The 221,080-nt window shown below is 60.8% G+C and overlaps 21 protein-coding genes across 50 annotated transcripts; 11 read left to right on the top strand and 10 right to left on the bottom strand.

The window, feature by feature from the left end:
* Positions 1 to 11,779: 11,779 nt before the first annotated feature.
* On the bottom strand, positions 11,780 to 13,047 carry SPINT4 (serine peptidase inhibitor, Kunitz type 4). Its single transcript, XM_054845981.1, has 4 exons — positions 12,921 to 13,047; positions 12,544 to 12,717; positions 12,018 to 12,185; positions 11,780 to 11,936 (listed from the first exon to the last, which is right to left on the bottom strand). Exons 1-4 carry the CDS (start codon positions 13,027 to 13,029, stop codon positions 11,923 to 11,925), a joined length of 465 nt encoding a protein of 154 aa, XP_054701956.1. The 5' UTR covers positions 13,030 to 13,047; the 3' UTR covers positions 11,780 to 11,922.
* A 5,052-nt stretch (positions 13,048 to 18,099) lies between these two features.
* Positions 18,100 to 21,350, bottom strand: LOC129214294 (nucleolin-like). Its single transcript, XM_054845717.1, has 2 exons — positions 21,223 to 21,350; positions 18,100 to 19,127 (listed from the first exon to the last, which is right to left on the bottom strand). The coding sequence occupies exons 1-2, from the start codon at positions 21,293 to 21,295 to the stop codon at positions 18,253 to 18,255; spliced, it is 948 nt and encodes a 315-aa protein (XP_054701692.1). The 5' UTR covers positions 21,296 to 21,350; the 3' UTR covers positions 18,100 to 18,252.
* Positions 21,351 to 27,979: 6,629 nt separating this feature from the next.
* DNTTIP1 (deoxynucleotidyltransferase terminal interacting protein 1) lies at positions 27,980 to 33,304 on the top strand. Of its 3 annotated transcripts, none has more exons than XM_054845951.1 (13): positions 27,980 to 28,104; positions 28,175 to 28,245; positions 28,503 to 28,599; positions 28,805 to 28,903; positions 29,410 to 29,478; positions 29,833 to 29,889; positions 30,561 to 30,622; positions 31,095 to 31,140; positions 31,612 to 31,670; positions 31,856 to 31,916; positions 32,323 to 32,394; positions 32,774 to 32,829; positions 33,110 to 33,304. In XM_054845951.1, the coding sequence occupies exons 1-13, from the start codon at positions 28,018 to 28,020 to the stop codon at positions 33,246 to 33,248; spliced, it is 975 nt and encodes a 324-aa protein (XP_054701926.1). In that variant the 5' UTR covers positions 27,980 to 28,017; the 3' UTR covers positions 33,249 to 33,304. The 3 variants fall into 3 exon arrangements, with proteins under 3 accessions (XP_054701926.1, XP_054701927.1, XP_054701929.1); XM_054845952.1 differs by having other exon boundaries at positions 27,995 to 28,095; XM_054845954.1 differs by lacking the exon at positions 32,323 to 32,394 and having other exon boundaries at positions 27,995 to 28,104.
* A 234-nt stretch (positions 33,305 to 33,538) lies between these two features.
* UBE2C (ubiquitin conjugating enzyme E2 C) lies at positions 33,539 to 35,143 on the top strand. Its single transcript, XM_054845454.1, has 6 exons — positions 33,539 to 33,903; positions 33,976 to 34,003; positions 34,097 to 34,183; positions 34,380 to 34,584; positions 34,732 to 34,791; positions 34,932 to 35,143. Exons 1-6 carry the CDS (start codon positions 33,803 to 33,805, stop codon positions 34,988 to 34,990), a joined length of 540 nt encoding a protein of 179 aa, XP_054701429.1. The 5' UTR covers positions 33,539 to 33,802; the 3' UTR covers positions 34,991 to 35,143.
* A 209-nt stretch (positions 35,144 to 35,352) lies between these two features.
* LOC129214341 (regulator of G-protein signaling 9-binding protein-like) lies at positions 35,353 to 36,211 on the bottom strand. Its single transcript, XM_054845854.1, has 2 exons — positions 36,019 to 36,211; positions 35,353 to 35,911 (listed from the first exon to the last, which is right to left on the bottom strand). The coding sequence occupies exons 1-2, from the start codon at positions 36,209 to 36,211 to the stop codon at positions 35,466 to 35,468; spliced, it is 639 nt and encodes a 212-aa protein (XP_054701829.1). The 3' UTR covers positions 35,353 to 35,465.
* An 822-nt stretch (positions 36,212 to 37,033) lies between these two features.
* Positions 37,034 to 38,956, bottom strand: TNNC2 (troponin C2, fast skeletal type). Its single transcript, XM_054845464.1, has 6 exons — positions 38,857 to 38,956; positions 38,041 to 38,092; positions 37,779 to 37,922; positions 37,580 to 37,694; positions 37,366 to 37,502; positions 37,034 to 37,286 (listed from the first exon to the last, which is right to left on the bottom strand). The coding sequence occupies exons 1-6, from the start codon at positions 38,866 to 38,868 to the stop codon at positions 37,255 to 37,257; spliced, it is 492 nt and encodes a 163-aa protein (XP_054701439.1). The 5' UTR covers positions 38,869 to 38,956; the 3' UTR covers positions 37,034 to 37,254.
* A 1,651-nt stretch (positions 38,957 to 40,607) lies between these two features.
* Positions 40,608 to 43,028, top strand: SNX21 (sorting nexin family member 21). The gene is made up of 4 exons (XM_054846042.1): positions 40,608 to 40,811; positions 41,038 to 41,328; positions 41,483 to 41,637; positions 41,948 to 43,028. Exons 2-4 carry the CDS (start codon positions 41,052 to 41,054, stop codon positions 42,617 to 42,619), a joined length of 1,104 nt encoding a protein of 367 aa, XP_054702017.1. The 5' UTR covers positions 40,608 to 40,811; positions 41,038 to 41,051; the 3' UTR covers positions 42,620 to 43,028.
* Positions 42,993 to 45,485, bottom strand: ACOT8 (acyl-CoA thioesterase 8). The gene is made up of 6 exons (XM_054846044.1): positions 45,458 to 45,485; positions 45,275 to 45,377; positions 44,858 to 45,083; positions 44,451 to 44,608; positions 43,888 to 44,079; positions 42,993 to 43,790 (listed from the first exon to the last, which is right to left on the bottom strand). The coding sequence occupies exons 3-6, from the start codon at positions 44,920 to 44,922 to the stop codon at positions 43,672 to 43,674; spliced, it is 534 nt and encodes a 177-aa protein (XP_054702019.1). The 5' UTR covers positions 44,923 to 45,083; positions 45,275 to 45,377; positions 45,458 to 45,485; the 3' UTR covers positions 42,993 to 43,671.
* A 349-nt stretch (positions 45,486 to 45,834) lies between these two features.
* On the top strand, positions 45,835 to 51,777 carry ZSWIM3 (zinc finger SWIM-type containing 3). 2 transcript variants are annotated; one of them, XM_054846034.1, is made up of 3 exons: positions 45,871 to 46,068; positions 47,356 to 47,605; positions 48,140 to 51,777. In XM_054846034.1, exons 1-3 carry the CDS (start codon positions 45,914 to 45,916, stop codon positions 49,220 to 49,222), a joined length of 1,488 nt encoding a protein of 495 aa, XP_054702009.1. In that variant the 5' UTR covers positions 45,871 to 45,913; the 3' UTR covers positions 49,223 to 51,777. The 2 variants fall into 2 exon arrangements, with proteins under 2 accessions (XP_054702008.1, XP_054702009.1); XM_054846033.1 differs by having other exon boundaries at positions 45,835 to 46,068; positions 47,356 to 51,777.
* Positions 49,655 to 51,777, top strand: ZSWIM1 (zinc finger SWIM-type containing 1). Of its 3 annotated transcripts, none has more exons than XM_054846037.1 (2): positions 49,655 to 51,285; positions 51,540 to 51,777. In XM_054846037.1, the coding sequence occupies exons 1-2, from the start codon at positions 49,655 to 49,657 to the stop codon at positions 51,547 to 51,549; spliced, it is 1,641 nt and encodes a 546-aa protein (XP_054702012.1). In that variant the 3' UTR covers positions 51,550 to 51,777. The 3 variants fall into 3 exon arrangements, with proteins under 3 accessions (XP_054702012.1, XP_054702010.1, XP_054702011.1); XM_054846035.1 differs by having other exon boundaries at positions 49,655 to 51,337; XM_054846036.1 differs by having other exon boundaries at positions 49,655 to 51,777.
* A 342-nt stretch (positions 51,778 to 52,119) lies between these two features.
* On the bottom strand, positions 52,120 to 56,685 carry NEURL2 (neuralized E3 ubiquitin protein ligase 2). The gene is made up of 2 exons (XM_054846043.1): positions 55,946 to 56,685; positions 52,120 to 53,901 (listed from the first exon to the last, which is right to left on the bottom strand). The coding sequence occupies exons 1-2, from the start codon at positions 56,625 to 56,627 to the stop codon at positions 53,786 to 53,788; spliced, it is 798 nt and encodes a 265-aa protein (XP_054702018.1). The 5' UTR covers positions 56,628 to 56,685; the 3' UTR covers positions 52,120 to 53,785.
* A 536-nt stretch (positions 56,686 to 57,221) lies between these two features.
* CTSA (cathepsin A) lies at positions 57,222 to 61,841 on the top strand. Its single transcript, XM_054846041.1, has 15 exons — positions 57,222 to 57,326; positions 57,554 to 57,711; positions 57,812 to 57,923; positions 58,046 to 58,096; positions 58,357 to 58,443; positions 58,547 to 58,702; positions 59,073 to 59,164; positions 59,521 to 59,605; positions 59,742 to 59,833; positions 60,049 to 60,127; positions 60,277 to 60,425; positions 60,498 to 60,573; positions 60,683 to 60,772; positions 60,929 to 61,030; positions 61,153 to 61,841. The coding sequence occupies exons 1-15, from the start codon at positions 57,276 to 57,278 to the stop codon at positions 61,234 to 61,236; spliced, it is 1,464 nt and encodes a 487-aa protein (XP_054702016.1). The 5' UTR covers positions 57,222 to 57,275; the 3' UTR covers positions 61,237 to 61,841.
* Positions 61,842 to 62,206: 365 nt separating this feature from the next.
* Positions 62,207 to 69,623, bottom strand: PLTP (phospholipid transfer protein). 2 transcript variants are annotated; one of them, XM_054846040.1, is made up of 16 exons: positions 69,492 to 69,623; positions 65,745 to 65,863; positions 65,420 to 65,519; positions 65,215 to 65,343; positions 64,900 to 65,055; positions 64,665 to 64,728; positions 64,469 to 64,532; positions 64,259 to 64,350; positions 63,960 to 64,136; positions 63,748 to 63,807; positions 63,485 to 63,646; positions 63,215 to 63,282; positions 63,090 to 63,132; positions 62,834 to 62,897; positions 62,670 to 62,746; positions 62,207 to 62,556 (listed from the first exon to the last, which is right to left on the bottom strand). In XM_054846040.1, the coding sequence occupies exons 2-16, from the start codon at positions 65,854 to 65,856 to the stop codon at positions 62,416 to 62,418; spliced, it is 1,509 nt and encodes a 502-aa protein (XP_054702015.1). In that variant the 5' UTR covers positions 65,857 to 65,863; positions 69,492 to 69,623; the 3' UTR covers positions 62,207 to 62,415. The 2 variants fall into 2 exon arrangements, with proteins under 2 accessions (XP_054702015.1, XP_054702014.1); XM_054846039.1 differs by lacking the exon at positions 69,492 to 69,623 and adding an exon at positions 66,585 to 66,839.
* On the top strand, positions 68,994 to 81,855 carry PCIF1 (phosphorylated CTD interacting factor 1). Of its 3 annotated transcripts, XM_054846031.1 has the most exons (19): positions 68,994 to 69,130; positions 69,371 to 69,479; positions 69,560 to 69,733; positions 72,343 to 72,481; positions 72,679 to 72,803; positions 73,274 to 73,411; positions 73,828 to 73,958; positions 74,189 to 74,343; positions 74,565 to 74,712; positions 74,922 to 75,005; positions 75,559 to 75,663; positions 75,783 to 75,882; positions 76,088 to 76,250; positions 77,491 to 77,663; positions 78,150 to 78,236; positions 78,766 to 78,950; positions 79,462 to 79,555; positions 79,776 to 79,951; positions 80,753 to 81,855. In XM_054846031.1, the coding sequence occupies exons 4-19, from the start codon at positions 72,358 to 72,360 to the stop codon at positions 81,000 to 81,002; spliced, it is 2,238 nt and encodes a 745-aa protein (XP_054702006.1). In that variant the 5' UTR covers positions 68,994 to 69,130; positions 69,371 to 69,479; positions 69,560 to 69,733; positions 72,343 to 72,357; the 3' UTR covers positions 81,003 to 81,855. The 3 variants fall into 3 exon arrangements, with proteins under 3 accessions (XP_054702006.1, XP_054702005.1, XP_054702007.1); XM_054846030.1 differs by lacking the exon at positions 69,560 to 69,733; XM_054846032.1 differs by lacking the exons at positions 69,560 to 69,733; positions 75,559 to 75,663.
* Positions 81,856 to 84,877: 3,022 nt separating this feature from the next.
* LOC129214201 (E3 ubiquitin-protein ligase RNF182-like) lies at positions 84,878 to 87,223 on the top strand. Of its 2 annotated transcripts, none has more exons than XM_054845493.1 (2): positions 84,878 to 85,158; positions 85,626 to 87,223. In XM_054845493.1, exons 1-2 carry the CDS (start codon positions 84,966 to 84,968, stop codon positions 86,381 to 86,383), a joined length of 951 nt encoding a protein of 316 aa, XP_054701468.1. In that variant the 5' UTR covers positions 84,878 to 84,965; the 3' UTR covers positions 86,384 to 87,223. The 2 variants fall into 2 exon arrangements, with proteins under 2 accessions (XP_054701468.1, XP_054701469.1); XM_054845494.1 differs by having other exon boundaries at positions 84,881 to 85,162.
* Positions 87,224 to 88,072: 849 nt separating this feature from the next.
* On the bottom strand, positions 88,073 to 91,243 carry LOC129214206 (iroquois-class homeodomain protein IRX-2-like). Its single transcript, XM_054845500.1, has 2 exons — positions 90,878 to 91,243; positions 88,073 to 88,730 (listed from the first exon to the last, which is right to left on the bottom strand). Exon 2 carries the CDS (start codon positions 88,695 to 88,697, stop codon positions 88,191 to 88,193), a length of 507 nt encoding a protein of 168 aa, XP_054701475.1. The 5' UTR covers positions 88,698 to 88,730; positions 90,878 to 91,243; the 3' UTR covers positions 88,073 to 88,190.
* A 762-nt stretch (positions 91,244 to 92,005) lies between these two features.
* Positions 92,006 to 102,569, bottom strand: ZNF335 (zinc finger protein 335). Of its 10 annotated transcripts, none has more exons than XM_054845635.1 (28): positions 102,394 to 102,569; positions 101,619 to 101,850; positions 100,957 to 101,230; positions 100,482 to 100,559; positions 99,981 to 100,310; positions 99,703 to 99,834; positions 99,467 to 99,625; positions 99,094 to 99,352; positions 98,811 to 98,988; positions 98,615 to 98,727; positions 98,391 to 98,409; positions 98,068 to 98,184; positions 97,902 to 97,978; positions 97,623 to 97,783; positions 97,256 to 97,485; positions 97,073 to 97,181; positions 96,889 to 96,983; positions 96,451 to 96,734; positions 96,203 to 96,341; positions 95,742 to 96,131; positions 95,510 to 95,652; positions 95,052 to 95,191; positions 94,414 to 94,517; positions 94,203 to 94,280; positions 93,936 to 94,019; positions 93,695 to 93,760; positions 93,419 to 93,500; positions 92,006 to 92,830 (listed from the first exon to the last, which is right to left on the bottom strand). In XM_054845635.1, the coding sequence occupies exons 2-28, from the start codon at positions 101,817 to 101,819 to the stop codon at positions 92,712 to 92,714; spliced, it is 4,161 nt and encodes a 1,386-aa protein (XP_054701610.1). In that variant the 5' UTR covers positions 101,820 to 101,850; positions 102,394 to 102,569; the 3' UTR covers positions 92,006 to 92,711. The 10 variants fall into 10 exon arrangements, with proteins under 10 accessions (XP_054701610.1, XP_054701612.1, XP_054701611.1 ...); XM_054845637.1 differs by lacking the exon at positions 102,394 to 102,569 and adding an exon at positions 102,273 to 102,362; XM_054845636.1 differs by lacking the exon at positions 102,394 to 102,569 and adding an exon at positions 102,059 to 102,140.
* An 11,017-nt stretch (positions 102,570 to 113,586) lies between these two features.
* On the top strand, positions 113,587 to 118,303 carry MMP9 (matrix metallopeptidase 9). Its single transcript, XM_054845890.1, has 13 exons — positions 113,587 to 113,862; positions 114,084 to 114,322; positions 114,698 to 114,846; positions 115,118 to 115,246; positions 115,329 to 115,502; positions 115,579 to 115,752; positions 115,891 to 116,064; positions 116,194 to 116,349; positions 116,439 to 116,658; positions 116,781 to 116,920; positions 117,034 to 117,184; positions 117,291 to 117,394; positions 117,693 to 118,303. Exons 1-13 carry the CDS (start codon positions 113,722 to 113,724, stop codon positions 117,800 to 117,802), a joined length of 2,061 nt encoding a protein of 686 aa, XP_054701865.1. The 5' UTR covers positions 113,587 to 113,721; the 3' UTR covers positions 117,803 to 118,303.
* A 1,001-nt stretch (positions 118,304 to 119,304) lies between these two features.
* On the top strand, positions 119,305 to 153,001 carry SLC12A5 (solute carrier family 12 member 5). 3 transcript variants are annotated; one of them, XM_054845622.1, is made up of 27 exons: positions 119,305 to 119,493; positions 134,180 to 134,274; positions 134,526 to 134,657; positions 134,860 to 135,006; positions 135,628 to 135,682; positions 136,734 to 136,864; positions 137,064 to 137,305; positions 137,381 to 137,592; positions 139,506 to 139,673; positions 140,580 to 140,678; positions 140,847 to 140,904; positions 141,633 to 141,807; positions 142,585 to 142,703; positions 143,042 to 143,140; positions 143,271 to 143,390; positions 143,540 to 143,644; positions 143,732 to 143,900; positions 144,826 to 145,021; positions 145,109 to 145,278; positions 145,374 to 145,505; positions 145,747 to 145,854; positions 146,030 to 146,152; positions 146,233 to 146,420; positions 146,749 to 146,763; positions 147,354 to 147,487; positions 148,022 to 148,130; positions 148,270 to 153,001. In XM_054845622.1, the coding sequence occupies exons 1-26, from the start codon at positions 119,385 to 119,387 to the stop codon at positions 148,111 to 148,113; spliced, it is 3,393 nt and encodes a 1,130-aa protein (XP_054701597.1). In that variant the 5' UTR covers positions 119,305 to 119,384; the 3' UTR covers positions 148,114 to 148,130; positions 148,270 to 153,001. The 3 variants fall into 3 exon arrangements, with proteins under 3 accessions (XP_054701597.1, XP_054701596.1, XP_054701598.1); XM_054845621.1 differs by having other exon boundaries at positions 148,022 to 153,001; XM_054845623.1 differs by lacking the exon at positions 119,305 to 119,493 and adding an exon at positions 126,510 to 126,799 and having other exon boundaries at positions 148,022 to 153,001.
* A 2,048-nt stretch (positions 153,002 to 155,049) lies between these two features.
* NCOA5 (nuclear receptor coactivator 5) lies at positions 155,050 to 175,306 on the bottom strand. 6 transcript variants are annotated; one of them, XM_054845292.1, is made up of 10 exons: positions 175,210 to 175,271; positions 171,582 to 171,768; positions 170,939 to 171,046; positions 166,872 to 166,935; positions 162,937 to 163,314; positions 162,553 to 162,668; positions 162,275 to 162,401; positions 159,770 to 159,969; positions 157,500 to 157,823; positions 155,050 to 157,070 (listed from the first exon to the last, which is right to left on the bottom strand). In XM_054845292.1, exons 2-10 carry the CDS (start codon positions 171,742 to 171,744, stop codon positions 156,415 to 156,417), a joined length of 2,136 nt encoding a protein of 711 aa, XP_054701267.1. In that variant the 5' UTR covers positions 171,745 to 171,768; positions 175,210 to 175,271; the 3' UTR covers positions 155,050 to 156,414. The 6 variants fall into 6 exon arrangements, with proteins under 6 accessions (XP_054701267.1, XP_054701268.1, XP_054701271.1 ...); XM_054845293.1 differs by lacking the exon at positions 170,939 to 171,046; XM_054845296.1 differs by lacking the exons at positions 170,939 to 171,046; positions 171,582 to 171,768 and adding an exon at positions 163,772 to 166,616 and having other exon boundaries at positions 175,210 to 175,244.
* A 2,027-nt stretch (positions 175,307 to 177,333) lies between these two features.
* CD40 (CD40 molecule) lies at positions 177,334 to 183,867 on the top strand. 5 transcript variants are annotated; one of them, XM_054845301.1, is made up of 9 exons: positions 177,334 to 177,407; positions 178,951 to 179,032; positions 179,637 to 179,762; positions 179,875 to 180,018; positions 180,239 to 180,338; positions 181,286 to 181,347; positions 181,622 to 181,720; positions 182,140 to 182,162; positions 182,495 to 183,867. In XM_054845301.1, exons 1-9 carry the CDS (start codon positions 177,357 to 177,359, stop codon positions 182,645 to 182,647), a joined length of 840 nt encoding a protein of 279 aa, XP_054701276.1. In that variant the 5' UTR covers positions 177,334 to 177,356; the 3' UTR covers positions 182,648 to 183,867. The 5 variants fall into 5 exon arrangements, with proteins under 5 accessions (XP_054701276.1, XP_054701275.1, XP_054701274.1 ...); XM_054845300.1 differs by having other exon boundaries at positions 182,140 to 182,195; XM_054845299.1 differs by having other exon boundaries at positions 181,619 to 181,720; positions 182,140 to 182,195.
* The last annotated feature ends 37,213 nt before the right edge of the window (positions 183,868 to 221,080 follow it).

Here is a 221,080-nt window from a genome sequence, read left to right as displayed (position 1 = left end):
CACACCCACCCCACTCCCACTCCTGGCCCCCAGGACCAGAGTAAGCATTCCCACCTGCCTTCAAGGGACCAGCACCCCCAGAGCCCCTGCCTTTGTTACAGGATAGAGCACAGCTGTCCCCTGGGGCAGAGAGAGCCCCGCACCCTGCCTGGCACAGCCTGGTGCCCAGTGCTGGTTTCCCCTCTCCCTGTGGTGTGGGTGCAGGCTTGTGCACCCTGGCTCAGCGCCACAGCTCTCGGCAGCAGCTCTCCCTGCTCCATGTGTGCCAGAAGGCGACTGGTGACACTCCCTGGGCAGGACCGGGTGGATGCTGAGGACCAGGGACAGCACACTGCTCCCCTGTGTCCCATCCCTGCTCCCCTGTGTCCCATCCCTGTTCCCCTGTGTCCCATCCCTGCTTGCTGTTGGGAAGCACAGGCATCGGGGCTCTGGGAGCGCTGCCTGTCCCCCCAGCCTGGCTGCTTGCGGGTCACCGGTGACCTGGAAAGGTTGTGCTGCGGAGGATGCGTCAGCCGCGGGCCATCAGCCCAGCACTGCCCCGGGAATCTCCCCCAAGCCGGATTGTTTGTGCCCGGCGCTCCCACAGTCCTGATATGGTGCTGCCGTGGGAAGGAGCAGCTCGGCTTGGCCAGCCCCTGCCCTGGCAGGGTTTAAATCCCAGGCCAGCAGCACAGTCCCCAACAGAAGCACAATGTCGGACAAGCGCACCCTGCTCCTGATGTTCCTGGTGCTGTTTGTGGATCTGCCGCCCACCCCAGCCCAGCAGCACCGTGCCGGGGATCAGGACACTGCCCCTGCGGCCACCCTTGCACCACACCAGGCCCCACGGGGACGCTGGCCCCCCGCCGCCCTGCCTGCCCCTGGCAAAGCGGGAGAGTGCCCAGAAGGGGGGAGCAGGCCCCCACGCCCCCCCAGGCTGTACTGCCTCTCGGACTACGGCTGCCCCGGTGCTGAGAAGTGCTGCCAGAGCGGGCAGGTCAGGACCTGCCTTCTTCCCACCACAGGTATTGCCGGCTCCCCTCGAGAGATGCCAGCGTGGGGACTGGGTGATGGGTGGGATGCAGGGGGGGGCCAGCGTCCATGTTGGGTGCCCCTGGTGCGAGCCCCACTCCCAGGACACATCGCTGCACTGAGCATCTCCCTCTGCAGAGAGCCCAGGCTACTGCCCCCGCGCCGGCATTGCCGGTGGGGCAACCTGTGGGACAAGCTGCCGCAACGACACTGCATGTAGCCCTGGGGAGAAGTGCTGTGCCCACAGCTGCTGTGCCCACTGCGTGCGTGCCGAACCAGGTAAGGTGGCCTGGGTGTTCTCATGCCAGGCTGGTGGTGCCGCGGGGCAGCCCCACAAGTCCGCAGCCCCCCATCACTCTGTTGGGGAGACATGGGTGCCATGGGGCCAGGACGGGGCCAGGCCAGCTCCACATCGAGCCCCAACCTTCCCCTCCCCTGCAGCCAAACCCGGCCTCTGCCCGCGGAAGCGTGCCCGGAGGAGCGCCGCTGCCTGCCCCAACCGCTGCACCGATGACCGGGACTGCCCCAGGGACCACAAGTGCTGCTTCTCCGGCTGCGGGCTGGCCTGCACTCCCCCAGAGAGAGGTACATCCCCTGCCATCCTTCCTCCCAGGGCTGGGCACCCGTGGGCTCTGCTCCCCTGGGGCCGGGGCTCACCAGACCCACATCCCCAAGCGGGTGCATCTCATGCACTGCCCACAGCTGCCCCGCAGCCGCCCTGCAGCCACCCCACATCCACTCCACATCCACGCCGGTGGTAGCATGGCTCTTCCTCCCTCACAAAGCCTGGCGTGTGCCAGACCGTGCCCGGCCAAGTGTGCAGCTGGTGGCAGCCATCCAGGCCGCGGGAAACGTGTGCCGCTGACTGCAGCTTGCGGTGCCACCCGCCCACCCCAGGCACGCCCTGGTCTTCATGAGCTCCTGGGCAGGAGCAGGCCCCTGGGGTGCTGCAGGAAAAGATTGCCATGCCCAGCTCCTCTGTGATGGGTGGGCCATGGCCCTGAGCAGGTGAGGGGCTGCACACCACCTGCACCCCCATCCTGCACCCCACTTGGGCTGGGGGCTGGCAGGGACTGTGGCCAGGGTTATCCCTCACCACTCCAGCTGCCAGCTGGCATCGCATGTGCAGCTGTGACTGATCTCACTGGGACAGACTGGTGTGAGCATGAGGCTGGCGGCTGAGGACAACACTGGGCTCTGGGAGGGAGGATGTGGGGCAGGATGGGGGCAGGATGGAATCCCAGGCCATGCCAGGAGCAGGGCTGGGGGAAGCAGGATCCCGGCATGGCTGTGGTCTCTGTTGTCACCAGGGAGCCGCCGTGCCACAGCGAAGCCTGGCGCATGCCCCGTGGTGCTGCGGGGCTCCCTGGGACCCTGTCTGGAGCTGTGTGACACTGACGGCGACTGCCCTGGAACCACCAAGTGCTGCACCACTGGCTGTGGCCACGTCTGCAAACCGCCCACAGAGGGTAAAGCCACCAGCCCTCTGTGGGGCCGAGACCCCCCACATCCCCTCCCTGCCCTGTCCCAGGCTGAGCTCCCCCAGCCAGGGCTGGCACCTCCTTGGCTGCACCCACCCTCCCCAGGGACTGCCCCTCACCGTGACCCTCCCTGACGAGCAATGGGGACATGGGGACCTAGTCCCTGTCCCCATGGGGCAGGAGCCAGGTGAGGGGTTCACCCCCTATGGCCAGGGCACCCCTCCAGGGTGGGGGAGCTGCCCTGCCCACAGGAGGTGAGTCCCTCACCCCTCACTCTCTCCACATGTGCCAGCACGGCCTGGGCTCTGTCCCCCTGCATCTGATGGTGACCAGGCAGCTGAGTGCCTCCTCCTGTGCCTGCAGGACAAGGATTGTCCCCCCGGCCAGAAGTGCTGCCTGCGGGGCTGCGGCCGGGCGTGTGTCCCCCCACTGCAGGGTAAGGTGCCCCCCCCAGCCTGCCACCTCCTGGGTCCCAGCAGCCCAGGGTACCGCACAGGTCTCACCCCTGCAGCAGGTCCAGCCTGGAGGGGGCTGAGGGTGGCCCAGGGTTGGAGCATCTCAAGGCCCCCCATCCCTCAGGGTGGGAGCACCCATCCTGCACTGACTACCTCATCCATCTCTTCCAGGCACAGTCTAGCCTGGGCTGCGTCAGAAGCTGCCATTTCGGGGCCGCTCCCCACCCCGCTGCCATCACAACCCCACAGATGAGCAAAGAGGTGCTGCTGACAGCAGCACCCACCATCCCCTGCACCCATCCCTGCGCTGGACCCTCTGCACTGCCAGGAACATGGCACTGACATTGATCTGACAGGTCCTGGCCAGGGTCTCCGGCACTCCAGCTGTGCCATCGAGGGCCGTGCAGTGCCCGCATCACCCCACTCCAGGCCAAGGCTTCTGGCAGCCCGGGCACGGAGGCAAACCCCTGCATCCCTGCTGGTCCCAGCCGCTTCACATCTCTGAAAACAGAATAAACCGGCACATGGCTACCTTCTGCTCTGGGTCACCATTCCTGTGCTCTGCTGCGGGTTCCCAGAAGGCACAGGCAGCCCAGGGCTGTGCGCAGGCAGGGAGGTGCAGGCAGGTGCCCAGCAGCTGTCCTTGCAGGCAGGTGCTGCCCTGGGGCAGGGAGAGGTTCCTGTTTCCATGCGGGTGCCCTCCAGCCACCATCACCCCGCTATGACCATCCCACCAGGTCCAGGGGCCACACCAATGTCCCCTCAGCAGTCGTGGACTGGAGTGCAGAAACCAGTTCCCTCGGATTCCTTGCACCAAGGGCGGGCTCATTTGCATGCCAAAATGTGAAAACCTGGTTGGAAAAGCAGTCACGGGTCAAGGTAGATAAAGCACCCGGACAGGGAAGGGGGCAGGGAGCAGCAGCCATGTGCCAGGGACCACGGCAGGACCTGCTTGCGCCCAAGTCCCAGCCCAGCCCCGTCATTGTGCTGGGACACTGAGCTGGCCGAGGACACCTCTCCCACCTCATAGTGCTGGACCCCGAGCAGTCCCGTGCTCTGAGGCTACACCTGGCTGAGCCGAGCCACTGCTGTGGACCATCACCGTGGTGGCAGAGCCCATCTGGCTGCTCCCGCTGCTGCACCGGAGCCAAGACGTGGGGTCTGTCCATGACCCCCACCCCGGGGAGGCGAGAGGCAAGTGGGACTGGAGGGAAACCCAGGCAGGGGGTCGCAGCCAGATGTGGCAGGGACGGGGCTGTGTGCCACAGGGGACAGCAGCCACCAGACCCCGTCTGCCCTCCCCAGACCTGCAGGTCGCTCTGACCCGAAAGCGCGGCTTGGCCGGAGATAAGCAGGATGGCTGGCGGGGCGCCGGTGGGTTCTGGGAACTGCCCCTCCTCCTGCTCCTCCTGCCCACGGCACGGCCAGCCTGCCACGGCCGGCAGCCTGGCTTCAGCTGCCCTGTCACCCCAGGCACCCCCGCCAGAGACTTTAAACCCAGCTCCGGCTCAGCTCGACACGCACGACATCCCTGGCAGCACCATGAGGCTGGGGGTGCTCCTCCTCCTGGGGGTCCTCATCCTCAGGGCAGAGCTGGGTACTGCACCAGAGGAGAAAGGCGGTGAGTACCGGCAGGCAAACCTGGCAGCTGCCAGGGACAGGCATCCTGGGGCCAGCTCCTTGCACCCCAGCCCCCTGCGCCCCTGCCATGTCCCCTCTGTCCCTGCCCGGCACAAGCTGGCACTGCCAGGCAAATGCTGGTGGGCACTGTGTCCCGGTGGGCTGCAGCACCTGTGCCGCAGCCCCGCTGCCTCGGGGACCCCACTCCCACTCTGGGCTGCACAGGCATGTGTGCATACCCTGCACCCCCATGTGCACCTCCTGCACCCTGCGTGCACAGCAGCTATCAGCACCCAGGGGTGCCGCACGTGGCAGGGGCCCTCCTGGCCTCCCCGGACACTCCCGCACCGACACTGGCAGACCTGGATTTGGAACGCCTGTGCCAGAGCCCAGCGCCTGGCCCGGCCCTGAGGAGGGGTCTCTGGGCAGAGACCTCCGCGTGGCAAAGGTGGGAGCGAAGAGGGTGCTGGCAGGGGCAGGTGGGTGCTGGGCAGAGGGCCGGGGCTGCACGGACCCCTGCACTCACACCCCTGCAGTGTCCGGGCTCTGCCCCTCACACCTCCCATCCCTTCCCCACCCCTGCATGTGTTCCCTGACCACACAGACAGACCCAAACCCCGGCAGAGGGTCTGGGCTGTGAGTGCTGCTTCCTGGGAACGGCTCCCTGCTATCGGCCCCCCCCAGCCATGGGGGTGATGCCGGGGGCGGTTGTGCCCAGCTGCGGTGCTGCTCTACCCACCCCGAGACAAGAGCTGGGTTCCTTTGTTTTAACGAAACAGCTGCTGTTTGGAGTGAAACCTCCCGGCAGCGTCTCTGTTTGCAGCCCAAACAGCATGGCCCTGCCGGGAGCCAGCAGGGATGTTTGCAGAAACTGCTGCCCCCGTGGCATCTCCCCGCTGGCGGGCAGAAGCCAGGCACAGGTGCCAGCTGGAGCTCACCCACGCCTGTGCCAAAGGCAAGGCTTGTCCTGATTTTCCCAGCCTGGCTGAGATGAGCACAGGGTGCCAGGAGGAGGAGGAAGAGGAGGAGGAGGAGGAGGCAGCAGCAAGGAGCGTGCCACTTGCAGTGAGGATGCGTTGGGCAGCAGGATGCTCAGGGACGGATCCTGACCTCCAGCTGGTGCTGGCTCGGTGCTGGCTTCTCCCTGGCAGGGCCAGTGACACTCCTTGTGGCACTCACTGCCTTGTGAAGGCGCACACAGCCCCGTGCCGTGCCATGCCGTGCCGTGCCACACTGTGTCGCGCTGTGCTGTGCAGGTCTCTATGTGGGGGTACGGCAGCCCTGGGGCCGTGCTGCAGGAGAGGCTCCAGCCCCGCTCTGACCAGGCCCTCTCCTGCCATGACAGCAGGGCTGCCCGCACCCCAGGTTCAGCCCGGCAGCCCCAGGCATTGCCGTCGGCCAGGCACTGCCATGCCAGCGAGGGAGGGTCAGCGTGAGCCAGGCCCCTAGCCTGGGACCCCAAAAGCTCCTGACAGGGCCCTGTCCCCCCAGGATGTGCTCCCCTCTCCGGCCGCCCCCAGGGGGGACCCATGAGCCACTCCCCAGGGTTATGGGGAGCGAGGGGCTCTGCTACCCAGCGCTGCCCTAATGCCGCCGTCCCGCTGCAGGGGAGCCGCAGAAGCCAGGGAGGTGCCCACGGGACTTCACACGCTGCCTGCGCCTGGAGCCCCCCCTCTGCACCAATGACTCCAGCTGCCCCGGCTGGCACAAGTGCTGCCCCCGGGAATGCCAGCTCCGCTGCACCCCCCCGGCAGAAGGTATGGCACCGTGGCACAGCCACCAGCACCACCTCTGTCCTGGGGCAGCCAGCACCCTTTGCCCCCATCCCTGTCCCCATACTTGTGCTGTCCTAGTTGCCACAGAGCAGCTCTCCGTGCGCTGCTAAGGCTGGGATGGGGCACACAGAGGGGTCGGGCAAGGGCAGGCAGCGGGGTCCAGCCTGGGTGGGTTTCCCAGCACTGCCCTGGGACATCGCTGGTGCAGCCGCTCAGCCCTGCGCCACTTGGCGTTACAGAGAAACCCGGTGCCTGCCCGGCGGCGGCTCCCGAGGGGCTCTTTTACCCCTGCTCCTTCCCCTGCCTGGAGGACAAGGACTGCCTGGGAGCGCAGAAGTGCTGCCCACTGGGCTGCGGCCCCGCCTGCCTGGAGCCCGTGCAGGGTAAGGTCTCCGGGGGGGCTGGTTGGGAGCACAGTAGTGGGAGAGCCCCAGTTCACCATGGGGCAGCCCCATGGCCCCTCCGTGCCATACACATGTGCCACCTCCCTACCGCCACGGGCCCCCACGGCAGCTGTACATCACTTCCCCTATACGGGCACCTCCTGGCAGCTGCCAGCGAACCCCAGTGCCCGGACGTGGGCGCCAGGCACATGTGGGCCATGGCGAGGGGCCAGGGAGCCCCGGGGCGGGCAGGGCAGCCAGTCGGGGATGCTGAAGCCTCACGCTTGCTCTGCTCTCCCAGACCAACCCAAACCTGGGGAGTGCCCTGCGGCACAGCCGGGGCCAGCGGGGCCGTGCCAGGAGTGGTGCCGAGGTGACAGCGACTGCCCCGATGTGCAGAAATGCTGCAACAGCAGCTGTGGCCGCCAGTGCCTGCCGGCAGCCCCATCCGGTGAGACTGAGACAGGACAGGACAGGCAGCACAGGCAGGGCCCTGGCTCAGGGACCAAGGGTGCCCCAAGGCACGGAGCTGTGGCACAACGGGGACCCCTCACCCCGGGCTTGCCAGTCTAGGCTCTGCCGGAGCTGGCGGGGCTGGCAGGAGAGCGGCTGCCCATCCCTGACCTCTCACTGCTGTCCCCAGTGAAACCCGGTGCCTGCCCCGCCAGCCCCCCACCGGACACCGACCCACCGTGCCGGGCCCCCTGCACCCAGGACATCGACTGCCCCAGCAGCGCCAAGTGCTGCCCCCTCACCTGTGGGCTCACCTGCCTGCCCCCGCTGCACGGTGAGCCTGGCTGTGCCGGGGGCCAGCGCCACCGCTGCCCCGCACCCTCCCCGTGCCAGGGCCTCCTGCCAATGTGGTGCCACAGGAGGCAAGCACTGCCGGCAGTGCAGTGGCTTCAGCCATGCACCAGCACGGCACAGACATGTCTGCGGGTGGACACATGCTCATGGCCATGGTGCCACTGGGCATTACCCATGATAGGCAGAAAGGGGCTGGGTAGGGACCCACCATGTGGCTCCTGGGTGGGTGCTGGAGTGGGGAAGGGATGGTGAAGCCACCCTCCAGTGAGGCCACTGTCCCCATCTCACCTCCTCCCTGTCGGTACCACCGGCCGGGCCCTGCTCCGCGGTGCAGAGGATGCCAGCCCTGCCCCAACCACCCCGCAGCCACACCACCGGCAGAGGTGCCACCAGGACCAGGACTGTCCCCCATCCGAGGTGTGCTGTCACCAGCAGTGCAGACGGGAGTGCCACGTACATGGCCGAGGTGAGGGGGGGCAGGAGTTGCCCCGGAGCTTTGGCAGCTCTGCCCACCCTGGTCCCTTGTGGCCACACCTGCAAGAGGTGCCAGGAGCCGAAGCGGAAGGGAAGGGCTGTGGGGACCCACCCAGGCTGGGAGCCCTGGGGACCTGCACCCTGTCCACCTCAGGGTCCCTGGTACCAAGCTGTCTCATGCCATGGTTGGGAGCGCTTGGCACGTGCAGGGCAGACACTTCCCCAGCCCCACCGCTGCTGCCGTGAGTTCAGGCAGAGAGGGCTGGTGCCAGCCCGGTGGTTCCCGTGAGAGGAGATGCCGCAGCGTTGCCACAGGGCAGAGCTGTGCTGCGGTGCCTGATGCACTCAGGGCCATGGTGCCGAGGGGGCCGCGGTGCTGAGGGGACTGTGGTGTCATGGGGCTGCGTGCCCCATGGGGGTGGCTGGGCAGCAGTTTGGGTCTGTACAGCCAGGCTCAGGGGTGTTGCAGCCACCCCGCGCCATGCCCTGCAGGGAAGGCTGGTTTCTGCCCAGCCCGTGCCGGGCTGTTCCCCAGCTACGACTGCAGAGCCTGGTGCCAGCACGATGCTGAGTGCCCCGGCAAGGAGAAGTGTTGCCTGCATGGCTGTGACTACGTCTGCCTGCCCCCGTCCCGAGGTGCGAGCCGCTCAGCCCCGTGCTGGGCAGGGCAGGGAAGCAGCGGGCAGGGGTCCCACCCAGCTCCGGGGGCTGCGGGTCTGGGTCAACCCCCACACCCCCAGCCCTGCTGTCTCCTGCCCCCCAGAGAAACCGGGCATCTGCCCCCTGGCCGAGGCGGTGCTGACCACCGCAGCCCCGTGTGGCACCACCTGCGCTGGGGACTGGCAGTGCGCGGGGGCTGAGAAGTGCTGCAGCAGCAGATGTGGCCATGTGTGCTCGGCCCCCGAACGAGGTGAGGGGACAGTCACCGGGAGGGCAGTGCTACACACCACCGGGCACGCTGGCAAACCTCCTGCAGGGCAGGATGTGGGGCGGTGCCGCTGCAGGGCAGGCGCTCAGACCCCCTGGGGTGCAGCCATCAGGGTGTGCAGAGGCTCTTGGAAGGCGGGTGCCTGCAGCGCGGGGGGGATGCTTGCCCCTGCCCCTGCTGCTCCTTCCTGCCCCTCTCAGACAAACCTGGCGAGTGCCCAAAGTTGAGGCCACAGCAGACGCCGGAGCTGTGCGCAGAGGTGGACTCCTGCGCCCATGACAGGGACTGTCCCCGGCAGGAGAAGTGCTGCTTCTCTGGCTGCGCCATGCACTGCACCCGCCCTGCCAGAGGTGAGCGCGGGCAGCCCGGCCGCCAGCACAGGGCAGAGGTGCGTGAGCGGGGCTGGGATGTGGGGGACCCCACACCCTCGGTCTGGTCCCCTCCTTCTGCAGAGCACCCCGGGGAGTGCCCCCGGGTACAGCCATGCTGGGACCCCAGGCGCAGACGCAGGAGCCAGTGCCTGGACGACAGTGTCTGCCAACGAGAGGAGAAGTGCTGCGACACCGGCTGCAGCTGGGAGTGCATGGCCGTGCCCAGAGGTAGCGGGAGCAGCCTGCCCAGGGAGAGCCGGCTGCCAGCCCCCCGGGGCAGACAGGTGACTGCGGGTCACTGTGCCCCTGCAGAGAGCCAGGACAGGGCCGGTGGCCAGTGTGCAGACGAGTGCAAAGCTGACTGGCAGTGTCCTCAGGGACAGAGGTGCACCAGCACCGGCTGTGGCCGCGTCTGCATGGACATCCCTGGAGGTGAGAGCCAGCCAGGTCTCCCAGAAACCCTGTGGGGCTGCCCTGGGGTGCCCCACGGTGGGGTGCTCCCAGCCAGCTGCCCCCCAGCTGGGTGCTTGCCTTGCAGGCAGAGTGGGAGTGTGCCCCCTCCCCAAGGACGGGGGGACCTGCCTGGACCTGTGCAACTTCGATGAGGAGTGTCCTTGGGGCCACAAGTGCTGCAGCAATGGCTGCGGCCATGTCTGCATGCCAGCCTCTCTGCAAGGTCAGCCCCTTGCACTGGGGTGTGAGTCCCCCCCGCTGGCTGACCCCAGTGGGGACAGAGCCCAGGGTTCCCTTGGCACCAACCCCACAGGGGCATCCTGGCCCTCCGTCCCCAGTGAGGACCCCGTGCCGTTACCGTGCTGGAGTCCCGTGCCAGGGGCTGCAGAGGCAGCTGTGCCCACAGGGTCCTGCTCCTACTGGCTCCAGGGATGCAGTCTGTCCCCGTCCTTATTTCCATGCCTCCGCCTCTTCCCATGCAAGTGATGAGCATGCATGGCCTCAGCTCAGAGCTGCCACGTGACTGTCCTCTCCTGCCTGCAGAGCATGATGCCGTGGTTGTGCCGCAGCACGGTGCCAAGCGGTGTACAGAGGAGTGCGAGGCTGACTCACAGTGTCCCTGGGGACAGAGGTGCACCCACACCAGCTGCGGCCGCGTCTGCATGGACATCCCCGGAGGTAAGATGCAGCTCAGCCAGCCAGGACCCAGGCATTGCTCCAGGAGCTATGGGGTGCCCCCTAGTTGGGTGCCCCATGGCAGGGTGTTCTGCCTTACAGGCAGAGAGGGAGCATGCCCTGTCCCCAGGGGCCGCAGGACGTGCCTGGACCTGTGCAGCCTGGACGAGGACTGTCCCTGGGGCCACAAGTGCTGCAGCAATGGCTGTGGCCACGTCTGCATGCGGGTGCCTGGTGGTAAGAGGACCCAGGGCCACTGAGCTGGGGCCAGCACCGGGGCATGTGGGGTGCCAGCCAGACCTGCATGAAGGGCACAGCCCTCAGCGTGCTCCTGGCTTGGCATCGCTGCAGAGCTGGCTCCTGCTGCTGCCCCATCGCTCTGCTCCCGGCAGAGATGCACTTTTGGGGTGAGGGGACCCAAAGGGACACTGAGCAGGATGAAGCTCTCACCAGAGCCGGCTGTGCTTGGCCACAACTGTGGCCTCTGGTCCCTTGTCCCCGCAGCCTTGGGGGTCCCTAAAAGCACATCCTCCTTTTCAGACTCTGTGTGACGAGAGAGCAGCAGCTCCAAGGCAGGAAGATGCCTTCGTTGGGGGACATGGGGCGGTCACGGGCCCCAGCTGGCCTGTCCTCTCCCCACCACCTCCGGCAATAAAGTGCATCCATAGACACCTCCAGCCACCTGCGAGTCTCAGCAGCACCAGGCTGGCCCCACCAGGCCCCGCAACAGCCCCTCGTGCTCCTGGACCAGCCCCGGCATTGCCCACAGCTCGCCGGGAAAGGGATGGTCCCACCAGGGCTGGGGCCAGGGGGCTCAGCCCACGCCAGGGTCGGTGCCATGGGGCCAGCGAAGCGGTGCAGACACAGACCCACGGGGCCAGGGGCAGGTTGCGGGACAGGCACTACCCTGGGTATCCATCGAGGTGGGGGCCATTTCTCCTCTGTTATGTTGCTTTAGCTCCCAGCCATGTCACATCATGTCACAGCAGCTTGGGGACAGAGCTGGGGCCCATCCAGACGCACTGGAAGCTGCGGGGTGGTGGCCAGGGTGAACCCTGTGGCCACCGCGCGGTGCTCCTGAAGGCACTCATTGCCCAGTGCCAGCAAGGAATGGTGGCCCAGAGGGATGGGCACTGCCTACTCCTGCCCGTGTGGGCAGGAAGGACCAGACCCAGACGTGCTCATCCAAGGACCTGTCCTTGTATTGAAGTGTCACAGCCCCAGGGGAGGAACAGGCTCCTCCGGCCCAGCACCACAGCACAGGAGGGGGCAGCCGCACTGCCGGGGGCGCACGTCCCTGCCCTCGCGCTGGCAAGCATCCCTGGGCAAACCACGGCCCCTGGCATGGCCGCCTCGGGCAGCAGCACCCGTGGCCGCCAGCCCCACGGGGAACGGCTCCCTGCGGGGACGGGGATGTGGCTGCTGGCAGCAGCATCTTCCACCGGGCAGGGGCCGTGCAGAGGCCACCACAGTCCCTGGGCTGGTGCTATCAGGCACCTGGAACTGAGAGACGGGGGGTCAGGAGCTGGGCTGGGTATCGCGGGGGGCAGGAGCAGCCGCCAGCCACGGCACATGTCTAGTTACCGATGTGGGAGCAGGCCTGGAAGCACTCGCTCTCGGTCTCAAAGTTGTTCCTGTTGCCGCCACAGCCACCATAGATGAACTCCTCGCACTGCTGGCTGGAGGCGTTGAAGAAGAAGCGGCGGAAGAGCGCCTTGCAGCTCCCGCAGACGGAGGGCAGGTAGCAGAAATCTGCGTGGTCCGAGGGGAACAGGCTGAGCTGGGGACAGGACTGGGACGCCGCCAGGCTTGGTGCTCCTGGGGCCCTCGGAGAAGTCTGCACAGCTCGGGTGCGCTCTCACCACCAAACCCTTCCTGCTGGCAGCCAGCTCTGCGCCCGCCTGTCCCACGGCCCCACGCACCAGCAGCCCAGGTGCTCCCCCACTGCACAGCACGGTGCCCCGCTGGACTCTGTAGGACCCAGCAAGAGCTCAGGGGCACCCCAGGAAACCCCCTTCCCGGTTTGCTTGGCTCACCCCTCCTGTCTCCCGCCCCTGCGCTCACCACGCCGCCTCTCCAGAGCCCCACCACCACGGCACTGAGCCCTCACCCAGCACCGGCTCCTGGCATGTGTAGCCACACTTGCTGGGGCAGCACTTGGTGGCACCGGGGCAGCCAGTGTCACCAGTGCAGCGGGAGCAGGAGGCATCCCTGCGGCAGGCACCGCAGTCCTCATCCAGTGGGTTCTCCACCTCCGGGATGTGGTAGCAGTACCCGGGCTTCACTGCGGGACAGAGCCACCGAGACGCTGGGGAGGGCCGCGGAGCGGGGGGCTGAGCAGCCCCCCAGCACCCCAGGGCTGGACCCCAATCGCCCACAGCCCCGTGCCCCCGCGGACGCTTGGCACCACACAGGGCACAAGGAGCACCGGGCAGCAGCGGCACCCAGAGCATCCCCGTCCCAGGGACGCGCCCCGGGCGCACTCACCCATCCCTGGCTCCTCTCTTCCAGCTGCGAGTGGGGCTGGGCCAGACCATGCGGCGAGGGGGAGCAGGGCTGCGAGGAGGAGGAGGAAGCAGCCAGGCGGCAGCTCCATGGTGCCCTGGGCAGCCGGGTCTGGGCCTCGGGTGCAGGGGGCTGGGATTTAAGGTGCGGCAGTGGGGCGGAGGGAGCAAGGCTGGCGCCCGGGCCCAGCTAATTCCTGCCATGCAGGTAACGAGCCACACCCAGGCAGGGCCCGGCCTCCCCGGCAGCATCCCAGCCACAGCCCTCAAGCCGGGGAGACCGGTAGGACGGGAAGGCTGCCACGGCGCAGCCCTTGGGGAGCCCAGGCGGGTGGCAGCAGCATGCCCGAGCTGGGCTGGGGACACCACCGGCACCCCTCTGCAGCCCCTTGATGTGGTGATGGGGATGGGCAGGGGGAGGTCGGCGCCGGCCTCTCCGGTGCCAGTGAGCGTGGCAGTGCCGTGGCAGGGCATGGAAAGCTGCCGGCTCTGGTGCAGGCATCAGCCAGGGAAGGGTCTGGGGGCACCATACGCCATGGCATTGCTCTCTCTGCGGCGTAGGACCTCGGGGAAAGGCTGCACGAGAGCCATGCGGGGGATGTGCCCCATCTCCCATTTCTCCCACACTCCCTCCCAACTGATGGAGAGTATCCCTGGCAGGATGGTCCCACACACAGGGCTGAGCCCATGGGTACCACCTCGCCTGCCAATCGTCGCTGCTGGGGAAGGGAGGTCCCGCAGAACCGTGATGCTCCCGTCCATTCCCACTCTGCAGGCACCATCGGCCCTTTGCCACCCGCTTCATCACCCTCTCCTGGCTTGGGGCCATCCCCTTCACCCATTCCCCTCCCGAGGGACTGCCTGCACAGAGCTGCGCTGCCCTGCAGCCCTCTGCTCCTGGCAGTGGGTCCGAGTCTGGCGGCTGCACGGTGCTGGCACAAGAGGCATCCCCTGGGGATGGCACACGGCTCGCAGCCTGCCCCACTTTTGGCCAGGGGTCAGACCCACCACAGCGCAGGGCGCCCAACACTGGGCTGGGTGGCAGGCGGGTCCCTGGCATCCCGCTGATCCCGCTGGCACCTGTGGGCGGGCGTGGGGGTGAAACCTGCCAAAAGGAGGGAGAAACAGATTAAGCTGTTCCCATTCAGCAGGAATAATTGTCTTCCTAATTACTGCCGTAATTAGTGTCCCAAGGGGGAAGTGGAAGGCGAGGAAAGCTCCGTGGGGAGAGGCCAGGAAAGTTGGACCTGGGCCGCGGTTTGGAGGGAGTTGCCACGACCTGCCTGTGCCTCACCACAGCTTCTCCCTGCCTCTCCTCCAAAGCACCAGGACAGAGACCCTGGCAGCGTCCCTGGCATGGAACATGGCGATGTGGCAAGGCCTGAGTGGGGCAGGAACAAAGCCGCATGCTGGTGGCAATTGGGGGGCGCAGGGTCAAGGCGAGTGGTGGGAAGGGGACCCCTCCATGGGGACTGCAGTGATCCCAGGGCCGTGGTTCTGCAGCTGCCCTCAGCGCATCTTCCACAACCTTGAGCTGTCCAGGACATTCACAGTGGCACGGAGACTCCCAGCCCCACACCCCAAAAGAAAGCAGGGCCACAGCGCCAACAGAAAACCACGCACTGTGGGGACCCATGTCAGTGACCCCCGCCCTGCCGCCGTGTCCAGCTCACACGGCCGAGGATGTGCAGCGTGAGTAATGGGCGCAGCTGCACGGGGCAGAGCCACCAGCCAGACCTCCACTGTGGCGGAAATAGTGACTGGGGCAGCCCGGCCCAGGGAGCACCCAGGAATGTGGCACCTCCCAGGGCGGGCACCCAGGGGAGATGGGGACAGGGACGGCGCTGTGCCACCGGGATGATGCTCCTGCCCGGACCAGGGTGCATGGCAGGAGAAGTGCTGGGGGAGCTGAGGGGCAGAGCGGATCCCGCTGGCCGTGGCATGTCCCAGCTGGCCCCACACGGAGCCCGCTGGCCTGTCAGGGCTGACACTGCCTGGGGCTGACACAGGCCAGGCACTGTGCCTTGCTGCCCACGCAGGGACAGGGACAGGCCCTGCAGGGAGTGGGGACGCCTCAGCACACTGGAGCCAGTGCTCCCCACTGCTCCTCTTCTCCCAGCTCCGTGTGCTCCTGGGGTGGGTCCTCCCACCTGCACATCGCCTCCGTCCCGCATACGGGGACACAACGATGGGAGAGGGTCCCCACGCAGCTGGCTGCTGGCAAGCGTGTGGTGCTGCCCAGCCAGCCTGGACTGCGGACAGGCACACATGGGCACGCACGGTTTAGATGGCACGTGCACACGGAGCATGAACTGCACACACGCACACGCATGCACACGTGTCCACACCTGGCCGGCTTGGATTGCACGTGCGCACGCACACGCATATGCAGGCAGCCTGCCCGGCCGAGCGTGCCGGAGCCCTCCTGCCTCTCGCAGGGACAGGCACTCCCGGAAGGAAGCCGGCGGGGAAAGTCCCCGCAGCTCCGGTGCCTCCATCCTTGCGACACGCAGCACGAGCAAATCCACCTGCAGCCTCACACGGCGCTGGCATGGTGCAGCCCCGGGGACAGGCAGCAGCTCGCGGGAGACCCGCGGGACACCCCTGCTGCCGGTGCCACCTGTGGCACGCTTACAGATACTCCTGAGCAGTGTGGTGGTGGGGGCGGCTTCGGGGTACCCGGGAGAGCCAGGGCCCAAGCGATTACCATGGTGCTCTGGGCACGGGCAGAGCTGTGGGTGGGAAGCGCAGCCAGACCGCAGGAAGGGCCATGTCCCTCCGAGCAACGGTGCTGGTGCAGATCCATGCTGGTGCAGATCCATGCCCATGCCCAGAGCCCCCAGCAGTGGGTGGCCACAGGGAGTGGGAGGCAAGAGGCAGCTCCGGCACCGTGTGACAGGGACCCAGGCACCCACCCCAACCCCGGCGAGGACACGGGACCTGATGCTAAGGCTGCACAGCCCTGGCACCTGGGCAGAGCCCCCGCAGCCTCCGGCTCCCTACCCCCAGCACCGGGGCCCCATGCCCCCCAGCCAGCCCTGGAGCCCGGCTGCTGCCCCAAGGCGTGGGGCTGGGTGGACACTGGCCGGCCAGGAGGTGCAGGACTGAGGGGCTGGTGGCAGCACAGGGCTGTGGACCATGTCCAGTCACGGTATGTCCCTCAGGAGCCAGCGATTGTTCCCGGAGCCAGAACAATGCCCGGAGAGCTGCCAGGGCAGCACGGCCGCTCCACAGCACCCGGCCAGGGAGCCACCTCCACTGCCTCGGCAGGGCCAGCCCCACACCAGTGTCTCCTGGCCCCTCGCTGCTGCCCAACCGGTACATGTCCCCCATAGTGGGAAGCTGAGCCGACTGCTCTTGGCTTGTAACACGGCATGGCATGGCACGGCGCAGCACAGCACAGCTCTCTTGGGTCTGCACGGAGCCCAGTGACGAGCAGCAGCACCTTCATGCCTCCTTGTGCAGCTCGTCCAGTGGCAGCAGCCCGCAGGAGGGAGGGGACGGGGGAGTTCACGCTCAGATGGAGCGTGCCGGGTGCTGGGCACGAACGGGGTCACTGGGACCAACCTCCAGCCCCAGGAGGATTTAAGCCCCTGCCCGTGCCCAGGCAGGCAACCCCCACGCTGCCTGCCCCACGCCATGCGGCTGCTGTCGCTGCTCCTGCTCCTGGGGCTCTGCTGCCTCTGGGCCCGGCTGGTGGCCGCAGGTGAGTGCGGGGTGGGCGCAGGGTGGGCACGGGGCAGGCGCAGGGAGCCAGTGGGATGGGGCTGTGGGAGGATATGTAGCCACATGTAAAGGGACGAGCACTGCCATGGCTGGGGTGCAGTGTCCCGCACAGCAGTGCTGTCTCCCCACACATCCTCGCACGCTGCAGAAGTGACTGGCAAACCCCCCGATGGCTCCCCCAGGAGGGGTGCCTGGGGTCTTGGGTCCCCTTGCCTGCAGGGCCCCGCTGTGGGGCCAACAGCCGCACCCCGGCATACTCAGAGGTGAGGGCTTGGGACATGGATGTTTCCATCTCCCCTCAGGACTCACCTAGCCCCCACCTGGACCAGGACTGAGGACCCCACGTGTGCAGCCACCCCACCCCACCCTGCACCAGACAGCTGGACAGCCAGAGAGCTGGCCATGGAGGGACCCACTGGCTACAGGAGGAGCACCCGTCTCCCCATCCCACCTCCGCCACCTCACCCTCCACTCAGCGCTGAGAATGGGAGTCCCTGTGTCCTCCCCAGCTCCCAGTAAACCCAGTCTGTGATGAGTACTGGCTGGCTCCCGCTGTGTCATTCTCCTGCCAAGCCCCCAGTGATCTCCATGGGACCACGTCGGCCCCCGTGGGAGGGTTGGGGTCCTGGGCAGGGGCTGTGCCACCGCAGCTGGCATGCCCTCAGGTTCCTGCACACAAATCCTGCGCAAACTTCACGGGTCCATCCATCCATCCCTCCATCCCTGCTGGGCTCGTTCCTATTCCTGCAGACCCTCCTGGGAGCAGGTGCCCTGGCAGGACCCCATCGTGCCCCCGGAGAGGACGCAGACTCGCCCCAGGGCCATGGCGGCACAGCCAGCTCTGCAGTGGGAGCGTGTTGGGGCTGCACTGAGCCCTTGGGGGTCAGCTGGGGGTGCCTCTCTCATCTGGAACGGGCAGTGGTCCCCCAGCTCCTGACCCCACTGCTGGCGTGGCACGGCACGGCACAGGTGAGACTCCAAGGGGCACGCGAGCTCCCAGCACCTTGGCACGCCGCCTGTGCAAAACCACCAGATCCGTGACCCGTGGCTGTCCGTGCCCGTGTGGCTCCTGGCCAAGCCCTGCCACAGCGGCTGCTTCCAGAGGATGGGGGCGGGGGGCATTGGCCACAGAGCAGCTTGTCCCAGGGTACTCCAGGGAGTCAGGGGCAGGATGAAACCCAGGGAGGTTTCTCCTGGCCCAGAGATGCTCTGCTGGTGCCTGGTCGGGGCTGCCCCTGTGGCTGTCCCACAGGGGAGAGTCCCATCGCTGTGCAAAGGGTCTGCTGAGCCCACGCTGGGCGGGAGCGGATGAGGGAGCTCCCGGTGCCCTGGGCAGGGCTGGGGCAACCACGATGGTCTGGCCATGCCAGGCAATGACCAGGGACAGCTTGTCACACCAAGCCAGTGGTCCAATGTGGGGTTTATTAGGAAAGAGAAGGTCCTGCCCACAATGCTGTTGGTGCCTGGGACCGGCCCTGGCAGAGTGAGGCAGAGGAGGAGGCCAGGGGTGGCTGCCCCTGCACCCACCCACCACGGGCTCTCCTCACCCTACACACTCCTCGCACACCCTGCACGCCCTGCAGCATTGGTCACCAAGCGTAATCACCACCACCATCATCATCACTGTCATCATCATCATCACTATCGTCATCATCATCACTATCGTCATCATCATCACTATCATCATCATCTCCGTAGTCATCATTGTTGTCATAGTCGTCATCATCATCATCACCATTGTCATCATCATCACCGTTGTCATCATCATCACCACCGTCGTTGCCATCACCGTTGCCATCATCGTCACCCTTGTCACCATGGTCGGCATCGCCATGCTCATTTTTATCATCATCATCATCGTTGTCATCATCATCATCATCGTCGTCACTGTCATCATCCTCCCCACTGTCACCTTGGTCGGACTCAGGCTTCTCTCCTGCCTCAGGCTTCCCCTCACTCTCTGGCTTCCCCCCAGTCTCTGGCTTCTCCCCCAGCACAGGTTTCTCGCCAGACTCTGGCTTCCCACCAGTCTCCGGCTTCCCCCCGGTGTCTGGCTTCACTCCAGTCTCTGGCTTCACTCCAGTCTCCGGCTTTGCTACAACCTCCGGCTTTTCCTTAGGCTCAGTCTTCCCCCCACATGCTGGCTTTTTCCCTGAACTGGGTTTCTTCCCAGTGTCCAACTTCCCAGCCAGTGTGGGCTTGTTCCCCGCCGCAGGTTTTCCCCCACTCACTGGCTTCTTCCCCGGCGTGGGTGTCACAGCAGTCACCGGCTCAGCCCCGGGCAGGCGCTGGTCCTTACCCACCCGCTCCACACCTGACTCGCACTTCCCATCTGGGGTGACCCTGCTGGGCTGCGGACAGGGCACCGTGCTGGGCTCTTCTGCAGGCAAAGGGCTCTTCCCCGGCAGAGCGGTTCCAGGCTGCCCTGGCTGTGGCTGCCTGGCAGGGGCTGCTCCGGGGCACCCTGGGAGGGACCAGAAAGCAGCAGCATCAGCTCCAGGGCATCAGTCCTGCACTGCCCTCCCACCCACGCCTCCCACCCACTGCTCCCACCCACAGATGCCACCCACTGCTCCCACCCGCAGCACCCACCCATGGTTCCCACCCGCAGCACCCACCCATCAGCACCCTGCATCACCGCACAGGGCTCCCGGAGGGGAAAGCCTGCAGGGATCTGCCCCTTGATGGCTCAGGGCACTGCATGGCTGCCTTCTCCCCTGCGGCTTTTCCTGGTGGGTTTTCAGGGATCTGCTTGACCTCTGCTGCCCACACGGCCAGGGTAACACAGCCCCCCAGGGCCATGCCAGTGCCTCCCGGTGCATGGCGGCGTCATGGTGGGACCGCTGCCCAAGGGGCCCTCGTTGCCGGCAGGAGCTGCTGCAGAAGCCACAGCACACCTGCCCGCCCGGGCAGTCCTGAGCAGCTCTGCGCCAGGGCCAGCACCTGCCTACAGCTCCAGCTGTGCCAGGGCGCCGGGGAGAGATGGCACCGCACTGCACCACAGCCCACCCTGCCACCCACATCACCCCACATCGCCCAGGCTCATCCCCACCCCACGCTCCCCACAGCTTCCCCGACCCTTTCAGGCAGCAACACCGGCAGCTGCCAGCACTTTGAAAGCACCGGCCTCCCCGCCAGCTGCTCCTGCAGCACCCCGAATCCCACCCGCCAGCAGGCAGCCACCGGGCTGATTGCAGGTGCAGGGCTTGAAGAACTTGGAGAGGAAAAGCAAGAAAGTGAGAGAGAGAGAGAGAATGTGTCTGTCTGTCTGTCTGTCTGTGAGAAGTCAGTCTACGTGCTCTCCTGTTGAGCAGCAGCAAGCGATCCCGCTCAGCAGCAGAGCGGCGCAGCACAAGGCTCCCCACGGACAGGGAGCCCCTCGACATCGCTCTGAGGCGGGGAAGGGGACCAGACCACGGTGTTAGCGATGGAGGCACCAGCACCGCCGGCTTGCTGGCATGAGGCTTAAAACCAGGCTGTAAGCTGAGACCAAAAGAAGCTCAAGTTTCTAGAGAAGAGCATTTGGAAAGTGATGACATTTCTGCCGACACATTTCCATCAGCATGTGATGGCCCCGGCGTCTTATTACAGAGCGACAGCAAACCTGGCTCCCGCTGCACAGGAGCCGTGGCTACCTCGGAGTTTAAGCCTTAGGATAAAACAGCCCGGCTTGCAACACGGGCAGGAGCATTCAGAAGGAACGGGTTCCACAGAATCTCCAACGCTGCTCTCAAAATCACTTCGCTTCTCATTCAAATTCTTTTTTGAGAACTTCCCTTCTGTCAGAGCAGCACATCCCCAGGGGGGCTGGTGCTTTCGGAGGGCTCACGGAGGGGGAGATGCCCCGAACCTGTCACAAAGCAAAGCGCGGGGGCAGCTGCCAGCCCGGGCTACGAATGCGCTGCGCTCTGGTCCAAGGCAGGCACAGGCAGGTGGGCAGCAGAGCTCAGCCTGCTGGAGCTCAGATCTAACAACCTGCATGTTCTCATTTTGGCTAGAAATGCCCCGAGCAGGGCTGTGAGACGTTGGGGTCCCCATTCGCTCCAGGGGGGTCCCAGCCCTGCAGATGGAAGCTGCTCTGCCCAGCCGGGAGGGACCATCCCAGCCCCCCCAGGCAGCCCAGTCTGGGTCCAGTCCAGCCTGTCCCAGTCCCGGGGCTCTGGCCGGTCCCTGCCCAGGTCACTGGTTCAACTGACAAACCTCCTCCTGAGCATCCCTGCGCCTGCGTGCTGGTACCACCGCTGTCTCTGTCCCCAGCAGGACTTTTGCCAAACTCAAAGTTTATAAAATTTAAGCAAGGGCTAAACCTCGCAAGGGTTACAGCTCTTCACAGGAAGCTTTCGTAAATACAAGGATTAAAACAGACATTTAAACACACATCACTGAACATCGTCATCAACACTGATCTAGTTAAAGATGTCCCTGCTCATTGCAGGGGGGTTGGACTAGGTGACCTTAAAGGTCCCTTCCAACCCAAACCATTCTATGACTCTATGAAAATACAGAAAATATTCTTAAAATCTAGAGAGGCCAGGTGTTTCCAGCACGCCCATACTTGCCTGCGGTGGGTGCCGCCTGCAGCTCTGCCCCCAGGGCGAGGAGCCCCAGCAGGAAGATGCCTCTCGCCGTCATGCTGCTGGAGCCAGTGGCTGGGGCTGAGCCGGGTGCAATTTAAAGTTCCTCCCAGGCAGCCCCAGACCAGGAATGGGAGGAAGCAGCTCACAGGTGACTTGTAAGAACCTCCCACGTTTTACTGTAATTCTGTTTTCTGAAGAGCCACTCCAGCTGCCTTTCTCCACCCACAACCAAGGCAGGAGCAGGATCCAGAGACCGCTGCATGCCGCGGGGAAGACAGCATGGGGATGGGGAGGAGGGAAGGGGGAACCCCAGCTGCAGGGAGGTGGATTCTTCACCACTGCTCTTGACAGGAGTCCCCCCACCTTGCTGAAGGCTGTGAGCAACCCCTCCACCACTGCCGCCCTGCAGCACCCAGGGACAGACCATCCTCCCCGAGCCCCAGCGTGCAGGATGCTGCGGGTGCGTCCCTGCGATGCCAGGCAGGAAAAGGCAGGGCTGCCTGCACCCGCTCCCAATCGGTTCTGCTCCTGCTGGTCCCTCTGGACAGGTCCCAGGGTCCGGGATCCTTCAGAAGGTGCCGGTCCTGCCACCAGCCCTGCCTCTGCCGGGGCATCTCCCACTTCCCGAGAGTGTTCTGGGATGCGTGTGAAGGAGCGGGCCTCCAGCGCCGTTGCTTTATTAAACGGGATTTGCAAGGACAGTCCAAATTAGCTGCAGGGAAGGGAAGCACCAACCCAGAGGCAGCCCCGTCTGGAACGGCACCGTCTGCCACCGTCCCATGGGAGTGCAGTGCTCACTGCACGGGTCCTGTACCATCACTTCTGTGAACTGCTGCATTTTAAACCCAGCCAGAGCACTCCCTGTATGGCAGCCCCACCAGTTTCTTTTCTTCATGTCACTGCCGTGTTAAAACTGTGAGGGAGAGAACAATGGGAAGCACTTACATACAAAACCCGGTGCGGTTTTAAAGACAAGAGCTCTCTATCGAGATGGGGCTGCTCAGGAGGCAGACATTTGGGAAATTGTGAGCGAGCAGTGGCCACATGCGCTGCCGCAACGCTGGGCTCTGCCCGCAGGCAGGACCCCATTCCTGACCCGCAGTCCCAGCCGAAACAGGCGCAGGGTATGAGCACCCACCCAGGCAGCAGCGCTGGGGAGCTCCCTCCTCCCACATAGCAGCCACTATTTGCAGATTTCTGCACACCCAATCTTCAAGGCTTCATTCGAATATTGGCTCTAAATCCAATATCTCATTTGTTTGTTCCATTCACGAGCGGTGTGCTCCAGCTCTTTCAATGTTACTAATGTAAATCCCCAGGTTTTGCCATCCAAATGAGTGAGCTCAAAGTCTCCTCAGTCAATTAATTCTGTCCTCCGGCCCCACAGGGTCCTCGTCCTTTGTGCCCTCCCCAGATCCCCTGCTACTGCAGGGCAGCCCCACGCAGACCTGGGCACGCATCGGGAGCAGGCGGTGCTCGGTGCGATCCTTCATCCAGCCCAACCAGAGACTCCATCAAGGCGCCCTCAGAGCAGCTTTCTGGGAACTGTCGAGCATAAATTGCAGAGTTTAGTGTCCACGCATGAGTGCCCAATTAATTTAGACATGAGCATTCAATAATTGCATGCATGAGCACCAAATGAGTTCACACAGGAGCGCACAGTTATCACACGCACGAACGCCAAATTAGTTCCCGTAGGAGCACCCAAACGGCGCAGCACGAGAACCCGGGGGAGCACACGGCATCCGTAGGCAGCATCAGTGCCCAGCTCGTGCACACGTGGGCACCCTATCCATTCACCTCTGAGGGCTGTTTTGGGCACGGATTGCCTGGTTTAGGCAGCAGGGCATGTGCAGGAGGAGGCCATGGGCTGCCCTGAGCCACAGCCAGTGGGCGCATCTGTTATCTCTGATCAGCGAGTAGAAGTTTGTGTTAACTGGCAATAGATTAAATTAATCAAAAATTCCCTTCAGTTGAGACTATTTTGCCCACGGCTGAGACTCCACAGCCTAAGGACCAGGCTGAGCAGCCCCTTACCAGGTCGAGTGCCCACAGTCTCAGGAGAACCGAAAGCAGAGGAACCCTTTCCCTTCGGCAGCCACGGGCTGGAGCTCAGGTTGCTCCCCCCCGCTGCAAATCCAGCAGAAGGGTCTGCTCTGATGAAACAGAGCTCTCTGGAGGAAAAAGTCTCAGAATTTCAAGGATGAGAGCTCACCCAAGGCAAGAAGAGCACAGGAATTTGCCTTCAAACCCCAGGGCCAAACTGCCAGCCTTCACTGGAGACTCATACTAAGAGTAAGTGAAAAAGTAAATGCACTGCCACATTTATTTCCCTTTTATCTTCATCTGCTTTCAGGGCAAAGACTTATTTAATATGTTTGAGACAACAGATTAAGCAGTAACTTCAACTATGTGAGTGTAAACCCATTTAAATTAAGTTATTCTCATGTCACACAGGAGTGCTAGTTGGAATCTGATTTTGCAATTTTTTCCTTCCCTATTTAATTATTTCTTCTTGAATTGCATAGAAACCAAAGTGCAATCAATATTATAGGAGAACTTAAGGATTGGTCTGGCCAGGACACACCAGGCAAGAATGGGTCGGACTCAAAAGACAAAATTTAAATCTGCAGCCGTGAGGCAAATAAAATTAACTGGTTTGAGTTTGACGTTATTTCTACAATTCTAAGTGCATGCCAGTTGACACGAACACTGAAAAGCCAAAGTTCCTGCTCAAAGAGCTTTCTATCAAATTCACATCGAAGCGATGCAGGGGCAGTGCAAGAGACGCGACTCGGGAGCAGGAAGGTGCACGGCTCCGTGGTGCCAAACCTGTGTGGGAAGAGGGCTCATTGCAAGAAATATGCTTTAAGTACAGGTTTAGTCTTCTCCTCCTGGTCGTGACTCAATTCGGATGCAATTTCTATGCGAACCGCCCGTGTCTGTTGAAGATCCAGTGTTCCACACCTTGCAGCTCCACGGCTTAACCTGACGGCCCGGTGCTTATCGCACGTTGCTGTCGCTGTTAATCACCGTCGAGCAGGACGCGCTGCAGAGCAACCTGTGCGTCCTGCCGGTGTCGGCAGCATCGACTCCCTTCCACGCACCTGGTGAACGATCCGGAACAACTTGCAGGACTGCGGGGCCCCTTCCAACCCCGGGACTGCCACAGCAGAGAGCTCTGCCCCTGCCCGTGCCCCTGCCCGTGCCCCTGCCCATGCCCCTGCCTGTGCCCCCACGCTCACCCAGCAGCTCCTGCTCTTTGGGAACAACGCTGTCGTTTTGGCACATTTCCATTTTAGCAGACTATAATCTCGGTTAACATTTATGGAACTAATGAAGGAGAACGCCTTACGAGCACGTTTCTCTACTGAAATAAATGCCTCGGAGAGATGAATGCTGCAGGTCCTATTCCAGCAACACGATTTGGGAGAATCATACCTGCACCCATCGCACACGGCAGCACAGGTCCGTGGAGAGCAGGATGTGCACCAGAGCACACTGGCTCGCTCTTGGGAGCGACTAGAGATCGCTGTGTGCCCACCAAGAACATTATTTGGGTCTCCGAATGGTTTTCGGTTGTGTTTCTCTTCTCCTTGTCAGTCATTTCCTGATTCTCATCGATTACCTGCAGTGCAGCACCAGTCTCATGGGAGGTCAGAGGGCGACTACAGAAGATTAAACCAAAGAAGCACATTTGCTGCTGCGGCAGAATGTGGCAGGTGTGTGCGGCCCCTCACCAGGATCTTGCAGATGCTGGTACCGTGGTCATTTGCAAAAGAAGCTGCCATAAAAAAAGCAAATGCCCGTGGCGACGAGCAGCACCGCTGCTGCGCCCAGATCCTCCCGGGGACGGCTGGGCTGTGGCCGGGGCAGATTGTCACTAAACTGACGCAGACCTCGCAGCAGCCGCAGAAATCCCACTTCCACGGGGCAGCAGGAGCTCGACTCAGACCCCCCCCCCATCCACCCGGCTCCGCAGACATGGAACATCCCTGCTGCTTCCTGAGGCTGACACGGATTGATGGGAAAGGGGCTCTCGGCATTCAAACAGCTCGGTTTCTCTCCCTCTTCTGTTCCCTTTCCTACCTGCCTCAACCCACTGGAACACGGACTCCTCTGCGATGTCCTGCCGGCTGTCGTTCTGTGGAGGCTGGTATAATTTTCATGTTTGATGCTAGTAAGTAGTGTTACACAGTTAAAGTTTACCAGCTACAATCCCATTCCTCCTTCCTGGCCCCCCGTTGCTGCTCGTCCTCTTACACCGTAGCCCTGCGGTGACCTGCAAGGGCAGACCCAACACCGTCGTGAGGATCCAGCAGGATAACGAAGCTTTGCCTGCTGCCAAACCAGGATGTGGGATTGGGTTGAACAGGCTTTCCGCTGCCACCAAAAGCCTGCCCGTGCTGAGGACACTGAGGGACAGACGGGACTTGTCCAAAGTCTCTCTGTGAATCTAAAAAGAACTCGGGTAACCTCAGCTGTGAAACGGCTGTTCGAGTCTGGCAGGCATTCGCAGGCTGCCGTGTTTTGTCATGTGCACCTACCACACAGATCCATGGAAAAATTACCATTAAAAACCGTGGACTGGAGGAGATCCACACAAGTCATCTCCTCAGTTACGTTTAGGTGATCCCTGACAGACATTGTTCTGATGTGCTCTTAAAAAGACATCCCTACCCCTCCAAAGATAAGGACTGCTTTACTGAGAATTTGTTCTGGGATTTAAGTGTTCTTGTAATTGGAAGGTTTTTCCAAAGATCGAATCCAAGTCTCACTTAATTCGAATCAAGACAAGGACCTCTTGTCCTCTCACAGTGTCCTCTCTGCAGCACACGTACAGAGCTGAGCCCTCTCTCCATCAAGCTTTCGCAGGTTAAACAAAACCATTCTTTTCACCTTTCCCCATGAGTTTCTACATCCATAGCTTTTTTCCCTCTCCTCTGGACAATGTCAGATTTTTTGCAGCTCACAATTTGGAGCAATCAAAATAAGCATATAAAAATCCTGGTGCTGATGATAATGAAGTTATGGCCACACTGATGATGACTCGATTGGCCCCACATCCGCAGGGCAGGTTTGTGTAACAGCCTGATCTCATCCCGGGCTGATGCAGCCCCGGCCAAAGCGGCAGGAAGGGGACAACAAGGGTAGGAGCCTCTTCCAGCACGTGAGCCGTGAGTCACCCAGCCTCTCCTCCTGCAGCCGGCTCCGGTCTCCCGTGGGTGCCGAGCGTGGTTACTGCTGGGCCGACAGCTACGACGAAGAATCACACCGGTCACGCTGGGGGGACGCAGCCACAGGCTGCAGCGACAAATGCTGATCGACGCCAGCAGACCATTCTCTGGAGGCCCCACCACTGTGCCCGCACCACAGACACGGGTCTGGAGCATCCGACAAACCTGGCGGAGGAGGAGAATCCGCTTTCCCCTCTCCGTGGCACGGTGGAACGCTTCCCCGCTCGCACACAGAGCGCGTGAGGACAGCGAACTGGAAACCACTGCTCGAGCATCGCCTGTGCGCTCAGCACGGCTCCACCGCCTTCCACAGCGGCCACTCTGAACGCGAGACACTGAATGGCCTCAATATCGTGCATGTTGGCAAATCCCATTGTTTTTTATCTTACAATCGTCTTGGAAGTAATAAAGAAAAACATTAACAATAGAGAATAATGTTTTTTAACTTGAAATTGTTATCCAGCTGATGCAACAGCAAAGCTTCTTGGTGACGACAGAGGGTAAGAAGGTCTAGAAAACGACGAACACGTCATTTTGACTATTCTGCACATGTTGGACAAGATGAGGAAATGCTGGTTTGGAGCATTGCCTCAGATAAACAACGAGATTCCAGAAAGATGAAAGACTTGAGGAAAAAGACACAGAGGTGGAACAGCAATGAGTTTATTTTTCTATTTCGGAGGTAGAAAACAATATAACAAAGAACACGCAGATCATGGAAACACAAACATTCGCATTTCTGCAGCTGCAGTTACTCCTGTCTCATGGGCAAGGTCAATGCACAACCATTTTCATCTGAGACGGGCCCAGTTCCTAGCTGGAATAGGTGGAACAGCGTCACTTTGTAAGGCTTTAGGCCTTACAATAACCATCCATCACTGCATCCACCCATGAAGCTGCACTTACTTAGCACCAAGGATTTCCTTATTGCTGTGTGCCCCTACCTGACCTCGCACTCACGTATGTATGTGAGGGGCCACACAAACCAAGGGGGGAGGTTTAAAACAAGCCCTGAGGAAAAAACAATGGCGGAGGCACAGGGGGTGGGGGGAAGCAAACCTGGCTGTGTCAAATTCACAGCGGCGGTGTCATCCCGCCTCGCCCCCTCGGGCTGTTCGCATTCGACTCTCTGCTCTCCCCCACCGCCCCCGATCGCCGCCGCTGCGGGGGTTCCCGGGGGGAGGCTGCAGCCCGCACCCCGGCTGCATCCTCCAGGCCGCTCCCCAGCCGGCAGGACGGAGGCCGCTCGCCCCGCGGCCACCTCCTCGGAAACCGCCCCGCCGCCCCATCCCCAAACACACACGGAGTTACATCCCCGCCCCCCCGGGGGCTCCCTGCGCACCCCGCACCGGGCCGGTCCCGGCTCCCGCATCCCCCTCCCGGGCCCCGCCGCCGCCGTTGCCATGGCAGCTCGTCACTTCTGCCGCGCGGCCGAGGCGTCGCGGGCCGATGACGCGCGCGGGGCTCGACGCTTCCGGTCGGGCGGGCCGGGAGCGGGGCCGGGAGCGGGGCCGGGGCCGGGAGCGGGGCCGGGGCCGCCATGGGCGCCGCCCGCGATGCGGAGCAGCAGCCGGGGCCGCCGGGCGAGGAGGGTCCTGGCGGCGCCGAGGAGCAGCTGGTCAGCACGGTGAGGCGGGGGCCGGGGCCGGGGCCGGGCGGGGAGCGGGCGGGTCGCGGCTGACGCGTGTGTCCCGCAGAGCCCCTGGAACATCATGATCAAGCACCGGCAGGTGCAGCGGCGCGGGCGGCGCTCCCAGATGACCACCAGGTACGGGCGGGCCGCGGCCTCCGCGGGACGGACTGGGCCGGTGGGGAGCGGGGCCGGGGCGGGAAGGGGCTGGGCGGGGCGGCGGGGGGGGGGGGGGCAGTCCGGGCCGGCCGGACCCGCGGGGAAAGGTTGAACAGAGGGACTGGGCTGGGCACCAGACTGGCTGGACTGGGTACCAGACCGGAGAGGGGATCTGGGTTAGACCAAACTGGGGCAGGGGAGGTCCTGTGCCCCCCACCTGACTCCTCCACCATCAGTTTCACGGACCCGGCCGTGTCCATGGACCTGCTGCGAGCTGTCCTGCAGCCCAGCATCAACGAGGAAATCCGGGGCGTCTTCAACAAGTACATGAAGGTGAGAGCTGCAGGGACAGGCCATGCCACCCCGTCCCATCGTGGGCTGTGTGGGGACAGCTCGGCTCCCAGGTGCCACATGAGGCTGTCACACCTGTCTCATGGCCGCTGGTGTGTGGGTGCAGTGTGGGAGCTGGGCCTGTGTGCCTGTCCCGACACTGCCTGGCTGCTGAGGCTCTAACCCTCTCCTGCTGCCTTCTCTCCAGTTTTTCCAGAAGGCAGCAATCAACGTGCGTGATAATGTCGGGGAGGAGGTGGACCCAGAGCAGCTCATCCAGGAGACCTGTCGGAGCTGCCTGGAGCAGGTGGGCACTAGCAAGGGGCTCCACTGCTTCAGCAGAGCCCAGTGCCTGGCTGAGCAGAGCAGCCCAGCTAAAACACATCCCTCTTAACGGCTTTGTCATTAGTCAGGGGGTACATCTGCAGCCGTTCTGTGGTTGCTGTGCTTGGCTTCATTCTCACCATCAAGAGGAGAGCAGTCAGGGCTGGCCAGCTAGTGCTGCTGCTTTCCACTGCTGCTGTCGGCACATGTCACATGGCTGGAGCTTCCACAGAGACCAGCCCCCAGCGCCTGTCGGAGAGTCCTGGGGGAGGGGGATTTTTTCATTTCATGTCTTGCTTTTATCCTGCTTGCCTAGACTTTATCACGCTCAGATTGTGCTTTTGCATCTCGTCATCTGTGAAAGCACTGCATGGCAGCACTCCGAGAGCAGAGCTGTTACAGGGCTTCCGGGCAGATACGCGAAAGTGAGGATTGCTGGCAGGTCCCTCTCGGCTGAGAATCAGGTAACCCTTCTTTCTTTTCCTGCAGGCCAAACTGCTGTTCTCTGATGGCAAAAAGGTTGTTCCCAGGTTGCCCCATGAGCAAGCAGTACCAAAGGTAAAAGTTATTGTTCCAGAGGCCTGAATGACTTGTAAGAGCTGGGAGAAGGGTTGGAATTGCTTTGTTCTCTGCCTTTTCTTGTCTGTGAGCACACTAGCGAGGAAGCAGAGCTGGGGGATGTTGGCCTAGGAGAGAAGGGTACCTACAGGGCAAGGAAAATCCCAGGCGTGGTCACTGCTTGTTGCAGTTTGGTGCTTCTTACTGAGACAGAGTGGGGTTGGTGTTTCCCTGCTGGCTTGTGCTCTCTGCCTCGAGTGCAACAAAGGAGAGAGCAGCTGGCTGGTTGGATGGGACCTGCATGACTAGGTGGGGAGAAGGGCCCCGCTCATCCCACTGCCATTCCTCTTCCAGCGTGCCCGACAGATGGATGAGGAGCTGAATCGTCGAGGGAGCCCTGTTCCCAAAAAGGTAGGAAGGTTTTCCGTACAAGGGATTTTCATAGAATCATAGAATGGTTTGGGTTGGAAGGGAGCTTTAAGGTCATCTAGTTCCAACCCCCCTGCCATGGGCAGGGACACCCTCCACTAGACCACGTTGCCCAAAGCCTCATCCAGCCTGGCCTTAAACACTTCCAGGGATGGGGCCTCCACAACCTCTCTGGGCAACCTGTTCCAGTGCCTCACCACTCTAACAGTAAAGAATTTCTTTCTAACATCTGATCTAAACCAACCCTCCTTCAGCTTAAACCCATTCCCCCTTGTCCTGTCACTACACTCCCTGATAAACAGTCCCTCTCCATCTTTCCTGTAGGCTCCTTCAGGTCCTGGAAGGCCGCAATTAGATCTCCCTGGAGCCTTCTTTTCTCCAGGCTGAACAATCCCAACTCTCTCAGCCTGTCCTCATAGGAGAGGTGCTCCTTTTATGTTTCAGGAAGCCTGTTCCTCGTTCCTGGCCATTTCCACAGTATGAGGACGTGCAAGTGCACAGGCAGCTTTTGGAGTGCCTCAGAGGTGCTTGCTCTTGTGCCAGCCAGCATTTCTGCTCATGACAAAAAGAGCAGCTTCCCTGGGAAGGAGCGGGTAATGAGAGGGTTCTCTTGGTCTGTACAGCTGTGTCACTGAAGGTTTTCTTCCATGCAGAGAAAGGGGCGGCCTCCAGGACAGAGCCTGTTGAACGATCGTGGGGTCTCGGGCATGGCTGCGTGAGTATGGGTCCTGAGCTGGAGCCCCTGGTTCGGGAGGGCCGGGGGGAAATGAGGCTGCCCAAATGAGGAGTACAGAAACCCTGCAGTCTCCTTCCCCTCCTGCAGAAAGGAGAGGTGCAGGAGGTGCCAGAGGGCAGGCAGAAGGGGGTTAGGTTGAGCTGTTCCCCCTCCAGGAGGCAAAGACCTTCGAGGAAGCAGTTTTAAACCGGGGGTGAAGGGGTGAAAAGGTCCAGATGGACCATTCAGAGTGAGCAGTGTGAGACACGGGTTGTGGTGGGATCATGGCAGCTGGGGAGAGGAGAAAGTGCAGCAAAGATGAGGGTCCGGAGCTGGGTGCTGCAGGGGAATGGAGAGTGTGAACAAAGGCAGATCTAGAAGGGCTGGGGCTCAATCCCTGCTGCTGGTGCTGCAGTGGTGACTGCGCTGGTCCTGCAGGGACTCATTCTTACTGCATTTTCCTTCCCCTCAGGTGGAAGCTCAAAGTCTCTGAGCCCGTGAGAAGGGATGGACCAAAGGTATTGGCTGGCCGACACTGCTGGGCTCACCCTCTCCTCCCCTTTGCTTCCGCCAGCAGAGCCCTACTGCTGCAGGAGCGGAGGACAGCGCTGAGCTGTGCTCTGCTCCGACAGACCCCTGCAGTGCAGGAGAGAAACAAGAAGAGGAGCGAAGTGCCTGGAGGCCTTTGCTTGTCTCCCCAGGCACTGTAGCCTGTAGCTCTGCGGTGCAGTGCTGCTGTTAGGAGACCTGGGGAGAGCAGTAGTTGCCAGGAGGATCCCACAAGTGTTTCCCACGAGGGAAACTGCTTAGATCAGCCCAGAGGGAATGTAACTTCCCTCCTCAGTGGAAGTCCGGAGGTCTGCGGCCAGCTCCCTCCCTCCCAGGCTGGGGGCGGACCTGAGGTTTCCTGTCAGAGAGCTGAGGCTCGTGGAACATGGGCCGGCACCAGCTTCATTTCTAATGTTGCCCCTTTTCCAATTGCTCTGTAGTGGGATCCATCCCGACTGACTGAAACCACAACCTTTGTGCTGGGATCTCGAGCAAACAAGTAAGGAATGGCCCTGTCGATGGAGGGTGGTGTCTCCAAGGCAGGAGCCCGTAAGACTCCTCCCGTCACTTCGCTTCTCTGCCTCAAAAGCAGTAGGAAGGGCTTGGGGAGGAGAGGAGGTGTCCCCATACCACCACGGCTGCCCTCCGCACAGGTGTAATGCCCCCTTCGTGTTCCTCTTTCAGAGCTCTCGGGATGGGAGGAACAAGAGGGCGACTCTACATCAAGCATCCCCACCTCTTTAAGGTCAGATGCCGCAGCAGGACACTTCCTCCTTTGGGGTTTGCTCAGAAACAGTTTCCGATGGGAATCGGGAGCATGTGCTTGGGCTCACTTGTTTTCTTCCTCCCCCACGCTCTTGTTTGTTATCTTAGAGCACGTACTCACACAGTCTGGCTAGCGCCCTGGTACATAAGTTAACGGCTTAGTGCAGCCTCCGAGGCAGTGGGTTTGCCCGGAGCCAGGGCTTGCGGTTGGAGAAACAGGAGGCAGAGCCGAGCCATGCCCCCCCGGCGGTCCCCGGTGGGCAGCACCGTGGGGGGCAACACGCTTGAGGGAGCACTGGAGTGGGATGCAGCGTCCCAGCAGGAGGGTGGTCAGAGCGGAAGGTCTGTTGCCTGTGTTCAGCTAGGTCCTTGCTGCTTTATTGCAGTACGCAGCCGACCCGCAAGATAAGCACTGGCTGGCAGAGCAGCAGCACATGAGGGCCACTGGGGGCAAGATGGTGAGTACGCCCGGGCTCGCGGCTCCTGCAGCCGGCGGGAACCACGCAGAGACCCACCGCAGGGCTAGGACGGGCAGAGGAGCAGCAAGCCAGGGCGCGTGCAGCAAGCGGCGCGCTGCGGTAAAGGCGGCTTTGGCAGGAGGCTAGGCAGGGCATGCGGAGGCAGAGGGGCTCCCGGGGTACCGTGGAGGTCTGTCCGCTGCCCCTCGGGATTTGGGCGAGGGCGAGTGGCACAGGCCAGGAGGTGCAGCCGGCTCCTGGGGGAGCAGCGGCTCTGTGCTGGCTGGGGACAGGGGATGCGGCGCTGCCCTCACCGCTCCTCCTGGGTGCTGGAGGGGGTGCGCGGCAGCCCTGAGGTGTCCCCCTCCTTGTGCTGCAGGCCTACCTCCTTATCGAAGAGGACATTCGGGATTTGGCTGCCAGTGACGATTACAGGTGAGGACCGAAGCAGAGGTGCCCTGTGCCCCACTACGCCCGCGGCTGCTCCCCCGGGGGCCTCTGTGGCACCCCACCCTGCTGCTTTGCTGCAGGGGTGCCCCATGCTGGAGGGGACCTGCTCTGTGCTGGCTGGGGGGCTCAGTGCAAGGGCTCTGGGGGCTCCATGCGAGTTGGGGGTCAATGCTGCAGGTCTGTGGTGGGTGCCAGTTGGGGGGCTGGGCACCTGGGGTCTGTGCTGGGTGTTGGGGTCCCTCCATCTCACCGCACTTCTCCCCAGGGACTCCGTCGACCTGCGGCTGGAGGAGCTGAAGCCCTTCGTCCCGCCAGCGTGGATGACAGAGAAGATGCAGAAGCACATGGAGACACTTCGCCGTGGAGGGGACGTGCTGCCCCCCGAGGGCCCCCCTGAGCCCTGAGGCCCCGCCCCCCGAGGGCTCCCCCCGGGCCCCCAATAAAGCCGCTTCGCACTCGCCTCCACCGTCTCCTGGGGAAGGGGGGGTCTGGGGGGGGTCTGGCCCTTTAAGGACCCGCCGGGACCTGCGGCAGCTCCCAGCGGCCAATCCGCGGCCGCCGGCAGTTACCGTAGCAGCCGCATCCCCAGAGAGCGGCGATTGGCTGGCTTGAAGGCGGCTGCGCGCTGATTGGCGGAGGGGCCGCACGTTGGAAACATTCAAACGGGGCGCGGGAGTGGGGCGGGACCGGACGGCACGGCACGGCACGGCACGGCTGCACCGGGGGCATCCTGCTCCGCACCGGGGGGAGCCCTGCGAGGAGAGCCCAGACTGCCGCTCGGCACCGGGAAAGCCGCAGCGGGTTCCGAGCCCAGTGCCGAGGGCAACCGCGAGCGAGCGGGAGGGAGCGGAGCCCGGGACGGTGCAGCCCGGGAGCGGGAGCCGCGTCCAGCGCCCGTGAGCCGCCGGGCAGCGGCGGCCGGAGGCGGGTTCGTCGCCCAGCGCCGTCGGGAGCCACCATGGCCTCGCAGAACGCCGACCCCGCTGCCGTGCCCAGCGTGGCCGCCCGCAAAGCGGCTGAGGCGGGGGCCACGGCGGCCCGCGGCTCGGTGGGGAAGAGGTGAGCTGGGGCCGGGGCGGGGGATGGGGCTGCCCCGCCGGACCGGACCGGTAACGTGTGCTTCCCCCGCAGGCTGCAGCAGGAGCTGATGGCGCTCATGGTGAGTGGGGTCCCGGGGCTGAGCCTGGGCGGGGGGGGGTCCCGGGGGCGATCCGGGGGGTCCCGGGCCGCCCTGACGCGCTGCCCCCCGCAGATGTCCGGTGACAAAGGCATCTCCGCCTTCCCCGAGTCCGACAACCTCTTCAAGTGGATCGGGACCATTGACGGCGCCGCCGGCACGGTGAGCGGCCGGGACGCCGAGATGGGGGGGGCCCCGGGTCCACCCTGCTCCCCCCGGGCTGAGGGTGGTCTCAGTCCTCTCCCCCCGCCCCTTCCCCCCGGGGCTGGGGCTCCCCCTGTACCCCGCCCTTCCCCCCGGGGCTTGGGCTGCCCGGACCCCCGGGGTTGTGGCCCCCGCCCCTGACTCCTGCCCCCAGGCCTACGAGGAGCTGCGGTACAAGCTGTCGCTGGAGTTCCCCAGCGGGTACCCCTACACCGCGCCCACGGTGCGGTTCCTGACCCCCTGCTACCACCCCAACGTCGACACCCAGGGCAATATCTGCCTCGACATCCTCAAGGACAAGTGGTCGGCCCTCTACGACGTCCGTACCATCCTGCTCTCCATCCAAAGCCTGCTGGCAGGTGGGTCCCATGGCCACACTACAGTGGGGTGCTGGGGCGGGTGTGTGTGTGTACGTATGAGCTGTGCCCCCCCTGCCAGTGCAGCACTGGGTGATGGGGCTTGGGGGTCCAGGCCACCCCACCCGCTGACCCAGCCCCTGTCCCCAGAGCCAAACATCGAGAGCCCCCTGAACACACACGCCGCTGAGCTCTGGAAAAACCAAGTTGGTGAGTGCCTGGGGTGGAAGCCCCCCCTCCCTCCGGGGTGGGCAGCAGTGCAGCCCCCCAACCCTGCCGTGTCCCGCTGCCTGCCCAGCCCCACGGCTGCCCCAAGACCCTCAGCCCCGTGCCCTCCCCTCTCTCCTCAGCCTACAAGAAGTACGTGAGGGAGACGTACGCCAAGCAGGCAAAGAGCCAGGAAACCTGACCCGCACTGTCGTCTCTCCCCATTGTACTTGGGTCTCTGCCCGCTCCCTGTCCGGCCGCTCCCCCCGGCTTTCTGTATTATAGGCTGTTTTTAAATTAATTTTGCAGTCCGAGTCACGGTTAATGTATAAATAAATGCATGTTTATAACTTTTCTTCTGGGGGTTTTGTTGCAGCCTGGCACCCCGTGAGTGCCCAGAGGCACCTTCTCTCAATCACCCCGGCCCCAGGGTCCTGCTGTCCCCTCTGCAGGTGTGGGCAGGAAGGGAGGGACACACCCCCGTGGGGTAGCAAAGGCTTTATTAACACTTGGGGTGCCCAGAGCTGGTCCAGTTCCCTCTGCAGGGTGGGGGCAGCCCCCAGTATTGCCTGCCCAGGCAGGGGACTGGGGGGTACATAAGGCCCCATCCCCTGCTCTGTAATGTCGTGAGCGTGCAAGGGCGGTGCAGCCCTGTCACCTCCGCTCCTGCCCCCCGCTCAGAGCACCCTGCAGCAGTGCCCAGCACGAGGTCCCCCCCGAGCCACCCTGGCCGTGGGGGCTGCAGTGCCACCCATACCTGCCGGCTGCGTGGCCTCCACTGTCCACGGTGGGATGTTAGCTCTACTCTCCATCTCCACCAGCGTGGCCCTCACCTGCTCGATCTCCTCCTCCAGGCATGGGGCAGCTGGGGGCTGCACAGGACCACCCCGTCGCCGGCTCCCCTTGCGGCTGGGCAGCGCCCGGCCCCCCAGCCCAGTGCGCAGCAGGGCTGTGCCACCCCCCTGCATGGAGAAGAGCTGGTAGAGGTGGTGGGCTCGGTATAGGTCCTGCAGGAACAGCTCCAGGGCGGAGAGGAAGAGCACCCACAGCCGCTCCAGCTCCTGCCGCTCCTTGGGGCTCACCATTTCCTGCCGCAGCCCCACCAGCAGCGCACGCTGCAGCCCTGCAGTACAGGGGGACACTGAGTCAGGGTGACCCTCCCAAACAGCCCTGGTATGGGTGCAGGGGTGGCACCATGGCCACAGCCCAGTGCAGTAGCCCCCTCCTTACCGGTGCTGAGCTCGCGGGCCTCCGTGCTCCTCCTGCGCCGCTCCTCCCGCAGCTGAGGGCTGTCCGTGCTGCCCCCGAGCTGCAGCACCAGCTGCCGGTGCCCAGCCATGGCCTTACAGAGGGCAGCCTGGGCTGCCGCACACATCCCTGCTGCCCCCTGTGCGCAGCATATATCCCTTCTCCCCGGTGCCATCGTGCTCTGTGAGGATGGGGCAGGGTCAGGCCCCTCTGCAGCAGCCCCCAGATCTCTGGGGGACTCAATTCTCCTGTGTTGCAGCACTGCACTGCAGGGATGCGACAGGCTTTGAGCTGTGTCCCACTAGCTGCACAGTGCTGGTCCCACTGTCCCCACGTATGCTGGGCATTGCCTGGCCTCCCACCCACCCCGAGCCTGAGAAGGGTGCCCCCCTCATCCCCCCGACAGCACTCCTCCCCCACTGGAGAGGCTGCGCGGAGCCTCTGCGAGTGCCCGGGGAGGAGCAGGTCCCTGGGGAGCAGCAATGCTCAGCAGGCTGGCACAGGCTGTCAAGGCACAGAGGCTCCAGCATCTCCTTGATCCTGCAGGGAGGGAGCTGCTGCCCCCCCCACCTTATAGCCAGGTCCTCTGCACCCTTCCAGATGGGACACCAGGGTCCTGGTGGAGGATCCCAGATTCCCTGTGGTCCCACACTTCTGCCCCAGAGCGGGCAGGAGCTGCCCCCCAGGGCCCCCAGCTCCTGGAGCTTCGCCGCCTGCTGGAACCCCTCAGAGCTGTGGCCGTGCTCCCTTTTCTGCTGGCATGTGAACCAGCTGCTCCGCATGGAAAGTCTGAGCTCAGCGCTGGCGCCTGCCCAGCAGCCCGTGGGAACCACGGCCCTGCGTTGCCCCTGCGCCACCCCGGCACGGCCCCGCAGGGCGAGCCTGACCTGCACGAGGCACGCACCCAGACACGTCCCCCTCCCTGGGGACCAGTGCAGGGGGTACAGCACCGTGACCCCCTCCCGACACAAATCTGGTAAAGTTCCGCACCAGCGGCGCAAGCCTTTCCCCTTTTATTGAGGCTCAGACTGAAACCACATGCGACAGACTGGAGGAAAAGCTTGGCCGCCGGTGGTGGGGCAAGACCGGGGCCTCGGTGCAGGGCAGGGTCCCAGCTGGCATGGGCGGCCGGGGGCCGGGCGCTGCGGAGCTGCTGCTCCCCAGGCGGCGGTGGAGCAGGGCTGGGTGCAGCGGCAGGCCTGAGGAATGTCTGGTCCCTTACTGCACACCCTCCATCATCTTCAGGAACTCTGCAAGAGAACAGCACGCTCAGCCTGTGGCCCTGCCTGGGGCACGCAGCACGGGTGCTTAGCCAGGGCTGTCGCTCACCATCAAAGTCAATGCGGCCATCATTGTTCTTATCCGAGTCCTTCATCAAGTCCTCTATGTCCTCCTCGGTGACATGCTCCCCAGTGGCCCTCAGGATCTCACCCAGCTCCTCGATGTCAATGAACCCGTCCGCGTTCCTGCAGGAGGGTGAGGGCAGGATGCAGCCCCACTCGCCCCCATGGGTAGGAGTGGGCAGGCATCACCCCCCGCTCACCGGTCGAAGATGCGGAAGCAGTTGGCCAACTCCTCCTCAGACTTTCCCTTGGCATCCTCCTTCATCTGGCGCACCATCATGACCAGGAACTCCTCGAAGTCGATGGTGCCGCTGCCTGCAGGGAGGAAGCCGAGCATGGGTCAGGCTGCCCACCTGCCGCCAGCTGCCCACCTGCTGCCCACCGCCGAGGGCTGCTCACCATCCTCGTCCACCTCCTCTATGATGGCGTCCAGCTCCTCTTTGGTGGGGTTCTGTCCCAGCATCCTCATCACTGTCCCCAACTCCTTGGTGCTGATGTCCCCGCCACCATCCGCATCAAACATGTCGAAGGCAGCCTTGAACTCTGTGGGGAAGGGGGTCAGGGCCAGGCAGCGTGTGGGATGGGGCTGCAGCAGTGGGACAGAGCCTGGCCCTGTGCCTTGGCTGGGTCTGGCCCCTCTTCCCACTGCCCCCACGCTCACCCGCAATCATCTCCTCGCTGAGGAAGGCGCGGGCTTCGGCCTGCTGGTCCGTCTGCAAGGCAAGGGAGCGGGGTCACCGCGGCTGCCTGCGTTGTGCCTGGGAGCCCCTAGCACAGCGCAGCCCAATGGCGCAGGGGTGTGGGGAGAGGCCTGCCTGGCTGGAGGACGATGTCATGCTGGGGCAAGTCGTGGCCCCTGGCAATCCCCACAGCTCCGGTGCTGCCCGGGAACCTGCGAGGGTGGTGGGCTGTGGGGAGCTGCCTGCCCGGGGGGCCCTGCCAGCCAGGGGGGCTCCATGGCACAGGGGCCATGGTCCCCATGTGCAGCCTTGACATCCCAGGCATGCAGTGCTATTTTTGGGATCTCCTTGCCTCCCCTTATAGGGATTAGCGAGGCTGCGGCCACAGGCACCTGTTGGCCCCGATCGAGTTTCTCCTGGAGGCGCGGGTTGGATGCAGAGCCATCGGCGCCGTTGTGCTGCATGACCCAGTGCTCAGCTTTCAGCCACCCCTTGCCATCACCGCCTCCATGCAGCCCCGAGCTCCGGCTGGGGCTGAGCCAGCGTCCCCGGGTGCCCATGACCCTCTGGCAGCCACACACTCCCCGCAGGGCACGTCCTGTGGGGACCCTGCACCACCCCGATGTCTCCCTGCTCTTGCCCACCATGGTCAGCCCAGCCCCACCGCCATCCGTGGAGGCACTTTGGCAGCCCACATCCCCTGGGCACATGCGGTGCCTCCTGCCCTGCCGGATCTCGCCTCGGCACGCAGCACATGGCATGCAGCACACAGCACACGGCAGCATGGGGGCTCTTACCATTGAAGCCATTTCTGCTGCTTCCCTCCCTCCCTCAGGGAGTCACCACCTCCTGCAGCAGAAGCCCCCAGAAGCTTCCTGGTGCCCCTGGCACCCCAATTTGTAGCATCCCCACCACACGGCATGCCCCCAGCCACTGCCCCCCTGGCCCCAGCAGCCTATCAGCTCCCCGGTGGAAATCCAGCCCCGCTCATTGGCGACGGGCACATTTTACCTAATTTAGCCAAAGCGTTATTGGCCAAGAGCTGGGGATTAAATGTGGGTCTGAAGCTGGGATAGAAATTCAAGCCCTCTGGGGAGGGACACTGGAGCCTTGGCAGGAGGGCGGTTCTGCCCCCCCTCGCAGCAACCCCTGCTCAGGGCGGGTCAGCAAGGAGGGGGTTAAAAATAGCCCCAGAGCTGCCAGCATCGCTGAGACAAGGGGGCCAGGTCTTTCCCCTGCACCAAGCTCTCTGCCCCAGCGCCATGGGCACGGACCATCGCCCACTCCCCTGCCGAACCCACAGCCCTGCCTGGGGCTCCCAGCACGGTGCTGACCTCCCCTGGTGCAGTGTCCCCTCCCTCACCCCCACAAGACCCCAGGGGCTCCAGCCTTGTTCCACCACCTGCCTTCACCCCCATTTTCTGCTCGGGTGGGCTGGGGCAGAGCTGCATTGCAGCACTCTGCTCCAGATGAGGAAGGGGCCACTGGTGGGGTCCGGGGTGCAAAGCCTGAGGGGGCATGGAGCATGCCCCTCTGGCGGTGCGGGATCCCCCGTGACACTGGTACCCGGGTCTGGAAAAGGCCCCATCTTCCTGTGCTGCCAAGAGAGTGGGAAATCTGCCCAGGTGCCTCCTCGAAGGCTGTGCCCTTGCACACTGCAGCCCATGCCAGCCACCTTTGCCAGTGCCTGGCCAGGGCTAGCGGCTTTGGGGACACGCTGGCCAAGTGGCCCATGCCTTGAGATGCTCCAAGGGGATTTCACAGGGTCTTGGAGCTGCAGTGAGGTCTAGCTGACAGCACCCTGTCCTGCAGGTTCCCAGTGTCTGGGACATCAAGGAGGTTCCCTGGCTTCTGGTTTTGCTGGGACCCCCATTCCCTGGGTGGGAGCTGGGGATGGCAGCAGTCCAGCCCACCATGCATCCCACCCTACCCAGCAGCTGGGCAGGGAGGGGCTGGGGAGGCTTTGGGGCTCCCCAGGCACTGGGTGCAGAAGCCTCCATAGACCCATGTGTGCCCAGGGGAGTGCAGAGGTCCCTGTCCGAGCCCAAGCAGGGTGCGGGGTGCTGGAGCAGGGCACAGCGGGCGAGCAGGGGCAGAGCGATGGCAGCAGCTGGGCTGGTTCCTCGATATTAATAGACATTCCCAAGAAAGCGGCGAGGAGGGAGCAGGCGTGGTGCTAAATAAGGCAGGGCGAGTGCCGGGGCTGCAGCCCAGCCGCACGGGGCACGTGGCGAGGCCAGCCAGGGCGAGGGTGGTGGGGTGCCAGGGCAGCCCAGGGAACATCCCGCAGCGGCTGCAGCACAGCGGGATCAGGAGCCTGGGTGGAGGGTACCGGGGTGCCAGGGTGTCGGGGTACTGGGGTATGGGATATGGGGGTACAGGGGTATCAGAACCCCGGGACCCCACAGTGCCAGGCACCGGGGTGCGGGGCTCCTGTGGCCCCAGGCGGGGGGACCCGGGGCCCTGCCAGGACATCCCGGGCAGGGGAGGGGCTCGGCCCGGGCAGGGGCTGGCAGCGGAGGGCAGGGACTGCGGGCAGCGCCGGGCAGAGCTGCCGTGACCCGGGCGGTTCGTGCCAGGCAGCGCCGTGCCGTGCCGATCCCAGCTGTGCCGGGCCGTGCCGGCCCCTCCGCCGCGATCCGGGTTCCCGGCGGAGGCGGAGCCGCGCAGGGAGGATCCCGGGACGAGCCGTGGCGGAGCAGCCATCGCTCGGCACCGCCCGGCTCGGCACGGCCCGGGCCGGGCCAGCACGGTACGGACCGGGCCGGCGCCGCCCGCAGCGGGGGCGCGGCTGTACCGGGGCGGGAGCGGGGCCGGGGACTAGGGGGAGGGGGGCCCGGGGCTGCACCGAGGCGGGGGTGTGTGCGTGTCCCGGGGCCGGGGTGTCCTCGGCGCTGCGCCGGGCCGTGGCGGGCAGCCCCTGGCCCTGTGCCCGTCCTGCCGTGGTGTGGCACCCGGGCCTGACCCCCCTTCGGCAGCTGCGCCGGACGGGATGGCCGCTCGCATCCTGCACCGTCTGCGGCACGCGTTGGCCGGCGAAGGCGACCGGGAGGAGCGGGTACGTGGCGGCTCTGAGGCCGAGGAGTTCCCGGAGAGCTCGGAGCTGGAGGACGACACGGAGGGGCTGTCGACGCGCCTCAGCGGCACCCTGAGCTTCACCAGCCACGACGAGGAGGAGGAAGAGGAGGAGGAGGAGGAGGACGGTGCTGGAGAGGAGCTGGGGGAGCCACTGCAGCCGACAGGAGCGGCGGCGGGTGCAGAGGACGGAGGCAGGTGCTGGGGCCTGTGTGCCGGGGGGGGCTGGGGCAGCAGCACCCTGGGGGGGACCCAAGCGATGATGGGGGCCGGCAGCTCGGAGATGTCAGGGTGCTGGGAGAGCCCCGTCCCCACAGCATGAGAGCTGACAGCCCTCTCCCGGTGCAGAGTGGGGCTCCACAGCAGAGCGCCCCGGCAGCAGCCTGCTGACCCGGCAGCTGCAGGAGCTGTGGAGGAAATCGCGGGGCAGCCTGGCACCGCAGCGGCTGCTCTTCGAGGTCACCAGCGCCAGCGTGGTCAGCGAGCGCTCCTCCAAGTACGTGGTGAGTGAGCCCGGCAGGGCCAAATGGGCGCGGGGTGGGCCTGGGTCCTGCTCCCTCCCAGGGCAAGGGTACCACAGGGCTGGGGCTTATTTCTTTCTGTCTTTCCCTGTGCTGCTCGGATGGTGCTGGCGGCTCAGATGAGCCTCAGGTAACTATCACCAGTGGGTTCTGCTGCTGCAGCAGCCCAGCCTGCTCCCTCTTGCCTGGGCAAGCCCCCTGTGGCCCCTCTGCGGCCGCACACCCGTCTCTGCTCGGCCCTGTGGGAGCAGTGTGCCTGCAGCACCGCCCTGACACCCAGCTCCCCCCGCAGCTCTACACCATCTACCTGATCCGCTCCGGCCGGTTTGACAAGGCCCCCGCTGCCATTGCCCGGCGCTACTCGGACTTTGAGCGGCTGAACCGTCGCCTGCGCTGTCGCTTTGGCTGCGACATGGCTGGCATCGCCTTCCCCAGGAAGAGACTGCGCCGGAACTTCACCGCTGAGACCATTGCCAAGCGGAGCCGAGCCTTCGAGCAGTTCCTGTCCCACCTGCACTCCATCGCTGAGATTCGCCGCTCCCCTGAGTTCCTCGAATTCTTCTTCTTGCAAGACCTGCAGGCTGCACAGCGCCTGACCTGCACCGGCATGTACCGTGAAGCCCTGGCCACCTGGGCCAATGCATACCGGCTGCAGGACCGGCTGGGGGTCTGTGGCTCCGGCCGCTTTCTCCTGACGCTGGCTGGGCTGGCCGTCTGCCACCAGGAGCTGGATGAGCTCGGTGAGGCCCACGGCTGCTGCGAGCAGGCGCTGCAGCTGCTCGAAGCCCAGGGCAGCCACCCGCTGCTGGGGCCCTTCCTGCAGGCCCATGTCCACCTGGCCTGGAAAGTGGGCAAGGACAAGCGGCACTCGGAGGCCCGGCTACAGGACCTGCGGGAGGCAGGGCTGCCCCTGCAGCAGCAGCCCACCCTGAAGGAGTGCTTGATCAAGGAGACTCTGGAGTGAGTGCCCCGCCATGCCGGCACCTGCACTGGTAGGGGGGCAGGGGTCTGTGTGTGGCTCATGCCCGAGGTGGCTGAGAGCAGTGAGGGTGATACCACGGGTGGGGATGGGGCAGGGAGGCAGCACTGTGCTCCGGTGGGCAGTGTGGCCCATGCCTGGGAGCTGCCTCGAAAATGCACTTTCTCTGTGGTTAGTCTGTCCCGTGGGGCCAGGTGCTCATGGGTGCTCGTCACCCACACTGGCACTGCTGGGTGCTGGCTCCCCCTCTGTGGGGGGCTTCTACAGTGGACGGGACTTCAGCTGGGACATACTGGCACTGCATAAGGGAACAGGAAGGCTGGGTCTGGAAGGAACTTCCCATAAAACTTATATAATACAATAAAAAGGACTTTATTTAATAAAGTCTTGGTAGGAAGAAGAGCAGGGTGCCTGCTGTGTCTGTTCAGCTTCACTTCCCCTAGGGCCCCATCAGCAGGAACCCTCAAGCCCCCCACACTGAGGTGGGAGCTGACTCATCCCGTTCCCTGTGCTCCCAGGGGCTGGGCCCCCCTGGGAGGAGACCGAGGGTGAGCAGAAGCGGTGACTGACACACCAGGGCACAGGGAGGGCAGGAGAAGTGAGAAGGGGAAGCCACATCAGCTGCAGTATTGCTTTTCCCTCCTGGGGGGCAGAGCTGTCCCCCAGTGCCCCCAGCACTGCCTGCCCTTCCCCTGCCAGGAGATGCTCCCTCGGGTGAGCACAATCATGGAAGCCAAGGGACAAAGTCCAGGGGACAGACCCCAGCTGTTCACTTGATGGCTTTATTTAAGGCAGGTGAAGGATGGCCGATTGTGGCATGTGGTTACGTGCTGTGCAGCTGGCAGTCACTGCGGATGGCTCTGTGGCTCCCCATCCCCGCAGTGCTGGATCCAGCCCGGTCTCCTTTGAGGCTTCTCCCTGCTGCTGCCTGGGGTCCTGCCTTGCCCACCTCTGTTTTGGTCCTGGGGTCCCTCCTTGGCGTGCCTGAGCCCCAACCTGCAGGGGGTTGGTAGAACCACTGCTGCCGGCTTCCTCAGCTAGAGCTTGCTCTGGTTTGGCGTTTGCTCCACCCTGATGACTCCTTCCTGCGCACAGGTGACAGCCAGGATCCCGTCCCTGCGCCACAGCCGTCCCTGCACCAGTCCCCGGCACCCGCCTGCAGAGAGGGACTGTCAGACCATGACCCGCCACCCGCTGGGATGGACAGGGCTGGCCTTTGCCACATGAGTCCCCAGGGAACAGTGAGGACTCACCAGCCCAGGGGCTCTCACACTCGTACAGCATCCAGTGGTCCGCTCGGAAGGACGCGTGGAACCACATGGAATGATCGAGGGACACCATGAACTTGATGCGGTACTGCCGGTGCGGGAGCAGGGCTGTGCCCAGGAAGGCGTAGTCAGAAATGTAGGCGGCCACGCAGCAGTGCACCTTCATGTCAGTCTCTCCTGCAAAGCAACCAGCGCTGCCAGGGGTGGCTGTGGAACAAGCCTGTGTGCATAGTGCAAGGCAGAGCCCCAGGAGCTCTGCTTCCCCAATGGCCAGCTGCTGGCAGAGCTGAGATGCTCTTTCAGACCTGCTCCCCTTGCCATGCCCCCGGGGAGAGCCCACCAGCACACAGGTATCGCTTCATGCTCCAGCGCCCACACCCGTATTTCAGCCTTGAAATCCCCAGGCTTCCCTGCAGGCTCGGGGCACAGACAGCCTCTGAATCACGACCCTCTCAGCCCGCTTCCTTGCGAGTGTGCTCTGCAGCGTGAACTTGAGCTCAAGCCCTTGGCTCGTGAGGCAGCTGGACCACTCTCCTGGCAGGACCCACCTATGTAGCCTCGTGCTCGCACCCAGAAGAGTTGCTTTGGTTCTTGTGGCTCTGAGCAGAATATATCTGGCGGGTTCACAGGTTTGATATCAATCGGCACATCTTCGGCTTGAATCTTGTTGAGATGCTTTCTGTATCTCTCTGCCAGGTTAGGATTCCTGTAGAGCAACACAGAGAAGTAAGGTTAATGCCAGGCAGGCCAGGAGCACGTCCTGCTGGCAGCAGCTTCAGCCCAGGGACCCAGGGCCACACAGAAAGGCAGGAGGGGCATGGCTCCTGTCCTGCTCCTATCTTCCCCTCCCAGGTGTATTTGGGAACTCCTCAGACAGTCACCCCAATCCCTGTACCTCCCTAAGCCCTAGCCACAGAGAAAGGCATCCCCGGCATGCCCCTTCCGCCCTGCTCACTGCAGGAACTTCTGGATGAGCTCCTCTTGTGTCAGCAGCTCCTCAGGGGGTGGCACAGCAGGCATGGTGAACTGGTGCTGCACTGGGCTCTCCTGGGAGAGCTGGAAGGAGGCCTGGCAGGTGAAGATCGGCTTTCCGTGCTGGATGGCCTTTACAGAACGAACAGAGAAGCTCTTCCCTGTACGGGTCCGCTCCACCTCATACAGCACCGGCACCTTGGGGTCCCCTGGGACAGAAAAGGGACATTCTGCCGTTGGGCCACCACGCCCCCGGCCCCCCCTCCCAGTCCCTGACCTGCCCCTCCCAGCCCGGCCCCCCAGCCGCCGGGGCTCACCGGCTCGGCCCTACTTCCCGCAGCCCGGTTCCCCCCGGGCCCGGCCCACCTGCCCGCACGAAGTAGCAATGCAACGAGTGGACCTGTTCGTCGCGGCTAACGGCGCGGGCGGCCGCCACCAGGGCCTGCCCCACGATCTGCCCGCCGAAGAGGCGCTGCGTAGCGGGCACCCAGTGGTGCCGGCCCCTGCAGGGGAGAAGGTGGCGGCGGTGAGGGCGGCGCCGAGGAGGGCGGCCCGGTCCCGGCGTCCCGACGCCCCCGCGCACCTGAAGAGGTCGACCTCCAGCCGCTCCAGGTTCAGCACGCTCGTGATCAACACGCTCCGCAGGTCCCCGGGCGGCGGCCGCCCCGCCACCGGCCCCGGCTTTCCGTCAGCTCCCTCGGCGTCGCCCGAAGCCGCCATGTCCTCAGCGACCCGGAACGGGCGCCACTGACAGCGGGAAGTACCGCCCACCTGCGGGGCGGAGACCGCTAGCTGATTGGGTCGCCGAGCCGCCAATCACTCGGGTGGTGGCAGAAAACTCTGGATTAATTGGCTCGCCTCCTGCCAATCCGAAGAGAACGCCGCTGATTGGCTAGATTCAGGGTGTGGGCGGTGCCCCAGCTACTTTAATACAGCCGGCGGGGGGGACAGATTCTTTCCTGGGGTCGTTCCTGGAGGAGCGAAGCCCACGGGGCTGGGCCGGGCCGTGGTGCCAGGGGGCCCGGGCCCGGCGCCCGTCATGGAGGTGGGGGCCTGCTTCAGGAACTATGAAGACTTCAGGCAGCGCTTCCGCGCCTACAAGCTGGCGCAGCGGTGCCGCTACGGCCTGCGGAGCTGCGTCTCCGTCCGCTGCCACAACCGGCAGCATGGCACCGCTGTCCGCGAGGATGTCATGTAAGCCTGCCCCGCCGCCGCGGCCCCGGGTCGCTGCTCGCCCCCCCACCCCCGTGCGTGTCCCCGCCAGGCCGGGCTGGCTCCATGCCCCAGCAGTCCCCGAGGCGGGGCCGTGGGCCCAGCGCTGCTCTCCGTGGAGGGTCGGTGCTCCCGGGAGGGGGCCCCACGCGGGGGAGCGGTGCCGTGGAGCACGCCGCAGGCAGACCCGTCAGCCAGCTCTCAACCCCTAAACCAGGGCTCTTCCACAGGGCGTGAGCTCTTGTCTGTACCTGGCTGAATGCCTTTATAACCAGGCTGGCTGTGACTTCCGAAGGGTTGATCCTGACAGCGTCGTACACCTGCAGAGAAAAATGCTGTTGGTTATGTCACGCGCTTGCTGTTTTCATAGTCTCAGCTGTTCTTGTGTCACTCTTACCAAGCCCCGGGCTGCCTAGCTGTGTCCCAGCCCTCTCACTGCCCCCTCGATCCCAGCTACCACTCTGCTGTCCTGTGTCTGCTGCTTAGCCCTGCCTGACTCTGCCTTTTGGTTCGACAATTCTCTCTGCCTCTTGTAGCAAAATCTGTAGATTTGATCTTTGAGGTTGCTGGCAAACTATAGCTCCTGCCTTTTTCCACTCAGGTAGCAGGATGCTAAATATTGGCATCTGTTAGCATTCCCTCACTGCTTTTACCTCACTGCAATAGAAAGGTTTTGTCAGGTTTCCCTCTCGCAGTACTTGATTCCACAGCTTTTGCTTATCTGAGCAGGTCTAGTGACGCTGTCTTGTTTCTGTCCCAGTCAGTGGATCTGCTTGTGTATGAAAAGGCTGCAAGGTCATTCTTCAGTTACACAACTGCTCCTCTTGCCTTCTTAAAATATAATCTCATGCCTTGAAGCCTTTCTTGCTATGTTCTAGCCTGCTCCTCCAGATGCAGAGAAGTTGTTGCAGAAATGATATGTGCTTTAAGGGAGTAAGACACAAACATGCAGATACCAAGTTTTTGTTGATGGCTTTGCTGTTTCAGGAGAGCAGAAACAGAGGCACCATTGGGAACAAGAGCTGGGGATGCTTCGTAATGTCTGGTTGTGGCTGTTGTAACTCTTGGTTCCTTCATTTCTCCTGTGTTTGAGCTTTTTTTACCCTGGGCTTTGCTGAGTAGAAAGCCAGTCCGTGTGTCTGAGTGGCATGTGTGGTGGTTTGTGCTCACTAATTGAATATAGAGTTGGCATGCAAGAAAAGTCAAAGTGAAATGCTAGCAGTCTACACCACCATAGCTTCCCCAGTAACGCTTTCTCAATGTTTGCAGGTTCATGCAGGTGAAGTTTGGTTGTGCCCGCACCCAAAAATACAGCAAGAAGAGAAAGCAGCAGCCCAGCTTGTGTCCGGCTTATTTTGTGTTGCAATACAATGAGGACATAGACCGGCTTGTGATCAGCGAACTGAATGATGACCATGTCCATGCGGACCCAGTGTTTTCCCTGAGCAGAGCTACTGCTGCGACAGCAAGTACCACTGCATGCAGCAGCCCCACAGCAAAACTGTGTAAGCAGCAGCAGGTGAGTGAGACAGAAAGCGGTGCTGCAGTGGATGAGGACTTGCATGTGGTCACAGGACAACCAGTGGACAGGGCGCTTGCTCCATACAGGGCTCCTGCACTCCCTGAGGCAGCGAAGGAGAACGCCTTGGCCTCAGCGCTTGTCAGGGTTGCTGAGGTCATGAAAACCTTCCTGAGGGTGGATGGGGGCTCACTGGCCTCAATTAGTGCAGACAGCGACCACGGTCTGGACAGACTCAGCTTCCAGACCAGCAAGATGAAGAGCTCGTTTATGCAGTTCCCCGAAAGCCTCCTGCTGCACAGGGTGCCAAGTGAGGGGGAACACATACTCTACGCTTTCCTTGTTGAGAGTGAGGAGCGAGTGGGGAAAGTGGTGCACTTGTCACTGCTGAAGGATGACACAGGACACAGCGTCAAGAAAATGCTGACTGTCTTCAAGGAGTTCAACCCTGAGTGGCAAAAAGTCCAGGCTGTTTTTGTGGATGCGTCCTTCTTTCACAAAGCCATCCTCCATGAGCTCTTTCCCTCTGCTCAGGTGCTCCTTTCTGTCTATCACACTGTCCGACTGCTCGAGAAGAGTGTGAAGGAAGCAGAAATCTCCTCTTCCTTCAAGGAGAACTTGACGCTGGCCTTGCACAAGGCTGTGTTTTCCCCTTCAGCTGCAAATCTGGATGCCCTGTCCCAGCTGGTGAAGTGTGTGGTCAGCCCGGAGCTCTATGACTACCTGCAAGCCAACTGGTTCTCCTGCGAGCTGCTGTGGTGCATGCACAGAGAAAAAGGTCTGTACTCCTGTGGCACGCACATGGACAGCCTGGACCTCATCACACACCGAATATCGGGTCTCTTTGGCCAGCAGCCGTCCTTGGAGGCAAGTGTTCTTTGTTTTCTGGAGTGTGCAGACTCCCTTGATTCCAGAGGCTTGGAAAGCCTGAACTGGGATTTCTCGAGCACTGAGGATGGTGGGAGCAGCCTCTGGGAGAAGCCGAACACGCACACTGGTGCTGCGGCAGAACCAGGCCCTGTTTCTGGCTGTCCGACTCTTGCCGAGCGCCCTGAGCCTGCCAAGCCAGCTGCTGCAGCAGGGATGGGCTGCATGCTGGCTGCACTCCGGGAAAGCTGCACAGACCTGGGCTACTGGCTGTGCCTGAAGGAGTGGGAGGTGGTGCAGACATCCACCCAGCTGCTCAGCCCCACGCCAGGCGGCCTCGTGGTTCGGCTGCTGGAAGACGCGCACCGGGTGAGCCGGGACTGCCGGAGCTGCAGCTGTTGCTTCCACCGTCGCTACCGGCTCCCCTGTAGACACATCCTGGCTGTGCTGCAGGCGCACCGGGGCCGTGTGGAGGAAGGCATGGTGTGCAGGCGCTGGCAGAGGAGGTACCAGCAGCTCCCGGTCCCGGGGGACAGCCTCCCGGGCCATGGCGGGGGCTTGGTGGGCGGCCAGGGGGAGCGAGTCCAGTCCCTCAGCCTAGAGCTGGCCAACCTGCTGATGCAGTGCGAGGGGGAGGAGCTGGAGGAGCGCAGCTCCGCGCTGTCAGCGATCCTGGCTGCTTGGGCTCGGTCACCGGGGCCGGGGGAGGCGGCTGGGAAAGAGCCGGTGCCCCCCCACTGCTCCGGGTAACGGGAGTACCGAGGAGACGTGTGATGGCAGTGGGCAGCTCCCGACGGTCCCCGGCCCTCTGCGCCGTACAGCGGCTGCCCCGGACAGCGCCCGCGCCCTCCGGCCGCGCCGCCCCGGCAGCGCTGTGCCGCGTCCAGCCGGTACCGGCGGGTGGTGCGGGGGTCGCGCTCAGCCGGCAGAGGGCCCCGAGCGCTGCCTGACGTCGTGGCGCACCCCACGGTGATTGGTGGCGTCCCTGGCGGAGAGCGGGGCTTGCCGGGATATACTCCCCCGGAAGGGAGCGGGGCATGCCGGGATGCACTCCCTTGGGGGGGTGGAGCGGGGCATGCCGGGATATGTCCCCCCGGTAGCAGCGGCCGCGGGGTAGGAAAGTGCCGCCGCAGGGCCGCGGCCGAGCGCTCCCGGCCTGACCCGACCCTGCTAGGGCTGGCGATGGCGCAGGCCCTGCCGGGCCCGGGCCGCGGCTCCCTGGTGACCTACGAGCTGGGCGCGGGCGGCAGCATGGCCTCTGTCAGCTTCCAGAGCGCTGCCATGGGCAGCGTCTTCGCCCGTTTCCCCCGGGCGCTGCTGGTGCACCGGGCCACTGGGCCGGCAGGCCGGGCGCTCTATGTCTTCCTGGTGGCCGAGCCGGCCCCGACGCTGCAGGGCGGCATGACCAGGGTAGTGCATCTTGCCGTCCCACGGGATGAGTCGGCGGGAAGCCTGGCCCGCATGTACGGGGCATTCAGGGCCTTCAACCCTGCCTGGGCCGAGACCCGGCTCCTCCTGGTGGGCCCCGGCCTCCCCCAGCAGCCAGCGCTCGCGCAGGCCTTTCCCACAGCGGAGGTGCAGCTCTCCATCTTCCACCTCTGCAAGCGCCTGCAGCAGCAGATCCAGCAGCTGGCCTTGGAGGGCCGCACCGAGCGACTGATCCTGGCCGCCCTGAGTGACACCATGTGCGCAGCCACGGAGAGCAGCCGCAGGAAGACGCACGCCCTTCTGAGGGACCTCATGATGCCAGACTTGCCTCAGCTCCATATTCACTGGCTGCTCGATGATGAGATCTGGGCCGCACACAGGGAGAGGAGTTGGGGGCAGAGCAGTGACTACTTTAGGGACCTGGAGTTGGTCACCCAGGGGTTAAGCCAGGTTTTCAGTGCTGGGCTCTCTCTCGAGAGCTGCATCACCTCCTTAGCCCAGCACTATCAAAAGTGTGTTTCTAAGAGCCCTCCTGATGCCTTGATGCACTCTGCTCCCCATCCTGATCACCATGCTGCTTGGGGAGCTTCCCAAAGCCTGCCTGCCTCGGGTCTGCCTCTCACCTCTCTGGCGTGCCAGGGTAAGCCATCTCAGAACTCTGTCCAGGCTTCCCCTACCACAGCAGCAGCGCAGCAGCAGCCAGTGGAAGCCTCTCTCACAGCTGCTAAAAGTCCTGTGATTGTTCTCCAGAGTCCACCAGAAGCTCCTCTGCTCCCCACAGCTCTTCAGCCAGAAGCCCCCCAGGCTCTCCTCCTCCAGAGTGAGCCTGTGAGCCCTCAGTCCTTGTTACATCCTTCATCTCCTGTGGCTAAACTGGAGGCCATGGAAAACCTGGAGGGTGACAGTGAGGAGGAGATTAACCGAAGGACTGAAGAATGCATCAAGCAGTCTTTGAGTGATATTTGCACAGATCCTGCTGCCCAGCTGTGCCTGAGCGAGTTTGCGGTGGTTCAGAAGTCTGTGCAGCTGATAGGCACTGGGGAGGATGCTCTCAGCATCCAGGTCCTGGAGGATGCCCACAGGGTGGACCTGAAAGGCCTGAGCAGCTGCACTTGCCACTTCAACCAGGTCTTCCAGCTGCCCTGCCGGCACATCTTGGCTGTGCTGAATTCAGACAGGAAGACCCTGCAGCCGGAGATGCTCAGCAGACAGTGGCAGAAGGGATGCGATGCCTGTCAGGCCGGGCAAGATAGTGCTGATGGCCTCTTGGAGGTCCTGAAGAGCTCCTGGAATGAGTCTTTGGATAAATCCCTGGTGGCGTCCTTTCTCACGGCGGAGATCAGTCGGCTTCTCACCCACTGCAGCGGGGAGGAGTTTGAGCACAGGTACAGGACCCTCCGGGAGCTGGCTGACAGCTGGATCGGGCCCTACGTCAAGGTGAAGCTCTAGCACTGAGTGGGAGCTGAGCTGGCCGCTCTGTGTGCGGGTCCTCGGGAGCACTGGTGCAGGAGCCTGTTCACCACTCCACTGGTGTCCCAGCCTCCACCTTTACTCCCCTCAGCTTGTCACTTCCTCGGGGCTTGGCAAGGAAGGGGCAGTTTAGGTCCTTTATCTGCTGATTGAGCGTCGTCTCTTGCAGGGGCAGCTAGGGAACCGGCTTGGGAACTCCTGATCATGCTGGATGGGTAACCAGTAGCTGACCTGGCTAACAGGAGATGTGGCTGGGAGCCAGCCACGGGTGGTGCGGTGTGGGAGGGGATGGTATAATAACATGTGACAAAATTATTTGATCTGTGGCCAGCGCCTGCAGGTTTTTCCAGCATCCAGCTGTGATGCATTGTGCAACAAAGCCAATAAATTGGCCTTGTATCGCTTGGGAGCTGTGTCTGTCTCTGTGCCAGCTGCGGCCGCCCCTCCCTGCCAACAGGATGGGACGGTGGGGTTCCGTGAGATCAGGCAGGGCTTTGAACCTCCTTCTTGGAGGTCTTGTCTCATTGCGGTGCTCTCCAGTTAGTGGAACGAGCCTGCTTGTTAGGAGGCAGCAGATCCAGAGGGTGGCAATCTCTGCTGCGGGCAGAGTGGCCCATGGTCTGGAGCAGAGGAGTTGTTTGTCTGGTTACGGCAGCTGCTTTCAATTCCTCCAAAAAGGGAACCCGCCCTCCCTCGTCAACAGCTTAGTGTGCTGGGGGAGGCGGGAGGGATGCTGGGGGTCACAGCAGTGCAAACAAAGCTGCGGTGAGGTGGAGAGCAAAGGCTTTAAACACATGGCGTGGGGGAGGAAAAAATACCGAGAAGAGCAAACAAGCCCTGGCCCTCGGGCGTTGCTCTCAGGCTGGGTGAGCTCCCCATCCCCTCTCACCAGTGAGAACAACCCCAGCACCCACAGCTCCAAATCCTGTCGTGCTGGGATGTGTGGGGGGGGGGGCGTCAGAGCCCTCATTGCTGTGGTTCAGTCACCGTTAGTGTTTTCTCTAATCTGCACTGCCTTTGTTAACACTTTGGTTTCGGTAGAGTTGGCCTGTCACAGGAGTAGGACTGCTGCGTGGTTGGGGATTTCCTCTTGATTGAGGGTTTTGTAACATTATCTGATACTATCAAATCCCTCTGACTAAATGTAGTGTATTGTTTCCTAAAACACCTTTCTGTAAACTTGGAGCTGCTTGTTTCACCCCTCCGCTGTGCTGTAGAAGAGGCCTGGAAGGCCCTGCCTGCTGGCCCCCTCGCCATCTCTCTTCCTGACATGTGTGGGCACCCCTCCAGTTTTTGGAGGGCTCTTCCCTTTGCCTCTTGCTCTGCACAGCTCTGTCCCTGCCTCCCTTCCCAGCCTGGCACAGGCGCTGCAGTAATGCCAGCTGCCATCCCCACCAGCCGGAGGATGAGGCGTCTAGAGGAGGGCCTGGTGCCGACTCCTGGAGCCGCGGAGTGCAGGGCTCCCCTCCCCAGCCAGCAAGGTCACCATGACTGGCTCTGTGGCTGAGCAATGAGTGCTGTAGCACGGCTCCCTGGGTGCTGTGGGTTTCCCTCCAGCGTCCTCCCCGCTGGGAGCACAGGAAATAACTCATCCCCACTCTCAGGGTAAACATCTTTCCCAAGAACGAAACTGCCTGGCTGGGACAAGCGCTTGGCTGTAATTTACCCTCTGTGTGAGCATCAGGCTGTTCCCTCCTACGCTGCGCCTGGCCCGGCCCTTGCTCTGATCCACCCGGCTGATCCCAGCTTCGTTCACGTGCCCAGCTTCATTCCTTGTTCCTTGCTGGAAGGGGGGCTGCTGAAGCATGGGGGGGGGTCCCATCCCCCCAAGCCTGTCTTTGATGGGACTCTTCCCACCTTACTGGAAGGCAGGTCCCCTGAAGCAGCCCCTGCAGCCACGTGAAATGCCCTGACGTGGAAGGGGAAGAAAGTCCCCTTGGCTGAGGACAAAAAAACCCAAAGCTGCAGCTTTGTCTCCCAGACAGGAGCCGGGCAGCACCGATGGTTAGCACAGCCCTGATGGCAGGAGGCTGTGGTGCAGGTCAGGCAGCAATCCCCGCTGCCCCTGCCTTGCTCTGTGTACCAGCACTCCCCAGAGTGTTTTTGCTTTCTGGCTGGAATCTCTTTATTGCTCGTTCTGCCCAGTACCACCCTCCTGCCTGCACACTGGCCCTGTCACACCCATCTGCACGGAGTGAAGTCCCTCTGATGCTCTGCCATGCTGCCCATGCTCTCATGTCGGCCCTTCAGCAGCATATGCTGTGCATCCACTCACCCTGGGGCGAGGGGGCCGCATGCCAGTGGGTCCCGGGAGGTGGAGGGGGCAGTGGGGGGCATAGAGCCCAGGCAGCCTGCTGGCCATCTCTGGTGGGGCTGTCGGCACGCGGGACAGCCTGGGGCAGCGCCCTCGACACCTCACTCATGTTTGCAGAAGCTCTTCAGCAGCGGGGGCAGGTCCAGGCCGTCAATGGCCAAGCGGTGGACAATGTGCTTCTGGATGACCAGTCGGCAGAGAGTCTGCAGGGAGGGAACTGGAAGAGAACAGAAAGAAGCAGCTGAGCTGGCCGAGTTACTGGTGAGGCCAAGAGCAGAGGGCTATGGAGGAGATGGGCCCTAAGGATCCCCAGGGGAGTGAGGTCTCACATGCCCATGCTGCATTTTCCTTTCACCCCATTCCCATGGTCCGTTTACACCAGTGCTGGTGTCAGGCTGCTGGATGGGTGCCTGCAGGCTGGGGCTGTGCTGCCTGCGGAGACCAGTGATACCTTTGTGACAACCATCCTCTGAGCTGTTCCCGTGGCCACCCGCACAGGCTCTGCCCTGTTCCTGTGACACGCGCCCCTGTGGGATTCCTCTTTCTGGAGCCCTTGGTGGCTCAGCGGCGTGGGTGCAATTAGCTGCGGCCGGCGCTCTCCTCAGATTTTAAACAAGAGCTGACTCAGGCACAGCCTGTGGGCCTTGGTTCATCCGCTGCCTCCGAGAGCCAAACCGGAGCAGAGCACCCCAGGCCAGAGCGGAGACGCAGGTGGGACCCACCTATTTCTCCCGCACGCAGCTGAGCACCTCTCCAGCTGTGGGGCTGGTGCCTTTGGGGACTCGCGCCGGCACTGGGCAGAGCTGAGCTCTGCCGAGCACAGCCCTGCTGTGCCCAGCTGGCTCCCGACCTTGGGGCTGTTTTTGGATGACTGGAGGGCTTATCTCTGCCTCAGCGGCACAGGGCTGTGTGTGCCGAGTGCTGGGTGATGGGCGGCAGATGCCCTTTGCGTCTCCTGTCCCCCGTCCCCCTCACCGCATTGCACGTTGCCAGCAGCTCCGCTGCTCACTTCTGGTTTTCACTTCACCAGCCAGACCCTGGCCAGGAACAGAACCGCACTGAGACTAATTCTTAAACCCCGCGGAAGTGTTGCAAAAGCCAGAGCTACTGAAATCTTAGTGGAGGGGAGGAAGCCAGATTGTGCCTCTGCAGCAGTGCCCGTGCCAGCCATGGTGCTCATAGGGACCCACGGCCCATGGCCGCGGCAGGAGGGGGCAGCTCTCCCAGAGGTACGTGCTGCCAGCACCAGTCCCTTGTGAGCGGCCAGGGATGGGCTCTCTGAGGCGACTCAGCAGCCTGCTGTGGCATGCTCTGTCCAGTCGCCCCAGGGACTCTCAGGCACATTTAACCTCCCTGTTCAAATAATCCGGCTCACAGCAGCTGGCAGGGAGAATCCCGGATTTCAGCCTTGAGACAGAAGCAGCTGAACTTTGCACCAGCAAGAAAAGTGGTGGCTCCCAGCAGTCAGGGGCAGCCGGCACCCAGGTGCTAGCTCTCCTCCTGGCTCTCACCTAATCCTTAGCATCTGCTGATTTTTCCAGTATGGTGCTAATTAATTTTTATTAGCCTCATTCCTCACAAGAGCCAGCGACCAGCACTAGCCTCCCCAGCCAGCCAAGGGATATTGCCCAATCTCCAACAACATCACGGGGTGTCTGCCCAGGGCACCCCGCAGCCAGGGCACATGGCAGGCACGGGGGCACAGTGCGCGTGCCAGGGCGGGCCGTGGGGCACAGCCGGATGTTTTGATGCTGAGGCAGGATGTCGTTTGTCCTTGGGGCAAGGCTGGGCACGGCGAGGGCTCGCCAGCCCCCAAGAAGCAGCTCCATGAGTGCCAGCGATGGGCTCTGGTCAGGGGCGTCCGTCTGACTGGGGATGAGTGTGGTGCTGCGGGGCAACTGCACAGCTCTGCAGTTGCAGCCCCCAGTCCAGAGCAGCCCAGACAACCCGCCCCCATTGCTCTGCTCAGGAAGGGGCGACCACGCTGGGCTCTGCCCCGACCACCACTGATGGGAGCTGGTGTGAGCTTTCCCCCCGCGCAGCAGAGCTTTCAGAAGATGCTGCACGTCAGTGGCAGTGTGGGGTCTTGCCCACACCCTGCAGGGGCTGGGGCTCTCCTGTGCCCTCTACCCCATGTCCCTCTGCCCCGTAGCACACTCTGATGCTCCCATTGCTGGGGACTATGAGGTGACCCCACTGGAGACCCCCCCCCAAGCTCCTGGCCCATGCAGGACGTGCCCTGGGGAGGGGCAGGTACCTACAGCCGTATTCCACTGGGATGACCCGGACACTCTTGGTGGAGGCGAAGACATCGACCACGGCATAGAGCGGGCGGGTGATGGGCAGGCGCCTGGCACTTGGCCCCATGTCCTCTCCGTTGATGATGATGTGCATGTCGGCAGTGCCATCGGGCTGCGGGGCGTACAGCACGCCGATCCGACTGCGCCGGGCGGTCGCAGGCAGCACGTTCATCTTGTACAGGTCATCCAGGATGTGGCTGTAGCGCCCGGGCCTGCTGCGTCCCACCAGCGTGTCACGGGGGATCCTCACCTGCTCGATCAGCAGGAAGGGCTCCCAGGGGGGACCCCGTGCCCGCACCGGTGCCTCCTCCCCCTCTGCCGTAACGCGGTTGTGGCTCCGGGTGATAGCAAACACCCAGGTGTCCCCCATGTTGACCAGGTCCGGCAGCGAGTACTCGGGCACCACCTCCAGGCTCTGGGGGTCGAGGGCCGTCAGCCCCACGCGCAGGTGCCCGCACCAGCCCAGCTCCTTCTCCTCGATCTCCACCAGGAAGATCTGCCCAGGCGCCAGCGGCTCCTGGCTGAAGCAGATCCCGTTGGCGAAGCTCTCCACCCGGGTGGCCCGCGTGCGCGAGGCGTCCAGGCGGACGTTGGTGCCGTGGACGTGGTGGAAGCGCGCGGCCAGGCGGCACCGGGCAGCCATCGCCGCCGCTGCTATTTTTAACCATCTCCGTCACAGCTGCTGCAAGGCAGCGACGGCCCTTCCAGGCAGGGACAGCTGGGGGTGGCTCGGAGGGGTCCTAGTGCCGCGGGGGAGGGCGGGAGGGGACCCTGCGCCTGGCTGCTGCGGCACAGCCGGGCCCCACCGGCCTCTCCGGGCCCGCGGGCGCTCCACACGGTGCCTGGGTGCCCGGCTATGCCCAGCGCCGCCTGGCAGTGCCCGGTGGCACCCAGCTGTAACCGGTGGGGCCCGACGGCACCCGGCTGTGCCCATCGGTGCCCACCGGGGCGCCGCACCCCCCGCCGCCGCCGCCTGCCGCCGTCGCGCCCGCAGGGGGCTGAGGGCTCCCGCCGGGGCCGGCTCCCCGGTCCCTCCCGTGCCAGGGCTCCCCGCGCCGCGGGCACCGTGGGGGATCCTGCGTGCTGGCGCGGGGCAGGGCACCGCGTGGCGCCGGGAGCGCGCCCCCCCCCTCACCCTCCGGGGGTCCCGTCCCGCGGGTCGGGGCCGGAGCCGCTCCCACGTGCGCGCACGGGACCGGAGCAATGGGCCGGGCGTCTCCGGGGCGCTCATTGGCCGTTGCGAGGCCCCGCCCCGCTCACGTGAGCAGCGGAGGTCATATGGGCGGGTGTCATGTGCCCGCCGGGATCGCCGCCTGCGGGAGCCGCGCCGGGAGCCGCCGGGGTCAGGGGGACGGGACGGGGGCTGGGCGGGCGGCGGCACCACCGAGCCGGGGCGGGGGGCACCAGACCAGCCCGACACCGGGGGAGCGGGGCTGGGACCGGGGGCGGCCGGTGGGACAGCCGGGGCCAGGGCTGTGGCAGTCGGGTCGGGTGCGGGGCAGCCGTAGGGCGCTGCCGGGGCCGCGGCCGTTGCCGGCGAGCAGCGCCCCGACCTTCCGCTCCCCGCAGATGGGGCCGGTGCTGCTGTGCGCGCTGCTTCTGGGGCTGAGCCGGGCTGCCCCCCGGGACCACGAGGTGACTTTCCTGCCGGGGCTGGCCAAGCAGCCCTCCTTCCGGCACTTCTCGGGCTACCTCTGCGCCGGGCCGGGCAAGCACCTGCACTACTGGTACGTGAGGCCGGTATCGGGGCTGGTGCCGTGCCGCGCCCAGAGCAGCCAGGGTGGGGGCCTGGCCAGGCACCAGGCACTGACAACCATGTGTCTACAGGTTTGTGGAGGCCCAGAGCAACCCCCAGAGCAGCCCCCTGGTGCTATGGCTGAACGGGGGCCCTGGCTGCAGCTCCATGGAGGGCTTCCTGAAGGAGCACGGCCCCTTTGTGGTCAGTAGTTGCAGCCGGCCCGTGGCTCCGGGCCGCTGGGGGCTGGCAGGCTGCATGGCACAAGCTATCCTGCTGGGCCCAGCCTGGTTGTGCCCATCGGTCACTGCCTTCTGTTTCCCCAGATCCAGCCTGATGGGGTCACGCTGAAGTACAATGACTACGCCTGGAACAAGGTACGGGTGCAGGCGGCTGCCGCTCGCCACGGCTGTGGGGAGACGGTGGCTCCGACCTAGTTCCTTCTGCCCTCTCCATGGAGCTGAGTCTCCCGCAAGACCTCTTCCCAATATACCCTTCTCTCAAGTCTGCTGTCGAGCAGGGCACAAATGTGCCCCATCCCCAGTGCAGCCCTGGGGCAGGCCGGGCACCCGTGGGAGCCCTCTGCCTTGCTGAGCCAGGAAGAGGTCTCCATTGATCTCCCCTGCTGTCCCTGTAGATTGCCAACATACTCTACGTGGAGTCCCCCGCTGGTGTTGGCTTCTCCTACTCCGAGGACAAGAAGTACACCACGAATGACACCGAGGCGAGTGACCCAGGCTGCTGGGAGGGACCTGTCTCCTGCCTGCCTCAGCCTGGGCGCTGGGGGTCCTGCCCTACCGCCTGACCCCATCTCCTCCTGCCTGCAGGTTGCTCACAACAACTACCTGGCGCTGAAGGACTTCCTCCGGCTCTTCCCTGAGTACTCCAAGAACGATCTCTTCCTCACGGGGGAGAGCTATGGGGGGGTCTACATCCCCACACTGGCGGAGTGGGTGATGCAGGACCCCAGCCTCAACCTGAAGGTGAGCGGCTGGGCTCTGCCACTGGCCTGGGCTGAGCCGGGGAGCAGAGGGTTTGACATGGCCTTGCTGGGGTTCTCGAGTGGTACCGGGGCTGGGGACTGGCTGTGCAGGCGGCGTGCGGGACCCCCTCTGGGGCATCGGGTGGGTCTGGTGCCGCAGCCTTTCATCTTTTCCTGGGGTGCTGGCAGCAGCTGCTGGTGGACGTGTCTGTCCCTGCCGAGTGGGACCCAGGGGTGTTCTCAGGCACCCCCAACCCTTCCTGTTCCCTCTGTGGAGTAAACAGTGCCGCATCTGCTTCCTGCCTGCCGCTGCTGCCGCTGCCCTGTGGGGAGCTGGAACACAACAGAGTTGTTTTCTTCTTGCCTCGCAGGGAATCGCTGTGGGAAATGGTCTCTCCTCCTACGAGATCAATGACAACTCTTTGGTTTACTTTGCCTATTACCACGGCCTGCTGGGGACCGAGTAAGAGGAGGGGAGGAGCAGCTGGAGGGGGCAGCGCTGCTGCTAGACGTGCTGTCCCTGTGCGAGCAAGATGGGGGCACGGCCTGGGATGGGGCTGGCTGGGTTGGTGGTGTGTGAGACAAGGGAAGGTCCTGGCCTGACTTGGGCCAACAGTTGGGCTGTGGAGATAGCCCCTTGTCCTGGGCAGCTCCCCATGGTGCATTTGTTCATGGGTCGTGCAGGGCACTGGGCTGAGCCACGTGCTGTGTGGCCACTGGGCAGGGAGCCTGCAGCGTGGCTGTGGCCTCGGCCACTGGCTTTGTGTCAGTGCTGCCATCTGGGCAGTGCAGTCCAAGTGCCCTGGTCTCTGCCTGCAGGCTGTGGAGGGACTTGCAGGCCTTCTGCTGCTCCCAAGGGAAGTGCAACTTCCACGACAGCTCCAACCTGAACTGCACGCTCAAGGTGAGGGGAGCCAGAACCCCTGAGCGCATGCCCAGCCACCGGTGTCTGAGCAGCACCCACCTGCCTGGCTCTCAATGGGCCCACGGTCCCTCAAGCATCCTGCTGAGTGCCAAATCCTTCTTGTGGCTCGTTGCAGATGGAGGAGACGATTCAGATCGTAGAGGAGTCCGGCCTCAACATCTACAACCTCTATGCCCCGTGCGATGGTGGTGTCCCTGGGAGCATGAGGTGAGAGTGGCCCTAGGGGAGACGGGTCTCTGGGCACTGGCTCGCTTTGGTTTGCAGCATGTGGGGTCCTGGCTGGCAGAGTGATGTAGCAGGCTGGGCAGGGGCCCCTCTGGGACAGCTGGACTGTGGCTGCTGTCGGGGACTGCTCCAGGGAGGGCCCTAAGCCCTTGTTTCTCCAGAGCTTTCAGCCTGTCCTGTGCTCATTCTGGCTGCAGGTACGAGGGTGACTATCTCATCACACATGACCTGGGCAACTCCTTCATCCGGATGCCGATGAGGTTCTCCTGGCGGCAGGTGAGCCTGGATGCCCGTGCCACCAGGCTGTGAGTGTCCCCTGCCCAGCCAGCGGTGCTGCCGGTGGGCAGGAAGGGGCAAAGCGTGGCTGCTCCCGTGGGGCAGCACCACATGCTGCTGCAGCACGGAGTCTCCAAACTCTCTCCTAGAACCTATTCCGGATGCCAGTAGCCCGGAAGAAGGTCCGGATGGACCCACCCTGCACCAACTCCACGGCCCTCAGTGTGTATCTGAACTCCCCAGAGGTGAAGAAGGCTCTCCACATCTCCCCTGACGCTCCAGAGTGGCAGGTGTGCAGGTGAGCAAGCTCCTGGTGGGGAGGGACCACTGCAAGCATGAGCACTGTGTGACACCGACACTTCCTCCGCAGCTTCGAGGTGAACCGCAGCTACAAGCGCCTGTACATGCAGATGAATGACCAGTACCTGAAGCTGCTCGGAGCCACGGTGCGTGTGGTGGAGCCCACCGGGCCCTGGGACCGGCTCTGGCAAACCAGCCTCCTGCCTGGCCAGGGCTGCTGCCCTGCGAAACGCTCACCCTCCTTCTGTTCTGCAGAAATACCGGATCCTGGTGTACAACGGGGACGTCGACATGGCCTGCAACTTCCTCGGGGATGAGTGGTTTGTGGACTCCCTCTGCCAGAAGGTAAATGGGCAGAGCAGGGCCTGGGCCAGGCTAGTCACCAGCTCCGGGCTGTGCAGTCGGCTGCGTGTCAGGGCTGGCTGCGGTGAGACCATGGGCAGGGCTGTGGCCACCTGCCTCGGGCAGCCAGGACACTGAGGGTGCTGTCACCGGTCCCAGGTGCAGGTGGCTCGCCGGCCCTGGCTCTACACTGAAGGAGGTGAGAACCAGATTGGGGGCTTCGTGAAGGAATTCACCAACATCGCCTTCCTTACTGTCAAGGTAGGGCTGAGGGGCAGTGCCAGACTGAAGCGGTGCTGGCTGGGCTCTGGGCAACCTCGGTGCTCACAGGGCAGTGGCAGCCCCATGGCCAGCACTGACCTGCCGCCACCTGTTTCCCACAGGGAGCCGGCCACATGGTGCCCACAGATCGGCCACTTGCTGCCTTCACCATGTTCAGCCGCTTCATTAAGAACGAGCCTTATTAGGAGCTGTGGAGGCAGCGCCTGGCACCCTGGCTGCCCTCACCACCCAGCACCTCCCACACAGCCCGTCCTCGCTGCTGCTCAGCTGCGCCGGGGCTCCCCACCATGAAATGAGTCACTCCTGCAGCGGGGCTCCCCCCTCCAGCCCAGGGGTGGAGGATGGGGCTGCCTGCGGTGGGTGGGGGGTGCAGACTGAAGGGCAAGGAGTCCCAGGGGCTCTGCCTTGCTGGGTGAGGAGTAGTGCCCCTGCTGCAGCCGCCTCCTCGCTTGTGGCTTCCTGTCTCGCCTCCTCCCTGGCTGGGGAGGCAGCTACTTCCCTCCTAGGAAGGGAGCAGCCCCCACCACTTCCCCTCTGCCCCGCAGCCCCTGCACGCACACAGCCCTGGGCAGGCTCCGAGGCAGCTGCCCCCTGCTAGGAAAGCACAGTTCACGTGGCGGCTGCGGGCAGCTGGGCACTGCTCCTGCAGGGACTTTCTGCTCCCCTCCAACCCGCTCCCACATCTGATCCTGGTGAAGGAGGTGTACTGTGAAGACAATCCCACCACCCACTCACTGCCTGGGGCATGCGGTGCTCCTGGGAACTCGCAATAAACTCTCTGAACAAGGTGGTTCTGCTCCTCATTGCCCAGCTCCTCACACCACTCTGCTACCCCCCCGCTTTGCTTTCCTTTGCTCTCTGAGGAACACTACTACGCGCCAAGGTTCCAGCAGAGGTGAGTGCCAGCGTGCCATGCTGGGGAGCCAGGGCCTGTTCCCCCCTCTTTGCAGGGGTTGCTGAGGCCTGGAAACATCCGTAAGAACAGAGGAAGTGCAGTTGCTCTGAGCCCCTCTGCTACCGTTCTGAGCTGTGTCTGCCTCCTGAGTACCTGAGCCAGGGGAGCAGAGCTGTCTGCTTCCTTCCCCATCTCTCCCCATGTGCTAGCAGCTGCGTGTCCAGCATGGACACATCCTCCAAGCAATGAGGCCATGCAAGTTGGAGTCAAGTAGTTTATTAGTGTAACGAGAAGGGGTACAGCAGGGGTTCCCAGAGTGGCCGTCTCCACTTTGCTGCTACCCACCAGGGCACGGGTGCCCTACAGGACATGCCAGTGGTACCGGGGAAGCTGCTTCCTACCTACAGTCTACGGGTCCAGCCCGGGATCTGCCCTTGGTCCGGGGTGAAGGAGCAAGTGGGGAGAAGAGCTAGAGCTGGTGGGGGTCCATGCTGGGCTCTGCGGGCCATGAGCTGGGGTAGGTGGGGGTGGTAGGGGCTGGGCGGTATTTCTCGATCACCTCCCGCAGCCCCTTGGAGAAGTGGAGATCAGCTCCCACTGTGAGAAATCCCTGCAAAGGGGAAGAGGATTAGCACAAGGCTGGGTGAGACTGTGCCCTGTGCCCTCAGGACATGGTCCCTGTGCCTCCTGGGGGGGCCCAAGCATCACCATCCCACCACATACCGCGTGGTTGGTGACCACCTCCTTGGTGAAGTCCATGCCTTCTGGCAGTGGGATCTGCACCCCCTTTTTAGTCCTCTCTGGAGGGAGGGAGAGATGCAGTGAAGTTGAGTCCTGCTGTGCCCCTGCCCCAAGCCTGGCTGTGTGCAGGTAACAGTGGTGCCTACCGTTAATTATGGGCATGATCGTCAGCTGCAGCAGGGTCTTCAGTGGGGCCTGCAGTGAGAACAGCTGGGGGGAGAGAAGCATGGATGAGCACACAGGCAGTGGCAGCAGACCTGCCTGGGCAGGGCAAGCCTGCACTTAGCACTGGGTGGGCTAGAAGCGGGGGGTGTCCTGTAATGCGCAGCCCCTCCCTGAGCCTGCCCCACACTGTGCTAGTGAGGGAGGCCAGACCCCCTGGGCTGGCACGAGTCTGCTCACCGCTAGCGACTCCAGCGCAGACTGCTTGGAGTAGATGCGAAACCTGCAGGGGACAAAGCAGATGTGAGCAGGGCACAGAGGGGACCTTCCCCGCAGTCTCCACAGGAACCCAGCACAGGCCCTACCTTCGCAGGTCCAACTGCACGCGCAGTGCCTTCCCTTGCAGAAACACTTTGGCACTCAGCTTTGTTTCCTGGGGAGAGAAAAGGCTGAATTGCAGGCAGGCAGCTGGCCAGGCTGGCTGCTCCTCTTGCCCCACAGGCCCAACTGTCCCTCTGCTTTGGGACACCTGAGCCTTCCTACATGGGGTGGGAGACACTCTTCCCATGTGCGCCAGGGTGGCTGCACAGGGAGCCTTGGCCCCACACACCCCTCCCAGCCAGCGTCCCACTCACCATGGCCATGCTGGAGAGCTGGACAGCAGGGCGGCCCGGGGGCACCAGCGAGATGTTGAGGAAGGCAGAGACTGAGACAGAGGTGCCCGAGGGTTTGATGGTGCAGCGGGGGGGAGCCGACACCTGCAGCACCAGCCGCAGGGGAGCGTCCACAGCAGGGCTCTGGGGAGGGCAGGTGAGCCGGAGGCATGGAGCTGGGCAGGGCTGTGCTCTGCCCCAGGGGCTCCCCACTGCCTCCCACCCCAGCCAGGTGCTCCTCTCACCAGCATGAAGATGGTCCCGAAGAAGGTGGCTCTCAGCAAAACCTCCAGGTCCTTGGGCACCTGCAGGGAGGACAAGCCACCAGAGGGTAAGCGAGCTGTTGCCGTTGATCCCGGCAGAGCTGCTGCCTGGATGGCACCTCCTCTGCTCTGCAGGCAGAGCCCAGCCCTCCCTCATGCCTGTAGAGAGCTGCCTGTGTCCCGGCACTGCTTACCTTCTCCCCCTGGAGCTCTATGGCCAGCACACCTGCCTGGAAGTACGCGTGCATGGCTGAGTCAAAGAAGTACTCGGAGAAGGCAACGTAGACCATGCGCTCGGTCTCCTTGATCACTGGCTCCACTGCATGATTCTCCAGCTCCTGGTTCTCTCTTCCACGGGGGAAGAACATGCCCTGGGACAAGAACAGAAGATGTTTCTGCAGCCGTAGCGCAGCCCACCCTGCTCACTTTGTGGTGCCCAGCGTGCAGGCTGGCACAGCTGCTCCCACGGAGGGGAGCAGTAGGGCAGGATCACCTTGAAGTCTAGGTCAAGGGTGTCTGTGGAGACAGCTGGATCCCGCAGGAGGGAGTAGTCAATCCCGATGTGCTCATCCACATAGTTCCTTACTGCCAGGGAAGATATTCTGTCGTGACCAAGCCTGCAGGACACCCAGCACCCTGCTGCCCAGCTCTGCGCTCCCCACGGTGAGCAGGGGCCAGTCCCTTCCCCCAGGGCAACACTCACCCGGCACAGTGTCCAGCACAGAGTTCAGCAGCACCAGGCTGGCATGCTCCAGGGAAGGACAGATCTGAAATGCAAGGGACTAGGCTGAGACGAATTGTTCCCATGTCCAAATGAGGACCTGGACCCTCCTCCTGCTGCGGGGCAGGGTAAGACCAGGCTCCCTAGGGCTCCATCGTCTGTCTCCACTCAGCTGTACCTGCTGGCTGAGAAGGAAGCGCATCCCTGTGACGATGAAGGTGCTAAGGAACTCGTAGACCTTCCTGCAGGACACAACAGCAGCTCTGTGGCTGCCTGCCTCCCGCTGCGGCTCCAGCCCTGCACCTCCATCCCGCTGGAGCACACTGCTTGGGCTGGGGAACTCCCAGGGAGCCATGCACAGGCGGAGCTGGCCTGGCGGAGGGACAGGGCTGCTGCAGTGGGGTTGGGTGTACCTGAGTGTGCCAGAGAAGCCTGCATGCATTCTGGCAATGGAGGCATTGCAGGTGATGTTAGAGATCTTCAGGCGCCCAGCCTCATCCTTGGACAACTGCAGCACTGTGTGGATGTGGACGCCATCCGCAGAGGCATTGATGGACCCAATATCATAGCTGGAAGCAAGGAGAGCAGATAAGAGGTGCACACAGCTCCTACCAGCTGCAGGGCAGCAAGGCACCTGTGGCACTCAATGGGCATGGCCGAGCAGTGGCTGCAGCCCAGCCATGGGGTAGGCTGGTGCCTGGGGGAGCAGGAGGGGGAAGGTAGCTCACAAGAACCAGTAGAGCAGCTGTCTCCTGAAGCGCAGACTGATGGAGGCGTTGTTGATGTTGAAGACAAGGTGCTGCTGAGGCTGGAAGTGCAGGTCAGAAAATGCCAGCTGCAGGTCCATCACCTTGACCCTGCAGGGGAGGGGACGGAGATGGTCGGACAGACAGATGGACAGAGCCGCATACACATGGAGCAGGCAGCACTCACTGGCTGATGTTGTAGTGGAACTGCCCCTCCTTCCCGTGCAGGTCTGACACCGTGATGTTCTGCAGCTCCTGCTCCACGAAGCGCAGGCCCTCCTGTTTCACTGCAAAGCAAAGTGAGCCTGGGCTGGCCACAGCCAGGCTGTGCCGCCCTCCCAGCAGCATCACCCCCCCAGCCAGTCCCCCGGCTCCTCTCCAGCTGCCCCACATGCAGGCAGTGCAGGCAGGGGTCCCAGCTGATACCTTTACCCGGGCGAAGACCCCAGGAGCAGCATCCCAACCTGCTGCTTAGCCAGGCCCCAGAAGCAGGGTCCCGTCCGGCCCCTTACCCAGGTCCAGCCCCTTGGAGGTAATCCGGATCTTGCAGCCAGGTGGGCTGTGCGAGGTTGTGACCAGCCAGGGCAGGAGGAGGAGGAGGAGGCGGCAGCTGCTGGCAGCCATCTTGCACCTGGAGGTGGAGATTGGGGTCAGCAGAGAACAGGGTCAGCACAGGCTGGCCCAGTGGGGCACACGGGGGACACCTGGCCACCCTGGGAGGGAGGCAGCTGCTGCCCAACCTGCTCACAGCCCTGGGGCAAGGGATGGCCGCAAGGAACACCCCACAGCTCCGCTGTTCCCCACATCCCAAAACCTCCTAGTGCTGCCCAGGTCGCCATCGCCTGAACCCCCGTGGACAGGCAGCCCATGAGTGGCAGAGCCCCCACCCCAGGGTGCTGCACACAAGACCCCAGCACGGGCCCTGGTAATACTCGCTCCAGACGGCTCCTGCCAGCCCCAACAGCGTCCCATCCTGCCCTGAACGTACCCAGCTCCCAAAACTGCACGGCAAGGCACGAGCCCAGCGTGCGCTGCTGCAGCGAGGAACCCCAGCATCCCACAGAGAAGGGACCCTCCCAGCCCCGCGGGCAGCCCCAGCTGCCCCCCCATGGAGGTGTGCTGCCTGCCCACATGCCGGGCTGAGACCAGTCCATCCAGCAGCAACAGGCAGAGCTCCCCTTAAGGCTGCAGGAAAGGTCCAGGGCTCCCCCCACAGCATTTTCTCCCAGTTCCCTACAAGGGAGAGGACGGGGGAACCCTCCTGCCCAGGGCCCAGAGCCGCCATCCTTCCCTGAGGTTCTGCAGGGACCGGGATTTTGCCTACACAATGCCAGCTCAGTTTGGGTACTTACAGTGAGGCTTGTCCTCGGCTCCCCTGGTGTGGGGAAGCTGAATCACGTGAAGGGAGGGAGGGAAAACACTAGTAGCTCCAGGAGTTTCTTTTGAGCTGGCTGAGGTTCCCCTGCCTTTATATATCCCACCAGCTGCCACTCCTTGCAAGCCCACAGCTGGGAGGAGACAGCGGGACGGGGAGGATGCAGGTCTCCAGCACGCTGAGCCCCGGCTGCCTGCCAGCACAGGCAGAAAGACAGCGGGTTGCTCAGACACCCAGGCTCCGGGCCGAGCACGCTGCCTTCCTCCCCCACCGCAAACACAGCTCCCCGTGTCCCGGACGCACAGCCATGCACCACGTCCTTGGGCCTTTCCGGCACCGCTCAGCCCTGTGAGGGGCATGCATGCAAATGGGATCTGAGGGGTTCGTCATGTTGGGGCAGCCCCCCCCCAGCATTATGAAGCCTGTCAGCACCAAGCTCCCCCGGCCACCCCCTGCCAGCTCCAGCCCTGCTCAGCAGGGTCTGTGCCAGGGCCAGAGCCCGACACAGGCCCCATGGCCCCGGGTCGGGGGTGCTGACACCGTTTGGTGCCCATCTGTGACATGAGCCCAAGGCAGAGAAGATGCTGAGGATCCAACAGCCACTGCCCAGGCCCCTGGCATGAACTGGGCAGCTCAGGGTCTGCAGAACATGCCTCTGCCTGGACTTGCCCAGCTTGCTGCCAGCAGCCTGGCAGGCACTGTGGCTCGTGGCACTATGAGGAGTGCTGCCAAAGTGACCCCAGCAGCACCCACGCTGCCATCCCGCTCCTGCAAGCACCCGTCACGGACAGGACAGGCAGCTTCTCAAGCCGGAGTTTCCTTCCCCGGCCCTGGAGGGCCCTGCCTGAGCGAGCTGTGGGGGTTGTAGCCTGGTTGCTTGTCCCAGGAGGGGCTGAGGGGCTGCCCCTGCCCTCACCACCCCCTTCGGCTGCTCGAGCCTCCTTGCTCCAGGGAATGAGGCTTCATGCTGTCGCTCCACAGAGTCCCCTCTCCCTCCCAGGCCGTACAACAAGGGGTTGGTCTGAGCCAGCACTTTGCGCTCCAGGAGATTATCTGTGCTGTAGGGCAGCAGAGCCGGGCTGTGTGGGGCTCGTGAGCCGAACGCAGGGAGACTTAGTGCTTACGTGGCACTTATCCCTCCAGAACTGCTTTGCCAGCATTAACTCATTAAACTGACCCCGGTGATCTCAGAGCAGAGGGCAGGACTTCTGGGAGAGCGTCCCCCTTCCCCACCCTGTGTCATGTTGTGCTGGATGCGGGCTGCCCCCATCGTGCAGCGGGCACCACGCTCTCTCATGGGATCTGGGCTCCCATGCCGCAGCTGGCAGAGGCACACCTGCCCCCATGAGCATACAGCCCAGGGCTCCACAAAGACACAACCAGTGGGCACAGAACTGGTGAGGTGGGCCCCGTGGGAGCTCCAGCCACACCAGCGAGCGTGGCTAGGCATGCACCCCATGGGGCCGTGCAGGAAGGCGGCCAGGCTGTGGCTCCTGCAGCAGCAGCAGCTACTGGTCTCAGGGGCAGGCAGCGATCCCAAGGCCCGGCAGAGGAGCGCAGCTTGCCCATCCCTGTGCCAGCACCCAGCTCCACCTGCAAAGCGCCACACCAGGCGTGGGCAGGCACAGGACTGTGCACACCTGCGCAACCGTCCCATCACACATAGCCACCGGAGCCTTTCTGAAACCTGACCTTGTGGGCCAAATTAACAACTAAATGAGCGGGTGCGTAGGTAGGAACGCGTAAGTGGATGCTCCCAGAGGGATTCCTGTCAGCAGGCACACGGGCACGAACAGCGCTCAGGGCGACCGGCTGCCAGGAACCGGCCCGCGGGCCAGGGCGGCGGCAGGGAGCGGCCGCTGGACCTCGCCGGGCGGTGGAAGCCCCGCTGCGGGCACCCAGCTGGGCCGCTGCCGCCGACGGCCGCCCGCGCCGGCACATCAATGCGCTGCCCCCGCCCTCGGGCCCGGCCGCCCGCTCCACCCCGGCGCCGCCGCACTTCAAAGGCCCTTTGGTGGCGAACGCTTGCTGCCTCGCCCTGCCTGTGACAGGAACCGCCCGCGGCGGGCGGGCAGGGCCGCCCCGCAGCGGCCACCGCGGGCCGCAATGACAGGCTGCGCGGCCCGAAATAGCGACGGCAGCGCGGACCGCCCGGGGACGGCGGCGGGGCCGTGCCCACAACGGGGCGGGCCGCCGCCGCGCCACACCAAAGATGGCACCGGGGCAGGCGGGGCCACCGCCCGCCCTCCGCGCATGCGCCCTCCCGCACGCCAAAGCGCGGGCCAGGCTCCACGCAGGCGCTCTGCCGCCGGACCGGGGCGCGGGGGGGAGCGCGCACGCGCCGGGCGGTGGCAGGGCGGCGGCGCCTGCGCAGTGCAGAGGGCGGGGCGGCCCCGCGCCTGCGCACCGGCAGCCCGCGGTCCCGGCGCAAGATGGCGGCGGTGGGGCGGGCGAGGCGGAGGTGGGGCGGCGGCGGGAGACGCAGCGGTGCCCGGTGCTTACAGCCCCCGACCTCACGCCCAGGTAAGCGGTACTCCCGCGCGGCCGGGGCCTGCCCTGGAGGAGCGGGAGATGAGGGGAGGCGACGGGCTGGCGGGCGGCGCAGGGGAGGCGGCGCAGGCCCGCGGCCGCCATCTTAGAGCGCGGCCGCCGCCGCTACGCCCGCCCCGGCTGCGCTGGGTGCCGCGCTCCCGCCGCCGCGCCTGCGCGCGTTCCGGCGGCTCCTCCCCCGCGGCGCGCCGTAACGGCCTCCTGTCTCCGCAGCGGCCCCCGCGGGCCAGGCGCGGGACGCCCCGCTATGAGGATGCGGCCCCGGCGCGCCAGCGGCGAGCACGGAGCGACGGCCACGCGTCCCGCCAGGCAGCCCGCCACCGTAAGTACTCGCCTGCCCGGGCGCGGGGCCGCCCGGCCTCCGCCCCGCTTAGACCGTGTCCCCGGACTCCTCCTGTCCAGCCTGCAGAGTTGTCGCCGCCGCCGCCTCCTCCGCTCCGCACTCGCTGGGCACCGGCGCCCGTAGCTGCCCACCGGTCCCGGCCCGCCGCGCTGAGGAGCTCCGTCCCGTCACCGCCTCTGGGAGGGCAGCCCCGGGAGCTGCCTCCGCGCTGCCCGGCAGCATGCTTTCCCTCGGTAGACACGGTCCCTCGGTCCCCAGTGCGCTCGTCGCACGTGTGTGTGCTGCCTCGGGAGCTCTGTGCTCTGCTCATCCCCTGTCCCGCCTAACCAGGCGAAGGGCTGGTGCTCGGGAAAGGGAAAAGTGCCGATGGAAGGAGGCAGTGGCCTGGCTTCCAGCCTCCCGAAGCAGCCGTGGTTTTGGGATGAGGGAGAACCTTGTTGTATCCTAGGGGGCTGTCGCTGCTTTCCTTTGTCTGCATTTGCTGTTGTCTTGTGTAAAATCCTACTTCGGTGAAATGGAAACAAATGATGATCCTGTTTGCTGTACTTCTTTACTTTGTGTCTTCTTCCACCTTGCTGTGGTCTCTCTGGTTGTGCTGCTGCTCCTAGGTTGTAAGCTCTCTGGGCAGGGACAGCGTTCTACCGTGTCTGTGAAGTACTGTATGCATTGCCATGGTGTATAAAAACTATACCATAATCACCATAAAATGCTTACTCTGGATCCCTTTCACTGTCTAAATTCCAATATTAGTTACATAAAAGTACAGTTGCTTCTGTCAGGATTCCTCTTAGTTTGCTTTTTCCTTTTCCCAGACCTTAAGGGTACTTGGATTTAATACTCATTAACACTGATCAAGTGATAAAGCTTCTTGTCTGCTTCCACCATTTTAGTTTATCCATAAATGGGAGAAGGCAAAACCAGTGAACCCTATTTGACAGCTGTTTTGAGTGATCAGTGGTGGAAAAATCACTGGCAAGTCACTGCACCTGATGTGTGCTGTCCAGTCTAGGAAGATCTTGGTACCCAGTGCTCTCTGTAACATCTTGAAATACAACCTTGGCTCCCTTTAGGAGGTCTGGTCCTGTCAGTACAACACATTATAATGTGTTATCTGTGTAATGTGCAGGACACATCAGCAACTGCATGTGCAAGTATGTTTTTAGTTTAAGGAGGAGGGGCTAAACACGTTCTCCAAAAGTTCCTGCCGTGCTGCCTGCTGAGGGTCCTACCCTGCAGCCCAAGGGCCCCTCGGGCTCCAGTGTGCTTCCTTGCCCTGACGGCCTTGACACGATTCTGAGCTGCTGCCGCGGTGGGCTAACCTTGCTGCCTTTCTGGCAGCTAGCTGAAGCGAAACGACTGTAGAGGGCATGGTGGGGTTGGAGTTCAGGAGGAAGTGAGAGTAAACAAATATTGTGCAATGCTCACCTGCCGAGGCAATTACATGTGATTGTGTTGGTATGCTCTGTAGCAGACGCTTTTGCCTGTGGGCTTGGTTATTGTTATCTGCCTAGTTCTGAGCAGAGACCGAAACTCTGGGTTTCTGCAGTGTGCCACACTTTTCCTTGCTTACCCTTGCTGGAAGAACAGAAACATCTTCCGAGATGCTGGAAGGGTCAAGTGTTCCTCAGCGCTGGCCTGCATCACACTGATTCCACAACTGGAACTACAGACAACTTAGCTAGTGCCTCCTAATTCTTGATTGTTGTCAGCTCCTATCATCCTGCTCTTCTGAAATAGCCAGCACAGTTTTATGGACAGGAAGGGGAGCAAGGGTGAATAAATCCAAAATAACTTGGCATGCAAACTAAACCAGGGTTTTTACTTAAGAGGTGATAATACAAGGGAGCTACTGCTGGGGCTACTGTGGTGTTTGGTTAAAAAACACACTTCTGTATACAAGATTGTGCTACTGCAGCCCTAACTTTGGTATTGTGTAGGGTGTTTCCAAAGGCCTGAATAGAGTTAAGTAATTGAGGTAGATGGTAATTATTTAAAATGTTTTGTTTCCCCTCACTTCATTGCCACTGTATTTAAGGCTGCCAGAGAGGAGCAATCTGCAGTGCTCTTTCAGAAACTTCCCTGGGGGAAGAATGGTGACTAAGAGAGGAAAAGCCTGGCTGCTTCTCTCCAGCTGGCAACATTAAATTATGATTAAGATGAGCCTTATTGTTTCAACAGACCTTTTTTTTACATAACTGTTGTTATGAAGATGAAAAAGTACCAAAGGCTAAAACAGCCTGGCTGAGGCCTTACAGCTGGTCTGGGTGTGGGGCATACTGAGGAAAATCATTCAGGAGTTTCTGACTCCTAACCTGCGGTTCTCTGAACCACAGAAGTTGTTATTAGTGAAGCACTAGGGCTATTTTATATAGCAGAAGCGTTTTCATTAATAAAGGCCTTTTGTTTAAATTATGTGTAGTTATGTGTGTGTAAATGTTGATTTAAACTGTCTCTGAGAATAACAGATCAGCTATGACTAGTAGTATTAGCATGGCAGAAGGTGATATGTCTTTACAGAGGAGTGTATTTTATTTTTTATGCTCTCAGTCCTGATGTATGGGACCAGGCGCTGCACTTTTAGGAGAGATCTAGCTGAAAAGTGAGTATTTTGAATGCTGGCCTTAAGAACTCCTTGGTTGACAGCATTTAAAGCTCAGCATTCCTCATAGCTAGCTGTATCTAGGATAACAGGTATTTTTCAGGACTTAGGTGCTGTTTTGTGTGTACTGGTTCAAACCCTGTGTTATTGTCAGAATGAACTTGTAGTGTTACAGCTGAGTGGGCCAAGCGGATCTGGAATCTTTCCTGCTGTAACACGGATTTTCTGTGTATTTTTTTCTAGTGCGGTTGCTGAGAAATGGCCAATGAGAATCACGGAAGCCCTGCGGAGGAAGCGTCTCTCATGAGTCACTCACCTGGCACCTCCAACCAGAACCAGCCCAGCTCCCCCAAACCTATGCGACTGGTACAGGACCTGCCAGGTACTGACTCTGGTTTTGGGAAGGCTGAGCGCGGAGTTCTGCAGGGCCCGCTAGCAGGGGAGAGAAGGTGAAGTGAGGCTGCTGAGAGATGCTAGGAATGATGCATATTTCAGAGTGTGCTGTGGCAGTAATGGGGACCTGAAGGGCAGGGCTGTTGTTCAGGACTGCTCCTCTCCTGACTCTCACTGTCTTCTCAGATGAGCTGGTGCAGGCTGGCTGGGAGAAGTGCTGGAGCAAGCGTGAGAATCGCCCTTACTACTTCAATCGCTTCACTAACCAGTCTCTGTGGGAAATGCCTGTTCTGGGACAGCACGATGTCATTGTAAGTAAGCACTCATCTTGAGGGCCTGTGCCAATATTGGGATATTCTGCAGGGACAGATGCCGTGGTCTTGTGAACTTCAAATTGCACATGTGGGAGGGTCTTCTCTACCTTCAGAACTCCTTGCTGAGTCCAGTGTCTGGCTTGGTTCTGATGAAATATTCCTCCTTCAGGTGCACGCTCAGGTAGTGCTGTTCCAGGTGTAGTGCACTGCTCAAAGAACACTCAACCTGGAGGAGTTGTGTTGCATTTTTGTCATATAAGTCTTAAAAAAAAAAGCATACGGACACAGGTCTAGAAGAGATTTTTTTATAGCTTTCTATAGGTGTGAGAATTGGTGTCCTTATTTCCATCCACATGGGAGCCTGGGGCAGTGAAATGGGAAATTAAGAGTGCTTATTGCCTTTGTTTGGGACTCTGCAGTGGCAGCTGATGAACTAACTTGTGCTGTTGTTGTTTGGATACTCGTAGTCAGACCCTCTGGGATTGAATGCGGCTCCAATGCCACTGGAGGGTGGGATGATAGATACCTCTGTGGAGAGCAAGCAAAGGAAGAGGAGATTCTCTGAAGAGGTTCCACCGAGCGGCAACAGTGTGAAAAAGCCCAAGGTGGGTCTGCTGCTGTGAAACAAATAGGCTTAAGGATGTTGTTCAAACTGAAACCTAGGGAGTGTGGAGCTTGGACCTGTTGGGTTTTTTTGAACTGTGCAAGGTCAGGCCACCATAGTAGAGCTCAAGCTGTGACAGCTGACACTCAGAAAGTACAAAAGTGGAAGCAGACTCAGGTCCTGCCAAGTTGCCATTTCTCTCTTACAGCCTGAGGTGGAGTATGGGAGTTGGGAGATAACAGATGATGACCGAGATACATGTTATCTTGCGTGTCCATGTTAACTTATGCCAACAGCAGGCAAAATGTGCTCGAGCATTTCATGGGGGTATCCTGAGAGGTGCAGGATTGTTAGGTGTACTGGGCTGCTTCCCCTTTACCTGTCCGTGGAGCAGTAATTCATCTTTTACACACCCAGGTGGACGTCCCAGGGAACACAGCTGCTCAGCCAGTCCCCAGCTCTCCCAGTATTCCAGGAACCTCTGTTTTGAAGGCATGGTGTGTTTCACCCGAAGATAAACAACAGGCAGCTCTTCTACGACCAACTGAGTGAGTTGTCTCCATTTGTTCTTTTCTCAGTGGTAGATGAGAGACACCTGTTTTTCCAGACATCTTTGAAGAAGAACCTGAGGGATGTAAAACCCCCTTATATCTTTGCAAGGAGTCTTGATAGTTCAATTTCCTGGTTGGTGAAACAGCCCAAGGAAGCATCTTTAGAAGTAATATTTGATAATTAGTCAATGATCTGGCCATCCTGATGACATTTGCTTCTACCATAGAGTATATTGGGACCTGGATATTCAGACAAATGCAGTGATTAAGCAGAGAGCACCATCTGAAGTGCTTTCTCCACACCCTGAGGTGGAGCTGCTTCGATCCCAGCTCATTCTCAAGCTGCGGCAACATTATCGTGAGCTCTGCCAACAGCGAGAAGGTAAATTTCTGTTGGGTTCCCCTTACTTGTCTTCTCAATCCTGCAGTACTGTGGGGTTCTTCCTTCCGGTTTATATCTGTCTTGTCCTTGTGATCTCTTTTTGTGATGGTTATACTCTGTGATGTTGTTGGTTGTGAACTCATTAGACAGAACTCTGCTGAAGTCCTTATCAGAGCTTCTCTTTATTGTATTGATTAGACCCTTTTTCTGTGCTTCTCCAGGGATTGACCCCCCAAGGGAGTCCTTTAATCGCTGGATGTTGGAGAGGAAGGTGGTTGATAAAGGGACAGATCCTCTTTTACCGAGTGACTGTGAGCCAGTAGTGTCTCCTTCCATGTTCAGAGAGATCATGAATGACATTCCCATCAGGTACTGTTCAAAGACAGGCCATCTTGCTGGGATGTTTTTGTCATGGGCTAGTCCAGTGATTTACGTGCCATGGTTCTGTGCTTTTGTGTTTTACTTTCGCTGATGAAATGGTAGGGTGCTGGTGATGTAAAGCTTGGGAACTGGACCTGGCCCTCCATGCCTTCGTGGCAGCTGTGGAACTGATACATGTGAATTTATACTTACCTCAGGTTATCCAGAATCAAGTTCCGTGAGGAAGCCAAGAGACTGCTCTTCAAGTATGCTGAGGCTGCGAAACGGCTGATTGAATCCAGGTGAGAGTTCCTCTTACAGTGCTGTCACGTTCAGAAAAGAGAAAAAGGTTGTAGGGACTTTAGAAAGGGCTGCTGCATCCCACCTTATACAGTGTTGGTCATAATTTTACTGAGGAAAAGCAAGATTAGGAATGTACAGGAAAAAAACAACAGTGCTGGAGGTATCTTTTCATAGTAAAATCAAAATTTAATTTGATGTTTAATTTAATTAGTAAAATTTAATGTTGGGAAGCTGACTGTATGCAGAGACAAGTGAGAATCTGAAATACTGGACATGGAATGCCTTCTGTCATATTTATCTCTGAGAAAAAAAAACACAAGAGTGCTTGGGCACTCACTGCTATTAAAGAGCAACAAGCTTAGAGTGGTATTTTATTATACTGCAGGACAGAATTGAGGAAGATAGTCTTGTGGGGAAAATAAAAAGCTTGTTAGCGGGGTAGTTTTCTCAGTCACAAGCTCCTAGCAGTGGCTACATTTGAAAATGAGAGGCAAGATCAAAATGGACCATTTCCGTGATAGATAAATGCTTTATCTGCCTCTCCTGTTGCAGAGAGGACAGAAGACAGCTACACTGTTTTGGAGAGAGCATGGCAGTTCCTAGTCATACAAATGTCTGGAAGCACTTTCCAGAGGAGGCCTGGAGGGGAGTGAAAGGGTAGGGCCTTGAGGAAGTGTCAGCAGCTGTGTTCCGCCGCTGACAGAAAACCATTGTGGTGGGATGGAATATGTTGCCGTGCAGCTGTGGGTTAAACTTTGCTTCTCCGTTTTGTGCAGGAGTGCTTCTCCAGACAGCAGGAAGGTGGTGAAGTGGAATGTGGAGGACACCTTCAGCTGGCTGCGACGGGACCATTCTGCCTCTAAGGAGGACTACATGGTCAGTGTCCCTCTGCTCGTGCAGCTGAGCGCAGGGAGCCTAGGAAAGGATGGGGGGTGGGGGGAGGCGTGTTGGGGCCAGATAAAGGTCCTTCTGGTCCTTGGCTTTGTGAAATGGGAGTGACAGCAGCATGGAGACTCTCCAGACCTCTGGGGAGTCCGGTGGTGGGTTGTGTAAGGGACTCTCTGGTTCTCTGGTTCTGCAGGACCGCTTGGAGCACTTACGCAAACAATGTGGGCCCCACGTGTCTGCTGCAGCAAAGGACTCTGTTGAAGGCATCTGCAGTAAGATTTACTACATATCCCTTGAATACGTCAAGCGGATCCGGGAGAAGCATCTTGCCATCCTCAAAGAGAACAATATATCTGGTACGCAGTCAGTTCTGAAGAGCTATAGGGCTACAGCGCTGCAACCTAGAGGCGATGTGCTCTGGCCTGTCCCCATTCAAATAGCGTTATCTGTTGGGAGAGCTGCTTTGAGTCCACGGGGTTGAATTTAATAGAGTCAGAAATAGCCAGTCCAGCATCAGTCTTAGCTGGCAGAGTCACACAGTGCCTATGCAGTAGCAAGGTGTCTTCCATCAGGTACTGTTACCAGCTGTAATATCAGACATCATAAATGTGTGATTTGTCAGAATTAAGTAACTTGTTAGGAGCTGACCACACTGAAAAGGGCATTAGTTCATTTCCCTGGACTGTGTTTTTTTGCTCTGCTTCTTCATGAATTCCTGGGGACAGCCGACACTCCCCTTCCTAATGTCAAGTGCTCTCTCCTCCCTGTATTCTCCTTTGCCCCATTTCTTGGGTCCTAAGCACCTTCTGCACTCCTCTGCCTCCCAGTGCATCACTAGGCACCCTTCTTCCTTTCCCAACAGAGGATCCACGTTCCTTGATCTTTTCCTTGTTTTCTTCCTAGTTTGTCTGTACCTCTAGTCACCTTTTCCTTCTTCCATGGTCCCTGCTTCCTTTATCACCACCATTCTGTAGTTCTTTTCCTTTTTGTGTCCTAGCTCTCCTCAGACTCCCTTCAGATCCCAGTCTGCCTTTCACTGATTGTTCCTGCTGCTTCTTTTCCCACCCGATTGAATCTGTGATCCTTTCCGACTGATCTTTCCCATGAGCTCTCTTTTTTTCCTACTGAAGCTGAGGCTAAGCTGCTGTCCCCGATGGATAACCACAAGGTGGCAGGAAGATTCCTTTGCCTCCTGCACTTGACAGCCTGGGAATATTTATTGTGCTTTGGATCAGCTTGGGACAACCTGAAATAATAACAGTAATGACAAGAAAAGTGTTTTATTCATCTGGAGCATGCCTCACAATGCTGGAATGGTTGTGTACAGTCTACAGGTCTGCTGCGTTAGAGATGGAGAAATACTGTGAAATGAGTCCTCTCTATGCTCTGGCAGTGGGTGATGGAATTAATTTGGGTAATCAGACTGAACCTAGGTAACTGCCTACAAGATCTGTGAAGGACCACTACGGTGTTTTTGGGGTGGCCAGTCTGCTCTTTAGCCCTGTAACCCTGTTCCTGTCGCTGCATGTTTTGAGGTGGAAGATCTGTCCCAACCATCCTTGGATTCTAATGGGCTGTTTTCTCTATTCTCCGTAGCTGAGGTAGAAGCTCCTGAAGTCCAGGACAGGCTTGTATACTGTTACCCAGTGAGACTGGCCATCCCCTCCCCACCACTCCCCAGCGTGGAAATGCACATGGAAAACAATGTGGCATGTGTGCGGTACAAGGGGGAGATGGTGAAAGTGAGCCGCAACTACTTCAGCAAGCTGGTAAGGGCTGACTGCTGGTCCTGCGTGACTTGTCACAAACTGCTCTTTGGTGAGAGGTTTCATTTCTCCTTGTCCTCCCAGAGGAGGGATGGAGTGCTGACATGGTGGAGGCTGTCAGACACTGCCCTAACAGTAGCAGAAATGAGGACAGCTACTTTCACCTTAGCCAGGGTCAGGCTTCTGCTGGCCATACTTACAAGGTGTTTCGTGCATGCTGCGGATACGTACTGTGCTGCAAGAATGGTCGTACTCACAGCAAGGCAGCCCTTGATGACAGACACTTGCTGATGTGGTACATTCATGTATGCTAGTAAAGAGCTTGTGGTTCACTCGCACGATAAAAGCAGATGTACTGAAAAGCCTCCACACAGGGCCCCACCTGCTCCTGTTGTTCATCAGTGTCCCTCTCTATGTCATGGCATGTTTGTGTACTGTCATATCTTTGTTGATTCTGTTTGTGTGTAATGGCTGCGCTTTCTCTTCCAGTGGCTTCTCTATCGGTACAGTTGCATTGACGACTCTGGCTTTGAAAAGTTTCTGCCCAGGGTTTGGTGCCTTCTCCGTCGATACCAGGTACTGGATCATCACAGTCGTTGTACATCAGAAAGCCTTAGTAAGAGTGGGGAACTGAACTTAACTGTCTTTGCTCTGGGGGAGGTTCACAGCTCTGGGAGCCTGGTGCAAATTAGGGCTTAAACCAGGTCTGTCGTCTGCTCCTGGTGTTTTCAGATAGGACTGCAGTCTGGGGAGCAATTGTGATCTTGATAGGAGATGTCAGGGTGGGTAAAGATAAATTTTTATGGAAGAAACCTTCTCTGAGGTTTCTATGAGAAGAAACCTTGATTCTCAGGGCCAGCTAAAGGTTCATGGGGGGTATATGTGAAAATTGACAGTTGGTTTGTGGGGCCTGAGTCGGATGAAATACCTAAAGAGCATTCTTGGGTACATGCAGGGGACCTACACGAATTTGAGAAAGGACGAGGGGGCCCTGCATACCTAGAGGAGTGGGTGCATGGACGTGTGGCCCTGGGTCCGTGGTCAGTGAAGGGAGCAGCAGGAACAGCGAGTGCAGGCACGGCTCACCAGGGTTTGCTCTCCTCAGATGATGTTCGGTGTGGGTCTATACGAAGGAACTGGTCTGCAGGGGGCACTTCCTGTGCACGTCTTTGAAGCTCTCCATAAACTCTTTGGAGTGAGTTTTGAATGCTTTGCCTCGCCCCTGAATTGCTATTTTAAACAGTACTGTTCGGCCTTCTTGGATACAGACGGGTATTTTGGATCCAGGGGGTGAGTCTTTCGTTCCGGTGCCCTTGCTGTGTTTCTGTGTGGGTGCATGCACGTGCGATGACTCAAGACAGGCTGACGTGTCTGTGCGTTCAGGGCGGAAGCTGGTTGCGTGATGTCTGCTCAGAAGGATGTGTACTTCAGGCCTGCCTGAAGGCAATGAGTGGACACAGACAGGCTGTGAGACCATCAGGAGTGTGCCGTTAGTGTAGTTAGAGGGCTCCAGTCCCTGGAGCAATGCAGTTTATAGGTCTGCCAGCGCGTGCCCTTGTTCTGAGGAAAGGGAGACCTGGGCCCTCAAGCAGTCAGCTTGAATCAGCCGTTACCTTCCGTGACTGCAGAGGGAGTGTGACCCCAGTGACCAGCCCTGCTGTTAGAAGTGGCGGGCCCTGTACTGCTGGGAATTCAGGCGTTCTGACAATATGACTGCCTTTTCTAAGGAAACAGATGATTTTTAAGGTGTGAAAATTAGAAGTCTAGCTCCTCTGACAGGGATTTTCCCTTTTTCCTCCAGCCCGTGCCTGGATTTCTTCCCTATAAGTGGCTCTTTTGAGGCAAATCCTCCGTTCTGTGAGGAGCTGATGGATGCCATGGTCTCTCACTTTGAGGTATGTTCCCTCACCTGTGGAGTTGTTCTGAACGGAGCTGCACAGTCAGTCCTCTTCCCGCTGCTCCCGCACCCTCACAGCAGGGCTGTAATGCAGAAGGCAAAGGACAGTGACTGCTGTGGCACCACTCTAGGAGCAGGAAAGTTTCCTTTCAGTAGAACTCATTAGACATGTCATTGCTCAGCCAGTCCTGAGATTGATTGTTTTCTTGTTGAACTAGAAACTGCTGGAGAACTCCAGTGAGCCTCTCTCCTTTATCGTTTTCATCCCTGAGTGGCGGGATCCTCCTACACCAGCCCTGACCCGCATGGAGCAGAGCAAGTTCAAGCGGCACCAGCTCATCCTGCCAGCCTTTGATCACGAATACCGCAGCGGGTCTCAGCATGTCTGCAAAAAGTAGGCCTTTTTCTAGAGTCCTTCTGGGAATGTGTTTCTGAAGCTGTATGACAGAAATACCCTATCCCAAGTTTAAATCAATGGGAGGTAGCGAGCAGGCAAGGAAGAACATAGTGCATAATCACCCTGGATTTTTAAGACAGGCGTACAGGGTGTTGTGAATTTTGCGTTTGTTGAATGATTACTGAGTTACTTCACTAACAAAAAGCTGACCCATCCAGTCAGAACGGGTCATGCATGTGGTGCTGTGGTGATTGTCCCCACTTCTCTGCCAGCCCTCTGGTCTGGTGAGCCAGCTGAGCAGTGTTTACTGGGCTGCCAAATTCAATGTCACTCGGGGAAGCGGAAGCAAGGGGCCGGTGGGATCTTGGTCCTCAGTGGAGCAAGCTGGCCATTGGTCTGCTGTTTAAGCGACAAGTTCAAGCAACAACTTGCTTAAGCAACAAGTGCTTAAACACTAAATCCTCTGTACCTGGTTACAATTGATGCCTTACCATGGTGAGTGCCCTTCAAGGACAGCAATGTCCCAGTGCACATGCTGGTAGAGAGCTACATGGCTATGCAGCATCAGTGCTTCTCTGAAAGTTCATGAGCCTCTACCTTTACTCAGAAATGCCTGACACTGCACTCTGCCTGCTCTTTTCCTCAGAATAATGAGAAAAAAGGACAGAGACTTGTCCTAAACACGACATGCGGGAAGAGGAGGGGCAGGTGCTAAGAAGTGTATCTGGGTGGCAGTTGTGTGACTCCTGGGCAGGTGGGCCAAGGGAGATGCTGAGTGCCTGTGGTCTTCCCTTGCAGAGAGGAGATGTACTACAAGGCCGTGCACAATACAGCCGTCCTCTTCCTGCAGAACAGTGCGGGCTTTGCCAAGTGGGAGCCCACGCCAGAGCGGCTGCAGGAGCTTGTTGCAGCCTACAAGCATTCAGGCCGGACCCTCAGCTCCTCATCCTCTTCCTCGTCATCGTCCTCCTCTTCCTCCTCCACAGCAGACAAAGAGCGGGAGCTGGGCCGAGAGCAAAGCAGCAGCCGGGAGACCAATCCCAACTAAGGTGCAGAGGTGCAAGGCAGCAGGGGAGGTGCCGGCGGCCCCAAGGAGGCTTGCTGGGACAGTGGAGAGACTGCTGGCTGCGCAGCACCGGCCCGGGGGACTCTAGCGCAGCAGCTCCACGGCACCTGCTTTCCTCTGCGAACTGCATGCCGCCCCTGCCCAGGAGCGCCAGGGAGCACCCGGCCACTGGCGGGGAGAGGAGGTTCAGCTGCAGCCCTCGCCGGAGGGCAAGGGAACCCAGCATGGTGCAGCAGGAGGAGCAGGCAGCCCCTTCGATGCCAGAGCGCCGAGGGAAGGGGCAGCCGGAGCTGGGTCACACGCACAGGTGGAAGGACAGCGGGACAGATGGAGGGATGGATGGCAAGTGTGAATGCTCGGCGCCTAGCGCCGTGGCTGGAGGGGCCCCGGCAGCTGGCCGCAGCCCGGTGCCGGCAGGAGAAGGACGGGCAGAGCCCGGGGGCTCCTGCGGCCGGACTGGCACCAGCACAGCTCTGTGGCCATAGTGTAAATAGTTCTGTCCGTGGCGCCCGTGCTCCTCGCAGGGCTGCTCCCATCGCATCCGTGTTTCTTTCCCACATGTGTGAGTCCCGTGTTCGCTGACGCTGTGTACCGTATAGGGGAGGAGTGGAGAAGAGGAGTTTCTTTGGTGTGTAAAGACGTCTTTGCAGCTGTTTTGTAGTCGTTGTGGTTTTTATGCGGAGCCTCCGGGCTTTATTTAACCTCCTTGGGTTTTGTTTTGTAAGGATTAATTTAACACCGCTAACCATTTTATTACTTTTATCAAGAAGAGCAAAGTCTATTTTTGATTTCAGTTTCCTAGTTCTTAGGAACATTAAAAACCAGCATACAGCTCTGCCCGTGTCTGTGCCTTTCCTTCTCTGTCAGCCAGGGGCCTGTGGTTACCCCCTGCCCTCATCTCTGTCTCTGGCTGAAAGGTAGAAAAACGTTGGGGTTTTTGGTTGTTATTTTTTCAGAACTATCTGGCATCTGACCGTTCTGTACTGCAGTGCCCTCCTGGTGAATTTTTATTCCTAACGACCAGTGCAAACCCCCAAAAGCAGCCTGACCATCACCCTCTTGGTTTGTTGTCTGCCGACACTGTGAAGAGTTTGGCTTTCTCTTCCCTGTAATGGCCGTACAAGAAGAGTAGGCAGCTATCATGGCCCTCAGCCTCTTCAGGGCAGAACCACCCAGCTCCTCAGCTTTTCCTCCTGGGGTCTCTGCTCCGGGTCTCTTGACACTTTGGCAGCCCTTCGCCCTGTGATCGGGGAGGCCCGGGCTGAGCCATGTTGCAGGCACAGCCTCATCGGTGCAGGACAGTGACTGGTGCAGGGGTGAGAGCTTGGCTGGGCTTTCCTGCGGTCAGTCCCTAATGCCGGCCTGGGGGGATGTGTGTGCTGAGCGGGGAACTGTCCTGGGAACTGGCCTGGAGGTTGATGCACCGCACTCCGAAAGTGCAGACCTTCCCTGGCTGGACTGGTCTTGCTTCAGCTGCCAGCCATCGATCTCACCCTGTCCCTGGCTGTTGGATTAAGGAATCCTTCACTATCGCCACTTGGCCTAACGAGGTGAGGGCGGCTCTGGGAGTTAAAAGCAGTGGTAGTTCTCTGGCCCAGCTTTTCTGAGGTTTGGGAATTTTCCGGTTTTACCTCCAGAGCCCACTGTGCCTCTGGGTGGGCTGCAGGCCCTGTGGCAGCCTGTCTTCCCTGGCTGTCCCAAAGGAAAATGCTCCGGGGTGGGTTAGTGTTGCCTGGAAGCCTGTAATCCTGCAGCTGTGGGGGGCTGTGCTGCTCAGCACAGGTCAAACAGGTCATGAGATTTATTAGTTAAAAGCCATGACATGAGGAAGCACCGTGAATCCTGGATCCATGTCGCTCACTGGCACTCTGTGGCCAACAGCACTGGTGCTGCAACAGTGCTGCTCTGCGGTGGGCAGGAACAGCCCAGCCTCATGCGCTGCCTGCTCAGCCTGCTCCCAGTATCTCAGCAGCTCTCCAGGGATGCTTTCAATGACAGAGACGAGGAGATCATTGACCTCCTTTAATGACAGCTGGGAACTCCAGCAGTGAAAGCAGCAGTTTGTAAAGACTTTTTTTTTCTTTTATTCATTATTTTGAGCCAAGGTAGGCTGCTCCTGAAGTGCAGGTGACCCAGAGACACGCTTTGATGCTGGGAAGCGTCAGCAAACCTGCTCCTTGGTCAGTCTGTTCTCACTGAGTGCTTTGGCTCTCTCAGGTGATGGCCAATTACCTTGTTACATATTTAATTGCAGGATCACACCAGGAGCTGAGCCCTGGCAGCAGCGGTTGGTGGGCTCTGGAGGAGTGCAGGGACGAAGCAACAGCTGGTGGAGGGTCTGGGTGAGGGTGGAGGGGCCAGGCATGCGTGGCTGGGACAAGGAGCAGGTTCTGCTTGCAGGACTGAGCTGCCCAGTCCTTGGGGCAGCGAGACTGGCTGGCACTGGGCACCCACATCAGCCCAGTGGCAAGACAAGATGTGACACTTCCCACCAAGGCACTCGGTGGTGGCCGTTCTACAGTACCCGGGACTGCTCACTGCCCAACTGAGCCGATACCAAGGGTGAAGCCGAGGGCAGGTGACCAAGGCTGGGTCAAGCTGTGTGAGAGGCTGCAGTGATGGGGGCAGCTGGGGGCACAGCTGGGAACGGTGTGGGGTACAAGGTCAGCAGTCACACTGGGAGCTGGATGCTGCTTGGTCCCCTGGAATAAAAGCTCTTTCAGACTCTGCCAAACCTTGACAATTTGAACTGAAAGGCCCCTCACTAACGCTGCTCCGGGCAGCTCCAGCCCAAGTGGCTGCTCTGGCGTGGGCCAAGCTGCAGCCCAACACTGCACTTGCCAGGGTGTGAACAATAATTACCTGGGCAGTTCATGGAGCTCAGTGAATAGAGCCCTGCGTGGAGAAAAAAACCCCGTAATTTTCATGTTAACCAGCACAGATACCCTGTCCTGCGCCCTGAGGAGGATGAGGGCAGCAAGGTGTGACCCCATCACTGCCAAGGGGCTGGAAACCCCCAACATTGCCTGGGCTTAGGACTGTCTCCAGGTCAGCTGTCACTGCATGGGGTCCTCGCCGTCGTCCCCACAAGCACTGCCGCCCATGGTCGCTGCCACTCTCCTGCCTGGCAGCGCAGCAGGAGGGAGGTTTGCCCTGTCTGCACTAGGGAGGAACCAGTGCTGCCAACCTGGCTTCAGCCCTGGGCAGCGAGGGGGTCTGTGACAGCTGCTGCCCCTCAGGGCTGCTGGAAACAACCCTGCAAGAGCTGCAGCTGCAGGGGGGGATTTGCCATGGGCTGGGGAGACACAACCTGTGAAGAGGGATGTGACAAGGGCTTAGCCATGCCCAGCCTGGATCTGGCAAGTGTTGTGGCCCCTCAAGTGCCCCCAGCCCTGGCTCCCTGGGGTGCAGGAGTGGCATTAGGTGGCCAGGCATGCATTGCTGGCACTGAGCGTTTCTCTGCACCATGGGATTTCCTGTGCTGCTGGTGACTTGCTGGGCTCCAGTATGGGTGTACAGAGCCCTCCTCACTCGGCACTTCATGCGTGAAGCAGCTTCTCTCCCTGGTGCCAAGCAGGAGCCACCTGTTCCCAGGCCAGAGAAGGGCAGAGGTTCTGCCATGCTGTGGCGGCCACCCTCCGCCCCGGGCCGGGGGCTGCAGGGCCCCAGGGACCACTGCCTGCAGTTCCCAGGCAGGGAAGGAGCATCCTCAGGGCTGCCCACGAGCGCAGGGCTGCAGGGAGCCGCACCACCCGCCCGCACCGACCCGCTGCAGCCCGGCGGGGGCCCGGGGTACCCCGCTGCCCTGGCTGTGCCCTGCGGAGCGGGTGGGCCTGACCCTGTCCTAGCGGGGCTCCGCACCGCACCGGCCCCGGCACCGGCACCGGCCCCGGCCGTCCGAGCATCCGCCTCCCGCTCCGCGTTGCCAGGCCAACGCCGCGGAGGATGCTGGCAGCCCCTGCGCCTGGGCTGCCTCCGCAGCGTGGCGGGCAGCGCGCCCCACGCCTCTCCATGGGGCTCACACCGCCGCCGGCATCCTGCCTGCTTCTGCGGACAGGGCCGCAGCTCGGCCCACCGGGGCCGCAGGGCCGGGGACCGACCCAGAGCTGCGTCCCATCCAGGAGCCCCGGCGCAGACCGTAGGTACGGGGCGGGGGGGGGGGGGCGGGCTGGGAGCTGCCCTGCGGCGGGGGCGGGGGGGGTTGCAGGGCAGGGGGTCCCGGCAGCCAGCAGAGCCCGGTGTCCGGCCCTGCCCCGGGGCTCTGGGGAACCTGCACGCACGGGGAGGGACAAGCCGCACCCGGGGCCCCCCACCCCCGCAGCACGGAGGGGCCCTGGGGCCGGTCCCATCCCCTGGGAAGATGTCTTCCTCCCGCCCAGATGCGGAGGCCGGGGAGGGGGCGAGTCCCAGCGCTGGTGGCACCAGCCGGTGTTTAGAGCCGGGCTGTGCCGGCCCTGGGAGGGGGCTGCTGCCGGTGCCCCGCTCCCCCCGGCCCCGCTCTGCCATGGAGCCCAAAGGGCTGAGCAGGACCCAGCCTGTGGGGTGCAGCAGGGCCCGGAACCTGCCCCCCAAGGCCTCGCTCACAGCGTCTTCCCTCTCCCCCAGCCCGGACAGCCCCTGGCCAGCCCTCCAGCAGCATGGCCCACCAGGACGGCGAGCGGGGGCTGCAGCCGCCGGCACTCACAGGCCCCGAGCTGGAGTGCAAGATATGCTACAGCCGCTATGACACCCGTGCCCGCAGACCCAAGCTGCTCCGCTGCGGCCACCGCCTCTGCGCCAAGTGCCTGCGCAAGATGGTGGTGCTGGGGAACGTGTCACCCCACCAGCTCCGCTGCCCCTTCTGCCGCCAGCACAGCCCAGTGCCCGGTGGAGACGTGCAGCAGCTACAGGATGACAGCGAGGTGCTGGTGCTGCTGATGGGCCATGAACGGGCCAAGAAGCAGGGTCTCCCCCGTTCCCCTGAGGTCCTCCTCTGCCCCAGCGTGCTAGAGCCTGCACCCAACCCTGACTGCCTGGTCGTCACCATCCTGGAGGTGCCGGAGGATGTGGCCCCACCGGAGGGCCTGGGCAGTCTGGACGTGGTGCGACTGTACCGCCCTGCCAGCCTGGGTGCGCTGCCCTGCCACAGCCCCGGGCAGAAGTGGCGCTCCTGGGGGTGGCGAGCTGTCCCCCGCTTCATCCTGGGCGTCCTCTGCCTCCTCTACTTCAGCTCCCTGCCCTTCGGCATCTACCTCCTGCTCATCGAGCACCACAGCCTGGGCATCGTCCTCGTCAGCCTTGTGCCCTGCACCCTCCTCCTCTGCATCATCTACAGCCTCTGCCAGTGTCTATGCCGGGAGGTCTTCGGGTTCCCCCACTCCTGACCCCACATGGCCAAGCCCTGTGCCTGCGCTGGGGAGGATTTGGGCACCTTGGAGCGTTGTCCCTTGGGATACGGGTGTTCCCCGATCCATGGCCAACCCACAGTGTGGCAGTGTGCCTGGACCACGGGGAGATGCTCAGCATCTGTTGCCTTCCCTTCCAGAACAGTGCGGGCTTTGTCGAGTGGGAGCCCACGTCAGAGCGGCTGCAGGAGCTCGTTGCAGCCTACAGGCATTCAGGCTGGACCCTCAGCTCCTCATCCTCCTCATTGTCATCCTCCTCCTCTTCCTCCTCCACAGCAGACAAAGAGCAGGAGCTGGGCCGAGAGCAAAGCAGCAGCCGGGAGGCTAATCCCAACTAAGGAAGCGTGAATGCTCGGTGCCCAGCGCCGCGGCTGGAGGGGCCCCGGCAGCTGGCCGCAGCCCGGTGCCAGCAGGAGAAGGACGGGCAGAGCCCGGGGGCTCCTGCGGCCGGACTGGCACCAGCACAGCTCTGCGGCCATAGTGTAAATAGTTCTGTCCGTGGCGCCCGTGCTCCTCGCAGGGCTGCTCCCATCGCATCCGTGTTTCTTTCCCACATGTGTGAGTCCCGTGTTCGCTGACGCTGTGTACCGTATAGGGGAGGAGTGGAGAAGAGGAGTTTCTTTGGTGTGTAAAGACGTCTTTGCAGCTGTTTTGTAGTCGTTGTGGTTTTTATGCGGAGCCTCCGGGCTTTATTTAACCTCCTTGGGTTTTGTTTTGTAAGGATTAATTTAACACCGCTAACCATTTTATTACTTTTATCAAGAAGAGCAAAGTCTATTTTTGATTTCAGTTTCCTAGTTCTTAGGAATATTAAAAGCCGCCATACAGCTCTGCCCCGTGTCTGTGCTTTCCCAGGGCTCCTGGTCCCCTCTTCCCTCCCCGGCCAGCTCCCCCAGCCCCACTTCTCACTCTGGGGCTGCACAGAGCTGCCTGCCAGAGCCTGGCCCCAGCGGACGGGGGGGACCCCAGCACATCTGAGCCCACTCCTGGCAGCCAATGTCCTGTTTGGCGAGCAGACGGGTGCTGCTGCTCCTTCCTACACTCCTCGTGTGCAGTGCCTCCCGCATGTCCCCATCAGTGCGTGTCCCTGTCCCTGCGTGTCCCTCCATGTGCTGCCCCATGGCGCAGGGCTGTGCTGGCAGTGACAGTCCGTGTCCCCCCCACCCCGTCCTGCACCCCACATGTGAACCCACCCCATGGGTCCAGGGAGAGGAAAGGGAAGGAGGCGTCAGGAAGGCACCGATTCACCTGGAGAAGCTTCAGGTCTTCCTCTGCCAAACACGGGGAGCCCCCTCGGAGACTACAGCCAGTGACGGGGGGCAGCGAACCCCTGGCAGCCTGGCCAGGCACACGGGGGCGGGGGGGGGAGGTGGCTCACTTCGGGCAGCGTGGGGATGTCTCCATCAGGCAGATGACCAGGCGAGGGGCAGTGCGAGGGCTGGAGGCAGGACCTGCCCTGCTCCCGGGGGCGGTGGAGCCACCCACAGCAGTGCTGGCAGCGGAGATGCCCACATCCCTGCTGGCACCCATGTGTCCCTACTGGCACACCACCACCCCCACCCCCCCCCCCGGCATCCCCACCATGGACAGGCAACACCGAGAGGTCCAAGACAGAGCATGTTTATTAGTGCTTCATGTCCCTCCCTGCCCACACCTCCTCTCCTCAGCCAGGCAGCCGCTGGGTCCCATGGCCATCTGTCCTGCCCTGCGCGGCCATGGGGCTGTCCTCTCCCCACAGCCCCAGCTCCCACCCGGCCCTCGGGGACTGGGCATGACCACCCAAGCCCTACCCCTGCTCCGGCACTGCTGGCACTCCTGGGGGGCATCCGCTCTTGCTGGGGGGAGATGCCAGCATCGCTGCCACGCTCCAGATCTTGGGTTTCTGGGGCTGCTTGCCTTGCCCAGAGCCTGCCCCCCCCTCGGGGCTGCCCCTGCACCCATCCTGCACGAGGCTGGGGCTGGAGTCAGGACCAGGGGGGACATCCGATGGGGCCCCCTCGCCCTCGCTTTCCTCGCCATCCGAGGCGCCACGCAGTGCCCAGCCTGCCTTGTTCTCCTTCTTGAGGCGTCGGCGGGCATTGGCGAACCATGTGGAGACCTGGGTGAGGCTCATCCGGCTGACCACGGCCAGCATCACCTTCTCCCCCTTGCTGGGGTAGGGGTTCCTGGGGTGTCGCGCCAGCCAGGCCTTCAGAGCCCCGGTGCTCTCCCGTGCTGCTGCTGCCTTCGCCCGCCCCGGTTCCACAGGCAGGGGCTGCTGGCAGCAGGGCGGGCAGAGCCCAGCGCTGGGCATCAGCCCCGGTGGCACCTCGTAGGCTGGTGAGACCTGGAGGGGGCACAGGGGTGTCAGGGCAGGATGGGGTGGGGGGGCACCCGCAGCTGGAAGAGAGGAACCTCAGTCCTTCATGCACGGGATGGGGCAGAGCTGGTTCCTGCCCATCCTCATCCTCTCCTGTGCCCAGCACTATGCTGGAGTACAGGAGGGTGCAGAGGGGCGCACAGGGATGCTGGGGGGGGGGGTAAGGGTGGAGGGGATGCAGGAAACCCGGGACAGCAGCTCCCCAGCCCCAACCCCACCCCACCCCACAAGCTCAGCCCAGTCCCAGGAGGGGCCCCAAGTCCCAGCCCCCTGGGAGCTGATGTGCGGCACTTACCGAGGGCACCAGGAGGCTCAGGGTGGGTGGCAGCAGGCTGTAGCCAGCCAACATGGGGCAGGGACAGGGCAGCAGGGCTTGGGGGGGCCCTCGCAGGGCTCCCCAGGCCCCCCCACAGACCCCTGGCTCTCGACCTGGGCTCCCCTCGCCCCGAGGAGCTGCCATGCTGCAGGGAGAGGAGCTGGGGAGCTGCTCCCCGGCGTTTTATAGCTGCCAGGGTCCGTGGTGACTGACAGCTGATTAGCAGGTATTAGCACCCAGGAGAGTGGCAGCAGGGATCTGGGGCAGCCGATACCGCCCCCTCCCCAGCTAGTGTCAGGCAGGGACTGGCAGGGAGCATCCGCCCCACCCGCCTGCCCCCACCCAGGACATGTGCAGGACCTACACCAGGACCCCAGCCCCCCCCCCCCCGGCCCCCCGACCCTGCTTGGCCCCAGCACAGCCCACGCAGCCCCCAGGAATGGAGTGCAGCGGCACTGGGGAATGGTGCACAGGGCCCATGGCCCCCCAAGGCCACGGGGATGCAGCACACACAGGGACACACAGGGGACATGCACATGTTGGAGCCAGTCCAGAGGAGGCCATGTAGATGCTCAGAGAGCTGGGGCACCTCTCCTATGGGGACAGGCTGAGAGACTTGGGGTTGTTCAGCCTGGAGAAGAAAAAGCTTCAGGGAGACCTTATAGCACCTTCCAGTACTTAAAGGGGCTACAGGAAAGCTGGAGAGGGACTGTGTACAAGGGCAGGGAGTGACCGGACAATAGGGAAAGGCTTTAAACTGAAGGAGGGGAGATTTAGATTAGATAGTAGGAAAATATTCTTCTGTGTGAGGGTAGTGAGGCACTGAACAGGTTGCCCAGAGAAGCTGTGGCTGCCCCTGGATCCCTGGAAGTGTTCCAGGCCAGGTTGGATGGGGCTTTGAGCAACCTGGGCTAGTGGGGGGTGTCCCTGCCCACAGCAGGGGGTTGGAACTAGATGGGCTTTAAGGTCCCTTCCAACCCAAACCATCCTGTGATTCTATGACACAGCACACACAGGGCTCTACTGCAGTGCCAAGAGCCATTGGTCCCCATCCTTGACCCCCCCAGCCCTGACCTGGCCCTGGGGCAGGAGTTGGCAGAGCCCCCCATGCCACAGTGGGCTGGATCAGAGGGCCAGGGGCTGGCGGGAGAACTTGTGCACAGCCTGGTAGGACACAGGCAGTGTGAGGTGCTGCCCCGGAGCCCACTCCTCCGCTGGCTTGGCCAGGTCCTCGCCCAAGCCCCAGTGCTGCCATGCCTGCAGCTGGATTCTCGAAGGGGAAGGGTCCCTGCAGCCCCGGGGATGGCCGGGGACCCTTTGCCTGGGTGGGGACCCAGCCCTGCAGGCGCTGGGGTGTTCCTGCCTGCTGGCAGAGCAGGGGCAGCAGGCAGGCAGGCAGGGCAGTGGTGGGCAACTGTGCAAGGGGCCCTGAGAGCCTGCGGCCCCCTGAGCCGCCTGGCTCCTGCCGCTGTGCCTCTCTGCTCAGACTGGGATTATCCCACAGGTTGTATCCGTCATTAAATACTGACTAATAACACTCTCAGGATATTAAATATGTAACAAACCCGCTTAGCGCTGGCCGGGGACGGGAAGGGAAGGTCACTGGTGCTAATGAGCCCTGCCACATCCCTCCGGTGACAGCAGAAGGTCCCAAGGTCAAGGTGCCAGCATAGAGGGCCAAGTCCTCAAACCCCAGTGGCCCTGCTGCGCCCCATGACCAGACTCCCAGCAGCACCCACAGCTCCCCACATGCAACAGCTGGGAGCCCTGGTCCCATCCACCCCAGCCCCATCCCCACCTCAGGCTGGTCCCGTGCTCTTGGCAGCCCCAGGTCACCGGTCAGGAGGGGGACAGCCAGGCCGGACGGCTGGGACCAGCCCTAGCCACGGCCCCGTAACCTTGTCCCCACAGGACTCCTCCAGCCCTAATCAGCGCCGCCAGCAGCGCCACGGATCCGCTTTATTAGATAATGGGGCTGTAATCTAGGAAAGCGCCTGTGGATTGCTGCAGCGTGCCTTAACCCTGCACGGCACAGCTGGAGAGGGAGGGCCACAGCCAGCCACCGATACGGCGGATGGACACAGCTGGATGCTGACTGAGCCATGGCTGGACAGGCACAGCCACACGCCAGCACAGCTGGGCACAGACAGGGCTGCAGCCAGACGTGAAGGCAGCGGGACACAGCCATGGCCAGGACAGAGCCACAAGCCCCTGCGGCTGCTCACCCAGGGGAGACGTGGGGCCACCCACACCCTGCTCCCCGGCTGGGAAGGAAGGTCAGGGGTCCAGGTGTCCAGTGTGCAGGCAGGCTGCTGCCTGCAGGCAAAGGACAAGCAGGAGACTCCCTGGGACAGCGGGAACCCCCAGCAGGCAGGGTGCTGCTCTCATTTTAAGCAGAACAGAGGCTCCTGTTCGCACTGTAAGTCCCAGTGCTGTCCCCTTCCCCTGCAAGAGCTGGACTGCGAGCCCTGGGGCTCTGGCCTCACAGCAGTTCTTGCTGAAGTTGGGTGGTTCCAGGCCTTTTTCTCCCTCTGCAGATAATCAGTTTAATGCAAGAGCATAGAACTAAAACTCTGAGATTAGCTGTTATAATCACATGTAAATACTTCCAGACAATCCGCTCAGGGAGGGGCAGCGTATGTAGTTTGGGACAGAGTTACACGGGATTTAGGCTGTTTACCACTCGATTAATTTCATGACTCCAGCCCCAAACCCACCCTTGCACCAGCTGCCCGGCTCACTTCCCAGAAGTCAAGGTCACTCAGGCAGGAGGAAGCCGATAGCACAGGGCGGCCGCATCTGCCAGTGCCCAGCTCTGGGACCCCGGCCCCCAGCCCTGCAGGGACACGCCGGAGGTGGTGGCAGGAAGGCTGGGCCTGCCTGTCCCCACTGGCCAGGACAGAGACCCTCCAGGCAGGCGCACAGGCAGGTTTCAATCCCTTTTTATTCATAAGCATAGTCAAAGCTTGAGAATGTCAGAATCAAACCCCTCCTACAACCACCTATGAACCAACTCCAGAGTCCGTCCCTCTTCAGAAGAAAAATAGAACATCTTCCACCTATGCTTCTTCCTACTCTGGGTTCCTCCAGTCCAAAGCTGTGCTGCTGCCTGCCTGCAGGCCGGAGAAGCCAAGGGGGGGACAGCTGCCCTCACGCCAGGACCGCACACCCCACAGCTGTGGAGCAGGGAGCACGTGGCTGCGTGTGCACACACCTCACCACTCGCACCGTACCGCGTGGCCGTGCTCAGCCCCACGGCACTCTCGCAGGATCCTCACGTGCCAGGCAGAGGCTGATCCAAGTTTGGCCCACGCAGACATGATTCAGGAAAAGGGATTTCAGTCCATCAAGTGCAACAGGCAAAGACACCAGCCACATGAGGAGCGCTGCCACCGGGCAGCCTGCCTTGGCTGCAGAGCAGTCTGCTGGAGACAGCTACCTGCGCCAGGGAGGACGCACAGGACCCTCGCGACGCACGGCTGAGTGGCAACATGTCCCTGCCACAGCGCACTCAGGCACGTCCCTTGTAGCCCCGAAGCAATAAGGCAACTGCTGGCTGAGAAGGCTCCTGCCTGGCGCAGCTGTCCTGCTCAGCACGGGTGTCCCAGTGCCAGCCGGGCCTGGCCCCAGTGCTAGTCTGCCAGCGTGATGACGTCGTAATGGATCCCCTGCTGCAGCTGCTGGATCTGCTCAGCCGTCGCCTCAGCAGTGAACACGCCCTGCGCCTGCGCCATCGCAGCATCAGCCACTGCTGCAGAAGAGAAGGGGGGTCAGTGCCTCCTCGCGTCCGAGGGCAGGGGGGAGGGAGCAGGTGGCTGCCCAGAGCCCCCCTCCACGTGCGGCACCTGCCTCCAGGGGAACGGGCAGGCGCAGGCAAGCACAAGGGCCACCACGCCTCACACGGGGAGCCTGGCTCCAGTTAACTCTGCAAACGCACGTCAGGGTGTCTCCACCCTGTGGAAGCTGCTGCACCTCCCAGCACAACTCATCTCCAGGGGAAGGGAGCTGGTACTGTTCCAGAACTGACATGCTGGGGCCAAAGATCTCCCCTCGGCCACGAAAGCTGGCTGCTTCCCAGAATTACAGGGACGCAGGCGGCAAGGTGGCAATCTAGCCTCGCCTACCCCAGCCCTTCCGCCAAGGGCCGCCACACAGCTGCCCTGCCAGCCCCTGCCGGCTACAGTGAACGAGCAGCCTCTGCAGGCAGAGCTGGGCTGAGACCACAGTGTCTTGGTGGCTGCTAGTAAGCATCACAAACTGCCTGGCGAGACTGGCACACTGAGACTCGGAAGGAGACGGGACTGCCAGAGCTATGCCAGAGCTTGGCCCCGGGTCCTACCTGAGACTGCCGAGTGTGCAGCTGCTTCCAGCTGTGCCTGGGTGACAAGCTGCTGCTCAGGCGAGACAGGCATGTACTGGATCTGCAGAGAGGAGAGAACAGGAGAGTCTGGGACCGGGAAGGGTCCCTCCTAGAGCACTGCTCTGGCCACAGCTGCTGCAGCAAGTCACCAACCCACACGCACCTTCTATTTCACACCCCTCCCTCTCCAGCTGTGTGCTTAGAGCCCATCTCACAGCAGCCCCTCAGCTCCAGCCACCATGCCCGGCCCCTTACCTGCGGCTCCTGGAGGAACTGGCTGCCCTGCTCGTACTGGATGTGGGTGATCTGACCATCTTGTACCTGGGGACAAGAGCCGCAGTGAGGCTGTGTTAGGACTAGCGGGTGTCCCTGCCCCTGAACAAAGCTGTGACTTGAACGGAGCAAGCCACAGGAGCCAGAAGAGGCCCAGCCCCACACCAGGCACCCTCATGAGCCCTATCCACCGCAAAAAGGGAGCAGACAGCCTGAAGCTTACCTGGATGTGATGTCCCTCTGGGACAACAACATACTCATGGGGAAGCAAGTGCTGTACGCCATCCTGGGCAATGATGTACTGAACCTGCAAACACAAGGATTCAGACCCAAAAAAGGCTGCCGTTGCCCACCCCCCACACCATAACAGGGCTGGTTCTTGTCTGTCTGCTGTGCCTGTTTCCACTTCACCTCTCCCCACTGCCTCCAGCTCTCCCCGCTTCAGCTGTGCAGAATGCTTGTGCTCCTGGGATGTGCCCCTGCCCCTCACCTGGTTGTCAGAGGTCACTAAGTGCTGTACTGTCTGTCCGTCGGCAGTTGTGATCTCCTGGATGTATGTAGCCTCCTCCTGCAGGTCAGCAAGAACCCAGCACTGTCAGTGGGGGTGGGCATGACCGCAAGCCCTCCAAGGAGGGAACCCCCACAGCTCATGGGGAGCAGCCGCACAGGGCGGGAGGATGAGACTGACGGGCCTGACTCACCTGGCTCGTGACACTCTGCTCCTGTGCAACGATGATGTGCTCCTGCCCCAGGGCCTGCTGCAGCCGCTCGGGAGCCAGCACCGCCTGGCCAGACTGCAGAGCCGCTGGAATGTGGAGAAAGCCGGTGCAGACGCTGCCGGGGCTGCTGGCCAGCCGCGCTCCCAAGCAGCCCCTGCCAGGTGTCTGCCCCAACGAGTGGCACAGAACAGTCTCTTAGCTCTGCTCAGAGCAGGTCAGAAGCTAAACCAAACTCTTCCAACACACAGGAAACTAGAGGTCACTATGGGCAAAACACAACCTCCACATCAGACTGTAAACTCCACTTCCCATTTCAACCATGAGCTGCTCGCAGCACTGCTGCTCCCACAACGCACTGATCTACTGGGACCTGCGTGGAGGAAACACTGGATCTGTAGTTCTGCACAGAACCACAACAATCAGAGAGGTCCCTGTGCCCAGCCCCCTTGTCTCTGCACCCACCGAGTCCTGCTGCCACTGGCAATCCTAACCTTCAGCAGGAACCTCCTGGCCCCGACCCTTCTCAGCCCTGCCTGGCCCACAAGCTGGGTGAATCCCCGCACAGGGCTCTGGCTACTGGAAACCCACAGGACACCCCCGGTCACAGGGACACATCTTACTCTGCAGGGTGGCCAGTGTGTCCTCATCACTGTTCAGTATGATGGTCTGCTGGGCAGCAGCTGCAGGTGCCCCTGGCCTTTTCCCCTCTGAGCTGTGCAAACGCTGCATGTGGAACTTGAGGTGCCCATTACGGTTGAACCTACAGGAGGAAAGGAACAAGGTGGAGTTTGCCATGGGCAGCACCAGCACATCCTATGACACGGCCTGTCCCAGCTCCCAAAACGTTTCCATCAGTACCCAAGTACTAAACCTCCCCTTGGAGAAGTTCCCTGGAGACAAAACTGGGTCCAACTGCAGCAGGACCCATTCGCAAGGGCAGAGTCCCCTCTAACAGAGGGCTGCTCCCAGGGGTAGGGTGGGGGCAGCCAGCTCTCAGCCAATATCCTGTCTACTCTTGAGCCTTGGAGAGCTCTGCAGGATCTCTGGAAGCAGCAACAACCTAGCAGGCTTCACTCACCTCTGCCCACAGATCTGGCAGGCAAAGGGCTTCTCATTGGTGTGCGTCAGCATGTGCCTGCGCAGGTCCTTCTTGTTCTTGGAGGCGAAGCTGCAGTGGGTGCACTTGTGTGGCCGAAGGCTGGCATGCTGGACCATGTGGCTCTGGAAGCAGAAGGACAAGGGCAGGGTCAGAAAGCCCCCGTTTCTCCAAACCTCTTGTTCCCAGGGCTGCTCTGTGCCAGGGAACCTACCCGAACCTCCGGCCAGAGGGCTGCAGTGAATGGACAGTCGGGACACTTGAAGGTGCTAGGCCCAATGTGGGCTCTCTTGTGACTCTCCATTTCTGCTCTCCCTGTGAACATGGCTGTGCAAATCTTGCATGAAAACTTTTTGGCTGTGGAAATCTTGCACGAGAGCTTCTTGGCCGTGGAAACCTTGCACGAGAGCTTCTTGGCCATGCCTTGGAGCGCAGGCCACTTGACCTTTGGGGATGAGACTTCCTGCCCCTCAGAGGCTGGGGATAAAGACGAGTCCTTCTGGAGCTGCCTGGTGACACACTGCACCAGGGGCCACTTGACACCGGCGGGCTGTGCCTCCTGGCCCTCCGCAGGCGAGGGAACAGCAGCATCCCCGCTGAGGGGCTAAGAGAGAAACACCCAGTCACACCTGCTCACACTGCTGCCCAAGACAGGGAGAAAGCTCAGCTCCTTACCTCGATGTGATGGAACTGGCTCCCTGGGACGCTGGATGACATGATATAGTGATTGCTATGGTCCTTCAGGGCCTCCTCTGTCATCACAGCTTCGCTCACCACAACAGCGTGGGAGGTCTCTGCAGGGCTCTCCTCCTCACTGCCAGAGAGGACAGGGTCAGGGAGGATCTGCCTCATCCTCACCACTAAAGCCTCCTCATTTGAGGTCACAAGTGCTTCTGTCTCCCTGCTCCTCCCATACGGCTGACCTGTACAGCATGCCTGGAGCCTGAATCTCTTCACTGATGGGTGTGATGATGCTGTACTCTGTCGTCCCACCAAAGGGAATCGTGATCTGCTGCAGCTCCGAGCCACCCAGGGTCGCCTCCTCGTAAGCCTCCTGCACCAACGTCTCCCCAGGCTCTGCCATGTGCAGTGTCACCAACTTCTGCTGCTGCTGCTCCTCAGCGTCCATCTCTGCCCCCTCCTCCTGCATCTGTGGTTCACAGGGAGCCTCCGCCTCTCCCGAATCACCCGGCTTCACCACCGCCACCTGCGGGGGAAGACAGCAGCTCAGCCAGAGGAAGGCAAGGCTCTTACAAGACACCTCTGAAGCAGCTGGGCACTGTGGAGAGACTGTGGAGGGCTGGGAAGCCTCCCCTGGCCATGCCCCCAGTAGGGAGAGCCCCCCCCTCAGCCCTCCTCACCTGCAGCGAGCCCGTGGCCAGCTCTCGCTGAGTGCTCATATTCAGCAGGAGATCCAGGGCAGTCTGTGTGGCCAGTTCTGCTGATCCAGCCACATCTGTTGGGGTCAGGAGGAGAGAGTCAGGGCACACACACGCTCGCCCACCTCCTCCCCATCCTCACCTCCTTCCCTGGGAGTTCACTTGCCTTGTTCGTAAATGATGGTGGCCCCTCCCAGGGAATCCTGAGAGAGGATGGGGGGCTCTGCTCCTGGGATGGACTGGACCGTGTGGTAGGTGACGGGGCCAAGAGGTGCCTGTGTAAGAAAGAGAGCTGACGCCAGGGCTAGTGAGCGCCAGGAGGAGCTGGGGCACGGGCAACGGCACTCACCGGCGGACTGGCCTCTGCCTCAGCCGGGGCCTGCACCTGGCTGTGCTGCTGCTTCAGCTCCTCGATCTGCTGCAGGGTGAAGAAGGGGCGGCGGCGGCAGGGTGGCTCCTCGGGGTGCCTCTGCGCCCACTCCTCAAAGGAGTCGGCATGGCGGCAGTGCACGTGGAGGCGCAGGTTCTTCTTGTGCTTGGTGGTGAAGTGACAGAACTCGCAAGCAAACGGCTTCCCTCCTGCGGGACATGGGAGGCAGGAATCAAGTAGAGGGTCCCCAAGGGACGGCAGGGAGAGCAGACATGCTCTGACCACCTCCTGGAGAAGCGGGGGTGTAAGACGTCGGGGCACAGGGCAGGCAGGCAGCTCCTCTCACCCGTGTGCTTGACAGCCATGTGCGAGACGAGGAAGTCCTCCCGGAAAGTGGAGTACTTGCAGAAGCTGCACTTGTAGGGCTTGTCATTCATGTGTGACAGCTGGTGGTTCAGCAGGACCTTTTTGTCCTCGCAGATGTAGTCACAGAACTCACACTTGAACCTGCCAGGACAACGCTGCCTGTCACACAGGCAGCAAGGACCTTCTGTCCTCCCCTCTGTGGGGGAGCCGGGACACGGGCTCTACCAGGGCAGGCCGCAGGCTGTTGCTGGGCTCCTACCTGCGGTTGGCAATGGCCTGGATGTGTGTCAGCAGGTGCATCTTGAAGGTGTAGCGCTTCTTAAAGGACTTCCCGCACTGCAGCGAAACAAAGCAAAGCAGCATTCACCTCCTGTCCAGCCCCACTCGCTGCCAACCCTTCCCCAGGCTGTGACCCCCCACCTCACCTTGTCACACATGTGTGGTTTCTCTGTGCTGTGCGTCTTCATGTGCTGCGTAAGCCTCTTCTGCATGGGGTAGATACGGTTGCATACGGGGCACGGGAAGGAGTTCAGTTTTGGGGGCTGGAGGGAGAGCATGAAGATGAGCTCACCTGGGAGGGGCTCACAGTTTCCTTACCCTCTCCCCACTGCAGGACCTGGGCTGCCTTTCCTCAGGTGGTCCAGAAACACTGCCTTCAACGAGGCACCAAGAATTTGTGGAAGACCCAGACATGCCTCTTCCCATATAACAGTGCTGAGAGACAAGCCAACAGGGTACTCAAACTCACCGGATCAGCTCTCTTTTTCCTGAAAAAGAAAGAAGAAAACCACCTTGTGTCAGCCACATCCCAAGCCTGAGCTCCCTTGTACCCAGACACCAAAACTACCTGTTTTGGAAAGGGCCAGAGGTCAGGGGAAGGGGCAGCCGTGGCTGCCCTCCCAGGGCAGGAGGAACAGTGTTAGTGCATTCAGCCAGGCTGCAAGACAGTCTCTAGGACTGCACTTCCCTTACCTGTCCCGGCTGTGCACTGTGGAGTGCCGGATGACGTCCTTCTTGTACACGCTGGTGTAGTTGCACTCCTCACACTTGTAAGGCTTGCTGCCCACGTGGTTGAACATGTGTTCCTGCAAGAAACAGAGTGGGGGCCGTGAGACCTGGGGCCACCAGCTACCCTCATGGGTAGAGAAGCAGGACAGATGGCGCTCACCTTGAGGGAGGACCAGCGCCGGGAGCGGTAGCTGCACTGAAGACACTTGAAGAGCTGTGGGTCATTGGCCTCATGCGAGTTAACATGGAAACGCAGATCATCGTGCGTGAGGAAACGTGAGCCGCAGATCCGACACAGGTAGGGCCTCATCAGGGGCTTGGGTGACTTGTAGTAGTACCTGCGCAAACAGGACCAGGCTCAGAGCTGCGGGGGCAAACAGGGGCTGGACCGGCCCTGGGCACAGGCCAGAGGGCCCAGCGCTGGCTCGGCACACACCCCTCACCTGCGCCCCATGTACTTGCGGTATTTCTTGCCCAGGAAGCGGCGGGAGGGCCGCCCTCGCCTCCTGGGGATGACGTCTGCCTCCTCGGGGCTGGTGTTGGAGGAAGGGTCCTTGTTCTCAGAGTCGGACTGGCTGACGCTGGGCTCTACCAGGCTCTCGCTGGTCCCATTCTCCAGGCCAGAGGAACTGGCTGCTTCCGAGTTCTGCAGCTCACGGCTTGGTGTGCTTTGGGACGTCACCAAGGGCTCCACCTCCCCTCCTCGACAGAACACAGCACAGCTCCATCACACACCCTCCCTGCGGGCTCCCGGGAGCTCATGTACCGCCCCCTGCTCCAGCCTGGCATGGGGCTGCTGCCTCCTGCTTCCCTCACCTTCAGGCACATCCTGGGGCATGTCCTCCAGGCGAGGAAACTTGCGGGGTCTGCCCGGGCGTCGACGCGGCCTCTCCTCGCTGGACGTGGGGACAGTGCGGCTGTACTTGGGCTGTCGCCCACGAGGTTCATCCTCAGCTGGATTATAGTCACTGTCCTCTGGAGATAAGTGGCCCGAAACATCAGAGACTGGGAAAAGACTAAGCTATGTAAGATGTGGGGAGGACGAGTCCTACCTTCAGGGTCATCAATAGCACCAGCATCCATGATATCATCATCTTCTTCTTCTGGGACCTCATCCTCCGCAGTCTTTGGAGCAGATCCCGCCTTTCGTGAACGTCCTTTCTTCAAAGCCAGAGCTGAACCCACTGCCACAGAGAACAAAACAAACACTCTTTACCAGACCATATGGCAGAACCAGCCCTTACACTCATACTCCTCCCCTCATTTCTTCCCAAGAAAGAGCAGAGCCCATCCGCAGTAAGATAAATTTTCCTCAGCCCTTAGCACACACCTGGCTGGAAGTGCCGTTCTTTCATGTGGTTAATTAGCGTTTTCTTGGAGACGCTCTTGTACTGACACATCTTGCACTTGAACTGCTGCACCACCACCACCTCCATCATCTCTTCCAGGGTCTCCATGTCTGGCTGGTCCAGCTCTTCCCCACCATCCACCTCTCGGGCCTGATCTGGCTGTGCAGGCAGCTCCAGCACTTCCAGCTGCTCAGAAGGGTCTGAAGGGCCGGGCTGGTCAAGGCATGTGGAGGTAGGTCCATCAGCAACAGCTTCTATTGCTAAGCTATTGGCCAGAGCAGAGGTGGCCATCTGGGACACCATGGGGGCACCTGAAATACAAAAATCAACTCAGCCAAGGAGCAGACCCTCAGTGAGCACATCCACGGGGACTCTGGTAGAGAGGCCGTGGCCGATGTAGCTGGCATACCCGTGCCAGGCCCCACTCTTGTGGAACAGGCTCAGAGACAGCCACCACTGGACGCCCCAGGGCACACCCTTACCATCATCGGGGCCTTGCAGAATGAGGTACTGCGTAGTTTCTGCTCCGCCATCCTCTGCACTGGTCACGGCAATGCAGCCTGGGAGGAAGAGGAGAGCAGAGTGGTAGCAGACATGGGGGCTGTGGAATCATTGGGGGTCTCCCACATTCGGATACGAGTGGAAAGGGGTGAGGAAGGTCGGGCTCCAGGGACAGAGCCTTCCCTGGGCTGCTGGCACTGTGGCTGAAAGAGCAGCCAGACAAAGGGAGGGCTGCCCAGCAGCCACAAGCTCCTCATCAAACCCTCCAGCTACATGAGAAACCCCCGCTGACGGAGGTGTTTACATATGCACGTACACATTCCCCCCTCACCTCCCAAGGGGCAGCACAGCAGCAGCTCCCTTCCCCAGCACCCTGAGCCATCTGCACACCGGGCACTCCAGAGGGAGAGCGGGCAGGTCTGCCGTGTGTGCAAGCAGCTGGGAACATGCACTCACTCTGGATGATGTCAGGCCCAATTGTGGACTCGATGATTTTGTCAATGGCAGAACCTAGGTCCGAGGAAGTGGATGCGGTGGAGTCTGACACGATTGTGGCTCCATCAGTGATGACGCTGGAGTGGACCAGGACTTGTGGGGACTCTGACACCATGATGGACTGGCTCACAGTGGACACACTGGAGACCAAGGTGGACTGGGCAATGGAGGATGAGTCTGGCAGGTAAATCCGGGGAATGGCATCTGTGCTGGAGCTGCTCTCCGACACCTCTTCCTGGCAGAAAAAAAAGAGGCCAGAAGAGCTCAGCTGAGAAACCTTTGCTGGGCCAGGCCTTTGGGGGAGCCAGTGTATGCAAACGTAACTGGTGTATCACTGCAGAACCGCCAGAAAAGGCATCAGAACAATTCCTGTGGTATTGCCAAGGACCCTAGACCTACAGGGCTGCTCTTGCTACCAAGGAGAGCTCTCCTCCTCAGATCGGCAAGCAGACACCCAACTGGTGTAACAGCGCCTGCTGAGGCTGCTGAGGCTGCTGAGCTACAGAGCTGGCTCCTAAGCTCAGTTTGCCAGAAAAGTCTAGAGAAATTCTCAGGAACCAGAACTGCAGTTGCTCTCCCTTCCCCACGCTGACTGCCACCCCATCTTCCCCGTGAGCTCCTACCAAGGAGACCCCGCTGCTGTCAGAGCTCTGGCCGACGCCGGAGTCATCCGTTCGGGAAAGGGGACCGGGGGCGGAGGCGGCGTCGCTGCTGTCTGCAGACACGGCTTCCGAGGTCCCAACACCCAGGCCGCTCTCGGAGGGCTCCTCCCGCGCCGCCTGCGGGGCCGCGTCGCTGCTGCTCTCCACCGCATTCTCCTCCATGCCCGCCCTCCCGGGGCCGCCTAGGCTCGACCTGAGGGGGGGAGGCCGCCGCCGTCAGGGCCACGGCCCGCCGCCCGCTCCCCGCCGCCCCGGACGGCCCCGGCCGCTGCGGGTGTCCCGGCCCGCGGGGTCGCGGTTCCGCGCAACCCGGCTCGCGGGCCCGGGCCGCCCCTCGGGGCACCCGCGGAGGGGCAGGAGTCGCCGCAGCGCCATGCCCGGGGGGTCCCGGCCGCCCTCACAGGGGACCCCGGCGGCTCCCGGCGTCCCCGGTCCCGTCATGCCCCGCGGCCCTGCCCGGCCCCCGGCCGCCATCTTGCCGCGGGGTCCCCCCCGCCGCCTCCGCGCGCGCGCACACGGCGGGGCGGCCCCGGTGCGCCGGGGTGGGGGAGCCGCCGCCGCCGCAGGGCGAAGGGGCCCGCCGTCGCCGCCCGCCCGCCGGCCCGCGCCCCTCACCCCGCCTGCCGCGGCCCCGCCGCCCCTCCGCCGGAGCCGGCATCACGGCGGCCGCCATGCCCCCCCGCCCTCGCGCCGCGCAGCGGTACGGGCGCGCGGCTCCCACGCCGGGACTACTTACCGCGGCCCCCGCCCCGCCTGGGGCGCTCGCCGCCGCGGGGACGCGTTCCTCGCTCCGGTCGCCGCTGCCGCCTCCCAGCACCGAGCGGTGCCGCCCGCTGGCTGCGGGCTGGGGAAGGCCTCGGCGCCCCGCCGGGAACTACTTTCTCCGCGGAGGGATCATAGAGAAGGTGTCGCGAGACTGCGTCATGGCGTCACGAAGCGGCGCCCGGGCCCTGAGCGTCGGCGTCGCGCCGGGTTGCGCCCGTCACGTGACGAAAAGGCGGAAGCGGAAGTGGCGGTGGCAACGGCGGGCCGGGGCCGGGGCTGGGGCCGGGGTTGGGGCTCTCTGTCCGGCCGCTCCGCTCCCGGCCCGGCCCGGCCCAGCCCGGCTGAGCTGGCCGTGCCCTGCGACCCCCCCCGCAGCCGCAGCTGGAGCCGTGGTACCGACCGGCACCGTGGCCTGCGCCCGGCCCGGCCCTGTCCCAGTGGCGCGGCCCCCCAGCCAGCGGCCGCATCTCGGGTGGTTTGGTGCAGTCCCGGCGCTCCGGGTCCCCTTCTGTAGCCCGCGGTGGGCACGGAGCTCGGTGCGGCTTGTGGTCGCTCCTGCGGATGCAGCTGGGGCTGCCCTTCCCCGGAGCGACCCTGGCCGAGCTGCGGGGGCCTCTGCCGTGCCCTTCCCCGGAGGGGCCTTACCGTGTTCAGCCCCGGTGGCGGCACACTCTTGGACTGTTCAGCACTTTTCCTCTTGTTCTCCGGTGTGGAAATGGTGCCTGACAGGTGCTGTGGGTTTGCTCTGTCTTACAGAAGCCAAACTTGCCTCTTTTGTTCTGCAGCTGAACAGTAGCCGTCTTCATCTGTTCTCTTGCTAATCAAACTGTCGTCCAGGTTGGTTTACACCCTACTGCAGATGGCAATGGGCGCCCGACTTGCTGGCGTGGGTTGGCTGCGCTGGCTGCTGGCAGCACCTCCAGCGCCTGTGCTCGAGATGCACAAGCTGGGGGCCTGCTCTGGGCTGCCCGGGGGCTCCCAGCACACTACGGGTGGTGGGTCTTTGCTGGCACCTCCTGACACCATGGCATCCCCACAGGGATGCGCTGGGGAGCCTGCTGCTGCCCCAGCTCTCCAGCAGTGATGTCGAGCATCGTGGTGTGCCGTCTCCTCCAGCTGAGTTCAGCTGTGGATGGACAGCCTGGACTTGGCCTCTTCTGGCTGAGGCCCCTGGCTCAGCTAGCCCCTGCTCTGCAGTGACGTCTTTAACGAACCCCTGGCTTGGGTGGCAATGTTTTCTCATGTTGCAGTGCTCTACTGATAATGTCTCTACGCTATGTTTTGTTCTGGAAGAAAGGCAGCCGTGTTGTGCTTGTGCTCTTCTGAGGCTGGGACGTGTTTGGGCCAAACCTGGCTGCTCAGTCCCTGTGGCAGGGACACACTCGCTGAGTGAGGGGCCAGGGCTCCATGTCCCTGGTCCTGGGGCTGCTAGGACTGAGTCAGCCTGCAGTGCGGCTCCATCCAGAGCAGGTCTGGGCAGGCAGTCGCATTGTCTCACTGGCCAGAACAGCTGGTACAGAGCTGGTGCTGACGTGGTGCCAGCTGCAGGAGGACAGACAGTGTCTCATCTAGCACAGTCTGTGAGCGCAGAGTTAGCCTGCCAGAAATCCGAGTGGACGGGTGTTGGATGAGAGGTGTGGGCTGGATCAGCACCCTGCGTCGTTTGGCAGTGGTGCTTCTGGTCCAGGGTGAGGCGGGTGGTGGCTGGATTCAACCCGGGGCTCCTCCGTGGAGCTCTGCGGGTCCCTCGCATCCATCCAGCACCTCCTGCCCTGGGTGAGGCTTCCCAGAGGCGCTGTGTGCCCAGTAGAGGCAGCAGAGGAGCCGCCACTGAACTGCCAGCCTGGTGCTCGTGCATCTTCCGGCTTTTTTTCAAGCTAATTAAATGCATCCTTGAGAGGTTTATGCCCTCGTCTGTCATGGGGTGACAACATCAGTGAGACCCATCCCTGGCTGGTGGGACCTGAGAAGAGGCTGGCTGCACAAGTGCTCCTGCTGCAGCAGCGCTGCCTGCCAGTGACTCGGGTGCCGAGTCCCTGCGTGCAGCCAGCTGCTGCAATCGCTGTCATGCCAGAAGCCGAGACAGACCACGGGATTGTTTTTTGGTTTTTTTTTTTTGCATTTCTCCTCTTTAAAACAACCCTGCATAGCTCTGGAATTGCTGGGGGGTGGAAGTGGAGTTGGGGAGGACACGGCAGGCTCCTGTGGTCAATGTCCCCTCTCTGATGTCCTCTCTTTGTAGTTCTGTGGCTCATTCCAGAGGAGCCTGACGCTGCCTGTGACCGGTCGTGGGGCTGGCTCCATCTGTGGGGCTGAAGCATCTGTTTTTCTGCCGGGGGGGTGGGTTGGAGGAACCCTTGGCAAAAGCTGCCTCCCAGGTAGAGGAAACAGGATGGATCTGTGTTGGACTAGCAGGTTTCCTCTCTTTTTGCCTTTGGTCAGCTGCTGTCTGAAACAAGTGAGGGATTTTCCCAATGGATGATGGTTCCAGGGCAAAGCAACCTGATCTCTGGGAGCTTCAGGGGCTTGTGTGGACCCTCCTGATGCTGGCTCGACTGATGGAAAGTTGCTTAAAGCTTCCCTGTTACCCTGCAGAGATACCCCATGTCCTCTGTCTCAAAGGATTGTACCAGCAGGAGCTTTGCTGAAATGGGTAACCTGCTATTTTTAAAAATGCTGTGTGCCCCTGAGCAGGGTTGAGCAGAGAATTTCCAAGCCAGGCAAAGCACAGCTCCCGTGCTCTGCTCTGGAGGCACAGCTCCTCTCTGATAATACTCTGCCATTGTGGCTCCCATGCCTGAAATCATTTCAGGGCCAAAGAAAACACAAAGAAATCTCGACAAGAGGCTTAAGAGAATCCAAAAATGGATGCGGCACGCATTGGATGCGTGTCCAAATACCTTAGCAGGGGGAGCGCCAGGTTAAAGGCCTTTTGGGAGCGGGCTGAGAAGACAACACAAATGCTTGTGCCTGGAGAATGAAGCGATAAAACTTGAGTGGGACATGAAGCTGGTTTTTAACAAGCCAGTTGATCAGCTGCACTGACAGGCTGTCCCAGGAGGTGGAAGGTTTCCCAGCTCCATGCTCTCCAGCCTGGATACAGCGCTTGGAAGGAGCTACAGCCAGACAAGCTGCCGCTCGGGGCAGGGCAAGAGCGTGCCGACCGAGCCACTCTGGTCCGGGTCCTGCTCTTGCTGGCGCCCCTCAGCCGCGCTGGTCTGCCCCATCCCCAGCGGCGGTTTGTTCACCACGCTGACCCGGCTCGCGGGCTTGCCCTGCTCCCACAATAGCTTCTCCATGAGCTAACAGCTTCGGTCAGTGTCCCAGAATAGGTGGTGGCTTGTGCTGAGCGCAGTGCCCAGGGCTGCGCCCCTCCAGCTTCCCTGCAACCCGAGCCCCTGGACTTCCACCGTCAGTGATTTTTGTCATCCGTGCTGTTTGTTCCTCCTTGTTTCGTTTTTTTTTTTTCTTTTTAAAGAAAACATTGCTGGTGATGTTTGTGTAGCTGCAGGGCATTAATCCACATCAACCAGGCTCATATTTATATCCCACCTGGGAAGGGCAGTTGCATCAGCACATTTTGTAAAACGTTGAGCAAAACAGCCCTTGCTGCAGGAAATGGTTTTTTTCTTCACAGCAGATTGCTTCACCGCTCAGCTCCTTCCCAGCAACAGCAGCTCCTGAAGAAGGCGCCTGGGGCTCTCCCGGGGGATTGTTCCATGCTGGGGTGGCAGCAAGCCGGGACAGCTTCCTCCCGGGCACCGCTCCGGCCCCTCTGCCATGTGCCCAGGGCTCGCTGGGCCACCGGCGCTTCTGCGGGGAGCAGCCTCCCTCTGGTACCGGCTGCGCCTGCTGGGATCCCGCTTCCCAGGGCGCTGGCGCGGGTGGGAGTGTTGTAGGATAATGCCCCATTTTCTGTGGCTGCCGAGGCTGCGGCTGAACCCGTGGCCTCAGCTGTAATGCCACCCTTGGGCTCGGGCAGGGCGCTCCCAAGATGGGCAGGAGCCGCTCCCAGCTGCTCCCCTGGGGCTTGGAGCGAAAGCCTGTGGCGAGGCCGCTTATCCTCACCCGGTGCCCTTGGCAGGAGGTGGCTCGCTAGCCCTGGCTCTGCCCAGCCTGGCCGGGCCAGGAGATGCTGCTGGCAGCTGCACCGCAGGCACAACGGGGCTCTCCCCGGGGCGAGGCGGTGCTGCGTGGCTGCACCAGCTCCAGACAGCGTGCAGCCCTGTTCCCTGCTTGCATCCCTGCTACCGCTCTGCTGGGTGCTCCTGCCTGCCGGAGGGGACCATGGTGCCCTCCTCGTGTCCCGTGCCTGCTGTCCTGCACGCAGGCTGGAGCAACGGCAGCGCTGAGCCGTGCCGTACGCTGTCTGTCCTGTGTGTCTCGTCTTGTGCCTGGGTCAGAGCCATGGCTGCCAGTCCCACAGGGCTTCAGGACCATTGACGGCCTTTCCAGGATGTGTTTGGAGCTGCTGAATGCAAACAGCCGCGGCCCCTCCTTGCATGCCAGAACTGCTGCTGCTGCTGGTTGTTTTTTTTCCCTTCTGGAGGGATCCTGTGGCTTCCTTCCCAGAACCTGAGACCTCGGAGCCACGGTCCAAGGCCACCGGCTTCCACCCTCTCCTGCACTGCTGATTCATCATTGCTGGTTAGTTAAAAAAGAGTAATCAGCAAATTACTGAAATATAAGTAAAATAAACAAGGTGGGCAGGAGAACTGTTGTGTAGCAGGGCCCCAGAGGCCTTCAACGTGTGTTGTGCAGGCCATTCCTGTAGCCTGCGCCCATTGCCATGAGGGCTCTCAGCCTGTGCTGGCCCCACAGCCCTGCTTGTGCCCGGACCCCCTCGGAGGCTAGAGGGGCCCTGCAGCTCTGGCACAGCGGTGGTCCTGAACCCTGCCAGGCAGTGACCGGGTGTGGTGTTGGTCTGGTTAGTCCCCTTGCCCCATGGAAGGGGGTTGCCAGACCCCGAGTCTGAGTGGGCGAGCTCCAGGGCTGCTCTCTGCCGCATGGTGTTTGGGGGTGCCTGCAGGGCTCGGGGCACAGCAGCTCCCGAAGGGCTGGTGGCTCTCGCCTGAGTGCTCTCCTGCCCTGCTCCTTCCCTGGCAGTGTGGCAGCTCTCTCTGTCCCCAGTGCTCCCACAGCCTGGCAGCTGCCTGCCTTCCCTGCCGCAGCACCTACGCCTGCAGAAGAGGTTTTAAAAGGCCCCAAGAGTCGTGCAGCCCCGGCAGCTCCCCGGCTGATGGCCAGGCCATTTGCCATTCCCCAGGCTGCCTGCATTTTGTCCATATGCCTGTGTTGACAACTGAGCTGCTCTGAATTAATTTGGCAGCAAGCATTAGAACAGTTGTCAAATGTTTTACTGAAATCCGAGCATGTTGCATCTACCGCTCTTCCTTCTGCTTCTTGTAGTTTACAATTAAATACAACCAGTTTTGCCCATATTTCACCTCCTACAAACCCCCACTTCTTATTCCTGAGCCACTTTGTTGCTGACGCGGGTTCCTGACGCCACATTGTCCCCTTTGCGTGCCGGACAGGCAGGCAGGTTCGCTGTCATTGTCACAATTGCTGCTCTTCCCGTTTTAGCAGGCAGCTGCCGTGCCTGTCTCGCCACCGGGGAACAAAGCGCTGCCCACCCGTGCCGTGCCGGCTGACGGTTCCGTGTAGCAGCTGTGCTTCGAGGAGCCTGCGGCCACCCAGCGTTGTCCTGCCCCGCTCCCCTCCCAGCCCCTGCCTTACCCCGTGGGGTGCAGGAGGTTGCCTCTGTGGGCCTGATCCGGCAGGTCGCCCCAGAGGGGATGGCCTCGGGTGGCTGAGGGGATGACAGCAGCAGGGCTGTCCATGGATACTCCTTCCCAAAGCCACCACAGGTGGTAAAGGCTTGGTGCTGCCCTGTGCAGCCCGTGGGAGCCAGGGCAGTCCCAGTCCCTGCACCCCTGTCACGTGCCTGAAGGCACTGTGCTCCTGCTCCTGGCAGGTGGGGAAAGTTTGGTAGAACAAAAGTTGGTCAAAGCCAGAGGCAAAAGCTGGGATGAGATGAGAGTCAAGGGATGGGGAATCAGTTTACAGCAAAGCAAGTCATGAAACGCAAGAGCCCCATGGTGTTTGGAGCTCTTGCACCCCTTTTCTATGGCCCAGGGCTGCCTGGGACTGCCAGGCTCTTCACACCGCTCTCCAGCAGATGGGACGGTCTGGGCTGTTTCCCTCTGGATTAAATACTAAGGTGATTTCAGAGATCTCTGCCAGAGGTTGACTGGTTTCTTCAAACCCTTCCTGCATTTCCCACCCCGAGGGCTTCCCAGCAGGGCTTCCTCATCCTGAGGAGATGAGCAGGGTGCAGGTGAGCGCAGGAGTTTTGCTGTGCGGCGAGGGCTTTGTGTGGGGGTCTGTGAGGCGCTGGGTCCCCTCCCGGCATTGGCAGGGCTGTGCTGAGCAGGGAGGCTGCCCGGCTGCCTTGGCACAGGCTGTGCCGCTGTGTCCGCCGCCGGTCCCAGTGCCTGGAGGCGCAGAGTGCAGGGTGGGAGATTCCTGCTCTGGCATCCCTGTGGGACCCAAACGGACAGGGGGTTCCCAGGGTGTGAAGGGGAAGGTGTGGAGGTGGGATATCCCAGCCCGATACGGGGAGGTGACTGTGCCACCCACCTGGGTGCCTGGAGCTGGTGTGACAGCCGGGAGGATCCGTCATGTGTGATTTGCAGCTGGGATCGGTGCTGCCGAGTGATGAAACTGCAGTGCTGGTTTCAGTGCCTGCAGGGCAGCAGTGATCCGCCCGGCTGACGCCGGCTGTGTCATCCTCGCCCAGACGGGAGGCTGCGGAGAGCAGTGCCACTGGGGCTGGGGGGGCAGCAGGGCTGGGGGGGCAGCAGGGCTGGGGGGCAGCATGCCACCTCCTGCCCAGACAAACAGGGGCGAATGATTTGAAAGAAGCTTGTGCTGAAGGGACAGGGGGTTCCCCAGGTGAAGCAAGGTACAGGCAGGGAGACAAGCAGGTGTATCCACAGAGCATCGGGCAGGCAGGGAAGGCATGTGGGGCTCGGGACCGGCAGTGCCGGGAACACTGCGAGGCCATGGCATGCGGCGTGGTTTGCCAAGAAGGGTCCTGGGCCCAGCTGGAGGATGCAATCCCAGCCCACGCAGGGCCCAGCGTCAGGGCAGCAGATATGGGAAGTGTGTGCAGGAATGTTGTTTCTGTCTGGAGCCCTTGAGCAGGAGCAACGGAGCTTCCAAACCTCTGACGCAGAGCTGCTCCCTGTGCCTTCAGTCCCATTCCTGCGCCAAGTGCCACCATGCCTGGGACACTGCACTGTATGGCAGACCAGTGCTGGCCGCGGCAGCTGGTGTGCAGGTGGCAGCTCTGCTACCCGAGAACGGGGTGCTGCAGAGCCTGTGGGATGGGAGCAGGGCTGAGCTCGGGGCGGTGGGGCTGGCAGCTGCGGCTGCACGGCTTGGCTGGGGGCACACACTGGTACCCTGCCTGCTGGCCAAGGGATCTGCCTCTGCCGTGGTGGCCGTGGCACTGGCACTGTGTGTGGCAGCTGACAGGTCTGAGCAGCTCCCTGCGCTCCACGTGGGCCGTGCTTCCCCGCAGCAGCCAGCGCTGTGCTCTCCCCAACCTGCTGCTGTCTCACACACACAAGATGCTGACTCCCTCCCACCCAGCTTCCCCTCTGCCGCGCTCCTGCCCAGCCTCTTGCACCAGGAGGGCATCCAATGCCGTTTACACGCTGGCCCTGCCCTTCGCTCCTACATCCTCGCTGTCCCCTGTCTGGCTCTTTGGGCTCCCCAGGTGGGAGGCAACAACTGTGGTAGCCAGGTGCCCCCTTTGTCCCCTTGCCCCCTGCTCCTTGGCTCTCCCACTATCTTTGCCACCCTGGTGCACCCTGGGGCTACGGCTGTCGGACCTCTCCCCTGGCCAGCCAGTGCCGTGCTCCCTCCCCAGCTGGCCCTCACCCCACTCGCCTGCGCTGGGGGAATGGAGCTGGGGAGGGTCTGGTCCTGGGTCTGGGGGTCCCCGGCTCCATCCATCCCCCCCCAAACCTTGCTGCTGGCCCATCCAGCACCTCCCACCTGGAGACCTGCAGCCTGGCCAAGGTGCTGCCGTGTCCTGCCAGGCTCTGCACCGGGCAGGGCTGCTGCCTCCCTGCTGGAAGGGATCCAGGCAGGTGTCTGGCCCCAGCCAGGGTCCCAGACCTGTTTCCCATGGGGGTCTCCCCGCACTTCCTGCCTGTGTGAGGGTGGCCATGAGTAAGGGTGTGGGAAGGGGCTGCGGTGGCTGTTCCTTCCCCTTTTGGCGGCGGCGGCGGCGGTGACAGGCAGCCTCGTGGCTCGGGCAGCCAGCTGGGATGGAGGATGTCTGCGTGGGTTTTTCCATATCATTCGTCCTTACAGGGGCTCTGTGTGTAAACAGTATCCCTGGGCAGATGCGGGCTGGGCATAGCACCCAGATGCTCTTGGGGTCCCTGGCAGCCAAAAGCCCTCCGCCTGCCTGCTGCACTGCCTGTGCTCACCACCGCCCTCCTTTCCCATCAGTAACAGCGGCTGCTACGAGCATCCCTCCGCGTCTGCCCGTGCCGAGGGACCCGTGCCTCACCCCAGCTCCCCAGCTTGTCCCAGGGCTTCCTGTGGGGTTTGTTCTTGCAGCGCCAAGCCTGTCCCTGTGGAATTCCCCTGCCCAGCTCTAAAGCTGCCAGTGCTACCAGACACAGGGGTTTCCCTACAGCCCCGGCCCTGCCCCTGCTCTCTGCGGAGCCTCCAGAGAGTCACCAGAAAATCCCCCAGGCTGGTGCCAGGAGGAAGCTGGCGAGTAGGGCCGTGAGTCAGTGGGAGAGGCCGGGCCAGGGAGCAGAGCTGTGGCCGGCAGCCCCCCACCGGGACGCTGGCTACCCAGCTCGAGGATGCTCGGGGCCATTGGCCATGAACCCACCAGTGCACCCCAGAGTTGGCCAGGGCCAGGCAAGCGTGGGCTTGCCATGACAGGCTGCGTGGCGTGTGGGGCCTGGCTCTTGGCTCCTCTTGCCAGCTCTCTCCACCAAGCCCCATCCTGGTCAGCACCGCTCTGCTCTGCTCAGCCATGGCTCTGCCCTGAGGGGTGCTGCAGGTGGTGCGGTGGGTGCCATGGCAGTGTGCCCAGGCTGTGGGAGCTGTGGCTCCTGCATGCGGCGGAAACGAGGGATGGGAATAGCATGGGAAAGGCCCAGGGATTTGCCACAGCACCGGGGAGGCCAGAGCTGGATTTGGCCTCCCTGGCTGTGCTCTGAAGCCACTGCCAGATATCCCTTTGCCTGGGCTGTCCCAGGGGTGCATTCTCCCAGCAGTGCTTTTGCATCCAGCTCTGGCACCATCTCCATGTGCTGTGGGACAAGGTCCTGGCAGCCTGGAGAGCGGAGGACATGGAGCAGTGCCTGCTCCCTGTGCACCCCAGGAGCCGTCAGCTGCAGCGGGGGCCTCGGGGCACCTTGGCAGAGCCCCATCCTCATCCCAGCTACCAGCCAGGGAGGGAGCACAGGGAGCTGCTGCCTCTTGCCTTACACAGAGCTGAGCCATGCACAGGGGTGAGGTGACAGGCTGGAACCGCAGGGAGGGGAGATGGGGTGGCCTGGCTGTGGGGGTCCCTGTCCTGCATCCTGCCAGGATGGGGTTGCATGTGGGCTCTGTGGGCTGGACGTGTTTGTCACGTCGGGGCACAGGATGGCGGCTGCTTGTGGAGCAACTTCCTCTGCCTGGGAACCGGGGCTGTTCTTGCAGGGCTGTGGCAGGGAGTGAGGCAACCCGGCGATTTCTCAGCGCTGCTTCCTCCTGGTGGGGCTTGCGCTGCCTGTGAGCTCTCCTCACCCGGCTGACCATGGCCCTGGTGCCGCATCCCGCCGGAACTGAGTGCCTGCTGCTTGGCAGCTCCCCTGTGTGCAGCTGGGCTGGGAGCGGGGCCACAGGAACCCGGCTGGGTGGGGAGGGAATCTGGGGCAGAGCCCGCACCCAGAGTGAGCCCCCTCAGTGAGCCCATCTGCCCCACATGGGTGATGCTTCCCCAAGGATGAGTCCTTCCTTGAGCATCAGGGCTCCTCTGCAAGGGCACAGGGGAGTGTGGCCCCTCTCCTCTCACCGTCCCCCAGCCTTGCTGGAGTCCAGCATAACTCAGCCAGAGCCGGGGTGATGCAGAGCCAGGGGTTGCTGCAGGGGCACAGCCCGGGCTTAGTAAGAGCTGGGAAAGGGGGACCCATCCTGGGACCTGTGTCTTGGGCAGTGGTGCTGGGCTGCACTGGCCCTCCCGCCTCCCCCAGCTGACGCTGCACCTTTCTCTCCACTCTGCCATCTGTTTTCCTCACACTCCTTGTCCCTGTTTGCTTTCCTCTTCACCGCTCCCGTTCCCACAAGCGTCGGCACTTTGGGAGAAGCAGGAAAACACCATCCCATGGCGAGGTTTGTGCTGCGCCGGGTGGGAAACTGAGTCAGCAGCACCCTATGGAGCAGCCGGCAGCGAGGACGGGGCACCCCCATGTCCTATGCGTCCCACTGAAGTGTCCCTGGGCATGGAGCTGCTCCTGGGCAAGCGCTGCCCCCCATCCCATAGGGCTCTGCTGGGTGGCTACCAGCGAGCAGGCTGAGAGACACCCATGGGTGATGAGACATAAGGCCCTCCTACGCTGGGAACGCTCTGCCCCACCAGCGTGAGGCAGCTGTGGTGGGGGACATGGGGACAGTCACTGCATCCCGGTGAGGGTCTGAGCTCTGGCATCTATCCCAGCCTGGTGGGCTGCAGGCACTGGCGCTCTGGGCAGGGGCCCTCCTGCCAGCTCTGCCCACGCAGCCCTGGTGCCCACCCAGGTCCCCGCGGGTCTGGCTCTGGCAGCATCAGCCCTCGGCCAGCCAAGCTCAGCACCGGCCAGTGTGGCAACACAGCAGCAGGGTCCCGAGTGCCCAGCTGGCCCTATGTCCTCCACGACCCCCTGCTGACCCCCCCCTGCCACCACGGCCTTGGGGCCAGCAGGGCAATGCCTCTCACTGCTGGCCGCCCTGCCCCAGGGCAGCCCCAGGGCCGTGCCGTGCCCCAGCGCAGCCGCCCAGCTGCTCTCCCTCACGGTGGGACGGAGTGTGTTTACTAAACAAGGTGATGAAACAGTTAAGGCAGAGAACGGAGAAGCCTGAGTGTGCGTTTCGTCACCGTGGGAAGGGATGGTGGCTAAGGGGTCTGAGGGTGACTCACTGCCCTCCTCAAGCCATAAATAGGAGCGGGAGCCCGGCGGCACCCAGAGTGAGCGGCGGGGACCCAGTGCAGCCACAGCCCTCCTGCCTCTGCTGCACCATGGCACTCGTCTTCCTGGCCCCGCTCGCCATGGGGCTGCTGGCCCTCTCCTGCGCAGCCCCTCTCCAGAGCAAGCCGCAGGCAGTTGTCACCTTCCCGGGGGAGCTGGTCAGCACCCTGTCGGACGTGGAGCTCGCAGAGGTGAGGGGAGCATGGCCCCACGGCCCCCTCCTGCCACCCAGGACCCTGAGGGGCTCCCGGGGCAGCAGCGTGAGACTGCGAGCTGAGCTCAGGGGCTGCCGGTCCCCCTGCACCCCAGGAGGTGCCGGGGCTGGGTTCAGGCACTGGGGGTGTGCTGTGCCCGGGACTGTCCAAGCCCCCTCCTGCCTCCCTGAGCACCTCTGGCTGCCTTTCCTCCCCAGAGCTACCTGCTGCGGTTCGGCTACACCACGGAGGCAGAGGCGAGGACGGGCGACAAGCACGTGTCCCTGGCCAAGGCGCTGCGCAAGATGCAGAAGCAGTTGGGCCTGAAGGAGACGGGGGAGCTGGATGCCAGCACGCTGGAGGCCATGCGAGCCCCCCGCTGTGGCGTCCCTGATGTGGGAACCTTCCTCACGTTCGAGGGGGACCTCAAGTGGGACCACATGGACCTGACGTACCGGTGAGTCTCTGCCCTAGGCGATGAAGCCTCGTGCCCACGGGGTGATGGTGACCCAGGGGATGGAGATGGGTACGAGGGCCCAGGCAGGGTGGCAGCCTCAGCTCAGCCTGTTGGCCATGCCTTGGCACTGCTGGCACAGCTGGGTCTCGGTGCAACCAGGGCCAAGCCTGCACAACAGCAGCATCTGCTCCCTGGTGCCTGGGAGAGCATCTGAGCCCTGGCCTGAGGGTGGTGGCCGGCTGCTCTACCCTGCCATGCCAGCGCTGCTGTCCCCTCCCAGGGCAGGGGCATCTCCCCGCCATGCGCCTGGAGCAGGGTCACTCCTGCGGCACGAGCTGGGACCTTGCAGCGCTGACCCCCAACTCCCCCCGGCAGGGTGATGAACTACTCCCCCGACCTGGATCCTGCTGTGATTGATGACGCCTTCAAGCGGGCGTTCAAAGTGTGGAGTGACGTGACCCCCCTCACCTTCACCCAGATATACAGCGGCGAGGCAGACATCATGATCATGTTTGGCAGTGGAGGTGATGTCTGGCAGGCAGGGAGCTGGGAGCCAGCTCAGCCACAGGGAGAGGGCTGGTGATGTGTCCTGCCTGTGGGACCACCACCTCGCATCTCCCTGGGCCATGTCCCAATGTGCCTGGGGTCCCTCTGCCCGTGCGCATGCCAACAGGCATGTGTGCATGTGGGCACGCAGGTGGTGTGCAGGGCACACACACAGAGGGGTCCATGTGCATGCTGGGGGCATGGGGGCTCCTTTGGTGGGGCCAGCTCTGAGGGTACTTGTCCCTACAGAGCACGGGGATGGATACCCCTTCGACGGCAAGGATGGGCTCTTGGCCCACGCCTTTCCCCCAGGCCAGGGGATCCAGGGCGATGCCCACTTTGATGACGACGAGTTCTGGACGCTGGGAACTGGCTTAGGTAATGGCAGGGCTCAACGGGTTGTGGGGGGCCAGCAGCACCTGCCCCAGCCCCATCGCTGAGCCACCCCTCTCCTGAGCAGTGGTGAAGACCCGCTACGGGAACGCCAACGGGGCCAACTGCCACTTCCCCTTCGTCTTTGAGGGCCAATCCTACTCCCGATGCATCACAGAGGGGCGCACGGACGGGCTGCCCTGGTGTGCCACCACAGCCAGCTACGACCGGGACAAGAAATATGGCTTCTGCCCCAGTGAACGTGAGTAGTGGCAGCTGCAGCCCCTGCCCGGCCCCACGGGTGCCTGGGGCTGTCCTCACCCCTCCTCCCCCTGCAGTCCTCTACACCAATGGTGGCAACAGTGATGGGTCCCCCTGCGTCTTCCCCTTCGTCTTCGATGGCACCACCTACAACACCTGCACCACAGACGGACGCTCCGATGGCTACCGTTGGTGTGCCACCACCGCCAACTTTGACCAGGACAAGAAATACGGCTTCTGCCCCAACCGAGGTGTGAGCGGGGAGGGGATCCATGGAGAGGGGGCACATGGGGTGGCTGGTCCCCAGCCATGGTGCACAGGATGGGTGCCCAAGGGGTTTCGGGGCTGTCCCGGGGGCCAGGGCCAGCCCCACTGATGTTGCACTGCAGACACGGCGGTGATCGGCGGCAACTCCCAGGGGGACCCATGCGTCTTCCCCTTCACCTTCCTGGGGCAGTCCTACAGCGCTTGCACCAGCCAGGGCCGGCAGGATGGCAAGCTCTGGTGTGCCACCACCAGCAACTATGACACCGACAAGAAGTGGGGCTTCTGCCCAGACAGAGGTACCAGCCCCTGCCCATGCCCTCCAGCCCCGTGCTGTGCTGTGGTGATGGCACGGTCCCCATGGGGGTCGCAGTCCCCGGCTGGTGTGCCCTGTCCCGCCGGGCGCTGAGGCCGGTGCTTTCCCCCAGGTTACAGCATCTTCCTGGTGGCTGCCCATGAGTTCGGGCACTCACTGGGGCTGGACCACTCCAGCGTGCGTGAGGCGCTGATGTACCCCATGTACAGCTACATCCAGGACTTCCAGCTGGATCCAGATGATGTCCAGGGCATCCAGTACCTCTACGGTGAGCAGCTGTGCCACAGCTGGGCATGCCGGGGGTCCCGTGGCACAGGGCCAGCCCCCAGCCTCATGTCCTCCCCTGTATTCGCTCAGGTCGTGGCTCTGGCCCCAAGCCCACCGCCCCTGTGCCCACCGAGGAGCCCCAGCCCATGCCCACGGAGGCTGGCAGCACCTCCACCACCGAGGAGGAGGAGGAGACACCAGAGCCCACAGCTGAGCCTGTTCCCGTGGACCCCAGCCGGGACGCCTGCATGGAGAAGAACTTCGATGCCATCACAGAGATCAATGGGGAGCTGCATTTCTTCAAGGATGGGTGAGCAGCAGGACCCAGCACCTCCTGCCCTGACAAGGGGATGTGGGGGGGCATGGGGGGGACATGGGACTGCCAGGCCAAGGTTACCAGGACAGCTGATGACGGCTGACCTTCCCCACCAGGAAATACTGGACGCGTTCATCCTTCTGGAAGTCTGGCATCCAGGGTGCCTTCTCCGTCGCAGACACCTGGCCCGGCCTCCCCACTGTCATCGATGCCGCTTTCCAGGACGTGCTTACCAAGAGGGTCTTCTTCTTCGCTGGTGAGCTCTGCCCCTGCTGTCCTCAGCCTCGGTCCGCTGGCATCACAAGGAGCCCGCTCACTGCCCTGGTGCCCTCAGGGCCAGCTGATGCCAATGCTCTCTCCCGGCTGCAGGTCGGCAGTTCTGGGTGTTTTCTGGCAAGAGCGTGCTGGGCCCCCGGGGGATCGAGAAGCTGGGCATTGGGAAGGAAGCTGGTCGCATCTCAGGCGCCCTGCAGCGTGGCCGCGGAAAAGTGCTGCTCTTCAGCGGGGAGAGCTACTGGAGGTGAGCAGGTCCGGACGGCTGCGGCAGCGCCTGCTAGCTCCCCCCAACAAGGAGCTGGGACGGACAGCTCTCAGCAGCCCTCAGCATGGTTCTGCTCTCCCCACAGGCTGGACGTGAAGGTCCAGAGGGTGGACAAAGGCTACCCCCGCGCCACTGATGACGTCTTCACCGGCGTCCCCCTTGACGCACGCAATGTCTTCCTCTACCAAGGTGAGTGTGGACCTGGTGGGCGGGGGGCATGCTGTCACCCCCAGGCTGCCTCAAGCCTCCCGTGGGCAGGGGCTGCCCCTCCTCGCCTGGCACAAGGCAGGGGCTGCACCGTGGGGAATGGTCCCAGCGCAGGGCATGCCATCGGCAATGGCGGGTCCCTGTGGTGGGGCTGGCTGTGCCCCGGTGAGGGCCGTGTGCTGGGGCCAGTTATCTGCATGCCTGCACTGCTCGGGCGGCCTCCAGGACAGGTCCTTGTCCCTGCTCACTCTCTGTTTCTTCCACCTCCCTCCTCGCCCAGGCAAGTACCACTTCTGCCGAGGCAGCTTCTACTGGAGAATGACGCCACACTACCAGGTGGACCGGGTGGGCTATGTCAAGTATGACATCCTGGAGTGCCCCCAACACTGAGGGCCCAACCTGCTGCCTGGCTCCGGCCGGCGTGCTGCTCCCTGCCCACCGCTCCCAACCCCCAGGCTCCCATCTTGCAGCCTGATCCCCCGGGGCGCTGAGGGCCAGACAGCCTCGTGGCCATGGGGCAGCCCCTGCTGAAGTGGGGGCTTTGCCATCTCCCTGGCAGGAAGGGGCAGGGAGTCCTGGGGTCGCCCCTCGGAAGCTGCTTGGCCCAGGGAGCCCCGGCTGGGGAGCAGGACTCTCACCACAGCCAGCCCCGTGCTGCCCCTGCCAGCGCCGTCTCTGCCGCGCAGAGGCGTTTGCCTGGTGCAAACCACACATGGATTTGTAACTTTGTCTTTTTTCTGAGCCAGCCGTGCCAGGTTGGGCTGGGCTTCGCTGGGAGCTGGAGCCCCGACACTTGGCCGGGGCAGGGACATGGGGCTCTGCCTTGCTCCTGCCTGCTGCCCGCTCTGCCAACCTCCATCTGCCCGTTTTTAATAAAAACAGTTCTTTGGACGTAGCCTTTGAGTGCTCTGTCAACCGGCTGGGGTTGCGAACCCCCGCATGGCATGGCGAACCCCCGAGGTGCCGGGCCAGGGGCATCGCCTGCCCCTGGGGTGTGGGTTGCCAGCGTCGGTGGGGAAGGGGCACTGGGCGAGGGGGGCTGCAGCCGAGACCCCTTCTGCTGAGGGCTCTGGGATCCCTAAGGGACACTGGGACCCACCAGGGAGGACATCCCTCAATCCCAACATCCCATGCCACCGGCCCCACACCACGTCCAGCCCCCCCGTGCACCCTCCACCCTCCAGAGCCCCTCCTGCCCCCCAGTCCCCTCCCAGGCCCTGGCTCCCCCGTACCCCGCCAGCCCCCAGCCCGCCCCTGTGTCCCCGACTCTCCACCAGCAGTGAGGGACGCACGTTTGTCACAGGCTGGGGCGCGGTGTGTGGCCGGGCCCCACAGAGCCGCCCTGCCCCCTCCCACCCGGCCCGTCCCAGCGCGGCCCGCGGAGCCCAGCGGCGGGGCCAGGGCCGTGTCCGGGGGCTGCCCGGGGCCGTGGCAGGGCGGGGCGGCCGCAGCCCTGGGGCTGTAATTAGCTGTAATTAGCGGCCGTAGCTCCGCGCAGGGCGGGGGCACAGCGCGGTGGAGCGCGGCTCCGTCCCGTCCCGTCCCGTCCCGTCCCGACCCGACCCGACCCGACCCGACCCGACCCGTCCCGTCCCGTCCCGCCGGGGTCCGGTCCCAGCACCCCCCGTGCGGCGGTAGCGGATGCAGGGCGGCGTGAGGCCAGTCGCGGCAGAGCGACCCGCAGTCCGTCCCGTCGAACCGAGCTGAGCCGAGCTTTGCTAAGCCGAGCCAGGCCAGCCGAGCCGGGCCAGCCCAGCCAGCCGTGCCGAGCCGTGCCGAGCCGTGCCGGACCGGGCCGGGCTAAGCCGGGCCGGGCCGGGCCGAGCTAAGCCGGGCCAAGCCGGGCCAGCCCTGCAGCCGCGGGGGCGGCGCGGCGGGCGGTGCCGCGGGCACTAGGACCCCGGTCAGCGCCCGGCGGGGCCGCGCTCGGCGGCCGCCGGGGCCCGGAGCCACTTGTGGAGGCGGTGGGGCCATGAGCCGGCGGTTCACCGTCACCGCGCTGCCCCGCCACGGCCCCACGGCCGCCCGCGGACCCGACCGCGGCGCGGGAGGCGGCCACCCGCCCGCCCGCGACGGCAGAGGTGAGCGCCCGGGCACGGCCGGCGGGGCGGGCGCCGGGGGGGGCTCCGTGGGGCAGGGTCCGTGGGAGGCTCCGTGGGGCAGGGTCCCTAGGGCAAGGTCCGTGAGCAGGGTCCGGCGGGGCAGGGTCCGTGGGGCAGAGCCGGCAGGGCAGAACCCAAGGGCAGGGCAGGGTCCGTGGGGAAGGTCGGTGGGGCAGGGTTCCCAGGGCAGGGTCCGTGGGGAGGGTCGGTGGGGCAGGGCAGGGCCGTCGGGGCACTGGGGGGGTGCCTGGAGTCACCCTGGGCCAATGGTCGGGTTTCTGGGCCCCTCAGAGCTGGCCCCGGAGCGGGGCTGGCATGGAGCTGCGGGGCTCAGGGGACAGAGGGTGCGGAGCAGTGAGCGGGGCTCGGCCACCCGGGCAGGACCCCTCATCCCCGGCCTCTCCCTGGGGCTGCCCCCACTCCCTGGGGAGCTCCCCTACCCCATCCCCATGCTGGGGGGGTCTGTCGAAGAAGGTGGGACCACCATGATTGCGGCCAGTGTGCAGGGGGATGGCTGCAGGGCACGAGATGCACACTGCTCCTTGGGGAGCCATGGAGGAGGGTGGGGTGCGGGCTGTGGCTAGGCCAGCGTGAGGGCACGAGGAGGGCAGGCTGCGGCCAGCCCATGGCTGCGGTGGCCCACCGGACTGTGCTGGGTGCTTGGTGCTGGGGCCGGCAGGCCGTCGCCTCGTGGTTCCTGGGGGACATGGCAGTGGGACTGCGCCGTCACTGGAGCCATATCGATCCCAGAAACCCATCCGACAGCAGCACTGTGCTGCGCGGAGCTGTGACCTTGCGCCCTCGGCGAAGGGCGCTGGTGGGAGGCAGCGAGCAGCCGGACAGGCGCCGTGACACCCAGGCCAGGCTTTGAGCCTGCGAGTGGGCTATGGACCCTGAGGCCCCCTGCACGGATCCTGGCCGTGGTGGGGCGGCGCAGGGCTGGACCTGGCGGTGGGTGGGTGTGGGGGCCACTTGTCACCCCAGGGCATCCCAGGGCGGCTGGGCCTTGCCCATGGGCTGTGCTGGGGGCTGAGCAGCTGGTGCTGATCTCTAGCCATGACTGGAGCCTGCAGCCCTCCAGGAATGGCTTATCAGTTCGGCGGCTGATCTACTCACAGGGGGCCAGGTGGGCCGGGCAAGGAGCAGGCCTGGCCGGGGGAAGCTGGGGTGGGCATGCCGCAGGGGCCGTGACAGGGGAGGCGCAGGGACGGCATCCCTCCCAGCCTGAGCTGTGACCTTGTGCCCTTGAAGAGGACAGCCAGCAGCCCAGCCCTGCCTGCAGGCACCCCAGGACTGACCCTGCACCGTGGGTTGACCGCAGCCATGACAGGGTGCATGCTGAGGGGTAGGGGCAGCGTGCCGGAGAGCCCTCAGGCCCCAATTCATGCCCCGCATTGTTCCGTGGCCCTGGGGCTGTAGATGCAGCCTCCTGGGGGGATGGATGGGAGGGGGTGCCGTGGGGCTGGGCACCCGTGGGGCTGGCGTGGGGCTGCGTATGGCAGAGCTGCCTGCATGGCGCTGGGGAGGGACCAGGGCCCGGGCGGGTGCACGATGCCGCCTGGCCCTTCCCAGCATCACGCGCAGGGCTGGCAGTGGCGCAGGGGTGACGGAGGCCCGGGGACCTCGGAGCAGGTCCTGGGGCGGGAGCAGGTGGGTGCTGCAGCCGGCCGTGCTGCTCGGTGCCGGGATGGTGTAGGGACTCACAGGGCGGCGGGAGGATCCTCGGCCCCGGGACGGACCCCGGCGCTGCGGGGCCGCCTGGCTGCCACGGGGTCTCCCTCCCGGCTGGCCCGGCCCGGGGGCAGCCTGCCCGGCGGGACCGTGCCGCGCTCCCTGCGCCGTGCCGGGGCCCTGGGGCCGCCCTGCTGCCGCCCCTCCCGGCCGGTTCTGCCCGTGGGCGGCCCCACGCGGCCGGCGCTGGGGGTAGCACTGGGGAGGGGTTTCAGCCCCGAGCGGACCCCGCGCAGGAGCGGCCTGGGGCGGCCGCGGAAAGGGACTTCCCGGTGCCGGCTCGGGTGCAGGGCCGGGGACCGCAGCGGGGGCCCCGGGGCCGGGCGCAGGTTGCTGCTACAGCACGGCCGGAGCCGGGGCTGGGCCCGGGAGATCGGGACGGGACGGCCGCGGCCGGCGCGGGGGTCTGTGCGGAGCCCGCGGGTGTCGGCGGGGGCGGCCGGGGCTGCGGGGGGCCTCGCCGCCGCCAGGGGGCGCTGCCGGGCCGGCCTCCGCCGGGGGGTGAGCCCCGCCCCGCCGGGTCCCCCGACCGCCCACGGGACCCGGCCGCTGCGGCGGCCCCCCACGGGGGGTCTCCCCCAGCACCCACGGCGTGGGGGGGGCAGGGATCGGGTGGGCCTCCCCTGGGACCCAGCTGTGCGGGGCTCAGCCGCCCCTGGGACGCTGGCCGTGGGGCTGGGCCCCCACCCGCGGGTGCTGGCTGTGGGGCAGCTGCCCTGCCTCGTGGGGGGCACGGGGGCATCCCTGGAGCGGAGCCCCGCCGTGTCCCGAGGCAGCCGGGCTCGGCGGCAGTCGCTATGGCAACCAACTGGTTAAGGAGCCTCTCTCGTTGCCATGGAAACCGGACCCGGTGTCATCCCTGCCGGCGTCTCCTGATGCTGGGGGAGAGTTCAGCCGCTTTCCCAGACCCGCTGAGGGAGGGCGGGGCCGTGGGGCCGTGGGCAGGGCTGTGTGGGGCAGCTGTGCTGTGGGCCGGACCCAGGCAGGGGGTGGCATCCGGGGGAGGTGGGTCTGGGTGGCAGGAGGGACCCCACCACCAGCCCTTGCTCATCCTGGCTGCGCAGCTGCTGCCCACAGGGACAACCTACCGTGGGGCTACGGCCCTGGGGGGCCTGGAGTGCGAGGGTGGGGCAGAGCCCCCCACGGGGTGCTGGGGTGGGGTCCCTGCAGCCCCCAATTGAGGCACCAGGCATGGGGCCCAGAGGGGTGCATGCGGGGGGCAGGGTCTGCAGGGGCTACGCAGGTGGGGGGCTCAGCCTCACCTGCCCACTACCCCCTGCTGCCACAGCCCCCCAAGCTCCCCCAGCTCCCACAGCTCCCACAGCCCAGGACCATGCAAGGCAGGTTGGTGGGAGACGAGGTGCTCTCAGAAGGTGGTGTTAAAAGCCCCAAGGGCCTGTGCCGTGAAGGGGCTGTGTAGCATGGGGTGGTGTGGGACTGCTCCTGGGGTGCTGGGGCATCTCAAGCCCCAACTGCTGCCTGCAAGCACCTTCCTGAGGCCTCTCTGTGCCACCGAACCCGCCATGGGGTGCTCCAGCAGGTGCCGGGGGTGCTTGCACAGGCTGTAGGGCCTGGCGGGGGCTACTGTGTAGGATGCAGGACACCCCAGTGCGTCGGCCAGCCACACTCCTACGCTCAGCTCTTTTGGGAGCAGCCGGCAATGGCTGTGCAGCCGCTCCTCAGCCGGCACTGCACCCTCCGGCCCTCGCTCAGCTGTGGCAGCCTGGTGTCCCCAGGGTGCTGCAGCCGGCGCAGGGCTGCTCTGGGGCTCCTCGGCTGTGCTGCCTGGGAGCGGGGCCCAGCGGGAGGAGGTCACTTCCACGGCTGATCCCTGTGCCGGGCTGTCTGGCTGCCCGCTGCTGCAGCCCCGCTGCCGGCAAGACATCTGGGCAGGGCAGCTGGGGACACCACACCAACTGTGCACAGCGCGGGGCTCTCGTGACGCAGGAGGTCGTGTCCTCCTGCCCTGCCCCACTGCTGCCCTTCTGCTCTTGGCCTTGGGCAGCTGCACTGGCTCCCCATGCCTCTGCTCCCAGCCCCATAGGATACCATCCCTCTCTCCACATCCTGTCCTGCAGCTGGAGCTGGTGGCAGGTCCGAGCTGGTGCCTGTGTCACCTCCAGGCTCTGGTTTTGCCCTGGTGCTGGTGGCAGGTCCCTGACCTGTCTGGACAAGGATGAACAAGACCCCTCCAATCCCACCAAGGTGCTGTGGGATGTGCTGCCGCCGGGCTCATGGGGCCGGCAGGACAGAGTGGTGTGAGGCACACCGTGGTCCAAATGCTCTGGCATGGCTCCTGGCTGGATGTGTGCATCGCTGCCCTCTGCATCCTGCTGCACTGCCAGGCTCCCCCTGCCCTTGTTCCCCAGTCCTCTTGGGGTCTCTCCTGCCCCAGCTCCTCTTCTTTCTCCCAGGGGTTGCCTGGCCTCGTGCCCTTGAGCCCCCAGCACTGCAAGGAGCACCCTGCTGAGCCAGGTCTGCTGTCCAGGCAGGGTATGGGTCGGGAAGGCTTCCGACAGTGGCCAGGAATCGCTGCAGGCGGTGCAGTGTGCTGACCGGCATCTCCGCAGCACGACCACCCTCACCTCCTGGGAGGGCTGCTGCCAGGCTTTCTGCTCCATGCCCTCAGGAGATTTCCCAGTGCCTCCAGCATGTGTCTTGCTCCTGGGAGGTTTGACCGCTGCTGGTGACAGGACAGGCAAGGGCTGTGCGGCCAGCTGCTGGGATGCCTGCCCTGGGAAGGGCTGCAGGGACGGTTCCCCCCATCCAGAGTCTGTGTGGCATGGCATGTGCAGGGGGTCTGGGAGTGGGGATGAGCTTGGGGGACTCTGCAGGATCTGCAGTGCCACAGGGCAGTTTGTAGGGATACTGCGTGTCCAAGACTGACTCTCGCTCTTAGGGGTCTCGCACAGCTCAGCAGTCTCCATCTGGGGAGGAGGGTGCAGAGGCAACATGGGAGATGGTCTGGCTGTGCCATGCCAACCCCTTGGCCAGGCAGAGGAGCTGCGCAGCTCTCCCTCGTCATTCCTGGGCAGCTCTTGCAGTTAAGTGGGGCACTGATGCCGTGCCTGGCCCCATGCCAGGATCCTGCCTGTGTCCAGACTCGGGGGCCACTTGCAGCTGATCTCCCCCCGTGCCCAGGGAAAGCCACCTGCCTCTCTCCATCCCCAGCTCCTCTGGCCATGCCCTTGCCCTGCCTGCAGCTGCTGTGCATGACCCCTTTCCCAGCACCCTGGGCACTGTAGCAGCACCCAGGGTGCCGGGAAAGGGGTCTGGCATAGGGGCTGCAAGCAGCGCAAGGGCATGGGTGCTACCTAAGCCATGCGAAACCTCTTTACTCTGGGCCACGTACCCCAGGGCGTCATGCTCACAGGTCAGGGTTAGGTCAGTGCTGTGCTGAGGAGTTGAGCCCCCTCAGTCTGGCTCTGCCGGGGGACACCCTCAATATGCCCCCCCCCCCTCCGATGCCGGTGCGCACAGGCTAAGTAAATGCAGTCGACAGCGTAGCCTCCTGCGTTGCCGGCAAATCCCAGCCCCTGAAATGGAGCCATAATCCAGGGATTAGGGGATTAGTGGTCTTTCACGTGCTCCCTCCCCCCCATCTGTTTTAGCAGGAAAATCCCTCTTGTGCTGAGCCCACGCACTGCGGCCTCCTGTGCAAAACCGCTCTCTCTGTGCTCGGCACTCGCTGTGGCTGGCCAGCCCCCGTGCGGCCCCCGGCCCGCTCACCCTCTGCCTGGCCATGGCTTCCACACATGGGTGGGTTCTGGAAACCCCTCAGGACCCGCCAGGGAGAGCAGCTCTGCCCACTGCATCCTGCCTGCAGCCCTGGCAGTGCAGGCAGTGCCTGGGGGCCAGTCCCATCCCTTGGGAGTGGGCCAGCCCCTTGCTCCAGTGCTGGCTCCTGCTCAAGGCTGAGGGACGCGGGGGCGAGGGGATGGTGCTGATGCAGCTGGGCAGGGGCAGCCCCACGCCGCAGCCAGCTCATGGGGTCCTGGGCAGGGACGTGGGCTTGGGGGCTGAGCGAGGTGGGGTATGGCAGTGCTTTGCCCACGCTGAGGCAGCCCCTGAGCTGCCCACCCTGCATGCGGGCCGTCCTGCAGCATTTGCCGCGAAGCTGGGGCTGTGCCGGTGTGGCTCCAGGGCTGGGGGTCCTGGCTGCAGTAGGCAGGGCAGGGGCTGGGGCTGCCGGTGGGGCTGCCGCGAGGGGTCCGAGCCCTCCCGCCCTGCAAGGTGAGAGCCAGGGAGCCTCCGCGCTGCAGAGCAGCTGGCCCCGTACCAGGAGAAAGTAAACAATTAATTACAGCCGTCAAGAAGTAACTAACGCCAGCGGGCTGTCATGATCTCAGCCTGCTCTGGAGGAGATGCCGGGAGCTGCAGCCAGCTCTGGCTCTGGGATCCTCCTGGATTAAGTGGGTGAGAGAAGGGGGTGCTGTGAGCGGCCCCGTGGGGTCAGCACAGGTCCTGTCAGCAGCCCCTGCCCGAAGGCAGCCCTGAGCCCCACAGCCCTGCAGGGGGATGGGCTGCAAAGGCCAGGGGCTCCACAGGAGATGGCAGGGCCTGGGGGGGGGCATCAGCCCCTTTGCAGCCCTTCTCTAGGATCAGCCCCGGACCTGCGGCACTGCGGGTCTGAGGGGAGCTGTACCAAGGTGTTCCTGGGTGCGGTGTGACCCTGGTCCTTCTGGACACCCGGGGTTCAGGCCCAGCCTGCTCCCATCTGCAGGCAGCATTCCCTGCTCTGCAGGGCTGCTGCAGCCCAGCTGGGCAGAGCGGGGTCGGCAGCCTCTGCCGGACCCCTGGCCCTGCTACTGGGTGGTCTGGCCGTCCCCCTCCTCCCTGGGGTGGGCTTGGGTGATGGTGGCTGCAGGCCGGTCCTGTTGCTGGGGCCCTGCTACCTGCAGAGAGGCAACACCGCCCGACCCGGGAGCTGCCCCCACCCGGGAGCTGCCTGCCGCTGGCCTCGCTGCAGGCGGGGGACGGGGCTGCCCGGGCAGGGGGTTGCCCTGACCCCAGGCCTCAGCGTCCCGTGGGAACGCGTCGGTCCCGCAGGCACAGGGTCTGCCCCACTGCACACCCCGAGACGACTGCCCGGTCCTGGGGCTGCGCCGGGGGCCGGCACAGGGTGTGGGGGTCGGCGGCGGGGTGCGGGGCCGTCCCGCCCGCGCCAGCCGGGGCCCGCAGCGTTGCCGTGCCCTAGTTCCTCCCCCCGCCTGGCTCAGCCGGGAGGCGGCGTGCGCTCCGCTCCGCGCCCTCCCCCGCCTCGCCCCTGCCTGCCGCTGCTCCCCTCCCCACAGCGGCGGGGGCAATGCCTCCTGCATACGTGATGAAGTGAGTGGCCGGGCTGGGCTCCGCCGGCAGCAGCGAGCCGAGAGCCCGGGCGCCTCCGCACTGCAGCCCCCTCCCACCGGCGGCGGCGGGGGGCGGCGCGGGGACGCGGCTGGCTGCGGAGCGCGGCGCTCGCAGCTCCCGGGCAGCAGCGTGCGGCCGCGGGCAGCCGGCGCCATGCTGAACAACCTGGCCGACTGCGAGGACGGCGACGGCGGCGCCAGCCAAGGTGAGGGGCCGGGTGCCGGGACGGTGACTGGGTGCCGGGGGAACCCGGGGCGACCGCCCCTGCCGGGATGGGGAGCGGGGTTCGGCGCCGAGCGGGTGGCAGAGCCGGCGCCGAGCCGGGGACTGCGAAGGCTGGGGATGCCGCGGCCGCCGGACCCCGCCGGGGGGCAGGCGGGCAGCACCGGCACCGGCCGCGACGGCGGCTCTTGGTTCGCGGCCCCGCGGGGCTGCGGCGGGCGGTGCGGGGCTGCTCCCGCTCCCGCTGCCGGCCCGCGGCTGCGGCTCCCCGCGGCGGGCGCCTCCACGCAGCCCCGGCCCCGCTCCCGACGCTGCGGCAGCCCCGGGAAACGGCGGCACGGCTGGAGCAGCGGCCGCGGCGGGGCCGAGCCGTGCCGGGGGCTTGCCGGGGAGCCTCCTCCCGGGCGGGGGCTGCGGCTGCGCTCCAGGCGATCCTGCCGGGCGCCGGCCCCTGCCTTCTCCCGGGCAGCCCCCGGCGGCCGCTGCACCGGCCCGCTCGGGACCCCCGCCGGGGTCCCCGCGCCCGGCTGCCTCCCCCCCTACCCCGGCTACCTTCTACCCCTCCTTCCCTACTGCCTCCCCCCTCCGGCTGCCGCCCACCCATCCCCGGCTACCTCCTCCCCATCCCTCCCTACCACCTCCCCCATCCCCGCTGCCGCCCCCCCAGCCCTCCCTACTGTCGCCCCCCATCTCCGGCTGCCGCCCCCCCAGCTCTCCCTACCGCCTCCCTCATCCCCGCTGCCGCCCCCCCATTCCTCCCGCTGCTGCCCCCCCGATTCCCGGCAGCCGCCCCCCCGTCCCTCCCTGCTGCCGCCCCCCATCCCCTCAGCCTCCCCCCGCCCGCATCCGCCGCCCCCCGGGGCCGCGCGGGGGCTCTGCCCGCCCCGTGCCGCCGCCGCCGCTGTCCGCGGTGCTGAAGCGGCCGCCCGGGCCCTGCGCCGGGGCCGGCAGGAGCCGTTCGGCCCGGGGCCGCTGCGCTCTGCAGTGCCGAGCCGTGCCGAGCTCTACTGTGCCAAGCCAAGCTGAGCCGTGCCGTGCCAAGCCTTGTCGTGCCGTACCGAGCCGTGCCGAGCCAAGCCGAGCTGGTCCGCTCGGTCTAGCCCGTGCCGTTCCCCGCCAGTCCGGTCCAAGCTGTGCTGTTCCCTGCCATCCCGTGCCATGCCGGGCATGCTGCAGCCCCGGCGCAGTGCAGGCGGGCAGGGCCGCTGCGGGCAAGGGGACGGGGCTGAAGCCCCACGGGCAGTGGGGCCGCCAGGCCCTGGCAGCTGCCACGCCACTGCTGGCACTTTGGCCTGAGCTCTCCCTGGAGCACCCACCTACAGCTGAGCTGCTGCAGAGGGTCCTCGGGCCCCTGCGGGGCCATGTCCAGCCCCAGACAGCTGGGCCAGTGCAGCACCCCCTTCTGCAGGTGTTTCTGTCGGGCACAGGGATGGGTTTGAGCCAGGAAAATGCAGCGATGTGCCCGATAGGACCTGCAGTGCCTCTCTGACACCCCCCAGCCTCCCACCAGGTCCCCCCACCAGGTCCCTTCATGGGGTCTGATGAAAGCCCCAGCCAGGAGGGGACAGCCGGCTCTGGCAGTCGCTGCAGAAGTCCCCGGCAGCCTGCAGTCAGGCTCTGGGCACAGCCACGATGAGGCTTTTGGTGTTCGCTCTGCTCCGCCAACCTGAGCCTGTTTATTTGCTTATTTATTCACGGCTGCACTCAAGGTCAGGGCTGGAGGGAGTCTTCTAGGGGCACCTTGCCGGGCAGAGGGGAGCCATACTGGCCCCTGGCCATGCCCTTCCCTGGGCTCTCACCCTCCCCTTGCCCTCTGCAGCATCAGGCTCTATCCCACTCGCTGTGTTTCCATCACAGCAGTGCTGGCGGCACGGCGGCAGGCGTTTCTGCCTTGCTGGGGTCTGGCAGGAGGACTGGACACGGTGCCACTACAGATGGACCAGACAGACTGTCCCTGGAGCCGGGCCTGGTGAGGTAGTGCCCTGTGGGCTGGCGGGCATAGGGCTGGAGGTGACAGGGGCCCTGTCAGGGGAGTGTCTCCAGGGAGGGGTGCATCAGGACCCTCCACACCTGTGCTGAGGGTGGCTGCTGGGGGGGGGGGGATTTCACCCCACCCCCACCCCAGAGGGTTGCACTGAGCTTCCTGCAGAGGGTCTATCTGTGGTGACCGTGGATGACCCAGGGCAGTGGCAGAGCTGTTGCATGCCAGCGGGGCCCCCCCAATATGTCCTGGCTGCTCCAGCATTGGCCGGCTGGTGATTTGCCGAGCCCAGCGGAGCTGCTGAAGCCTTGGGTGCCACTTAGGCCATTTCTGTCAGGAAGGCTGAGCAGCAGCCCCACTGAGGTCCCTGCTCTGAAGCCTGCAAGTGCCTCATGACAAGGGCTGGAAGGGCTCCAGCCCTGGCAGCCAGGCAAAGGTTGGGCTGGTGGCAGACCCTCTGGGGAGGTGGCGGGGAGCAGGGGAGCAGGCAAGGCTCCTGCAGTGTCCAGGCTGACAGCTTGCACCGCTCTGTTTGGGGTGTGGAAATGCCAGATGCAGCCCCACTGCAGGCTTCTGTGCCGGCACTCCAGCCTGGAGGCACCGGGCTGCCCAAGGAGTGGAGACCCAGGCCCGGAGCTTTGCTGGAGCTTGTGTCCATGGCCATTTCCAAGGCAGGGATCAGGCTGTTGGAGAATCTGGGAAGCTGTTTAAATGCAGCCAGCCAAAGCGCCTGTGCTGGAAATCCTGCGCCTGCAGGGCCGGCTGATCAAAGGGAGGATAATCCCAGGTTTAGGAAGGAAGAGGATAGGTCTGAAGTAGCAGTTGGTCCAATTTGGGTCAGGCAGTGAAAGAATCCAGCCCAAAAGACCACTCGGTGTGCCTGCTGGCTGGAGGGGCAAAGTGCAGCCCCGGGGTGGGGGGGAGCATCCAGCCCCCCCACCCCACCGCTGTGCTGTAGCTGGGAGCCAGCACTGCTGTGCATGCTGCCAGCACGAGCCAGTGCTGCTCCAGCCACCGGTGGTCTCTGTTTTGGCGGGGGCTGCAGGGACTCCGTGGCCTCTCCGAGGGTTACTCTGCCTGGGGCAGTGGGCAGATACCCTTGCTCAGGGGAGAAGGAAGCCTGGGTGGACGCAAAGGTGCCAGCTGCCATAAGGACCCCTTGGCCATCCCCATGTGCCTTAGGTACCCCCAGGTGAACAGCCCAGGGCCAGGCCAGTGTATGCGTGGCCAAGTCCCCTTGATGGCCAGGGGTGACAGAACAGCACCGTGGCCTTCCTGGCCAGCAGCTCCTGCAAAACGGCAGCAGTTGGGGACATCAGCCAGGGCCACGTGCTCACCCATGTGCTCGCTGGGCTGCTGGGGTCACCCTGGGGTGCCCCTTACTGCTGCTGTGGGCAGAGCCCTGGGGAGTGGGAGGAGGATTCTCGCCAGCTGGTGCCATGGAATGCTCTGGCAAAAGTCAAGGTGCCCTGTGCACCTCCAGGGGAGCCCTGGGGCGTCCCCGGGTGCTGTGAGCATCCTCTGCACTGCTGCTGCCCCTGGGGCTGGTGGGACTGGTGCTGGGGGGCAGTGCAGGAGGGGCCAGTGGCCAGACCCATGTAGGGGGTCCCTGAGCTGTCAGCACCCCTGTGCCAGCACCTGGCGGGCCCTGTGGTGCTGCAGGAGCACAAACAGAGGCTCAGGAGGAGTGTGGGGCCGGGGCTGTCCCTGCCGTGTCCCTCCTCACCCGCTGCTCCTTCTGGCCGGCGCTGCAGCCCCAGTGCCCGGTGTCCTGGCCAGGGCTTGTTGTGCACGGCAGCTGCAAGGCAGCCGGCCTTCGTGGTGTGCCGTGGAGGGGATGGATGGGCTGGCCGTGGCAGGAGCAGGCAGCAGCCCCGGCAGCAGCTCTGGTTAATTAGCCTGTAGGGTTTGGCTGCTTGGGCTCCCCCCAGCCAGTGCTCGGTGCCCTGTGCCATGTAAAGCAATTAGGGAGGATTTGGGATAAGGGACATGACGCTTCCCAACCCAATTTAGGGCTGAGTAAAAAGCCATTAGGAGATCTCATTGTGGCTGGTGCTGCAGCCCCAGCGCTGCCCTGTGGAGTGGGCGAGCTCCCGCGGGCCCCGGCCGGCTTTGGGATGCCCTGGGCAGGCAGGGTCGGCCGTAACCCCCGCCGCGAGCGGGACTGCGCAGTGCCCACAGCGGGGCTGCGGGTTCCTGCCAGCAATCCCGCCGTGAGCCCTTCCAGCCGCCGCAGCAAATTAAAAGGCCGATTCATGTTGAGTGATCCCTGGGGAGGGGGGGGGGGGCGGCTGAGCGCCGGGATCGAAGCCTGGCACGGCTCGGCTCGGCTCCACTCACGCTGCCTCTCCCGCGCGGGACTGCCCGGTCTCGGCGCTGCCCAGCCCCGTCCTGCGCTCCTATCCCGGTGCCGCTCGTCCCTGGGCTGCGCTGTCCCGCGTGTCCCCGCGGCCGGGAGGTGTCACCCCCTCGGTGCCGCCGGGCAGGGACTGGCCGTGGCCCTGGCGGGGCGGGTGGGGGACGGGGTGGGCCTTTGCCCGGGACGGGCTGTGGTGCCCCTGCCTGCCTCTGCCTGCACACACCACAAATCCAGTGGCAGCTGCCGGGGAGAGGCTGCACCAGCCCCTCTGCGGCAAAATGGTCTCCGGCAGGAGCGGGGAGCGCATCGTCACCTGGGACCCCGCGGCCCTGGCACTTAACTCCTTCCAGCCTGCGGGGACAGGGGCGAGGCGGGTGCCCCCCCCGAGCCGTGTCCGCCGGAGCTGTGCTGCGTGCACGTCCCCCTGTCCCCACCTCCCGCCAGCCCGGGGCCCCTTCCCGGTGCCGGTCCTCCCGGCCGCACCACCAAGCGAGGGGCTCCTGTGCCCCGGGCCGGCCCTGGCAGCCTGGGCGATGCCAGCACCGGGCCGCGGTGCCTGCGGTGCCGGAGAGGGGCGGTGCCCCGGGCCGGGGGGTGGATGGACTGCGAGGTTTGGGTGCTGTTGTGGTGCCGGTGGGTTGGAGCCCGGGCACCCTGGGGTGCTGCTCGCGTCTGTCATGTGGAGCCGGGCAGTGCCGGTCCCGTGGGGTCGGAGCGGGCTGGGGCCAGGGGGCCCGGCCGCGCCGTCCGGTGGGTGCTGGTGGGCCGGGGCGCGGGGGCCGTGCGGGGCCGGAGTCCGGCCGCCTGCGCCGTTACATAAGAGCGGGAGCCGAGGCGGCCGTGGCTCGCCGTTGCCATGGAAACCAGCACGGTGATGTCGTCGGCCGGGTACCAGGCGATGAGGCGAGGCCCCCGCAGGCTCCGCTTTCCCTGTGGGGTCCCAGGGCCTCACCAGGCTGTGAGCATGTCCCCCCTGCCAGGCTGCCCCCACCCCTGTGCCCCCGAGGCACCTTCCGGGCCCGCTCTGTCCCGCGGGGGAAGGTGGGGTCCGGGCACCCCCCATCCTGCACCCTCGTGCCCATGAGCTGGGGATGGGCCTTGCCGTTGTCCTGGAGGGCGTCTCTGTTGGTGTGGTGGACATCTCACATCCGTGCAGTCCCCGGAACTGGTGTGGGTGGGAGCAGTGGTGAGCAGGTGGGTGGCCCATGCCACTGCTGTTATCTAACGAGCGGTGAGTGCAGCACTTTAGACCAAACCTGGGGCAAGGAGAACATTGGGTCCTGGCTGAGAACCCCAACACACACACCCTTCGGTGGGGGACATGGGGCAGGGCACGTGCCAGTAATGCAGCACGTGGCACTGGGCATGCGTCCAGGGTGGCTCCGGAGTGAGGCCGGATGGACCCATGGGCCGGGGTGTTCTGGTGCTGCCGCCACGTCCATTCCTGCCCAGGAGGAGCCTGTGGGCTCTGCCCTGCAGTTTGGCTGTGCCATCAGGGACACTGCCGCCTCGCTGCGCCATGCTGGAGGAGCCCAGGGACCGGCAGGAGGCGGGGGGCCAGGCCGTGGGTCAGCATCACCTGTGGCGCTTGGGGCTTCACCTCCTGGTCAGCCAGGAGCGCCGCGTCTGCCGGGGAAATTGCAGATGGTGAATCACCACTGCACGCAGGCAAACCGACTCCCAGGATCCCGAATATGAGTCAACTGGCAGGAGGCAGGCGGTCTTCAAAGGACCGGGCTGCTCCAAACGGTCGCAAGGTCTGTCCCAGGGCTGCCGTGGTGTGTGGGTGGCTGCACCGCCCTGGCCCATGGGTGGCCCCTGCAATGTCCCTGTGTCCCTGGGCACTCCTGGGCTCTGCAGCTCAAGGCTGGCGGAGGGGACAGCTGTCACACTGGGCCCAAAGTGTGGAGTAGGTTTGTAACCCTGCCTGTGCAAGTAGCCTGCCCAGCGGTGCTGCTGCCACCGGAGTGTGATTGTCCTGGCTGCAGGGCCATGGTGTGGGGATGGGTGCATGGCGGGGAGCCCCTCTCCTCCTGCCCAGGGCCAGGCCCAGGCCCAGCTGCCCATGTTTCCCTGTGCTGCAGGGGCCATTGCCTGCCAAGCCGCTCTGCCCAGCACCATGTCCTTTGGCTCCCTGGCCCCGCATGGCCCCTGCCCCCCTCCCCTCTGGGCCTCAGCTCAGGGCTGCGCTGCTCCGGCAGCACTGTTCTTGCTGCCGCTCCATTTCCAACCTGATTTATTTCTGCTGCTCTGCAGCTCGGCTGTTTTCCTTGCTATTAAGCCGACTCTGGGTTTCTTCTGCACGAGGTCATTAATGCAGCAAGCAGCCGTGGTCCTGTCCCAACAGCTCTGTGGGCTCTGTGCCACTGCGGGTGGCTCCGCTGCCCCGGGCAGAGCAGTAGCACCTGCCCTTGGCGGTGGCACCGCTGGACACCTCCCTGCCTTGTGGTGCAGCCAGCATGGCCGCGGCCCCTGCTCCTGTGTTGCATGTCAGGGAGCAGGACCAGACATCCGGCCGCTCATCGCACTCTCAGGCACCGCGCTGGGGCCATCCCCCTCTGTGGTGACGTGCTGAGCAGCCGGCTGGATCCTACCCCTTGAGACACAGAGCTGTGGGCAGCCCCAGCGCGCTCACCCGCGGGCGCCCCACACCGTGAGTTATTGCTGCCAGCCATCCCGCTGGGAGGGTTCCCCCTGGATCCACACCACTCACCTCACTGTGTGGATGCACTCCGGTGGGTCCGCGTGCTGGCCCAGCTGGACAGGGCAGCGCGTGGCTCCTGGGGACAGGCGGCCCTCGCCCGTGCATGGCGCGGGAGGTGATGCTGGCAGCTGGGACGCAGGGGCTGCTATCACCTGTCCTGGGATCTGGTGTGAACATGGTGCCCCCCCATCCCAGCAACCCTCCTGTGGGAGCTGGGGTGCAGCCGGGACCCCTCGCAGTGGCAGCCCCGCAGCGTGGATGCTGTCCTGGTACGGGCTGGGGCGGGGGCTGCCTGGCTGACCCAGTGGCATCTCTGCAGGCGATGGCAATCCCAAGGAGAGCAGCCCCTTCATCAACAGCACGGATCTGGAGAAGGGCAAAGAGTATGACGGCAAGAACATGGCCCTCTTTGAGGTAGGGCACCTGGGTGGCAGGGCAGGGAGGGTCCCTGGGGAGGGGGCGGAGCTGGGCAGCTGTCCCACGGCACCCCGACCTGCTCCCTGGCCACTGGGACACGCCGGAGCCCGAGGCCAGGGTCCCCCAGCTGCCACAGCCGTGCCCAGTGGGGCAGGTGGTGGGGTGGCATCTGGTGAAGTCCCCTGGTCCCGAGGCTGGCCAGGGTCCCAAGTGACTGTCCTCATGGCTCGGGGCTCTGCTCTCTGCAGGAGGAGATGGACACCAGCCCTATGGTCTCGTCCCTGCTGAGTGGGCTGGCCAACTACACCAACCTGCCGCAGGGCAGCCGGGAGCACGAGGAGGCTGAGAACAACGATGGGGGCAAGAAGAAGCCAGTGCAGGTGAGGGACGCAGCCCCTTCTCCTGACCCCTGCCTGTGCAGTGCCGGGCCATGGGCTACCCCGGGGACAGCCGGCTCCCTTGGCCCCTGCCGGGGGGGTGGTTTCACCAGGGGTCCCTGGCTGCGTTGCAGGAGGAGCAGGACCCCTCGCTCCTCTGCCAGCCCGGCTCGTGAGCCCTGATGGCTGCCCGCTCCCTTGGCAGGCCCCGCGGATGGGCACCTTCATGGGCGTCTACCTGCCCTGCCTCCAGAACATCTTTGGGGTCATTCTCTTCCTGCGCCTCACCTGGGTGGTGGGGATCGCCGGCATCATGGAATCCTTCTGCATGGTCTTCCTCTGCTGCTCCTGTGTGAGTGATGGAGACGGCTGGGCCCCTGCTGGCCTTGTCTGGGGTCTGGGGGTCACCAGCCAGGCTGGCTGGGCTGTGGAGAGGTGCACTGGCTGCTGGCCCACCCTGCCCTGCCCCTGGCCCTGCCCCTGCCCCACTTACAGCAAGGAGAAGCCTCCGGATTCCCAAAGGAATCAGCAGCAGCACAGTGCTCAAATGGTGACCCAGATTGTAGCTGCCATGTGGGGAAGATGTGGCGGGGGGTCCCCTGCTCTGGCCCTGCACGCCGTGTTGCAGTGAGCCATCCTACCAGGGCAGTGACCCCAAGGCAGAGGCTGGGGTGGCTGAATATGGGCAGTGTCCTTGGCAGCCTGAGGACCCCCCCGTCCCTCACGGCGCTGCCGGTCCCTCCAAGGGGCTCAGCCCCCCAGCTGCGCTGCTGGCCAGCAACTCTGCCTGCCCATCCATCCATCCATCCATCCGGCTCTCCCCCAGGAATCCTGGCCCTGTGGCACATCTCAGTGTGGCCCCAGGGAACCCCATGTCCCAGCATGGTCCCAGCTGTCCCTTCCTGCTCCCTGTCCCTCTCCCCCAGCAAGGAGGGAGCTCTGCCGGGTGCTGACAATGTGTTTCTTCCTGCAGACAATGCTGACAGCCATTTCGATGAGTGCAATCGCCACCAACGGCGTGGTGCCAGGTAGAGCCGAGCCCATGTCTGTATGTGTGCCAGGGGCAAGGGGAGCTGGCTGCCTGCCGCGTCGAGCGCCTGCGGGGATCCCTGTGCCCCAGAAGGGCTGGGCCAAGTGTGGCAAAGGGCTTTTCCCAGAGAGCATCCCCCTGTGGCTGTCCCGCTCCCTGGGCCATGCTGGCCGAGCTCTGTGGCTGCTCTGTGCCACGCATGGGAGGGCAGACATCTCTGCCAGCCGCTCCCCGGCCTTCTGCCACCAGCCTGCGTGGGTTCCCCATGGCCCAGGGGTAGCACGGAGCAGGAGCCGTCACCCGTCCCCAGAGCCGTGAGGTGCAGATGGCAGCAAGAGCCGCCAGCCGCGGCTCCTCCCTCTGCCAGACTGGCGAGCCCGCGGGGGAGCCAGGGAGACATGCCGGCAGGAGGATGGGGAGCCGGGCGTGCCGGGCACTCTGGGCTGGGCGGTGGGGTGGCCTCTCCCACCGGTCTCCCCAAGCTGCGTCAGACGCGAGGACATAGCTGTGTGCGGACTCTGCCCCTGGGGAGGCACTGGCAGGGTCTGGCTGTGTGGGTGCCCCTGGGCTGCTCCCCCAGAGTGTGCCCAGCTCTGCAGAGCCCTGGGGAACTGGGAGTGGGTGAGCTGCACCAGCCCAACTAGTCCGCTGAGCTGGGCATGGCACTGACAGCCCCAGCACAGGGTGTGATTAAAGCTATTTATCATCCTGCTGCCGCAGTGGGACCATCGATCCCGGCAGCCTGGCTTTAAGGGCTCCTCTGGGAGGACGGAGCAGGGCATGGCCCATGTCCCTGGGGCTCCAGCACCTGTTCTGGCATCCCAGGAACACATCTCCCTGTGGCCATCGCACCTGGCTGCTGGGCTTCTGGGGAATGGCTCTGCCAGTGTGGTTGCTTCTGCTGCTCCAGGGCCCTGAGGACTGCATCCTGCTCTGTGATGGAGCGGGGTCCAGGGCTGCCCTGGCTCCATCCTGCCCTCCAGGATGCCTGGCAGGGCTGGGGGTGCTGCTGGGGTCTGGCTGGGACCTACCTTTGCTCTCTCCGGCAGCGGGTGGCTCCTACTACATGATCTCGCGCTCCCTGGGACCTGAGTTTGGTGGGGCTGTGGGGCTCTGCTTCTACCTGGGCACCACCTTTGCCGGCGCCATGTACATTCTGGGCACCATCGAAATCCTGCTGGTACGTGCCTGGTCCTTCCCCCTGCGTGGTGCCAAGGGCTTAGGTCCTGGCAGGGCAGCTCTGCCCTCACTTGCCTGTGCTGCCCGCTCCTTGTAGCCTGTCAGGGAGCTGAGGCTTTGCAGTGGGGCCAAGGGACCCTTCCCCAGGGTCCCCTCCGCGGGGCTGTTAGCCAGGCAGTGATGCCATGACTCTCTCCCAGGCCTACATCTTCCCAGCCATGGCCATCTTCAAGGCAGAGGACGCCAGTGGAGAGGCAGCCGCAATGCTCAACAACATGCGTGTGTATGGCACCTGCGTGCTGACCTGCATGGCCACCGTCGTGTTTGTGGGGGTCAAGTACGTCAACAAGTTTGCCCTGGTCTTCCTGGGCTGTGTCATCCTCTCCATCCTCGCCATCTACGCCGGTGTCATCAAGTCGGCCTTTGACCCACCAAGCTTCCCGTGAGTATGGCGTCCCGCGGGGCTCTGGTGGGACTGAGGCGTGCAGGCGAACGGCTGAGTGTCTGCTCCCCCCAGGATCTGCCTCCTGGGCAACCGGACCCTCTCGCGCCATGGCTTCGACCTCTGCACCAAGATGGTGGTGGAGGGGAACGAGACGGTGGGCTCCAAGCTCTGGGAGCTCTTCTGCACCTCCCGCTTCCTCAATGCCACCTGTGATGAGTACTTCACCATGAACAACGTGACCGAGATCGAGGGCATCCCCGGCGCGGCCAGCGGCCTCATCCAAGGTGGGCACGGCACAGGGACGGAGGCACAGGGACAGGCATGGGGATGGAGAAGCGGGGACGGAGGTGTGGGGATGTGGGCAGGGCACAGAGGTGCAGGACAAGCCCCAGGGGAGCAGTGGTGTGGCAGTGGCCATGCCTGCCAGGCAGCTCTGCTGGCAGGGCCGGTGGAGGGGCCAGTGCTGTGGGGGGCTGTCGTGCACGCAGGCAGCCGGCCTCGCGGGCATGCCAGGCAGGTGTTGTGGGGGCAGGTGGGCAGTGCCAGGTCCAGGTGAGGGGGTGCATGGGCAATCCCTGCTGTGGGCTGCTCTGCCCCTCGAGCACAGCGAGCCGTGCTCACACCGTGCCAGGCAGCGGGACGGACTCCTGCACCGCGTGACCGAGCTGGGCACTGTGGCTGCCCACATGTGGTCTGTGCCAGCCAGACCACAGTGGGATGGATCCAAAGGATGCCCGAAGTCTGGGGAGGAATAAATCCTCCCTCTGCTTCCTCTTGGCCTTGAGAAAGGCTGGTATCGATCTGAGGTTTCATGAGAAGCGATCGCCCCTTGGGGGCACTTTGCTGCTGCGGCCACAGATGCACTGGTAGAGTGGCCAGGGCCGCAGGAAAACTCTTGAATTTGTTGGGAGGAGCCACTTTTGACCTGTTTTTCTGGAGCTGATGGTACGTTTGCCAGGTGCTCACACTCCGCAGTGGGCATCAGAGGCTGATGCTCAGTGCCACACTCAGAGGGCATTTGCAGACCCCTGCTCCACGGGGCCGTGCCAGCAGGACCTGCTCTGGGCACTCCCGTGCCAGGGTGCATGTCAGGGCTCAGGAGTGCAGTACCCTGTTGGGCTTCCCTGCCTGTGGAGCTGTGAGCAGGATCAGCCCTGCCCTGGTGCAGCAGCCGGGCCGGGTGCTCCTGCGGTGCTAGGCTGGGTGTCGGGGCAGCGGCTGTGCAGCACGCCAGGTGCACGCAGTGAGCTCACAGCGGCTCCGTCTCCGGTAGGTCCTTTGGAGCAGGGCAGGAGCTGGGACACCTGGGCACAGCTGGCACTTGCCATGGGGCAGCCCCAGCTGTGTCTCTGGTGGGCACCAAGGCTGAGACAGTGCTGGGGCAGCTGTGGGGCCACTCCAGCCCGTTCCTACCATGGTGGCTGCATGCACCCAGCTGCAGGAGCTTGGGCTTTGCTAAGTGTGTGGTGCTTGGGAGTGGGAGCTGCCAGCCCTGTCCGGCACCTGAGAGTGGTCAGGGGAGGTCACACAGCTGGGGAGGGGTGCTCAGTGCTGGGTGCTGAGGACTGGCCCCCTGGGGGCCCCTTTGGACATGCTTAGCAGCCCCTTTGCAATGTCGTGCCGAGGGCTGTCCGCCTCTCCCTGCCTGCCCGGGGCACTGGCTGCTCTCTGCTGCTCCAGTTTCTCACCACAATCTGTGGCCAAGGCAGCACGCGGAGGGACACTAAGCCTGTTACATCAGCCCCGCACTCATAATCCCATCAAAAACATTATCAAGTTACTTTGACACGATCCACTTTCCTTAAACCTGTGTTGATCAGCATTAATTATATTACCTTCTTAATTATTTGCTACTGCAATCCCATGTCAGCTGCTCCAGTATCTTGCAGGGACAACGCCAGCAGCAGGACACACCTGCTCTGGTCACCCACCTGCACTGCCAGGCCTGTCCCCAGGCCGGGTGTTTCGGCACATCTGTGACAGGCTGGGGATGCCACATCCCTTGCCTGCCGGATGCCAGCAGCCCCAGCTGCCAGCTGTGCCAGCTGTGCCAGCTGCTTAGCAAGGCCGGGGGCGGCAGCGCTGGACACCCCTGTGCTCCGTCCCTTTGGGCTGCGGGGCAGGAGGGTGCTGTGCCGGGCGCAGGCGGTTCTCCAGCATCTCCTCACGCCAGCGGCGCTGCCCGGCCTCCTTGCAGAGAACCTCTGGAGCTCGTACCTGACCAAGGGCGTGATCGTGGAGAAGCGGGGGCTGCCCTCCGTGAGCCCCCCCGACACCCCGGTGGACATGGACCAGCCCTACGTCTTCAGCGACATGACCTCCTACTTCACCCTGCTCGTCGGCATTTACTTCCCCTCGGTCACAGGTGGGAGCTGCCGTCGCCGGTCCCGCTCACGTGCCGCGGGGCACCGGCGGGCGCACGTGCCGCCGGGCGTGCTCCCGCGGAGCCCCACGTGCACCCGCTGCCGGTGCTGCGGGGGGGGGGGGGGGGGGGGGGCAGCGGCGCGGGGGTGGATCACAGCCTGCGCCTCCCACGCAGCCGCCCGCGCTCCAGATCTGACGGTGCCGCTCGGCGCCGCGCTGACGTCCCGCGGCTCCGGTATTTATAGCTGCCCGGGGGCGGAGGAGCCCCCCCCGCCCCAGTCCCGCTGCAGAGCCGCCGCGGGGCACGGCCGCCGGGTCCCGCCTGCAGCTCTGCCGGTACCCCGGAGCCGGTGGGACCCCAGGGCTGTCCCAGGCACGGTGATCACTGGCGGGGTCCGGCACCGGACAGGTCCTGCGACGCCGCTTGGCACGCGGACCCCGGCACCCTCCCACCCGGGTCCCGGTTTTTGCGTGGTGCGTGTGCCCGCAGTGGTGCGGGCTGGCTGCGGGGTCCTGTTCCGCCGGGCGCGGTAGGACGGCAGTGCCCGACCTGCCATGTCCCAGCCTGGCCTCCCGCCTTCCCAGAGCGGTGCCGAGGCCAGAGTCTGTCCCTGTCGCTGCTGCAGTCACCGTCCCTGCTTGAGCTAATTAAGGGCTAATGAGACTTAAGAGCGTTTTGAGCCTAATCCTTAAGTGGCTTCAGACTGCGGCTCGGGGTGGTGGTGGGGGAAGTGCTGGGGGGATGCAGGGAGCAGGCTGGGTGCTGTGTGCCCGCTCCCTGTCCTGGCACGCCGCTGAGCCGGTGCCCTGCTGCGCCTGGAGCTCGCATGGTGCCCGGCGTGAGCTGTCCTGGGACCGGAGAGGGCTGCGTCTCTGCCCACCGTGGCACTGTCCCCTCTTTCCCCAGGCATCATGGCTGGCTCCAACCGCTCTGGAGACCTGCGGGATGCCCAGAAGTCCATCCCCACGGGCACCATCCTGGCCATCGCCACCACCTCTGCGGTCTGTATCCTTCAGGGCTCACCTGGGCCATGGGGCTAAGGGTGGGTGGGTTTGCTGTGTGGGACGGACCTGCTCGGGTGCCCCACCGGGTGGGGCTGGGGGTCCTGGTGTCCCCCTGGCAAGGAGCGGGTGGGACTCTGCGTCCTCCTGGCTCTCCTTGACTGCCTGGCAGATATCAGCTCCGTTGTCCTCTTCGGGGCGTGCATCGAGGGGGTCGTCCTGCGTGACAAGTGAGTGTCCTGGGGCCGTGCAGGTCGGCGTGGGGGAAGCCAGGCAGCCCTGAGGGGAGGTGGGGGCTTGGGAGGGCCCGCAGCTGGGACACACTGGGCAGATGGGGTGGCACGGAGGGCCCGCAGGGGTCCCGGGATGAGAGTGCTGGGGTGGGGGGGCTCTCGGGGGACCCGAGCTTGTAACAAACACTGGGGACTCGTGTGTGCCCTGACATCGCCCCCGCCAATGTTTTGCTGCACATCCGCAGTCCTTCCTCCCATTCCAGGGCTGCAGGCAGCGTGCTTGTTTGTCAACAGGCAGGGCTGCCTGCGCTGCCTGCCTATCTGGGGCAGCCCAGCTCGCTGCACGCAGCAGGTGACACTTCTGGGTCGCCAGCACCAACGCAAACAGGATCCGACCGCACGCAGCCTTACTCGGCCCCCTCCTGGCGCAGGGGATGGGAAGCCCCCAGCCCACACCTTCCCCTTGCCCCCCCAGGGCCACGGGTGGGGGGCGGGGATGGACCCCAGCTACCTGAGACCCCCCACTTCCTTGCTCGCCCCCCACGGAGGGTGGGGGCTGTCAGCAGCTGGTGCAGGGCCTGTCTTCTGTCCCATGTCTCCCCTCCCCAGCGGGGTCCCTCAGTGGCTGACCTGCCCGAGGGGCTGGGTTGTGCTGTCGTGGTGGTGCTGGCGCTCTCGGGGCTTGGCCACGGGACAGAACCGTGGGTGATGCTGGTGCCCTGCAGGTTTGGTGAAGCTGTCAACGGGAACCTGGTGGTTGGCACCCTGGCGTGGCCATCCCCATGGGTCATTGTCATCGGCTCCTTCTTCTCCACGTGTGGGGCCGGGCTGCAGAGTCTCACCGGAGCCCCTCGCCTCCTGCAAGCCATCTCCAGGGATGGGATCGTGCCCTTCCTCAGGGTAGGCACCCCCCGAGCCCAGCACTGCTGGCCCTGAGCACCCTGTACCGCCTCCTCCCGGCACTGCCACCCGCCGCAGCCGCACAGCTGCCCTGTCCTCGTCCCGCCGGCACCAGCCGGGCCGCTGTGGTGGTTTTGGCCACAGTGTCGGTGGGAGGAGAGTGCTGGGAAAGGTCAGGATCCCCTCCCCCCCCTCTGCCGTGCCGCTTCATATTTTATCTGCTCTCTGAAGACGTGTTCTCACAACCTCATCGCTCCAAATCCAACCCGACAGCTCCCCCCAGGGAAGAGCAGGCTAATTTTATCCTCCCTCCTTCACCCTGCCAGCCCCAGCCAGAGCTCTTGCTCGTTTGCGCTGCCTGCACCCTCTAATGCGTCCGGACACGCGCCCCCGGCCCCCTCCTTCACACCCGCACTCCATGCTGGCTGTAGCCAGGCTGAGCTGGGCTCATCCCTGGGTGGGTGTCCCAGGGGGACAGGGGCTGCTCTGGATGCAGGGAGAGCCACGGAGTCTGCTGGGAACAGGGCTGTACCGGCAGCGGGAGCCAGTCCTGCCGGCCCTGGAACCACTCCCCCAGCGGGACCCGGCTCGGGATGTGTGCCAGCCATCTCACGGCGGTGCTCGCGTGGCCCCAGCATACCCAGTCCCTGCCTCCAGCCAGGGCCAGGTGGATGGGAGGGTCCAGCCCCATCAGGTTGTGCCAAGGAACCTCACCCAGGGCCACGCAGCGCCGGCATCTCAGAGCCCTGACGCACCGCTCTCCCCCTTTGCTCCCAGGTCTTCGGCCACGGCAAAGCCAACGGGGAGCCGACGTGGGCCCTGCTGCTCACGGCCTGCATCTGTGAGATCGGGATCCTGATCGCTTCCCTGGACGAGGTGGCTCCCATCCTCTCCATGTAGGCAGCATGCTCTGTCCACCCGCATCTTCACGAGCAGCAGATGGGCCCGTGCCCCCTCGCCCCGGCCAGGCGGGTGGCGCGTGTGGGTCTCTGCTCCTCGGGGGGGGACACCCCCACCACCGTGGCCCCCGCCTGGGAAGAGGGGAGCCCCACAGGGAGCCCAGGGACCCTCCTCAGCCAGCATGGCCTGGTTGCTCCACAGCCCTGGCTCCCCTGTCTGTTGGCAGGGCCCGCTCCAGCACTGGCCACCCCGGGGCTGGGAGGTGCGGCGGGGCCTGGCTGCGGCCCCGGTCTGGCCCGGTGCGCCCCGCTCAGCCTTGTGCTCTCCCCTGCAGGTTTTTCCTCATGTGCTACATGTTTGTCAACCTGGCGTGTGCTGTGCAGACACTGTTGCGGACACCCAATTGGCGCCCCCGCTTTCGCTACTACCACTGGTGAGCTGGGATGGGATGGGGTGGGACAGGAACAGATGGGATGGGGTGTCCTGCCACCCCCTGGGCCACCCCAGGTCAGGGACCCTGGCACCGCTGCTGGGGCATGCTGATGGCATGGTGCTCTCTGCAGGACCCTGTCCTTCCTGGGCATGAGCCTCTGCCTGGCGCTGATGTTCATCTGCTCCTGGTACTACGCACTGGTTGCCATGCTGATCGCTGGCCTCATCTACAAATACATCGAGTACCGCGGGTAAGCGTGGCCGCGGGGCCGCAGACCCTGCCCAGCACTGACAGCCACCCCTCGGTGTGGGCTGCTCCTTGTGGGATCTTCTGGGGTGCCGGTGCGGTGTTCCATGGCTGGAGCCGTGGGCATCCCTTATGTGCTGCTGGTTCCTGCAGGGCAGAGAAGGAGTGGGGTGACGGGATCCGGGGGCTGTCTCTGAGCGCAGCCCGCTACGCCCTGCTGCGGCTGGAGGAGGGTCCCCCACACACCAAGAACTGGAGGTGAGACCAGGCTGGGGCGGGGGGCATGGGGGGTTGGGGCAGGGGCCAGCCAGGGCACAGACACTAACTGCAGGACTGTCCTTCTAGGCCACAGCTGCTTGTCCTGGTCCGTGGTGATCAGGAGCAGAACGTGGTGCACCCACAGCTCCTGTCCTTCACGTCGCAGCTCAAGGCTGGTAAGGGCCTCACCATCGTGGCCTCCGTGCTGGAAGGGACCTTCCTGGACAACCACCCGCAGGCGCAGAGGGCAGAGGAGGTGAGAGCTTCCCGCACAGGGGCTGCTGACCGCGCCAGGCCAGGTCCTGCCAGCAGCGGGTGCCCATGTCCGTCCCTGGGAGCCCGGTGGTGTTTCTGCCGCACGGCCAGGGCTGGTGGCTCTGACTGGCCAGGAGAACACCGGGGTGGCACCGGGCAGAGCTTGGAGAGTCCATGCTTCACTGGTGCTCGGGGCACCGTGAGGACCTCCAGACCCCTGCCTCCCTCCCCAGACAACAGAGACACCAGCACCAGCTAGGCACTGGTCCCAGTCTTAGCCAGCTGCTGCAGGGCTTGGCACGGCACAGTGCGGCACGGCACCTGGCCAGGGGCTGCTGTACTGTTGGGCTGAGCAGCCCCTCAGTTGCCCCGTGGCCGCTGCAGCCCTGACCCTCCCCACGGCCCCTGCGGTCCCCACAGCACCCACGGCCCGGGTGCCAGGCAGGGTGGGAGCCGGGAGCCTTTCCCTGCCGGAGCGAGAGCCCTCCCTGCCCCCCCGCACCTCTGCACCAGCCGGGCGGCACATTAATGAGATTAAGCTGTCGGAAGCAAACAGTTTCTCTCCCATGCAGACATGTTATAATTTCTCTGAGTAAATAACTCTAATTGCTGCTCCGCCGCCCGTCAGAGCCCTGGCACGGGGACACCCTCTGCTCGGCACAGCGCAGAGCCGTGCGCCGGCTCTGCTCTCCGCCGGGCCTCACCCTTCCTGGCCCAGAGCCACCAGCCTGGCATGGGGCAGAGAGACCTGGGCACCCCGTGGGGACCTGCACCCCACACCGTGCACTCCTCACCCCACACCCAGTACCCCTCACCCTGCACCCCACCTGGCCAGAGTGCTGCTGCTGGGGCTGGCGGCCACAGTGCCTGTGGCAGGTGCCCGTCCCCGGGCTCTGTGGTCTCTGACCTCCCTCTCCCACCACCAGTCCATCCGCCGCCTGATGGAAGCAGAGAAGGTGAAGGGCTTTTGCCAGGTGGTGATCTCCTCCAACCTGCGGGACGGCATGTCCCACCTCATCCAGTCCAGCGGGCTGGGGGGGCTGCAGCACAACACGGTGCTGGTGGGCTGGCCACGCAGCTGGCGCCAGAAGGAGGACCACCAGACCTGGAGGAACTTCATTGGTAGGCACCGTGGAGGGTGGGTGCCACTGGGCTGGGGTGGGGCGGGGCTGTAAGACGCTGCGGCTGACGTGGCCCTTCCCCTCCCAGAGCTGGTGCGAGAGACCACGGCCGGGCACCTGGCCTTGCTGGTGGCCAAGAATGTTGCCATGTTCCCGGGCAACCAGGAGCGGTTCTCGGAGGGCCACATTGATGTCTGGTGGATCGTCCATGACGGGGGGATGCTCATGCTGTTGCCCTTCCTCCTGCGGCACCACAAGGTAGCTCTGGCCCCGTGGTGTGGGCGTGGGGCAGGGGGCTGGGGCCAGGGCCTTCCCCCCCCACCGCGCCATGCCCATGCTTCCTTTCCTCACAGGTCTGGCGCAAGTGCAAGATGCGTATCTTCACGGTGGCGCAGATGGATGACAACAGCATCCAGATGAAGAAGGACCTGACCACGTTCCTGTACCACCTGCGCATCACTGCAGAGGTGGAGGTGGTGGAGATGGTGAGTGCTGGGACGGGGGCACGTGCTGCAGTCTGAGATGCTGTGCATGGGAGAGCCAGGCAGACCCTGCCATGGGGGGACATAGCACCATGGGAGGACACAGCATCACAGGAACATGCAGCTCCACAGGGGGATGTAGTACCACCGGGATACTTAGGTCCACAGGGACACGCAGGGCCAGGCTGGGAGCAGTGGATGCAGCTCACCCTGCCCCATGGTTTCTTCTGTGTGTCCCCCACAGCATGAGAGCGACATCTCTGCCTACACCTACGAGAAGACGCTAGTGATGGAGCAGCGTTCCCAGATCCTCAAGCAAATGCACCTCACCAAGAATGAGCGGGAACGGGAGGTGAGGATGCAGGACGGCCTGGGTGGGTTCTGGCCCCCGTGGTGGCTGTGCCACTGGCTGAGCTGCCTCGCGGCTCTACGCACTCATCCTGCTGGGGAGCTGGGGCTGCAGGCTGGGGGCTGTCTGGCCAAACCTTCTTCTGCTCCGCTCCCCTGGCTGACCTTCTCCTGCACAGATCCAGAGCATCACAGACGAGTCCCGTGGCTCCATCCGGCGTAAGAATCCGGCCAACACGCGCCTGCGCCTGAGCGTCCCTGAGGAGCAGGTGGGCGACGGTGAGGAGAAGCCGGAGGAGGAGGTGAGGGGCTGCACCAGGACGGGGCCCGGGCAGGCAGCTGGCCCCGGCCCCTGCCCACCATCCCCCTCTCCTCTCTGCAGGTCCAGCTCATCCATGACAAAAACGCCACCACCTTCTCCAGCAGCTCCCAGTCCCCTGGCGACGAGGTGGAGACGGCCCCTGAGAAGGTGCATCTCACCTGGACCAAGGAGAAGTCTGTTGCGGAGAAGAACAAGAGCAAGAGCCCCGTCAGCCCTGAGGGCATCAAGGACTTCTTCAATATGAAGCCGTACGGCCCTGCATGCTGCCGCCCCATCCCACCCACACCCTGAGTCCCTGGCCATCCCTGCCCAGCCAAGCGGGTGCAGGCAGGGGCCGGCAGCACCGGCCAGGTCCTTGCTCTGAGGGGGGATTTCCAGCAGCCTGGATCCCCTGAGCTCGCCCCTGCGGAGGGACTGGGTGGGAGGTGGGGTGGGGGCTCCGTGTAGATGTGTGCAAGGGACAGGGCGTCTGGGCAGTGTGCGCTTTGGGGATTCAGGGTGCGCACCCGGCACTCACCTCCTCTCTTTCTCTCCCTCTCTCTCTCTCCACCCCCGGCCATGTCGTGCTCCTGGCAGGGAGTGGGAGAACCTGTAAGTCTGGGTTTGGCTGGGTGCTGGGTCCTGGGGAGGGGGAACTGGGCCGCTGCTCGCGGGGCAATGCACCCGGGGCCATCGGGGTTGCCCCCATGCGCGAGGGCGGCTTGGTGCACCGCAACAGCCGCTGCTGGCATGGTGCTAGACAGCTCACCCGGGCGGCGTGCGGGGGCCGTGGCTGCCAGCCCCTGCGCAGACTCTGCACATTGCACGCTGCCCGCACCGCGTGCTCCCTGTCTGCCCCGTTACGCTGCCGGCAGCTTCTGCAAGCCTGGGCTCGGGCACCCGTGGTGATTGTCACATCATCTGCTCCTGCTTGCTCCCATGTGGCTCGGCCCCAAGCAGCTGTGGTGTGCCACTGCCTGCGGTCACCGTGCATGGCCCTGCAACTCATGGCCGCTGGTGCACGCTCAGAGCCACCAGCTGCTGTGTGGGGCAAAGCTTACTGCGCCCTGAGCTCGTGCCACAGCCCAGCCCTGGACCCCTCTGGGGCAGGAGGACAGCCCACCCTGTGGTCCCTTTGGTCTGGTGTGGGGCTGGAGAGCAGCTGTGCCCATTTCTGTGCCCACACGTGCTCTTGCCCCCAGGAACCAGTCCAACGTGCGGAGGATGCACACGGCCGTGAAGCTCAACGAGGTGATCGTGAAGAAGTCCCAGGATGCCAAGCTGGTCCTGCTGAACATGCCGGGGCCTCCCCGCAACCGTAAAGGGGATGAGAACTGTATCCTTCCTGTGGGGCTGCTGCCTTGGCGCTGGTGCCAAGACCCCTCTCCGCAGGGGGGGCTGGGGACCAGGGGGCTGTGTCTTCCCCAAGGCTGGTGGAGCTTGCAGGTGAGTGTCGGGGCACAGGTCCAGCGCCTGAGCCCAGACCCTGTTGCGTGTCCCATCTCTGGCTGGGTCCAACAGCATCATTGGCACCAGCTTGCCCATCCGGCAAAGCTGACACCTGCGGGGTGGGTGGTGGGGCCATGTGACATTGCACCCACATGCGTGAGTGTGACAGCACATTGCAGGGGTGCAGGCAGAGATCTGTGGGGCTCGGCAGGCTGCTGGGGTGGGCTCAGGCACAGTTCTCATCGCGTGGCACCAGCACGGGTGGGCTCCCTCAGCTCAGGCCTGACCCTACCAGCTCCCAGCTCCGGTGCAGTGGTGTCGTGCTGCAGGCTCGGCTCCCCAGGAGTGGGGCTAGGTAGGGATGCCATCGGGCTGTCCCCGCGCTCCATCATGGTGTTGCTCCTCCTTGACGGCTACGCAGACATGGAGTTCCTGGAAGTGCTGACGGAGCACCTGGACCGAGTGCTCCTGGTGCGCGGTGGGGGCCGGGAGGTCATCACCATCTACTCCTGAAATATGGCGCGCAAGAGGTTTGTCTGCACGCTGAGAGCCCCGCCACCCCTTTGCACTGTGCTCCTGGAGGGGAGGAGGGAAGGCCTGATGGCAGCCGGTGCGCAGAAACTTCACCTGGCTTTGGCCGTGCCCCTGATCTCTCCATTCGAACTGCAGCACCAGATCTTCCGGGAGCATCCAGCACCAGAGCAGCTGTTCCTCATTGCAACATCACAGCACTGCTGTCCTTGTTTATATATAAATATATACACTGTACCGCGGACTGAGCACCAGAGCCCAGCGCTGCCGCCACCACCCGTCCCCGGCAGGGCCAGCCCTGCTGCCAGCCCCAGCGCTGCTTCTTGCAGCCCCCGGCTGGGCAGGAGGGTGGCTGCGTCGAGACGGGCGCCCGGCCCCACCGTGCCGCTACCCCTGCGTGAAGCTTGGCTGGACGCGCCTGTGCCCTGTGCCCGCCTGTCGCTCGCGCCCTACCTCCCCGTGGAGGCGCTGGGAGAAGAGAGAGGCCACCAGCACGCTTTCCTCGCCGGACGCTCCTCTCCCCACCTCTGGCAGCGCTGGGGGCTGCCTCCCCTGGCACTGCCCCCCCGGCCGCCCCTCGCCACCATGGACCCGGACAGCCCCACCTTGCTGCTGCCCGACTCTGGAGGCCGTGGGCCGAGCTTGCGGAGATGCAGCGTGATGGTTTGGAGGGGGCAGAGGGTGGGGGACAGCTGCGGGGGGTCGGGTGCTGGAGTGCAGCAATCTGTGACAGCATGAGCCCCGGCCTGGGGTGGGTGGGGGGTGCTCCCTGTCCCCTTCCCCACTGACTCCAGGATCTCTCTGCCCTGGTGCTCTCCTGGTGCTTGTGCGACGGTCACGGTGTGGAGCTGCAGTGTCCGGAGCCAGGCAGAGCCCCCGCCCTGTGCAGCATGAGCTGGAGCTACTCATGTGTGCTGCTGACCCTGGGAGGCACCAGTGCCTGCTCTTGGCCCACTCCCCTGCCACGCTGCACTGGGGAGCACTGGGGGCTCTCAGGCCCCCAGCACCTGCACATGCGTCTGGGTCCCCCCATGCCCTGCTGTGCTCCCTGCTGCTGCCCAGGGCTTCGCTGCTAACCCAGCCCCAGGCAGTCGCAGACGTGAGGCTGTAGGAAAGTCCGGATCTGTGCATAGTTTGAACATATGCAATGTCTGTTTGCTTGGTCTACAGGGCCGGACCCCACAGCAAAGGGTGACTGTAGGGGTCCCACTGCCCCCCCCAGCATCACAGTACTCCCTCACCCAGCTGGCCAGGGCAACCTAGGCACTGGCCACGTGGCCGCTGCAGCCCAAAGCCTGTCCCCTCCTGTGAGCCTGCGCCGCAGCAGGCAGCCCCTGCGCACAGGCAGCAGAGCGCACCAGGACAGTTCAAACATGTCTCACCTTTGGCAGCAGCTGCAGGGTTGTCCCCCATTGTCCTCGCCCCCTGCCCCTCCCCCCCCCCCCCCGCCCCCCCCCAGCATCTCTCATTCCAGAGAAACTGAGGAGCTTTTAACAAATGTGAATGGTTCCAGGAACCACGCAGGAAGCGGTGCCGAGGGCAGCCAGGGCGCCCACTGGTGCCTGCCCCGGCCCCATGTACATAGTGTACATAATACAGTACGTGTATTTTTAAAGTGATCATATTTATGTTAATAGAACCAGATGAAGTCTATATATAGAGATCTATATCTATTCTGAGAGATGCAGGGCTCTGCTAGCACCAGGCCATGGGGACGGAGAGCCGAGACAGGCTGCTCCTGCACGAAACAGGCACCCATCCATTGCACCGAGTGCTCTGGAGCGGTGGTGAAGGCTACAGCCTTCCCCGGCCACTGGCAGCCCCTGGGAAAGGGCCAGGTTGCAGGTTCATTCTCTTCTCAATTTAGCTTCTTAAGAGTTTTCAGGGAAAAGAAGTCACAGACTTTTCTGAATTTGTTTCACAGCAGATTTGAGCTTCCACTCAAAGTGCAGCCTGCTAAGAGTTGCCCTCTCCCGGCAGTGCTGGCTGCTCTGCACCAGCCTGGCCCAAAGCAGCAGCGCTTTGTTCCCCGGCCAGAGCTGAGCCCCTGCGCTGGAGCGCTCGCTTCCTCGGCCCTCCCAAACCGCTCCCCAACGCTGTCCTGCACCGCAGCAGGCACCACACGACCTGCAGCCTCCGGGCTGGCGCAGAGGGAGTGGGTGCTGCCACGGTGTCCTCGTGGGTGGCCTGGTAGTGGCTGCTTCTTGACTGGCACGGCTGGTCCCAGCGTCCGGCCCCCTGCCTGCACATCCCTCCTGCCTGCTGAGAGCAGCTGCAGCCCTCGGCTCCTGCCTCACTGAGGGCAGGAAACTCCCTCTGCACTGGGCAACTCCACTCCCCTACTCCTCCAGGTCCAGGCCAAAGCTATTTTGGGCTGCTGTGATAAAAAGCACTGGGTTTTTTGATTTTTTGGGTTTTTTTTTTTTTTTTGCTTTAAGGTACTACTTGGACACACTCCCAGACCAAAACCAGCCCCAGCTGCACATCTGTGCCTGCTCATATCTTGCTCCTACATTTCCATCACTCCCAAAGTGCCTCCCTTCTCTCCAGCAGCAGCCACAGCCAGGCTTTCTGTCACGATAGCTCAGCTATCTGCACAGCTGCATCGGTCTGTGTTGCAGACTCTGGTGTGGAAGTTAGTCCCAAGGGCATGGGGAGCTCAGTGTTTACAGGAGGTGACCGTCAGGGTGAGCTGAGACCTGGTTTTGGCACAGGAGCTCCAGGTTGATGAATGGTGCAGATGCACAGGGCAGCACTCTCTGGTCCTGCCGCTGCCTCAGCCGCTCAAAAGCAGGCAGGCGTCTGCAAGTGAACAGTTCCTTTATCTTTGGGAAGGGGCAGCCCCACAGGAACCAGAATTTGCCAGTGTCTAGCTGCTCTGCCCCTTGGAGCTGGTCCTACACCACCACACACAAGCTCACCTACTGTTTCCAGCCTCCCAAAATTTCTTGAGGCACTTCTGCAGCAATGGGGGAGGCATGCACAGCAACCTGCCCACTCATCTCATGTGCTAGCACCACGCTTGTTGGGCCTAGAACGCTTGCCAGCTGCTCTGCCTCTTCTAAAGATGCCACCCACTCCCTGCAGTCACCTTCTAATTACAGCTTAGCTGTTGCCCCGCCGTGCTGCTGGGCCTGCAGCTGTGGGTGCTGTCCCACTGGTCCCCCTCCCGCCGCGGTGCAGGGCCCGAGTGCAGAGGCAGGTTATGCACAGCAGCCGCCAGCGCCTGCCTCCGCTGAGGCCACGCACACCATCCACTGTCGGCAGCGTCGGGGCAAAGAGCTCTTCCTTCGGCCGCAGGTACAGGGCAGCAGGGAGCAACGTTGTCGAGCAGCGGTGAGGCAGCAGGCCAGGGCATGCTTCTCTGCTGAGAGCTTTGGTTCATCGCCTCCCCAGCACCACCAGTGGATCCCATTGCCCCTTGGCACCACTTCAACACCCCCCCCCCTTCCCCCCGCTCCAGTAAAGCTGCGGTCCCAGCTTCCCCAGGGAGCAGGGAGGTGAGCCCTTCCTATCACTACTGCTGAAAAAAGGAGTTCCCCTTCCTCATCCTCCAGCAAGAGCAGGGACACAGCTCTAGACAGAGCCAGGGCTGCCTCAACACCCCTGCCAGGCAAATTTGGCTGTGGCAAGGAAGGTGCTGGTTTCTGCAGCGAGTTCTCGCTCGCTGTTGGCTGGAGAGGGCCAGTTTTAGCAGACAGCACTGCATGTTAGTTTACAAACCCAGCCCTGCACGTTTGGCCTCTGTGAGTGTTCAGTTTCCCCATGGAGCACCCTTCTGCTGTTCCACCTTGGTGAAGACAGTGTCCTCCTCTGGTAGACATGCAAGTTCCTTCTTGGCACATGCGCAGACACGTTTCGGTTTTTTTGTTCCGGACAGGAAGGTCTTGACCCCCCCCACACACCCGAGTTTGTTTCACAGGCAGGCTGCTGCCAGGAGCAGCGCTGAGCAAACGTGCCCCACCAGGACAGTGGGACGGCAGCGTGGCCCACAGCAGGTGGAGAGCACGCACAGCCACAGCCGCATTCAGCCAGCACGCAGCGCTGGGCCGGCGATGGCGTACGCTCCAGGTCCTGCTGCGGGAGAGGTGAGCGGGGAGCTGCCCTACCCCTGTCAGCTGGGCAGGCGCAGGCCCCGCGTGCAGCAGCGGCAGCAGCAGCAGGCGGCAGCTCACGTCGCTGCAGCCACCACACGGTACAGGCACCGAGCCACACGACAGCACTTGCAGGAGGCGCAGGCAGCGTCCAGCCTGGGTCGGTGTTGGTCTGTGGCTGGATGAGAGGAAGGACTAGATACTGCACAAGGGTTAAGAGTTGCACTAGAAGAGTCAAGACCCTCCTCTGTGTAGCAGGACTAAAAACTAGCAGAAAGACCGAAAGGTCTGAGATTTGCTGGTTACAACACTTTCTGTGCTACATGTGCAATATATTTGTTATGAATGTTATCACAAAGTCAGTTCATTCAATAATCTTTTAATCACTGTAGCTAGATGTTCTACGTCCATTCAAGTGACTTTTATTCGAGTGCAATATTTCAATAGACATGTAGTGACCTAGTACGCTTTGTGTTTTAGAGAATCTGTGTGCAGAGCAATGCAATTAAGTTTAAAACCTTGTAAATAAAACAGGTTGCAAACCAAAAAAAAAAAAAAAAAGAGTATTCAGCTTGCATTTAATTTCTGTGAGTGTTTCAGTATTGTGCATTAGGCCGCCACAGTACAGACCCTGTGTTCTCTGTGCAGGTATTAATGGAGGAGTGGCTCCTCGGCTGTTGAATGCTCCCTGTTAATGCTTTACTGCTTTAACTGTATTCATTTTTCTAGACTCCTGTCTGCACAAAATGCAATAAATGATTTTATTACACCCTTCACTACTTGCATGGGGAGTTTTCACTTGCTTCCAGGGTCTCCACAGCTATTTTGCACTTGGCTGCTACCATTTCCCTAACAAGGAGCAAGCCCTGACAGGGAGCAGCAGATCGCAGAGGAAGCAAAACATCGGGAGAGGAACAGCCTCTCCCAAGTGCCAGTTGCCATGTTTAAGCTCACGCAAATTTCTGATCACCCCAGCAAAGCTGCTTTACCTGTCTGTGGGGTTGTAGAGATGGAGAAAGGGATCTAAAAAAAGAGACTGGAGGAGGAAAGATGGCAGACATACTTCCATCCAATTTCAGGTTGTGTAGTAATGGCAGCACAAAGTCAAGAAAGGACAGTGCTAAATGCCCAGGGAGTTGTAGCCCTGACTTTGAGCAGGCCCTCCTGGAGACTATGCTCAGGCACATGGAAAATAAGGAGGTGACTGGTGACAGCCAACACGGCTTCACTAGGGACAAATCGTGCCTGACAAACTTGGTGGTCTTCTATGATGGGGTTACAGCGTCTGTGGATAAGGGAAGGGCAACTGATGTCATCTACCTGGACTTGTGCAAGGCATTTGACGCTGTCCCGCACAACATCCTTGTCTCTAAATTGGAGAGACATGAATTCGATGGATGGACCACGCGGTGGATAAGGAATTGGCTGGATGGTCGCACTCAGAGTTGTGGTCAACGGCTCAATGTCCAAGCGGAGAACGGTGATGAGTGGCATTCCTCAGGGGTTGGTACTGGGACCAGCACTGTTTAATATCTTTGTTGGCAACATGGACAGCGGGATCGAGTGCACCCTCAGCAAGTTTGCCGACGACACCAAGCTGTGTGGTGTGGTTGACACGCTGGAGGGAAGGGATGCCATCCAGAGGGACCTTGACAGGCTGGAGAGGTGGGCCCCTGTGAACCGCATGAAGTTCAACAAGGCCAAGTGCAAGGTCCTGCACGTGGGTCGGCACAATCCCAAGCACGACTATAGGCTGGGCAAGGAATGGATTGAAAGCAGCCCTGAGGAGAAGGACTTGGGGGTATTGATTGATGAGAAGCTCAACATGAGCCGGCAGTGTGCACTTGCAGCCCAGAAAGCCAACCATGTCCTGGGCTGCATCAAAAGAGGTGTGACCAGCAGGTCGAGGGAGGTGATCCTGCCCCTCTGCTCTGCTCTGGTGAGACCCCACCTGGAGTACTGCCTCCAGCTCTGGGGGCCCCAGTACAGGAGAGACATGGAGCTGTTGGAGCGAGTCCAGAGGAGGGCCATGAAGCTGATCAGAGGGATGGAGCACCTCTCCTATGAGGACAGGCTGAGAGAGTTGGGATTGTTCAGCCTGGAGAAAAGAAGGCTCCGGGGAGATCTAATTGTGGCTTACCAGTACCTGAAGGGGGCCTACAGGAAAGATGGAGAGGGACTGTTTATCAGGGAGTGTAGTGGCAGGACAAGGGGGAATGGGTTTAAGCTAGAGGAGAGTAGATTTATACTAGATGTTAGAAAGAAATTCTTTACTGTGAGAGTGGTGAGGTACTGGAACAGGTTGCCCAGAGAGGTTGTGGAGGCCCCATCCCTGGAAGTGTTTAAGACCAGGTTGGATGAGGCTTTGGGCAACGTGGTCTAGTGGAGGGTGTCCCTGCCCATGGCAGGGGGTTGGAACTAGATGATCTTTTGAGGTCCCTTCCAACCCAAACCATTCTATGATTGTATGATTCACGCAGCAGCCATACAATTAACAGCAACTGCAGCACAGACACAGGACCAGCTGCTGGTCTGAGCACACACCCTCCCCTTCCACCACCAGCAGCCGGAGAGGCTTCGGACCTCTCACGCCAGCCCGTGCCGCATGCTGCTCCAGTGCGTGGGTCCCTCAATGAGCTCCAAGTCCACTGTGCGAGTAACTATCTGTGAGGTACTTCAAAACCCAAGTGTTGTAACTGGACAGACAATATTCTGGGCAGTGTCTGACACAGCTTATCTGGAAGAAGAGAGTAACGGCAAACACATTGAAATAATGTGTTCCAGTAGTACTCAAACTGTCAAGTGTCAAAAATGCAACAAAACGTTTTTCCTGTCTTTTTATTAAAAAGTAATGTCCTCTTGTTAACAGCACAGAGAGAAAAAAAATGCTACAACACAAACCACCTGGGACAAAGAAAAATCCTCTGCTTCAAGAACACCGCTTTCTTAGTTTCTTTCGGTTCTCTGCAGGAAGCCTACAGACTCTAAGAAGGCCGTGATGGGGAGGACCACATAGTTAAGAGACGCTTTGTGTTCTGGTATCAAAGTATGTTACTGGTTAAAAACATGGTGAAGAATCACTGCCTGATTTTCCACTCAACTGTCCGCTGCAGCTACTGAAGTGTTGAAAAAAATGTATAAAATTATGATATTGCATCTTGGCACTGCCTCTCCACCTTAGATGGACAAAACACCCGTCAAGCAGTGAGATGAAGTTTCAGAGAGCAGACATTCACCACCTGGTAACTGGCTGCAGGAATTCCCAAGGGAGGGCCAGCAGCACATCACCCGGGCTGCGGCTGAGCTGTTGGGCTACCGTAACCAACCATCCCACAGCAAAATTGTAGGAAAAGGAAATTTATACACCAAATTTAACAGATTGATCTTAACACTGACTACACGGTGTAGAAAAATTGACAGACCATTTGAAATCTCTGCTTTGGCTGGAAGCTCTTGCATTTCAGATCTGCCATGGTATTCAGACCAAAGCTGCCAGTTTCCGTGAGCTGGGTGAGGTGAGGAGCATTTCTCTGCCTCACTCTGCCAGGATGACTGTCCAGCTACGGAAGGACCAAACGGCACAGTCCCGGGTTACTGAATAGTACTCAGGCGTGTGCTTCATGAGTTCAGCTGCTAGCTCTACCACCATACTTTCCAACTGGCTTATATGCCATTAAAAAAAGAAATAAAAAAAGATATCCAAAGAAAAATAGTGCCCATTCCAAAAAGGTGGGTCTCCAAAAAGGCCCAGCCAGTGTACTGCTCTGTTCAGTCCCCCTACTTCCTCAAAACCACTGACCCAAAACTATACTAAGGCCATTTAGCGAGACCAGACTGCATCGCAATGTGAAGATGCACCAGCTACTGGAAGTGAGGAAAATGCAGGAGGACCATCATTGCAGCAGCTTCTGGGACCGGACAAAACAACCAATTATCCAAAGCTGCTCTTAGCACATTGTGCCACTGAGAAAATAGAGCATACTTCTCCAAACACTGCTAACCAGACCAAGGTGAGGAAGGGCAGCGCTAGCAACAGTCAGCAGCAATGCCACTGGGGGTACACTCTCGCCAAAGTGGAGAGGACATGCATATCCAGGGGCATCCATCCCGTGTCAAGGACAGGAGACTCTTTAAACAGCTGGAAGTATGGAATGGCAAAGGGAAGGGGAAAGGGCCTGACAGCTCAGCTTTAATAGTGTCGCTGGTAGGAACCCATAGGTTGCTGGGCTGAGGACCCTGCTCGCCCCTGGGCCACGGTTTGGCTCACTAGGTGGGAGAGTGCAGGACCGCTCTGGATAAGGGTGTCCAAGGCTTTCTGTACACTAGGGTTGTCAAAGTTGATACCAGAAGATACTGGCCTTTGAGCAGGTACGTTGCCAGGTGCAGGGAGGCGATTTTGGTGCTGACCATAGAGCGACTGAGCTTGTGGAGGAGCTCCAGGTCTTGGACCTGCATTTCTTGAAGGGCCTTGGAGAGCAGGAAGCTGCGTGCTTGGAGTCTGCAATCTCTGCTGAGCCTGGTTTAAATTTCCAGCACCCATCTGTGCTGACCGGGCTTGACCGCTGGCCATGTTAGCAAAGTTCTGGTTTGGAGTGCCACCCGAAGTGCCCGCAGAGGCTGCAGAACTGCTGTTCGCTACAGCAGCTGCTGCCGCTGCCGCCCCGCTGTTGAAGAGACTGAGGATTTTTGCTTGAAGCTCCTGCTGAGGATTAGAAGAGGACACTGGAACAGAAGGAGCAGAGACCAGAGGCTGTGAACCTTGATGAGCCTGAGAGCTTGGAAGGCTGGACTGACTACCCAGAGATGATCCTGAAGGTGCCCCCAAAGACTGTCTTGACATGGATGCTGGGAAAGAAAGGAAAAAGGGTTAAAGCTCTGAAAATGCCCTTGATGGGGCACCTAAAAAACCCTAGTGAAACGGCTACCAAAGGCACAAGCATCAATGAATACCCACCCTCTGAACAGGAGAGCTACCCAGCTCTGGGGAACCCAAACCATTCAGCAGAACTGTTGCCCTTCGTGTAGCAGCCAAACCAGTTATGGCAATCCCGTGGCTTCCCTGAGAGAATCCAATCTAAAAGTCCTTTCACATGAAAGATCTGAATCATCTCAGGACTCCCAAGGACACATCCATCTCAATAAAATGAGGTGCTGTATGAGGAAGTTACGATACCAGGACTCCTCTGCAGTCCCAGGACTGTTTTCAGGTCCCAGCCCAGAGAACCCACAAACCAAACGATTAATAATAGCCTTGTCTGGGGCTGAGAAACTCACCTTGCAGAGAATCAGTGCTTCCCCTCAGTAACCGTTCCTTCCGGTCTCTCAAGTAATTAATTACTTTATCAGTCTCCTCAGCAGTTAGATAGCGATTGTCTGCCAGCAGGTTCAAGAGAGTCTGAATCCCTGGAGGGTGACCTCCTCTGACACCCTCCTCCATGGGGGGTGGGCGCTCCCGCTCCTGCAGAACAGCTTCATCTGCCATCTTGGCAGCCTGCCGGGCGATTTCCTCACGCTCCTTCTCCCGTGACTCTGTTTTGTAGCGTTCGTAATTCCTTGCCACCAGCACCATGGCATCAGCTTGGGGCATGTTGCGGTGTTCTGCACAAGGAAAAGAAACGTTTTAAGTAAACCAAAGTGATGTCAACAGGAGGTGCCTCGCCTCATGCACACCAGCACATCTCATTCAGCAGGCAGGCACTGCTTTGGGATTTAAAGCGTAGACTTGGGAAGCTCCCTAGGCACACAGGAACAGTTCAATTTCCTAAGCCAACAGAAGGCTCAAGGCTATCACCTGGCAAGGCCATCCTTTCCTTCCATAGCTGGGGGCTCTGAGAAGATATTGGATCAGCCCAACAAATATTTTTCTTGCCTCTCACCCAATTAAAAGGGAAAGGAGCTCCCTCTACCTCTCACATAAATTCTCCATGCTCCAAGAGGAGACAGCTGCAGCCCTTCTACTGCTAAAGCCTTGGATACATCCAAAACTTGCCCTCTGAAGGCTGCTGACGCTTCCCAGAGCAGGACAGTGATGGGAACACTTTTTGGTTCTGTACTTAAAACAGTGTGTGTGCATGCAGGAGTTGGGGAGGAAAGGAGCATTGGCTCAATGCCACATTGCTGCTTATGTTTACTACTCTGGGGCAATAAGCAGCAATCAAGTTCTTCTGTAATACAATGAATAATGGTCAATTCCAACTTTTTTTTTTTTTTTTGCACTTGCCTTTTAAAATTTTTGAGGTCATTATTTCCACCTCACAAAGCACACGCACAAATATTCCCCTGAACACAGATTTAAGCAGGGAGATCAAAAAAGAAGGCCTTTACCTTCCAGAAAGTGTGCAAAGCTCTGGGGACCTTTTCTGCAGATCAACGAATCCTGCCACCCTTTTCCTCGTAACAGGAAACTAGGGTTCATTTTGACATTACGTTTTGCACAAGTTGTGAAAGAGTTCCCTGAAACTAATGTGAATGGAAAGGTAGCCATGTGCAGTTCGAGTGAGCATATTTAATCTCTAGAAAGAGCTGTGGATGAGCTAATGATTGGGGTTCTTATCAGATTTGATACACCGTTAGATCCAGTAAAGAAGAGAAGCTTTAGTGGGAGGACGGGTGTTAAACTGAAGGAGTTAGAGTTAAAACCAAGGGCAGCGGAAAGCCCGGTGAAAGTGTGTGTGAGCTGTGTTTGTGCAGGAAATAAGAACCCTCCTATCACATCTGCATCTGATGTTAACCCAGGCTTCTTCAGTCCATAAGCACACAAAAACCGGTGACTGTGCACTCAGAAGTTTACTCTCCCAGATGAACCTCACAAAACATTACTTGAGAACACAATAAGGGAGAAATAACCTGATCAGAACAAAAGGCTGCTTTCTGAGATCACATTCTGACAAGATGTTTTTTTAATACCTAAACCCACCCTCATGCTCACAACAATCAAGTCACACCCTGAGATGGAAACTGATGCAAGAAGTATAAATGGCACTAAAATGCTAAAAAGGTGGAGCATGTACACCAAATCACTTTATAGTTGTATCTTTTTATAACTTCCCAGTTTCACAATCAGATCTTTACCTTGACCGAATATGCTATCCTTATTCCATTTTCCTTAAATCACATTTGGTGTTAAAATCTGTGCTGTAATTTGTCACATTCCAAACATGCTCTCTTTGAGAGCAAGAACAGATAAACTGAGGTTGGACTGGTATTACTCAGAAATCTACCAAGGCAAGGCAGGCATTTCTAGAGCGGGGGTTCATGACTCGCCCTAAGATGCAAAGGCTGGCAGTGTTAGGTGCTAAAAACGCAGCCGAGATTCTCTCTTTGGCAGAAATTAGACAGTCCTTTTGAGAAGGGACAAATAAAGTATTATGGAAACTTTAAAATAATGATATTCACATTTATGACATGGTGTCAAGTCATTAATAACTACTTATGTCACAGCAAGGATGAACTTTGTCCTGTGCTTGAAAGAAAGTGTTCTAAAGCAGCACTTTGAGTGGTTCAGAGTGACCACAGAGCTACATAGCTCACTGAGACCTCAGTACCTTGTGGGGTGCCAAACATGATGTTAACAGTGCAAGAGCGGTGAACTTGATGCTGCTGGGTGATGACAATGGCAAAAGGAGAGCCTCCTCTGCTCACATCGTCCAGGGCTTGCGTCAGTGACATCTCTGTGTTGAGGAAGATCAGGTCCACTACCATGCCCAGATCCCGCACCTTCCGCCCCACTGACTCCGCGTACTCCCTACCACAAAGCAAAGCCAGCAGAGTTTAACAAGTCAGTCACATACACAAACAGAAACCCTGGCACATTCACCCTCTCCGTCATCTCAGATTTGCTTTTCTGATGGCTTGCCAAACTTCATAGTGTTTAACAGGACAGTATTAAAGCAATCGCATTACAATAATATAAAAGCCCATATCCTACCCTTATTTTGATCTGAATCAGTCATTTCAGTTTAACTGATTACAAATCAAGCCTCAGCTTAGCTGAGAGAGAGAGTGTTTGCAACAGGATTTACACTATTTAAAATTTGCTTACATATAAACGTGTTTAAACTGAACTCATTGAGGTAGTTTACACCTGCAGAGATCTAAGGGGTACACAGCAGAGCAGCTAACCTACTGAAGTCAGTTACTTGTGCTACGTTCAGTATCTTAACTGTTCAAATGTGCCTTATCCTAATTCACTGTAGCACAGACCAACTTCTGGACTTGAAGATTAATTTTCAGAGCACAACTACCCATCCATAAACATTCCCTTGAGTTCCAAATACATTTTATCTTGCTCTTTCGTTCTACTAGCTGCTTTCTGCTCTAACATCTGCTGTGCATCAACACAGCATCCATGGATGCGCTGTTCCTGTGTCCACTGCCCTGCAGACTTCCCATTCCAAACACAAACCATAGCTCGCACAGCTTAAAGTTTTCAAGTCTTTTTTTAAGCTTACTATATTCAGTACCAAAACTGCAATACTGACTGTATATGCATTCTGAGAAATTTAGTCTGCATATACACACACCTTTTGAGAGAGGTTCAATTTATCATCTTTGGATGTGAACATTGTAATGGTCACTAAACCTGTCCTCCCCATCAGGATTTCTAAGTTACACCGATTTCTAAGGATTTCTAAGCTACACCGATTGCATATCTAAGTTATTTGGGAGTCATCTTTCAACAGGTCTATAGTAGGTGACAGCAATGCTTTAATACCCAAGATTTATTAACATGCTCCAGGTCTTAAGGTTTGTAGCTGTTACAGAACAAACAATCCTTAGGATATTAAGCTGATCCTCTTGCACACAAAAAAAATTCTCCCTGTATCAAGTAGAATAACTTGTGGTCTACTAGAATATCTTCCAAAGACTTTTAGTCACCAAAGGATAAAGAATCTAAAATTTCCTTTCAAGATTTGTTCCAATAGGTAATCAACTCTGTTAAAAGCAAACTACAGGAGTCTATTTCTAGTTTCACTACTTCCCTTGTTCCAATTTCCTGCTGTCTTCCACCACCAGATCAGACAAGAGCCAGCTCTCTCTTTCTGCCTGACAGATAGAACAAGTTAAATAAAAGTAACTCTTGATCCTTTTTCTGATGGGCTAAGGAGACAGAGCTTTACATTTCCCCTTGACAAACATCTTCTTCAGACCCCAGCCCAGATTTATGATTTATTTACATCTTTGCTATTCTTTAATATATTTATTTGTAAAGATACAGACATCAGACTGGTGCCATCATTACAGCCCCCTCCCACTGTACCAGGCAAGGTGTACCCCTCTGTTCCCAACACAGCGCCTGCTCTCCAAACTAAGGACATACTAACGTTTTTGACACAAGTCCCTTTGACTCCTAAAATTGTTTTAAATCCTTACATTCCAAGAGAAAGCACGCTATTCTACAGGGATGTCTTGCATTTTTGTTTCTAGATAAACAATCTTCTATTTAATCCAATAAAAAGACACACTGTGTTTGAGTGGGGACACCTCAGTAAGTGTTCAGACTGCCACATGAGATCACCCTGATTACTACTTACCCATGCTTTTGATATCGTTTATGACTACTTTCAGCAGTGAATTTGGACTTCTTGCACATAGGATTAACGGTAATGACAGGTATCTGACCTAGTAACCAATCTGACAGGAGCTGTGAAACGAACACCCCCACAACTCCACCCCAATAACTGCTCTGTACTACATGCTGGTTGGCACATATTAGTAAGTTCTGTATCATTCAACCCATGAAGAACAAGTACAAGCCACTATAACCTGTTGCAACAGTAGGCTGATATTAAGAGTAGGTGGAAAATATCGGGAGAAGGTATAGTGATAGGTAACAAGAAGGAAATAAAAGTAAAGCACAAGATAAAATATTTCTCCATCTCATTAAAATATATTCCCAGAACAGCAGCAGGAGCTGTAGCTTTCTGAGGGCTCTAAAGCCATGCTCCTCAAGAGCAACCTGTAAGACAAACAACCTCAAAGCAGGACTAAGTTTAATTCCATTTTCTTCTACCATGCAATAATAAAATTGGTCATAACCATTTTCTTACTTCGTCTGTTTATTCACCACTATCACAGAACAATCCACAGGTCTCTCTGCATCAAAACGTCTCTTGATTTCCTCGTAGTACTGACGGTACAGCTCCTCTCGGCGCCGCTCCTCACGCTTCAGACGGTCTGAAAGCAAGCCACAGGGACAGAACAAATAATGCCCTTTGGACCTGCTTGGAGAGTCACAGAACACAGTGCACTTGGCACCGCAGGCATCTCCCGCATCCTCCCAGAGGGAGGATGTGAATCTGCCCATTATAATGTTACAGGTACTCACCATCTGAATTCACTGGTGCTCTATCAAAATGCTCTTTGTAACGGTCATAATAAGAGTCATCCTTCCGCCGATAGTAGTCTTCAAGGCGAAGGTAACGGTCATAAGCTTCATCTCGTCTGCAACGTTTACAGAAGCAGCAAAGGTTTCCATGCTCCAGCGCAATTTCAGGCAATAACTTTGGCCAATGCATTGCACACAGACCTTCCTCAAGTTTAATTTCTGAAGTGCCCACCTGCTCCCCACAACACACAAAGCAGGCACCCAACTGTCCCCAGTCAGAGCAATTTCCTTATCTTAAATGCCTGACACCACTCAAACCAGTGCAGCCATTGAGGCAGGATCACCATAAAAACACGTTGGCAAACACAATCCCGCAGAAATTACCTGTATAAAGGGTCCCGAGGGTCTCTCATGTCCCGTGGATCTCTCATGTCCCGTGGATCCCTCACATCTCGTGGATTCCTCATATCCCGTGGATCTCTGTATCGATCATACAGTGGCTCCCGTGGGTCACGAAGATCTCTAACATCACGAGGGTCCCGCAAGTCTCTTGGATCCCTGACATCCCGTGGGTCTCGCAGGTCTCGTGGGTCCCTGTGGTCTCTGGCGTCCCGCATGTCTCTAGCTCGGATGTCTCGAGTGTCTCTGGAATCTCGCCCATTTCTACCATCCCTGCCATCTCTGGGGTCTCTCCGTGGGCTCCCCCGAAGAGGGGAGCGGTCACGTCTGGCATCTCGGCCATCCCCGTAGGCATATTGCTCTCTGAGGAAAACACCAGGGAAATTCCATTAGACTGCTAATGACGTGAGTACTGTTACCCCTGTTCTCCTACCTGAGGTGCAAATGCAACCCTTCTCTCAGTAGCTGAATCCTCCCTCCTATCCCACAACAGCAAGAATTGCCCAAAGCCCATATTTGTTGAAGCAGCCTGGAGAAGTTTCTTAATTCCAATGTTTATCATAGCCAAAGCAAGACCCAGAAAGCTCCTTAATGGAGCATCACTAAAAGTGTAGAGCACCTGTGGAAGAAGCGAACAGGCACCTCAGAAACCACCATTTCAAGGCCTCCGGCCTCAAATATCAGGCACAGATCATCTACCAAACAAGTTTTTGCAAATTCTTTGAGAGACTTCAAGGTGTTGGAGCCTAATACCCACAAATATGCAATAGCCAGCATTCAAGGGATCCATTAAATTCACTAGTCAATGACAGCAGCATACCTGAAATAACTTGTTATTGGCATGTGATTAAAAAAGGAGCTTGTTGTGAGCAAAGACACTGTAGGTTCTGTGTTGTGGTTGGGTTTGTGCTGCTAGCAGAAAGCAATGATAGCTACCGCTGTGTCCAGGATTTGAAGGGATAGTTTCCGTAGAAAGCCAGTCTTATGTTTACGATGCCACATGTTAAGAGGGTACTAAACCCAACCAGCATGGCATCCCCAGCAGCAACAGGCTTCTCTGTCACATCTGAATGATCCATCTCATTCAGACTTTGCACTGCACCATCTTCAGAGGCAAGAAAGAATAACGTTCCGGTCTTCATCTTTTCCCAAAACAGTAGTGTTTTTCCAGGTCATATTTTGTTTTCCAGAAAAAAACCAAAACTTTCACTGTAGTCTAAGCCAAACATAAAAAAATCTTGCAGAGAAATGACTGAGCTTCATGTATTTGAATGCTGTTTTTCCAAGATACTGACAACCATTGGAAAAAAACCCAGCTTTTTGAATCTTTTTATTTCCAAAACTTGACAGACTTTGAGAGTTCTCTACCAGCCTCATCTAGTTTATGAAAGATAAGCAGAACATAAATCTGGTTCCACTACAGTGCATTCACATACTAGTCACCTGGAGAGAACCACAGGAGCAGTGAGTTCAATGTCAGGTAGAGCAGACAGTAAGGAGATGGATGTGCAGCATCTGTGCATGGACTGCGGTGGTTAGACACCCAGCTGCGCTGGGGGATACACAGCAGCACTGCCATTCTCTTTTTTTTTTTTTTTTTTAATGTCAGATACAAAACAGATCTTGAGGCAAAACAGTGCGTTGCCACCAAGAGCATACATAGGCTCCTTCTGGAAAAGAAACACTGTACTTGCACACAAACAAGTGTAAACTCCTTCAGCCTCTTGGACACACAAATCCACTTTTTTGTTCATGATCTGTATTGAAACCACATCCCATGAGAGATACACGTCATCGCCCCCTTCCCCCCAACCTACAATGAACAATGGCAGAAGCTCAGGGGAAACTTCTGATTTGCTCTAATTGATATTGAGTAACTGATCTTTCTGTAGCTGTAAGACTATATAGCAAAACAGCCAGATGCAGGGTAATTGTTTGGCATATGACATTTATTCCAGCTGGAGCGGGGGTGACCAGAACAGGCCACGTTCATTATCTGTAGAGACAAAAAGATCCAGAATGAACAACGCACAACTGCGACAGAAGTACCGACGTGGCGCGGGTCTCCTCTGCTCTTGCCTCTGCATCGCTGCCCTGCTGCTTGCAGAGAGGCAGCAGCACGAAGGCGCAGCAGTCTTCTGCTTCCGCGCCTGTCACCACTGTCCAACTCCCACAGCATCAGCACCATTGCCCGCATCTGCTCAGGACTCTGCACCGCTGTCCCAGCACTGCCGCCTCTAGCACAGCGGGACTGCGCACCCCAGCATCAGCAGCCATTGTTCACACGCCTGCAGCACAGTCCAGAGTCCATCATCCGCCATCTGTGCATCTGCAGCCATGATCTCATTGCCATCCGTGCCCATGGTGCTACTTGGGACCTGGTGCTAGTGACACAGGATGGCCATGGTGTCTGCAGTGCCCGCTGGAATCCAGTGCCTGTCACAGTGTCATCAAAGCCTTTGGCAGCCATGGTGGGAGTCCGCTCTACAGCCCGGTGCCCATGGCACCACTGCCCACGGCTCTCACACCTCCAGTGCTCCTTAGGGCCCAAGACATGGGCAGCTGCTCTTGCACAGATGCAGGATGACACAGGTCCCAATGCCCACGGCATCAGTGCCTGCTGCTTGCCCCTCTGCAATGTGGTCCAAGGACCAACACTCATGGCATAGGTGCCGGCCTCTCATATTGAGTGTTGTCTGGCACCTTCAGCATTACGCACCTGCAGTGCCACCGAGGCCAAAGATGTGCCATCAGTGCCTGCTGCTCATGTACTTGCAGTATTCTTGGGCTCCTCGTGCCGGCACCAAGCACACCTGACACTGCCCGGGTCCAAGGCTTGCCACATCTGTAACGGGAACCCCCAGCTGTGTGCCCGAAGCACTTCCTGGCAATGCCCACGTGCTGGTCTCTGCAAGTGTATTTGGCCCTGTGCACAACAGGGTAAGTGCACAACATACAAAAGATTGAGACGATATCAAGGATTGCAGCTACTCATTCTCTGATTTTTGGTGGTAGATGTCTTGCTAGTTGCACTTTTCTCCCATTTTTTATAATTTAACAGGTGAAGTTAGTAGAGCACACCACACGTGGGAGCTTGATTACCTTCAAGTCCGACACACAACACTCCTTTGTGTGGAAAGCTTTACAGTATAGACACAGAAGATGCACGCCTTATACCAGAGTGTAACCATGGCACGTCTTTGTGCGCTCCCTAGTAATGCCATGGAAAGGAAACCGAAGTTATCTTCCTGTGACAAGACAGTCCGTGTCTTCTCCACTTGCCTTGACTTCACACACAGAGGATGTGCAGGAGCTGCACACAGCATGCCTACCGAGGGGTGGGAAACCAGGAGAAGCTGGCAGGTACACTCTAACTGTGCAGAAGGGCACTGGTTCCAGGTACTGACAACACAAGCACACATGCAGACAGGACAGTGCAATAGAGATGTTTGCTTTGTCTCATGCTTCGCTTGCATGTTCTTTTCCAGTCTCATTTCAGCACTGGAAGCTTTCGACATCAGAAGAGTCAAGATCCTGAAGTCCTCTGCAGCATGACACTGGGAATGCTACAGCCCCTCGGCATTCTCTAGATATGTCTTGGCTTCTCTGATACTTGAGGCAGGAGCAAACATGAAGTGTATTCTTCCTCACAAGTCTCTTACAACCTGTGCTGCAAAACATAACGCTTAGCTGTAGTAACAGCAGCAGACACGAGGTTTCCCTCGTGCCTCCTGAGGTGTCAGCGCCAGAAGGGCTCTTAGAGGTGGAGCAGCCATGTTCCGACTGTCACGCTTGAGCGTCTCCATTTGACTGGGGAGGTGGTGGTAGGGAAGAGACACAGACATTTAGCACAGGCTGCTGGGCTCATGCCCTAAAAGCCTGACCTTCTTAGTATAACTCACTGCTTCCAGGTACTTTACCTTCGTGCCGGACTGGACCTTGATGAAGCCTTATTCATATTTCTTCTTTCCGCTGCTTTAATATCTGTAAAGAATAATCAACCCATCTGTTCAATGCTATGGAACAAAAAAAAGATCATCAGCACAATTCAAATGAAAGCAACTTAAGCTCAACAACATCCAGATGGTGCAAGAAAATCCATTCAGCAGACAGACATTGTCACTTTGACAATTTTTTATTAAGTTTAGATGGTACAACATAATGAAATTTTTATGGATTTCTCTGACTTCAAAACAGGGTGGGCAGCTTGGGTGAACTTTTAACCCTTTATGTTCAGGCCTACATCCAGACTCTTCATTCTGTAAGAGAAACTCTTTCTTCTGCAGTCTATGAGCGAGCAGAAAGCAACTCATGGACTCTAGGAGAAAAAGCAGAGTCTGAAAATCTCCGAGAAAGGAAGCTGATGGCCAGCACAGTCTTAAGTTCACAGCCAGTCCTGTTCAATGGAGCATGCCGCTACCCTTGTTGAAAATAATCCAAGGGTTCCCAAGTGGCACGTGCAACTGTGTTCCAAGGGACTGCTGCAGCATTAAGTTGTACAGCCTCCACCACTGAGGAAACGGGATCCAAGGAGCCTGAAGCACAAGCTCCTTATGAAGTCAACATGGTGCATTCAAAACACCACTGTTAACATGATGCAAACTGATGCAACGGATCAGAAATTTGAAAATTGGTTGGCTTCTGAGCATCTCCATGAAAAACACCATGAAGTGAAATACAAAGAAGTAAGAGAGCTGAAGAGACAGAGTCTTGTTCTCAACCAGAAAAAGTGAAGTTGCCCAGAACTGGCAGAGACCCATATTGTTCTACTGTGAAGAAACAAAGCCCTCCGTAACAGCTGATTGAAGATGAAATGATGTACTGGAAGGGGGCAAGAACAAACAGAAATGACTTCGGATCTTTTAGTCTGAGAGCCTTTTAAGGAAAAAAGCAAAACAAACTTAGGTCCTATCTGCTCCCTGAGAATCTATTGTCAATAAAAATTTCTTATTAGATATTTACATTAGCTACTTTCAAAGCTCTTGCGAGCGAATAAATGTGCCACAATGCCTTTAGGCAAACTTAGTCTTAACATCTTCTGCAACTTCCCAAACTATCCTTCATTACTTTCAAGATTAAAATTAGAATTAATGGATTAGTTCTAATTTTTGTTCTTGTTGTCAATCAAGAAGCAGCATGTTCTCTTTTTGAAGGGGGGGAGAGAGGCAAGCGCAATCTGAACGTTAACTACAAATGCAGCATAACAACATTCACAGGACCACAAAGCAGTCTCTCCACCATAAAATACAGCTGAATTGTCTACTGTCACAAACTAAATTTGAAGGACATTTATTCCCTACATAGTTTTACTCATTAAAGATATGAAAACACTTCTATGCATTTCTGGAAGTATTAGTATAATGCAACACTGGAGTTAAATTCTCCCAAAGCCTTTTACCTTGTTGTGTTATTAGCAATTGTATTTAATACTCAGACTGCATAACTGAAGCAGCTGTTCTCCTTGCATTTATTTTTTAGTTGAGAGTTTTTTCCCCTTAAAGTCAAGTGTTATCTTTAAGCAAGACACTATCTGCTTTCTTTGGTTTAAGATTATTTTTATTGTCTGTTTTAAGATGCAGAAACCTATTATGATTTTTTTACACTCAATACCATACATTTCTTTCAAATAAAAAACTATGTATTTAAACCTGAACAAAAATATTTTACTAGAAGAAAAAACACCTTTGACAGGGATCCTTCTCTTGTGCAAAATGAACAGATTTAATAACACTTTATTTAATGCCAACAGCATTTACAGGTTAAGTATTTGAACATTGACAAAACTTCTGAGGAAAAAAAAAGTCTTCTGTCTTGTAGGATTTTGAGATGACAGGGCCACTGTAATCATACAGCGTAACCTTCTGAATAAACACGGGTGACAAGAGTTTCTTGAATCACATTCCTATCTCAAGTGCAGCAGTGGCATTGAACTAGAACTTATCTTTTAGTAAAACATCCAATTCCAATTTAATAGTCTTCAGAGCACAGAAACCACCAAAGTTCCAATAAGTTATTCCAGAAGTAAATTACTTTGCTGTTAAAAGAAAACTACTTATTTCCATTTAAGGACTTGTCATACCTATAACTACCAGATTAAAACTCACTTAACTCCAGGTCTGTCTGTAACACACAGATCACAACACTCCTTGATCTTGAGGCTTTTACTAGGCTTGTTCTTCAACTCTTTAAGCCTTCTTCAGATTTTTCTGAGGCTTCTCCAATTTAGCATTATCCTTTTGAACCAGGCATACCAGAACTGAACACAGTATTCCAGCAGCAAAAACCCACAAGTACAAAAACCTCCCTGCTTACAAATCTGTGTTTTGTACAGCTAAGGATGACAAAACCATTCCTGCTAGGTGCAGATCTTCCTTTTTAGCTTTACTGAAAGCTCAGTTCTGCCTGCATCCAGCTTAGGAAGAAGTCCAGGTCATTTCACCATCAATGACTCAATCTTCATTATTTCATTCTCTCTTTTTAAAAGATGATTGTGTGTTTTCTTTCCAAGTCACTTATAAAAGCACTGTATGGCCAGGAATCAATTTTTCCAGAACACTATTCAAAGCACTGACCAATTCCATCTATGTTATGCTGAGATTCATTTGAAATCCATTTAACCCTATGTTGGTTTTAATAGTTCTATTTTCTTAATCAAATCAAACATCTTACAGAAGTCTTTTACATCAACACTGCTACTTTCAGCCATAAAACTTGCAGTATCATAAGTTAGTTAGACAGGATTTATTTTGATTGGCATTAATTAATTCACTTCTCACTGAGAGTCAGGTGAAAGAATACCTTCGTTACCAGGGGCTGATGCCAGGCTCATCCCATTGACACTGCCTATTGGCACATCTGCAGCGCTCTGCTAGGTCCCTGGAAACTCCCTAGTTTTCCAAAGCTTGTGGAAAAACAACATTAATAGCCTAGGCAGGTCTTCATTTCCCTGAGCCTCATAGATGTTAGATTTAATTTTTTGGAGAGCTCTAGTTTTGGTAGCTGCTGGTTTACCTTTTTTAGTCTCCTACTGAAATGGAAACTATATCAAAACTGACACCTTCTGCCTCTTCAAAAACAGCAGAAACATTAACTGAAGACTAGGTGGTCCTTTCCAGTGAGAAATTTTATCATTTCCAGACAGTTACACCTCAGCTTCTAACACAGCCACAGTTGTTCCTATTTAAGCTTCTACACTTCGACAATGCTGGCCATAATTTCTTCTTTTGTCCTTCTACCCTCCTTGTCTATTTGCTTCCATTTCCATCTTCAGGCTCGTCTTTCCTACTGTACACACACCTTCCCACAAGTTATTTATTGCTCCTTTCATTCCTTCCTAAGTCAAACTGTTTTTTCTTTAAATTAGCACAGGTTTACTTTGAAAGTAACTTTTTCCTTGCATTTAATAGATTACTCTTAGATTTCTAACCATTCATTTCTGTTTAAGTTTGCTCCCAGCACATTTAGCAGAATTATTTTCATCTTTATGAAAATGGCCTTTTTAAAGCATCTGGTATTTATAGCACTGCTTACAGATTGATTTCACATGTGCAAAAAAATCCAAGTTAAGATTACTTATCTAAGAAGCCGCTGAGCACTGCAACCAATTCCTCTGAACCTTTCAAGATGAAGCCCAATACTGGTTCGCAAATGTTTTTAAAACTACACGGATGAGATTTCAATGATTGCTTTCCAGGGCTTACATGTCAAACAGTTTCTTACACAGGGTAATAGAGCTTTTTCAAATACTAACACATAAAAATAAGTTCAGAGTAAGACCTAGGTAGCAAGAGAAAACACTGCAGATGAACCACACAGCACTTACAGCAAGTAACTCAGAAGGCAAATACATACCTAGTAAAAGTGATTTTAGACTTGCGCCAGGCAAGTTTCACATAGTGATCTTTCCAGAGAGCTTTAAAACAAAAGCACTCTTTCTACCAGAACGCATGCTAGGGTCAGTAGGAGAGCACCGATCAGTTTTCCTTACCTAATCTATACCCTTTATAAAGGCGACCCTTCTCACCGTCCAGAGCGGCCTGGACATCTTCTAGACGGTCATACTGCACGAACCCATAGCCATGGTACATGCTGAGGGCTGGAAAAGTTAACAGCAGGGCAAGACCGGTTACAACTAAGGGACAGTACTAACCCGCACCCAGGCCATCACGTAACCCCACCAGGTGAACAAGCAAAGGGGCTCTACCCAGAAATGACTATGCAAGTTTCCTGGGAAAAAACAAATCTACCGGGATCAAAATGCAGAGCTTAAAGACTCTGAAATATATTTCATAGATCAACTTCCTTCTGACAAGGCAGTGACCAAAATACAGCCCATGAAGTGACCAAGGTTTGATTAAGAGACTATGAAGTCACTTGAAAGAGTATTGTAACATCACACTGCAACCCCAAAAGCTAAAACATAGCTTATATATATATATGCATTACGCTTCAGCTGTACTGAAGGAATCACTTTTTCAGAGAAAACGCAGGCAGAGAAAATTATCATTAAAAGGTCACTTTTTAGGAACAACATTAGTCACTCCTCCCATCAAACAGCAATGTGACAAGCATGAAAGTTATATTTCTCACTGAATTCCCAGCCACAAAAAGGCATAAGATAATATACTAACCCCTGATTTTGCCATATTTTGAAAATATCTCTTCCATTTCTTCACGAGTCATGTGGTCTGTGGGCAAATTGCCGACAAAAAGTCTTCTCTCTAAATCCTGAGGATTGGTGCTGTTAGTGAAGTCGCTCTGTTTGATGCTATTGCTCTTGCGTCCTCGAGCCATTTTGCTTTCGTTCCAAATCCAACTCTTCGCAAAAAAGAAAAACGGCCATGCATATAATTTCAATCCATGACATTAAAATTAAACTGGAACAAGATTAAACTTAACAGCTTTGCAGACTAGAAGCCAACTGGGTCTGCTTGACGCAAACTTCACTCCAGAGAAATCTTAATACAAGGGATATAGAGGTCTGGCAAAAATGTATACCGCAGCATTTTGGCTGAGCTTTTCTGTAATACTGAAAGGTAGTAAACCTAATTATTTTGCAGATAAATTTTAATGGTTTAACTCCAAACTAAGATAACAAATAAAACTCATTTTCCACTAAAACATCTTAACTTTAAGCTTTTCAATACACCCATTGTTGTCGTATCTATTTCTTCAGTCCACTGGTAAGAAGTGTTGAAATTTATGCAACATTTTAATACGCAGAAAGGAAACACTCATCGCAACATTACATAACAGGACCCAAATATTTCAATACAGGCTTTGAATGAGACACCAGGAAATACTGTTTGAATGTTCTTAAGTGACCACACTCAGATCCCTTTACTAAACGTGAAATTTCAGCTTTCCAATACCAGAAAACACTGTTTCTCATTCATACCCCTACTAACCAGCATATCCTTGTCCCCACAGAGACATCAGCTCCCACAGAAGGCGGGTCCACAGCTGGGAATTTAACCACCCCACGTAAATGCTGTACCGCTACCTCATCTCCCCCCATACGGCAAAAGTACGCCTTGTTAACCCACACTATTGCAGACAAAGCTGGAGCAGTCAGCAACATTCACTGCAAATTTACCCAAAGAATTACACCACAAAACCCTCCAACAAACAAACAAACAAACGTAACAAATTCTACTGAGCCAACAAAAAAACCTCTGCCAAACTCCACCCAGGATTCATACTTTCTGGTTTTAAAGTTACCATTACATAAAGCTTAAAAAAGTAAAACACCGAAACTGCCAAGATTAACTTGAAAGTTTGCAAACTATTTAATAAAGTTGTCATATTTCCTAAACATTCATCTACAGGAATGCAGGGCAGGATTTTCTAACATGTAATAATTCTGGAAAAAGAATGTATCAAATTGAATGAAATTGAATGTATCAACAGAAACTTTTACTGTTCATCATGAGATGCCTCCAACCAACACACTCCCTAACAGTAACCTATATTTGCTACAATTTAAAAGTAGCCTATAAATAAATGAGTCAAACATCCAAAAATACAAAACACTTTTACATAAATACTTCTACAACACTTAACTGGCATGAAAAATACATCTACTCCAGATTTGAGACATAAAATTTTGGGGTTTGCACCTTCCCCCCCCCTTTTTTTTTCCTTTTTTTTCTTCCTTTTTTTTTTTTTAAGATTACATTTGTATCACTTTTCTTCTTCTTTTAGGAAGCCCTCAGGGATGGGAGGCAGAGAACGCCTCCCTGTCTAATAAACTTTTTAAAGTAAACTGAACTGCCAGAACAAGGACGAGGGAAAAATCCCAATACCGAAACCAAAATCAAACAAAAAAAGTCCTTTCTTTTACCACAGTTGCCTCAATCCTCCTGTAAGTTTGTCCGCCCACACAGTTTTACCTCCCCTGTCAGAAGTACCAAATCTTGTCCCATTTTTCCATATAGAAGCACTAGACTTCTATTCCACTATTGCAACTCAAGTTCTCATCAGCTGAGGGGAAAGAAGTTTTCAAAATTCTCCCAAAATAATTAAGCGGCTATAAAACACGGAACGACCCATCAAGTCCAAGTTCCCATTCAGAGCAGGGTGATGTCCAACTTGGATCCAGCAGTCACAGCCTTCTCCAGCCGGGCTCCAAGCACCCCCAGGGATGGGCACTCGGAGCCGCTGCAAGCACCCACTCAGGCAGCACGACCTGTGCACGCAGTCTCGGGACATCACGTATACACACAACAAATGGATGTCAACGAGACCTGTAAGTGCTCCTGGCGGGACGTTTCACTTTCAGTATAAAAAGCAGTAAGAAATTCCCTTTTCTGTTTCCTAAGAGTGGGGATAGTAAGGAGTGGCTGGGGAAGACGATGCAAGAGCTTTCCATATGAAGAAAAACTATTTTTTCCACTTGCAAGTCATTTTCAAAACAAAGCAATAAATCATAAACACTCAGCTTGAATTACTAGAGAACTTTCATATAGGAGCATTTACTGTCTCTTACCATTTTCCACTTGGTAGATTACATAGTTAAGGGCCATTTACTAATCGTAAGACCAGAATAAATGTTGTCCCAGCTTTAGGCACGCTACACCAGGTGAACAACTGATTGCCACATTAAGTCTTTTTCTACAAATGCAGCCAGAGAGACCAACTACGCACCTGGGCGGCTTAAAGGTGCCAATACCCCCATGCAGAAACCGAGCACCAGGCTGAACAGGTTCCTACAACAGGACAGCCCACAGCTTGTGTGCCAATAAATCCTCTGGAAGTTAATTAAAGCCACATTTCCCTAAAAATCTTTTACATAAAAGTTATTTATTAATAGCACTACAGCTTCAGAAAGCAAGACACAGTCAAAGTAGGATGTTGAAGCTAATTTGACGTGAGTGAAACGTTACGCAGAAGTCTGTAGGAAGTTCCCGGGCTAGGTGAAAAAAAAAAAAAAGCCACCCACCACAGAAAGGAACGGTGCTGAGGAGCAGTAAGCTTCTCACCCAGCACCTCTCAGCACCTCAGAGCCAAGCCCTGCCAGGCAGCCGCCCCAAATGCCTGGCCTGGGGCCAGGAGGGCCGTTCTTGGGCAGCGCCCACCTGCCTTGGTCCTCTGCACCCAGGACAGCAGGCAGACGCAGAGCTGCCCGCAAGGAAAACACTAACACAGAGAACACTTTCACCTTCCTGCCTGAGGACCCTGCTGCTGCTGTGAGAACGCAAGCCAGGCTTCTCCTCTCCTGCTCCGGCCAGCACCCTTGCCTCTGTCGGTACTCACAGCTTTCTCAAGCGGCGGTGAGGAAAAACCACATCCCTGACGCTTCACCGGTGGCCGCAGTTCTCACACGAGGCCGCAGGTGCTCCCTTGGGCCGCGCTCCCTGCCCATATCGCGATAGCACCAACGACATCACCCGTTGCACCTCTTGACCGGGGAAGAGACGCCTTTCAGCTGCGGTAACCCTGCGTACCGACCGGCCCCAGGCCGCCACGGGAAGCAAGGTGCCGCCCGCGGCCGGTGCCGCCCCCGCCAGGGGAGGGGAGCGGAGCGGAGCAGCTCCAGCGAGCCCGCGCTCCCCCGCTGCCATTTCCCGGACGCGCCGGGCGGTGAGGCGGAGGCGCGGCCAGGCCGCGGGGCACGCCCGGCCCCAGAGCGGCGGCCGGGAAGGACTCAGCCCTCCACAAGGTTTGCTGTGGTACGTCTTTTATTCGAACGCTCCGCGTAAAACCGCACCGCCGGCCCGGAGCCGTGGGGCCGCCACCACCGCCCGCCCGCAGACTTACCGCCGCGCCGGGCCCGGTCCGCCTCAGGCCGCCGCCCGCCAGGACAAAGGCGCCAACCGCCGCTGCCGCACGGCGATGTCGCAAAACGGAGGGGGGGAGCACCGCCGGTATGGCGACGCCTCGCGCTTTACGGCACGGCGCGCTGACGCACCGCTCGCCGCCATGCCTGCCGAGGCAAGAGCCCGCCGCGCGCGAGGCGGCACGCCTTACCTGGCTCCGCGCATGCCCCGCGAGCCGCCGCCGCAAGGCAGGCTGGGACTTGTAGTCCAGCAGAGGGCGGCGGGGCGAGGCCGCTGGGTGGCGCTACGAGACCCCGCGCGAGGCGAGGCGAGGAGAGGCGGGGCGCGGGGGCGGTGGCCGGGACCGGGACCGGCCCCCGCCGTTGCTGTCGCCCCCCCGCCCAGGGCAAGGGTCGGGCTCCGCGGCGGTGGCGGTGCCAGCGGCTTGACGCCCGCGGGCCATGGCGTGCCCACGGTGAGCGGGGCCCCGGGCCGCCGCCCCTAGCCGCGGGGGCCGCGCCGAGCAGCAGCGCCAGCACCGGCCTGCCGCGCTATGCGGGCACCCGGGATCGGGGCAGGCTGCGCGGGCCGAGGGCTCCCGTCTGAGCAGCTCCTGCCGGCCGGTGAGCACCGGGCCCTGCCACCTCCGCGGCGCTCGGGGCCGTCTCGGGGCCGGGAGCAGGGAGCACTCGCAGCTCGGAGCCGCAAACGTGTTCTGCACGGCCGGTGCCCAGGTCTGTGGGGACTTCCCAGGCCAAGCCCCGGGGAGCCGAGCCCAGAAATCCCCTTGCCACCTTTGCCTCCTTGTCTCTGCCCTTCAGACTCCCCTGGGACCCTTCGTGCTCTCGAGTGAGTCAGTTTTGGGAAGTGACGGCAGGCTGGGGAATCCAGAGCACGCAGTTCCCGCGGCTGCCCACCCTGCCGTCACTCTCGGGGAAGCACGCTGCCTTCCCCTCCTGCCAGCCACTGCACGGGAGCAGGAGTGACCCAGCAAAGCCCACCGGTGGCCGGCAGCCCAGGGCTGGCAGCCTCAGAGCTGGGGCTGAGGCAGCGATACTGGCCAGGAAGGCAGTCGCAGTGTGGCCACGCAGGCATCGCTGCAGCACGGGCGCAGCATGACTGTGGCGGGACAGGGCGGCAGCACGGTGTGTGACCGGGATGTGAAGGGATGCTGAGAAGCCATGGCTCCTGCCTGGCCACATGCTGTGATGGAAAGAGGAGCCCAGGGAAAGTCTCTAGGCGGGCAGGGGAGCCTGGAACTTCCCTGGAGACCGCTCGGGGACTCCTCTGAGGGAACTGAGCCAGAGGCGGGTGGCTGGCCGGAGTCACAATCAGGCCTCCAGTGCTTTTGCCCCTTCCCGTTTCTGGGCTGACGTATTTGTGGGGACTCCATGCAGAGGCGAGGGCCTGCGGGCAGCGATGAGGGGCTCTCCAGGGCCATCTCTCTGAATTACCGTTGGGAAAATGAAGTGAAACCTCAAACTTCTGCCTCAGGAACGAGCTGGTGGGGCAAGAGCAAACGCTTTCCTCACCATGGCCCACAGCTGACTCCTGCCCATACCTGCACCTTGTTCACCCTAGGAAGGTGCAGGCGGGGGTGCAGCAATATGGGGCTGGCAGGGAGCTGGCGGGATCCAGCCTCCCACCTCCAGCGGCAACAAGACCTTCACATAGAGCCACCGTGCAAAGGCCCCCAGTCCCAGCGGCTCTGCTGAAACCCCGGTGGGGGAGCAGCCATCCGGGCTGGGGGAGCCGGGCCCCAGCTTCCCCAGCCCGGATGGCTGCTCCCCTGCCGGAACGGTGGCAGGAGAGGCCGGGGCGGGCACCCTTCCCGCGGCCCCCGGTCCAGCATCGCGGGTGGGCCAGGCTGGGGCCCGGGCTGCGGCAGCACCTCCCCGCAGCCCGGGCTGAGGGTTCGGCCCCGGCGGGCTGGCACCGCGGGGCTCGGGTGTGCCCGGGATGCGGGAGAGCTGCCCCCCGCCCCGCTCTCGCCCCCCGACCAGGCGCTGGCGGGGCTCCCCGGGCCCGGCGCCGCGGGGGAAGCCCCGGGAGGGGGGGGTGGGTGGCGGGCGGCCCAACGCCCCCTTCCTGGGCGGGAACGGGCCGAGACGTTATAGGGCGGGCGGCAGCAGTGCGGGGCGTAGCGCCATGAAGTGCTTCGGACTGTTGGGGCTCCTCGGTGCAGCGCTACTGCTGGGCGTGAGTGGGGCTGGGGCTGGGGCTGGGGCTGGGGCTGGGGCTGGGGCTGGGGCTGGGGCTGGGGCTGGGGCTGGGGCTGGGGCTGGGGCTGGGGCGCTCTCTCCTTTCCTCCCTTCCTTCCTCGGGGCAGCCGCCTGGCTTTCCGGGAAGGGACACAGTCCGGGCGGTCTGGCCCGTCCCCTCAGCGCGGCCCGCCCCTGCGGGAGGCCCACGGTCGGGGGCCGTGCCCGGGACGGCGGCAGAGGACGCCCCGGCAGCGGTACCGCCCCGCACAACCCGAGCTGTGCCGAGCCGGCCGGGTCCGGCGTCCCCCGGGACCCCTCGCCGCTGCCCGGAAGCGCGGGCGTGGATGCGGGGAGGTGGAGAGGGCAGGGTGCGGCAGGCAGTGCAGGCAGCGCAGGCAGGTCCCTGCCCGCCGGCCCCTCAGCCCGAACTCGCTTTCGCTTTCCGCCTGAGGGAGCGGGGCCCGGCGGGGTCTGCAGTCCAGCCCTGCGCCGGGCCGGGACCGGGTCCCCGCGGGCCGGGCCGGGTAGCGTGGAGCCCTGGGGCTCTGCAGCCCTGGGCACAACCCGGGCTCTCGGCCAGGGTGCCCCCAGCCCGGGGCACAGGTCGGGCGTTGGGAGGCTGTGGGGGTGCAGGGACAGGCCTGCCTGCACCCCTTTCACTTCCCTTTCTGCTCAGTGTCAGATGTGTGTGACAGGCCGGTTCCTCTGTGCTGGGTCAGGCATCCCCAGGTCCGACCTTGCCGTGCCCCACAGCCCCATTGCTGCCCCATTGAGCCAGGGCTGCCCGAGGGGCCCTGTGGGGGTCTGCAGCACCCCGCTGTGCTGGGCAGTGGCATCCCTTGTGCCCAGCCCTCCCTCACCTGCCGGCCCACAGCCCCATGGTCATCTCGCTCCAGGGCTCTGCCGGAGCTCCCATCCTGCTCCCCGGGACAGCCAGGCTCAGGCGGGTCTGTTGGGAACTGCCAGGCTGCTGGGGGTGGGCAGCGTGGGGACTGCTCTGTGTGGGGTTACGGTGCTGTGGGTGCCCTCCTGCACCCAGACTGGCCCAAGATCTGATTCCCTGCCTCCTCTCCACCCTTCCCTGTGCACACAGCCCCCTGCTAGGAGGAGCAAGGAAGGGCCCTGGTTGACTTTGCATGGATGATATACTTGCCTGGGGGTTTCCTGCCCCTCAGGGCTGGTGCATCAGCCTTGGGAAGGGGCTAGCAGTGCTCTGGGGAGGCTCAGTTAACACTGTTCCCCCTGCTCGGGACCACAGTGCTGTTGGCAGGGGCACGGGGCAGCGTGAGATCAGTGTTAGGAAATCTGGGGACGCCCTACTGGAATCACTGCCACCCCACTTCAAAGAGAGCACTGATGGCATCAGGCAGCGCAGGCGGCTCTGCTGTGGTCTGTGGTTAGCACAGGCATGGGAAGAGCAGTGTGAGGAAGCCCTTGCCTCGGGACGTGGGTTAGCACACAGGCTAGCACATGTGTGCTTGCAAGAAGCGAGGCAGCGCTGAGGAGCAGCATGAATTCACAGGTCATGTTTCTTCCAGTGCTGGGAACCTGGTGATGCCATAAGATGCCTTGACAGGCAGTATGAACACAAGGGCAGGTGCTGTAACCGCTGTCAGCCAGGTACGGAGACCCCTTCCCCTTCCTGAAGCCCTAGGGCCAGGCTATGCCAGGGCCTACTGCCCAGCCACAGCTGAGCAAGCCCAGCTCGATGTGACTGAGTCCCACCCCATTGCCAGCGGTGCCAATAGCTTCACCTCCCTGTGTCACCTCAGTGCTAGAGCAACTGGGGACCTCATGGGTGCCCTGAGAGACCCCCTGGATCTCACCAAATCTGCCACAGCTCTCTTGGGACTGTCTGTGCTCCTGCAGCCACAGGACCCCATGGCAGGGGCAGCTTGCAGGGAGGGTGCTGGCCACTGGCACTACCAGATCATGATGGTATTTGTCAGCTCCTGCTGTTCCTGTCAGATTGGTTCCAAGTCCTTGGAGTGCAGTGAACAGCCACTCCCACCCCCCTCTCCACCCAGACCTGTGCAGCGTGTGCAGCCACTGGGTGAGCTGGCCTCTGCATCCTTGGCTGCCAGAGCGGCATCAGGCTACTGAGCAGCATGCCACAGCAGCCCTGGCATCCACAGCTGCCAGTGCTCCTCTGTCCTGCTGGCAGAGCTGCTCCCTGGAGAGGGGGAAAGCCCCCTTGCCCCCTCCTCACCAGCCTCTATTGCAGGGGAAAAGCTGGTCTCCGAATGCAGTGACACAGAAAATTCTGTCTGTGTCCACTGTGAGAGTGGACACTATCAGCAGAGCTGGACCAAGGAGAGGCACTGTGCCCCCCACGATATCTGTGAAGACAGTAAGTATGCTCCCTGTGCCCACTGACCCCAGCTTGTGGGGGCTGCAGGGGCTGGTGTCCCCCCAGGCTCACCTGCCCAGTGCCTCCCCTTGCCTGTGCTCCCCTTGCCCAGATGCTGGCCTCATCGTGAAGACACAAGGAAACACAACACACAACACTGTGTGTGAGTGCCAGGTTGGCATGCACTGCTCTGACACCAGCTGCCAGACCTGCGTGGAGAACCAGCCCTGTCAGCATGGCTTCGGCTTTGTGGCAGGTGAGTCCGACCAGTTCCTCCCTGTCAGCAGGACTGAAGCCCTGGCAGCATTGACCTTGGGTCTTCCAGGGGAAGGGGGACTCTACCAGCAAGGTGCCCCTAGCAGAGCTTTGGGAGAGTTCTGCCTGCCACTGCACCTGGCAGCATTGCCATGGGGAGGGCTGCTTCCCTGACCCCCGCAGCCCACACTGACCTTCCTGCAACCTCTGCTCCTTTCCAGCCAAGGCCCTGGCCCGGATGTCATCCCCCTGTGAGCCCTGTGCAGAAGGCACCTTCTCCAATGTCTCTTCTAAAACTGAGCCATGCCATCCCTGGACAAGGTATTGTCTGAGTGCTGACCACATCCTTCACCCATCCCCAGCTATGCCCAGTCCCCAAGAGCATGCCCTCTGCTGCCAGCCTTGGGGATCGGGCAGCCAGGATGGTCTCTGAGGGACATACCATCAGGCTGGTGTTAGGGCAGGAGCAAGAGGAGCAGAGCTGTCAGAGCAGTGAGGTCTAGGACAGCATGACTGAGCTTGAGGCAGACATCCAGGTGCTTGTGACCATCCCTCAGCGTGTTTGCAGAGTGCTGCCCCCTCCAGGGATGCCCATGCTGTCGTCTGCACTGGGGAGCAAGGGATGAGAGTCTACAGGGACCCCCTGCCATATCCTGTCCAGGCTCTCCCTCCCAGCATGTTCCTTGGCTGTCGTCATCAGCTGAGGCACCAGCCCTCTCCGTGGGGAGCCTGGCTTTGAGGATGCCATGGGCTGGCAGGTCATCCCTGTCTTTAGAAAGCTGCTGGAGGGTTAATTGCACTCCCTGGTAGAAATGTGAGCCTTATTTCCAGGCTGAATTAGTCTCGCTTCAGCTGCCAGCCATTGGATTTCACTTTGCTTTTATCTGTGCCCAGAAATTACTTCCCCACGGAGCCACTTGTAGCCTGTCATCAAGTCATCTCTGTGCTGTTCTGCAATAACTGCAGTGCCTGAGCCCTGGGGTCTCCCTGACTGGGCAAGTCTCAAATATCCGCTCCTTCCTGTGCCTTGTCCCCATCTTCAGCAGTTTCAGCAGCTCCAGACCAGGACCACAGGGTGGGATCCTGCCCCCTGCTATGTACCTGGTGTCCCCGTCATGCAGCATGGGCCCCTCCAGAGCCTGGCAGGCTGAGCGCAGGATGCTTCCTTGTGCAGCTCTGCTGGCTGCCCAGCCCTGGCTGTTCCTCCTCTGGGACTTTCCATATGTTCAGACTGTGCTGTGGTTACACGGTCTTGTTCTTCCCTGCAGCTGTGAGGAAAAGGGACTGGTGGTGAAGGCAAAAGGGACGAGCACCTCGGATGTGATCTGCGGTAAGTGCCCGGTGCCCTGGGCTGGACCGGTACAGAGCAGAGATATGTTACTCTGCCTTCCACAGCTCTCAGGAGCTGGCCTGGCCTGGCCTGTGGGTGTTTTTGGGAGAGGAGGGTCTGACCACACTGCTGGCATGATGCCTTCCTGCTCCTCTCTGTCCCTGTGAGGGATCCCCCCATGGGACTGGACCTGGAGCAGAGGCAGCTTGGGGCACTGGGTGCCTCGGTGAGGGTGTCACACAGGTTCCTTTGCTGACCCTGTCTCCCTCAGCAGAGTCGAGCAAGCGCTCCTCACTGTCGGTGCTGATCCCCATCATGGCTGCAGTCGTCACATGCCTCGTGGGCATCTGCATCTACTGCTTGGTCCACACAAGTAAGTGGCTGGGACACAGGAAGCAATGCCTTGGTCAGAGGGGCCATACAGGGCCAAGGAGCTGAGCAGGGAGGATCGCGGCAGCTCTGCCAAGAGCAGGGCAGCCCTTCTGGGGACACTGCCAGGGCATGGCTCCCCAAGCCTGTTGCCCTGCTGGGTCAGTGGGCTCTGTCCTAGGGAGCCAGCATGTTTGCACTGCTGCAGCCCAAGCTGGGCCAGTGCCAGTGCCCTGTGGGTCCAGCTGGGCTCCCCTGCCATGGCCCCCAGCCTCTCTAGCCTGGCAGTGGCAGCAGGCACAATGTGAGCTGCAGGACCTGTGGTGCAGCAGCACTAGCCCTGGCTCTGACCCCTGAGAGCTTACTGCATGGCAGGAGCACTCCCCCCTGACCACTGCCTTCTCTGTCCCTCTTTCCATCCAGATCCCAGGCGACGGGTGCAAGAGGTGAGTCCGTCCAGAGCCCTCCTCCAACAGCAGGTCAGGGTCCCTCCTGGGTATAGCCGGGGATGTGCCAGCAGCAGAGAGCAACAAGAGAGCAGGGGCTGTGGCTCTGCAGGGCAGGAGGGATGGGGGCTGTCCTAGGGCTGCTTGGCTGGAACAAGGCGAGGGCTGGGGCAACCCTGGGATGCTGCTGGCAAATTCTGAGACAGGAGGGAGCCACACGGGGTGAGGCCCTGCCCTGCCCTGCATGGGAGTGTAGCAGGAGCCTGTGGAAAGATGTGGCTGCAGAGGTGGGGGGATGTAGCTGTCTGTCCCTGACCTCTGCCCCTGTGCAGATAGAGGCTGTGAAGCCCAGAGAGATCCTGGAGGCCCAGCAGCCCGTGGAAGTGGAGGAAATCTTACCTGTGCAGGAGACCCTACTCAGGGGCCAGCCTGTGGCCCAGGAGGATGGCAAGGAAAGCCGCATCGCAGAGCAGGAGAAGCTGTGAGAGTGCAGGGCACTGCCTCCAACAGGAGCACAGACTGAGGCCAGCATAGTCTCCTGCGTTCCCTCTCCAGCCTGGAAGGAAATCCAGCATCTGGCCTGGCTGCAACTGATGTGACACTGCAGCGGACCATGGCACGACCACCCCCATGGGGATGCCATAGCAGTGCTTAGTCTGGCCGCCTGCCCAGGCCTGCCACGACAGAGCAAAGCTCAGCTGCCTGCACAGGGATGCAAGAGCAGAGCCTGGTCCCACCACCCTCCTGGGGTGCTGCAGCAGAGCGCAGTGTGGCTGCTCATGTGCTGACCCCTTGGCAGAGCCTGGTGCAGCCATGTGCTGGAACTGCTGTGGCGGAACAGAGCAGGGCAGCTGCTCATGCGGACCCCCCATGGCAGAGCCTGGTCTGCCTGACCCCTGTGGATGCCAGGGTGGAGCGTGCCAGCTGCTGGTGTGGGACCCCCCCCCCCCCCCCACGGCAGAGCACAGTTTGGCCACCTGCCTGGGGGGCTGCAGTAGCACCCAGCTGGGCCATCTGCACAAGGACCCTACAGTTACTGGCCATGGAGGCTGGGTGGCTGCTGGCACTGGGGCAGGGCAGCAGCCCCCGTGTTGACCCGGACCAGACGGGCTCCGTGGGCACAAATAAAGGCAGGACTCGCTGTCCTGGCAGTGCCTGCACCCCTCTTCTCTCGGCCGCGGGATGGGGGTGACAGGACCGGTGCGCGGGGCCAGGCACCGACGCGCGGCGGCCGGGAGATGGTGCTGCGGGACCGGCGCCGCGTGGGGTGGGACCGTCCGCGCTCGCCTCCAGGGCGGCCCCGCCCTGGGTGGGGGTCTGGGCTCTCTGCGGACACGCTCCCTCCACCGGCCGGTCCCGCGGCGCTGGGCAGCCCGTGGGAGGGCTCCGCTGGGCTCGGGGGACGCCGCCGAGACTGCCCACCACCGCGTTTCTCCACTGCCGCGGCGGTCCCCCCCCCCCCGCCCACTCAGGCACCCACTGGCACGTGCGCAGCCGAGGGCACACGCTGCTGCCGCGTGCCGCGCAGCCCACTCCCCACGCAGCCCACGCGGCTGCAGCGCGCAGCCCGGCCCCGCTGCCTGCAGCCACCCGCGGGGGGAGCTGCCGCAGTCGCGGCCACGGCGCTGCGGGGGGAACGGCTGGACTCGATTCTTCTTCGCCGCTCCGCTGACAAAAAGCTGTAATTAAACTTTGTTATATTCTCCCACTGTGCGTGAGCAGCACGGCCTGCAGCCCCTGCCAGCCCCTCCTCCGGCCTCCCCGCTTCACTGATGCCTGTCAGCACTCCCGGGACCGATGCTCTGGGGATAGGTGCTCCCGGGACAGGTGCTCCCACTAGAGGAGGGAAGGGAAGAGACACCGTCAGCTGTGCTTGACCCCTGCCGCGGCCCCAGACCCTCCCTCCGCCGTCCCGCAGCCTCCAGCCCACCCTGAGCCTGGGCGTGCTCGCCCTGCATCTGCAGTCAGCGTCCCCCAGGGCTGCCAGGCAATGTGACAGCTCCTTCCCGCTGACCCCTGCCTGCGAGGAGAGAGCGAGCACAGCCCTCAACCCTGCATCGCAGTGCACTGAGTGTACAGGCAGGGCTGCCTGCAGTGGGCAGGCTCAGCGCACCTCACTTTGCCAGTCCATCAGCAGATGCACCATGTGGGGCCTGTCTCGCTGCAGGGTGCTGGGGGGGGGCAGCAGCAGAGCTGCCATGGGCCCTGACTCGCTGGCATGGGGCTGGCCGGCAGCCGCACCCAGCCCAGCACAGGCTCCAGGTACCAGCTACAGCCCGTGCGTGACCTGCCACCACCCGAGCACGTATAGCGTGGCGTAAGAAAAGCTGTAAATCCCAGAGCCGGGAGCAGCTGGAACAAGAAGCGACTTTTACTGTAAAGGCAGTGGCACATTATTTAAGGCTCCTCTTAAAACCTAATGTTAGGTTTAATAAGGGAGATAAAAGCATGGCAGCAGCTCTCCCTCTCAGGGCTTGGTGCTCCCAGCAGTGCCAGCGGGATGGTCCCAGGGCTCGGCAGCATGTCCATGGCACCAGTGAACACCCTGCCCTGGGGACCGATGTGATACCGATTCCTGCTGGCCCTGCCAGTCGAGAGGGCTAGCATCACATGGGCCACAGACACAGTGCCTTTGGCCCCAAACAGCCCCCAAAGGACTGTCTCCCCACGGCTGTCCCACGGCAGCGGGCTGGGCCCTCTGGCTCCCTGCCTCACCTGGTGCTGACCTCTCCTTGCCAGCACACGGAGTGTTTAATGCCTGCTCCTGCATGTCAGACATGTGCCATCTCATTAGCGCGTCTGTCCCCCAAAGTGAGAAGGGAGAGCGCGTGAGACCTAATTGAATGTAACTAATTATTCACTCCACAAATGCTCTGTTTAAATGGGATTGTGAGGGACAGAATTACTCATTCTGAAAAGGGGAGAGAAAGAGAGAAAGACAGAGAGAAAACAAATAGAGGTGGATGCTGGAGCTGCAGCTCCCTCTCTCCCCAGAATACCAATTACCGGATGAAGTGATTGTATAAATCTTTACCGAGCGAACGAACTGTACTAGTCACTTACTCCTGTCCTCTTATTACGAGGAAGCAATGAAAAATCACCCAACTCTCCAGTCCAGTTAAGGGCTCCCACTTGCTGTCTCGGACACCGTCCGCAGCTGGAGAGCTCGTCCTGGTGCTTTCACCGGGCAGAGGTCCTACAGAGACAAGGCTGAGTGCCTGGCAGGGATGCCCACCACTCCCACTCCCTGGCCCCATGGAGGAGCAGTGACCGTGTGTGCCCTGGTGGGAGCCAGGTGACGCGGTGCAGCACCCCAGGACATGGGGAGACTTGGGCTGGTTGAGGACCCCAATGCTGCACAAACGATAGCTCACCCAGGGACTCCAGTCCTGGTGCAGAGGCACCCTGGGCCCTTCTTCTCCTTTGGTGGGTCCGGGCCCCCAGCCCCTCCCTACAAGCCCCCACAGCACTCAGACCTCTCCAAGCACTCACCAAACAGGGAAAGCACGGTGCTTCCCAACCTCTTCCCACACTGGAGTCAGCGTTTCTCACTCCCTGGTGTCTCTGCTCCACAGGCTGGAGAAATGCGCTCATTAATGGCCATCTCCATTGCGTTTCTCTGCCCCATCGTTTAATCCCAGATGCCTCACACGGCTTCCTCCAAACACACCCGTTTCTGCCCTCGGCAGTGGTGTGGGATGGGTGAGAAGGTCTTGGCCACACGGAGCAGAGAAAGCCACACTGGGGTCCTGCTGCACAAGCTGGTGAGGACCCAGACAGTCCCACACTCCCTGCAAGCAATACTGGGACAGTCCCCATCTCCCCCATCCCCTGAGACACCCAGCACCCTGGGGGCTAGTTTACCAGGACAAAGGCCACCTGGTCTCCATGTCTTGCTGCCACCACGAACAGAGATGCAGCAGCCCCAGGGTGCTCCAAGGAGGGACTGCACCGCTGCGTGGGTACCCCAGGACCCTGTGGCACTCTGGGTGCTGTGGCTCCCCAGCTTGGCTGGGGGTGAGAAGCCGCTGGAGGAGTTGTGCAGTTGGGTCACTGTGGGGGAAAACAGACTGCCAGCAAGTCAGCGAGGAGAGGGCAAAACCTCCAGCCTGTCCTGCCTCCTACGGAATGGGGATTTGATTGTTGCCAACAGTGAGTTTCCATGCACTGGAGATGTGGGTGTGTGGGTGTGAGGGAGAGATAACATCATCATCATCATCATCATCATAACAAATGCAGCTGTGCAGCTCCATTCTGTGCTTATTGGCTTTCTTCTGTTTATCTATAAATAATTGCAGGGACACAATACGCTTTTAAGACTGCCAAAGAGTTTGTCTCCCTCCAGCAACCGTATTGCCACAGTGCTGCCACCTTATCTGCTTGTAGAAAGATGAGGGTGGGAAAAATATTTACTGTCGGGGATATTTGTCATCTGCAAATTACCTCTGCCTACAATCCACAGTGGGTTTGGGACTGACAGCGCTGATCTGTATTGCAGGCATGTGAGCCCTGGGGTTCTCCACGCTGCCCCAGACCCACCTGAGCCTCCTCCCCGTTAGCTGGCAGGGCAGGCAGCACTGTGCCAGGAAATGCACCATGCGTGCAAATCCATGCCACAGGCTGCAACGGCAGCCTAAGGGGATGAGGGAAGTGGCAGTGGATGCTGAACTAGGTACGCAGCAAGCGGCTTGACACAGAGGAGCACCATGATAGGACAACTGGGGCATTGAGGAGCTCAGAGGTTTGTAACGCTGGCAGCACCTCCCCGAGCACACACCTGCACCCCCATGTTGCACAGCCAGGGCAGCGTCCCCCCAGCACAGCCGCCCCAGGCACCAACCACCTTGAGAGTCCCAGGCCTCACTGCTCTCCTGCAAAGGACAAAGGTGCCACGTACTCCTGCCGCTCTCTCAACACTCATCATCCCCATCAGCCCTGCTCTGCCCGCTGTTGCCAACCCCGCCAGCCTCATTCACCATTGGAATTCTTCATATCCTGCAGCCCAGAGGCTTTTGCACAGCACTTATCACTGCAGTATCCAAGAACCGATCTAATTGATGTGACACCAATTATTCGAGTATCACTAAATGCAGAACTAATGCATCTGTGTGTACAAACCTCCTAGACCCTGACCATGAAATTATAACTCTGACATGAAAGGAGCTAGAGGGGGAGCACCAGCTCTCAGTTGAGCCCCCACCACCACAGCACTGGCCAGCCCTGCCAGGACACCTCCCCGAGAGCTGCACGGAGAGGCAGCATCACACGGGACGCCTGCAGCAAGGTCTGCATCCAGCTCACTGCACGGAGTCAGGGCCCACAGCTCCCCGTAGACCGGGCTGCAGCTGTGGTGGGTCCTGCACAGCTGAGCCAACCTGGGCAACATCAGCCACGTGAGCGCTGGCAGGGCTGCTGTGGCCGTCGTGACAGCCAGCCTGGGGAGCTGTGTGCTCTGCAGGGCCGTGCAAGAGCCATTTCTGGGCTGCTCAGCACAGCCCATGCAGCTAGCAAAGCTCTTGGCTGGGACGTGGACTGGTGCTGGGAAAAGCTATTCATTGCATTTGAAATTTTACTGTGAAATTAAGCTATGCCTGGACACACAGAGCTTGGCATAGGCAGCAGTTTGTATTTTGTAAATTGCTTTCTACAATCAATTAAAGAAAAGAGGTGGCTGGTGGCCTGGCAGGGTGGTGGGAACACAGGGTGGCTCCTCTTTGGGCTGGCTCTAGGTCCCTGCTGTGCAGCCCAGAGCAGCAGCCCCGTTCCCCAAGGGAACAGCCTCGGCACAGGGAGAGCCTGCACCTGGCGGAAAGGGACATGGGCTGCTGCCCTCCCCTGCTGTGTGCGAGGGGGGAGATGGCCCCATCAGGGGCTGCTCTCCTGCCCCCACACCAGCACTGATGACCTGGGTGAGGAGCTCTTGCCCTCCCACTGCTGGACACCTTCTCCGCTCTGCACCCTACTTGATGCTGCAGTCGCTGCTGTATGCCCCAACCCGGGAAGGAGCAGCCACTGCCAGAGCCGTGTCTCATCACTGCTCCACACCCCCTCCTCGTGCCACTGGCATGGCTGCAGCAGGAATTGCGGGGCACAGCTCCACAGCGTTTACCGCATAGCTGCTGGACGAGGCCGCACCAGGGTCCCCGCTACACAGGACATCACGCAGAGCTGTGGGCAGGCCCCAGGTGTTGGCACCACACTGACCAGCGGCAGCTCAAGCTGGAGCCCTCCTCTAGACAAACCTCTGCTGCCTCCCAGCCTCACCCCAGCTCCAGCACCCCCATCCCCTGGCACAGACTGGGGACCACAGAGCCAGGGGCACACCATGGTTCCAGCGCTGCTCCAGGGCAGCGAAGCAGAGAGGTCCCATGTGGACTGGGGGACACGGTGAGGCACAGCCAACACAGCAAAGCTCTGGCACCGTCTCCCATCACATTTGGGCAGCAAGCACGGTGAGCCCAGTGCGAGCGTTGGGCTGCTTGGATGGCCGAGGGCTCGCCCTGGTTCTGGTTTGCTCAATGTTTTCATTAAGGACCTGGATGATGGAATAGAGAAAGCACTTATTAAATTTGCAGATGACACGAAGCTGGGAGGGACTACAAGTATCTTGGAGGACAGGATTAGAATTCAAAATGATCTTGACAAATTGGAGAAATGGACTGGAAAAAATAGGATGAAATTCAACAGGGACAAGTGCAAGGCAGTACGCTGAGCCGGGAACAATCAGCTGTGCAAACACAGGCTGGGGATGGCAAGGCCGGCGGCGCGGAGCCCAGCCGGGCATGAGACTGCGCAGGCGCTTGGGCAGGAACGGGGCAGGCAGGACGCATGCTGCCTGCTCAGCCTCGTGGTCCTTTGGGAACCAGAGGAGCAGGGCCCACGGGGAAGCAGGAGGAATGGATCAAGGGAGTGAGAGGCTCTGCGGAGATGAGAGGAATCTCCTCCTCTGGCCTTGAGCACAGACCGACCGCTCAGAGCTGTGCCACAGGCTCTCCCGGGGTCCTGCATGCCTCTCCTGCAGGAACCATGGTGAGGTCTGGCTGGACCGCAGCAGCTGTGCACACAGAGCAGGGCCAAACAGAGATCCTGCCGGGCTCTGCCATCCCCCTGCCTTTGCCAGCTCAGAGCCAGGGCAGCTGCTGCCCTGCGATGCCCCAGGGAGATGCCCCTAAACCAGCCCCAAATGCTGCTCAGCCTTCCCTGTCGCAGCCCCGCTAAGGCAGAGCCCCAGGCACCAGCACAGCACTGGGAGCTTTGCTCTGAAGGTGCTTCCCATGCCTGGGGCTCAGCTGGGGGTCTGGCTGCAGCCCCCCACCCCTGCAGGTGGCCATGCCTTGCTCAGCAGCACATCTGCAGGGGATGGTGGCCACAGGAGCAGAAGCTCCTTCCCGCAGCCCCAGATGTGCCCAGGGGTGGATGCGGCTGCCTAACCCAGGCTGAGCCCCCGCAGAGCCCCTCCTGCTGCCTTCCCCTCGCTCCAGCAATTAGAGCTCCAGCCAGCACCCTCCCAGCCTGTGCAAACACCGAGACTCATTTAAATAAATTAAGAAGACATAATAAATCAAAGGGAAATGAGGGGCTGTGCCTGGGGGCAGGGGAGTCACTCGAGTTTAATTACATTGGCAAGCCTCTCGCAATGAAAGCGCAGCGAGTCCCACATGTGGTGAGCGCAGATGTGCAGGAGCGGGCACAGCTCCACAGCAGGGCTGGTGGCACCGCCCCAAAGCCTGTGCCCAGCACAGCACCGGCTCCGCCGAGCCGCATGCCTGCGGAGGTGGGTCCCGGCACTGGCTGCTCCCAGGCCCCCAGCAGCAGGTGCCTGCACATCCGGGCGGCACATCCCGGTGGCACATCCTGGCAAGACTACGGGCATGCGGCCACTGCCAGCTCCCGTGGAGCCGCTGGCAGTGCCCAGTCCTGCAGGGGAGCTGCCGGGGCAGCCCGCAGAGCCCTGCCTGCCCCATGCCCCTGCCCCGGGCCGCGCGGATCCACCGAGCCTGGCCAAGGATCAGGGAGGAGCAGCAACGTCGGCAGCACCCCTCCATTGCCGCACAAGATTTACAGCCCATCCCCTGTTGTTTAAAGACTCTTGCTCACGGCTGCGGTTGGGACTCCAGAAAGAGCTTTGTGTAGCGGCAGCAAATTTATGAGACTGGCTCCAAATCCCTAGTCACATCAGGGGCCAATTTGTCTTTCCAGGGCTGAGGATGAAATTAAATTATTGTAAAATAAATCTGTAAAAATGATGAAAAGACCATCACCCAGCAGCAAGGGCGGGGCACTGGGAACACACGCGCAGCCGTGACGGATGGGGCTCACCGGGTGATAAAGCGCCCGGGACCAGGTAGCTCAGGGATTTTTGCTGTAATCTCACTAAAGAGATGTTGTTTACAGAAAAAAGGGTATTTTGAGGGGGAAACTTCATTTCAAGGTTAAAGGAAAAAACCGGAGCAAGTCTCCCAGGGAGCCCACTTACATGCAAGACGGCAGCAGCCATAGTCAAGTGCACGGGTGCCAGAGAACAGCCAGGCGGGGACACAGGCTGGAGGCAGCGCCTTGCACACGTGCGTGCAAAGGGCCAGGGCCGAGCATGCGCCAGCCAGTGTGGTCCTGGCCTGCCAGCGCAGGGTGCAGCTGATGCCAGGCTGCTGAGGGTCCCCACCTGGCCTCACCGCCGGCTCACATGCAAGGCAGGAGCAGGCTGCAGATGCGGGCAGGGACCAGGGACAGCCAGCTGGGCATGGCCCTGGCAGAGTGGGCAGCAATTGCTTGGCTCACAATGGGGGAGGCCAGCGGGAATTGTGGATCCAGGACAGCCCGAGGAGGCTGGGCATCCCTGTGAGTGCCGCTGGCCCACCCCAACAGAGAAGCTGCTGCCCAGCCCTGGTGCTGCCAGGGACCACCCTGCCCCACAGCAGACGGTGCCTGGCCCAGCTTGATGCTGGCAAATGCTTCCCATGATGAGCCCTGCAAGGAGGGCCCCGAGTGACCAGCACCCCCTGCATTCAATGCTTAGGGTGCGGGGCGGGGGCACAGCTGAGCAAATGCACTGCACAGGGATTTGCAGCTTCCCAGTTTTAGACTCATCCTATCAGATGCCGGAGAGATTTTATTTTTTTTTCTGGGATGACTGGAAAAATAATGGCTTCGTCTTACACTGTGTTGGCTGGCCATTTAACAATGGGCTATTAGCACAGCTCAGCATGGGGAAGGGATTTATTTAGGACACACGGTTGCAAAGACAACCCAGCACCAGGTGCTTAATAGTGTTTCAGAGGTATCAGAGTGTTGCAGTGCTCAGAAAATGCAGCTGTAGGGAGTTCAGAGACTTTATTCTTCACTTCTGTGAAATCCCACAATACCAGTAGAGATTTCTCAGCTCTGCCCTAAGCACAAAAGCAGCGTGGAGAAAGCAGCGGCTTTGCAGGTTGAGGTGCCAGCCAGCTTCCAGCCACAGCTCATCCCAGCAGCCCCAGCTCTGGTGGGACTGGCTCCTGCTGGCACAGCTCAGCCTGGCACCAGGCTCACCCACATCCTCGCCCCTATCCAGGGCCACTCACAGGGCCTGTTAAACCCAGGGACTCCCCTCTGCCCCCAGCAAACGCATTCCAAGCACAGGGGAGGGAAGTGTTTCCCTGGCCCTGGGAAAGCCCCGTCCTCCCAGGCAGGGCTGGGCCCTGGCAAGAGCATCCCTTGCTCATCGCCAGCTGCTTGTGCCACTGCCCTGGGCAGCCCCGGGGCACCAGAAGGCTTTGCCTGAGCCTTCCCCATGCTTTGATAGCCTGGCCAGACACTGTTACCCCTCAAGAGTCTCCTCACTCCTGCAAATGCTGTGGCATAGCCCCAGCTCCAGCCCCTGTTCTTCCACCAGCACCGGGGCAGCTCAGTGAGCACCAGATCGTCCCTTCCTGCTGACGGGCACAGAGTTCCCAAGAGCAGGGATGGAATACCAGGCAAGCCCCCCTCATGCCCACCCACACTGCCTAGTGAGGGCTCTCTGCAAAGCCCCTGCCAGGGCAAGCTGGCAAGACTGCTAGGGAGGGGTCTCCCAGCACCCGGGGTCTCTGCAGCTCAGCGAGAGGTGCTGCACTTGCAGCAGCCACAACAATCAGCCCCTTCCCCAGCACAGCCCTGGGAGGGAGAGGATGGAGCAGCAAAGGCGAGCAGTGCAGGGGCCCTGGGGGATCCAGTCCTGCTGGCCCTGAGCAAGCAGAGCTGGAGCCCAGCGAGAGCAGACTCACCTGCACAGGTACAGCAGCTGCAGAGAGCTGGTGGTCCAGGCATCCACAGAAGCCCTCAGCAGTGGTGCAGACCCGTCACATCCCAGGGCCAGACCGTAATCTGCACCCTCCTTGCCTGCCTGCCTAGCCTGCAGAATGCTGTTAGCCTCCCTGGAGGTGCAGGCAGAGCTTCCTCCCCCCACAGTGCCCCAGGCTGGGCAGGAGGCAGTGCCCCCCTCTCCTCCTCTTACCACCTGGCAGGGACTTGTTGAGCACCACCCTAAATCAGCCCCACATGCCCCTACTGGCCTGGGTCGCACCCACTCAGGGCACAAGTGAGCTCCAGCTGCTCCCATGCCCACTCCAGTACATCCCAGTGCATCCCACGTCTCGTCCGAGGCTCCCATGGCTGAACAGCTCCTGGCCTTCCCCAACGCCTGTGGCCAGCAAAGTGGAGCCAGGGAAAGGCGCTTTGCTGGACCCAGGAGCCTGCACGGACCCTCGTCCGCAGCCTTGCCTGTGAGTGGGGCCGGGCTGCGCGTGCTGCGGCGTGGCAAGGGGTCCCACGGCAGCAGGCAGCGAGGCTGGGGGCAGGAGCTGGCGGCTGTCCCGCGCGGGCTGCAAGGCAGCAGTGTGCCGAGGTGGAAATAAAGAGTTACTGAGCAAGCAGACGTTCAATAATTCATGGTCACTGAACTGCAACAGGAACAACGACAAATAATAATACAGGAAAATGGGGAAAAACCTGAAATCGTTAGGCCAATGGTTCAAGCATGAAGAGAGTGTGCGGGGGGGGGGGGCGGCAGTCACGCCATGCATGGATGGAGGGGTCGATGCCAGGTGCACCACGGTGCCCTGCCCTCAGCCTGGCATCCCCGGCCACCTGAGGGCCTCTGATGGGGCCATTGTCCCGCAGGGGCTGTTTGGGGCGTGTGCCTGGCGCAGGGGACACTGATCAGCGCCGGGTGCTAGCCCTCAGTGCCCTCCAAGCCTGGTTGGCATGCAGGGAGCTTGTTCATGTCTCCAAGAGGCAGGGAAGGCAGATATGCTCTCCCTAATTATAATTAGCGATGCTTACCATGGGAGTTTGCAAACATGGTTTAATTAGAGCAGCCGGGCTCCCTCCACACGCTTGCACCTTCCCCGGGGTCAAGGACAGAGCAGAGCAAGGGAAGCAGGAGCTGGGGAATGCTCAGCAGAGTTTGGCTGTGGGCTCACGCAAGATTTACCCCTTCTCTTTGCCCACCGCTGCGGTCCAGAGGGCTGGCAGGGCTCTGCTGGGCTCTGCTGGCAGGGATCGCCCCGTGCCTCTGCAGAGGACCCAGCGCTGCCAGGACTGCGCTCTGCCCCCGGGGATGGGGAGGACACCCGTGCCCACCAACTCAGCCAGACGCCAGCAGACACTGAGCTGGGAAATTTAATCTACAGCTACAAGAAAGGGTTGTGGATTCTCTAGATGCATGAGCCTGCTTCTTCTGTCAAGAAGAAAAATAGGAAAGGGGCATAGGGAATTAGATAAAAGCCATGAAGCAGAGAGGGAGGGTGGGGGGGACTCAGGGAGAGCACGTGGTGGCCGATGGAAGCCCCAGCATGGCCATGGCTGATGCTCCAGCCAGGGCAGGGCAGAACCCCGTGGTGGGAAGGGCCCGGCTGCGCCTCTCTCCAGCTGGACCTTCCAGCAGCCTCTGCTCTCCCAGAGCCAGTGCCGCGCAGCCTGTGCCGGGGGCTCCTCGGCTGCACCCTCCCTCCTGCCCCAGCCCTTTGCTGCCACTGTGGGAAGACTGCTGTGCCATTAACTGCTGGGGCTCTCACCCACTCTGCGGTCAGCGGGGCAGACAGTGTTCACAGCTGTCCCCCCATCCTGTCACCTCTGAGAGCTGCAGCACACTTGTCTGCGCTGACCCGACCTTGCTCCGGGAAGATGGGATGGAGATGTGACTCATATTTTGCTGAGGCTGAAGCGCCGTGCGTTGCGGTGCCACCAAGCACAGTGAGGGTCACGCAGCTCCCTCTGGCCGGGAGCACGGCAGCAGGCTGGCCCCGTCCCAGCGCTGGCCAGGCAATGCCGTGGTCTGCAGCATCCTTTGGGCTCATCTGAGCCGGGCCAGGCTGGCACGCTGGCTTCTCCTTGCAGCCTGGCCATGGCCTGTGGTTAGTGGCCACGGCCTGTGGTTAGTGGCCACATCCCCCCAGTGCCCAAAGCCCTGCAGAGCCGGGACCAGGATTGTGCTGCCTGTGCACATGGGAGACATCAGTGGGTGCCAGGAGGAGACAGGGCTGAGCAAGAGCAAGCCCCTGGCAGGCTGCGGCTCTCGGTACAGTCAAGCCGACCACTGCCCGAGTTGTCCCATGACTGATTAGGTTATCTGGAGGGATGAATTTTGGCAACATGAGTGAGACCATCCCAAGCTCAAGGACAGTCAGCCATGGAGGCCAGGCAGCGGCAGGCAGAGCATCCGTGCAGGCTGAGCCGCGGGCAGGATGCCTGGAGTTGCTGCGTGGAGAGCAGCAACTTGGTCAGAGCTCTCTGCAGGTCCCAGGCACTGCACCGGGAACCTGGACAACTAATTGCCATTGTCACCAAACCTAATTAGGAGGCTGGCCACAGTCAGCTGGAAACTGTAGGTGTTAATTCTTTCTGGCGGGAGCGGTACCCTGTCCAGAGGGGCTCCTGCACCCCTGCCTGCCCAGAGCAGCTTCTGTCCCCAGCTGCCCCGCAGAGGCCCTGCCTGTGCCCCAGTCCTCGCCCCTCCTGCCCTGCACGCGTGGCCATTCCCCATCGGCAGGGTGCATGCCACCCGGATGCTGGCCGGGGACCCCCCTCTCCACGGAGCCGCACTCTGGCCCTGCGTGACGGGGGGGCATGGCAAGGCTCTTTGCAGGGAGAGGCTGGGGTGGGTGCCCGGGTCCTGCTCGCTCTGGGGGGTGGGGGCGGGCGGATGCAGGTGCCTCCCCGCACCGTGCATGGTGCTCCCGCTGCCCCTGAGAGGCTGTGCAGCGGCGAGAGGGAGCTGAGCTCAGTGTCTCGGTGACAGGTTTACAAATCACCATTGCTGTGTGAAGAGGGAGCTTGGCTGCCTCGGCATTCATCCCCGTGCTAATTACTGCCTCCCCGAGGAACCCGATCCATCTCGCTGTAATTGACAAAAGGCAATTAAAAAGCAGTTGTGAATAAAGGGGGACATCTCTGGAGGGCCTGGCAGGAGAGATTTAGGTGCTTTGCTCCTTGGCGCCTTGGACACATTCCAGTGGCGCGGCTCAGGAGTGATGCTCGGGGCGGACGTGCCCCCTCCTGCCCCACTGCCAGCTCAGCCCTGGGGCACGGGTGCTCTGCCCTGCACCCAGCCCAGCCCTCCGCTTACCCACGTCTCCTCCTGCCCTGCCAGCTGCAGGACCGGCCGCTCACCCCATGCCTGGTCTCCACACAGACCCAGACACCCGGCCGGCCACGTGCTCTCCGGCCACCTTCCTGCGGGCAGGGACCAGGGCAGGAGCAGCAGGGCCCTGCACCCACGTGGAGCCAAAGCCAGCACCCAGCAGAGAGCCTGTCCCAGGGGCTCCCCTCCAGCCCGTGCTGGGATAAGCCCCTGGAGCTGGGAGACCCCCAGCCAGGAGCTGCGGGGGATACGGGGAACATGTGGAGAGGAGGGCAGAGCCGCACTGGGAGCAGCGCTGTGCCTGCCACGGGAGCACCACGGCACCGCTGCCTGCGCCACCGCAGAGCGCGGCCTTGCAGGAGACAAAGGGCAATCAGCGGCGAGTGGCACGGAGCTGGGCGTGAAGAGCAGTTGATTGAGGAAGAGACGCGTCAGATGCCTCTTGTGCAAAGCGATCTCCTGATTGTGGAGAACAGCAGGTGCGGGTGCTGCCAGCTCACCTGCGGAGACGCAGCCCTGCCTGCAGAGGAGGAAGGAAGGGCAGCGTGAGGGCAGGGAGGGACGCGCGTGCGAGGCAAAGGCCTGATGGACCTCCTGCTCGCAGGAGATGGGAGAACTCCTCACGCCGGGACTGCAGCCAGCCTGGCAGCACCTTGTGTCCCTGCACGGCGTGTGCCTTCTGTCCTTGCACAGCATGTGCCGTGTCCCTGCCCAGCAGTGCCCTGCGTCCCTGCAGGCATTTCTCTCCTGAGGGCTGGGCAGCTCTGCTCCAGCCCCGCAGGGACAGACCGCCTGGGGACTATGTGCCATGCCTGCCCCGAGCTGTGCCAGCTGCTGCCGGGGAGCCAGCCCCAAGGCCCGACAGAGCGCAGAGCTGCCCTTTCTGCCTGCTGATCGCTCGGGGCCGAGGCTCATGAGAGCTGCCCAGGGAGAGGCAAAACCGCCCCGGGCAGAGCTGCAGCCCTGAAAGCCCCGGTGCGTGTGGCTCAGGCGGCCCTGGCCCCTCTGCTCACCCTCTGCGCCTGCAGCGGCACCGGCTGCACGTGTCTCCCGTGGAGGGGAACCCACCTGTCCGTGGCCCTGTGGTGGAGGCGAGGGCCCGTGGCTGCCCGGTCCCAGGGAGGGGGCTGCCATGGGGCGTGTGGGTCTGGCAGGGCTGCCCCGCTCTTCAGCAGTGGCAGATGGCAGGATGTGCTGATGCCGGGATGTTCTTCACCATCTGTTGGGTCTAATTGACTTCCTGCAGAAGTTCTTAAAAAAAATTAAACCAGTTGCAAGAACAAAATTGTTAATTAAAAGGCCTTTTGATTAGATAGACAAATATTTACCAATTATGACTGACCTCGGCCACTCTATTTTTTGTCAGCAAACTCCACAATCAGCATTTATCTCAGCAATTACGTCTGCGCTGAAGATTCCCCCGTGTAATCGCTCCCCTGGGGGTGTCCTTGCAGCAGGGGCAGGCCAACGGGAGGAGGGATCCCGGTGCTGCCGAGTGGAGGGGTGAGCTGCTCCGCTGCACGGGTGCGCTCCCCCCACTCGCCACCTGCCCCTCTGCAGATGCCCTGCTCCTGCCGCAGTGGCTTCTGGTGGCGGCGTCCTCCCCTGGGTCTGGTGCTGGTCCCCAGGCAAGCAAGTTATGCTCATGCCACACCGTGCGCTGAGAGGACGCAGCTCCAAGCCGAAAAGCTGTCTGTGCTCTCAGGGGAGGCTCAGCACATGGCAGGGCTCCCCGCTGGCCCCAGCGGTCGGTACCCAGCCTCGGGGCAGGGGCTTTGCTTCCCACGGCCAGCCCTGCACGGCCCTCTCCCACGCCTGGGCAGCAGGTGCCAAGTGCCATGCGGCCACCCGGGACCCTGCTGCAGTGCCCAGCCCCACTCCCAGCTCACCACACGCTCAGCTTCCCTCCACACCCTCTGGCACCCCGCGGCCAGAGGCTGCAGGACGGGGAGCCTGTGTGCATCCTCAGATCTGCCTGTCGTGTGCCGATGGGTCCCGGGCACGGCACGGCCTGTCGCCCACGGAGCCGCGCAGGGGCTGGACTGGAGCGACCGCAGCCTGCGGCATGCCAGCCTTCCCCTCCGCAGAGGGGATCCGTGCAATTGCGCCGTGCTGAGGGGTGCGTGCGGAGGGAGTCACGGGGCGGGGGGGGGGCCAGCACCGGCCATGCACTCCCAGGGCGGGACGTCGGTTTTAATGTGGTGAGAAATTGATGGATGATTCCGAGCGAGTGAATGTTCAGTGTAAATTACCCATGTTAGGCTCCAATCCGTGGCTAATTCATTAGACACACGTTTCTACACAAAAATAAAAAGCCTTCTGCATGCATTGTTCACCAAATGCTCTGAAGAAAAGATGTGGGGAGGCGAGGCAGGCTCTTGACCCACTCTTCTGGTTAAATCCTAATTCCCAGCCTCTCTGCTCTTGCTGCGATGAGCGGGAACGACTCCAGCCCAGCTGCGCAGCCTGCCAGGGAAGTGCTGCCAGTGCCTGCCCATCCCCAGAGCCCGCCCGGCCATGGGGCTCAGCACCTCTCGGAGACCAGAGGGGACGGGGAGGAGCACATGGCATGGGCACGGGGAGCACCGGCCACCGGCTCCGGTAGGAGAACAAACCCTTGGGCATCAGACCCAGCAAAACACCGGGATGGCTGTGAAGACCCATTCCCATGATCTAGCACCATTTAGAGTCTTATTAATGGAGTGGGAAAGCTAATTGTGATTAAAGTAACGATGGCGCTAAACAGATAATTCTGCACTGAAGGGCAAGATAGATTTTTTAAAAAGTGAATAAAAAAGGAAAAGACAGAGTAACCGGTCTTTAAAAATACAGAGATCAGTAAGTGAGGATTCATTTTTTTATTAGCACAGGGATCTCAGGGGAGGCATGCATCTGCATCCCCAGTGCCTGAGACTGCACAGCTCTTAATAAATGGCACGCCAGCGACGCTGGGCCTGCCCGCTTCATTACCATGACTACTGCACTCTGCTTTTACAGAAAACTAAATATTGAACAGAGAGCAGGTGCGTGGAGGATCCCAGCCCTCCCAAGCCATCAGCGCCGTCTCCGCAGGCAGCCGCATCCCCTGGGAGGGAGCGCTCGGCTGCAGGGCTGTGGGCCCGGCAAGGCGGCAAGTGTCCCCGTCCCGCGTGCCCTGCCGTGGGAACCTTGGCACCGGAGCCAGGGGGACAGGGACCAGGCCAAGCCCTGGGCAACGAGATCAGCAGGAGACCCTTCTCCAGGGAGCTTAAAATTGCTGCCTGAGCAGAGCAGAGCTCCTTTCCCCACCAGCAGCGGCAGGGAGAGCCCAGCTGGGACCTCACCGTGCGCCAACCAGCCCTGCAAAGGCTGCAGGATTGGGAACCTTCCCAGCACCTGGGATCCTCCTCCCTTGTGCTGGACGTTTTGCTGTGCCTTCCCACAGCAGGGAAGCTGCAGGAGACTGAGTGCACTGGCCCGAAGTGGATGCACCCCAGGGATGGAGGATACGTGGTAGAGGCATCCCGTGTCCAGCCTCCCTGCGGGGCTTGGCTGCTGATTTCCAGCAGACCTCAGGACCTAGAAGCTCAGCAAACATCCCGTGGCTCCTTCTTCCCACAATGACTAGCACAGGAGGCAGCAGGGAAGGAGTTTGCATATCAGGACTGCTGGAGGTTATTGCTTTCATAAATAGATGGAATGCAAGCGCTCGAGGTAAGCAAGACGGGAGGAGAGCCCATGTCTCGGCACAGCTCCTGCCTGCAAACAGCCTTTGCCTCATCTCACATTTCAAGGGCTCCCCGAGGCCCGTCTCTGCCCCGCAGCTACTGGACTCCTGCTCCCTGGGTGCCCCTGGGGCTTTCTGCTCCCCAGTGCTCTCCTACCCTTACTGTGGATTTCTATTCACCCCTCTAAATGTTCTAATAGTGTAAAAGATCCATCAGAAACCTTCCACTCCAGAGGGATATATATTATCTAAATTTGATAAGACAACTTAATTTCTCTCCGTGTCTGTTACTGGCGATAAAACTGGGAGACTTTTATGACCCGGAGTCCTCTGTAAGATTGTCAGGAACTTATTATACAAGGTATAACTGGATTTCTCTCCACAGATGGCTCGCAGCCATGAGCTGTAACGCAATTCTGCAGCACATTTGGTAGAATAAATGCAAAGAGCTTGTTACAGTGAGTTAGATAAGAGAGACGGGAACACAGCTCTCGCAGGCTAATTCGGCATCTGATCTGCTTTTTCCCTGGCTGTGAAGGACGACTTGGAAAAGTGCATTTCATGCTGAGGAATGAGCCAAGCCCTTCCCAGAGCCGCCTGGGACCGGCACGGCAGCCAGTGCAAGGCACTCGGGGGGACAGGATGTGGTGTGCTGCGGCGGAGCCGCCCGCCCCAGCCCTTCGCTCGTGCCACAGCCGTTTCCCCAGCAAACCAGCACTGCCAGGTGCCTTCCTGCGTGGCAGCGAGGGACAGCAGGTTCCTCTCTGAGGCCCTTACGGCAGGCTCATCTGTTATAGTTATCACACAGCCCTTTCAGGCTCTGACCAGATAAAGACTGGTGATTTTTTATTTACTGATTTTTTATTTCAGCATCCTGTGGGCAGGATGCCATGCAGCACACTCATTTATCTCAATTTGCTCCCTCCCACCTCCCTTCCCTAATTTTTCAGCAGAGCCTTGGAGGTGAAAGCCTTATCTATGCGGTTCTCCGGCACACGGAAAGCAATCATGGCCTCTCCTTGTAGGGGCCCTGATGGGGCTATTTACTGTCGGAGCAGTGGCTACGTGGACTGGAGATGCGATCGGTCCCTCTGTGGCTGCATGCGGCCCTGGATGAGCCATACCCTGCACTGCTGTGCCCGAGGCTACAGCAGGTCTCGTGTGTGGGGCTGCGAAGGCTCCCGGTCACGCAGCAGCTCTCCAGCGACCATCCACGAACAACAAATACCCCCCCGCAAACTCAGACCACGTTAGAGCAAATGGGAACTGCTAGAAGTGATCCGCCAGTGATGGCATCTTCCTTTCATGGCAGTTCTGGCCACCCGGTGTCACACAGCCCCACTGGGCTGCAATGCCTGGCTCGGGCAGAGCCAGCCCCGCGGCCCTGTGCCCCCTCCCCATGGCTGCTGGCAGCACCCCCATGGCGCACACTGTCCCCCAGACTGGGTGCTCACCAAGCCCCAGCATGGCTGAGCGTGGGCTGAGCCAGGCTGCTGCCTGCACCATGCCTGCACCCGTGCACCGCTGCGGGCAGCCCCTGCAGCCGTTTGGGGAAGCAGCACTGGTCCCCGGGCCTCGGATCCCACAGGGCACAGCGGGGCCGGGAGCCTGGCTCAGAGCGGAGGCTGCATCACAATGTGGCCACATTAATGCTGGGCGAAATATGTTGTTATGTGCATCAGGTTTTGTAATGGAACATGTTTAAAATTCAATAGAAAGAAAGATTAAAAAATAAGTTTCTTATCTAAAGGAGCCATAGAGCCAGTGAGGAAATTACGAATGTCTCGTTGTCCAAGGTTAAAGAGTGAGAGCTGAGGCATGAAAAGGCAGGAGATAAGATGAAATGTTTTCTGTTCAAATGAATGGGCTCCACTCTGCTCCGTAATAAACGATCAGTGTCAATATGACAAATTAATTCTGCATTGAACTCCATTCAGCGTGTGCAGGGCAGGGAGGGGCCGGTGGAGCGGCGGAGTCCCGGCTGCAGCCTCCGCCGACGGACCCGCGCTGCGGGACAAAGCCGGGACCTCACTACCTGTTGCGAGGGTCCCACGGGCTGGGCTGCGCTGGCTCCACGGGCCCCCCGTGCTGGCAGAGAGGAGGGGGTGCCCCGGGCCCTGACCACGGGCTGCAGTGCCCGGCAGGGACTGCAGCCACCCCTGGGCACCCCCCGGGCCCCGGCTCCGAGCGTTTCTCTGCCCGCGGGGAGAGGGGGACCGCGGTGGGACCCCAAGGACGAGGGGACAGGGATGACGTGTCCCAGGCTGGCAGCTGCGGTGGCTGCAGCAGAGCTGTGCCAGCGCGAGGAGCTGCTGGCAGAGCAGCCAGGTGACCCCGCGGAAGAGATTGGACCTTTTAAAAGAGACAGTGACAAATGAAGCTCCCTTCCAGCTCGAGGCGTGGAGGAAGGGGGCAGGGAGGCACTTCCAGGAGCTGCGAGCTGAAGGTCACCCGGGAGCCAGACAGTGCTGCCACGGGGCGAGGGGGTGCGCAGGAGGGGACAGTGCGGGATGGGAGGGTGGGAGCAGCGTGGGATGCTGGCTGTGGGACCCCGATGGGCAGTGCCAGAGGTGCAGGCAGGTGCAGTGGTGGGAGGAGAGGGGGAGTGGGAGCCGTGTCCCCCCCGTGAGAGGACAGGCAGGGAGCAGGGGGCCTGCGGGTGATGGTCCTGTGGTAAGTGCCTGGGGCAGTGGCCCGGCCGTGCCAGGAGACCTGCCGCAGTCCTGCCCGAGCTGCCACGCTGGTAAACGATGCTGCCAGGGACTCGTTTCCCACTGATGAGCAGTGAACCCAGGGACAGGAACACTGTTCCTTGGGATGGGAAGCAGGCTGTCCACGCGGGCAGAGCCTGGGGAACCAGCCACCAGCCTTGCCGCTTTCAAGGCACGGTTCCTGCCGGAGAGCATCCTCCAGCCGAGCCTGGCGCTGCAGCTGCCTGGCAGAGCGGGAGCTGACACAAAGACCTGTGCCCCATGGGGCAGGGAGAGGACAGCTGCACCAGGCCAGTGGATGCCAGAGGAGGCACGGCCGCAACAGCAGCTTTTATTATTCACGGGAGATCCTTAGCGCAAGACACGCTCTTACAGAAGACAAATCACAGCTGACACACAACACTGTTGCTCCGTGTTTATCTCCAGCTGCCTGAGGGCAAGAGCAGGTGAAGTTACAGGAGATGTGGGACGGCAGGAGCCAAGAGCTGCTGCAGCCTTGAGCGGATCCATGGCCCCATCCTGCCCCAGCACCGGGCTCGCTCACCACCAGCCTCTGCCCAACCAGCTGGGTGCAGGCAGCGACAGGGCAGAGCTTCGCACAGGCAGGCATCTCCATCGCTGCCGTGGGGCAGGGCTGGCTGCTGCTAACGAACCAGGGGGCTGCCCCCTGGGAGACCCCAGGAATGCAGCCACACATTGGGGACAGCATTGCAAGGACGGGGTTGCTTCGCAGGTCTGAAGCAGAGCATGGGGCACCTGGATGCTGTGCTGGTCCCATGCAGCCATGCCAGTGCCGGCTCCACCACCGCCAAGCTGAGCTGTCCTTGCCAGTGCCGTGGTGGTCGGCAAAGCTGGGTGGCAAAGCTTACTTTGGAGGTGCGGCAAGTGCTCCCGCATCAGCACCCAGCCGCCCCAGGAGGGACAGGCAGGGCTGCCTGTGCCGTAGCGCTCCCTCTCCCCGCAGTGCTGCGGGCCGGCGTGGGAGCCTGGGGAGCTGTGGCAGCTGGGCTGCAGGGCCTGCTCCTGGAAGAGTTAACAGCCTTCCTCATCTTGTTCTCAAAACACTGACGCTGGAGCTGAAATGGAAACAGCATCTCAACAGCTGAGATTAAAACAAGAAAATGAGTATAGAAATGATGTTTGTTAAAGCGAAATAGCTAATATAATCCTCAAAGGATTTTTCCTTTTGACTTAAAAAAAAAATCTAATATCTTCATTTCCATACCTTTTTTAAGCTAATTTGTGGAAAATTAAAATGGTGAGCCCACAAAGGCTGCAGTTTAATTGAATCTTGCATCAGCCCTTGGTGAGCAGTCTCTCTTGGATTCCTTGATTAGTTCCCTCCATTAAATCATTTTTGCATCGTTTAGCTGAGATACTGTCTTCTGGCGGGTCTGGGACTCAGGGACCTGGATAACTCAGTCTCCATCTGAGCAGATGTAAAACGACATGCCATGCTCTGGAGAACTGTCTTATTTGGCCTCCCGTGTCCACAGGACTTGCTCCTGCGCCTCGCTGGTGCGGGCAGGCAGCACTGGGCTCGGCACATCCCTGGGGGCTGGGCACCGGCGCTGCGGGACTCGCCTGGGGAGCAGCCGGAGTGAGCCCAGAGGTGGCAGGACGGAGGGCAACGGGAGCAGCAGGAGCAGTGCTCAGCACCAGATGGCTTAGGGAGGGTGTGCTGGCCTGGCTGTGGGGGACGCGGGGGCAGCAAGGACCAGAGCGTGACATCCCGTCAGGAGAAGTCCTTCCACTCTGCCTGCCTGGCAGCGTCCCGTGCATGATGCTGCAGGCACCGGGCTCTGGCACAGCACCAGTCCTCAGCACGGGGCATGTGAAGTTTATCTTCTGCCTCTCCCTGCTGAACATCCCCGCATAAATTGCACCTACCAAGGACGGCTCATAACTTAGTGGGAAGAGCATTTACAGCCTCCCTGTCCCATGGCACAACATCCCAACAGGGGCAGAGCCACTAAATCTCTCTGAAGCCACCAGCAGCAGCTGTACACCGGCACAGCTCTGGCCTGGTGAGCCACGTCCCAGCCCCGCTGGCTGCCTGACACTGCCCCGCTGCGCTACGGACATACGGGCACTCGATGAGCCAACTTGCCCTCGCACGTCCCCCAAGCAACCCAGGCACCTCTCCTGGCCCCAGCCCATGGCGCACGAGTTTTCTGATGGCCTTGTCAGGCTATCATGTCCTGTAGATTAAAACAGATTTATATAAAGTCCTTTTCACCCCATTAGATTACTCTGGATTAACCTTGATCTCAGTAATAGATGCTATAAATGTAAGTCCCGCTCAGGGGGATTTTATCCATATGTTCTTGGAAGGCAGAAAGTAGATAAATTCTTAGAGAAGGTCTTACTGAGCTATTAGAAAGATTTAACCTCTTCAGAGCCAGCCAGAGCCACGTGCCCCTCTGCGGGGCGAGTGCTCAGCCCCATTGCCTCGGGCAGTGCCCCCACCAGCCCCGGGCTGGGGTACGTCTTGCGCTGCCACTTGGGGAGGGGGACACAGCATGTGGTGGGACACTGGCCTGACACTTGTGGAACCACCCCTGCCAGCAAGCTCAGCCTGCCCAAAGCGTGCTCTTGAGGCAGCCGGGTCTGCTCAATCCTCTGCTGAGGGATGCTGGCACATGTGCGGGCAGGGCTGTGCAGGCAGGACACACGGCTAGCCAGCCACCCTGGCTCTGCGGTAAATCCTTGACTTTGCACCTGAGCGAGAGCCCCACAGCAATTTCCTCCTGTATCCCTCAGGACTGCGAGTGCCGCGGAGTGGATGGTTACCACCAAGCACCTGAGCTTTGCTAGTGAGTCCTGCACGGCCAAGGGCTGCCTGATGCTGCTGCTGCCCTTGATTTATAGCCTGTGGTTTCCTTGAGAGCTTCATGCTTTTTCCATCACCAGAAGGAAAAAATCCTGTTGGGCAGAGCAGACTGCAGTCCTTTCAGTGTTTGATGGCTGAGAAACAGTTAATTCAAGGAGCGATGAAGGCAGGGCAAGGAAATTCAAGCAGCTGTGAGAGCAGCGGAAGGAGGGAGCCAGCACATCGCTGTGTGTGGCACCGCACGCGGACCTGCAGGTGTGGCCCAAAGGGGTGGCAGCAACCAAAATTAATTCCGCATCCCCTCCTGCTGCTGATATTAAATTGCTCTAAGTGCAGGCTAGAGTCAGAGCCAAGCTCAGCTCTTCCAGGAGAGCTTGGCCAGCAAGTTACCTTCTGCTTGCTGATCAGAGAAGCACCTAACAGAGGAAGAAGAGTTTGGCACTGGGCTGGGCTGCAGAAAACTGGCCCTGCTGGAAGCTGCTGCGATCACGCAGACCGTGCAGAAGACAGGCGCAAGCTGTTGACAACAGACAACAGTAATGAAGAGGAGCCAGCTCCGCAAAGCTACACGGTGCTGCCGACAGCCGGGGTGCGTTTGGGGTGGTCTGTGAACACGCTGGCTCCTGGGGAGTCACCGGTTTAGGCTGCAGTGCTGCTGCAGAGCGCTCTCAAGGTTGGCGCTGGTGGGAAGGGCTGGTACCACTAGCTTTTGCTTTTCTTTAGCATTAATTATTGACTGTCTATCATGGTCCTGGCAGGGAAGAGGCAGCAGTAGAAAGGGGCTGCATTTCTGTCCCTGGCAGCACAGCTGGGTCTGGCAGGCTTGGCAGCTGCCCGTCCCACCTCCCGACCTGAGGTGCTCCCACGGGGCCTGGCTCTCCCCGGACCAGGCTGGGGGAAGGCCAGCTGGGCTGTCAGCATTGCCTCGCCGGGGCAGGGTGCTGCACTGCGCACAGGGCGACAGCCCCGCAGGGTGGGGTAGTCCCTGCACGGCACAGCCCACCCCAGAGGGTTGCGCGGGCAGCCCAGCCAGCAGCTCTGCATGGCAAGGGCACGCGCCGGCCTGTGCCAGGCAGGAAGGTTACTGTCCTCCTTCATCAGTCCCCAGCATGGGGGCTGCCTGCTTGGCGAGGTCTCCTTCCAGCGCATCACAAGGAGGGGTTGGTGGAGGTCAGCGGCCACAGAGAATGCAGCCAGCCTCATGGGAAGGCTGCTCAGCACCAAGCAGCAGAGGAAGCCTGCTGAGGATGAGGACAGGCCTGTGTCCTGCCTGGACTGAGCTGGCACCCAGAGCAAGGTCTGCCGGAGCTGGCTAGGCTGTGTCACAGCCAGCGCTGCCCATGGGGGTGCAGAGTCTCCTGTGCCCTGCACCTGCCCTGCCAGCAAGTGCAGTCCTGCCTGGTTGGGGTCACTTGTTGCACTTTAGCCACTGCACTGGTGGTGTGTCCCCCCCCTCCCCGGGGCTGCACGAGCCCCATGCACCACGGACCCACCTGCAGCAGAGGCGGGCCAGGGAGAGCGTGCCAACTGCCCCCGCTCATCTCCCCCAGCCAGGCTGTGCCTTGCGGACACCTCTGTGCACGTGGCAGATGTGAGCACCGGAGGAGGACTTGCACCATTAGCAAAGTTTGATGAAAATGCACATGGTCAGCAGTGCCCTGCAGTCAGGGTCTTCACCTGACGAGCTGCGGCACGAGGACAGCCGAGACAATCAAGCTGGTGTGAGCGAGAGCTCTCTGCTAGGCAGCAGGCACATGGGATGCAAAGTGAATAATACATCGCCTGCCCTCAAAGGCCAGCGTGTTCATTAGTGCACTGACCTCGCCGCCTCCCTCCCCTGCCAGCATCTATAGCTCAGCCGTAGCCATGCATCTCCCCAGGGAGGGGAAGCCCCATGTCCCTCAGATCAACCAAGGCCCGTGATCTGTCCTGGCTCTTTGACTCCTGCAACAGGAGACGTTTCCCATGCTGGCTTGTGTGTCCCTCTGCAGGGCTACGTCCCTCCCCGCACCCCACAAGGACCCCGGCTGGCACAAAGCAGTCTTTGCACGACAGCGTGTGCTGCTGGGCTCTCCTAAGCTCTCTGGAGAAGCGGCTGGTGACTGCTCCCCCATAACTGTCAGTGGAATCAGGGCTGCTGCCAGCAGCTCTGGAAGGAGAATCTCTTTTGACAGCCTGTTCCTTGTTGCCCCCCGAGCAGCCCTGCCGACTGCTGCACAGCACTGCGGTAGCGCCAGCTCCTGCCTTAATGCTGCTGCCACTGTGAATTTGCAGAGCATCTGCGTGCGCCCTGACAGGATGCCAGGTTCCCTGGCCGGAGGCATGTCTCTCCGGAGGGCGGCTCTGCAGGCTGCGCCATGCTGCATCTCTCTTCCCTGCTGACCAGGTTACTCTGCACGCCCAGCCGAGCCCGCAGCTGGCTCTGCCCGCACCCCCAGCACCACTGGCCTCCACAGACCCCCCGTTCCTCTGGGCCCAGGAGCCTCCTGCACACTGCCGCTCGCTGGACCTCTCCTCGGGCCGTGGCTTCCATGGCCATCGCCAAAGGGCTGGGGTGTGCCAACCCCCTGCGCCGAGCCGGTGAGAGCTCCCAGTGCTCTCGAGATGCACCTGGGCCGGCTGGTGCTCACAAAGTGCTCCAGCTCACAGGGAGCAGCCGGGGACAGACCAGGCACAGCGCCGGCCTCATGCCCGCACAGCCGCCAGGTCAGCAGCACCACGGAGCACAGAGAGCCCTGGCCAAGCACGGCGTGGTCCCAGGCTGCGCCGTCCCCAGCCACTGCCTCGAGGTGCCAGGGTTTGTCCTGCTGTGCTCCCCCTCCCAGGGGGCCAGGAGGTCTTACCAAGACGTACAGAAATTCTTCCTGCTGCCATGAGCTGTCACCTCCGATTCTGCTGAATATTTAAAAACCGCCTGAATCTGAAGTGACAAATCCATCATTGACCATCTGCCACTCTGCACGGTCACCCTGCAGCAGTCCCTGACATTTCCAGCTCTGCCCTGACACGAGCCAGTAACTCGGAGATGAAAGGCATCAGCCTCAGCAGGCTGACAGGCGCTGCCCCCCCGCCAGCCCCAGGCCCCTCCACATCCCATGCAGAAGGGAAAGCCGGGGTACGGGGGCCCCTCCTGCCCCTCCCCAGCACAGACTTGGTGACCATCTGCTGACTCCTGTTGAGCACGTGGCTCCATGTGCATCGGCCCCACCGCCAGCACGATCTGCAGGACAGAGCCCACGGGACACCATGCTGAGGGCACGGCCATCCCCAAAGCCCGCTGGGAACAGCACCCCGGCCATCCCTCACAGGGGTGCTGTCGCTGGGGACAGGGGCTGCCGCAAGCTCCGTGGGCAGCACTATGCCCTCCTGCACCTCTGCCACGGGTTCCCCCCAGCACAGCCGAGCACGTGGGGCTCCAGCGCAGGGTCCCCAGAAGCCTGCCCCTCCCCAGGGCTGCACAGGAGCCCTCCCACATCCCCACCGTGGGACGGAGCAGCTGGGCTGCCACACGCTCTGCACAAGGACGCGGGTGGACGCCTGCTTGCGCACGAAGGACAACCCAGGGGCCCCTCCCTGTTACCTGGTCCTGTTTACTCCAGGCAGATCAGCACTGGCATCCTGCAGACCCACAGCTCCCTGCAATGGCAGCAGGGAACAGGCTGCTTTGAGGCAGGGTCATTCCCAGGAGAACAGCAAACGTTAATTGCCACTCGTCCCCTTGGCAGCAAAATACGCTCCTCTGCTTGGCTGCGGTGGCTCCTGCAAGGCGAGCCCATGCTCAGCCCAGTCCCTCCCCGCCACCACAGGGGTGCAGGAGGAGTGTTACAATTACCAGCTTACCAGCAAGGCTGCTGCACCCTGGAAATCTGGTTTGGGGCTCCGTGCTAGAGGCAGTCGGTGGCACCACTCATCCCGGGCCCTGAGTCAGCAACAGTCCTGGCATCATGGGCCAAGCCCCAGAGCCCTGGCAGGGACTGGGGGCTCCCCGAGAGCTCTGCTGGGGGCCCAGGGTGCTCCCAGGCAGGTAGCATGGCTCCTGTCCCCCAGGGCTCCAGGAAGGGCTGACAACACCCGCCGTGGTGGCTGCGCCGGGTGCCTGCAGAGTCGCTCCTGGCAGCCCTCTCACAGAGGAACTGCTCCACAGCAAGCCCACGGGGCTCCTCACCACCTCTCCTGTGTTCACAGCAGCCCAGCGTGGTGGGGGAGTGGGGCTCGGCACCAGGAGACCCCACGGGGGATGCTGGGGGCTGTGGCCCTACACCTCCAGCTTGGCTCGGGCCCGAGCAGAGACAGCAGGGCTGCGGGAGAGCTCCCGCCTGCCGTTTGCTCCGTACTTGTAGCTGGCACAGAGCTGCAATTTACAATCAACCTGCTGTTTGAGCTAATTGTGCTGTAATTGCTGAGCTGTGCTCCCTCCTGTTTCACCAGAGAGTGGTGGTTCTTACACTCCTCTTGGCAAGCCAGCACATCCCGTGCTCAGCCCCAGCGCTCAGCCCACTCGCTCCCACCCACCCCAGCCATGCCCCCGGGCAGAGGCAGTTTTCCTTTCACTCCCTCTGCCAGCAAACACCATCTCCCCTGCCTGGGAGCTGCTGGTCTTTCTAGGAGCCCCCACTGGAAGCGGTTGCTGGAGGGCACAGGATGATCGGGCACTGCCATGCCACGGGATGTGCGGATGGGCAGGCACAGGGCACTTCTCCAAGAGACGCCTCTGCCTCCTTGGGAGGCATCTTGCCAATGTTTCATTTTTATTAGATTAAATTTGTGCAAAGGGAGGAGCAGAGCAGACCGTACCTGAGTCGGGGGACTGGCAGGACAGGGCCTGGCGTGCCCACTGTCCCACTGCAAGGTGATGAGCTAGCGAGCACTAAGGGAGGGACATGCCAGGTTATCAATTGTAATTAAAGGACACTGTCACTGGAGGGGCTGGGCTGGTTCCCAGCAGCTCCCTGTCACTCCCCTGTGCTGACACCGCAAAACTTGTGCATCCTCCGTGCTATTTAAAAATCCCATCTTTAATAACTCAGAGACATCAGGAACCTGCAGGATGGGCACAGGGGGACATCAGGCACGACAGGGACAAGCACAAGGGGAAAGCCGGTCCCTGGAGACTGGGGGGGGGGGGGCTGCAGGCAGCCCCGGCCCCGAACGCGCAGGTGGGCGCCCCCCCCCCCCGGGCTCGGTGACCCCCCCCCCGGGCTCGGTGCCCCCCGCTGCGCCCTGGGGTCACCCCCGGGGCCGGTGCGGGATCGCGGCGGGGCAGAGCCGGCAGCACCGCAGGCAGCACCGGGCTGGGGGGGCGGGGGCGCGGGGGGGGGGGGGAGCTCCCTCCGCTGCGGGGCGGCGGGGTGCGCAATCAGCAGTAATCAGGTCGCTCACTAATTGCTGGGCCTCCTGCGGGGCGGTGATGGCTGGAGGGCGCCCGGCGGCGCTGCCGCAGCGGGCGGGTGGTGGGGCGGCTCCGGCTGCCCTGCCCTGCGCATCCTCCTCCCTTCTCGTCCAGGGCAGATGTCATGTCTTTTGTCTAAAAGCATTTATAAAGAATGAGAGTTAAAACCTCATAAGAACGCTGTGATTCTTTCAAGTGAAATGATTTTAAAAGGCAATTTTTCTGAGAAAACTTCCTTCTCTTCCATGTCCAGAGAGTTTTTCTCCAAGGGCTGCATTTCCCACAAAGTTTTGCTGCGCAGTTCCAGTGGTGAGCATGTGTGCGGCCGCATCCTCGCTGCCCGGTGTCCTCACTGCCCGGTGTCCCCATGGACCCTGGCATGGGAGGCAGGCAGTCGGCCGGGCGCTGTGGGGCAGCTGCCCGCACTGAGGGGCATCGCGAGCTGCTGGCAGAGGGTCCTGCCCCACACATGTGGCTTGGCAGGACGTCTGCAGCCCATCCTCAGCGTAAGCTTGTTCCTTCACACAGATCTCCACCTGACAGGCTGGGCCCTATGTAAATTCCCACCATAATCACACTGAGAGCTATCAAACGATCTAATTTAATTTCTTTGTGAAAATAAATAGCTAAAGTGGCCCTAGGTACATGCATAAATACTTCAGCTTTATGTTGGGCCTGTTATTACTTCTCCCAGCTTGTGTAGTTGTAATGCACACTTAATAAGTACATATTTATTGCACGTCTCATCCTGGTGGAATAGTGAGGAGTTTTTGCTGAATAAGCAGGAAAACAGCTTAGTCTGTAATAAAAAAAGGAGGGAGTTAAAAGAAAATATGCTGGGTAATTAATGATTGGGCTTTGAACAGCCATAATTTTTTATTAAGCAAGTATGCAAATATGGCGTAAGTGGCTGTGTTAGTATTCGACGGCTTTCTTTAAACATTGATGGCTGATCTCTGGTAAGACTGTCTCTCTTTTTCTTTATGCCTGTGTGCACAGAGACATGATGGTTAGCAAACGTGGGCATTTCTGCGTGTCCGTGCAGGTATTTGGGAGTGTGTACAAAGGAGCGGGCATGGCTCACGTGCAGCCTGGCCAGCAAGTGCACATGTGGCTTCATACGGCTCCCCAGTCTGCACAATACACTGCCTTATCTTCCTCCTCGCCTGCTGTCATCCATTGTCTCTTTCTGCTGCGTGCTTTGCCTCACCTATACATTTGTTGCATGCCTCATTAATCCTGATAAATATGTGGATTCGTGCTACACAGGGCTGGGGAGACTGGGCTGGGAAAAGAAGCTCCAGGGATGCTGCCACCACGGAGCTTCCAGCACCCTGCTCCCGCTTCCGCTGGCCTGCGCTGGCACCCATCGGGCTGCTCGTCCACCAGCCGTGACCAATGGCACAGCCGGGTCCCTGCTGCAGCCCTTGGGACAAGGTCTTGCTGCGTACCTGGCACCTGCGGCACTGGAGAGAGGAGAGCAGGCAGCCCCGGAGCGCGGGACAGGCAAGGAGAGGGACGATGGGCCCTGGGGCTGCTCCCAGAGCTCCATCCTTCCTGTGAAGCCTACAGCAGCCCTGTGAGGCAGAGATTTCCCATGCAGAGCTGCTCCGTCCCTGAGCACTGGCACCACAGCCACGCAAGCCAGGATGGGCACACCAGTGACAAAAAGTTACCGAGCCGTAGCCAAACCAGCCAGGGCTATCATTCCTCTGGTTACCAGAGACCGCTGTACCCCATGCAGACCCTGAGGCATGGTGGGGCAGTACGAGGGGCTGACACGGCCTGCACAAGCATTCGGGTGCCCATTCTCTGTGAAGGGTCCCAAGGGTGCGGCTGTCCTGGGGCTCCAGGGGCAGGAGGGACCACGCCAGCACCGCGGGTGTCCCAGCCACAGCGTCTGATCAGGGCTCTTGGGGCTGTTGATGCTGCGATACGAGGGGGCCCCAGAGACTGGGGGGGCTGCCCACGAACAGGAGGGGAGGGCTGACTCCCCAAATGAGTCCTGCTGCTCCGTGGTCGGAGAAGACGGCTCAGCGGAGCAGTTTTTGACACGCCGAGCTGGAGCTCGCTCCCTGGAGAGCAGACCCCGAGTCCCCCTCCACACTGGAGCAGCAAGGCAAGGAGCAGGACCAGTTAGCCAGGACAGCCAGGTTGCAGGAGTGACAGGGCCATGGCAAAGCACACAGCGATGCTGGCAAACAGCAAGCTGATCTCCCCATTAGCCCTCATTAGCACGTGGCTGAAAGACAACACGAGTTTAAATTAAGAAGACATCACAATGGTCCCAACTGTGTTACCGCTGTGCTCAGAAAGAGCTCGACAGCTGCTATTTAATATACCTTCATGATCTGTCAGGGAATATGCACGCTGCACAGTGTAGCGTCTGTGCCTCAGCACACGCATGCTTCTGCATGGCTGCACGCCTCCACATGCAGGTAACAGCACCTGCCTCTGCACGTGCCCACCGCTGTGCAGGCATGACCGCTGTGCAGGCGTGTGCGCAGGGGGGCAGGACAGCCATGCTCAGCCCTGCTTCCCAGTGCTGCCAGCCTGGCCCAGGACATGGTGGTACAGGTCTGCCGCTGGGGTTAAGGGCGTTCCTCCATCACCAGAACACCTTGCTATGGCTCCACGCGTGCCTTTGTGCTGGGCAACGGGGGTGTGCCCGTGCACGCCTCCGTGTGTGGCCATGCCTGCGGTGGCACAGCTCTCTCACACATGTGCTCACCTGAGCCCCAGGGAGTCGTGAGACAGCTGGAAGAAGCCTGGCTGCAGGCTGGAGGAGCCGAGGGGCGGCAAGGCGTGGGCTGCTGAGGGGAGATGGCGGCATGCCGGGATTACTGCTCCCAGCACCACAAAGCAGTGATATTAGCACTCAGTATTTACACTGCATGTTCCCAGCGTGAGGCTTGCTCCCACGAGGGAGCTGGTGGCTGTCATGAGAAGGGAGAAAAGCATCATCTTCTTGTGGGCACAGAGGGAACCAGCACCTGCGTGGCAGGAGGTGCGGGGGGGCTGATGCTTAAGATGTGATCTCACCCCTCTCACCAGAGACAGGTCCCTGGTTGCAGGGGCTGAGCAGCCTGCTGCTGTCCCACACTGCTGCCTTGCCTGCAAGCTCACCTTTGCTAGCCCATGGTCCGTGCCTGCTGGCCTGCAGGAGCCGGATCAAGGACAGCACCTGCCCTTTGCATTGTGCCAGGACATGCAGAAGGGTCGGGGGGGGTCTGTCCTGTGAACGGGATGGGTGTCAGGCACTGCACCGTCCCACACTGCCAGCAGCCTGGTGGGTCTCGCGCAGAGATGGGATGCTGCTGCTAACCTTGGCCAGGCAAGGAACGCTGTGCTCACAGACTGATTGCTTCGTATTAGGCACTGCCAAGGCCCCAGCAGCGACAAATGTTCTCAGCCATGGATTTCCCTGCCAGGCTTGTGCATTTCCCACATATTTAGTGACAATATTGGAAATGCATCCGAGTGCATTAAGCTATTTCAGATGGTATTTACTATGCAGCGACACCTGTGCAGGTCACGCGTGGGTGCAGTGAGCCCTGCAGGTGCTGCCCTGGGCGGCTCTGGGAACCTTGCGCAGATGGGGGAGTGGTGGGCATCAGCAGCCGGGAACCGCAGGCTGCGATGGCGCAGGGGCTGGAGCTGCTGACCCCGCGGCAGCAGGAGGAGGTCCGGGTTGCTGAGACCACGGGGCCACTCTGCCTGGATGCCAGGCACTCCCCACCCATCCACGTGCGGCAGTGCCCAGGGCGGGAGCCAAGCACCACTTACGGCTTTCTGCACCACCCTCCATTCGGCTGCCCTTGAGGGCAAGGTCTGGAGCCCGACCAGTCTGCGCTCACCACACTGCAGGGAGCCCTGGGAGCATCCGGCACGACCTGGGGGATACAGCAGAGAAATGAGTGTAGGGACGAAGTGCCAGGCACCCCCTTCATTTCAAAGATGGTAAATGGGAGAAGGAAAGGTCATCTTCCTGGGCCCCCTCAGTGGAGGAGCAGAAAGCTGCAGCACAGAGCTAAGCGCAGACCTGCTGCCTCAATTATTTATAGGTACCATGGGTAGAACATGTTTTAATGACATTTGTGCTGGAGCTCAGCAGTGCAGATCTGCACAGAGCCAAAAGGAATATGTCAGAGGCTTTACGGATGGTAAAAGCAGCGTGTCAATCACAGTGGCATGCTCACCTCAGTCCCTGTATCGTGCTCCCCCTGCCCTGCGGAGAGCCCGCCCGCGGTCCCTGTGATGGATTGATGGGCAAACCCACAGACACACAGTCATAAGTCACCAGGCCTTTTTATGGGTAAATCACAAGCAATAAGCTTTCCCACTAGAATTAGAATGACATCCTGGAAAATTATGCTCTGGTTTTACAGCAGATGACAGAAAAGCAATGGACTCCTCGGAAGGGGGTGCCTGTCCCCCGTCAGACAGCCATGGCTTGAGGCTGGGCAGGACCTCATCACCCCGTGTTGGGCAGCCTTGGGGAAGCTCTGCCCTGCTGGGGACATCTGCCTGTGCACCCATCTGCCTGTCTGCCTCCCTGTCCGGGAGTCAGTCCTGGGGGCATGTGCTAGTAGGCTGGGCAAGGATGGGGCAAACCTGGCAGATGCAAACCTGAGCAGGAGACGAAGGGGACAGGACAGACCTGAGGGTCTGACCTGCGGCTGGGCTACATCAGCTCTGCACGCAGGGGCCCATCCTGGACCACAGCAGTCCTGGGTGATGGCAGAGCGCTGCTGTGCAGAGGCAGCGCTGGGGCTGTGAAGCCCCGGACAGGACAGCCTGGCAGGGGAGCACAGCTGCTCCCGGGTCCCAGTAATGCTTGTTGCGGTGGTGGCAGGAAAGGGATGTGTCTTTGCCTAACCTTGTAATCCTGCAGCCACCTTTCCTCCGCAGCTGGTGGGCTTCCCAGCAGCCAGACCTGGAAGCAGTAGAGGCTCCCCAGCAAGCTGGCTGGACACAACATGCTCCAGCACCTCGGCAGCTTCCTGGAGAGGAACCCAGGACGCAGAGCTGTGATGCTGCAGCATCTCCAGCTCGCCCGTGCATCCGGCAGCACGCCTTGTTCTGGGATTTAAAGCTAATTGGTCCTAGTGTCTCTTTGCATTTCTGCTTGCAGAATGTCATTTTCTTCAGAAAATGCTCTTTTGCAATTACTGTGAATTACACATGAAAAGCAAGCGACCACATATTGATTGGAGCCCAGGAAAAGCACCAGAGCCATTTAGAGTAGATTAACTTTTTCTGGAAAATGGTTTCACAGTTATTTAAAGAGATTAATCAGTTCATTTCAGGCCGTTTACCATTGTTTGTAGCCTCCCCCCCCAGTGTATGGCCTGGAATATCCCCCTTTCCATTGCGGGAAGAGCTGAGGCCTTCCCGGGAGGAGGTGTGCCAGGAGGAGGGAAGGAGCCCTTGTCCCCGCGGTGTGTGCACAGGGTGCTGCTCTCCTGGTCCCTGCCAGCAAAGCAGGTGCTGCACCACGTCTGCCCGGGGCGTGCACGGGGATGCCTCCTCAGCTAACGAAAGAACAGGCCTGCCTTGCGCTAGGTGCAGCAGAAGGAATTGGAGAGCAGCGTTTCTGGGAAGCAGCCCCTGCAGCAAGCCAGGGCTGGGCAGCTGAACCTCCAAAGCAAGCCATGCCCAGACTGGGCACGCGTCGGCCGACAGGCCTTGCAGAGCTGCTGCAGAGCTGCTTTCTGCCGCCCGACAGCCACCTCGGAGCCAGAGCCTGCCCTCTGCGCCGACGGCGTGTGCCAGGGTCCCTCCTGCTCGCGGTCATTGCACCCGCGTGCCCTCACCCTCCTCCTGCTCACGGCGACGGCAGGGTGGCACGGCCATCCAGCACCCTGCAGGCAGAGCAGGCTCCCTCCCTGAAATATTTCAAAGCATTTTTTTTTTTCTTTGGGAAGAAAGTAGAGAAGTCAAATGGCTCCTGTGGCAGAATACTTTCCAAATGTCAACACAATCTGTGCTACATTATGGCTAAATGTGATAATCTTAACGCCTGGCTTCTTAATGTCAGTGGCACTGAAGTCTGATGGATTGACAGACAGCCAGAATGACATGCAGTCATAGCTGATAAGGGCTCTCTCCAGGGAAATCACAGCTCTTTAAAGATGTTGGCAGCTACTAGCAAGTACCTTTTTATTTAAAAGGATTACAAGCATTGATTGCACTTCCTGTTTTCTTTTTATCACATTTCTGCACCAAGTGAAGCTTGTGCTGCGAGCTGAGCCTTTCAGACAATTATTCTGGAATAATGAAGGCGTGTCATGTTGGCTGTAATGAGTATTTTCAATGCCTAATTTGCGTGCAATGTGAAGGGATTTCAACAGCTGCCTGGTTCCTGGCTAAAGGTGAGTGACTTCTGACCGTGGAGGTAGCTGCTGTAGGCTGACTCAGCTGGGGATACGTCAGGGTGGATCGTTTCTGTTAGCGATGCGTGCTTCCCCCAGCAGAAGAAGGATTAAAACTTCTCCAATTACCATGGTTAAAACACTAGCTAAGGGGACGCATTCTGCTTAGAAATGGCTGGTGTCTGCTCCCCCCCGCTGAACAGCTGGACCAATTCATGCTCACCTGAGCGGCTCCTCTACAGCAGCGACGGAGACAGATGAAAAATATCTGTCCATAAAACTGCAGCGTAGCTGGACAGGGCAGTTAACAATCCCCGAGCCACAAACACTCGCTGTCTCTGGCAATAGATGAGGGATGTCTAAGAACAACCGCTTGGCATTCTAACCACAAACGACTGGCAAACGCACCAGCAGAAGAGGCGGATGGGCAGCGCGCCATGCTGCACAACCCAGGAGAGGCACGTGCTGAGGCACTCGGCTCCCACTCCCATGTTTACCCTTTGCTGCCCAATGTCGTGACATTAAATGCCAAATGCTGACACACACCCCCCCTCTCCTGCACCTGGGTTCCAGCAACAGCGAGGGCAGGCTGGACCGAGTAAAGCTTTGTAAAGCTGGGGCTGCATGATTACTGCACAGGGCCCCCCCTGGTTTTGCTTTGCCGTGTTGGGACAATGGCTGCGTATCCCGATTGCTTCAGACCTGTGTTAGATCCAGCTTTGCAAAGCCTGAGGTCTTTCCATAAGAATTTGAAGGACAGTCATTAAATCCACGCTGATCCGGAAAAGGATCACGAAGCCGGGAGAAAGCCCAGGCTGGGATGTGTGAGCAGCTGACAGCCAGCCTGGCCGCCCCGCACGGCGCTGGTGTCCTGAGCAGGAAGCAGTCCCGGAAGGCAGCAGGAACGCCCGTTCTTCACCGCACTGCAAGATGAGGGGGAGATTTTCCCCCATGAGCCCCACTGACTTCCCAGGAGCAAGATTCCAAGACCAAGTAATATTCGATGATTTTGTTTCTCTCTAACTTCTCTGGCTGTGGCAACACATAGCTGTGACAGCTGCCTGGAAACTCAGCTCCCATCCCTGCCACCGAGCAGGGAGGAATACCTGCCACCGCAGACCACAAGCCTAGGTCACCTCCGGGATGCTGGAAACGCTCCTGGGATGGGCTGAGGGGCAGCGGAGCCAGAGCAAGGCGAAAGCACGAACCAGAGCACCGCAGCACAGCAAGAAACCCCTAACAAGACACAGCTGCTGTCTTTGCACTGAACACAAAGAGCAGAGATGCAAAATTGAGATTATGCTGAGCAGTGAGAGTCTGATACCAACCCTAAAGGAAGCTCAAGGGCTTGGTAAATGAAAGGATGCAGGGAGCTGTGATATTAGCTGTGGCAGAGGTGGTTAAAAGAGTCAGTTTTCTGGTCACAGAGCAGCTTCCTCGGAGGATATGGGGGAAGAGCTATCACCTTCCTGAGCAGCATATTACCAATGCGAGCGGGAGGCGGAGGCTTACATGGCCTTGCTTGCACTCAGTTACCAGTATTTTTCTCCTGGGGGTGCAGATATCACTGCCCTTTTTTCATTTCCCCTTAATGATCCCAGCAGATCACATCCATCTTTTGTAAATAACTCTCTGGAGGAGGTTTGGACACCTTGCCTTCTGTTGCTCACCGTGGCTCAGAGTGAAGGTGTTAGAGGTGACCGCTGCAGAGTCTCTGCGCTGGGGCTGGGAGCGGAGGTGCAGCATCCAGGCGCTGTCGTAGCACGGGGGCACCGACCTTGCAGGACTCATTCAGACTGCGAAAAGTGGCAAATGCCACCGTCCTCTGCCAGCAGACAGCCGCAGACTGCATCCCGTGCGGCGAGGGTCGTGCCTCAGTCTCGGAGCGGGGTGGTGAGGGGGTGACTCGCGTGCAGGTGCCAGGAGCCCTGTGCAAGGACGTGGAGCACCGCGGGAGCCAGGACACCCGGGGAGCAGCCACAATTTGGCAAAAACGCCGGACAAAGCACTGAAGCTGCTGCTCCACAGCAGACTTCGTTCAGGCAAAGAAACACCCCAAGCTGCAGACGTCAGCACGCAGGGCACAGCACGGCCAGGTTCCAACTGCTGCCATCGCCTTCCGAGCACACAGCAGTCACCTCCGCATGCACCTACTTTGCTCCTACAGGAGCCCATTCTGCTCAGCAACTGCCTATTCTGTGCACCCACTACGCTGCGGACAAACGCGGGCGCTGTTAACGAGCTGGGAGCCCTTGGCCTGTGGTGCTGCATGCTCCACACCCCTGGGGCTGCCTCCGATGTGAGAAAACTGACCTGGAAGAAGCATCTTCACACTCACCAGCAGAGCAGCCCCTGGGTTTGCCCAGCTGGCCAGCCCCTGGATCTAAGGCAGTCCTGTCACTGGACACCAGTCTGCAGAGCAGGACCAGCTTCCTCTCCTGCGGAAGCAAGGAGATCAACCTGCCCTTGCCCTGCCCTGCAAGAAGCCAGAGGCTGCTGTGCAACTGCTGAAGAGAGAGAAGTTGCTATAGAAAAATTTCCTCAAAAGGGGCTGTGTTGAGGGGGCACGGAGCTCTTAAAACATCTTCACAGATGCTTCTGCAATCAGAGCTCTCAATAATCCTCCTCTTTTGTAGTTAAGGGTCTGGTTCTGGCTGGCAATTTGTTGCTTTGAGCTCTCTCCTTCCTCCACAATATCAAGTAGGAAATCCTTCTGCATGGCCCAGACTCATCACGCTCAATGCTAGGCACTTGTTACCTCCTTTCTTAGGAGCACACTAACCGCAGGCGCTTCCTCTGTCAACGGGGAGTTCCTAGGACAATCCATCCCACCTGATCCCTAGAGTCCCAAGGCAGCCAGGCTGCTTGTTTGGGTGCCTGGACAGCAGGATTCAAAGAAAGCACATCTCTGTGCTGCTGCAGCTGGAACATAAGAGCTCTTGTTGCTAAGGGCCTGGGCTGAAAACCCAGGGTGCAAACACGCAGCAACCATCAGTAGCTCTCTGCAAACAGCAACTGGCCGACGTGTCCAGGAGCATACCGTTGTGAAGGCACTGCTGACACACTTGCTGCGTGTGGGAAATTAATGACGATGCTCGCAAAAAGGCCCCTTCAAGAATGGCAACTATAGAGGCACTTGCTGCAACTGTGAAAAGAAAAGCAGTGCATACATTGAGGTCTGGCAGCACACCTTGTGCATCTGAAAAGCCCTGCGGCCTCAAGACTCCTCCCTTCTGTTACAGCATCCCACTAACTGCTGTCGTCAAAGGTCACCAGATGCTTCTTCCATAACATTTAGTGAATAATCAAGGGAGCGAGGTGGGAGTGGAGGCACAGGGATGGTGAAGGATACGGAAATGCTTAAAGACCTCAGGGATCAATAAGCCTGTTTCAGAGCGAAGACTGCAAGATGCTATTTAAATGACTGTCACTTTACGGAGAGGTTTAAATTCTGCCTGTGCTACCTGCTGACCTACATTGATGCCACCACAGAGTTTAGCGCACGTGCCCCTCTCTCCGTGCCGGCCAGCTGCTGCGTGCCATGTCCAGCCCTCTGCAGCGTGCTGCCACCCCCGACGGGTGCCGGAGCGTTCGCAGCTGTGCGCCTTGACGAGGCTTCCCGGGCCCAGGGAGGTTCACGCTTGTTTGCCATTAGCACGTTGATCCTTCCCCGTTCCCTTACCATCAAGAAAACCACCAGCAATTGATTTATCTGTGGTCAGGCTAGAGCGTCGTTTATTTGCACCATTTCAGTATTAAAACTGAGCATGAAGGAGATTTTTTTTCCTCAGCTAGTAACTGAACGCTGCCGTAATACACACCATTACCAACATGAGAATGGGTCATGGTAACAAGTGCCGTTGGCAGTGCCCAGGTGTATTGAAGCTGGGAAAAAGTACTTGACCAGGATGAGTGCTTGGGAGCTGGTCAGCTGCGAGGCTGTCCCTGACTTCAAGAGAACACCACGAAAGACGTTCTTTTTAAAGAACCTTAAGGAACTCTGTTGGCTGAGAAAGGAAGATCACGAGGATGCATCATCAGACTTTCTTTTGTTGCTTGGTGTGAAGTTTGCCTCTTGTCCTTTCTGCTGCTGTTCTGCAGGATGAAGGAACAACGACCCCCTCGCAGGACGAGCTGCTGCCACTCTCCCACGGGGACAGTGGTTCCAGGGCCACGCCGAGCAGCCTGCGCCCGGCTGCAGCAGCTCAGAGCCCGGACCCTGGTGCTGGGGTGGCTCTGGCTGGGAGCAGACACGGCAGGCAGGCACCGCAGCCCGCCTGGAGCATGCACCCAGCACCTCGTGCCACC

This window comes from Grus americana, chromosome 17 (assembly GCF_028858705.1).
Source record: "Grus americana isolate bGruAme1 chromosome 17, bGruAme1.mat, whole genome shotgun sequence".
Taxonomy (NCBI): Eukaryota; Metazoa; Chordata; class Aves; order Gruiformes; family Gruidae; genus Grus; species Grus americana.
Note: the sequence above shows the minus strand (reverse complement) of the source record. Positions and strands in the feature narration are given on the sequence as shown.

What these genes read in the sequence shown, in the direction of transcription:
- SLC12A5 (XM_054845622.1), top strand. Translation starts at nt 119,385, where the DNA reads ATGAGCCGGCGGTTCACCGTCACCGCGCTGCCCCGCCACGGCCCCACG. An exon ending in CCACACACCAAGAACTGGAG is followed by an intron (nt 143,645 to 143,731) that starts GTGAGACCAGGC and finishes CTGTCCTTCTAG; the next exon opens with GCCACAGCTGCTTGTCCTGG. An exon ending in GACCTGGAGGAACTTCATTG is followed by an intron (nt 145,022 to 145,108) that starts GTAGGCACCGTG and finishes TTCCCCTCCCAG; the next exon opens with AGCTGGTGCGAGAGACCACG.
- PCIF1 (XM_054846030.1), top strand. Translation starts at nt 72,358, where the DNA reads ATGGCCAATGAGAATCACGGAAGCCCTGCGGAGGAAGCGTCTCTCATG. An exon ending in TGGGACAGCACGATGTCATT is followed by an intron (nt 72,804 to 73,273) that starts GTAAGTAAGCAC and finishes GGATACTCGTAG; the next exon opens with TCAGACCCTCTGGGATTGAA. An exon ending in AAACGGCTGATTGAATCCAG is followed by an intron (nt 75,006 to 75,558) that starts GTGAGAGTTCCT and finishes CTCCTGTTGCAG; the next exon opens with AGAGGACAGAAGACAGCTAC.
- LOC129214201 (XM_054845493.1), top strand. Translation starts at nt 84,966, where the DNA reads ATGCTGGCAGCCCCTGCGCCTGGGCTGCCTCCGCAGCGTGGCGGGCAG. An exon ending in CAGGAGCCCCGGCGCAGACC is followed by an intron (nt 85,159 to 85,625) that starts GTAGGTACGGGG and finishes CCTCTCCCCCAG; the next exon opens with CCCGGACAGCCCCTGGCCAG.
- ZSWIM3 (XM_054846033.1), top strand. Translation starts at nt 45,914, where the DNA reads ATGGAGGTGGGGGCCTGCTTCAGGAACTATGAAGACTTCAGGCAGCGC. An exon ending in GCTGTCCGCGAGGATGTCAT is followed by an intron (nt 46,069 to 47,355) that starts GTAAGCCTGCCC and finishes CAATGTTTGCAG; the next exon opens with GTTCATGCAGGTGAAGTTTG.
- SPINT4 (XM_054845981.1), bottom strand. Translation starts at nt 13,029, where the DNA reads ATGGAGCTGCCGCCTGGCTGCTTCCTCCTCCTCCTCGCAGCCCTGCTC. An exon ending in AAGAGAGGAGCCAGGGATGG is followed by an intron (nt 12,718 to 12,920) that starts GTGAGTGCGCCC and finishes TCTGTCCCGCAG; the next exon opens with TGAAGCCCGGGTACTGCTAC. An exon ending in ATGCCAGGAGCCGGTGCTGG is followed by an intron (nt 12,186 to 12,543) that starts GTGAGGGCTCAG and finishes CGGACCACGCAG; the next exon opens with ATTTCTGCTACCTGCCCTCC.
- DNTTIP1 (XM_054845951.1), top strand. Translation starts at nt 28,018, where the DNA reads ATGGGCGCCGCCCGCGATGCGGAGCAGCAGCCGGGGCCGCCGGGCGAG. An exon ending in AGGAGCAGCTGGTCAGCACG is followed by an intron (nt 28,105 to 28,174) that starts GTGAGGCGGGGG and finishes TGTGTCCCGCAG; the next exon opens with AGCCCCTGGAACATCATGAT. An exon ending in GGAGCCCTGTTCCCAAAAAG is followed by an intron (nt 29,890 to 30,560) that starts GTAGGAAGGTTT and finishes TCTTCCATGCAG; the next exon opens with AGAAAGGGGCGGCCTCCAGG.
- NEURL2 (XM_054846043.1), bottom strand. Translation starts at nt 56,627, where the DNA reads ATGGCTGCCCGGTGCCGCCTGGCCGCGCGCTTCCACCACGTCCACGGC. An exon ending in CATCCCAGTGGAATACGGCT is followed by an intron (nt 53,902 to 55,945) that starts GTAGGTACCTGC and finishes GTTCTCTTCCAG; the next exon opens with TTCCCTCCCTGCAGACTCTC.
- PLTP (XM_054846040.1), bottom strand. Translation starts at nt 65,856, where the DNA reads ATGGCTGCCAGCAGCTGCCGCCTCCTCCTCCTCCTCCTGCCCTGGCTG. An exon ending in CTCCAAGGGGCTGGACCTGG is followed by an intron (nt 65,520 to 65,744) that starts GTAAGGGGCCGG and finishes TTTGCTTTGCAG; the next exon opens with TGAAACAGGAGGGCCTGCGC. An exon ending in AGGTGGTCACCAACCACGCG is followed by an intron (nt 62,557 to 62,669) that starts GTATGTGGTGGG and finishes TCCCCTTTGCAG; the next exon opens with GGATTTCTCACAGTGGGAGC.
- ZSWIM1 (XM_054846035.1), top strand. Translation starts at nt 49,655, where the DNA reads ATGGCGCAGGCCCTGCCGGGCCCGGGCCGCGGCTCCCTGGTGACCTAC. An exon ending in GGATCGGGCCCTACGTCAAG is followed by an intron (nt 51,338 to 51,539) that starts GTGAAGCTCTAG and finishes CGTCTCTTGCAG; the next exon opens with GGGCAGCTAGGGAACCGGCT.
- LOC129214341 (XM_054845854.1), bottom strand. Translation starts at nt 36,211, where the DNA reads ATGGCACCGGGGAGAAGGGATATATGCTGCGCACAGGGGGCAGCAGGG. An exon ending in GGCCCGCGAGCTCAGCACCG is followed by an intron (nt 35,912 to 36,018) that starts GTAAGGAGGGGG and finishes CCTGTACTGCAG; the next exon opens with GGCTGCAGCGTGCGCTGCTG.
- TNNC2 (XM_054845464.1), bottom strand. An exon ending in AGAGGAGGTGGACGAGGATG is followed by an intron (nt 37,695 to 37,778) that starts GTGAGCAGCCCT and finishes TCCTCCCTGCAG; the next exon opens with GCAGCGGCACCATCGACTTC. An exon ending in TGCTTCCGCATCTTCGACCG is followed by an intron (nt 37,503 to 37,579) that starts GTGAGCGGGGGG and finishes ACCCTCCTGCAG; the next exon opens with GAACGCGGACGGGTTCATTG.
- CD40 (XM_054845298.1), top strand. Translation starts at nt 179,207, where the DNA reads ATGGGTGCCCTGAGAGACCCCCTGGATCTCACCAAATCTGCCACAGCT. An exon ending in CCACGATATCTGTGAAGACA is followed by an intron (nt 179,763 to 179,874) that starts GTAAGTATGCTC and finishes CCCCTTGCCCAG; the next exon opens with ATGCTGGCCTCATCGTGAAG. An exon ending in CACCTCGGATGTGATCTGCG is followed by an intron (nt 181,348 to 181,621) that starts GTAAGTGCCCGG and finishes CTCCCTCAGCAG; the next exon opens with AGTCGAGCAAGCGCTCCTCA.
- SNX21 (XM_054846042.1), top strand. Translation starts at nt 41,052, where the DNA reads ATGGCCGCTCGCATCCTGCACCGTCTGCGGCACGCGTTGGCCGGCGAA. An exon ending in GGCGGGTGCAGAGGACGGAG is followed by an intron (nt 41,329 to 41,482) that starts GCAGGTGCTGGG and finishes CTCCCGGTGCAG; the next exon opens with AGTGGGGCTCCACAGCAGAG. An exon ending in AGCGCTCCTCCAAGTACGTG is followed by an intron (nt 41,638 to 41,947) that starts GTGAGTGAGCCC and finishes CTCCCCCCGCAG; the next exon opens with CTCTACACCATCTACCTGAT.
- CTSA (XM_054846041.1), top strand. Translation starts at nt 57,276, where the DNA reads ATGTGCCCGCCGGGATCGCCGCCTGCGGGAGCCGCGCCGGGAGCCGCC. An exon ending in GGCAAGCACCTGCACTACTG is followed by an intron (nt 57,712 to 57,811) that starts GTACGTGAGGCC and finishes ATGTGTCTACAG; the next exon opens with GTTTGTGGAGGCCCAGAGCA. An exon ending in ACCCCAGCCTCAACCTGAAG is followed by an intron (nt 58,703 to 59,072) that starts GTGAGCGGCTGG and finishes CTTGCCTCGCAG; the next exon opens with GGAATCGCTGTGGGAAATGG.
- NCOA5 (XM_054845292.1), bottom strand. Translation starts at nt 171,744, where the DNA reads ATGGCTCGAGGACGCAAGAGCAATAGCATCAAACAGAGCGACTTCACT. An exon ending in AGGTCCAGTCCGGCACGAAG is followed by an intron (nt 163,315 to 166,871) that starts GTAAAGTACCTG and finishes TGTTTTCCTCAG; the next exon opens with AGAGCAATATGCCTACGGGG. An exon ending in CCTCGGGACCCTTTATACAG is followed by an intron (nt 162,669 to 162,936) that starts GTAATTTCTGCG and finishes TAAACGTTGCAG; the next exon opens with ACGAGATGAAGCTTATGACC.
- ACOT8 (XM_054846044.1), bottom strand. Translation starts at nt 44,922, where the DNA reads ATGCCTGCTGTGCCACCCCCTGAGGAGCTGCTGACACAAGAGGAGCTC. An exon ending in CTCATCCAGAAGTTCCTGCA is followed by an intron (nt 44,609 to 44,857) that starts GTGAGCAGGGCG and finishes GTTGCTCTACAG; the next exon opens with GAATCCTAACCTGGCAGAGA. An exon ending in GCGAGCACGAGGCTACATAG is followed by an intron (nt 44,080 to 44,450) that starts GTGGGTCCTGCC and finishes GTTGCTTTGCAG; the next exon opens with GAGAGACTGACATGAAGGTG.
- LOC129214294 (XM_054845717.1), bottom strand. Translation starts at nt 21,295, where the DNA reads ATGACGGCGAGAGGCATCTTCCTGCTGGGGCTCCTCGCCCTGGGGGCA. An exon ending in GCAGGCGGCACCCACCGCAG is followed by an intron (nt 19,128 to 21,222) that starts GCAAGTATGGGC and finishes GGTCCCTCCCAG; the next exon opens with GGTGCCCCGGAGCAGCCCCT.
- UBE2C (XM_054845454.1), top strand. Translation starts at nt 33,803, where the DNA reads ATGGCCTCGCAGAACGCCGACCCCGCTGCCGTGCCCAGCGTGGCCGCC. An exon ending in CATCCAAAGCCTGCTGGCAG is followed by an intron (nt 34,585 to 34,731) that starts GTGGGTCCCATG and finishes CCCTGTCCCCAG; the next exon opens with AGCCAAACATCGAGAGCCCC. An exon ending in GCTCTGGAAAAACCAAGTTG is followed by an intron (nt 34,792 to 34,931) that starts GTGAGTGCCTGG and finishes CTCTCTCCTCAG; the next exon opens with CCTACAAGAAGTACGTGAGG.
- ZNF335 (XM_054845635.1), bottom strand. Translation starts at nt 101,819, where the DNA reads ATGGAGGAGAATGCGGTGGAGAGCAGCAGCGACGCGGCCCCGCAGGCG. An exon ending in TGCTATTGATGACCCTGAAG is followed by an intron (nt 99,626 to 99,702) that starts GTAGGACTCGTC and finishes ACTTATCTCCAG; the next exon opens with AGGACAGTGACTATAATCCA. An exon ending in AGCAGAGTGTCACGAGCCAG is followed by an intron (nt 94,281 to 94,413) that starts GTGAGTCAGGCC and finishes GCTGACCTGCAG; the next exon opens with GAGGAGGCTACATACATCCA.
- LOC129214206 (XM_054845500.1), bottom strand. Translation starts at nt 88,697, where the DNA reads ATGCCCAGCGCTGGGCTCTGCCCGCCCTGCTGCCAGCAGCCCCTGCCT.
- MMP9 (XM_054845890.1), top strand. Translation starts at nt 113,722, where the DNA reads ATGGCACTCGTCTTCCTGGCCCCGCTCGCCATGGGGCTGCTGGCCCTC. An exon ending in CTGCATTTCTTCAAGGATGG is followed by an intron (nt 116,659 to 116,780) that starts GTGAGCAGCAGG and finishes CTTCCCCACCAG; the next exon opens with GAAATACTGGACGCGTTCAT. An exon ending in GAGGGTCTTCTTCTTCGCTG is followed by an intron (nt 116,921 to 117,033) that starts GTGAGCTCTGCC and finishes TCCCGGCTGCAG; the next exon opens with GTCGGCAGTTCTGGGTGTTT.